The 284,603-nt window shown below is 41.7% G+C and overlaps 19 protein-coding genes across 36 annotated transcripts in view; 12 read left to right on the top strand and 7 right to left on the bottom strand.

Moving 5' to 3' along the window:
• The window catches only part of macrod2 (mono-ADP ribosylhydrolase 2), a 426,376-nt gene extending 425,081 nt beyond the window's left edge, over positions 1 to 1,295 (top strand). For all 4 annotated transcript variants that reach the window (XM_080482410.1, XM_080482408.1, XM_080482411.1 and 1 more), the window contains one exon: positions 1 to 1,295. This exon is cut by the window's left edge and continues 58 nt beyond it. The gene's annotated coding sequence lies outside the window, so the exon portion shown is untranslated.
• Positions 1,296 to 53,164: 51,869 nt separating this feature from the next.
• mad2l1bp (MAD2L1 binding protein) lies at positions 53,165 to 56,172 on the top strand (the record flags this gene model as incomplete). Its single annotated transcript, XM_080481104.1, has 3 exons — positions 53,165 to 53,507; positions 54,999 to 55,282; positions 55,378 to 56,172. 3 exons carry the CDS (start codon positions 53,165 to 53,167, stop codon positions 55,903 to 55,905), a joined length of 1,155 nt encoding a protein of 384 aa, XP_080337230.1. The 3' UTR covers positions 55,906 to 56,172.
• Positions 56,164 to 60,065, bottom strand: ephx5 (epoxide hydrolase 5). 6 transcript variants are annotated; one of them, XM_080481098.1, is made up of 11 exons: positions 59,813 to 60,065; positions 58,998 to 59,104; positions 58,835 to 58,900; positions 58,509 to 58,725; positions 58,248 to 58,428; positions 57,967 to 58,176; positions 57,766 to 57,895; positions 57,277 to 57,488; positions 57,017 to 57,125; positions 56,708 to 56,833; positions 56,164 to 56,601 (listed from the first exon to the last, which is right to left on the bottom strand). In XM_080481098.1, exons 3-11 carry the CDS (start codon positions 58,855 to 58,857, stop codon positions 56,400 to 56,402), a joined length of 1,410 nt encoding a protein of 469 aa, XP_080337224.1. In that variant the 5' UTR covers positions 58,858 to 58,900; positions 58,998 to 59,104; positions 59,813 to 60,065; the 3' UTR covers positions 56,164 to 56,399. The 6 variants fall into 6 exon arrangements, with proteins under 6 accessions (XP_080337224.1, XP_080337226.1, XP_080337225.1 ...); XM_080481100.1 differs by having other exon boundaries at positions 58,835 to 58,878; positions 59,813 to 60,058; XM_080481099.1 differs by lacking the exon at positions 58,998 to 59,104 and having other exon boundaries at positions 58,835 to 58,878.
• cst3 (cystatin C (amyloid angiopathy and cerebral hemorrhage)) lies at positions 59,186 to 60,703 on the top strand. The gene is made up of 3 exons (XM_080481106.1): positions 59,186 to 59,490; positions 59,850 to 59,960; positions 60,381 to 60,703. Exons 1-3 carry the CDS (start codon positions 59,290 to 59,292, stop codon positions 60,456 to 60,458), a joined length of 390 nt encoding a protein of 129 aa, XP_080337232.1. The 5' UTR covers positions 59,186 to 59,289; the 3' UTR covers positions 60,459 to 60,703.
• A 1,403-nt stretch (positions 60,704 to 62,106) lies between these two features.
• LOC308120657 (glycine N-acyltransferase-like protein 3) lies at positions 62,107 to 65,230 on the top strand. The gene is made up of 5 exons (XM_080481405.1): positions 62,107 to 62,265; positions 62,356 to 62,463; positions 63,532 to 63,652; positions 64,261 to 64,393; positions 64,545 to 65,230. The coding sequence occupies exons 1-5, from the start codon at positions 62,191 to 62,193 to the stop codon at positions 64,942 to 64,944; spliced, it is 837 nt and encodes a 278-aa protein (XP_080337531.1). The 5' UTR covers positions 62,107 to 62,190; the 3' UTR covers positions 64,945 to 65,230.
• A 718-nt stretch (positions 65,231 to 65,948) lies between these two features.
• mgme1 (mitochondrial genome maintenance exonuclease 1) lies at positions 65,949 to 68,792 on the bottom strand. Its single transcript, XM_080481404.1, has 5 exons — positions 68,076 to 68,792; positions 67,721 to 67,958; positions 67,501 to 67,633; positions 67,224 to 67,354; positions 65,949 to 66,900 (listed from the first exon to the last, which is right to left on the bottom strand). The coding sequence occupies exons 1-5, from the start codon at positions 68,620 to 68,622 to the stop codon at positions 66,864 to 66,866; spliced, it is 1,086 nt and encodes a 361-aa protein (XP_080337530.1). The 5' UTR covers positions 68,623 to 68,792; the 3' UTR covers positions 65,949 to 66,863.
• A 407-nt stretch (positions 68,793 to 69,199) lies between these two features.
• snx5 (sorting nexin 5) lies at positions 69,200 to 76,664 on the top strand. Its single transcript, XM_080481608.1, has 13 exons — positions 69,200 to 69,352; positions 71,346 to 71,450; positions 71,570 to 71,680; positions 71,892 to 72,013; positions 72,108 to 72,231; positions 72,556 to 72,651; positions 72,756 to 72,861; positions 72,957 to 73,032; positions 73,133 to 73,172; positions 73,262 to 73,348; positions 74,306 to 74,465; positions 74,601 to 74,686; positions 75,244 to 76,664. The coding sequence occupies exons 1-13, from the start codon at positions 69,320 to 69,322 to the stop codon at positions 75,292 to 75,294; spliced, it is 1,197 nt and encodes a 398-aa protein (XP_080337734.1). The 5' UTR covers positions 69,200 to 69,319; the 3' UTR covers positions 75,295 to 76,664.
• A 5,391-nt stretch (positions 76,665 to 82,055) lies between these two features.
• Positions 82,056 to 94,165, top strand: rrbp1a (ribosome binding protein 1a). Of its 6 annotated transcripts, none has more exons than XM_080481328.1 (27): positions 82,056 to 82,246; positions 84,060 to 84,996; positions 86,022 to 86,185; positions 86,310 to 86,432; positions 87,052 to 87,204; positions 87,346 to 87,464; positions 87,668 to 87,821; positions 88,744 to 88,882; positions 89,041 to 89,222; positions 89,304 to 89,338; positions 89,418 to 89,493; positions 89,610 to 89,647; positions 89,750 to 89,831; positions 89,974 to 90,014; positions 90,130 to 90,205; positions 90,294 to 90,383; positions 90,495 to 90,581; positions 90,666 to 90,755; positions 90,853 to 90,945; positions 91,025 to 91,075; positions 91,157 to 91,237; positions 91,460 to 91,543; positions 91,768 to 91,845; positions 92,477 to 92,560; positions 92,647 to 92,745; positions 93,455 to 93,598; positions 93,685 to 94,165. In XM_080481328.1, the coding sequence occupies exons 2-27, from the start codon at positions 84,078 to 84,080 to the stop codon at positions 93,721 to 93,723; spliced, it is 3,321 nt and encodes a 1,106-aa protein (XP_080337454.1). In that variant the 5' UTR covers positions 82,056 to 82,246; positions 84,060 to 84,077; the 3' UTR covers positions 93,724 to 94,165. The 6 variants fall into 6 exon arrangements, with proteins under 6 accessions (XP_080337454.1, XP_080337457.1, XP_080337456.1 ...); XM_080481330.1 differs by having other exon boundaries at positions 82,066 to 82,246; positions 89,977 to 90,014; XM_080481329.1 differs by having other exon boundaries at positions 82,087 to 82,246; positions 86,025 to 86,185.
• A 3,521-nt stretch (positions 94,166 to 97,686) lies between these two features.
• cfl1l (cofilin 1 (non-muscle), like) lies at positions 97,687 to 100,218 on the bottom strand. The gene is made up of 4 exons (XM_080481161.1): positions 99,925 to 100,218; positions 98,575 to 98,855; positions 98,392 to 98,468; positions 97,687 to 98,203 (listed from the first exon to the last, which is right to left on the bottom strand). The coding sequence occupies exons 1-4, from the start codon at positions 100,105 to 100,107 to the stop codon at positions 98,094 to 98,096; spliced, it is 651 nt and encodes a 216-aa protein (XP_080337287.1). The 5' UTR covers positions 100,108 to 100,218; the 3' UTR covers positions 97,687 to 98,093.
• A 3,949-nt stretch (positions 100,219 to 104,167) lies between these two features.
• On the bottom strand, positions 104,168 to 111,323 carry LOC308120639 (calpain-2 catalytic subunit-like). The gene is made up of 21 exons (XM_080481366.1): positions 111,042 to 111,323; positions 110,689 to 110,758; positions 109,943 to 110,061; positions 109,691 to 109,824; positions 109,428 to 109,596; positions 109,273 to 109,356; positions 109,047 to 109,132; positions 108,262 to 108,336; positions 107,890 to 108,050; positions 107,602 to 107,771; positions 107,489 to 107,500; positions 106,436 to 106,647; positions 106,299 to 106,335; positions 106,140 to 106,205; positions 105,999 to 106,056; positions 105,852 to 105,916; positions 105,461 to 105,529; positions 105,290 to 105,368; positions 105,066 to 105,182; positions 104,523 to 104,581; positions 104,168 to 104,432 (listed from the first exon to the last, which is right to left on the bottom strand). Exons 1-21 carry the CDS (start codon positions 111,276 to 111,278, stop codon positions 104,409 to 104,411), a joined length of 2,103 nt encoding a protein of 700 aa, XP_080337492.1. The 5' UTR covers positions 111,279 to 111,323; the 3' UTR covers positions 104,168 to 104,408.
• Positions 111,324 to 111,661: 338 nt separating this feature from the next.
• LOC308120641 (calpain-2 catalytic subunit-like) lies at positions 111,662 to 118,587 on the bottom strand (the record flags this gene model as incomplete). The annotated part of the gene is made up of 21 exons (XM_080481368.1): positions 111,662 to 111,964; positions 112,042 to 112,100; positions 112,224 to 112,340; positions 113,055 to 113,133; positions 113,233 to 113,301; positions 113,407 to 113,471; positions 113,560 to 113,617; positions 113,709 to 113,774; positions 113,950 to 113,986; positions 114,103 to 114,314; positions 114,664 to 114,675; positions 114,762 to 114,931; positions 115,017 to 115,177; positions 115,380 to 115,454; positions 115,546 to 115,631; positions 115,913 to 115,996; positions 116,104 to 116,272; positions 116,356 to 116,489; positions 117,592 to 117,710; positions 118,153 to 118,222; positions 118,351 to 118,587. The coding sequence occupies 21 exons, from the start codon at positions 118,585 to 118,587 to the stop codon at positions 111,941 to 111,943; spliced, it is 2,103 nt and encodes a 700-aa protein (XP_080337494.1). The 3' UTR covers positions 111,662 to 111,940.
• A 5,206-nt stretch (positions 118,588 to 123,793) lies between these two features.
• On the top strand, positions 123,794 to 129,800 carry LOC308120769 (calpain-1 catalytic subunit-like; the record flags this gene model as incomplete). Its single annotated transcript, XM_080481576.1, has 21 exons — positions 123,794 to 124,042; positions 124,488 to 124,557; positions 124,648 to 124,766; positions 125,084 to 125,217; positions 125,328 to 125,496; positions 125,669 to 125,752; positions 125,847 to 125,932; positions 126,070 to 126,144; positions 126,294 to 126,454; positions 126,553 to 126,722; positions 126,817 to 126,828; positions 127,081 to 127,292; positions 127,421 to 127,460; positions 127,548 to 127,613; positions 127,699 to 127,756; positions 127,924 to 127,988; positions 128,106 to 128,174; positions 128,262 to 128,340; positions 128,428 to 128,541; positions 128,628 to 128,686; positions 128,768 to 129,800. The coding sequence occupies 21 exons, from the start codon at positions 123,794 to 123,796 to the stop codon at positions 128,792 to 128,794; spliced, it is 2,118 nt and encodes a 705-aa protein (XP_080337702.1). The 3' UTR covers positions 128,795 to 129,800.
• Positions 129,801 to 129,883: 83 nt separating this feature from the next.
• mrpl14 (mitochondrial ribosomal protein L14) lies at positions 129,884 to 132,204 on the bottom strand (the record flags this gene model as incomplete). The annotated part of the gene is made up of 3 exons (XM_080481575.1): positions 131,940 to 132,204; positions 131,660 to 131,744; positions 129,884 to 130,250 (listed from the first exon to the last, which is right to left on the bottom strand). The coding sequence occupies exons 2-3, from the start codon at positions 131,737 to 131,739 to the stop codon at positions 129,884 to 129,886; spliced, it is 447 nt and encodes a 148-aa protein (XP_080337701.1). The 5' UTR covers positions 131,740 to 131,744; positions 131,940 to 132,204.
• Positions 132,205 to 133,830: 1,626 nt separating this feature from the next.
• On the top strand, positions 133,831 to 153,740 carry LOC308120803 (CSC1-like protein 2). Of its 3 annotated transcripts, XM_080481638.1 has the most exons (24): positions 133,831 to 134,133; positions 139,748 to 139,974; positions 140,189 to 140,268; positions 141,871 to 141,909; positions 143,060 to 143,150; positions 143,252 to 143,289; positions 143,382 to 143,524; positions 144,574 to 144,625; positions 144,729 to 144,837; positions 144,935 to 145,005; positions 145,508 to 145,588; positions 145,713 to 145,836; positions 146,876 to 147,009; positions 147,117 to 147,254; positions 147,472 to 147,625; positions 147,777 to 147,883; positions 148,007 to 148,093; positions 148,208 to 148,273; positions 148,532 to 148,694; positions 149,882 to 149,987; positions 150,156 to 150,323; positions 150,460 to 150,575; positions 150,689 to 150,769; positions 150,865 to 153,740. In XM_080481638.1, exons 2-24 carry the CDS (start codon positions 139,771 to 139,773, stop codon positions 151,042 to 151,044), a joined length of 2,532 nt encoding a protein of 843 aa, XP_080337764.1. In that variant the 5' UTR covers positions 133,831 to 134,133; positions 139,748 to 139,770; the 3' UTR covers positions 151,045 to 153,740. The 3 variants fall into 3 exon arrangements, with proteins under 3 accessions (XP_080337764.1, XP_080337765.1, XP_080337766.1); XM_080481639.1 differs by lacking the exon at positions 141,871 to 141,909; XM_080481640.1 differs by lacking the exons at positions 133,831 to 134,133; positions 139,748 to 139,974; positions 140,189 to 140,268; positions 141,871 to 141,909 and adding an exon at positions 142,224 to 142,280.
• A 998-nt stretch (positions 153,741 to 154,738) lies between these two features.
• Positions 154,739 to 157,846, top strand: LOC308120443 (zinc transporter ZIP9). The gene is made up of 7 exons (XM_080481055.1): positions 154,739 to 155,083; positions 155,321 to 155,426; positions 155,695 to 155,862; positions 155,963 to 156,031; positions 156,356 to 156,441; positions 156,530 to 156,664; positions 156,767 to 157,846. The coding sequence occupies exons 1-7, from the start codon at positions 154,988 to 154,990 to the stop codon at positions 157,007 to 157,009; spliced, it is 903 nt and encodes a 300-aa protein (XP_080337181.1). The 5' UTR covers positions 154,739 to 154,987; the 3' UTR covers positions 157,010 to 157,846.
• On the bottom strand, positions 157,344 to 160,611 carry LOC308120442 (uncharacterized protein). The gene is made up of 2 exons (XM_080481054.1): positions 160,511 to 160,611; positions 157,344 to 160,415 (listed from the first exon to the last, which is right to left on the bottom strand). The coding sequence occupies exon 2, from the start codon at positions 160,320 to 160,322 to the stop codon at positions 158,631 to 158,633; it is 1,692 nt and encodes a 563-aa protein (XP_080337180.1). The 5' UTR covers positions 160,323 to 160,415; positions 160,511 to 160,611; the 3' UTR covers positions 157,344 to 158,630.
• A 914-nt stretch (positions 160,612 to 161,525) lies between these two features.
• nsmce4a (NSE4 homolog A, SMC5-SMC6 complex component) lies at positions 161,526 to 166,110 on the top strand. Of its 2 annotated transcripts, none has more exons than XM_080482285.1 (11): positions 161,526 to 161,815; positions 162,469 to 162,717; positions 162,847 to 162,927; positions 163,269 to 163,399; positions 163,494 to 163,645; positions 164,026 to 164,125; positions 164,236 to 164,326; positions 164,431 to 164,525; positions 164,924 to 164,972; positions 165,093 to 165,178; positions 165,286 to 166,110. In XM_080482285.1, the coding sequence occupies exons 2-11, from the start codon at positions 162,519 to 162,521 to the stop codon at positions 165,349 to 165,351; spliced, it is 1,050 nt and encodes a 349-aa protein (XP_080338411.1). In that variant the 5' UTR covers positions 161,526 to 161,815; positions 162,469 to 162,518; the 3' UTR covers positions 165,352 to 166,110. The 2 variants fall into 2 exon arrangements, with proteins under 2 accessions (XP_080338411.1, XP_080338410.1); XM_080482284.1 differs by having other exon boundaries at positions 161,571 to 161,815; positions 162,396 to 162,717.
• A 1,234-nt stretch (positions 166,111 to 167,344) lies between these two features.
• On the top strand, positions 167,345 to 215,518 carry tacc2 (transforming, acidic coiled-coil containing protein 2). Of its 2 annotated transcripts, XM_080481285.1 has the most exons (20): positions 167,398 to 167,803; positions 175,627 to 175,874; positions 185,619 to 186,206; positions 190,167 to 190,439; positions 201,818 to 201,921; positions 202,378 to 203,800; positions 204,959 to 205,016; positions 205,109 to 205,316; positions 205,715 to 205,764; positions 205,891 to 206,000; positions 206,259 to 206,412; positions 206,806 to 206,952; positions 207,294 to 207,386; positions 210,650 to 210,799; positions 210,879 to 210,955; positions 212,066 to 212,109; positions 213,764 to 213,924; positions 214,053 to 214,159; positions 214,454 to 214,574; positions 214,662 to 215,518. In XM_080481285.1, the coding sequence occupies exons 1-20, from the start codon at positions 167,693 to 167,695 to the stop codon at positions 214,725 to 214,727; spliced, it is 4,293 nt and encodes a 1,430-aa protein (XP_080337411.1). In that variant the 5' UTR covers positions 167,398 to 167,692; the 3' UTR covers positions 214,728 to 215,518. The 2 variants fall into 2 exon arrangements, with proteins under 2 accessions (XP_080337412.1, XP_080337411.1); XM_080481286.1 differs by lacking the exons at positions 190,167 to 190,439; positions 206,806 to 206,952; positions 207,294 to 207,386 and having other exon boundaries at positions 167,345 to 167,803.
• A 1,508-nt stretch (positions 215,519 to 217,026) lies between these two features.
• Positions 217,027 to 221,588, top strand: ly6pge (lymphocyte antigen 6 family member pge; the record flags this gene model as incomplete). The annotated part of the gene is made up of 3 exons (XM_080481268.1): positions 217,027 to 217,087; positions 219,476 to 219,592; positions 220,184 to 221,588. The coding sequence occupies 3 exons, from the start codon at positions 217,027 to 217,029 to the stop codon at positions 220,372 to 220,374; spliced, it is 369 nt and encodes a 122-aa protein (XP_080337394.1). The 3' UTR covers positions 220,375 to 221,588.
• Between the last annotated feature and the right edge of the window lie 63,015 nt (positions 221,589 to 284,603).

The raw sequence follows: 284,603 nt of genomic DNA, 5'->3' as shown, positions 1-284,603 counted from the left end.
GCCAGCAAACTGTGCGAAGGCCAACCACACTGGTGTCAGACTGGCCCATGTCAGTATGGGCTCTGACACTGGACCAGGACAACCAGTCACTCACATCCTGCTCACATCCCCACCTTAGTTAGCCTCCTCGCCCCTCTTTAAGAAACTATTCATCCCTGAAGTATGTATGTACTGTATGTATGTATGTATGTATATGTATGTATGTACAAAACCTTATTATAGGACTTGAACATATCAACCAGAAAAGATGAGCCATACCTCACTGTGTGTTAGTCATCCATCACTTCACCAGCTGGGTGCAATGAGATAAACCAGGTTCAAGTCTCTTTATTTGATAAACCCGCTGTGAGAACAGGGTGAAGCTGTCAGAGGACGACCGCTCCGGCGCGTTGACACTCCGGGCTGGGTGATGCTTAACATCAACCATCCTGCAGCGCTTACAACGCGCATACCGCCGCCACCGTCATAATGACATTAAACCAGACAACACCCTGCGTTCTTGAGCCTCTTCAGGGCGCGAACAACTGACACCTGCCATGTCCCCTCGCACGCCGCCGCAGCCCCAGCCTCATTGTTTAGTCAAATCAGCCGCCGCCGCCGCCGCCATTCAGACCGCGGTCTGTAAAGGCGAGGCGCCACTCCCAAGGCCTTTCATCTGTGAACATCACATTTCATCCCCGCCAGCGGCGGCGCCTCTTAGCAGGAATCTCTTCATCAGCACCCATGCACACAAACGAGGATGTGAGTGTCGTTTAACTAATCGATTGGTTGTGTTTTGGTTTGATTTTTTCTTTTCCCCCCCGAGTTTTTTGTTGGGTTTTTTCTTGGAGTTTTTTTCTTGCCACACCCAGTGCATGCCAGAAAACTGCTGTGAACGTCTCCAACATACACAGGAATTACAGCCCTCTTAGCTTTTGCTTGTCTCCTTACCAGATTGTCTATAATTGTATCAAAGGAATCTGCCTTATTTCTTATCAGACGACAAAATCACAGACCTGAGGAGGTTAGTCCAAGTATGGATTCTTGGTTGCGTACTGCTTGCAAATGATTTGTATTTTTCAGTACATCGTTTAATGGCTAATACCTGTTGTTAATCATTTTATCTTTCTTTCACTTGGTTGGTTTAAAAACTGGATTGGGTTTCTTTTACCTGTGGGTATGATTCATTGATTATTTTTCGGTGGTGCCACACTAAAGATGGAAAGAATTACAGTTCTACGAAATGATGCCTTCATACTTTGATGTTTGCTTTGCTAAACTATAAACAGAAACAACTAATAAAATTTAAGATGGAAGCCATTTGTCAGCTTTTAATGTACCTCGTTGAGTCGCGGAGTTGTTTTTCTCCCTGTCGCTCCACTGGCTAATGTTTTGTTTTATTCCAACAGCAGCCGGTACAGTCAATTTCTCCCCAGTAATGTGTGAAATTGAACAACTGTAACAGAGCAATCAGTCGTGTGTCTCTGGGTAGACAGAAACAATTAGTCAGTCCTGTGATCTCCAGCGTGCTCGCTCTCTGGCCCTCAGGCTCTCTCTTGTATCAAATGAGACAAGATATCTGGCAGACCCCTCGAACCCCACAGCCCCCCCTCCCTCCCTTTGAGGAGTCCACCAATCGCTGGAGACATCACGAGCAGTTTGTTCAGACTCAGCAGCTCTCCAAAGCAGAACCTCTCTATCGACTGAGCTCTCTGATCTGATCTGGAATCTCACCTTAACGCAATTTTCCCGTCTCATCCTAAATGTCGGCTAATGCTCTTTGAAGTCTCTCGTGAGCTGATGAGCGACGGCGCCAAACTACAGTTTAGTTCATTTTCATTTACTTCATCATCACAGACACAGCAGTTCGTCCAGGGGCCACATGCAGCCCGGTTTGATCTGAATTAATCCAGACCAGTAGAATGATAATAAAAATGAAATGAGATCACCGATAAAAGAAAAAAAAAAAAAGAAAAACTCACCTACTTCTTGAGCATAGAAGTGCCTTCTGAAAATATTATAACAAAACCTGTAATGAACAACCTGAAATCCTCTCCCACTCCTCAGCCTGCACGATTCCTACAGCCTACATGCTTTCATTTGATGTTTATATAATTTGGCATCCAAAAATATGGCTGGCATTCACTGCAGTTTAGTTTTAGGTCTCAGTGTTGTGGTTTGTCTCCTAATCTCACTAAAACAATGTGAGACACGGAACAAATGTGGTGTGGAAGTTCATTTCCATTAAGATACTGCAGTAATGACACTTGAAATACTCAATCATGTCATATGAAATGAGTTTTGGCTTAGAAAGTTAGTTCAAATGGTATTATAGACTGTTTTAATATAATGAGAGCAGCTTCCACACTATAATCCTCATTTAACAAATAAAAACAGAGTAAAGGCATCAAAATTCTGCAACACACCAGATTTCTTCAGACTTTACATCCAGAGTGAAGCAAGGTTTGGTGTAAATGTGGAGCCTGCAAGTCAGGACAATTCGAGCTTATTTCCCAGGAACTACCCCCGAGTCCCATAAGGACCCACAAATCATGCATGTTCCTCCACCAAACAGACGTCATCAAGAGTGGGCTTTGCTCATTTGCGCTGTAATCCATGTGGAAAATGGAATCAAAACGAGGCAAGACACAAAATTTGGGCGGCGACGGTGTTTGGAGAGACGAGGTCAACATGAGCTGCTGCAGCGAGCTGGAAGGTGAGGAAACTTCATCAGAGCGAGGTCGACCAACACCTGAACCGGACTTGCAAAAATAATGGCCGCTCTCGCGCTCAGAGTAACGAGCAATAGTTTGCAGCTTGGAATTTTTCCCAAATAATAAGAATGTGAAGTGTCGATATTCATCAGTTTTATTCCCGCACGGTTCTCCTTCCTCACTGTCCACAATCACAACCCAGCTCACGTCATTTAAAATTCTCTCTTGCCCTCTTCAAACTTCTTTTTAAATTGGATCTTTTGTTCTTATTTAATATCTTATTGAGTATTGTTGGGGCATTGAAACCGGAGATACTTGCAGTTAAGACCGCCACACACAGTCAGAATATCTCATGCGATGCAAAAAGATTTTGTGGTGTAACGTTTTCTCTCCATAATCTGAAGTGATCAGCCCACACTGTTCTGTGGGCACAAAAGTTTGTTAAAAGAATTAAATATAGATATTTAAAACGGTTGCCTAGTTATACTGCTTCATTTTGTGACTTTTTCGCTAAGTATTTCCTTAAATCTGAATGCTCAATTGTTGTGCAAAGACACAGAGTCTACATTTAACGCCACGGTGTCTCTCTTTTGTACCACTTCATCCAACTACTGTGTCACCGTCTCCATTTCATTACACAATACGAGCCTACATACTGTATAATAAAATACTTGTAACTTATTGTCCTCATATGGCAACCTGTTACTAGGGGATCATACTACACCGAGTTTGACCCGTCTACCTAAATAAAATATAAATCAGATAGAACACGGGACTTAATGACTAAATATTGACTCAAGATTTGACAATTTTGCAAAGTTTATTTACTATTTACGAGACTGAAAACAGCAGATAGACATGATTTACATCCTTTGTCAGATACATAAAATACAAGTGAGTCATTTCTGTGGTAGATTCAGTCAAACGCATGTTAAATATTGAACAGGAGTGGGTCATACCTAATATAACCACCATAACTGATTCACCAACATAGAATATCAATCAGCTGTGTGTCGTCTGTGTGGCTGAGCTTTTGCAACGCAATTCCATTCAAATGTTCTGTTTGACAATAAAATGGCTATTCTTTCTATTCTATTCTAATATCTGCTCATATGCCTTGTTTATATTCAGAGTTCACACATTTTGAGTTTTATTTCATATGTGAATGAATTTGACTGGAACACATTTCCAAATGTGTTTTATTTTCATGTATTATGTTGTTTTAGCAATGTTCAGTGGAAATGTTTGATTGTTTTGGAGTCACAATTACGTTGATGGATGAACTCAGTATGGTTTACATTGTGTCCCTGCTGCAGTAATAATAAAAAAATGACAAAGAAATACTTTTAGAAAAAACTGTGAACATGCAAACTCCACACGGAAGAGCCCAGCCTGGACTCAAACCCATTGCTCCTCACTGGACGGTGATAGAGCTAACCACTGCACCACTGTTCTGCCCCCAAACAAACAAACAAACAAACAAACAAAACACTTGTAAAACATGAAATAAAAGTGTAAGCATGTTGACTTCTGTTGGAAAAGTTGTTTATTTTCAGTCAATGCCACTCTTTTCTGAAGCCATAACTGTAAGAAAAAAAAAAACAGACAACAGGTTTCTCAACTGTTGAGGTGGGGGAGCCGACAAAAAAAAAAAAAAAAAAAAACAAGTTCCACATTGTTGTAGCTCACATATTTGTCTTCCATTAACTTGTCGCCCGCCAAGCAGATGTCAGTAGTGATTGTCCCTGAAACAGAGAAGGCTTAAATTTTAATGACTTCATTTAAATGTTGCATGTCAGAGCAGTGGGTTCCCTGAGCTTGAGCAGTGGGTAGTGTCAGGGGGGGAAAACGGCTTCTCTGCAGAAGACTTGCAGATATGCGCCGTCTCTTCGGCATTAAAATACACTTCAGAGCTGAAAATAACAAACTGCTTATGCCAAAACAACAACCCGCTGTCCCAGTTTATGCCTAACAATGTTGGATTTCCACTCTCATCTTTAACTACGCTGCAACAACAAACTCACGGGGTTTGTATTTATATCAAAATAAACACGTAACGGTGTATCTACATATGTAGGAGGCGTGATTGTGACATTGTCTAACAAGTCGACGTGAGCAGATGCTTGAAGGCCCAAGTAATGCAAATACCAACATGAAAGCTCAATGGGCCTCTTCCTATATAAACCCGTGTTACTATAGTTTGACTCCTCCCACTTCCTCCCGCCAAACTCCAGCAACCCGGCCGCCTCGCGAGCTGTTAACACACCACAAACAAATTGGGGGGAAATAATTCGAGCTCTAAAGCTTTTAAATCCCAGTGCCAGATAAGCTGTTTTTTATCTGAAGCGCAGTGTTTGTCCTTCATGAAAATTCATCGCCCCCACAAGAGGCAAAGGCAACACTATAGGTGAACTAAGCCGAGATAAACACTCTAATTGGGATGAAAATTGACGCCATTCATTATGGATGTCTGTCTTCAAAGGCAGCGAGAGCCACTGAAATGTTGAAAGGAAATTGACTCGCAGTGTTGCTGGTTCGCTTTGAACGAATGAGAATACGTCGATTAAACTCCAGCAGCACAAGACGGTTATGCAGATTACAACCACTGTCGGACTGGGGGAAAAAAAAAAGCATGTTTGACGCAGGATGATGGCCCCTCGTGACAAGAGAACAAAATAGAAAGAGGATTAATAATCTAATTCCTACTTTCTCGCTGTAAATATTAACTCGATAATGCTGATTCGGGTGATCTTGCTAAATCTGCGCCGTCATTGTAGTCACTTTAAAGATAATGCAAAAACCGAACCTGTTGAAGTGTAAACATGAGCGGTGAACCAAGCTTGAGCTTCACATTTCTCTGATGGTTTGAACCCCCCCCCATCGTCTTGCTCAGAATAACAACTTGGTGATAATTCACAAGAGTGGCATCCACACCTGAATTCACTTCGCCGGTGTTTTCAAAACAAAATACTGCTTGGTTCGGTGTGAAATCAAAACTAATGTGTGTGAAATAGCTGTGAGGCAGTAAAACGATTCTGCTGCTTTATGATTTGAACTGCTTACAACCAAAGACGGCCGCGGAGCAGCTGGGACCGATATTAAACTCTTGGATTTAACTGGAGACCCATCAGTGATGTCTGTTGATAAACTTCAGTAAGATTGGCGTCGTTTCGCCCTGAATTGTCCTCATTATCCAATAGGTCAAAGCTTTTATGTCAGGAAATAACCTTCCATTTGGATTACATCTGAATAAATGCATGTGATTTGTTTATGTGCGTTATGCCCTTTTTGGGAGAGATAAATTGAAACAAGCCAATAAATGATAACATTTCTGCATGGAGCACTAATAAACTGAGTGCAGCAGGGAAAGCAACCAGAAATGTTGCTCCCTTTGTTAACACATTTGCTTCACAAGTCATTAATTTCTTATTTTTTTTTTCAGGTTGTCTTTTTAACAGGACGGGGGGAGAGAAAAACACTCAGAAAGTCTAATAAAAGAAAATAAAAAGCCTCGGCTTGCAAATTGTTCTCTCATTAAATCGGACATTAATAAATGCATTAGCAGTGTTTAGCTGTAACTTTGCGAGGAGTTTGGTTATGCTGATGTTCTCTCACTCATTAGAGCAAAATGTCACCTGGATCTTCAGTTTCCAGAGATTCCAGGGGAATGAATCAGCAATCCTTTTAAAGATGGAGTGCTGGCAAGTCAAGCTGAGGGGAGAGAAGAGTTTCTCCTGCTTCTCACACCAGCCGTCTCATGCCGCCGCACTGAGCTACACTGAATAGGATGGGGGGGGGCAACTAACAGAACGGTGAGGGGAAGCTGAGGTCAAATAGAAAGAAGGCAGATGTCTAATATATGTAAATTGTTGAAAAATTACATGAATATATACAGCAACTTACCTTGACCTGTTAGTCAGACATATTGCTAAGTACTCTTAATAAGCTCTCGATTACCTACGGAGTGTGTCCACTCTCCCTGCAATGCTTCTCTCGGCCTCTCAGTCACAAAGTGATGTTATGTTCTTGGAAAAAAAAAACAAGCCTGCGGGTTAGATAAGTTACCTCTTACAAAGTCTGTTCATTATTAAAGAGACACACAGAAAAAGAAAATCCATTTACACTTCTGTGTCAAAATCCTCTGAACATCCTGACATTATGCAGAATTTCACCGGGTGAGTCGGGGTGGCTGCTAAAGTGCACTGCACTACATCATCCAGCTTCAATATCTATTTCAACCAAATCTGCTCTCAAATATCTGCTCCCTCACATTTTGATATGAGCTGCAAAGTGCAGCGGTAACACCACCACTCCTCATCTCCTCCTCATCCACTCAGCCGTCACAAACCGGTGATACAGAGGAGCTGTGAGAGAGATCAATACAAATATCTGTGTGTGTGTGTGTGTGTGTGTGTGTGTGTGTGTGTGTGTGTGTGTGTGTGTGTGTGTGTGTGTGTGTGTGTGTGTGTGTGTGTGTGTGTGTGACTCGAATCTGCGATTTACTGCGATTGTACTCTTTCACCCAAATACTTTTTTACATTTACTCGCCACATTCAGAAACGGGTATCAGCAGTTTCTGCTCCTCACATCGTCAAAACTGACTTATTTTAACTTCAACAGTAACAATTTGACATAAGAGACAGAACAACATAGAGATGGAACGTTGACGCGAATCAAAAGCCTTACGTGGCAAACTTATTATTCCACCATTATAGATGGATTTTTCTAAGTATGTATCAATTGTGTATTACAATTCTGTGTTTTGTTCTTCTGTGGTCTCATCTGTTACACCAGCAGTTTTAGAACATTCATTTTAGCAGCACACAGACATTTATGAAATGTGCTCTATTAATAAAGACTGGTTGGTTGGTTGGTTGGTTGGTTGGTTGGTTGGGCCATAGACAACACAAGATAAAAAACAAAAAGAGACACTATTAGATTGGATAAAGTAATCATCTTAACATTACCTGTGAAGTCCCACAAGGCTCAGTTTTGGGCCCCAAGTTTTGTATAAGACTATCTAAGTTGTTAAAAAAAAAAAAATTCCCAGGCAAAAATTTGAAGCAGGACCAAGAGGGAGTCCCAAGTGAATTGACTTACATTGACTAGAAATGAGGTTTGATTGAAAGAAATATGATCAGTAAATTTTAAAACAAAGTTGTATTGTTTGGATATCACAACCTTTACCACAGAAGTAAATAGAAAGATAAATAAGGATAATATGTATGAAAATAGATTTGTATTTGTGATCTTGGAGCATAAAGGCAGAGCAATAAAGCATCGGAGTGCTGGGAAGAGTCAAGCCCATTTTGACGAGCAAAACTTTGTTTACTAAATATCATGTACTGTTTTTCCTTTATCTTAATCATTGTGTTGCAGTTTGAGGCAATTTCAACCAAACCAACTTAATGAAGGACACAGTAAAAAAAAAAAAAAAACATCTTAACGATCACAAGCAACATTGGATACCAATAAACAATTGCTCCCTTCCCAAACTATTCAGTTTAAGGATCAGTTCCAATCTCAAAGCACATGCATTATTTACAAAGCAAGCATGAAACAATTTCCTCCTATTGGCTATACACAAACTATTTATAGCGAGAGGTGGTCAAAAATGGAGGCAAGGTTGTGCAATTGTACCTGACGGGGAATGTGCTATGTGGTTTTTGTATTTTTTTTTCCTTTCTACTGTTTTTTTTTTATCTTGATCCTTGGACTGAAACAGAATTTCATGTTGTCATCAATGAGCTGCAATGGTCGTACTTTAAAAAATTGTAATAGATTTTCTTTTTGCTCGTTTGACTCCAATATTGCTTCTTTTCCCGTGTCTTAAAAAAGATTATCCAAACGTAAGTAAATGCGTGCGTGCGTGCAGTTATGAGATGACTCAGTAAAACTTTAATGCAGCACAAAGCAGCCAGACGACTGCTGGCACATCCTATCAGTGGATGCACTGTCAAGTCTTTAATCTGAGGGGAAATCTTATGACGAATCTCAGAAAAAAAACAAGTTTGCGATACCTCCGGTTAGCACAGCATGCTGTTTGCTATCACATCTCAAAACCTTGAACCTGAGCATGAGTCAGGCTTCCGATCACGAGGAACAAACTGTTTCTACCCGAAGTAAGAAAAGTTGTTGGAGCTCGATAGAAATCACTGTGACAGTTCATCACTGGGCTCAACAGTGAACATTTAATCTGCGCAGGCTTTTAGGCTGCGTTCATACAGGTCAGGTTTTGTCCACTTAAACAAGACCTCGGTGTGATTTCTCTGTTAGTGGCGTCCATTTCTGAATGTGTAAATCCTGCCATTCAGGTCAGGAGCAGACCAAACAAATGGACTGAGTCTTTTTAAAAAAGCATGCCTCAACCTGCACTCAGTGGAAAAATATCTGTCGGGAGGGGGAGGGAATCCTGCCGCTGTTTTGACACCTTTAATACTTTGTTTTAGCTGCTAATGAGAGTTTTTCTAATAGTAAATACACCACATTCAAAATCCAGCAAGAATTGTCGGAAAAGTTAAATAGCAGGATAGACATGACAGCACTGTGAGCACAAAGTGAACCAAATTAATGTGAGAAGTTTTCACTTTATAAGCTGTGATCCAGACCAGGGAACAACACAACAAGTAAACTCATCAGCAAACACTCAACACCCAGATCATCAACAAGGGTCGCAGCCACAATGATCGAGCCGGTTACTGAGTTAACGCTCCATCACAACTAATCTGTATTACATAAAACAATGTGATGTGATACCAAGTGCATCTTATCCAAGAGATAACTATTCAAACCACAGTCAAATGATCTATGTACCTATTGCAATGTCACCGCATTAACAAGTTTAATTTTTTAACTTTCCGACACAAAAGCGACCAGATAAAATGCAGAAACAATGTAAACATAAGAATATAATGTAACTATAGTTTGCAAGGATGACTAATCTAATTATTTATTATTATTTATCCTACAAACAGCTTTTGTCTGTTAAAATAATCCTTCCTGAGGATGAGTATGGTGTCTAGTTTGTCTGAAAAAGTTCAATTACCCACCGCCAGTTGGACCGTTGTGTTTATATTACATGTTTTATTGCAGATTGGAAAACTAATGGCACTAATCAACAAAATGAGTCACTGTCTTAAGAGCTATTCAAATTAATTCTGGCAGTGGCCTCTTCCTGTGTGATTAACCTCAACACTCCAGGCAAATTCTGGGCCACTGCCACTAATCACTGGTGCCAAAAAACTAAAAGTTGCCACAAAGTTGGGGTGAGAAATGAGCTGAAAATAAATACAGATCCCTGCCTGTCATGTCAGAGAAGATCCACTGGTAGGTTTGCTGTTTTCTTTCCTGTTGTTGTTATGCATTGTTGATTGTTGATAATCCTGTGAAGAATTACATTAACTTAATTATTCTTTCCAGCAATTTCAAGATCACATCTCCTCCAGAAAGCAGATAAGCTTGATTGCTTTTGCATTCCAGCATCTCGCCTGTCGGCACTGACACGGTCTTTGGGGGCTCTCCAAGTGCTCGAGCACGGTTGCCGTAGCAACAGGCTGTAGTAAGTAAGGCCCTGTATGCATTCAGAATCAGGTGAATGGAGTTTATCCAGTGAGCAGAGAGCGGTGAATGGACCTCTCCAATCACTGTGTCCAATATCTCTCCGCTCCGCTCGCCGAGGCAACGCAAAAAAGTTATGACGGGCCAATGTGAGAATAAAGTCTTTTATGCAGCTTCTGATAAAAGGACAAGTACCACTGTGATGGTGCACCACAAATATTTCACATTTTACAGTGGGGTAATGACTCCCCCGACCAGCACCGATCTGCCTCTACCACGATTAGTCAAGAGGTCTACTTTCTAACTTTGAACTATGTTCTGATTTATCTGTAGTGAAAAGCAGAGCAGAGATATGAGACTATTAGGTTGTTAAGGTTACACGCTCCTTTCAGGATCCACTCTCCACAGAGGACCTTTCTCTATTACACGGCGGCTATTACACTCTCGCTGAGCAAAGCTAACAATGAGAAACAGCCGTCGAGTGTGGTAAGCATATGTACACGGTGTGACCCTCAACTGTATGCGTATTTATTAATTCACAGATAAGGATGGAGGTCGCTGTTCCTTCCCACCAGGATTCATTATTTTCTGTTCCCAACTCCTGCTGGTTATGTTAATGCCTCCCCGAATTTCCATAACAAAATAGGCATCAAGGTAGGCAGAAAAATCACTTCAGCACAGCATGCAATTCAAATGTGCCATTTTGTAACCAATCATTTAGCAAGGAAGTGTGGATGGGTGCAGATAGGGAGGCTAGTCATCTCTCCAAGCAACTGCAGAATATGTGGAAGGTAAAGGACAACAATGAAGGAGATTTGTCTTTTTTTTTTCTTTTTTTTTTAAGTAATCAGTCTACTTGTCCTTTTTATCCTGTCCATTCTCGCGCCGCCTATAAAACTCACATTGTATTGCTCACAATTCATTAAACCTACCAATTCCATTCTTTCATTCTTGTTTACTATGACAGTAATGGGGAAACAATGCAGAGTGCCTAGCATCGCCGTTGATTTATTGTGACGATGCACAGCATTATGAACTCCATTAATAAATATGATTCATTTAGCATCCCTGTCAAATTGCTGGGGCTGCTGGAGAGGTGCGAACAATTCCAAGCAAGCTGATTAAAATGGCACCGAATGGCACTTTTTGGGCTTTTCTGTCACCGAACGCCACAGTCTCGATGCAAGATGCAACTCAGGAAAACACCTCAAAACTGCAACATCGAGGGAGGTTTTCTCGTTCGCTGTTAATTGGCTCATTTACTCCTGCACGCAGAGAGAAATAAAAGAGCAGGGATTAAACAAACTTGGCTAACAAAGTTTTGGAGCGTGTCTGCACCGAGCTGTCTGGATTGGAACAGACACTGACGTTAATGGAGGGAGGCTAGGGTGTCTGCAGACAGTCCGTGCCAACCCATCTCTCTTGTCACCGGGCTAAACGCCTCTTGTCACAGCTGACAACGTTTGCAATTGATTAAGTCAGTCTTGTTGACAGAAAGACACAAAGTCACAATTATGATGCATGCTCTGTCGAGTCCTTTGATTTCAGGGAGACTGGGGAAGGACTTCATTTCGTCTTTTTTGTTGAGCTCACAACTATGAGATTGGTCAGTCAACGTGTGATAATACTGTCATTGCTCACGTTTAATGAATTAATTTCTGAGAGGCTGGCTTGAATCTTAAAGATGTCGCTACACTGGAACAACTTTTCGCTCGCGCCGTGGCAAAAGGAGTGAAACTTCAATTTCTGGGGCTGAAATCCATTTATTCATTGCACCATTCCATTGTGCATCTATCAGTTCACCGATCTATTAATGTAGCCTGTCAGATATAAGCTTGGGTCCTTCTCACCTTCAACTTCTGAGCACCTCGATATCTTCCATCTCTCCAGCTCTTCACGGCTCAATACTCTCTGCTCTAATATATATGGCCGATCCTTTCAGAAGCCAATTCAGAAGCTAACCACCACATTCCGGACTTCTATCAGCTCCTGATAACGTGAGGTTTGACCATCTGTCAGCACTGTGACTGCTGGCTATAAACTTCACGCTCTGTCTTTTTATTCATCTGTTTCTCGGTGGAGGGATGCAGCCGGCGCCCGAGAACCACAGGCAGAATCAGAGACGAGAGCGAAATCAATTACTGCCTATGCCTCTGCCTAAAACAAGCCATGTCGGAGACCATCTACAAAAGGAGGACAAAAGGGGCTGGTGGCCCCTCAAACTCCCAACTCTCAGGAGACGGGGCGGAGAGCATCCTGTCACGAGCTCTGACACGCAGCCATCACTGCCACCAGTGCAAAATAGGCCCCTGTCACACCTCAAAATGGGATCCAGCCACTTCATGTGCAATCAGGCCCACATCAGTGATTGATGACCACAAAGTGAAATATGAGGGAAGACAGCAGAGAAACAGCTAAGACAGAAAAGTGAAACCATTTTGTGAAGCAACTGTTAGAAAGTCTCTACAATTTAGGAGGCTGAGGGCCCAATGCTGAATCAAAACTTTCAGTGCACCAAATAAACTAGACGACATATGCCAGGAGGTATAGAAGTGTGTGTGTGCATGTGTTGTTAATCACTGTTATGGTGATATTAATCGCACAATAACAATTTGCTGACTGGGACTAAAATTAGGACTCCACAAGGAAAGTCACATCCACACAATCACATATTTTAAGGACAGACTAAGGTGAGGATGAGAGTAAGTATATAAGTCAATGTGATGTCCATGACTTGTACTTACCTTTTAACAGTTTTCCAACAGTGAAAGTTAGAGTACATCGTAATGAGTACCCCATTTTACCAATAGTAAGCTTTCTTCCATATAAAAAGTCAATTCACATCATTATTTTTGTTTTGAATATCGTAAATATGCAAAATATTTCATATTCAAAACAATATATTTGATGTTGCATTTTAATAAGAATCAACTGTATGAAAAGCAATGAGATTTAGCTACACAGTGATATTTCTTTGTGTCCAGCGGGTCATTTTGACCTCCCACTTAACACAATAACATGAGGGTGACAAGTAGGAGTCACAATATGAAGACCATGCAGGAAGCGATCGGTAGTTATGGGTGCTTACAGGGAAACAATCAAGTCACTGTGGGGGAGCATTAAGATAGCAATAATGTTATTGTGGGTAATGAATGTCCTGGTTATAACCAGGAAGATGAACGGGTGAATATTGGGCCGAACCAGTGAGGTCGCTATCCTAAAGTAATGCATTTTTGATGTCATCAAATAGAGGAAGAGAGTAATGAATGTGTTTTCCCTTCATGCTGTGCATAAAATTTGAGAAACATTAGTAGAAGACATCCAGGAAATAAATCTGACAAAATTGCCCAGTCATGGAAAAACATGAAATTACCTTCAGTGATTGAGAAAGCTGCATACGTTCACTAAGGAGCCTAAATAAGCTGAAACACTTCAGCCTTATGTCTCTGTGAGTCCCTGATCTGCAGGTGCGGCTACTGAAATGACCAAAAAGCTATTAGAGACAATCATCCTTTTTTTTTTTGTCTCTCAAACTACTAAATGACTTCAGGCTAGTTTCTGTTTTTAATGTCATAATTATACCAGCAATGATAAATGCTAAGCAAGTGAATAAAAAACCACAATGCAGGACTATTAAACTATTTCCACAAATGGAAGTCGAAAAACTGAAAAGTATATTTCACAGCAGCTAGTGTGCCATGATTACCCCGGACATTTGAGTGATACCTCCTCCTGCAGCCTCCCTGTCTTTAAAGCCAGAATGTGCTTTGAGGGGCTGGGAGTTATGCAGAGCTGCTTCACTATAGCCAAGCCGCTGAGATATGAACTTAACAACACACTGCTTTATTTTCTCTCACCATTTGGTCCAAACCAGCTGGTGTAGCCAGAGACAAAACACAGCATCTGGCAGGGGAGACTGTGGACCCTTCGCCACAGCGTGCACGGGCGCATCTGCCTGTCTTGGTATGCCTAGATGAAAATGGCATAAACGTGCACGCCCGGCGTCCACCAGAGAGGAGATGTGTCACAAATCGCTGCTTCCATCCACGCGCCAGAGACTGTGTGCCCATCAGCTTAGCATGATTACGGGCATGAGAGAGGCTCTGATTGTGGGATGCTGGAGCGTGAAGCCACTGGAGGGGAACAGAAAAGGACGTGGCAGGGCCAGAGAGGAGGGATGGAAGAATGGAGGGGAAGCCCAGCTGGCGGCAGCTTCTAATTGGGCTGAGCAGGTTTCCATGGCTGACCAGACCCATATGCAATGCGGATCTAAAGAGCGAGACAGAGAGGGGGAGAAGGCTACAAGCAAAGGAGCACGGCAGGCCAGGCTGCAGGGGTGGAGGAGGGGGGTGGAGGAGGGGGGTGTCAAGCGGGCGAGAGGCTGGTCACACTCCAGTCGTCACAGCCTCTTTGTGACAGGGGGCAGCAGGAGCCAGCTGTCACCCGCTGACAGGAGCGCACACACTCGTTCATGTGTACTGATAACGCAGGCTCAGTGAACACACAATAACAAAAGCACAGCAAAACCAAAAAAAAATTTAAAAACCAACCAGTTCTAAAACAACACTTTAATAAAGGCAGTTAACACTCACTGAGCAGGAGAATGAATGGGCCAAGACAAAACAAAAAAATATGAACGGCAAGAATAAAGCTGATGAGAAGAATCACGGAGAAAGGAGGTTTATTTAGGATTCATCCATCTTCTGCAATGTTTTATCTAATACAGGGTTGCAGGGGGTGGAGCTCATTCTGACCGATTATGGGCAAAAGCAGTCCATCACAGAACAAACACATACACAGCTACAAATAGTTATAATTCTGTTGAAAGTTTACACTGAAGTCACCTCTTGTCCAGGACAGTAAAGTCCAGTATAGACGTGACCCATCAGGTGTTGTAGCATCTCCTTCCTGATCAGAGTTGACCACTGATGCGGTTCTGGTTTCACAGCTGACTGACCAGACAGTCAGATCTTTCTCAGACAGGAGCCAACATTTGACTTGCAGGTGAAGGTGTGATCGTGAAAATCCCTGAACACACAGAGAGAACATGCAACCTCAACACACTGAGGCCTGTACTGGTCTTGAACCAGAGATTTGATTTGAGAAAAGAGCACTAACTGCTTCACCACCATGCAGCCCCTCAAGTCAGTATCACTGCTGCTTATTTATCGCATGCCACTGGAAACAATTATATGTGATTAAAACGGAGGTGAACTGACAAGGGGATTGTAGATTCTCCCACCACCTTGGCCACCCCCCACCATGCCTGCTAGATGGGCCTGCTAGTGCGTGTCGTGCTCAGGGGGCGAATCGATTCACTTCACACTCACAGCAGCATTAATTAATGATCTGCTCTCCGTATTGTACAGTGACTGGCTGCCACGCCACAGTTTCTTCCCCAACTTCACTTCAATCCTTACTCGTCCAACTCCCCTGAGGCCCCCCCCCCCCCCCTCCTCGTGTACATCCTCTTTTTGGTTAACACAACAACGCAGACACACTTCAACATAAACGCTGACACAAACAATAAATGTACCAATAAGGTTTAGAATATGGAAACAGGATATATGTTTGCATGGAACATAAATTCTTAGAGAGTCATTCATAGGTCTTTGTTTTTATTTATTTGTTCCCTTTACAACCAAGCAGATGTCTGGAGGGCAGACCACAATCCAGTTTATGAGGAGAGAGAGACAGGAGGAAGGTTGCAAGTAAAAGCTGAGGCACAGCATGGCTCACTGCTGCCCCCTGCTGTCTCACCAATCCTATTCAGGAAGTGATGCTGTGCATGCCCTCTGAGAAGATTTAAAGCTGTCAGGGAGACAAAAAAAAAAAAAAAAAAAAAAAAAAACCCTGCATGTTTAATATGTTCCTACAGCCTGAGATCCAAGGACTCAAGTTTGTTTTCTGTATTGAGAGTCTGAATGTTAACAGCAATCCTCAGTCTTGACTAGTGTTTGGTCCATGTCCGTCCTGCAGCCGTTCTGACATTTCAGAGGGATTTTTTAAAATGTCAATAAAACTCGGAAAAATATTCAACTATGACTCAAGACGCTTGAATCTGAAATACTCACGTGATGATATATTCATACCCGCTCCCTCTGACATGTCTGGCTAGGAGGGGTTGTTAGAGGGAAGAGGAGTGACTGCAGGAATCTCCAGGGGGCTGAAAGAGATGGTAAACTACGGCATGAGAAAAATCAGATCACCTTGAATTTGCATAAACAGCCTTCAAATGGATGCACAGAGGGTATAAGTGTTCGCCATCCAAGCCTGAATAACTCCCAGTCGTGGATTAGTATTGGGTTCACCCAGGTCATTTAACACTTAAGACGGTCTCCAGGGAGCCTATTCATGTTGGACAAATTGTTTCGCCTTTACGGGAGCGCTGCGCACTGGTGTGGTGTTCGAGGAGTTCTGAGAAGTAATTTGTCGCCTGTAGTGAGAAACACTTTGCACCCTGTTCCGTGCATTCAGAAACCCGGTGCCATATCAAAAATACTAAATGGCAACAGGAGCAACATCAGCGCCAATTACATGGAAACAGTCACAGGCTGGGTTAAGGTCCCACGGACGGTGCTTAAGACAAAGGGAGTAATGAGCGAATACTTTTCCTTTCCCTGGTGATTTAAGCCCTGCAGACACCTCAGAGCACAGATGAAATATGGAACAAAGATCTGAGCCAACCTACATGGAAATATGAAAAGTTTTCAAAGGTGGACAGGGCTTGTTAAGTTGTGAAGAGAATCAGAAGGTTATCAAGAAACTCGGGTGTGTGGGTGACCCAGAGAAAATTGCTTTTGTTGGCGAAGAGTCAGTGGAGTCTGGCTCTCTGACACTGTTGAGAGCAGGGACGCACAGTTCCTCCCTCCTGTGTCCTGCCCAGTGGGATTCACAGGGTGTAAACATCCTTCCTGTTCTTCATGGTACAGACATCTGAACACACTGAGGACCTTTGAGAGGGAAACAAAAACCTGCAGGACAGTCAGCTGTGTATCATTTCTTCAGCGTTTTGGTCCGACTCGGACCAGGTGAGGCCAGCAATACTCCACAGCAATCATCATTATCCCTTGCAAAAAACATTTTGAACAACATACATCCCCAACCGAATACAGTATGACTGTAAAATAGATTTGTTGCTCACTAATTATGCATTTTCCAAGCAATTTATAAGTCGGCAATGCCTCCAGTAACACTTAACTTCTGGGACTTGATTAATGACACCATGCTTGAAGCTGGAAGCCTGGAAATAGTAGGTGTGGAGAAGGCGCTCACATCGCCAGCATCAGCAGTCTGGACCCTCTCCTTCTGTCACCACTCTCACCCACCTCCCATAAAAGTAAAATGCAGCAGGTTTGGAAAACAGCCTTGTCCTGTTTGTCAGAGGGCTCGTCGTAAATATCGTGTTTGTCAAGCCCCAGAGGAGAAGGCTTTGGTGATGGCGCTCATCACCGTCCTGGCACTTCATCTGCTGGTGCCAGCCTCACTTACTGCGAACGATTGTTTCAGATTGTGCTAATTTGTTGCAGCGCAAGGTGATAATCATTTACTTACAGCTTCAATGAGTTTGATTGTTTATTTCTTCTTTTTTTTTTTTTCCATACAGCACAAATGACAACGCTACACCAGCAGAGCCTTGACGGGGTCTTTGATCAATAGCAATTATGAAAGATCACTTTAGCCTCTGAGACTTCAGGCAGTCATAAGTAACTCTGTAAATCTGTTTTGGAGCAAAGTTTCAAATAACTCAGTGGCTCAGTGATGGTGAACAGTGCTGCAGAACACATAAGCATCTCAAGGTCCTTTGTCGAGCAAAATTACAAGCCACTGTCTATACAGTATACTGCACTTGTGATACATTGCTCTGTTTCTTTTGAATCGCCAAAGAATGAACTTGCTCATTTCTATTCTTAATATATGGCTTTTATATTTGTTTAAATAAAAAGCCTGTATGAAGTAATGGCAGAGATTTCTCTCTGCCTGTGCAGTTTGGTATTTGATTCAACCACCAGCAGTGAGTCATGCTTCACTCCACCTTTTAATTTTTCTGGTGTTTAAAGCATTTCACATTATCATGGTATTACAGAGTCACATTATCATGGTATTACAGAGTCACATTATCATGGTATTACAGTATCAGACTAGTACACTGCTTTAGTTCCTCACGGATGTTTGTTCAATCAAATCTATAATTCTTTGAAATAAATTACGACCATGTATTTTACATTGGTACTCTGGTTTCGTACCACAGTCCAAACACACACAAGTGAAGATAATAGATGATCACAAGATAGCAGGTGGGAATGTGGGTGTGACTGCCTGCCTTTTTGTTGCAGTTTGCTGGGAGCAGCTCGAGAGCTCTGCAGTCCAGGACTGGATAAAGCAGGATAGAGTTTGAAAGATATACGGGCGGACTATCACATAATTTGATGCTTAATGATGCTCACGTTTGCCTCTCGAGTTAGAGCGTCATTAAAAAGTAAATGGTTATTTCTACACCCAAAGTACAACGTTTTAAGCTATTTTTTAATTTTGGCCTCTAGTGAAAAGGGAAACCGACTGTAGGCTATTTTTGATTGGTTGTGAAATGTATTCCAATTTATGTATAATACAGGTCAATTCAAGTTTCACTGTATCAATTGATTAAATGAGAAAAGGAACATTTCTTTCATTGGTAGTTGATTTGAAGTCATTACACATTGTGCGCCTAACATTCACCTTCTTTTACCATCAGTGTCTGAAGTAGCATACTGCAACATTGGAATCAATGACTGCTGAAAAAAGCAAGGAAAAAGAAATCATCTCCGACTATTGTTATAGAGAATTCGCAGATCTGAGTGAACAGCGCTCCACTGACTTGAGCCCGGATTGACTGAATGAGCATTAACATGGCTGTAGCACAATCATCCGCTTCATAATGAAGTGAGAAGCTGAGCGCCGGCTGCTTCTAAAATAGACGTGCGTGTGTGTGATCGTTCTCAATGAAAGATGCTGACATGATGCGAATGCACAAGTTGCAAGAGCCTATGAGTGTCAGGCATTCTTATCGTGCACTAATCCCTCAGCCTGTTTACAATGAGAAGTTTTTTTTGTTTTTTTTGTTGACGGGGGACGCATAAACATCAGTCAGGGGACCAAGTGTTACTGAAGAGCACTCAGCTACAAAATGCGAACAGATTTTGACTCCTACCAACCACGAAGAAAAAAAAAAAAAGGAAATTCCCACAAATAGAGGCCGCAGACATTATCGCTTCAGAATGCATTTCACAGTCATTGTAAACAGGTAAAAATCAATGAGGCAAAACGTATGGCATGTTTTATATTTACAGGCTGTGCCATCTTTAACAAGTCTGTTTAGCTGAATTCGTGTAAAGCTTTTTCGTTCAGCACTATTCATGAATATTTGAAGTCCCATCTCTTTCTCTAACTTTTACGAGAGTCTTAAGAAAATCATGTAAAAGTACAGCGACTTGCAGCAGCCCCTCTCCAGCGCGACCTGCTGCACAGCACCTCCATCTCCTTTTATTAGAGCATAATCAGAAATATTTCAGCAGTGCCAGCAGCAAAAATATGAACAGAGCTGCTTTTTTTTTTTTTTTTTTTTCCAAAGGTGTTAGCTTGTACACCGCACATTCAATTTATGAATAAAAGAAAGCAAGCACACAGGAAAAGTATTAAGTTGAAAGCTAATTAGCAGGGAGTGTCACTGAAACAATCTTTTCATGTGAGTTAAAACAAAAATGAGGTAGCTATAGTGCAGCTAGGCCCTCAAGCAATGTAAAATACAGCTGGAATCCTCACTGAACCAAGTCTCATCTCTCTTATAAAGAATACTTCAAATTCAAGGGAATACTGTGTTTTTAGACAAATCTAGTAGCAGATACATAGAACTCTATATGAGTATTCTCATTTATTTATTTAGTATTCTTTTTTTTTGTTTTCCACGATTCTATTCTATTCCGTGTTGCTGCTGCTGGAACTGTGAATTTCCCCACGGGGATGAAAAAAATCTATCCATCTACTCATCTATCTAAAAGGAGGCTGCTCAAAGCAAATGAATCAACTCAACTGGATGTGGTCATATGTCAATGAAGACATTTCACCCCTTATCCAAGTGGCGCCATCGGTTCATGCTGTTCCCTTGACTGGGCTTGCTCGCCTGACCAAATCGGAGGTGTAGTAAAAAACATGCCAGAAAAGTACCCACATTACTCTACCCCCAAACTGATCGACCTGTACAGGACTGGTACACCGATAAAGGCTTAGGCAATCTGCAGGGACAACAGCCATCCTCTGTTTTCAGAGGATAATCTGCTACCATCAAGTCATCGGTTCAGTCTAAAACAGATCGAACAGATGAACTCTCTTGTTTGTACTCCCATTGGTCTGCCAAGTAGTTTATATGTGTGCACATTGCATTAACATTGTTTTGGCCACAAATTGCCCCTCTGGAAGAATAAGGTTCACCACGACTTGTTTTTGTTGGTCTGCAGTCATCTTAATTCAACAAGGGTTGCGGTTTTGTTGTCTTAAAATGAACCCAAGAAGCCCATCTCTGTCGCACCCTCTCGTTTCTATGAGAGCACCATTCGCCTTTGGAGTTTTTCATCCTTTTCGCGGCCACCATAGGTTGCTACAAAACACCGACAGAGAGAATGAGGGTGGGAGTAATTAACTTGGCTGAAATCAGCCAGTTCTTCATTACTCAGATCCTACGCACTGGGCATTTCTCATTTACAATCCTTCTGAATTTTCCATCTGTTGGATTACCCCATTAGTATTCAAGAAACAAAATGAAGATCTTTATGTCGCTAAATCAAATGAATTCCAAATTCTCTTTTCTGTTAAATTCACTAGAGTGTAATCTTTTTAAAGCTACATCCACAGTCCCCATATCTTGCCAAGCTGGGCCTTTTGTTGGATCATACTGATGTTTTTCCTCTTTAAAATTCAACCATCCAGGCATTTCAGAGAAAACGGGATGAAATCATCATTGCCCACTTGCCAAGTTTCCAGATATAAACTGTTGTTCAATAATTTACTGAAACCGTGAAAAAAAAAATTATAATTTGAGGAATTTACAGACCAAAGATGCGTTCATAAACAAGGATAAAATTTAATCAACTTTGAAATGTAAAATTGTTCTGCTCTAAAACAAAACAAAAAAAACCCATCACTATTCCAATAGTGTTAATTCTTTACCTGAAGATACAAATGAATCCTTTGTGAGGTTCAGTATTTTTCCAGTTCTTGTTTATATAGGAAACTTGTCAGCGGACCGTTCTGGGAGAAAGGCAGCCTCTTATGGAAGTGATAAGTACAGTCACAATCAACAGATGGCGAGCACTGCCTCTTCCCCCCAGGGCAACAGTAAAATTGAGCTTGTGAAATCTGTCACAATCCATGGTGGTAAATGTCTCGCAGTTCCTGCAAATGCTAATGAAGCTCATGTGAGGTCCAAAGCTGAGCAGGGGTGGGCGATGGAGGAATGGAGTCCAATTTAAAAATGACACTCTGCGACAAACTCATTCTTCTAGAGGGCAGAGAGTTTTCTCTGGCCCGCGGACAGACACTCTAAAATGAGTGCCGCTGAAACATGCCAGTGACATTCAGGTCGCCATTGTGTCCGTCTCCGCTGAGACTCACCCCCAAAATGTTCCATCAGAGGCCTGGATAAAACCTGCCGCTGTTGGCAAGCGCTCGCCTTCATTAGACAAGAGGATAGTGACGAAGTTAATTACATTGTCTTGCTATTGAGTGAAATGAATTTAAACAAGTGGGGATGCACATAGTGGACATCTGAAACACTTTCACTCTGCTGGGATTGAACTTGAAAAAGTGCCCTTGACAGGCTTTTTAAAAGAGGCAGCAACTGTGATTTTTATCTACTAATGAACATCCAGAAACCCCACTGCTTCACATTACACATACTGACCTTTTTAATAATTGCCATCAATGTTTCATTCAGCAGCACAACCTTTGAGATGAGTACAGAAAGTTGATTAAGTTCCTTGAGTAATTAGAAAGTGTGCAAAACTAAAAAAGGTGCACACGGTAGCTGTTGTGAACAAGTATCAAACTAATTATTGTGCAAACAAATTCAATCGGCATTAAAAAAGTGTAGTCTGATGTTGACAAGTTGTTTAATGCGTCTTCGCTTGCTGTTTATTAGACGGTACGGTTGCTTTTTAAGACCCAATCACTCCAGACAATCTATCAGATATGCAAAGTACATTAGCAGCTGCTTACAGTGTTTAATCATACATATTAGTCACAAATTAAATGGCTTGGAACAGATAATCCCCTCTTATGAAAAGTTAGACGTGTGTTACAACCACTAATACACCAGTATATTGGCTTAAACACTTTGGCTTATTCGTGCAGCTGAGTGTTGATACGGCGTGGACCACAGGAGCAGGAGTTTAGGCAGACTCGCATGACTGCATCATGACTCCCCAACCATCTGCAGAAACCTTTCGAGGCCTTATACTGACGAGGGTAACGGCAAACTGAAGTCAGTCCAAGGTAATACAGCATGAAAAGGGTAAACAGTTTAACAGTCCATCACAGGACGCGTACAGAGCGACAGATTCTCAGCTAGAGTCACCATTCAATATACCATGCATGTCTTCATTGTTTGAGCCTTTTCCTTCCCTCGTTGCCGCACTGAGCACTGTGAGTGAGCAGCAGGCCTGCAGCCTCTCTCGTCGTATTCTCAAGGAATCCACCCGCGCTCCGTTTCCTGCATTTGAGCGGCTGCCATCTGGCAGGTTCAGTTATCCTATAAGACCCAGAGAAGGAAAGCAACCTTTTGTCCGCGATGCCATTCTCCTCCTGAACTCTAAGGGGTTACAATAGCCTTAAGCTTTGTGCATTATCATCTCGTGTGCAATTTTTACTTGGAATGCAAGTTTTGATTCAGACGCTTACTTTTACCTTTATACAGTGCAATAATACCACTTTATCCTGCTGTTTTAATTTTTGCTTTAATATACCTGCTGTTATATATATATATATATATATATATATATATACATATATAATGCTGCCTGAACTACCTCCGTCGCAACAGTTTGCATTGTTACAGCAGGCCTGCCACTGTATATAATCTGTACATGATCTGTTCATAATCTAATGTCTTTTCTATAAAAAAAAAACAAAAAAAAACAATGAAATTGTATGGGTTGCCTTTCCCTCCTGAATGGCCCTCTAGGATAAATAGTGTTTCTCAAACACTGAAAAGAAATCTTGGCCAGCATTTATGTTTTGCTGTGATATTCCTCAAACTACATAAAATCTGTAAATAAACCAATGGTATGGGAGTCCAAGAAAATCTCTTCACTGAATGTAATTCATAGGTAAGCAACAGAAGTTGTGATGACAAGCAGGGGAAAGGTAAGATTAGACCACCATAGGACTATAATTGTATTCATGCTGTCTGAATGGATTTGGATTCTTTTTGGCTGTATATTTGTGAAATGCATAATGAGGGCTTCTTGGATTTTTTTTTTCTAAAACAATTCAAACCAAGATAAATGTTAAGTGTTGTGTTTTTGATGGTACCGAGACGCTCATGTTACAAATGTGCGATCGAATGGTGAATTGTGGTTGCAGTTGGACAAATGGGGAAGAAATCTACCTCAGGGTGGTGTGACGCTGGAGTCAGTCCAGATGGATATCCGTGAAAGCAGTATACATATATATATATATATATAATTATACACACACACACACACGTGTGTATTCTGGAGAAAACTGTTCCGAAAACTGTTCAGTTTCAAAATCACAAAAGGAAAAGTTTCACTAAAAACTTTTATCCTCACCATAAGCAAACAACTTAATTGAATTTTCTAGAAACAAAATGCTAAATCTGACGAAAAACAAACAAAAAAACCCACACACCTCATACTTGCAGATAGCAGTCACTTATAAGCACACACCCACATCCAGGAATAAACATGTTAGCACAAACCACTGATACTTGAAGGGAAGTTGTACGAATTAGCTCACACCTCACATACCCTCCAATAAAGACTAAATAAATAAAAATAAATAGTGCTACCTCAAACAGCAGGCTAGTGAAGACAAATATCGGAGCCAGCATTCCAACAATGTGCTGAATTCAATGCAGACCTCCCCAAAAACCACAGAAGTTATGACTGCAGAGACTATATATTTTTATAGACTCATAACTAAGGCACAGGCTTCACACCGACGGGAAAACTACATGAATTAACAAAAATACTTCACATAATAGATGAATATGGGCCAACAAATGTCTATCTAAAGCCTATATACTCAGGAACAACATATGACTGAACTTGAGAGGAATTTGTTCAAAAAGGAAATAAGTGGAGCTTAACAGGTAAAACACATTAAAGCTGTAAATGTAATAAAGGGAAATTACAGTTATCAGATATGCTTATTCAACCCAGCTCATAAACTTGCATGTTTTGCGTTGCTGTATTTCCCAAACTGTAGCACATATTGAATAGTTTTATTTTTTAGACATGTTAATAGTTTTTGCCATTTGGACAGTTATACTGACCACTTTATTTTTGTCATATGTCAATTTATAACAGCAAATCTTTCTTCTGGACTAATCCTTCCATTTGTCCAATGACTATCATATTTGTGTGTCAAGTATCACCTCAGGTTTCTTGATCGAGACCCTTTCAAAGACCATTTGCTGTGCAACAAAAAAATGAAGCACTATTTAGATTTACATCCAAGTTTGTAAAAGCTGCAGGATGCAACCACAATTACTTACTTTTATTTTGTTCTTCTCAGTTTGTGTTTTTCACCTTACAAGTTTCCGGCCCTTGTTCTACTGCAGTTTTTATTTTCTGTAGTAATTATCAAAAAATATATACATCAGTTTGAATTCTGCTGTGCTGCTTTTACTTTGTGACCTTTTGCTTCAGTCAAATGCAGTAGTAATGGAGGTTTTTGTGAGTACTTGAGCTGCATTCTGTTGTCATACAGTGACATCTAGTGGTCCCAGCTTCTATATTTTGATATACAAGTCTCTTCTTAATACAAGTTGGATGACCAGCCACACAAGTAAATTAGTGTGACTTGCAGTAAGTGGAACATGTGGACCAGTGTTGGTATTTTTGATACTAGTGATTGAAACTGACAGGAGAAAAAAGATGCAGCTCATCACTGACTAAGAAGTGGCAAAACTGACGAGGTCACGCGCGCTTCCAGGGGAGGTAAACAAATTATCCTGTTATGTGTTGTCAATGAGGATACGTGTTCGGGCCGGAGAGCCCAGTGAGAAATCACACAGTGAATGGCGATTCAGAGCCCGTTACTGGGGTTGTGTATTGGCTGCCAGAGAGTGCTTCACCCTTAACCAGGCTCTTGTCCAGCAAGCACTTATATCAGACACAAGTCAGTAAATGCAACAGTAGCCGATAGGCGTTTTTCATTTGAATTCCTATTTAAACTTTTGTTTTAATAAATCGTTCAGAGGTCAATAATTACATGTTAGTGATTTGCAGACCTGACATTTACTTCATAAAAACCACAGTGAAGGCAACACACAGAAGTATTAACCAGCCGGAATGATTTGGCCATTTTTCTTAATGTCAATCTCAAAAACTGAATACCGGAAATATATTTGCGATATTTTGCTTCATCTAATCGACAAATGAGTAAATACAGAAAATGAAAACCACAAACCCAAGTCCATTTCTATGTATTAAATTACAACTTGTCTGTCTTTTGTGGTTTATTTAGAGGAGGGTTTGAATGCTAATCAAACATCCAGTGCAAAAAGAGGAAAAACAACCCGATCAGATGCCCAAAGCTTCACACGGGCTTAAAGCCTATTGCTACAGAATGTGATGAGTTTCTTCATTCAAAAGGTAAATTCTTTATGCTGGAGCAGACAAGAGGGTTGATTGCATTATAGTGCTCCCATGCTTTCACAGGTTGGACAGGGTCAGCGAGTCAAGAAAATGACCCGACAGTCTGGCTTCAATTCTTGAGTTGTAAATTAAAGTGGAGTTCTTTTTCTCAGATGCGCCATAAAAAATCCTTTCCAAATTAAAAAAACGATTTATCAATGAACACATCTCTTCATGGACCACATAGCACTGACTGGCAGGAGCAAATCTGAGCATTTGTATCCTTCGTAAACACTTCAGCTCAACTGCACATGCCAAGTTTTTGATGAGTTCAATACTTGTTACAGTCTTAGGCATTTCAAAATCTATTTTTTGTCTCTTCCTGGTGTCTGCTTTCTGAAGTATCTCAAATTTTGCATGTCCTGTCAAAGAACCATGTCTGATGCGTTTCACTGCTTTCTCAACAAAATGTGAAGCGATCAGAGCTCATCTGCATCTTCAGGTAAACAAAATCATCAGGCCAGGATTTAGTTTATACATTTATTCAAACATTTCCAGCTCCATAAAGTAGATCTAAATAAAAACAAACAGAAGTAAACACAACAGTACGATTGTCACAGAATCAAATAGAAACTTTGAATAACTTGGTGAATAAAAGTTATAAAAGTTGGTGACATTAGTGCTAGACTTTCAACTTGTGATTTAAAATAGAGTAGATTAAACAGACGACAGACAACAAAAATGTGAGAACAAATAAATTAAAGTGATTTAAAGATTAAATTCTACCATGAAACATTAAAGTCATTTAAAAACCACTGAAACTTTAAAATCGGCCATATTTTCCCAGTCCTTGAATCGTGAAGTTGCTCTTTGCATTGTCTAGTTGGAATACATGTCAGCCATTGCCCCCTGGGAATGAGGGTTTTCAAGCTGGACTGTTCATTACAGGCCGATCGGTCCTCGATCAGACTTTTGAAAAGTGATTAATCAGGCAGGCGGCCTCGGTGGAGCAACTGAAAGTTAATTTCCACACTTCTGCAAGCGAAGATGGATTCGGAACCTGTGCAGACGGGTTCTCCGCTTTAGTCACACTTTCAGGGTGACCCCCGCCCCTCGCATTTGTGAGGTAAAGATCCAGTCGCACACATCCGCTCTCGTCTTCATCATGCACCAGCATGCAGCGCACAGCCGAGCACTGACGAAGAATCAAGTCGTGGAATTGAGGACGGCTGGTTCCAACGGTGGCAGACTGTTGAGTTGCATGGAAGACGGCGTCTTCTCTCACCAGACCAAAGTGAGTATCCGTGAATAAAAACTGTGCCAGATGTTCACTTTGGATGCCAGAGCTGATGCACGCTGTCACACTAGTGTATAGTAAAAGCTGCACTTCTCCCAGACAAACAGTTTTTTCATACATGTTACAGTGAAGAAGATAAATCAGATCAGCCAGACTCTTCTGAAACTGACAACAAACCCTCAAACGGGCATCCAGCAGCAGATCAGGTACACTCATCTGCCAATCTAAACACATTTCCATCAGGTTTCCAGTGAGCAGTGGGTGCTGAGAGACACTGTTCCCAGGGCAGGCGACCTCAAATATTGTCCCACACATCTTTTTGGTATGGGTCTGGCTGTACGTGTAGACAGCAAGGAAACTCTCCTCTGTAGCTCCCATCAAACAGACACTGTGGCCAGCTAAGCCGATATGGATCTCCTTCAGCTGCAGAAAAGGGAGGTGATGAAACACCACCAGGCCACCAGAGTCAGCGGTCAGAGTGTACAGTCCGGTTTCCATCAGAATCAGGAGGGCAGGCTGGGGCTCCGGTTGGCTGCATTTAGCCACATTCAACCAGTGGAGACCTACAATCTTCTGGGAGCCGAGCACTGCAGTCGAGATGACCGACGTCAAAGCGGCCATCATGTCTAGCACTGTCAGAGTTTGTAGGTTCAAAAGGAAATCGGGAAACTCAATCAATGTTTGAATGTCGATTTCAACAGTTGATGAACCTTCCGATCCCTGCTCTGTGTTTTCAGTTGCATGGGTAGACTTTGTCTCACCAATGATAGTCATATCTATTTCTTGCTGCTTTGAATGAATATCATCTGTGTCCAGTTCTCCTGGGCACTGCAGATCACTGATACTGCCATTCATTTTACAGCTATCCTTTGGGGTTGGCCGCACATCATTGGGTAATTCCTCTACACTCCTTGAGGCTCTTTTTGGTGTCACGGCTGGAAGTTGTGCTTTCTCAGAATTAATGCAGCTCTGAATCATGTGTGCTGCCTCCTCAGGCTGCAGGTGCTGAGTTATATCCATCTGTATGTGCTGTATGAGCGGTAGGTCTTTCACCATGGAAAAAATGTGATTATCTCTGAGCAAAGGAAAGACAAAGCTCCCTCTGACCACAGAGAAGACCTGACTGATGGTCACTAAAGACAGAGCATTGCTTTTCCTGACCAGAGAGACAACATGGCTGGACCAGCGGGACCCAGTATGTTGCAAACCTACTTTCGTGATTTGCTGCAATACAGTGGGTGCGCCCCAAATGAAACGTCCTGTATCCTGTACAACCAAAGAAACTCTGCTAAATAAAGAACCCAGTCTTGAGTTTTTAACTCCGGCTGGTGCGGCTTGCATCTCATTCGCTCCTGGGATCCCCAACTCTCCAGATTTATCCATCTCTGCACAGCTGAACTGGTCCTTGAAGGTGGTTTCTTTGGGTGAAGAGCATGCTGCCTGTCTGCGGAGGGGCTTTCTGTCGAGCCGAGTTCGCGGGAGGACCGACGTGGATCCAGTTCCTCCACCACTCTGCAGGTGGGACATGCTGCCTAATGAGCTCCCACTAGAGCCAGGTCTCCCCTTGTAGCAGTCAGTCACGATACCTTGGATCTCATTAGCATTCCCCCCTGGCTTCATGCCACATCCATCACCCGGGCCCAGGACACTTGTCTGCTGGAGGCTGGCATCCCCTGACCAAAACTCCTCTCCCTTATAACTTGCAAAACCGCCCTCTCGCTGAGCTTTTGTCTGCAGCCCCGGCCCTGATTTATGACACAAGTCTCTCTTCTGCTTCTGGCCATCCCTGGCGTTTACTCCACCCCGTAGACCGTCTCCATCCGACTTAACGCCAGTGTGAGGGACAGGATGTCTTCCGGGTATGGCCTAGTTTACAGTGTGTGGGTGGAAGTAAGGAGAAACGAGTAGAAATACAACTTAGAAAAATATTTTTATGCAAGATGTAATACTTTCATTGCCCCATATCAAACTATACACATGCATAGATACTAATTTGGACACAAAATGACCTGCATAAGCTAGTAAATATTATGACTTATAAACAGAAAGAAATATTTTGCAGGCTTCTAAAAACTGTCATAATATTTCTAACTGGTATACTAAAGTGTAACAGTTTAAAAACACACATAAGCAAATGAATAAAGTATTTCATAGCTCGTGACTAAGACGTTATAGTCCTGGCTGGCGATGTTTTTCCAAAGAGAAAACCTATCAATTGGAAGTTGCAAAAAAAAAAAAAAAAAAAAAAAAAAAAAAAGTGAACTATTAACATTGATCATTGATTTTGATGAAGGATAAAGCTAAAAGGAGTTGTGCATTTGTCCAGCTGAAATTCAACCGACTCCCAGAACCTTCATTTACTAATTCTCCATCAAGGCTGTGATTTGTTAGGACTTCAGAAAAATATGAATACATACTGTGGTCATGAACTCCTGTGTTGTGGCAGAGGTGAAACCGATGCGTGGGTCTCTGGACTCAGCTGTGTCTGCAGCAAACACATTCATCTGAGAGGAAAGGCTGCTGTGAAGAGACAAATAAAATAAGTTTTTGCATTCCATCAGAAAACCCAAATTGCATTTTGATAAGGAGCAGTGAGCTCAATATAGTGGTTGTTATATGCTTATACATGTGGCCAGGCTTTTCTGTTTTTCCACAGCAGATTTAATTATTTGCTGTGATGTGACACTGGAGACGTCAAACAGTCTGCAGGCAAAAGACGAGACTGCTGTAACCCCCAACCCGCCTCCTCACAAAAACCATCCATTAGATTTGAAAAGCAAACAGCCCAAATGGCTGGATGAGATTAGAGCCACTCTACTAGCTGTGAAATTAAATAGAATCTGTGCATGTTGATTTGAGGATTTACATACAATACTGAACACTCGAGAGGGGGGAGCAGAAATCAAATATACAGCTCAGGATGATTTCTGACAGTTAAATCTGTTGTTTACTGAGCTTTCTGTGTAAAGCCAGGTTGACAACAGGGGGAAGTGAGTACTATAGCACTGACAACAACAAGAGATGCACAGGGCAGGCCATGAGGACAATGGGGGGGGGGGGGGGGGGGGTGCAGATCCTGAGGATCAATGCTAAGGATGCCATGTACTCCATGATGGCTGTTCACATGTAAAAAAAATAAAAAAAATCGAGGATCACTGATCAGAGACATTTTCCTGGTATCTTTTCCACAGTTGCACAGAAGTTCACAATGGTCTAGTTGTAGAGCAATGGCATAAAACTGGTACAAAACAAGCGATTCATTACCACCAGAGAACATAGTTCACCTCCTACTAGTTTACCTTTCTGCCCTTGTGATCTTCTCTGTCGGTTGATGTGAAACCCCACTGATTTCCTTTGGAGGGCTTTTGATGTCTTCGTTGCATCTGTTCAAGCTTTCCGGAGTCTGCTTCCATCCCACCTCCCGCTGGCTGAGCTCCTCTTCCAACCTCCTAGTCATTACGTTACACAGACCAAACCACACACAAATCCAAGAAATATGTCATAAACATCAAATGAAAAGTGCCACATCCTTTCATAAGAAGCTCTTTGAACTGAAAATATAGGATGGGAATGTGTTTAATCTTTGGTTCTGAATTTCATAAAATAGCCAGATACTGAAAAAGACGCCCCTGTAAGGTTGAAAGAAAAGTGCACCTGAAAGTGACAAAAAGTGTTCAGAGTTGCATTAGGTGTGTGGGCAAGCACCTTCTAGTTGCACTAAAGTGGGTGGCAAAAGGCATTAAGTGGCCCAGTTGCTCCTAATAGCAGCTTGTCAGTGACCAAAGGGGGCAAAGAGTAAAGTTACCACTTGGCCTTTTAGCCAGAGCTGGAAGATGTACAGAGGGATGTCAAACAAAGGGCTTTCAGAGCATGGGTGACCATTAAAAGTTGTGGCGGTCAAACGGCAGTTGGCCTGCTCCATCACTGCTCTCAGAGTGTCTACTCTCTGGCTACGTTTCAAACCGGCTTCAGTGGCGTCTCACTTATTTTCCTTTAATAAATGGACCGTCACGAAGGAACCAGGTCACCTTTGACAAAAACCTAAAAGCGTGTTTCTTGAACAATTGTGAACAGAGATGGAATATAAAAGTACAAGACCAAATGTGATGGATAAGCAAAGCCTTGCCTTATCCCTCCAAATGTTGACCCTAAGCTTTTAGGAAAAACAAACAAAAGAAAAAGCATAAGACTGTTTTGTGTTAATTGATTTTTGGCACGAGGTAACAGAGGAAGAGACCACTAATTAGTTAAGTGATGAGCAAGTTGCAAAACCATTCTAGTCTTTGAGACGGCTGTTTGACTGCTGAGAGAGACAGTTTGCAGTCCAGAAACATCTTTGACGGCTTTAAAACGGTCTCGTTTTCAAGGCTCCCTCAAAAAAAAGTGTGAAAAATGCAGGAGGAGCCAACCGGGAAATGACACGAATAAATGCTTCGCTCACAGGACCGTTTGAATTCGTAATGCAATGTTAATATTAGATTATGGCGACGTGCTGCATCTCTTACCTGACCTTGCCTCTTACAAAGACGTGTAAAATATCAGATTAATCGGCAAGTGTGAGGAAGCCTGTATTCAGACCATATAGCTGTATTTGAATACCACATTCAAGCCGAATCATAAAGAAATGTTAGTGTTTTTATAACCTGAGAACAGGTCAGATATTTCTTAAAGCAGTTACCCTCTTCCTTCCCTGCTTGTTAACTTTCAGGAAAGTCACTGATCTAACTCTTATTGCCAATAATGGGCTGCGTGATTTTGTAGTGATGGAGCACTTCCTCGAGCTGCTGCAGGTCAGTTCATTGATATTTTGTGTCACTCCCAGAGCTGAACAGATATTCACTGCCAGCTTTTGAATTCAAATTATTTGCTATTATTTACTGCTGAGGGTTATTTCCAAGATAATTAGAAAAGTAAGATCGATTCTGCCCTTGCTGTGAGGGAGTTAATGCAATACAAGCAACAAGAACAGAATACCTCCTCGGAAAATGAGTAAGTGATGGAAAAAGATCTTTTCTCGTTGAATATCTTCAGTGCTCAAAGAGACAAGGCTTCAGTGTACCAGGTGAGGCAAATCAAATCAATGACTACATTGTGATGTATCTTGATTAAAACTGACAGAAGCAGAGGAATTTAAATGTTTTTCACAATGTGATATACTGACAGATTTGTCCCCCGTGTGTCGTTTGCAGTTTGTTCTGTTTTCTGGTCAATCACCATTAACCCTAAACTACTGCTGTCCTGCAGTCAGACGATCACAATTTTCAAAGCAAATTCAAATCAAAACTAAATTATAAATTGCATCACTGATGTGACAAGAAAAACGAATTACCAAAAATAATTGTCAACAACTTTGTTAAACATTTAAAAAAAAAAACAAAAAAAAAAAACAGATCTTGAAATAATTGCCTCCGTCACATGACAAACCAAATGTTTCTGTTGAAGACAAATTTTAACAACGCATATAAAAGTTGTTAATTGTCTTCAATCTCCAGTCATATAATCCATCTTCTGAATCCCTTTATCAAACTTTGTGTTGTGGGGCTCTGGAGCCAATCTGAGATTATTGGTAATGGCACAGGTACACCCTGGAAAGATCAGTCTAACACGGGGCAAACGGAGCCCAATAGCCACACTCCAGTTTTCTCCAGGTACTCCAGTGTGTTCATAATGGGGGAAAAAAAAAAATTGCTTGTTTGTCTAACACACTCCGGGAAAACAGAAAACTCCACATGCTTTAATGAGAGAGCACTAAACACAACAGTAGCGTGCGGCCCGTTTCAGTTATTTATGTTGCACTGAAAAGAGGAACTACAAAATATGAAATTCATGAGTCATCACATGTCCCAACAATTTCCGTGATGGCGTCTTACATTTCCACATATATAGACACTCTCTCATGACTAAATCAAAGTTTGTAATACCAGTGTATCGAGGAAAAGGTTTCAGGCATCAGAGTGAAAGCAACATTAATCACCTCAGCAGAAGTGCAGCTTTTTGGGGATGCTGCAGAGTGAGGGAAATTACATGTCAGGCAGTTCAACATCCTGTAAAACATCAGGGCTGGTAAATCACGAGAGACCAGGAGGTGTGTCTCAAATTGCTCACTACTTCAGTAGGCAGTGAATCACCAGAGTGAATTGGATTTTGGACACTAATTCAGTGAACACTGAGACACTGACAGATCAATGAACTGTCACACCATTCCAAAGCAGTGGTAGGTCATAAAGATGTCACATTACCATAACGTCTCTCCAGGTTTAGTATGGTATAAAGTAGAGAGAAGACTTGTGCTCTTGATAAAAAGTGAATTTGTGTGGACTACAAAGCTGCGCTGGAAATGTTTTACTGTCGATGTTGGTTAAAGTCCTTGTGGTTATGCAATTTAAAGACCTTGTCAGTGAGAGAAGGATTTCCCACTCAGGATGCAGTCAACTGGGAATATAATTTTGCACATAATCATTTTAAAAAAAGCTTAATCAAATCAAATCAGAGTTTCAAGCCATTCTATCAAGGAACACGTCACAGAAGTAGAAAAAGTTTTGAAAATTATATTTTGGGATGAGATTACAACACTTGTCAAACCAAACAGCACAGTTATCAAGTATCTACATGCCTTTTACAGCCGTCTTGTCCCTTAATATTGTTTATGCATTTGTATAATTTGACTCTTTGAATTAAACGAGGTGTTGTATTTTGTACAGGATTAGTGCAATATTGCACTGCCTCTGCTTCTCAAGCATTTCTTGCTTTCAAAGTCAGTTTATTTGTAAATACGACAACTTTATGAACAAAAAGAGTGACACACCTCACTATTGACATCTATTCTGTTTATCATTTTAGGTGCAATGAAATCATTTCAAAATCATTTGGTGAAGCATATTTTTGATATCAAGTTTAAACATGTCATTGATATTTACAATTTCTTGCATGGAAATGCTCCAACAGTTCATTTAGTCTTAAAATAAGAATTACAATCAGGTTTGACACCATCCAGCATCTCGACTGCTTAGAGCAGAATACACTCTGGGCAACAAGTTCACACAAATCAGCTGCCAAAAAAATCCTCAATAAAATGAGGGGAGAAAGAGGCCCTGCAGGCATTTGGACTGATGTTGGCTAAAAACGGACTTCAAATTAGGAAAGCACTTGGGCCATGACTGATGACATTTCACAAATACAGACTAGAATGCAAAATGAGGATTTGAAAAGAATCTGCTGCAATTCTACTAAAACAAAGTATTATGAGATACGCGTCATTCATTTCTCTTAATTGTTTAAATTTACTGAGAACCTGAATTTGAAGTGCACTGTAATGATTTGGTAAATGGGCTACAGGGTGTTTTACTACCTCCTGAACTAGGTACCGTTTTGGGACGTGCCCTTGTTTGGAAAAGACTTTCCTACTGTGATTTCCACTGACTTGGCATATACAGCGCCGCTTGATGGCTTTTTGCATGTTCCCACATCTCCAGTATGCAGCCGTGATTTATAGCTTTGATTTGGTGTTCCTGCCTGATGAATGCTGCTCAATAAGCAGGCACATTGTGGAGATTGAACTCCGTGACCCTGCATTACTGTGCCCACACTGCCCCGGAGAGCTATTACACACGTCCGCATTAAGTCTTACCGTGCATTCTGCAGCTTCACCTTGGACCGATTCTCAGTAGGTGTGGATGAGTCGGTCCAAGACGGAGTGGAGGCAGAGAGCAAGCCACTCTGCAGACGACAGAAGGAGACAGCACTGTCAGATGGAAATGCGTCAGTGTGAGGAATGAGTGACAGCTGCTTATGACAAATTTCTGCCTATGGATTTGTTCAATTACAGTATTTCTGTATGTCCTGATTATTATTGACAGTTCACAACACACGGAACATCTTTGACAAAGGCCGGGGAAAAAGAAAAAAAACGAATCAAATCATCAGCTCGTAGGAGCAGCCATGACACAGCATGTCCAATTTCCACAGGTGCATTTAGATTTTAATGTTTATTTTCACTTCCATCACCACCTGTAGTCAAAATGTAGGAGAAGATGATGCATAATTTGTCAATATTCTGAGAGAGCACTTTGAAAATCACTTTCACTCAGCAGATACTTATTCTGGGTGCGCTTGCACATATTCACACTATTCCAACGTGACTCCCCCTGAGATCATCCCATTTAGAATTGATGTTAAAAATGAATAGCAGACACTCTCCTTGGAACCACAGTGGGACTGAGAAGCCCGAGTCTCACTTGGCTGTAATAGCATGCCAGTGTGCACTTTTCAATAATGCAAAGGCAGAAAGATGTCAAAACCAGAAGTACAGTTGTGTCCATAAAAACTGAAATTACAACATAAAATCTTTTAAATGTTAAAGGGTGCTTTAAGATGCAAGTGTTGCCACTTATTAACCATCTCTGTAAGATGAAATTCATCCGAGGAAAAATGCCAGACTTTTTCCCAAAAGGTATTCTCATTTCCTGAAGCTCGTTATCTAAGGGGATTCTGTTACCATTCTTCTTCAACAAACCTCAAAATGTTGTGAACATTCAGACTGTCAAGAATTGTTTATTCATCTTCACAGCTTCAGAAACCCCCTCCTACACATTTCCCGCAGATGAAAATCAGAGGACACTAGCATCTGACCATTTCTGCTGCTCGATCTCGCAGTCACACCAAGAGTGAGACGATCGGAAAACACTGGGTGTTTGAAGCCTTCTCTGAAACTATAGTGACAATTTACAGGTATTTGTGTGCAATTCACTTTTTCACACCACTTTCAAGTGAGGCCATTTGGATCGTTCATGGTGCTACAAAGCTGTTGGCAGTAAAACAGAACGAGTATCATGCAGGTGGAATGTCTTAGCAGCACCAGTGATGGGATCATTTTGATTCCTGTCTCGCATCGATAAGTGAAGCTCTCTTAATGCATATTTAAAGCCATGCCACTTTTAGTTTTACACATGATCTCATGGTCTTTACCATTCTTGGTTTATGTTGTAAATGTTAAATACGCTTCATCTACAAGTGTGATTAACAGTTTTTGAATCATTATTAATGGACTATTGGTGGTTACAATAGTGACTATGCAAAGTCATCAACAATGGAATAATTTTGGCCTTTTTCAATGTAATAACTTGCCAATACTGTATTAACATTCAGTCCAATGTGGTTCTGTGATTGAAATTGCATTGAATTATTACTTTCAAATAGTGTCCTCTGCAGCCAATAATGAAATACATTAACAGGGCTGCATTTTTGGATAAAAGCTTTGCAGTTTTGTGTTTTCTTAGAATGAATATGACAACTATCAACTGCAACTATTTCTATGACAATACAGACTCTACAACACTCAATATAGTTGTAACCACCAATACATTTTTTTACAATCATGACTAAGACTCAACAAGTTTGAAGCAATGTCAGTAAAATATATTGAACAAAGCTGCATGCAAACATCTGCTGATCTTTGTCAAAACTAATAAGTAAACCTACCATTACCATGATTTCTTCAATTTGCCAACTATCATATGCAGTCATTATTATGCCGTTGCACCATTTGGAGGAAAGAGGGTGCAATCACACAAGGTTTCTTTAAAGGCGCCGCTGCGTGATTGACAAAACAGTTTACAGACCCTGTCCCTGCTCCTGGCCCCTTTTCAGAAACAGCACTGATCTTTTGGAATGTGGTGAATCCACATTTGTTCACGACTATTGTATTCAGGTCTGCAGTTTTTTGTGGTGCATGTGTGGTAATTAATCAGAGCAAGGAAACAAAATCGTAGCACAAAAAAGCTGTAAAAAAGTAAGTCCTGCAGTAATTTTTATTCTGATAAGTAAACCTTTATGGATCACAGTGGCATTGCTGTGAAGCTTTTTATGGAACGTTCGAACAAGATTTTGAGATGAGCAATATTTACTAGAGGTAGCAAGGCATGGCAGTCGGTAGTTATGGCAACAAAGTGCATGATGCCGACTTGCTTTCATAAAATTACCAACAGAAAATGCAGCTGGGCCAGCGGCTTTCCAGAGAGATCCCTTCAGCTTTACAAATTTGTAAATAGGAGAGGAACACAAGGATTTGTGTGTTATTTGTGCTTCGTCTGTACCTGATTTTTCTCTCTCAGCTGGGAAGCTTCAGACGGCTGGTTAAACCGGAGTCTGGTTCTCCGTCCCAGCTGTATGATTGCACCTGGGGGCACCCAAAAAAGGTGAAGCATGAAAAATGTGGAAAATTACAAACTCTATTGCCATTTTGAACTTTACCATTTGGTGTAAATGCTAGACTAACCACTGAATTATGCATCGCTCTGTGATAAAGACTGGCACAGTTAAAATATGACATATTTCAACACAAATGCAGTAATGGTGCCGTCTGCCAGGAAACCTTTGGAGTTGTGGAACAGCATCTATAATACATTAAAGAAAAGGTGAGTAGACTTTGGCCACAGGAACCTCTGTCGTTGGGGGGATTGCAGTGACCCGTCTGTGCACTGAAGTCGGGTGAAACTTGACAAATGGAACAAAAGTTCTCATGGTGATTCATTCACTTTACTTCAGCTGAGAAAATCATCTGAGGTACACAATCCTTTAGAGGGTGGCCAACACCAGAGAGATGATTTCCCATAGTTCTGTAGCCTAACAGGACTTCTCAAGTTTCCTTGAAACCACTCTCCATGGTGGGATTGCAGTTATATATATATATATATATATATAGGACTTTCAGTCATATCTACAGATTTCCTTGCGATCTCTCCTCCATTCGCCTTCTCCACATTCAGTACAGCAAATACTAATCTTGCTACCGCTAATGACTTCTGACGAGTGACAAAGCACCTGAGACAGCAGCCCGGGATGGATTCCTGCAGCTTGTTGGTCTGAAAATTACTATCATTTGTTCAAGAAAATAGCTTCAGATGCAGTAGTTTCTGAGGGGGATATTGAATAAATTGAAAAGGTTATAAAGGACACTAGCAAAGCCAGGCCCTGGATTGCCTGGGTATGTGTGAGAGTTTTCTCTCTCTAAAGCAAAGCAATGTGGATCAGGCCCGAGTAAGCTACGTCTGCTCCCACTCTGGGAAACAGCCCCTGCTCAAGGGGGCCGGAGTTTCAGTTCGCTTTGCCTCTGTCCTTTGAAAGGTTAATGCCCCGGCCCACTTCAAACCTGTCGGCCCTATCAACTCCATCTGCCAATTAAATAGAGGGCCTGGGGCTTTGTCTGGAGCTTTGTCCAGGGCCTCTCGCCCTTCAAAATGTTTAGTAAGAGAAATGGCATCTGCCCTGTGGAGAGCTGTGTTCACAATCCACTCATGCCCCCAGTGTGTTGCCTTCGGGGAGCCAGGGACATAAAGTGAATTTCATTTGCAGATGTGATGTAGTGATCTCATATAACTGCATTCAAAATGAATGAAAATGTTATACGCTCCCACTAGCCCAATAATTGAAAATCTCGGAGAGAAATCTTCATTACTGCAGACATGCTTTGCTTTTTTTTTTTTTTCCTTCTCTCCCTTCCTTCAGGAATATCAGAATCAAATGTGAATTTGCAGAAATGCTTACCCCGAGTCAGCTGGCAAGAATTTGTGACCACGAAGCCGTTGACTAAACACAGTGCATCACCCTGAGGGAGCAAAGTCACGGTTCCAGCACGGCTCTCGAGCACACAATGTTCACCAAGGAGACCGGGTCCACGAACCACTACAACACAATTAAGAAAGTGTATATACCTCTGCAGCGGGTGAGACTGTCGAGATCGTTCTGTAATAAACTTGACTTACAGATATCTTGACCACATGATGCCTCATCACCACCTAGTAAGGTTCTGCCCTCCTACAGCAAGATTAAAAAGGTTACATTATAAAACCGCGCAAATAAAAATGGTACCTTTCTCATTTTTAAATGGTATTTAAATGATCTATTCACTCTTAAATAGAGGATTATCCCAGTGCTGAGCAAGTCTTCATTAAGGCTTATCAGATGAGGTAACTGGCAGTCGATGACCAATCCACTCCCCTCCTTCCTCAGAGCCACAGCATCCTCCTGTGGGGCGCAAGAGAGCATATCGCAAGAAAAAGAAACTCATTCAATTGCCTGTAGCTGCAATGGCACACAATATAAAATAAAAATGCTGACAGACATTTAATGGCAACCAGCAGAAAACTGAATTCTTTATGACTGCTCTTCCTTGCCCGAAGGCCAGGCAGAATAGCAGCGCTCCAACCATGTGTCGCCATGAAGCAGGAGAGTGGCTAACGGCAAAAGAGACACTATAAATCATTCAGATTATTGTGGTGAGAGTCTAACTGTACATTGTGTTCAGCTAGCGAAACAGACGCAATACCACTGTCCACACAGTCTCGTATACACAGGTGGGTTGTGGGCTACGCACGATTGCCTTTATCGGTACATAGTTACTGCCACTGCATGTTGCCATTAAAGTCACTGCCCAGATTGTAAAGTATGTCAACTTCACATAAGTGTAGCAAACATCAGTGGCTTCGTGTCATTTACAATGTGTCTGAAAGCAGCATGGCACAGGAGGTCAAGCTGCAGAGAAGTCCTGTATTTACAGGCGAGACCGGCAGACAGAAACATCTCAGGAATCTTTAATGCGTCGGCGTTAAAACCTGGCACATGTCTGCATAAATGTTCAATCTCATCGCATTCTCGTAATAAAGCAAAACGTATAAAATGATTTTCTGTAATAGTTATGAAATCTCTTGTTTGATGGGTGAGAGATGAGGAATAAGCTGGATCAGACCGAGTTAGTTCTGTGTTTTATTCTGTGCAGAAGGGTGGTCAAGTCTGAATGGGTTCCCCCGAACAACAGGGGCACAGTTCTCTTTCACAGAAACCTGTGAGTCGGGAGAGGGAGGTGTATCTGCTGATTAGAGCATGTGAGGTAAAGACTTTAACAATAGACTAGCCCTGTCCTTGATCTTGTGTGAGACCTGTAGGCCGGGGAGGGGGTAATATTTGCTTATAGGGGCACCCCCACTGTCACATTTTGTGAGCAGTGTCATTTCCAACCTCAGCGGGGCAGCAGAATACAGGCACCATTAATTTCCATTACATATGCACCTTTTACTGAAAAGTGATAAGTATAAAAATAGATTTAGTCTTTTGAAAGACATTTCTGAAGCCCAGGAAAGCTTGACTTCATACACCGCTTCGCTGGCTCTGACAATTGTTGCTGAAGAAATGCAACAGCATGAGTCACACAGCATGTGTGTCAGGGGACAACATTTATTTTACTTTGAATGAAATGTCATTTTGATATTTACTAGGTACTAGTTGAGCTTGGGAAAAAAATAAAAGATAAAAAATAGATGTGCATGTGTTCAAGGCTGAAAACCTTATTCCTCCCGGGGCAAGAGATGTTGCTGTTCAATAACCCAAAGTCTAAACCTGTATGGACGACCCTGCCCGTATTCTTCTGTGAAGCCGTTAGCCTAATGCCTCACATTGGAATGGATGATCAAACGTATGCGTGAGGCAGAGCAGAAAATCTCCCACGTGGAGGATTCAGTGGAAACACTCTGCATAAACCAGTTCCCCCATCTTTCAACCTCCCCCTGCGCCACCGACTAGACCAGCGCAAGGAAGTGAAGGACGTGTCCACCACCAGCGTCCGCTCATTCATTGGCAGCTGAGAAGGGAGAAATCCTTTTTTTTTCCCCCCTAATGAAGGAGAGGCATCGACCACAGCCCCTGTACTTAATTAAAAGGGATTTTTCACAGACTTCATTAGAGGTGAGGAGCAGCCTGGCAGATTAATGCACCATGTCACTTTCCTCAGACACCAGGAACAGATGAGATCCTCTTATTTTCTCCCCACAATCACGCACAGAACAGAAAAATTTGCTGGTCCCCCCCCACACCTACTCGCTCAGTACTCTGCATGTGCAGTGGAAAAAAAAAAAAAACGAATAAAAATTGCTTTCAGATTGACTCAGTTTCTGAAAACACTGCAATAACATCGGCCTACACCAGCAGCCAGGTTTGGGCCAAAAGTAGGCTTCCATTAAAAGCCATAATCCGTATTAAAGATTTCTATGATTTTCTTTCCAGCACTTTGACAGTTCAGGTTCACAATATACATTTCAAAACACCGATCACATGGTGCACAACAAATTGTCTTTTCGCCTCGTACACAGACGAGGTTTTGAACTGTGAAGAAGGGAAAACCTTTGCATCGACATTTCAGTGCTACATTAAAAAGTAAATTTTCTTCAGAGAGCCGTAGTTAAGTTTCCTAGATTTATTAAGAGTAAGATAGCCTACAGATCAAAAGCAAATGCTTGTCCCATTTTCCAATTGGCATGAAGCCTCTTGTGATCATGTTTCACCATTAACTCACAACAGAGATTTGGCACAGCGTTAGTTTTTTTTTAAATTTATTTCATACTTCCCTTTATGTTATTTGTGAGCATATGCAACATGAACTGTCGCGTAATTAGTTTGATGTGTATTCAAGCCAGCAGCATGTTAACATGTGTGGCACTTGTTTAAAACGGGAAAGGGTTCAACCTGAAAGAAGGACTTCCGGGAACCTAAATCAAAAATGTTTTTCTACATTGAAGCTTATGGAGAATTACGACTCGTATTTTAGCATGTAGCACAAGAATATGAGAATTGGGAAAAAAAAAAAGTGTGGTTTCATGTCAAGAATATGGTTTAAAAGAAAAGTGCAGGCCAACATACTGAAAGCAACATGTGTTGCCAGGCAAGTCGCAAATATCACCAAAATTCAAGTGATAAAAACAAAGTTCATTTTTGAACTATAGAGTATTTGCATGCAAAAAAAAAAAAAAAAAAAAAAAAAGCCTGCTGCTGATAATATAGTAAAGGTCATAAAATGCTACAATGACTGATCTATAACTGCTGACACTATGAGTTAAACTGAGATTAAACAGAGCAAGGCTTGGAGCATTTAGAGTTTAAACTGTGCTGATGGTAGCATGTTTGAGAAATACAAAAAATAAAGAAGCCGCAGTTAATTTTATCCTGCTGAAATCACTTCATACCATTTTAAAGAAACCTGAAAGGGACGTTTGAGAGAATAGAAATGCAGCTCCACTCTCCTGACCTACTCGCAGAAGTGTGCACGTACAGATATACACGGGATATGCTCTGCAGTAGCTTGTCATTTTATTTCACCCCCTTTTTTTTGTTCTCTCAATCTGTTGTCACCTCTGTCTGGTAGAAGGCTGCTCTGGAATCCATCTCATATTAATTACTTTCTCTTTCCCACATGCCCTGTAACCAATCTGGGAAGCTGACGCTGAATAACTTTGCATTCTAAATCTGCTTTGAATACAGAATTCGAAATTCTGTTTACACCGCTCTTGGTCAACTTGTCTCCTTAAGGCCAAAGCAGAAATCTTTCATCCAGCTTTCAGCAACAACATCGGCTGAATTGAACACTAAATTATTTGAGACAGAGTTGGCGGAGACACTTCCTAATTTAAGAGCCATGTGCTGGTTAGAGCAAACGCACAGTGTATGATGCCATACAGTTGAACACAGAGGTTAGATCAGAGTCACTCATATCAAATGGCGCATGTTAAAAAGTAGAACACCTAAATTCTACCGCGATTATGCTTTTGTTCATCAAGTGCATGTTCCGAATTTCAAAATGGCCAACTTCAAAGCGAGTCCAGATGTTGATCTTTCTACTGAACTTAGGAATCCCTCCCATAATTCCACACCCAAAGACTCCACCTTAATGTCTGTTAGCGATGCAACACAAGCAGACAGAACACAAACGCAAATAAAGACGAGCGTCAAATCCATGAAGTCATTCGTCAATCACGTCGAGGTTCAGCAACGCCTGTGGGCTAACCAGTAACTCGTACAGCGGCCTTTTCACCAGGTGTCATCATGCATAATAACGGAGGCAACTACACGGTTGGCCACAGCTCTGAAAATAAGTCATATTTCAGCTCTTTCAGTAGAGATGGACAATGATGTAATTGAGCAAAAAGTAATCACCACTTCAACATGTAAATAGATTTACAACACAAATGTTAATTTACAAGCTGGACAGTCCAAAAACAAAAGTACCAGATGTCAATAATCAAGACCTCTCAATTAGGAGCAGTTGACAGCAGCTAATGAGTTCCAATACATGCTCACAAATAAAAGACTGTCAGGCCAGTAAATGTCACCTGCTAACCACCGCGCAGAAGAGAATATTAATTATCCTGCACATATATGGCTGTCCATCATTGATACGGTATTTAAAATCCTTACCAAGCATTTTTTTAAATATGGCTTTAGAAACAAATTTATGCAGAAATCTTTAGCCTATATATGATAATAGTTTAACCCTGTGCACAGGCTCTTATTAGGAATTAACTTAAATGTGTAATGAGGGAGAAAAGAAGTGTGGCTGCACTTCTCATGACTGGAAAGCTTAACTGATCAATACAATGAGTCCCGAACAAATGTAATCTGTGTCATTTTAAAGATTTTGCCTGGATCCATAAAGGAAAAGTTGTTCAAGGCCAATTGTGGGTTAGCGTCACTGTAATATTTGTTGCACTTTGGAAGCATTCAAAGAAGCTGTCATCCTGCCTGCACCTCAGAGAAGCTGGAGATATATTTGGGGAGAAAAAAAAGGGGGGTGGGGGGGGGGGGTTGCTCGTTCTCTTGTCAGGCCTCTAAACCACCACAATATACTACCCTTACCATCATAAGAGTGCCATTTAAAAACAATTAAAAGAAAAAGAAAAATATGCCAGGTTCATTCTACTTCCATTTTCACTCCCTAAATTCTCTGTTCACAAGACTTGCAGTGACACCAGGTGGCAAGAAGTGATTACTGCAAGCAACTGACATCCACCAAAAGTGCTTCTAGGAGCAACAGCATGTGTTGATGGATAGTGGTAAAATCAATTAAGGCAACCTCCACAATCTGTCTGCTCAGTGCCCTTCTGTTTAACTTTCACCAAGTGCCAGGATTGAAATGCTACAATTTTAAACATCATTTCTCAGTTGGTTTGCCAAAGCTTCTCATAATTTAACTGAACATGAATGTCTCATATTTTATGTTAAACTGCATTCAAGATATATGGATACCGACTTACAATACAGGTAATCAAGCACTTATGTGTAGACACTGATCCATCATAGTATCATTGAGTTCATGTACAGAATCAAAAACTATTGACCGTTTCCCACTTGAACAATTAAAAAAAAATCCTCAGCGTAATTAGGCAAAGGATCTTAAAGCTTAAATGCATAAAGTTGAACACCATACCTGCAGAATGCTCTGTGTTTCTCCCCATTTGCTGGTCCGCTCTTTGGTCAGTGCAACAACCTTGGAATAATAGCAGAAATAAACATTTACACAGATAATCAACGAAACATTTTCTCCTGTTGGCAGACGGTGACTCGCCTTTGCCTCATTTTGATGCAACTCCTTCACTTTCACAGGGGAGGACTTTTCCTGGACTACCTGAAATAATATTGAATGCAATGCACCACTGAATAAATGGTTGTTAACGCACATACTGTGGTAACCTTGGTGGACTTTGATTAGAATTCTTAACACTTGCAGGACCTGCGGTCTTTCTTCTAGCAGTTGTTGGAGTCTCTTGACTTCGGCCTGCAAGTCTCTGATCACCTTGGCGCTGCCACCTTCATTCACCGTGAGAGAGTTGACGATGTTCTTCGCTTGGTTTGCATAGCGCAAAGTGCTCAGGGTCTCCATGTAGTTCACAGCAGCAGGAGAAATGGCTGGTGGGTCAATTCAGCATGAAGGCACGGTTGTAAGAGCACAAGAGGAAACAAACTTCAATGAATGTGGTTAACCTGCATTAGAGGCAATAACAAGCTTGAGTAAGCAGCTTGAAATACGTTTGCATTGTAGTACGCACTCGCTATCATGGTGGTCAGAGCGTTCCCACCGAGGCTGTCTCTTAACAGCCACGTCAGCACAGAGTTTCTGTAGGGAATGAAAGGCTGCTGCTTCTTTGTCGACTGGTCTCCCACACCAAGGTCAGCTAAAAGGGCACATGGAAGGAAAATAGTAAGTCCAGGAAACGATGGAAAAAAAAAAAAAAAAAAAGTCAGAGTTTTAATTGTGACGGAGGTATACGCCATGTTTCTTTGCAATGACCGTGGTTAAATCAAAATTACAATCTTTCCATAGAAAGCAGTCATTTACCATTATTGATTTTATAAGCTCAATAGCAGATAGACGTTTTGTCAGAGTGCGTCAGTTGAAATGTTTACCCAGAGCCGAGATCACACTACCCAAGGTGGCCAGGGATTTGTTAATATTGGCTCCTTCCTTCAGTCTGACGCCTGTAGTGCGCGTGGCATCAGCTTTCTCACTGCCTGCCAGGTCTACCAGGTGGATCTTACTGAGCGTCTCCCGAGGCAGATCTGCATCAAACCATGCCTTTGGCACGGAGTTCAAACAAGGTAAGATAGAAAAACAGAGGGACACTTGGGCATAAGAGGTTTTAATACAAAAATACTTTAAAACATAAACAAATGTTATGACAAATTATCAGTACAAAAAAGGGGATACATTGACCCAATTATAATACAAACTTTTGTCTTTTTTTTTTTTTTTTTTTAATTCCAGGCAGCAGGATTGTTTGAGGACTGCAATTTACCTGAGTGAACCTGATGGTGAAGATGGCGTGGGAGCGGCTGCTCGAGGCATTCATACCCGTGGAGGCTGTGGTGCGGTGAGCATTACCAAGAACGATGAGGTCCTCTATGTCACTGTAGTCGTGAACCAAATGCTTGGATAGATCTACAAATGAGTCATGGATTAACATTGGACCATTTCGACAAGCTTAAGTGATCGGAGAAAAAAATACATCAGAACATTGTCTTACTCTCTACATACGGTCCCTCCTTTGGGTGCTCCCTGACTCTCAACACTGCACCCTCCGCCAGTGTTTTCTTCTTCAGGAGGTCCTGCACACGTTCGTTGTAGATCTCAAGATAACTGGTTTCAAGAAGGAAAACACTTGAGGCCAGAGAGAAACTGATGAAGGTTTCAGCATGGAACAAATTATGGACAAAACAACTAACTATGAGAAGAACAGCACAGTGGGTTCAAAGCCCAAATTATTGTTCTGATCATATTGGTAATGAATAAACAAACGTATGCAAAGTAGTTTTTGGCAGAGCACTTCAAATCAAAACTAGGTGTGCGCAAGACGCAGAAGAACTGAGTGGATGATTCAAAACAATGTCAGGCATGATGCAATTAGGCTTTAAGAGAGCGTGACAGTACTAAAGTGGACGGGAGCACATCCTGTGGATGTTTCCTGGCATGTGTTGAGTGCAGGCTGCAATATTCAGTGTGGGGTTTTCCAAATGACGAGAGGTTGTGCTGCTTACACGACTAAAACAAGGGTTATTGCATGAATGGCCTCAGGACACAGCAGAAAAACTGACTATATAAAAGACCAATACTGTTGGCTTTTTCCAGAGTCCCTCCTCGCTGATAAACCTGAAACGTAACATTTACGGCTTGAACATAACTAGAATTAATAGACAGTGACTATGTACTTTGAAACATAACTTTGTTTATCTCAGTGATTAAATGTGAGGAAAAAAAAACACAACTCCTTATATCTTGCAAAACACATATTTGTCAAGTCATTTTTAAGTTTTATCGTTTGTCAAATACAATCCATTTCTACAGTTGAATTAAACTCAAATAATGTGCCTGCAGCACACATGAAGCCAGATGGTAAATTAATGGGTTCAGAGGCACAATAGGCTTGAAAGCCTCAATTTTATCTCCCAACATCATCATTTAGAAGACAAGCTGGGACATGGAACAGTTATGACAAGACTACGTATCATTTGGGATTCTGAATATTATTCAAGTACAGCAATGAAATCATAGTCTTCATTCCCTTGACCAAGATATCTAAATCAATACTAGACTCATTACTGGCCACTACATGAGGTATTTGAGAGACCAACAAAGCATCAATAAGGGTTTTAGGCGCTGCCTTTATTGAGATCGTAAGTTTTTAATGTTCATTGGCTCTGAAAATTACAATGGCACAAGTGTGAAAAAAAAAACAACACACATTTAGAAGCAAATGAGGAATCAACCACTAATTAACAAAAAAGCAATGTCTTTTTTTTTTTTTCAAAAAAAAGGAGCTTCACTTTTAATTTGAATTGGGAAGTTACAAACAAAAAAAATTACAGAAACCAGGACAAGACACTTGTGTGCCACTTTGGGATCATCACAGCACCTTTAGTTCCCTTTATCTAATACAAATTTCCTGTTAGTTTCACTATAAAAGGGCAAATAATTCTATGCCATATCAACTTGAAATTGCTGAAGCTGTAAAGATGTTAGGTTAAGTGCTGACCAAAGCTTGCTTCGATTCTTCCTTATTTCCAACATCAAGAGTTGTGTCTTGCCAGTAGAAGAATGGTTTAGTGTGCCTTCATTGACTGGGTCAATACTGCTGGTATGTTTTGATAATTTAAGGGACGTCAAACCAACACCTGGGCTTTAGAGACAGTCATATATTTTACAGTCATTAAGAAATACCTTTGCAGTTTGCATGACATCCTAGAGGATCTAAAAGGCTCTACCATTTCACCTCTCTCATATATATATATATATATATATATATATAAAAATGTAATCCAGACTGTGCTGCCACCTCCTTGCAGTTTTGCTGGAACAGGGCAAACATCGACTGGTAATCTCGTGGAGCACAATTTTCAGGGATGCTTTCTGTGAATATCAGCTGAGAAAATTGTCCTTAAGATACTGCTGAGACAACCTGCAGACTGGTCTTTGTGCGTTTTCAGTCCAAACAAAGCTTTATGCACAGCCGCCAGCCTTTGGAGAATGAGAATTTTGTGAACTTCAAAAATATCAGGAGTTTTAACAACTGGTTTATTATTCAGCAGAGACTTTATGTCTGCATATTTGATAGTTAATTTATCTGGAGTGTGGGCTGGCATGCAGGTTTCCCCAAGAGGGCGAAATTAGAAACTAGGGCTCCTGTCGAGAGCTGAGCTGTAACAACCAACCATTCTTTCCTGCTCAATAGGAATACATCTCATTAAAAATGAAGTTTGCTATTGATAAGATACTGTTCATGCTTTGTTTTAAGTCAAGTTTGTATTTGTGTGCATTGTGCTACAACAGGGACGCAAACTAATTTTTTGGTTGTAAAGAAACCGACTTTCCAAAAACGTGAAGCAATAGGATTGTATGCTTCATATACACTAACCTTCATCCAATTTCCCTCTGGAATTAAAGTATTTCTATTTGAAATTTTCTTATTGACCCCTCACAGGCCAGTCAAGGAGAGTCACAGGGCTACCTGTAGCTAAATTGCCCAGGTTTGATTTAGTGAACAGTTTTTTTTCCCCTTTATGAAAAACTCAAATATTTTTCTAAATTGATTAATTCACTTCAGTGTGAAAAATAAAAAATATTACTCCATGACATGACTTAAAATTGGTGCGCCAACCCTTTTTGGCTTGAAATCAATGTTCGCTGAAAGCCGATGTGTTGGAAAAAAAGGGGGAATAACCTCTGCAAATGGAGTTTCCCTTTGACTTGGATCAAATAAAAGCCTGCCCGATGTTGTTGTAAGCTCTGTGAAGATGTGCTATATCAAACAAATGCAATATTATTATTAAAATACTACCAATATGGAGCGCGAGACCTTGAGCACATACAAGCACAAAACAGTTTTAATGTCTAGTATGACCTTACCTGACCTCCGTATGGAACGTCACAGCAGCGGTCTTGCTACTTTGAGCCATTTCCTTGTACAAGCCCTCACAGATCCTGGGGATCAAACCTTTGTCTTCCTGATACATGGAAAAAAACAAAGATTTGCATTTACAACACACTGTAGTTATCAATAACTTTTTTTTTTGCAATGTTGGCGTCCATGCTACGCTATAACTACAACTCAGCACATGCAAAGACTGCTGAACACCACAAACAGCAGCTCATCTGATACAGAGTTACTGAGGCATAGAAGCAATTCCAGTCTGAGCTGCATGCCCTCTTGTTTTAATTACAAAGTAACAGATAGTAAGCATTAAGAGCCATATATAATTATCTGGGATGTTGACAGCAGCTCTGCTGATGACCTTGCACAAGTCTCCTGGTAGACGGGCAGAAACCTCACCGGTAATGTGAAATTTCCATTGCTGTGCAAGGTGAGGAGAGAGAGAGAGAGAGACGCTGTAGGAGGCTGCACTCATCAAATTTTCTGATTAGTGGAGGGAAACAAACACTTCTGATGAGGCTGCTATCAGTCAGTGTCTAATGTGGTGAGAAGTCTGCACTGTGCTCGCGCTCCCGTTAGCACCAAGCAGGTATTCTGCATTGTAAGCTGGGTAGAATTTGTGAATTTTCGCGACACCCAGTGTGCCCCTGCCAATTGTGGGACTAATATGCGAGGCACATTTGGCATGCACATTGGAAATGACCTATGAATGTTTTGAGGACAGCTGCTTCTCAAATTCTCCCCTCGGCTCAGAGACGCGTTTCGCTCATTGTTAAGCCTTGTGGATGTTTGACCTTCACAACACGGAATGACATATGCTCCGAGTTCAATGGAAAAAGACCGCTCTGAAATTCTTCTGCTGAGAGAAATAGCTCGATGGACGGCATGTACCTGTCAAAATGACTTATTCCACGGAAAATGAGAATAATCTCTGTGGTGTGTTCAGGAGTGGAAAAATAACTGGTAAATGACCACTGTACTTCAAAGAAGCTTGTGAATTTACCAGTTTTTACCAATGCAAATCACATAATGTACTGAATCATGTATTCATGGGAGAGAAATGTTCCCAAATTACAAGAGTAGGTTAGGTCGTTTATCAATAGCTTCTGCTGTTTTTATAACTTGGGGGGGGGGGGGGGGGGCACTTACATCTATAAAAGGTGTATTGTTAGAAGTCTTGCTTCACAGTCAAATTATCCATCATTCTGTGGATGGGGTTTACGTGTTCTCCCTTGCTGCATAAATGTTTTCTACTAATTGCAGGTGTGAACATGTGTGATTTTGTGTCCATTTGACCGGTGAAGGACTTTGAACCTGTCCAATGGCGTAAACTGGGATTGGCTTGATCACTCTGCACCCCCCAAGCTCGATAAGATATTATAGAAGATGGGTGGCTGTTGTATGCAAGACACAAATTGAAGCAGATTCTTTTTGTTATATGAGAGGAATACTTGGAATAAAGTAAATTTACACCAAATAAAAACTTAAAGAGTAGGTTTTACCTCATGACCCATCATGGTGTGGGTTTTTCCTGAGCCCGTTTGCCCATATGCAAACACACAGGCATTAAAACCTTTAAATGCAGCTTTAAGGACATCAGACCCCAACTCTTGAAAAACCTATAGCAAAAGGGAAACAAAATTAGATAAATGTGTTCCATTGAATTTACAAGAATTCAAATATATAGTTAAAAGTGAAAAAAGAGGACAGATACCTCCTCCTGGGACGCAAAAGTTGGGCTTTCATTGTCAGAGGAGTCGTACGAGAAGTCATATGTGAAGGATTTTCCTTTGTCCTTCAGCTCGCCCCCTCGCACAGATGAAGGCTACAATTTCAAAACACACAGCCGTCTCTAATAAGTCTCCTTACTGCAGTGTGGCACGTTATACTGTGATATAAGCCTGTACCTTGTGAATGGACGTCGTGTTCCCGTTCACATGAATTATCCTTTCAGATGAGAGCCTCTTTTCTCTGTGGAAGTGGGATGTCAGTGGCGTCTCACAGTTTGGAAGCTGGCAGGAATAAAAAGCTTTAATTTTACAGACCTTTTGTTCAGGGGACGGACTCGGACCGCGACTCGCACTGAAGACATTATTACTCCAAAGGACAGGGAACAATGAAGCAGCCTGTCTTGTGTCAGCCTATTTCACAGGCGATCATCACACCTGAGGCCTGTCCTCCCTTTTTCACTGCTGCACACTGCAGCGGACCAATACCTCATCAGCACGTTAGATTCTCTTAATTTAAAAAGAAAAAACACATTGGGATGATAAAACACATATTTAAATGAAAAAATGTTTGGTATTTTTCCACTTTGTGATTAATTTGAACAGGTAGCTGTGTCAGAATGTTGCAGATGAGACTAATTGGTAATCCAACTTCCATTTAATTGAAAGAAAGTGGTGAAACATCAGTTTCTTCCAGTGAAACTAACATAATCACACCCTGAAACAATGAAAGGCTTCATAATAGGCAGTGTCAAAACATTTATATTGAGTCATAATATGAATGTGTCACAGATTGTTCCACTGTGCTCTCAAGTAACTGAAAAGTGGAAAAAGTATAATTCCCAGTGGGGAAAAAAACTGACATCTTAACACAGTCTGAGAAAGCGGGAACTTTCTTTGAGCTCCAAGATGCTAATGAGATGTCATTTAATACAGCAGCATTTCTGCATTCCCACGAGGTACAGAATTTGTTAACGATATGCTCTGTAACAAGAACAATTTATAATATTCCAAGAGAAAACACAGACAGCGTCCTCTAGTGGTATATAGAGGAAAGTTTTTTTTTCTAAAGAAATCCATCTGCAAATGTTATCAAATAGCACAAAGTGAAGACCTAAAATAGATACAACATGACATTTGTATTAAAAATAATTTGTTATCTTTAATTTATTTGTTAAAGATTTGCACTTGCTGTGTTTGCATGCCTCCCACTGTTAAGATGACTTCAGACACACACAATATATTTTAAGAGATACTCACCATGCTAACATTTTACAAATATTTAGGTGCATGCATTTGTATCAGTACAGCTGCAGAGAAATATAAAATGATAAATATGAAATAATAGACTCCACTTCACCATCATTGACCCTATTTGCTAACTTCAACATTTCTTCCATACCTGAGGATATTGCTTTATAAAATGTAGTCAAGATAATGGTCCAATTTAGAGAATTCTGTCTCTGGAGATTATGAAGTATGGGTGATTTTAGTCAGTTTCATAATTTAACAGATTTTTATATATTAAATATAAATGGCACATGAGGGACTTTACTTACTGACTAAATGAAATCACGCCACAGTCTGTGACTGGCATTCTCAGTTTCCAGTGTTCTGGAAATTTCCTCTATAAAGTGTTCATGTCATTGCAGACCCTATGATGATGGCTACAAAATTATTTTGGATGTAAAAATGCTATTCTTTGAACTGAGACTTAATAGAATGAAGTTCTATAACTGCTTTTGGTTCATTTGTTCATTAAAATGTACATTTCATTCATTTTAAAACAGGTATCCTCAGCCAATGTCAATAAACGTGCATCCTCTGGCCTAAATACATCTCAGGTTTACTTGTAGAATAGGAATTATTTTACTACCTTAATATTATTTTTTTAACTGGATTTATTCTTAATTGTATGCCTTTCTTATCAACTTTTTAAAATATTCTTCATAATCTAAAGTTTAAGGTTCTTAATTGTCTCGTTGGAATTTCCTTGTCAAGCACTGTGAATTGCCTTGTGTCTGAATGGTGCTCTATAAATCAATTTTATTATGTGGAATTATAGTTAACAAGTCCTTCTAAGATTCCATTTTAGGTAAGAGTAGACAAAAACACAGCGTGCACCCTACTTGTTATTTGACATGAAAATGATTAAAACAAAATAAACATGGAATTAATTTTTGTGTCAACAATGGTCACAAAATTACAAAAAGGAACACAAAGGCATGAAATAATAATTCCAGGAAATGTTATATTTTCCGACACTTTTCATGTATCGTGAAGGGAGCATTTTCCCATGATGCAGTGCGACAAAGACGTCGCGCGGACATTCAAAACGATGGCGGAGGACTCCGTAGCGTCCGAGGCGATAACGAGCTTAAAAACACACCTATCGTCTTCGTCCGGAAAGCAAATCATCACTGCGGAGGGGCCGAATATAACCTGTGAACTCCTGGAAGTGCAAAGTGTTCCAGAGCTTTGTGAGGAAGCCGCCGAGGAGCTTCTTGTTCAATCCTTGAAAACTCGTCCAGAACCGAAAAATGGCCCCAGATTAGGAGACACATCCTCCAAACACCTCGATGTTAACGGCACCCAGGACAAGGAGAACGCTGCGACCCCCTCCACAACCATCGCTGGAGGTGAGTAAGATGCCGGGAGACCTGCTGGCTGTCTGGGACTTTCTAGTAACGGATTACTTCTTTTACTTATTTCATAAATAAAAGTGTCAGGATTTTCAGGAGATTACTCCTATGGCATAGCAAAAGCTTTGAGACAAACATGATGAAGCAGGTAAATCCTATTAAAGTTAATCCCAGGGGGAATAATGGAAAGCCTGAGTAAATAAGAGTTTTATTGCCTGATTTAAAAGAAGTGTGTGTCAGCAGTCCTCGGGTGTTCAGGACTTTAATAAACCTCTTCCTGAGTACCACAGGAGTCTGGATGTTTCATATTCTACAAGTAGATGTATTTAGGTCCAAGACCATTCAAAGCTGTATAGATAAGACTGAGGTCATTTCATGCAGAAAAACAGGATGGCACAGAAGAATACTTCGTCTTCAAGATGAAACCACCCTGCAGTGCATAAGATACTTACAGATGCACAAACTTAGATCATGCGTCACTACGCTAATGTACCGATTATAACCTGATTAAACTCCATATGTGATTTCAGAAAAGCTTCTTCCTTTTAATTTCTTTTCTGACTCAGAACAAATGTTTTGATTATCAGAGGTGAACAAATATACAACAAAGACTATGATAATTGTAGAAAGGTTGGGATGATGGAAACAAAAGCAGGATTCAATGATTTTGTCATTCTCATGAACTTGTACTTCATTCCCAAAAATGCGAAGTCAAATATCTTATATTGAAAGTATGTGTCCCAGAATGTCTTATTTTGGATTTAAAAGGAAGAACGCATTTCAGATGAACCTATGTTCACCATGGTTGAACATCATCTGAATGTGTTTGGACTTGGGTTTGTATGTACATACTTCCCTTGAATAAAAGCAGATAAAAGGGTGAACCGGTGTTAAATGTTGGACATAGTAATGCAGATAAGAATAAAAAGAACTCCTGGATGGTCTCAAAAGATGAAAGTAGAATTTTTACGAGCGTTACTCTCATTTGTTTTTGTTCTTTAAGCTCATAACTTTAAATTTCTCCGTGACGTGGCATTTAATTGTCTCCATGGCCTGTTCTGTATCTCTCGTCCATCGTGTCATTGATGGCGCCGGCTTCCTTTTTATTATTACTTTTTTACATTCGCATTTGTCCTTTAATATATTGCACAGGATGAAAAACAATTCCTCTTAAAATCAAAACGTCAGTAACAAACCTGTTTTGAACAAGTAAGAAGTAAAAATAACATTTTGCATCAAAAAATATAGAGTACTTCTTTAAGTTATGTGCAAGCACTTCAAGTATCTATGTGTCATATTTGGATCTTATAAGGATCCAAGTCACTTTCCAACACATCAAGACATTATCTATTTTAAATTGTTGAGCTCTGGGAACAATAGCAATGTTTAAATAGTGGCCATGTTATGTTTATTTACAATTTACCTGGCTAAAGATGAGCACATCTGGTTCATTTCTCACTCTAAGGACATTTTTCCTCCTCTGTACAGATTGCACGCAAGTGGACGACACTTCCAGTCAAAAGAGTAGTCGAGATTCCAGTGCGACTGTCAGTAAACAAGATACCGTCGCTGAGGACCGAGACGCTGAGGTTTTGAGGCGAGCTCGGGAAGAAGGCTGCGTGAATGTGGTCTTCTCTGGCTCTGTGACCCAGGACGGTTGCTGCCGTTTCGTCAGTGAAATCCTAAAGTGCATCCTCTATCAGAGGCAGCAGCTTCCGATGACGTATGACCAGCTTGTTTACTCTCAGAAGAAACGGCAAGCCTCAGTGCAGGTGAATGGGAAAAGTAATGTTTGAGCGCTCGAGAAATTGTGCTCGAAGAAACATTCGGAACTTACGATTAAGTTAATTACTGTTGTGCTTTTCAGGATAAAGACACAGTGAGCCGGAGGCCTGTACAGTACGCAGGCATGGACTCGCACAAGTGCCAACAGACGCTACAGGAGCTGGAGGAGGTGCTGCAGCAGTTAGAAGTGCTATTTGCCCTGAGCAGGGTGCCCCGTGTGCTCCTGTTGATGGGTGGCTCCCTCATCCTCCCTAAAGAGCTCTATGAGATCAACATGGAGGGTCTGGTATTGGCTGGCGGAGATCAATGTCTGCGGGTGTCTTCATGCTTAAGACAAATCTTCCGCACCCTCTTCGTGGCTGACCTTTTATCCGACTCCAAACCCGTCCGTTTAATGCCCACCACTGTTTTAGTGCTCGCTCACAGGGACTGCGGTGTCGGTTGGTTCCGACCCAAGCTACAATTTAAAGTACCGACTCGTGTGAAGAACCAAACGATTGCTCTGTCGACTGATCCCGGCACATGCAACAGACCGAGGGTGGAGGGGTCAGACGGGGAGGATTATGTGTGGTTTCAGGCACCCATGACTATCAAAGGCTTCAGCAGCTAACCTAAGACATTGGGGACATTTTGTCCATTTTATTTTATTGTATTTAACATACTAAAAGCAAAAGCTGAAAAAGTTTTAATGGTCAAAGCAAATGTAAAGCTTAAATTGAGATTAATCTATTTTATGAATTGTGGGTAAAACATTTTTTGTACTAATTTTTAGAATGGTTTCAAGTGGCTTGGTGAGCTTGTCGATTTGCTGTATATAACAATGTATATTGCATCGATGGTGTGTGAGAAGATTAAACAGAACAATACATCCAGTGTGAAAATAAGTTTATTGAGCACAACTTTTGAACGATTTGAATAATTTCCCTTCTGTTATCTATTGAGTGGATACAGCCGTGTGTCGGCATCATCGCTATACATACTTGCAGTGGCAAATCAAAAACAAAGGCAATTCAAGCAAAGATTGGTGGGGCAGACACTGAAATGATAGGAATGTATTTGTGAGTGTACAGTTGTGTTTTTTCCAGGTCTAAGAACAGCAAAGGATCAGACCGTCTCTACTTTTTTAACAAATTTCACAACGTCATCAGCCAGCAGCTGGGGCTCTTCAAAGGCAGCGAAGTGGCCACCTCTTGGCATGTAAGTGTAGGAGTAGATGTTGCGATACCGAGTTTTTGCCCATGATTTAGGGCTGTGCATCAGCTCCGCTGGGAAGGCGGCCAGTCCAGTAGGCACAAAAACCCCTATCCTAAAACCAAAAAAAAAAGACTGATTTAGTCATGATGAAATAAAGTTAATCAAATGGTTTTGGTGAGAGCCACAAGTATTATCAGGATGAACACTTGGTCACGTACAGTGAATCCTCTCTTTTGTCGGGGTCACCCTTTAGGTTCTCTTTGTAGAAGCGCATGGAGGAAGTTATGGAGCCTGTGGTCCAGTAGATCATGACATTTGTCAAGAGGTCATCCAGGCTGAACTTTCTGTAAAAATAATGACAATGTATTCAACTGTAACAAGCACACACTTTAAGATATCTCCATATTATTCACCCATCTGTTTTCTATGCCATTGTAACATCTGTAAATTTGGGGGGGGGGGGGGCAGATACAAAGAGACTGTACAGGGAGCTCTTTGTATTCACGAGGATGAAAATAATTTGATACCTGTCGAGCCCCCCGTCTGCCAAATCTCTGTTCTTCAGATCAGTCCAGGTGGAGAACTTCTCCAGAATGTAGGCAGCCAAGCCTACTGGTGAGTCATTCACTGCACAACCTGCACAACACCATTTAAATTGGGAGGAGCAATAACAAAATATATAGCAAGTGATGCACAGGTTTACTTCATCTGCTTTTAGTTTAAAATAACACTGATATCGCTTTGATGGGTGAACATGTTCTGTTAAACTCGTCTTGCATGTTCTCACCTGCGGTGTCTGGCTTAGTGGCCTGGATATGCATGTAGCCAGTTTCCTTCAGGATTTCCACCACGTTTTTCTGAAAGAACGGAAACAACCGGCGAACGTCCTCCCGCGTTAAGCCCACCAGAAAGGGCAGATAAGGACCAATCATGATGGACAACAACATTTTGAATCCCCTTTTTGCCATAATCATGTTTACGTGGAGGCCTTTCACACATCTGGAAAAATAAAATACAGTAATCCATATTAAAATATAGATTTAAAGCTCGACATGCATCTTCACATAGTGATTTGTTCCCCCCCCCCCCCCCCCCCATCTATAAGAACCTGGTTTGTCACAGGATTTTGGTAATCTGTGCTAAGACTGGAATCACTGACTCAGGATGATGGGAACAATACCGCAGTGTTCATTTTAACAAACAAGCAGTTGGTGGAAATTCCACAGCAATGGTAACATGTTGCATATTTTCTACACAGTGCTTGTGTTGCGCTTACTCGGGCTTCATTTGTGCCATGTTGGTGGTGATGAGCGAGCCCCAGTCTCCTCCCTGCAGGTAGAACTTATCGAACCCGAGTCGCTCCATGAGCGTGAGGAAAACCCGGGCTGCAGCGAGACTGTCAAATCCTAGTACAGGAAACACATTTGTAAGACATCTGCTGCTCAAGTCTGTAGCGTCTCCTGGAAAGACGACATACCTTTTTTGTGGGGGGCCTCTGAGTAACCATAACCAGGAATGGATGGGCATATGACCTCAAACGCAATACCATTGTGGTTCTGAGTGAGAAGTGGCAAAATCTTGTAGAACTCATAGAAGGAGCCAGGCCAGCCATGAACAAGCATGAGAGGGATGACCTTCTGATTATTGGCGGGTGGTGGACGCACATGGATGAAGTGTATGTCCAAGCCTGCAGTACAACAAATGTGTTGGTGTGAGTAGAAAACACTAAATCTTCAAGGAACCCAGAGATGTGTGTACCTTCTATTTTGGTTTTGAAGTGTGGATATTTGTTCAGCACATCCACCTGCTTTGTCCAGTCAAACTCATTTCTCCAATAGGAAACCACTCTCTTGAGATAAGTAGAGTTGAAACCATACTGGAAGTCGCCGTCTTCCAAGGGGTCTGCATAGCGGGTTCTGTCAATGCGTGCATGGAGGTCCTGTTGAATAAATGGAACTGATTGTTCAGTCTTACTGTCTTAAAGCTTTAACAAGTTTGAGAAAATGGCCCCCAAACCACCTCGATCTCCTTATCAGATGTTTGCACTTTGAAGGGATAGATTGCACCATCCTCTGATAATGGTTTCTTTCCTTCTCCCCACCATCCTTGACCCAACGGGACAACTTTGGCTTTCCTCGGTTGGAGCAGCATGTATGCCAACACACCACCTACTGCCACCGCAGAGCCGATGAGGAGCTTCTGCTGCTGGGAGACATCCAAGCTGGAGAAAGTTTCCCTGCAAAGAAAATACTTTAAGACTTGAATATTCAACATGGATGGTTTCAAAAAAATGGGGTTCATTGTTATTTAAAAAAAACAAAAAACAATAATAAATAAATCCTTACTTTAACACCAGAAGTCTTTGCATTGTGATCTAAAAGGTGGACGCCTACAGGTGGAATGAATCAGGTCTGAGAAACAGGGCAGGGGTCCAGACATTGATTTTCCTCTCAGTATTCCCATCAAACTTTAAACACAAAACTCGACACTCAATATGTCTCCACATACCTCGATTGCTTCGCTTTAACTCCTGTCTTGAGTTGTTTTTACTTCCCACGGACAACGTGGGTGGAAAAGTGACACGAATTGACCACAAATTAACTGGAGAACGATTCCTGTCCGGAAGTAACGATCTTGATCAGTGCAGCGTTTAAGGAGCGCAGCTACTACCTGATTGGCCGCAGGCCGTGTCAATCACACGACCGGCGACGTCATCGTTTATATAAACCCACCGAGCCGCGCCGGGGCGGGGTGTTGTCCGTTGTTTTGATTCACTCGCAGTCAGACGCTACTCCTAACAATGATGTGGAAGGTTGTTTTTACCGTCCTGGCGGCCGTCCTGGCCGTTGGGCTCGGTACCATGGTGGGAGGGTTGAGGGACATGGACGCCAACAATGCCGGAGCCATGAACGCTTTGAACTTTGCTGTTCTAAAGCACAACAGAGCCTCCAACGACGTGTACCGCAACGAGGTGGCACAGGTGGTCAGGGTTCAGTCCCAGGTTTGTATAACGACATTAAACATTAACTAATGAAAGGTCAAAGCGAAATTTCCCAACATGCGTTGGCATGAACAAGTAGGCCGTCAGTCGATGTGATGTAACCGTGTTATGGAGGAATTAATGCTGAACGGCACTGCGTATTCCCATCGAGGCCTACGCAGTACCTTCAAACTTTGATTCTTGTATAGACTTAAAGAGCATGTCACTAAATATCTTCCTGTATTTAAAGTTGGAACTGTATTGACCTGAGTTAGGATTAGGACATAAGAGAAACTGGGCTTGTGGGTACAACAATGTAGTGATTTTATTGTAAATCTTTTACCTCGTATGCAACTTGATGTCTCCCCTGCTTCCCACAGATTGTTTCAGGCGTCAAGTATGTCATCACTGTGAAAATGGCTAAGACCAACTGCAGGAAGGAAAGCTCAAATGAACACTGCCCCATCCACACGGATCCCATTCTGGCTAAGGTGATTATTGTTTATCACAAGAACACAACTGGAGAAAACAAAACGACAAATGTTCTCAGCTGGAAGGTGTTGGACTCGCCTGTTGGCTTGCATACAACAGGCAACACACAAACAGGATGTGACTAAGATTATGTACTTCCTCCCAGCCAAAACACTGAGCTGTATTGTTGTTTCCAATGAGAATTGGCATTCCGACAGAAGGAGTGGAGAGGAACTGTTGATGACTAAATATGCTAGTTTGGTCATTGTATTAATAAAAACCCACCTTATTTTTGAATAACAATTGATTTTAAACTATTTTCCACCTCCTTGTGATCATAAGGATAGATGAATAATTTGATCAGTAAAGTAGGGGCATGCAATAGCAAAATACGTTGTCGTGCAACGATCCAAACTCTTTTTTTAACTTTTGTTTTGCAGCCTTACACCTGCGTATTCACAGTGTGGAGCCAGCCGTGGTTGAACTCTCTCCAGGTGACGAAAGAGGAGTGCAACTAAGAACTACGCAAGGAATCGGCGGGACTTTGAATGTTTATAGAATAAGCCTCCCTCTGAGTGAAATTTATTTTCTCCTACATAAACTGTTCCAGTATTAACCTCTTTGTTCAATGCCCGTGTGACGTGGTATGGACATGTTTCAAACTTTGCTGTATGCCATTTTTAGTAATACAATGTAGAGAACTACTTTTAGAGGAAAACCTTTGTAATGATTTAGTCATTAAATGACACATTTCTGCAGCCCATACCAGTGTTCTTTTGTATGATTTCTACTGTAATCAATTAACAATCAGTGATAATTTGACTGCTGTAAAGCATGGATATTGATTTATGATAAAAATGGCCACAGCATTTGGTAAAAACTATTAATTATTAGAGGTTTCCCTTTTGGTCTTTTTGTATATTTCTCAACCCGGTTACTTTTCATAGGTCTTTTTCAGTCACTTTAAGTTCTATGTCAAGCACTATCAAATGGACCGATCCTAAAGTGACCCACTGGTTACAAACTGAAAAATTCAAGTAGTTGGCTGGTTTCTGCTCTTATTACAAAAAAGGCTAGTCATATTTTCCAAAAGGAAAGTCAAATCTTCCAGAATAGGATGGAATGAATGCAAAGTGAGATTTGTATACTCTTCCATGTGTGACAAATCAAAATCAGAAAGCAGCAACAATGGGATGTAGAATCACCATACAGAAGAACTGGATAGAAATGTTTTTTTTAAACCGAGGTGTCAGGGGACAAGACAGTAAAGTATGACAAATTAATTTCTATACGATGCAAGGGATCAGCAAACGTTTTTTTTTAAATATTTGTACTTTGTCACTGTCCTGAAACAAGTATCTCTATTTTTTAGATAAAGTTCACATTGCTTGTCAACATTTAAATGGGTAACGTGATTTATATGTATTACATTCTTAATGGCTCTTTACGTTTCTCTTGATTTAGTGTTGCATTTAAAGGACACTGAAGCTGCAGAAGTTGTCAAAGTGATCAGGTTACATGAATATGGTTGAATGCCAAGACTTAGTGGGGTTGTTGTTTTGTTTTTTTGTATTTTCAAAGAAAAACGTTTGACTGGAATTCATATAGATGTATAACAAAATCTGCCTGGCAATTTCCTTTTACAATAAATAAAGTTTGATTTGAATACTAAGCTGTATCAATAACAAATGGCTGATGAGGTGAATTCATTCTGACTAGCGCAGTAATAGAATAACAAGATGAGCCTTACTATGTGGAGTTTGCATGTTCTGCCCCAGTCCTAAAGCATGCATGAGAGGTGAGTTGGTGACCCTAGATTGTGAATGAGTGTGGGTGTTTGCCCTGTGATGGACTGGTGACCTGTCCAGGTGTATCCTGAAATCACTCTCATAGTATCTGCTCCAGCGCCACAACCCTGCACAGGACAAAGCTTTATTGAAGATGGTAGTTACAATCCACACCCAGGTAAGCAGTTTTTCCTGTTAGTGAAAGCCTCCCTAGTTTGAGGCTGGGTTTTGAGGGAATATGCATAATGATTATATTTCATTATTCGAAGATTTATTCCCACTTTCAAGTCAATTCACAACAAAGGTAGACGTAGGTTAACCAAAAGCTTTTATTCTATAAAAAAAAAATGCAGACAGGAAGTTAGATGTGTTGACTTTATCCATCAATGATTTATAAAGGCTGTCCTCCGTTTCGTGACCACTGGAAATTAAAATCTTTGAGCAAAGGAGAAGTCCTTCAGACATGAAGGTCCTGAACAGAGAGGATTTGCGGGTGGCTGAAGGAGTCCTGCTCCAACATTTACCAAAGAGTTACAAGGTAAAAAAAAACACACACACACACACACAAAACACTGGCAACTGCAGGATAGTAGTTTACTTTGCATTTCTTCACGTCTCCTGCTTTTAGGTGTACGGCTTTCTGTATGGTATGAACAGGAACAAACCCACCACACTGGAGGTGGTGGTCGACACTTGGCCTGATTTCAAAGTGATCATATGTCGACCAGATCCCAAAGTGAGTCATCAGAACATTTATTTTTCTTCTGTACAGTGGTGCATACGGGAAAGTTTTAGGGCCACTGAAAAACAACCTTCATGCACTTCAGAAAAAGTCGAAAATCAAAGTCGAGATTTTTTTTTTCACGATGGAAAAAAAAAAAAAAGTCCGTCCATCCACATGCCAGCGCGTGTGACTTGCTTCCTCAAAATGCATAACAGGCGGTTTTTATTTAGCTCATAAACACGGTGCAGTTATCATCAGTATCAGGACGATAAGAGACAGTTGCAGCCTGCTGCGTTGTTGTTCTGTCGTGGAAGTTCGTCGAGTACGAAGGACAAAGGCACGGATCCCGGGCTGCTTATTTAAATGTCTTGTCATTAATCAAGGAAAATCCTGTGTAAAATCACATGTCCACAAGCAGTAAGCAACCCGATATAGTCACAATTAAGTGATTTAATGTGATTTCACATCTACGGGCAAATGATGAGGGATGGATAGACGTCCCTCGACTTTTTCTGAAGCATATGAAGGTTTTTTTTGTTTGTTTTTTAGCTTCCGAATTTTTATTTTTTTTTCTTCCGTGGCCTTAAAACTTTTCCGTTGGTACATCTGTTGTTTGTCAGACAACCGGATTACACTTGAAACCAAGAGACCATATTTGGTTCTTCCACATTCCTTCTTGTCTCCTTCATTTTTGTATTCTTTCGTATGTCAGGTGCATTCATAAGGTCCTGTTTAAGTATGTGGTTTCAAATATTGTTGGACATCAGAGTCTAAAATTAGGACACCCCCCCCCCCCACCCCTATATTCCATTCTTACAAATAAAGGAATTAAATGCATTTAAAAAGCCAATAGAGTAAGTCAAATCTCAAAACATTTAACAATACCGAGATTAAATGGCCCACCACCAAAAAGACCATCTTCTCCAGCTCCAGTTTTGTCTCATGTTGCACTGTAATGTCCTGTTTTACTAAGTTTAAGTCAGCAAAGATACACTTTGAAATTATCCTTGCACTTTCCCAGAGGTATTATATATAAGATGATGAAAATAAACAATGAAAGCGTTGTGTTTTCCTTTCTAGAACAAGCTTGCTCTGGAGTTCATGAACAAGGTGACGTTCTTCAGCACAGATGAAAAGGTTTTAAGGAAAGTGCTGACTGAAGAAAATGTAATTGACTGGAGCACTTACTTTATAATTGGAGGTGAGTTTAGCCCACGGCTCAAGGCAGGTACTGTCCCTGCACTTTGGTTCAGAGACAGAAATTGTGTATATTACTTATTGCTTGACTACATTTTCTCAACAGCTTTTAGATTTCCAGAAAAAAAAAAGATTGTATGTAAAGATAATGTAGCATCATTTTTGAACTCCTTTGTCACATACTTCAACATAGGTGATAATGGCTGATATATATTGAATTACAATAGTAATACATTATCTAAAACAAACCACCGATACAAAAGCATACACTCATACTGATACAAAAGCAGCTCGACTGATGACAATTTTTTCAACAGGCTCCTGAATAAGACACTGAACCCGCCCACATGCACAAAGAAACTACAATGTGCAATAACACCCAAATGTACATCATGTGTTTACAATACTTTATTACTATTTCCACCTCTATGTGCATTATTATTGCGTTAAGAGTTTTGCTGCATGCTGTAAACTGCTGTGCCTGCCTTCTTTGCACAACAAACACTTTGAATCTATTGCTTTTAACTGTTGTTTTTATGAAATAAAAGAGAGAAGAAAGCAAATCTAACAGAAAACTTTTGTGTTTGTGAATTATTTCTTTTTTTTTTACAGGACTTGACATTTCCCACACATCTTTGGTCAAAGAGATCTCATGTGACCAGGAAATCAACAACAGAGATTTTACCTTGGTGCGTCTCTTATATTTACCTGAAGCCAGCTTTCTGCAGATGCCAACCACAGACAGGTAAAGGCAAATGACTCGTGTGTGTGTGTGTGTGTGTGTGTGTGTGTGTGTGTGTGTGTGTGTGTGTGTGTGTGTGTGTGTGTGTGTGTGTGTGTCATATTGCAGTGCAGACAACTATAATCACATTGCTTCTCCTCTTTTGTTCAACCAGTGAGCTTGAATTGAAGATTTCCCCACTCAGCCTTTCCCATGTAGAATTGGTGAACCAAACCTGGAAATTTGGAGGGAACCAGCAAGGTTATAACACCGTTAAAAATCTAATCAGCAACTTCCCCTCGTGCTGCATCATGGACGAACAGGGTCAGCCGGTGTCCTGGATCCTGATGTATGATTACTGTGCGCTGGGGTTGTTGTACACGCTGCCAGAGCACAGAGGAAAAGGTTATGCTAAAGTGCTGATCAGCGCCATGGCCAAGAAACTCTTTGCTGAGAACCACCCAGTGTACTGCTTCGTCGAGGAGGACAACACATTGTCCTACAAGCTCTTTAATGGCATGGGTTTCATTGAGAATCCCACCTACAGGGCAGTGTGGCTTGAATTCAACTTTTGAACATCTTTTAAATGAACAGCAGAGATATTATCAGTTGAATGGACCCTGAACCGATCTTTACATCATGCAAAGATTCCACAAAATTTTATTTTAAGGTATTAAATTTCTTAAGATTAATATCCTTAATTGCCTTGCTTTAATTGAATTCTTGTAAAGCACTGTGATTTGACTTGTGTCTGAATGGTGCTATATCGATACATTTGCTTTGCTTGAAATATGCTATCAATTTAAAAAAAAAAAAAAAAGACATCGATAACATGGATGTCACTGTGCATCCGAATGATTTGACTATGGTTTATTATATGAATTTTAAAACAGCCTGAAAAAATATTCAATTGTTGAAATAAGTCTGGAAAACACTGCACAATACTGCAATTTAAGAATAGTGTTTTTCAGGAAAACATTAGAAACACTTGTCAGCTTAAATACATCTCATTAAAACTTAATAGGGTTATATTATGCAAAATTCAGTTTCTAATGATTTTCCAACTTTAATATGCCCCCCCCCCCCCCCCCCCCCTTATGCGGTCAGTCCTCCCTCGCACGTCTCCAGTTGGTTCAGAACGCTGCAGCGCAATTTACTGGAACATGGAAGAAGGAACACATAAATCCAAAACTGGCTTCCTGTGCATTTTAGAATTAATCTTAAGATTCTTTTTGTTTTTAAATCCCTGAATTGTCTTGCCCTGCCTTACCTCTCTGAGCTGCTTCATCCCAACACTCCTGCTCGGTGCCTCAGGTCGGCTGATCAGCTGCTCCTGGAGGTACCGAGGTCCAAACCGAAGCTCAGAGGGGATGTAGGTGTTTCTGTTGCTGGCCCTAAGCTATGGAATAAGCTACCACTGCACACCAGACAACCCCTTTTACGATCCATTTTCAAAACTAATCTTCAGCTTGAGACTGGATTCATGCACAGCACTTTGGTTCAGCTGTAGTTGCTTTTAAAAGTGTCATAAAAATTTATTTGAATTGAACCTCCAAGCTTGTTTTTTTTTTTTTTATTTGACAAAAATAAATATTTACACAAGTATTATTTCACATGTCAGACCTCTTTATTGCTTGTGTTCGAGGGTCCAGTCTTACTCATATGGAGACAATCAAATCTGTTGCATCAAAAAAAAAAAAACGTGCCCCACCGCAGCCTGTCATTGTGTCACAAGATGAGCCTGGAAGATGCAGCAAAGCTCCCCCACATAGACCGGTAATGCATGCACATAGTCGCACCATGAACCGAACAATTCTGTCAGGTTTCATCCGTCATTATCAAAACAAGCACGTATTCTCACAATGATCTACTCTGCTCATAGCAGCACAGGGCTCTCCGTTAGCTCTCTGGATGAATCACATATTAACTTGGTGTGTCAGACGTGGAAGTTCGGAAGAAACGAGGGGGCCCGTCGAATGATCCATTACATGATCGCCAACTTCCCCTCCTGCTGGGTACTGATGGGAAGCCTGTGACCTGGATCCTGACCTACACATTGTGTGCCATTGGAATGTTGTACACTCTGCCAGAGCACCGGGGCAAAGGCTACGCCAAAGTTGTGGTGAATATCATAGCCAAGAGAAACCGTGCCCTGGGCATCCCAGTGTTTGGTTTCATAGAGCAGGAGAATGTGGTGTCCTATAGGCTCTTTAAAAACATGGGTTTCACTGAGGATTCCTCATACTGGTCAGCCTGGTTTGGATTCAATATTCTTTAAATATTTCAATGGGTATCTTGACTTAACTGTGGAGGTTTTTCAAACAGTAGTTTGCAACTAAAAAGCTAATAAATTCACCTTGCCTTTGCCACGCACAAAATTAAAGGCATTTTGGAATTGTTTCCCCCTCCTACTACTCAGAAATAGGTCAAATCTGCATTTCAAATGCAGTGAGTAACGTAACTCTCCTTTCAGCACAACCTTTCTAGAGTCTCTTTAGTTTTCTAAAGAAGCACCTGATGCTTGTGTAGATCTGGAAAAGAAGAAAAAAAAAGTTGTTGTACATGATGTCCATTTAAATTACATCCTGCAAAACAGTCTCTTTCCAAGCGGTCCTGATTACAAATCAAATAAACATTTGGTTAGCATGTAAAATTGTGAAGCTCACATCTGAATGTAGTTTTTTTTTTACTGTTTAGTAATCCAACCCGTGTGTAACATATAAGAAGAAACTACCACCGCGTACACTTTACATAAAGTTCTATCAAAAAGTGGACGTGTGGATCGATCAAAGGTGAACTTACACTCAATTGACTTTGTAGAAAATATTTGAAATAAAAGGTTGGACCACGTTACCTTTGCTTTGTGAATTCTTCAAGACGCAGTAACCAGGTTTTCCAGAAGTTCAACATCAGCTCTGAGCTGAGTTGGTGAGCGTGTGCTGGTGAGCCGTCCTTGTAGGCCACAACAATCAGTCCACTGTCGACCTGCAACGAAGAGAAATGGGTGAGGAAAAGCGATGGCACCTCACCACGAGATACAACATAATCTCAAAGATGTATTATATTTAAGGAGGCAACCTGACTTTGAGCTGAGAGACGGTTAACACAACACCTTAATCTCAATAGATCACCTGGTATTTGTAGTTTCCATCGTCGTTCAAAGCACCGGCGTAGGCTGCCACTTGAATTGGGTTGTCATATGTGTTGCTTAAAAAGGGTTTGGCTCTTTCTGAAGTCTTCCAGTCAATGACACACAGTACACCCCTGTCAACAAAACGTAGAGTGGTAAAAGTCCACAAACAGCATGGATAAAGTACAGTGGATAATATTCCTCAAAGGTTTAATTTTTACCTGTAGCGAGCAACACAATCCACAACTCCGAGGTAGTTCAGTGTTTCATGTTGTACAGTACTTTCAATAGCTCTCACAGCACTGACATCCTTCAGTATGTGAGAGACGCTCTCCATGTATCCCTGTATGTCAGGTGGAAACTCTGCTGTCTCTGAAACGGTCTTTTCCTTCTCTGATGAATCGAATGTCAGGATCTCCTCCAGCGCTGAGTGGAAACGCTTCCCCTGTCTGAATAAATCTAAGTACAACAACTTTTGCGTCATTCATTTGCTCTAACATGACCAGAAAAACTAAATATATTGGATTGTGTAAAACCACAGAGAAGCATAAACATCAAGAGCATGACTGGACTTACTCTGACTATACTGTTTGAAGCCTTCCTCTCCGAGCTCCAGGATCATCCTCCTCTTCCACCTCTCCAGGTAGAAGATCTGCTCCTGGGAAAGAGTCTGCTGGAGGATGCGGGTCACGCTGGGGACCGAAGACCTGCCTTGTCCTCTGTTTAACCCGATCTGGACCAGAGGTCCTGACTCTGCATCATCTGCTCCTCCAGCATCCTCGCAGTTTAAGAAAGGATGGAAGGTCTTGGGTGTCCTCGGCTCGGTTCTAGCGGGGGTCTGAGCCTTGATAACGGGTCCATAAATGTGTTCGTCCTCCACCTGGAGCGTGTCCGGGGTTTGGGAACTGACTCTGGTGGACATGACGGACTTAACCAGAGAGGAGTAGCGCTCACTGTCGACTGAGCTGTACGGGCTCTTTCTTTTGGGAGATCTCAGGCAGGAGGGAGCAGAAAAGTATCGAAGTGGGAGGGAGGTGCTTTCAAGCAAGAGGATGCCTCTGACAACGAAAACACGCTTAACGATAAACATTGTGATAAATTTAACTAGAGACTTACAAACCATAACCGTTCGAGTTATCTACCTAACTTCACTGTGGCAGTAGACACGAGCAGGGTCGTGGTTTCGACATTTTCAAAGTTTCTAAGCTGTCATGTAAGTGCTGGTACTTGCCCTAACATATTCCAAAACCACGAAAACACGACTGTTTCTAAGCGGCGCGCCTTTTCGGTTGCACAATCGTCCTTAGCTGGGAATTGTAGTTCTATGGTTAAGAGTCACGCCTACTTCTCTAACAGTAGAAACTACATTTCCCGTGAAGGGCGGTGCACCCTTCAAACACGTCCGTGCTTCAATAAACTCAGTCGTGTTGTTGAGTGTGAGCTTTACTCACTCTAGTTACTTCATTCACTGTTTCTGCTCATTATGCCTCATTCCCACTCAATTTAACTACAACGCAGTAAAACCTTGGCGTTTAAAGTGTGGCTCGTATAACGCGCACACTGTGAAACCACCGGTTCGGAAACATGATTGATTCCATGACAAACCAATGGCAGGTTTTGTGAGGAGACAGGGTCCAGTCACGCTGACAGAAGGCGGGATTTAATCTTTCATCAGCGGGATGGGAGTAAAAAAAAAAAAAAAAACCAAACAAAAAAAAAAGAAAAACGGTTTGACAGCTCGTCAGGCTGCTAACAGCCACCAGGCAGAGACAGCTTCCTGCTCACAGTTTTATATCTGCTCCGTCGACTGCAGCGCAACTATGACATCCCTAGACGAAAGCAGTAAAGAAAAGGTCAGTTCGATGGCTCTCGGCTTGTGAAGTTGCTCCCAGAGCATTAAAATCGCCAACATCGACGGCTACCAGAGCTTCTGTGTTGTTTTCGCTCCGAGGTTAGCATGTGGCTAAAGCTAGCAGGAGTTTTGTCGATCAAGCTGCCTACAAGTGGTCAGAAAGATGTTGAGGGTTTTTCTTTTTTTTTTTTTTTCTATATCTCACAGCCAGTTAATACAATAACTGTAAGATGATATCATTAGTAATGTAACGATGAAAGACAGGAAAAGTCATGGTAGCTGGTTATGCAGGGTTTGTGCAACACGCTTCTTTGTGTTAAAGTGGTAGTTTTAAATAAAACACAATCCTGCAGTTCTTCATTGATCTTCACACGTTTACTAATTGCATTTTATGCCGCTGCTTAATTTTGTATTATGTCCATTATATGTTTAACCAATGACATCAGGCTGTAAAATTCCATTTACGTTTAATAAGTGAGCACTGAAGTGAAAGCAACTGTATCAGCTGCAACCTGCATTCTTATTTACCTTTAGCTAATATTCTCACTATGGCCCAGAAAACAAGCAGCTTGTGTTCAGTAGATCAATAAGGATGCGCCTATAATCCCCAGCAGGATGAGACCTGGTTTACAGCACCTATTCATTCAGCTCTACTCCCTGGGGACAGGCTTGCAGCACCACAGCTGTCTGTCCTTGTAAATACTTGGGATCACTTTACATGCTGGATCTAAAGTGCTTTAGTTGTCAATTCCTTGGCCTCAGCTCTATGAAATAGGACTGTTTTCTCTTTAATAGCTCGAGCTGAATAGTATGGCTTTGGGCTATCAACCGAGCAGCTGCTAATAGAAGAATCATATGATTTGTTTATCAGTGCAGTCTGATATCTATTCAGTTCTGCCTTTAAGAAGAGTTTTGCTTGAGAACATCTGAGAGATTTTAATTCAGTACTTTGCTGTGGCATTGAGCTAAACTGCATTATTTTGAAAGGTGTTTGTGAAGTGATAATCTTGCCCATCCACTTATATAAGATAGGCAGAACATTAGAAACACATTTTGATATAAAGAAGTCCAGGGCAACATCACTGCAAAGAGAAATCTCCAAAAGGAACAGATAGTTTGGTTAGCATCTCAAGAAAAATGTAATCTATATCTTTATGTTCAGAGAAACTCTGGAGGTTGAGGTTTTATCCCAATATTACAGCTTTTTTGTTGATCTTGTGACCTGGTATCTGTCTTCTGTGAAATATGGATACTGATGACAAGAGACTCTGTGCACACACCCCACGCTATATGTAGGTCAGCTACAAACAAGAGAGTCAATGAGTGGGTAAAAAAAATCAAGTGTGCGCTCACGTAAATCCACTTCCCCAATCTCTATTGATTTGCTTATTAACTGAAGCCCCAGTAGAATCTAAATATTGACTTGTTTCAGTCTGACACACTTATCACTGAGAGTTGGAGTTTATTAATCCAGTGTATGGCAGTTCATGGTCTGAGCCTGCTCCTCCTATTTATCGGGAGTGATGGTGGAGTTTTCCTTTCCACCATTACTATGCTTACCCGTGGGATTGTTGGGTTTTCTCGGTAAAAGCATCTTGAAATTACTGTGATGTTTTTGGTGATTTAGAAATTAAATTAAATTGAATATGAATTCTAAACTATAATTCTAATCATTAGTTTAATTGAACCAATATTCACATGCCTGCATCAAAACTTCTCATGCACAGCAGCTCCCACTCTTCGAAGTTTTATTTCACAGTACTCTAAAGAAACAACAGACTGGCAACAACACAGATGAATGTAGCCAAAATAAAACAAACCTAGTCGCTTTTCAATTATGGGTATGAGTATGAATCGAACCAGATTCTATAGAAAATCTTTGGAGAAATCATAAACACAAACTGCTTGTATATGTGACTTTTGATTTTTTGTTTTAGCTCTGGCATTTCATGTTGTTATTTATTTTATGTTTCTGGTGTATTCTTTGCCCGTAGTTGCGTTCTGTGTCTGTGGACTTAAACAACGATGCCTCTCTTGTCATTGACATTCCTGACGCACTGTGTGAAAGAGACAAAGTCAAGTTCACGGTCCACACAAAGGTAAATCTTTTTCTTTTTTCTTTTTTTTTTAAACCCCCCCCCATGTTTGACAGATTCCAACAGATTCACAGAGCCAAAACTTTTTAAATGGTATTTTCCAATTTACTTTTTTTTTACAGACGACACTGAGCTCCTTCCAGAAGCCAGACTTTTCTGTTCCCAGGCAGCATGAAGACTTTATCTGGTTACACGACACTCTGGTGGAGACGGAGGAGTACGCCGGCCTGATAGTGAGTGATACTACCAGCAGTTCTGACTGGCATGTACAAACAGAGATTAGAATATCAAAGTCTTTCTTACTCAGTTATGTGAAGGCAAAGCACAGGCTTTTTCTTGTTTCATAACTTCAACAGCAAAGAAGCAATTAAAAAAATAAAATAAATATGAGCGCATATCACATATTACTGATGATGAATCCTAATCTTGCTCACTCCTTCATAGATTCCTCCTGCACCTCCGAAGCCCGACTTTGAGAGTCCGAGAGAGAAGATGCACAAACTGGGAGAAGGTGAAGCCACTATGACCAAGGAGGAGTACGCTAAAATGAAGCAGGAGCTGGAGGCGTGAGTGCAGCGGTCAAGCAAAATGCAGCACATTGGATTTCCTCTCAAAAAGTTAATATGTGCCATGTGTGTTGTTTTTTTTTTTACTTTGCAGTGAGTACCTGGCCGTGTTCAAGAAAACTGTGCAAGTGCACGAAGTGTTCCTGCAGCGACTGTCTTCCCACCCAATTTTAAACAAAGACAGAAACTTCCAGATTTTCTTAGAGTATGACCAGGATGTAAGTTTCTCATAATGCTGACTTCCTTTCCCGGGTTGTCCGTTGGAGAGAGAGGAAGTAGAGTTTACTGGAGACTTGTGACACATGGCTTACATCCTGCTGTGATCAGCAGTTATGCTTATCTATGTGGTGTTTGTCAGTCAGTGGCAGTGCTGTTTGCCGACACAACTTAAATATTAGGTTTACATTACCCAGATAATGGCTTAACAGAGGATTGTGTCATGACATGAGTCCAAACGTATGTCTTGTTGTTTTGTGTTGTTGCAGTTTGTAGTTTTAATTGTTAATTCCATTTTTTTCTCTCTCTAAACTTCATAATTTTAGCTCAGCGTGAGAAGAAAGAATGTCAAGGAGATGTTTGGAGGGTTCTTTAAAAACATGGCAAAATCCGCTGACGAGGTCCTTATCTCAGGAACAAAGGTGAGGTTTTTCTGAATGGTAATGCCAACTGCAGGTGTAAAACGGTACTGCACTTTCATGCCGGAGCTTGTACTAAAGTTACCTTTCCCCCCTCCCTGCAACAGGAAGTCGATGAGTTCTTCGAGCAGGAGAAGACGTTCCTCCTCGACTACTTCAGCAAGATAAAAGATTCCACTGCCAAAGCGGAGAAAATGACCCGTGCACACAAAAGTATTCCAGGGCTTCTTACCTAAAACTATTCACAGCTGGAATAAATATATTTCCGTTTTGTGGCTCAGTCTTGATTCCTGCTTTTCCCGTTTCAGATATCGCAGATGATTACATTCACATTTCTGCTACTCTAAACAGTCTCTCTGCTGATGACAGCACAGCGAATAAGAAGTGAGTGTGACGCATAAAGTCTTATTTATTTAATTCTTCAATCAAAAATCAAAGAGTTTTCATGATTCAGCAATGATTTATTTTATTTTGTGCCCCCCAGGAACCTGGACAAGTTGTCGGACTTGTTTGAGAAGCTTAGAGTAAGTAAAACATCAGTTACCTTCAGATATTTGTTTTTGTTATTCAAAAGCGTGGAGGCCGATAATTATAGGTGTTTACGTTTGTGCAGAAAGTGGAAGGAAGGGTGGCTTCTGACCAGGAGCTGAAACTGACTGAGCTCCTCCGATACTACATGCGAGACATCCAGGCTGCCAAGGTGAGACTCGTTTATCCTCCGCTTCGATCCAAGAAGCGCAGACTTCTGGGAATATGTTGTCATTTTGAACAGTTGGCACTTTTTTTGACTAATTCAGTCTTCTAAATGGCAGATATTCATGAGGCCTAATGTTTTATGTACTCCTGCTTAGAAGGGACTTCAAAAAAAAAAGTGTCTGAAGGTAGACCACAGTCCTCATTATAACCTTTCGTTTCTCAGAGGCGCAGCAGATGTCTTGGCAGGGCTTCAAGCTACCAGAATACATTTATAACCACTTCAAGTACACATAGATCTACACCCTGTGACTCAGAGAGGGGGTCAGTGACTTCTACATACTCGCACTCAACAGTGAGGTTTATCCACAGGAAATCAGGAAATTAGGCATTTTCTGAAAGGATTGCATGTGATATTAAGTGACAGCTTTTCTTCATTTACATTCACTCAAGAGTAATTGTATGGGATTCACAGCTCTCTGGTTAGAAAACTGCAGTTCTTTAGCCAAAGACAATAGTTTTAACCAATGAATATGATAGCATTTGAAGCTTCAGAGAGCACTCTGAGACACACTGTGACACTACAGTCTTCCAGCACCTCACAGGGCTTTCATTGGCTCTCGAGGGGTAACAATGTTTGGCAGCTCTATAACCCAGGAATGCCTCTGGCCGTGGTCAGTGCTGTCGACTCTTTTGTTTCCCCCCTGATACGTTCCTCATCTAAGGAAAACCAGAATGAATTTGCAAGAAGCTAAATGTGATTTGCACTGAAGATATGAAGATATGAAGATTACCCTTTAGCGTGAATTAGATGTAAATGAACATGCCAAGTCTCTTATTGTAGCAATTTGACAATCAGTCATGACGCGGTCTGCTCTTCAAACAAACCCCGGTTCTTAAAGCGTTGGTGTTCAACCGTCCTTTTAGGCTGCTTACTCGTTCTTTTGTCTACCCTGTGCGTTAGGACCTTTTGTACAGGCGAGCCCGAGCGTTAGCCGACTATGAGAACTCCAACAAGGCCTTGGATAAGGCTCGACTGAAGAGCAAGGACATTCCTCAGGCGGAGGAGCACCAGCAGCAGTGTCTGCACAAGTTTGACAAGCTCTCGGAGTCTGGGAAGAGAGGTCCGTTTCATTCCTGTGTTCTGCATGCAGTCATTCTGCAATCGCATGAAAAAGTGGTATCATTTGAACAAGTAGCCCTTCTGGGTTTTTTTTTTCTTTTGTTGTTTTTTTTTACTTTTTCTGTTATTCTTTCAGAGCTCACCAGTTTCAAGGGTAGACGAGTCGTGGCCTTCAGGAAGAACCTCATAGAGATGGCTGAGCTTGAGATAAAACATGCCAAGGTAAGAAGCAGAAGGAGAGGCCAAGAAGGTTTCATATTCTATAAGTGAATCTGAGACGTATTTAGGCCCGAGACCAATAAATGTTTTATAGACAGGAAGTCAGATTATGAAGTGGGTCCTTTGACACACCAGCAGCCGGTGCAGAGATTGAAGCTCAGCTGTAATGTGCTCCACCCTCTTTGTGTTAGTGAGGACTCGGGATGAGCTCCAGCTGTCTGACAGATTTTTTTTTCACTGAGACCTGAACACAAAGAAATGTGGAACGAAGCTTCTGTGAATCTTGTTTATTCGATAAGAAATCCTTTAATTCTTGGAATATCGATCCATAATCCATAATTACATCCAGATTTCTGGCTTGATTAACTTTACTGTTGATCATCAATTATCTCCCAAGTTTCAATCACTTCATAGTTTCATGTTATTATCTTGTTTGTGCACAAAACTGAATTTAAATCAGATTCAGAAATGACATGAACACAATATTCTTTACGATATAGTGTGATAACACTCTTTTTTTTGGGGGTGATTAATCATTCAGCTTCCGTCCGTCTCCACAGAACAATGCAACTCTATTGCAGGGATGCATTGAGCTGCTCAAGAGCAACTGACGTGATTCCCAGTATTCCTGTCCTGCCATCACAAAGTGACCAGTCACAGCAAATGGAAGCATTGTGTCCCTGGGGCTTTTGCAAGGACTCGAATCCAAGCCCTCTCTCCAATCCCTCCTGGGTCTGATGCCACTTTAAACACCCTGTGCAAGACTAACCGTCTTGTAAGCACAATGTCTCCATGTTTACAGAGTCCCTGTCCTCTGGTCTGTGGTCCTTCCTTTTCCATTATTTATGGAGGTCTATCTCAATGTGAATGGCTCCTGAGGTTGAGGATGCTAACATTAAGGTCTTCCATTTTTTTGTTTTTGCAGCACCAATGATGTGACTTCTATTCAATTCTCATTTATACATTATTCGCTCATTATATTTCTTGCCTTTTTGATCATATTTTTGCCTCCATGTTCCCCTTAACCTCCGCCTCTCATATATACTTTTAATTAAACTTCAAAAATCTAAGAGAATGTTTATCGTACAGCAACAAACTTAAATAACCCTTTATATTCATGTGCTAATTCAGTTGGGCCTCTTTTACTGAAGCAAAATGAGTGCCTGGTTAAATATCCTTGTACTCCTGCACTTGTGGGCTTTCCGGCTGTTTTACAGTGAAACTAACCCTCGATTGAGGAAACTCATGACTGACTTAGGGGACGAGACAAATAGTCTTCAAGTGCAAAAAGAAAAAAGAAAATCGCTGCTTTTCACCTCAGGAATTGGACAGTTGGATTGGTGCCCTCATAATAGTTTGTAAGAAGTGACCTCAGACCCCACTGTTATCAAAGATGCACATTAGCTTTGTAAGTAGAAATAAATTCTAGCAGATTTGAGCAAGAGATTTTCCGGAGCGTGGTGTCAAACCATGAGCTGTTTGAGCTTCTCGTATATTGGAAAAAAAACAAAACACAGAAAACATCAGTGTTAATGACTGTCAGCCTCAATTAGGTTTTATTGGGGAGACATTCACTGCTACACATGGTTACATAGGTAGGTTGTAATCAACACCACCAGCTCTTATTGTTCCCTCTTTACTTTTCAGTTTTGTAAAACCTGTTTGTTTTTCTTCCCCATAATCTTTATTTTGTTACTCTTGTTATGGAGTCTCGTGCATTACAACTTGACATATTTTGCAGACCCTGTAAAACATTTATTTCAAACACACCATTAAAGTGATGCACTAAAAAAAGATTTTAAGAAATCATTTACAATCGTCACCAGGTTCAGTTGGAGTGTGTTTTCAAAGAAATTGAATGTATTTCTAATAAAAAAAATCCAACTGCGCAAATATCTTTACATGATGCTTTTCTTACAGAACATTACCATTTTATAAATTTGTAATGATGGCATTGAATAAATTCTACTTTCCCAACTTGTTCTTGCGCTGGCCTGTGTTTGTTTAGGAGCATGTTTTCACTTACAGACAGCATCCAGCTCATTTGTTCATCGCATGCGTTTTTTCTGGTAACATGAAGCACTAGGTGGCAGTATCCATCCCTTTTCCACTGAAGACCAAGTATCTGGGTCTTTGGATTCAAATCCAGCTGCATGCATGTTTGTGTTAAATCCATTGACCACTGTGAATCCTGGAGTGGGACAGCGTGTTGCATTAGGTAAGTGCTGAGGAAATGCCAGAGAGCTCAGGGGAGTTGCTACCACCAAAATGCACACTGCACTTTATACTTTAGAAGCAGCTCCAGGACATTTCAGTTAAATCTATATCATACAGTTCAACACGCTCACAATCAATAAAACATGTTTACCAAGTATGTACAGCATGTCAAAACAGCAATGTAACCATGGCTAATTTATAGATTTAAAAAAAAAAAAAAAATGTATGAGTCTTTTCAATTGATGGGAACCTTCCCCAACGACATCTTCACCAGCCCTTCAGACATCCCACAGAAACTGAGGTCAAAGGTCATGCGTGGAGGACACGTGGAGCATCAAAGTCGTAACGGTCATACGCAGGGACTGAATTTACCGCACCTGTCCGCCTTGGATGTGTCAATATTGACAACCCCTGTCATCTCTGTCACAGTGACCTGTTGGCTTCGTTCTCCTCAACGATTGGACGAAACTTCAGGCAGAAGGCAAAGTGAGTTTTGCAAATTACCTGTACAAACAGATGAGTTTGCCAGCTGGGCTCAGAGCAAATAGTGTTTAGGAGCACAGCACTGAAGTGCTATCAAAGAGCAAGGACCCATTTGGGAACATGTTGAATAAGTAATAAGATTTACACTCTTCAGGGTAACATCTAAGTAGAAACATATTTTCACAGATTTCGTATATGACCGGTCCAAGTATATCAGCATGAAACACGGAAGCATTGGTCCTAAATTAGCCTTATCGTGTTTCCATTGTGTCGCAGTAGTTTTTTTTTCTTCTTTCTAATCTCACAAACTAAACAACTGAGGCAGGAAAGTGACATTTGAAATTTGTTCTGCGCAAACTGATGAAGACAAGCATGCACTTCAAATACTTATTCTATTCATTCGTAGAATGTCTTTATCTTCCATGAGCACCTTTTGACCATATCAAGGCTCTTACTGAAAACCAGAGAGACTGATTCACTCAACTTCTGGACATAATTGCTGTGTCCTGCCACTGAATGTGTTCCCACTCTTGTAGGGTTCATTATTCGGGGAGCTGCAACATCATCTTGGGCTGCAGTATTGAAACCTAAATCCAAACTGTGTGCTCTGAAGAGACTCAAAGAATCAGGCACACCTGCAGGGCTTGCTGAAAAAACAGAATAATCTTTGCTTCCTTTGTGAAACAGATGCTTGTTCCTTCACAGTTTCTAAACTCCATGACTCCAAGCAGAGATTTTCAAAGTGTGGGAGGATGTGTGTTTTAACCAAATAATTATTCAACACACCTCCCACTCCTTTTTTTTTTTTTTTTCTTTCGATGAAGCTCTCTGGTACCTCCCAGGGGAGGCCCACCCCACTCTCAACTGGACCAATCTACAGTGATCGTAAAAACAGCTACCAACAATGAGGCTGTGAGTTCCCACTGTACCCACAATGACATTGCCACTCATCTTTACCACAGCACAGGAACATCATTAATGCAAGCCTGTCATTAGCACAAAGTTGCACGCTGTGACCAAACCTTTACTGGGCGAGTGTGCCCCAACCTGATCGGTCAGTCATTACAGCAACTTTAAGACAAAGCTTTCCCAAAGTTCCAATTGGTCCATATAACTTTTGTTCAAAACACATATTTTTTAATTACAAAAAAAAAAAAAAAAAGTCTTATAACATGAATAAGAAAAAGCTATCATTATAATGACCCTACTTGAGAAATAATGGAGAAATTTTGGTGGAAAGAATTTGCCTATGCAAAGCAACAGCAAAAGAGTTGACCCCACTTTATGTACATAAGCTCAAGAAGACTTGGTGTAGGTTGTTTTTTTTGTAGGGCGTCTCACTGTAAAAATTGCTAAATAGATTGTAACCAGCTTTCACTGATAAGAAATGCTTTGATTTGAAACACAAGATAAATACTGATTAATCTGAATGTGTACATTGCAGTCCACTTGAACATTGTGAGAAAACATACATTGCACACTTAAAACTGAATTAAACACTTTAAAGTGTTTTAATGTTTTAAGACGTTCATATGTAAACAGAAAACAAATCAATGTTGAAGCAGCTGGGTACTTTTTCCAAAGATACATGTGTATGTCATCGCATGCGCATGCGAGACTCCTCACCACACAGTTCACTGAAGGCCGACAAGGACAACCTGAGAGCGGACTTGAACGAGTCCCGTCACTTAAGGTTTGTGAAGAGGATTCCTGTGGACGCTAGTTTCCTCTTCCAGTGAGTAACCTGGGGTGTGGAAAGAGAAGTGTCTCGTTATTGGTGCGCCGGAGCAACACTCCGGCGAGAGCAATTCCACTGTTACTAATCTATGACGGTGCATCACGTTAATGCAGTACGTCATCTTAGACGTGAAAATGCCCGGTGTGGTTTTAAAGATTCTTGTAAAAAGGATAGCCTATATTTAAAAGTGACCTGTGATCGTTATTATACACTTCTAACTGCTTCACACGTTCAGCCTTCCAGGTGCGGCGACTGCCGATCAACTGCCGCGGTTGAAAGGTTTTCTGGGTTGTAAAACCCTGATGTTGTCTTGTGTCATGTGGAGGCCTCACAGAAGAATAGGGGTGAAAGTAAATAATTACTGTACAAACAATCACATTACTGTGACTAAGTAGAATACTTGGGTACTTTTTAATTTTGGGAACATTTAATCGAAACGGCCAGTGTGATTTTATTTATATTTGACTTGAATTCACACCATGTAAAGTACTTTTATATTCAAAAGTCACAACTTATTCCCACAGTTTGAAATAATATTAAAACATTTGAACCTGCATTTTTGTAGCCAGAATGTTTATTCGGGTTGTTGTTGCTTTATATTCATGTGTCATTGTGTGATTGTTATATACTTTATTATTTCTTGAGAATGCGATTTTAGGATAGATGTAATTTCATAACCAAATGCCTGCCATTGACAAAGCAAAAAAGCATCCAACTGGTAAAAATAACTCTTAGTTGTAGTAGCTTTTATGAAAAGTGAGTATAATTAAAGGAATTTTGCATTTTTAGTGCTAAATGCTAATGCTAAACAGTATAGTTTAATACTTTATATTACTTTATGACTTATTTCTGCAACTTATCAGAGTTCAAGTATACATTTCAAACTTACTGTTGTGCTTGTGCGTGCGAGTGAAGTTGATTGGTGACTCTTAATTGTCCATGGGTGTGAGTGTGTGCCACTCAGGCTGTACAGGTGTATCAAAGCAAACAGTCTGACTCAGAAACAGTTTCTGTGCAGTATCCTTTGTTATATTGCACTTTTTTCTGTTATATTGGACTATTTTTGTTTGTTTGTCCATTTGCACCGTGAAGAACTGCTCTCAAATATCATTTTGCATTGTACCGTGATAATAAACGCTTTCTAATTTCTTTCTCATTTCTGTTTTCCCTTGTGAAGCACTGGTGACCTGTCCAGGGTGTACCCTGTTTGATGGAGTCAGCCCCAGCACCAAAAGGCCGGACAAAGCAGTACAGAAGACAGATGGAAGGATGTTCTGCTTGTATCAACTGATCAGTGGGAGCTGGCACACTTTTGTCATGCACAATGTATAAAGACTAAAAGCGATTTGTGTTCCTATATTTCCATTTCGATCAACAAATTACCTGTGGTTAAGTGACGGTAACTTTCAGTGCTATTATGTATTTTCTATAAATGCTGTTCATTTATCTCACAAAATCTTGCTGAGCATTAGAAATTTGCAGACTTGATGTTTTGTGAAGTTGCTCACAATGTGGGTAACATGGTGGTGCAGTGGTTTACACTCTTGTTAGATGGTCACGGGTTCAAATACCAGTCAGCTTTTCTGTGTGGAGTTTGCATTTATCATTCGAGTAGGGACAAATAGGAGGCATAATAAAGCATGTAGAGTAATCCCTGAGGAACCCATCTGAATTCATACCACTGATAATAGAGAAATGTTGTTTTATTCATTCAAAGAAGCAATACTTTGAATGTATAAAAATTTGAATTTGTCTTTGGGTAAACTTCAAGTAACATTCAGGTATCCTGGAGAATGTACAAATGTCACCTATTCTGGAAATCCCAATATGATTAGAAAGTGGTTTCCCCAATGTGTTTCAGTTGTCAATAGTTGACATGCAAACTCCTTGCAGAAAGGCCCAGCTGGTTTTTGAACCCAGACCATCCTAATTATTTTCACAACTCAAAAAAAAAAAATAAAGTTCAGAGATTATCTCTATATGCAGTTTGTTGTTTGCCATTGTGAAGATCTGAAATATATAATCTACGACATGACTCATTTTAGTTTCATGGTAGTTGACTGGGTGATTTATTCGGATGGGAATTATGCAACATAATGTGGTGTTTGAGCTGTATTGAATACGTTTTAAGAGTAAGCGTATAAGTTACTTGATATATGTTTTGTTTAGCTCTGATGGTGAAACGATGCCATGCAGATATTGCTCCTAAATTTGGTCTATAAATGGCAGCGCCTGAATAATGGGCATCAGATTCTTGGTCATGGCTTTCACTTTATTCAACTGACCCTACAAACACTTTAGAGAGACAAAAAAGGGGAGATTTCTCTGCCCTGACTTACATTGTGGGTACCAAACTGTCAGACCAGAACAATTGGGTTGAGGCACATTTTCTGGGATGCAAAGGTTACTATTAAGGGGTATTAGGAAGAGTCACCGGTGAAGGTTTGTTTAATGGTGAAAATGTGTGTGTGTGTTTGCATGTGTGTGTGTGTGTGAATGTCAGGAAATAAGATTCATTTGGGTTTCAAGAGAACGTCTAAGTTACCAAATTGTACGATTATTTATTTTATTAGTATATAATAACAACCCCCCCCAAATCTCCCACCTCACCCCTTAAAAGTCTCGAGTTCAATCAAGCGACAGTACTTATTTTCTACATAACTCCATAAAGTGCTCTCTTTAAGGTAGACCATCCCAGAATAATCCCACGACCTCCTTTTTTTAGTACGTGTACAGCCCGTTTGAACAAGCGGCTTTTGTTTGGTCCTAAATGGTCTCACTGTGTGTGTGTGTGTGTGTGTGTGGAGCTTTTTTCACCCAGCCCGTGTGGGGAAAAAACTACAACTCCCAGCAGCTTCACTTCCGGTCTGGCCCGGCGCCAGCCAATCAGAAGAGCCATGGATTTATGGTCGCTATGTGGGGCACGGGGCCAGCACGGCTAGCCAGCTCGAAGTGCCACGACTTCACAGCGGACCACGGCTTCTCCAGCGGAGTGAGGGGGAGAGGAAAGAAGAAACTTCACCAGATAGCTGGACACAGAAGTCACTTCATCTGCACCTCAAAGCTCTTTTTTTTTTCTCCCACCCTCTTTTGAAGCAAGCAGACGTCGCTTTTACAGCAGCAGGGTAAGTAAAGGGATTCTTCGAAAAAAACATTTTATTCATTGAGCGACCGTTAGCTAGCTTGGAAAGCCATCTCCTGCTAACCTCTGAGGGGTCTGCTGCCACCAAAAGACAGCCGATTAAAGTTATCAACATTTATTTGAGACGGTTTTTCTCGCTGCCTGTTTGGTTTGGAGTCCAATTTAAGCCCCGGGGATCAGTTTTGTGCGCACTTTTAGTGCCGAATGTTAGCTGAGTTCATTGATTCAGCAGCTAGCAATGCTATCTGGAAAATAATGATGAGAGCACATAAAGTATGTGAAGAATGGTCTTTTATTGCGTTGGTGTAATCCTTTAAATATCGGCTGTATGGGAGATGCGCTACAATCCACAAACCTTTAGACCCTTTTCCACTTGTGCTCCAAGTCCAATTTTAGGATTCAGCTGAATGTTACACTAAGTTTTACATTTGCAAATAGTTACCTTTTAATTGGCGTTTACCGTTAAAGGACATTCTCTACAGATGTTTCGAATTCTGATATAAAAAAAAATTTAAAAAAAGAAGTCTTCGAATGAAAAAAAGTTTTTGTTTTTTTTTTCACGACAAAAGGAGTTGAGATCTTGTTTTAGGAAGTGAGTTGGACTTTTCAATTGCATCTTTTATGGTTGATCTAAAAGCTATGACCGAAGGTCTGGGGCATTGCGATGTCGTGTCGTTGCATTCTGAGAAATGTGGTCTTCCAGCTCGGAGGAGGGCCGAGATGTAAGCCTGTAACTTCTCCTCAAGTCTTCATCTCTACTTGAGTCTGAGTGCAGATGCATTCATGTGTGACTTCACAGAGCAGGAGGCTGGACAATCTCTTCCCGTGCACTGTTAGCTTTCAGACATTGCAATGAGCAGGGACTCTGGACTCTGATCGGATTGTGCTCAGCGGTTCAGTTCTACCTCTACGATTTCACACAGTCGCTCCGTTTTAAGGCCATACGTTTACACACTCTCCCCTCTCTAAGTAGTTTACAGATGTGAACGTTCCTGTCTATAATGTAAACATTGAGTGGTAGTGGTGCTAGAGGGGGAGGAAGAAAAAAAAATCTACTAAGGTATTTTAGTGTCCCAAAGCTATCACAGACTGTCAGCCAACTTTCCGGCCCTGCAGGCTAAGCGTTTCACTTTGTGGCAGGACTCTTGAGAGCAGAAAGTAAAGTTTCTACAGAGCAGAAAGGTAGCAGAAGCTCGCTTATACGAAGGCATTTACTTTGTGGATTTTATTTAACTTTGCCTGTGCCATTTATAGACTGTCACTAACTCTTATCGATTTTTATTGATTAAAAATACTTTTTCATCAAGAACTGTTGTAACTTGAGCCTCTCTTATGACATATTTTTATTGTAGTGCTATAACACGTACATGTTTGTGTGTGTGTGTGTGTGTGTTTGTGTGTATAAATTGAGAGAAAAAATAACTGCATTCAAACAAATGGTCTTTTGAGTGTGAGTACTGTATTGTACACGTATGTAGGGTTCAATGCACATGTCTGCACGCTGTAAGGAGCCTGGAGCTGCAGATATTTGCTTCAGTTTGCTGATAAGATTGGCTGGTTTGCATTATGTAGACGGCCTCGAGATGGAGGAATTGGGTACAACAGTGACACCTTGTGGCTATTTCTGGTTAAAGCATGTAATTTTTTTCTTTGCTTACAACTTTGGTCACAATAGTTTTAAGGTTTAAGATATCGAAGCAATATAAATTGCTTTAATTTATTTTCAGTTGATAGTGCACATCTTTAAAAAAAAACTTAGCTATTACGCTCCTAACAAACTCCCCCTCTTTTCTTAGGCATACCAAAACTGAACAATGGATATCTACGACCCCCAGACCCTCGGGATCATGGTGTTTGGTGGATTCATGGTGATCTCTGCTTTAGGGATTGCTCTTGTCTCCACCTTTTCCATGAAGGAGACTTCCTACGAGGAAGCCCTGGCCAAACAACGCAGGGAGTTGGGTAAGATGCAGTCTGTTCGTTCTGACAAAAAGAAAAAGGACAAAGTAGCTGAGAAGAAGAGCCGTGGAAAGAAGAAAGATGAAAAGCCCAATGGAAAGATCCCAGAGCAGGAGAAGGCTGAAGAGGCTGACGCTGAAGCTGACACGGCCATTGAGCCTTCTGCTGCCACAGATGTAGCAGCTGCTGTTACTTCGGCCCCTGAGCCTGTACCTGATTCTGAGCCAAGTGCAGCCCCGGCAGCAGTAGAGACACAGCCCAAAGCTGCTGCTGAACCGAGCCCTGCTGCTGAACCCTCTCCTGCACCCTCTCCCAAAGAGAAAAAGAAGAAGAAGGTGGCAAAAGTTGAGCCAGCATCAACCCAGTCTGCTCCAGCCACGTCTGCTCCCGCACCAGTCAAGTCCTCTGCAGCCCCCGTGGTGACCCAGGCTGCTGTGTCGGCCCCAACTAAAGCCCCTGCTTCAACTTCTGCACCCAACCAAGGAAAGGCAACTCCGCCATCAACCAAATCTGCTCCCGCTGTAGCCAAATCTGCCCCTGCATCAGCTAAAGCGGCCCCTGCCACATCCAAATCTGCCCCTGCACCAGCAAAGTCAGCTGCAGCTCCAGCTAAATCCGCAGCGACTTCATCCAAGGCTGCTCCGGTGCTAGAGGCTGTGACCAAAGAAGTCCCAGTGATGGCTGTGCCCCCAGTGGGCTCTCAGCAGGCCCCCGCTTTTACGACCAAAGCACAGGAGCCCAAGAAGAAGGCTTCCAAGAAAAAATCGGAGCCTGGTGAGCAGAAGTATTTTACATCTACTTGCTATGTTGTGGTGTTCACTGTATACTTTTTATTTTAGAAATGTGGTCAGTATTTTGAAATGTACAGTTTATTGCAGCATGGCAACACCATATTAATGCTTCTCGTAGAGCTGTACTTCACACCTTAATGATACTATAGCTGATGGTTACAAATATGACCACACTGTGTGATTACACCACACTTTACACGTCTGTAGTTATTTAGTAACTTTTGATTTGTATTTATGTGAATATTCAACATGTTGAGTAATGTGAGCCTTTTTTTATTCTGATTTAAACAACAGACAACTGAATTATAAGAAAGGCCATTTAAGTAGTTTGGACTTTGTGGTGTTCTCTTTATGAAGGGCATTCATCCAGTTTGCAATGACCTTTCTCTTCATGCGCTGATCTCATTCATGTTAATTGTTGATAACACCACCATTGTTAACACTATCATCCTCTCTTGATCTCATGGAAACTGTTGTCTGGACAGGAACCAAATTAGCCAAAACACTGGTGATTGTCCCCCGGGTTTCAATGTGTTGTGCGCGCACGCACTTGCATTAATAATCCAAGGCAGGAATAACCTGTCAGAAATGATGAATTTCTGCCTGTGTACTTGTGGGATATAGTGGCAGCGGTGGGCAATGTCTGGCACTCTGCTCTGGAGGGCATAGAGCACGCCAGCTTGTCCAAACACCATTGCCCTGCTTTGTTAGCTGACAAAGCCTCTCAGTGCCTCTGACAATGAGCAGGGAGAGGAGGGGATCTTGGCTTTCTATCTTGCCCGAGGCTTGTCTCCGCCTGGTGCCACAATGCCCCATAATTTTGCCATCTGAAACTGCCCGGGGACCCAGACCCAAAGGACATGTCACAACCTTGTCCTTTTTGTAAGGCAGCGTGAGAATTTAGTCATCTCTTTGTCATCTTAAAAACTGCCCGACAGTCATGTTTTGTCCTTAACGTCAATTAGAATGTGAAATATTTGTCTGACTCTGCTCTGTTTTGTGCCTCAGCAGCAGCAGCAGCGGTGGTGGACTCTCCTGATGCGCCGCTGTACTTGCCCTATAAGGCCCTCGTGTCCACCATCAGCAGCATGGTGTTCAGTGAGAGAGAAGCTCACAGGATCATTGAAATTCTCTCCGAGAAAGTGGGGATCATCCAGGACACCTGGCACACGGTACAGGACACTGAAGTCTGCAGTGAAGAGATAGACATGTCCCAGCATCTATAATTCACTCAAGGTACTCGTGACTTGGAAGAAAGATTAATTCGTCTTTCATTGTCTTTGTTTATGTGTTCAGGCCACTCAGAAAGGAGACCCCGTGGCCATGTTGAAGAAGCAGTTGGAGGAGAGAGAGAAACAGCTGGCAGCAGAACAAGAAGATGCTTCTGCAGTGAAGAACCGCCTGAGAGAACTCACCAAGGTTGGCCACACAAGCAGGAGTTTGCATGATTAACAGACATGTTGGCAACACTTATGATCCAGTACTCATTGCAGGGATCAGAATAGTTTCTAGTCTGACATCTTTTGTTTAGTAGTCAGTCAGAATATTTAATTTGGCCTTGAAAATAGCTATTTTGTTATGTAAATTAAATTAAATAAATCTCCACTGATTATGGATTTATGCTGACTTTGAAGTGCAGTGTCCCTAACTTGTCCTGAAGGTGGCACTAGTGTTAAGCCAACAAGGTGATCAGGCTTTAGGCTTCATGGAATCACTAGTTTCAGGAAGATTTTTATTTTTTTTTTTTTTTGAGGCAGTAGCAGCCTGTAGGTGGCAGCACATAGATGTCAAGAGCCATCTTGAGTGCAGAATCATTCTGTTGAGCAGATGTCTTTGTATTATACTATTTGTGATGTCCCTTTAAATAAGATGTGACGCTCATAACCACCATTCATGACATGCTACAATTTCTTTACATGAAAGTCTTTATCCAGCTTCATGACGTTGCTGTGAAAGTATTTCACCCTGAAGTCCCTCCTGGCTAAGAGAAAGATTGTAATGATTTTGAACCTTCTCTCATGTGTTGTGTGCTTCTCAGGAGCTGTCTGCTGAAAAGTCCAAGGTGGCCAGTGTGGAGACGAGACTGAGCTCCCAGCTCAGTAAGCGGGAACAAGAGATGATCGCTCTGCAAGCTCGCATGCAGGCCAGCTACCAGGACCATGTCGCCCAAACCCAGAGGCTCAATGCAAAGGTGAGTTTCACAAATACTATAGATTTGTTATCATTTTTGTTTCTCATTACTTTCTGATTAAGTGGCAGTGCTTCATCTTTAAAAAATTGTGCATTAACTTAAGACGAGGTCATTAATAACGATACGTTAAAATCAAACCAGATCCTGAGCCTGCAGGATCAGCTGGACAAGGGTCCCAATGCCCAACTGGCTCGCCTGCAGCAGGAGAACTCCATCCTCCGAGACGCCCTCAACCAAGCTACGAGTCAAGCTGAGAGCAAGTGAGTGTTTCCCAGGCTCTATCTGAGCCACATTGTCGCTTGAAGGAATGTTTTTCACTTTCATGCATTGATGATCATTTAAGTGTACAAATTCAAAGATACGAGTCACCTTTTAGGTGTGGTGCTACATACGTTTGAGAAGCATGTATCTTTAATTTTGTTCTCGCCTTTCTTTGCCCCTCCCTCTTCTCGACTCCTCTCAGACAAAATGCAGAGTTGGCCAAGCTGCGACAGGAATGTACAAAGTTAACCAAGGAACTTGGAGAGAAGACAGACAGTCTCGTTGCTGATGAGCACATCAGAAAAGGATTGGAGGCCAAGGTCTCCGCCACCGAGAAGCAGCTCTCGATGCTACAGGTTTGTGTGGCCTTTGTAAGGACTGCATCACCTTTCTTCAAAACTGCAACAGATGGAACCAAGTTTCTTCTCATATACTCTATTTTTTTTAACAAGGGGACAAAAAGGCCTGCTCCTAGCTGAAGAGACTTGAAAATGCTAGCTTGGGCCTTTCCCACTCAACCCCAAACCCTCTACCCAACCCAACTTTGCATGTGATGCAAAGTTTTATTGCCTGTAATCACAGGTCCCAAGGCTCGACAGGAATGCAGTCGTACAATAATGGGGCTGCAGGGAAAAGCAGCAGCTCCTCAGCACCAGCTGGAATGTTTGCATGTTCAAACATCTTTCCTCCCCAGCCAGCTGTATTTAGCTGTAAACAGCACAGGAGCAGTCTGACTTGTGAAGAGGAAGTCCATTACCCTAAAACAGTCATTCTATCAACCCACACAGTGTCACACAGAAGGAATGCTGCTTAACTGAACTATAATGGGTGACATGGTGCAAGTGAGTCAGCCTCTGACTGTAAAATGTTCCTCTTTGTTTAATCATTTATTTACATCCCTTCCAGCAATCGAAGAGCACTAACTTGATATGGAGTATACATGCTCAAATTCCAGTGATCAAAATAGGTTCATCATTCAGTTTTCTTCCATTTCTGAAAGATGTGTATCATTAATCTTTCGCAGGACAGATAGGAGTATCATTTCAGTGTTCAGTTTCAGAAACACTTCAAAGACTTGCTGGACATGCTGATAATGTGTCCATCTTATTTGCTTATTATTCTCGCGCGAGCGATTGTTTGCTTTTTGGGGGAAATGATTTAAAATTAGAAGTGGGAAAGTTCGCTGGACAAATCAAGGTCTACAAGAAGTAGTGTCGTGAGTAGTTTCTGCCCCCTGCTGGTTATCATATTTATTAGTTCTGGTCATTCCTTTGCCAGGCCAGCCATGCAGAGAGTGAACAGGCGCTGCAGAAGAGACTGGAGGAGGTGTGTGAAGAGCTCAGAACGTCACAAAGTAAAAACGGCACTCTGCAGGCCACTTTGGACAAGTCTCAACAGGACAGCAGCACCATCTCAGGTCAGAGGATGGAGCCACCAGTATGGAACTGTTGTCAGATGATAAAATGTTTCTCTCCATGATGTTAGAAAACAATAAATGATAGGTGAAGTAAATCTATTTTCCCATTGCCAGCCGTTTAGGTACAAAGTTTTGAATGGCTTGTTTTGTGTGTGCAGATTTCCAAGTACACATTGGAAAACTGGAGGCTGACGTTGGGGAGCACTCCGCTAAAGTGGAGACCCTCACTGCCCAACTGGAGGAGACGCAGGCGGAGAAAAGCCAGCTCGTGCAGCAGGTGGCCACCATCAATGCACTGTTGGAGGCCAGTCAGGACAAAAAAGAAGAGGTCAACAATGAGGTAAGTTTTGTTATTCTTTTCCGAGACTGAAAGATGACCGTTTATAGTCTCATCTAATGATTGTCATCCCTGATTTGCCAGGAAAATGCTGCTGAAACAGAACAACTAAAGCTCAGGTAAGTGGTGATTGTTCTTATCGCCTGCTTCAACATCCGATAAAGAATCCTTTCAGTTACTGATTGATGTGCTGTGCAGCCTTCAGGAGAGAGAAAGCCAGCTGAACTCGCTTCAGGAGGAACTGAGGGAACTCCAGACAAAGAAGGAAGAGGCTGTAAGTATTGGATGCATTTGTTGTTCTACCAAATATTAACAGGATAAAGTTGTGTGTTTTCATATTTTAAAGATGCGCAACTGCCAATAACAAAAAAAACTGTGCCGTTCTGACAGGAGAACACTATTGCTGAGCTCAAGCAAAGAAGTGAGAGGTGAGATGCTTTTTACTATCATGTTACACTTAGAAACGTGCTGCAGCTTTTGTTGTCTTACAGATCATTTAAAATATTGATGACATTGCTCTTCTTCTTAAGTGAGGATGCCGGCCTCGTCTCGTCACTTCAGGATGAACTTAAAAACCTCAAAGAAGAGATGGTGCAACTTAAAAGCACACCAGTAAGTTTCTTTGTTTGATTGATATGATTATATTTTGAGTTTCCCTGCCGAACAAACACTTATTATTTTTTTTGCAAATTTCTCCACATGCGAGATAAATAAAGGGATATCTTATCTTATTTGATTGTCGTTTCTGTTTCAGCAGCCTGATAGTTCTGCAGAGCTCGAATTGCTACAAAGCAGGTAACAAACTACTTGCCTCCATAATGTACAAATTCTTGTTTGCTCACAAACAAACTTGCAGATCTCTGATATCCGTCATTAAATATCTTTTTTGTCCATTGTTGTTGTTTCTCAGTCTGGCTGAGAAGGATACACTGGTTGCTTCACTGCAAGAGGAACTGAAGGAAGCAAAAGAAAAGACAGCCAGTGATGTAAGCATTTGTGTACATGCGTTCAGTTTTTAGATTAAAAACCTTGCTGTAATCACCTTCCTGATGGTTTCATTCGCCTCTTCATCAGAATTCCACGGCAGAGTTGGCAGCTTTTACAACTGAAACCAAAGAAACTCTACAGAAACTCTTCCCACAGATCCCTGTCGAGGAAGAGCAGGTAGGACAGGGCAGGATGTCACAGTCACAGAATGATCCGCAGTTGTTTTTGTGTTTTTCTTTTCTTTAAAATAACATGGACCATCTCTCTGTGCTTTTCCTCCTCGCTCAGTCTAACTGGTTACCAGTATTTACACAGAGAGCTCAAGAGGCTCTCAGCCAATTGAGCCAAGCATCTCAGTCAAGCACAGCAATGCCAGTAAGCCCCAAATGTCCTACTATGATCGCAAACTGGGTCGAATGAGCTCCGGAGGAGACACTGAATGTGTTCGGTCTGTTTCAGGAACTGCTTGAGAAACTGAAGGAGGCAGAGGAGAGTCACGGTTCTCTGCAGGCTGAATGTGAACAGTACAGGACAGTCCTGGCGGAAACTGTGAGTGACCCAAATCCTAAGTTTTAAAAATGGGTCAGAGATGGACTTGAGCCAATTTTACCCAGTACTCACTCCTATATGTCTGCGTCCTCTTCAGGAAGGAATGCTGAAACATCTACAGAAGAGTGTGGAGGAGGAAGAACTGGTGTGGAAGTCTAAGATGGCAAGCACAGAGGAACACCTGAAGGAGGTGTGCTGCAATATACTATAGAAAGTTTTAACTTGGCAGGTTCAAAGTCTTAACGACATTGTCTTTGTCACATTTTCAGGCTTTAGAAAAAGTCAGCACACTCGAGGCCGAAAACCAAAGCGTAGGCCAGGTGGGCGTTTTGGGTCTTTCTCTGTAAAGTTGCTGTCTCATTTCGGTCTGTGGGCTCATTTGAATCTGGGTTTCTCTGCAGCTGAAGGAGCAGATGATGCTTTTGGAAGCTCAGCTTGAGAAGCAGACAGACAACCAGGTGACCTCGGAGGAGCAGGAGCAGGTATGCAAGTCGCCTCCTTGTTTAACTAATTACATTTTGAAATATAAAAATTATATTGGGGGTGTACAGACATAAAAGACTTTCTGTATTGGATCAATGGCCCCATGTGTTTTCTGTTAAAACTCGAAAGGCATTTCTAATATGTATAGACATATATGTCTTATGATGCACTGAAACCAGCAGCTTCTCCAACATCTGTTTCTTTTCATGCTCTGTGTTCAGCTGAAGCAGCAGCTGTCGGAGCGTCAGAGCCAGCTGGAGTTGGCCCAGAAGGAGGCCCAGGCACACAAGGAGGAGCTTGAGCAGGTGACTTGTCTGGCATAACCAGGCTTTTCCATATATACAGCAATGCGTAGCGATACACTGAATCACTGAAGTGAGCGATAACAATATTAGTAATGTCGCATGTCAAGAATCTGCGAAGGCCCTCCCTCACAACTGGTTAGGCAAGGTGCGACCGATCCTTTGACGAGGGGCTTTGCGGATGGCTGTTGCACCATCAATGCTTAGCAACGACTTCCTGTTTTCAGGTCAGAGAGCAGCTGGGCGAGATCACGGTGCGGGCCCAGCAAGAGCAGAATGGCCCAGCTGAGGCTCATCCCTGTCAGGTCAGGGTGCAGAAGTCACAGGGCACCCTTCACTTTACCTGTTGGGAGAGTACTGGACAGTTTGCGTCAATCTTTCACTCACTTTCCAATTGAGCTTGTTATTAAATGGAAAATGTATTCTTAAGGAGTCTGGCTTTATCTACGTATGTAGCATTTCCAGCTGCATGCAGCTCATAAATTACCGACGTAGCCAGAAAACACAAGCACCCCTATGAAGTAGTGCAGTAATCGCAGTTTGTCCAGCACTCCTCCAAACAGCGTGATTGTGTACGCTAACCACTGATTTTCACTGACCAAGTCGCCCTAACGCTTAACCACTGCTGTTTCTCACTTTTGTCAGCATACCCGCCTCCCTTTTTTTTTTTCTCTTCTTTTTTTTTTTTTTTTACCCCCACCAGATGTTTGTCCTATTAACAACTTAAAAATGTTCTTTTTGACTTGAGAATTCCACCTGAAAGTGTGTGAGGAATCTAACCTGTTGCACAGGTGGAGCAGTTTTTTTGTGTTTGTGTGTATATGTAGTATGTGTGTCGTTGAATGTGCTGCTTAAATACTTAACTGTTTGCACACCCGCCTCACATGCAGGTTGTTGGGCTTTGTGTATTTATAGTGTGTATTTGTCCTGTGTCAGGCCCAGAACGACTTGAGTCAGACGACGGAGAAGCTGCAGGAGGAGGCGGCTTCGAGACAACAGCTCTCAGAAGAGTTTGAGCAGGTAGCAGCCTTTTCGTTTGTGTTCCTGTCACAACATGTGGTGACTGACCACGTCTTGGTTGGTAACGTTGTCCCCTCAATGTCCAGGCCCAGAAGACCGTCGCAGAACTTCAGGCTCAGCTGGATCTTTTAAAAGTTTCTGCGGAGTCGGCACAATCTGAAACTGAAGATGTAGCTCAGCTCAAGGTGTGCACACAGTATTTATTTATTAATTTCTATTGATGTCATGACAGAGAATCCAAAGTAAGGTTTCCCCTTGGGTTGCAGGATATGAATTTATCCCTATGAACTTCCCCAATATTCAATTAGGTTTCCAGTCACTCTGCATTCATGCTCTGTGTGTCAACATCACGCAGATGAAATGGGAACTGCAGCAGTTGCATCTGGATAAATTTGACATCCAGTCAGAGTGAAAAGTGTGCTTCAAAGTGCAAACCACAAATGTATCACTGTGGCAATATTATCGCATGTTTAACTACTGTCTGCAGCCTTCATTTCCTCAGTCGACTGAACTTTAATAATTGGATCATTTACTTTTTATTTAATAGCTCCTTTGACAGAGAAAAAGTAAATGTTTCACGGGATTAAATCGAAATATAAAATTCAAACATGGCAGCATGAAATTGTCAGTTGAACTGGATCCCAACATTAATACAAAGCTCGTCTCAGGAGGCCAGGGCAGGAGAAACGTGACCGTATTTATTAAATGTTTTAACAGCCTGGCAGCAGTATTTCACGACATAGATCGACCGATTTCAATTTGGAGGCGTCAACGCCTGAGAATGAAATACCTTTTGATCATAATTACAAGTGATTGAAATAAGACCCGAGTCTCGAACGGCATGCTTAACGAAAAGTTGGTTTTCTCTAAGCTGTGCTCTTCCTGGTCGAACAGGAGCGCCTGGAGAAGGAGAAGAAGCTCTCCAAAGACCTGGGCCAGGCCGCCACCAAGCTCCAGCAGCTCCTCAAGGCCACTCAGGAGCAGCTGACTAAAGAGCGAGACACCGTGAGAACACTACAGGAGCACCTGGAGGGAAAGGTGAGGCTGCAGAATGTAAGCGCGGCTCAGCGCAGACGGACTCGGAGTGATCGCACAATTTGACAAGTCCCGTTTCTCTCTTCAAGGGCGAATACGTGGAGCTGAAGGAGGGAACGTCCGTCTGAGAGGAGGCTCGCTGCGGACACTACAAAACAAAAACAACTGCCAAATATGCCTTATGATAGTTGTGCATTCCAAATCATTATTTTTCTTTTCTTGTACTGTAGTTGATTGCATTTGTCACAACGGTAGGAATCAAGTATTTCACGGTCAGATTAGAGGAGACGATCTTGCTGCAATCTTTATTGAAACCCACATTCCATCTACAATTCTGGCTGTGTCAGAAGTTATTTATCCCCTGCCTTATATTCCAAACATTTCCCCCATAGTTCAGTGTTAAAAGGGAAACCGAATGTGCGTCAAACGTACATCAACCTGTGCAATTACTTTGTATGTCTTTTCTATGTGGTTGAATGATGAAAGCATTTTATGATTCATCGATGTCCGCCTTTGGCTGGCTGCCAATTACACACTTTGTATGGATGAATAAACTACAGTGTAGCACTACGTAACCATGTCCTTTGTGCTTACATTCCTGTGAGACCCGTGTGACGGTGGACTGGCAGCCGAGTGATGGCGTCATCCTGGATATACCCGGAACAGATTGATCACCGTCAGATTGAACAGACCGGGGATGAATATTGCAGCACGACTCACTTTCAATCTCAGTATTTAAATCACTTGTCCAGGCAAAGCTAATTTAATTAATGGCACCATTCAGACACGAGGCAATTCAGTGCTTCACAAAGGAAAAACTATGTGATTTAGAGGCAAAAAAAAAGTAAAGGCCTCATTAAGACAATTGTAAAATCTGTTTCAGAATGGAACTAAATAGCATTATAGTTGAAATGCAGAGAAATATCTGGGAATCAGGGAAAGCCTTTTTCCCAGTGTTGTTTTTTTCTGTAATTGAAAATAAAACTGAACTGAATTCTCCAGTAACCGTGACACACGAGTTGACATTAAGCTGTACTGCAAAAACAAATATAACTATAAAGTCTCACCATAATTTCTACTTATTGCCCGTGGATCCCGACCATAGGGCTGCACAATATAATGCAAATTTTGGCATAAAGACATTGTGTTTATTGCATCTCATGATCACAAGATCCTCATTTAATATTTTATGTGAAAAACATCACTAAGTTTGGCCTTCAACCAAATTATTGCTGTGTCAAAGAATACGCAGTCCGACTTGCTCACCTCCGATGTAAAAGGCAGCCTGGTTTTGTGTTGCACATTATTTGCACATACAGGGAGTCGAGCTTGCCTTCGTGTGGCCGTGAGCCCCAAGAAATGTGAAACCACAACAATAAAAAGCTTTAGATGCATTAGATGTTAGTCAAGCAGCAGAAAAACCAGAAGGAATATCAAGTCTTGAAAATGGCTCAATATGAAAGATTGACAACTGCTCACAATGTCTTTAATCTCATTTCACCAAACCTTTTGAGACGCTGAGAGCAGGAACATTAACCCAATAGAGCAGGTCTGGGTAGGCAAGGTAGGCAATTGCCTCTGGAAGTGGGGAGCAGACAGTTTGACACCACTGACTTAAGCTGTTCCATTGAGTGCCATGCCTTTGTTTAAACGTAGCCTCACCTGTCATACCTCGCTTCACGCTGGGTGAATAGGTGGAGGTAAACGTGCCTCTTCCCTGGGGCAATAGTGTTTTGTCACTTTCCACCAAAAGAAAATTCTTCTGGAGCCTCAAAACATGTTTAATCATAAAACTCGGCTTAAACTGTTTTATGTAGTTTTCATAAATGCACATTCATGACATGAGCCATCGGGACTTCATGCCATTTCTTTTCTGAACGCTTGCCAGTTTGACCCGTATTTGCTCCCAACCAGAAGTCTTTCTGAAAATGAGCTAGGTATGTAAATTCTCTTTTTGAAATAACATAATAGGATGAAAATTGTTCCACATAGAATTTTGAGAAAGCTTCAGAGAGCCAAGACAGAGAAACTAAAGCCTGCAGCTTGCAGACTCCTGGTCCTGGATCTATTCAGAGGAGTCAGGTGAACAGAGCCTGGTTAAAAACACTAAGGAAATACATTTTCAATTCGGTTGTGTTTATTGTATGCGACTGTTTTCTCTGGTCAAACAAGCTAAACTCTTTAATTGCCTAATTAAATGCAATTCAACATAATTCTGCTAAGAATAACTAATTACACCTTGTGCAAAATTAGTTTATATGTATTGTAACTAGGAATTAATTCAAACACTTCTGTTATCTAAACAGAATCAAATAAAAATCATTTTGAACAACCACAACCTGAAGCGCTTACCGACACTTTACAGCGACGAGGGCGTCAGACTCGTTTTATTTCAGACTAGTTTGATCTTGAGTGGGCCGGACTGCTAAAATTACAGCAAAATAACTCATGTCAGCTGCAAGTCAGTGCAAGAGCATCTAGTTGAATGTCTTTGTGAAGCTGAAAGCGTCGAGCGAACGCAATTTTAAAATCACACCTTATTGCAAAGTCGAAATGCTTACTGCCATAAAATAGATTAACACATTAACACAAGATATCTAATTTTGCACCATTAACAGGAACACGTTCGGTATTCAACTGAAGGTTTTCTAAACATGCCTTTTGGTAGTTTCCAGTGCAGACCTTTCTCGTATTTGCAGAACAAGTTCGATCTACTAGCTCTTCGAGGGAGGCACTTTAGTTTTCCGCAAGAGCCTGAGGGGAAATGGCTAGGGAAAGCTTTCCAGAGAGCTGCTATGAGAACTACTGCAAAACCATTCTGCACTCAGAATGTTGTTCTCTTAATGCCATGGGCAAATACTTGATTTCAACACACAGTGAAGTCAAAGTGTCGCAAAATGTCCCGATTTCATCTGTGTCACAATTTACTCAATTTCATGACTCCAGAATGCCAATAACTGTCTTACAAAACCTTGACCCAAAGAAAAATTAAAAAATAAAAATTGGAATTGTGGTTCGTTATTGCAAATGATAATGGGCCGAGTGATAGACATGTTTTGATGTCTAACTTGCTGAATCATGTGATGTCAATAGAACAAATGTAACAATGCTCCAAATTGTCAGAGAGAGATTTTCTACTGAAAATAGCAGGACTGGTACAAACAGGCTCACATAATGCACACAGTGGAACAGGTTTTTGAAAGAGGATCCACTTCTCATACTTGTCTGAACACATTCACGTGTCAGTTAACGCAACACAGCTGTACCTGGCCTTACAGGAAGTGTTGAACGCCGCGTTCCAAAGACAAGTACATGCGTTAGTCTCAGCAGGTAAGGTGCAAACATTGTGACCAAGGCAAAAATCTGATCACAGGCAACATGAACAACCCAGAGCCAACTACAGTATAAAACCCCATTTCTCATCCTTTTACAAGCAGCTGTCGGAGCCGTAACTACTCACTAGACTGAACTTCAAGCTGTCCTACTGAAAAGATTGGCGTTAAGACATACTTGTATTTTCTTTAACCCAGTGTGTGTATACCAAGTATTTTTTCAGTCCATTTCTACGAGCCATCTTTCCCCATCATCAGTAGTGTTAACCGCAGCCTAACTTGTGTGCAGAACTTTCACAGTGTTTATGTTGCGACGACAATCACTCGTTTTGTGATAGAATACAGAACTAAAGTTCCAACCACATTTATCTAAAATGAGGCTGTATGTGGCATCAGAAATCAGTTTTACAACCTCGCTCTCCTAATTCATTTAGAAACTTCACGAAAACCCTTGAAACTGGCGTCTATTCATTGCCTCCCACAAAACATTTTTTTTCCCCCCAGTTGAATTCCAGAGTGCACATTGTGGGCTGCGTGGTGCTCACAGCAAAAAAAAAAAAAAATACCTGGTGCAAGTTTTGGATTACGTCTGCTCTGTGGCGAGTATGCATGGGATTACTCCAGTATCCTCCCATTATACAACATGTTTGATTCCAATTGGCAACTTTCCTGTAGGTGTGTGTGTGTGAGTTTGACCCCGTGGCACTTGATCCAGGGTTTGCCACACATCATCCATCCAGAGGAAAAAACAAATGGCACTTAAAGAGTGGCACTGACTTTATTGAATACTCAAAAGTACAATAAGCATAACACCGAGTGTCATGGGGGGGGGGGGGGGGGACGTGGCAGATATAAAAGCCTGTCATTTTGACCCAGTAAATTGAAGCAGCACAATGAATTGGTGTTTAAGGCTACTGCATATTGCACATCAAGCCATTTGTCCACAAGAAGAAAAAACAAACTACTGACTATCAAACAGACCACCAGTCAAGTGACAAATGATACTAAATGACTGTCAAGAATCTGCAAAATTTACATCCAAGCTACAGCAAAAATTAAATGCGTGAGCAGATTTAGAAGGGAAAGTATAGTCCACCTTCTGAAGCCAATCCGTTTATTTAAATTTTGTTGCGCAAAACAAACCCACAACGACACCAAAGACTGGATCACAGAGGCACGCCCTCAAGTGAGGTCACACCTTCGCCCAGCTTTTCTGCAAAGTCTTTTCTGCAGCTGATGTCTCCTAAGCAATTGACCTGGAAGTCGTGTTTGACACCTGCACCAAAAAACAAACAAAGCAAACGTTAAGCACAAACAGAAGCGGCAAAGACAAACATTAAATTATAGCAGTTTGAAATGTATCTAGCAACATTCAAAACAATTCAGATACTTTATCAAGAATCATTTAGTTATGACAAAAGGTTGACATCATGACTGACTATTGTAAAAATAACCAATACATACCGATCACTATCTTCTTCAGATTACTACTTGAGGCCGCATAATGCATTTTGGGTTTCATTTTAGCGTCCTCGTCACACCTGAAAAACAACAAAGGACATTTACAATTAAACCGAACATAAGACATTGGTCATTTCTCTCCAGTGGAATTCACTGGACTTGTCGAGAGTACTCAAAAACACCCACCACAAAATGTACACCAGTTCTTCCTTAGAGGAGTTTGATTTCATGAAGTGGCAGTCGTATAGAAGGTAGCAGCAATCCAGGGGCTCCAGGCATGCCTTCATACTCTCAAAAGGATCCTTACCCTCAAGGTCAGGCTCTCTATAAACTTTGTTCAGAACAATTTCACCCTTGTCTTCGTCGATTTTTAATACCACCAGTCTTATGCGTGGCGCTGATGCGCTTGGAATTTTCATTTGTTTGAAGAGATTTGTGACCTCGTCGTTGACCTTTATCCCGGATGCCTGGCGAGAGAACGAACAGAGCCGCAATTAGTACAAACGGCACAAATGAATTTCTGCATTACTATTTTGACGTCATGATCAAGTTCATCAGCAAATTCTCATGTGGACAAGTTCATTCAAGAAGTGCCACTGCAGTTTTGGTAACCAAATGTGTAAGTATTCTACCAGCACCATGATGATGTGGGGATTGCACATGGGGAGGAGATGACTAATCCTACAAAAGGCAGAGCCAGCTGGCTTATCAGGCAAAAATCTAAGGGCATTGTGGCCTCCAAGGGGAGCCACAAAATACTGAAACAAAAATTCACCTTCAATAGATATTACTATGAACTCTTGAAAAGGGAAAAGCTCAGGGAGTCAAATGCAACACAATACTACTACAGTGATAAGTGGAAGGATCTTTAAGGTCATCAGACATTTGTACAGATTAAACCTACACAATAAAGTGTCTACATTGGTCTAATCTGCACTTTTATTCACATTACATATTGCTAGATCTCATTCCCTGCCTTTAAGTCACAACGCTGTTCCCTTTTCACCCGTTTGTATGTTACAGTTCATATCCTTTAATCATGTTAACATTGCAGTGTTAAAGTACTAATCATTAATACTCTAACTCAACGTTTCAGTATGACAAGGTGCATGTAATATTTATCTCATAAGAAAGACATCGTACGTGCATAGTAGACAAAATTAGGTTTCTTTTATGTTTGAGCTACTTAAAGAACGTAAATTGGGAGACACGTTATCTTCTAAATCAAAAAGAAATCATGCTACTTGAATTCTTTTGAGCCTATATAGGGGCTAAATCCCGCCTCGGGCGCCACTTGGCGTGGAGCCTGCCGCTCAGTCAAAACGCTTTGCACCAACAAAACCATCGTTCTACTCCGCGAACAGATTTCACAGAGAATCAGCGAGGAGCATCTGAAACCTCCTGCTCGTGGCCACAAAGGTTCTCCTCCATGTGGCGCGCGTGTCACGCCACGCGCACAGTTCCTACAAACAAACAACTCCCCTCCGCCGCGCGCGCAGGGAATCACGGAGCAGGAGTCTGTGCGAGAAGACTCACCATTTTGAGATGTGGAGGAGGGTGAAGCAGCGCAGAGAGCAGTCGACGGAGTGAGGGACTTCCCAGAAGACGAGCAGGTGGGTTCTGCGAGGCGGAGCCGGTAGTTAATGAACTCTTTCCCACAGGAAGACCCGCCCCCTCCTCACCTCTGGCTCGGCTGAGCTCAGGTACAAGTGTTTGCATTTAGTCACTTCACGTCGGAAAAATACATATTGAATTAAACGCATGTGCATGCTTTATTGCTGTGTTGTGTTTTTTTTCTACGTTTAACCTGCGTTATTTATTTGCGTGGACAAATATTTCCTTTATGAAGAAAGTAGCGGGGTTGGTGACGTAAGCAGCACGACCTTATATGGAGAGAAAACGTGTCGACGCCTCGCGTGTTGAGGTCTCCTTAGGTGGCCTTATAAGGTAAAACGCTTTGCACAATGCAGAGTAAAAGGGAGATGTGTCGAAAATGAGACCCTGTGTCAAAGGGTGGAACTAGACAATCCTGTGCACAACCTGTGTCAGTGAAGTGTTTTTTTTTTTATTATTAATATTCAAACTTTCCAAAGTGTTCAGGTGCGAATTAATTCATCTGGACTCTTTTCCTTTGTGAAGAGGCTGCATTTTGCATTTGTCAGTGTGTTATGAATATGAGGTTGGACATGTCCCCATGGTTACATTGTTCTCTTCAACACATGTGCTTCTTCAGTACAATCAGTGAGATATTCAGCAGCAGCTTCAACGGGGGTGGCGCGGCGGCAAACAACAACAACAACAACAACAAAAAAGGAAAACGTATTTTTGCATGATTGACTTTCATCACAAAAAATCCCCAAAGTGGGGACTCACACCCACACTCACTATTCAATTACCTTGGTGCTTGCTTTATCCAATCAGAATGATGGGGCACACATGGTGGCCAATCAGATTCCTGAGGTGGGCGCACCCACTTGCACAGTGTAGACCTGCTGTCAGCGTGCAAAGGTGTCCAAACTTAAAACTGATTTCAGTCCCATCTCTACTTAAAGCTCTCACACAACCGCTATTGTTGGAGTTATATTGCAGCTGTACAAAACAGCAAGAAAACAGTTTCAGTTGTTCACTCTGATTTTCTACAAAACCAATAAGCCATGGTGCTCTTTAAATTGTCCACAAGAAGAAGAGTTATGTTCATGAAGTGCAGCTTCTTGGTTTTGATCATTTGCTGTGTCAGCCTCTTTGAATCACTTGAAACTCATAATTTGAAACCTGATCAGTGAGTGAGTCACAACTGGATCATCAGCTTTGTGTGTGTCATCTGGACACTGCAGTACTGTGCGTCGCTCATGTGCAAAATCTGGTTGCAAAGTTTTATGCAATTGGAGGATGCCCAAAGCGCTTGTTTGTCATTAAATACAGAGACGGGTGATGTGTTGATTAACACTCCAGCCTCATTGCATGAAAGTCGTGGGTTTCTAAGCTGGGCTTGTGTGGAGTTTGGATGTTCTTGACATTGATCCATAGGCTTTCTCCCTTCATCCAAAATACATGTGTTTGACGCTAATTGGTCATTTTAAAGTTCCCACAGGTGTGAGTGTATGTGATCGTCCCTCGGTGTTTCCTGCGATGGACTCTGGGTTCATCCATTTCTAGCTGAGATATATGATCACAAGTGTGGCTTTACAATAATTTTTGAAATTTTGTTTAGATAACTGACGCAAGTACTTTTTAATAAAGATTGCGTTGATCGGCCACTTCCTGCCTGGATTTTTATTTGGTGATCTTGATTGCGTGGCTTTCAGACACAGTCAAATAGAGAAGTTACTGATAGCAATCATTCAAAGAAGATGAAAGCTCCTCTGATGCTTCATCCCTCCCAGTCTGAACTGTTCTCGTAGTTTTATTGGTTTCAGCTGATTATTCCTCTGAACTAATACATTTGAGTGGTAACCCTAATTGTGTTGTTAATTTTGTCATGCTCTATTCTTTCTTGTAGGACTGTGATGGACCAGTGACCTGTGCCGGGTGTACTTTGCCTCACGCCTTGTGTTGCCTCCATGTTCCAGCTCAAGGGCGGGACTGGTGTGCAAAGAATTATTTCAGAAGATGGTTGGTTGGGTAATTGTACCTTGGAGTGTTGTTGGAGCTTGTACAAGCCAGACATGTTTCCAAGGTGATAAAAGTCGAGGGTCTCTTTAAGCTGTATTTCTCTACAGCAAATCAAAGCTTTTCATTTCAATCGCTGTTTTTAATTTATAGTTCCTCTTGTTCATCAGAGCAGGTTTGCTTTGTCTGTGTTGTACTTGCAGGTTAAAAAGCCAGAGTTTGCCTGCACGGCTGGGCAAACATTTTGCTGCCCTAAGGCATGGACATTCATGTTAGGACAAGTGATGGAATGTGAGGCATGTAATCCACCCTTCTTCTACACCAGTGGTTCCCAACCTTTTTCTCGACGGACTCAAAGGTTTATCATTGTAAACCCAGGCAGCCCCCCCCCACCCTTTCTTTATATTTTGTTTAAACACTGTCTTCAGCTTACACCATTTCAAACTTTCATTCGCCAATTTTTATATGCAAAAGATGCATTCAGTTCGGACTTTGTCCATCACCTCAATGAAGCCATAATTCTATGCAACGCTCTTGGTATATTTTCTTTTTTCCCTGTTTTATAGATTATTATTTCTCGTTAGTCTAACGCACCAGCATTTCTTCTCCTGCTGCTGTCCCTTTTGTTTTAAAATATACATATTTTAGAATAAATTATACACTTTTAATGTAAATGTCTAAAATGGGTAGTTTTGTGACATAAATGAATTAAATGCCGACTCGCCTATTTTTAAACATAAAAATAATTTGTGACCTCCCCCATGAATCTCAGAAAGCGTGGCTAAATCGAGCAGGGGTAGCTCTTGCTTCCAGCAGATGATATTTTAGACGTGTCAGGATAAGTGCGGGAGCTCGCCTACTTGAGAAAATGGCAGCCTGCAGTTACTTTTAAAGCTGTAAAAAGGGGAACAGAACCCTGAACCACAGGGCAGGAAATGGCTGCTGCATAACTCTCTCTGTGGGTTGAAAACTTCATGCTGCTACCAGCTACTGAGAGCTTGGCCTCAACCCAGGTGGTGATGTAAGATCAGCTCTGACAAAACACTGTGCAAACCGTGACATCTGTTGGTGACTGGCATGTACTGCTTTGGTGGTGTCTGTGCGACTGCGGTGAAGGCTGCAGTGGGAATAACCTTGTTCAAAGTTAATACATAGGCTCACTGTTAACAAAGTTAGATTGACCTTTCCAGTAGGAGGATGGGGAATCTTTTACATTCAGAAAATCCTTTTTTTCTTTAAAACCATTGACTCAAGATACTGGAAATCATTCTCTAAAACATGGCAGATATGTCAGCTGCACATCCCTCATGTAAATCCCTCATTTCACTACTTTATAAAGACGGCCTATGAGAGTGACATCTAGTGGCTGTGAAAGTCATTTTAATCCAGTGAAATTCATGTTCAGGAAAGCAGTTTGGCACGACATTTACATTTTCTATGCTCCTCAGTGATTTCTAGCCTGAATTTGATTAAACATTCAGATGGGCCCATCTGGCATCATCATCCATATTATGTCGCTTTCTATGTCTTCCGAATCACCCGACGTTCTCATTCTGAGGCTCAGTTTGAAATTCAGCAGGTCATCTGTTCGCAGCCGTCTATCGGCAAATTCAGGTCACCAGTCCATCACTGGACAAACACCGAGAGTGAGACGGAAAGAGACGGCAACACATACTGGCATTTACTCCAACAGGCAAATTAGAGTCACCAACTGACCTCAAACAAACCAGAACGCTTTAGCGTTAAGGAGCACCGAAAAAAGGTGTATCCAGAGTACCATGAACATGGATTGCTCCAACATTGAAACGGATGATATAGTTCTTATTAATCCATCCTTACATGTAAAGTCGGCAGAAGAAAAAAGTAGCGTCTTGATATCTGGAATGCACAGAAGGAATGCACTTGCACACTCAGGCCATTTAGAACTTGTTAGAAGAAGCCAGAGTAGCGAAGCCACGCAGAGAACATGCAAACTTCAACCAGAAAGACTCCAACCTGGAAATATTTACAGTGTATTTTGAGAGTCTTGACCAAATTAAACTGTGGTATTCATCATTTTGTTTCATTTAATGTTGATATTAAATTAAACTTTGAATATTACAGGTATTTCTGTGGTGTTTTTTTAACCGCCATAGTCTCTCCTAGACTTAAAAAAACAGATATCACACACTTCACTTTCATCTCTGACGGCTCAGAGAATTTATTTATACCGGTAACAACAAAAAGTATTTTTTTTTTCTCCCAGTTTTAATTAAATTTGCAGATATTTCAAATCATCAGTAACAGTTCTCCCTCAAATCTCCAAATACATTGATTAAGCTGCACACACTCCAACATGTACAAATGATGAAAACAGCCAAATGTGATGATTCCCCAGCAGACCCCTTGTTAAGCCAGCAGTGCGAGCTCCTCTACAACATGACCAGATCCAGCCACTGAGGACAAAATCACAAGCACATTTCACTCTGTTGTCAATAATTCATTCATCAATGTATTTGTTTCTCCATTATAAAAAGAGCTCATACCTCTGTGAATCCCAGTTTTATTTTACCAGAGTCAGCCTTGTCCAGAGTCTTGAAGGTGTCTGTTGTAAATGACAATTATACTGTAAGATCTCTGCATCAAGTCTGCATGACAGTAGATTTATTACATACGTACACATGAGGATCAAAAAGCATGGCGGTGAGCTCGAAAAACAAACAACTGTAGGTAATCTACTGAAATTGTGTTTTTTTTATTGCTTATCTTACTTGTTTTGAAAATACTTTAAATATATGAATAATATTCAAAATAATACAAATGACATTATAGGAAAGTGATCATAGCTACATTTTTCTCATGTTAATGTTTTTAATTGAGTGATTTCGCCCCACACTGTGCACATTTCAATCAAGTGAAAGAATACATTTGATCTGAGTGTAGAAGACAAGCAGTGCAGTCAGAAAGCGGTTTGCTCAGCTGTGCCCCCTTCCGGGAGACAGAGGTATTGACTACTTCACTTCTTGACTGAAATTAAATAAAGTGAGTCCCGAAGATGTATGGACGGAAGGCCAAAAAAAAAAACTCACCAAAAAGCAACTCCAGACGAATCAGGCAGCACACAAAGTTGTCAAAGTCGATAGAAAGGCTCGGTTCACAGTAGCGGGCCACGATTATCTGATGCAGAGGGTTGTTTAGTGAGAATCCTGCAACAACAGAAACAGATGCACTGAATGAAAAAATATACTAAGATATACACATTAAAAAAAAGTTCCCAAAATATTATTAAAATGGACTAAAATACATTATTTACCAGCAGCCTCGACAGCCACCCTCATCTCAGAGGAGCTCATACAGCCACTTCTATCTGCGTCTCTCTCTTTGTACAGTTCCTAATAGAGAGTAAAACAAGTTAGAATGCACCGTTTACTACCTTACAGCCTACACACCATATTACACACTAATGTTAGTGCACCAAACGCACCAAAAACCTTTCAATCTTCGTCCACAGGATCTTAAACTCCACCACTCCCAGCTTGCCGCTTCCATCTTTCTTTGAAAAATTGTCAAAGAAAATTTGCGGCCTGCAGAACACAGGTTAATGTGTACCATCAAAACAATCTCAAGCATGCCAGAAATGTGGATGAATGTCTGCTTGTTTTGCAGGTAGTGATTGAACAAGGTGCATCGAGTACCCAAAGACACTCGGTCGGTATGTCAGTCCATTTGTGTAAAGTTGCAGAACTGAGAATAAACAAGTTGGAAGACATTTGTTGGCTAGTATACTTAAAGTACTTTACCCTCCCTCCAAAAAACACAAACAACTATTCAAGTTTCGAAAAGAAATTTTGAAAACGTTTGACTAAAAAGGATACATCCAGCAGACTTATCATGTTGCGGCAGGTTGACAAACTAAAGCCAGTGGTTTTGATGTCATCACCTTCAGAAGGAGTAAAACATGGGGGATTGGCAGTTTGAAATGTCACATTAATGCCTACAAGTGAGTAAATCACTTCTCTTACGTTTCACCACCACTCTGTTGAGGATTTTCTTCAGCTCGAATGCAGAAATTTCCACATCCTGACAAGTACATCACGCCGACACTGTCAGTTTCAACCACAATGTTTGGAGAACACAAGTTATCACATTGTGAGCCTACTCACATGTCCAGCGAGCTGTCCAAAGAGTCTCTTGAATCTGTCAGTGATGTCATCTACATCGACGTTGATCTGGCCGTGGCAACAAAAACCAACACATTTTTTTTGTTATTTGTTAAAATGTTAATATCAGCATTTAACCACAGATGGAATGGTAGGATTTACCTCCTCAACATGGCAGTCAACGGGGTCGTCGATCTCCCTGAAGGCAGCAAAAGATCACGGTCACCCATCATTTGTCACGCAATCACACACGCGGGAATTCATTTTGAAACTGCACATGTCGGTGCCGGGGAACGTACTGGAAATCAGCCTGTTTCTCAGTGAACACCCTCACATAGAAGTCCCCGGTTTTGTTGGGCTCAAAGGTGGAGGGGATAATCAGATATTCTCCAGGGGGAAGAGAGAAGTGGTTGCTCACTTCTCGCAGGTTGATGAAGGTCTCGGAGCGTGCCGCTGAACTGTTGCGCAGAAAGAAGTTTTGCTTCAGGTGCACCTGTTGTCTGCCTGAGAACTGCAGGGAGAATGAACACGCAGCAGCGTCACATAAAAACACCCCGTGCTTTCCCCCTTCAGCGACGTTTCATCATGTCATTTGAATATAACAAAAGTAGGAAAAATAAGCTCAAATTCTAAGAAGATGTCTGCAAAATATGGTGAACTGTGCAAAAACCTGTACTCTATTTGTGGTTTGTCCCCCCCCACCCCTACTTTGACTTAAACAGTTCAATCCCGAATGCATCAAATATAAGGTTACTGTAATTATAATTAATATTTTCATTGTAATTTTTACATTTTGCAAGTGTGCTGGATTGAAACCTCTGTTTGTCGTCCCTGACAAGAATCAAGTCATTCCCAATCCTAAAAATCATCAATGAACTTTTATCTGCGTGGTACAGACTGGTGCTTTTGTAAATTTGAAATATGTAACAGTGAGAAATTCAATATGAAAGACAGTAATGAAAACCAAAATAGTTTTTTTTGGTTTCAGTTACAGTATTGTTGTATTTTTTTTAATTCTCTCTCTTGCACGATGTTAGGGATTTGTGGCTTCAGTCAAAAAAGTGGAGTTCAAATGTGTAAAGTATCTACACACTCTTTGTCTATCAGATCTGCAGGTGATATTCCCATCATTGGGTGAATAACCAAAAGTATTCTTATTTCCTTTTGCACACATTAATAAATATCACGGTCCTTAGGCCATACCACAATTTCTGACTGGAGTCACTCGTTCATTAGTTTGAATATATTTACAAGTGATAACCCCGACATAGAAATAGTGCATTTTAAAGGTACTTTTGGAACATTTCTTGAACTCATTCCTCTGATGTCTCCAGCAAGCGTCTCTGTCTTACCTCCTTGGGCAACTAAAAAGGACAAGAACAAATGAAATGTAAGAACGGGGTGATAAACATACATTTTGTTTGACGGTTCCTTCACATTTGCCAGCATGAGGTCGACTCCTCACCTCATAGATGGCAAAGCCAATAGTGTCCATGTCCTCCCCCATTTTTCTCCTGCGGCGCTTGTTTTTTTGCATCACGCCCACAATGAAGGTGCAGCCGTCTTCGCCCTCATCTGGCTCGTCGTCCAGGTCAGACAGCTTCACAACGAACTGAGGATTCATCCAGAAGGTCCCTGGGAGGGAGAGCGAGGATCGGCATTGAAGCGCATGAGCCTTTCTACAGCAGGCAAACACGTGTGCTTGCTTACAAAAGTTGTTGCATTCAAGCCTGTTAAGTGACCGTGTTCATACTTGGGTAGTTTCTGCAGCCTCCGGCAGACACCCCCTTTCTCCAGGTGTCCTCAAACTCCGACTCTGCCCACTTCTTAATGTCAACTCCAGTGAGAGCGTCTGGAGTGAGATGGCAGATCTCAAGGCGGGAGTACTGTCGCAGGAAGTCAGAAAAAGACATCCTGCGGGAAGTGAAATGGGAAACCAAACTATAACTTCAAATTATTTGCACATTTTATTCTTCTGTTTTGCATATATAGATATTTCTTCTCAGTATTACTACACCGGTGGCATTTGTTTGGTGTAATTTATATGCCTCCTGGATGTATTAATACAATGTTCTATTAAGATAAAGACAAACAATGGAAAAGAATCGTTTCAATAGTAGTTTACCAGAATTCCCCATCCTCACAACGGCTAAGTAACCTTGATCGGTCATCATCACTCACATATCTCCATTCACTGGACCTTAACGAAAGAAAGAGAGAAAGAATAACTTGCAGGAATGCACTTACAGTTTCAATTTTTTTTCCTGTATTGATTTGCACACATTAGAACTACAGCAGCTGTCATACATCTCCGAACACACTAGACAAATTTAGTAAGTGTGTTTTAACACCATTTTCCCAACAGGAATTACCAGCCTTTCCACCGGGGTGTGAGTGTGACTCATTGTTACACCCATGACAGAAACAAAAACATCTAATAATCTTGTCAAGCCAGAAACAAACTGGGTAGGTCTTTAGATTAGGTTGAATCTTTTAATGATCACCAGAAGAGTACAATGATGAATAAATAGGAAAACACTATAAGAGGCTTCATTTGGTGACCATGAATCAAACTTGATGGACCACCCAACGGAAACCTGGAGGCAAATATATAGCTCACTGCAATTCTACTTGTTAGTGGAGTGTATTATACCAGGTATAACAACTTATGTTAAATGGAGGGAGGGTGTGTTTTGGCCACTCCCCTCACAGGGTTCTCACAGCAGAGTATGTGCTTGTACGATCAGGCAAAAGTTTTCTGCCCGATACCATCCCTGACCCAACTTGACCGGTAGGGGGTCCACAGGCATTACCCGTTGGAAGTGGTATACCTGGACAACACTGTGATTTTTGCCATGTTGAGTTGATGCTATAAACATTGTTTTTTCCTGTCCTGTCTTTACAACTTACTTGTCACTCCAGCCTCCATTCCACTCCACTTGACCCCACGGGTTTCTAATCCTGATCAACTTCTCCATTCCTCCCCTGAACGACACCTGACACAGAAGTATATATGTATCAGTTGCTTCTGATATTTGCCATCTATCACAACATGTCATTTTACTAGAGTAACTCCAAAAGCTGTCAATGGTATGTTTGTGTGCATACATGCAGTCAAAAGGTACATCATCTTTACCTGCTCTGCTCCCGTCACAGAATAGGCATGGCCCTTAACCAGCTTGCGATATGTGACCGCTTCTGAGTCGGCCGAATTCGTGATCTTGAAAGGGGAACACAAATTTAGCAAAGACCAACACACACAGATGACTGAAATGGGACGCAAAAACCTACGTCGATGGAGCATCCCAGGAGGGAGCCTCTTTCCAAGGCCTTCTGGATGATTCTGAAGAGATGGGGATTGGGTTTGCTCAATTCATGTCTTTCAGCAATGCCTCCAGTAAAGTCCTCAAAACCCTCAATAGTGCTCCCACCGGAAAGAGCCTCATAGCATCCATTTATCCTGGAAGAAAAAAAAAAAAATCAAAGAAGGACCAGATGAAAAACAGATACCAAACGCATCACAAAAGGTATCCAGATGTTTCGGTCTTACATACTTGGCGTAGGCTTTCTCCAGCAAGGCACTCCAAAACTCCGAGCCTTCCTCCGAGTGAACAAATAGCAGCTTTCCATCTTTTGTGGGCAATCGATCATCTACCACCACATCCACCCACTCTCCAAACTGCCAGAACTGAGAACCACAGAGGGAGACACCAGATGAAAACACAATCTTGTTTGCGCTGCAGCTCTGAATGAGCTAAATAGAAACAAACAGGCTTGTAATGAAGACGCATAGCAGCTTGCTGTACCTCAAAGTGAAAGATGCCGGCATAGTTCTCCTCAAAGCTTTGGTCTTGGGGCACAACGCGATACAAAACCTGTTTGTTCAGAGTCAGAGAGGCAATAGCTGCCAGGAGCCAGCAGTCGCCTGCGCACAAGTGTAAGGACATATTTGTGTAAAAACCTCAAGTAACACCCAGAAAATGTCAGGTTTTGTCAATGTGACACGTGCATAAACACAGTTGAAATCTAGTTTGCACGAAAACGGTTGGATTTGTGCGCTGCTGCAAAACCAGTACAGTCTCACCCACACGTGTGAAGAGTATGCTAGACAGGGCGTAGACAGAGAGGACTAAAGCAGTTATGAGATGTTTTGTGCAGAGTGGCAGCTGACATCACAACAGAGGTATTTGTGAGGAGAGGTTGTTCTCAGGCATTATTTCAATCGAGTAAAATACAAAAATACAATTTTGAGAAATGTAACTTTAGCAAGATGTTGCTGAAACACGAGGCAGAGAGCTTTGCAAGCATGCATTCATTTCAGTGTTACTTTAATTGTGTTATAATTACAGTGACAGTCCAAGAAAATATCATCAATACCTGCAGTTCAGGCTTGAATCATATGTTTTGTTAAATTCTATGAATGTTTTATTGTATGAGCAAAAGGATTTCTTCAAATTTTCCTCAATGTGGACACATTATGTATGTGTGTTTGTGTGTTTGTTTGTTTGTTTGTTTGTTTGTGTGTGTGCGTGCGTGTTTGTGCTTGTCTCACCAAGTGCTCCCTGGCAAATATCAGTCCTGGAAGCATTTTTTATTATGAATTGTGGATTACGGCATATTTCCTACAAAAGAAAAGAAGAACAAGATAAAGTTAAATATGGACGTCAGGTTACATTGTCTTCTTGCGTGCAGACGGTCACTCAAAGTCTCATATATGTTATTAAGAGTCAGCAGGAATTATCTTGTTTCTTAAGCATGAGTTGTTTGTTTCTATGCCTATATTATGTCCACACACATTTACAAAAACATGGCCAGCAGTAATGCCTGTGAGCCCTAACTCAATATATACCTTTTGCAAGTAACACCATACAAGCTTTTACTTTCAGCTGATGGCTCTGTACCCACCTTGGGTCTTTTCCAGGTAATGCCCCGAACCTTGCCGGAGTTTGGTCCCAGTTCGTTGAAGCCCAGGGATGACGGCAGAGGCTCAAAGCACTCATCTTCATAGAGTCTTCCTCTGTCAAGACAGTTGCTCCTCAGTGCCTCAAAGTCCTGGTTCAGGTAGTTTATCGCATGCGAGTTGGTTCCAATCCCGCTTGCTTTGTTTCGATAGTGCTGAATCTTATCGACTATCCCCGGCATTTTTAGAGGACTGAATACGTTCTCTCTGTGGTCTTCTGAAAGCGTGTGTTTGCAATTCGAGAGGCTCTTTGTCATATAAGGAGAGCAACTGCTTCCACGCCCCTTTTTGTTCACACAGCTGTTTGTGTTTCACCTGTTTGATCCAACTGAGAACTACTGTCACTCCAGTTTTCTCACCCGCAGCTCACTAACAACTAAATTATCTTGCTGATATGTCTGACTCACTATTTCTCTGTATCACAGTCTGACTGTAAAAGCCTGATAATGACCTTCAACCAGGTGACCTGGGAAACTAATTGGAGCGACGGTTGCTCAAGATCACAGCCGAGAAACTTTGATTTGTGAGTTCAATGTCAGTGCTTACAAAAACTAGAGACCAGATTGAGAGTTTTTCTGTTCCTTTATTGTTTTTTCCAATCATGATCATCTCATTTAAACAAAAGCTGCCACGAGCAAAGATAGTTGAAATTGAACTAATGATACAAATAAAACATTGGAAAACATATTATTCTTATGTGTCTACCAAGGCATTTGAAGCATTTGAAGTGAGAGTGCATTGCATTTGTTGGTTGGATGAAGTTTTTTATTGAATCATTTTGTTATTTGAACTTCCTCTTCCTGATGAAATCAGAAAACTTTCTTTGCAGGCGTCTTCTTCAGATCTAGTTGATCGCCAGGCACAGCCACTGTAAAAAGAAACTGAATTATAGTCTACAACTGAGAATCCTAATCTGGATAGCAAGCAAATCTGTTTCCTACACACCTGTTGCAAATCCAGCTCAATCTTCCCTGAGTCACCTGTGTCCAGGACCTTAAACATCCCTGATGAGAGTGAAACAGAGAGACAAAGACAAAATGAGAAGTGCAAGCTTCCCCTTATTGATCTCCGATGAAAACTACACTGAAACATGATGAAGAGATATTTTGAAGTTTGCTGGAACTTACTGAAGAGCATTTCCAGTTTGATGAGACAGGCTACAAAGCTGTCAAAGTCAATGGCATACCGAGCATCGGCATAACGACTGATGATGGCCTGCAACACGGTGGTGTTGACCTGGAAACCTGTTAGAGGAAAACAATTGCTCTTATCAGCCTCTTTTTTTTTTTTTTTTAAAGCACTTGTTGGGTGCTTTCTTAGATGTGGGATTGTTATGACCATCCATCCACTCGTTTTCTACGTCACTTTATCCAAATAAATGTCATGGGGAAAAATTGTTTTTAAAAAAGCGTCTGGCAGCAGGGAGGTACCAGAAGGGTTATGTTACACTCCCTCGCCCATCCTTGTTTTGCTTTGTTTTTGTGGTGAAGAATCTCTGAATGCATTGTGTGCAGGATGGGAGTCATGGAACTGGCTTATCTAGTCTGCTAGTAACTGCCTTACACATCAGGCACATGAACAACAAAGAAACGCAACACACACGCCTAGAAACACATGTGCAAACATACATGTATGGGGCAGGTGCGCACACGCACACACACACACACACACACACACACACACACACACACACACACACACACACACACACACACACACACACACACACACACACACACACACACACACACACACACACACACACACGATGTCATGAGCAAAGTCTGTGATGTTCTTCCTTTGCATATCTGATAATGTGAGGTTATGATGAACACAAACGTATTTAAAAAAAAAAAAAAAAAAGTTTAACTGCGTGTCTGACACCATTTTCAGCCACTTCATTATTAATGTTTCATTAATAAATAAAGACATTTCCAGGATTTCTGTTTCTTGGTTACCTGCTTCACTGGCAGCTCCTCTCATCTCATGGGTGCTCATCGTGCCGGAGTTGTCAGAATCATGGCGCTTGAAGATTTTCTGTCGAACCATCACACACATGCGTGTTGCGTTAACAGAGAGACTCATGTATCAATGTGAGACTGGCATCGATTCAACACCGCATGAATCTCTTCTTACCAGGTACTTCTGAATCTTGTTCCACAGCAAATGAAATTCCATCAGTCCCAACTTGGCACTGTCATCTTTCTGAAGATTGCTAAGGTTTGTAACACAAAAGCTACCCACAGGAATTGTTACTACAGGGAACTATCAAAAACAAAAGACCGTTTGGTTCTATTTGAAACAGGATACATCCAGTAGGCTGACAATAAGACGACCTGTTTCGAGGCTGAATCCATCCGTCTTCAGGTCAGCACCTATAAGAAAATGATACCACAGCAACCCAAACTCTTATGTCAATGTATCAGTTAATGTGTAAATATGTTGAGCTTCTGGTGAACTTACGGTGAGAGACGATGTTGTTCAAAATTTTAACCAGTTCAAAGACGGATACCTCCATATCCTGTGTGGGATGTGGTTAATATTACCCAAATTGTGATTGTTAATCTTGTTTTTCGTCAATATTCTAAGAGATGCCATGTTTCTCAACATACATCACCAGCAATCTGCTTGAAGATTTCCTTGAAATAAGCATCCACATCACTCTCAGACACCTCCGGCTGTGAGAAAAGGAGAGACACTAGGTAATGGTCAAGCTGAAAAAAAGCTTTTGTTGAAATTAACATTGGAAGTGTCACTTTCGTTTAAACTCAGTCCCTAGGTAGAAATTATTTATTACTTATTTTAAGAAGGGTCAAATTAATTTACAATCAATATTTTACTGGAAGTTCTTACCTCCTCTATGTTAGCATCAATGTCCTCTTCCAAAGGACTAAAAAAAAATAAAAAAGAACAGAGACAATTTGAAAGTGTCTTTGAACTGTACCCACTAGATGGCTCTAAAACCTCTGCTGCAAAAAGCTGAAACTGCATGTTTACTGAAATGACCTGGTTGCAGCCTTTTTCTCTGAGAACACCCTGAGGATGAAAGAGGCGTTCTTGTGAGGGTGGAAGGTGGAGGGCACGATGACATATTCTCCCGGGGGAAGCTTGAAGCGGTCGCACACTTCACGGGTGTCGATGAAAGTGTGGCTCATGGCCACACTTTTCTGCCTCAGCAGGACATCTGGACCCAGGTGAACATTGCTGCGGCCTTTGTACTGAAGTTTAGCAACAGGACAGTCTGTGTTTAAAGCACAGTCCTCAGACACACAATGACATCTTTGAATATTACACCGTGATCATTTGTTTTGCAAAACAAATGTAGATATAAATCGGGATCGTCTGGTGTTGAGAACTAACTCATTGTGGGCATAGCTACTTGTGATTTCGAAAGTAGCAGATTACGTTATATAAATAGTACTTAAGAATGAGTAAAATAACATACTTAAAACATGATGTCATAAAACTAAGATACTACTCGGTTACAGTGAAGTAAGGATTTGTAATTCATCACGTCATCAACCAGATTTTAATTTCAAAGACGGATTGAAAAATGTAAACACAAACCTCATCTGGGACCTGTTAAACAAAAAAATTTGGGGGAATTAGAAATCAATCTTTTTTTCAGTCAATAATATATGACAAGTCATACAAATCTAAAACACCTCATAAATGGCAAAGCCGATGGCCTCAAGGTTTCGGGACAGTCTTTTCTGCTGTCGTGCCCCCTTCTGCATCAGCCCCACCAGGAAGGTGCATCCATCCTCTCCGTCCACAGGATCATCGTCCACAACTTCCAGACGCACCACAAACTGAGGGTTTGATGAGAATGTGGCTGAAATACACAAGAGAACATTTTATCGAGAGGAAGGCAGCCGGATTCTTGCTGAGACTTGAAGGGCCGGAGGTCTCTTCCTGACCTGGGTTATTGCGGCAGCCGCCTGCAGTGGAGCCGACCCTCCACATCCCCTCAAACTGATAGTGGTTCCAGTGATGCACATCGTCACTCGTCAACACGTCCGGGGTCAAGTTACAGATCTCCAGCGTGGAGAAGTGTCTGATGAAGTCCGAATATGACATCCTGTGGAGAAGAACACATTTTTTTTTCATTCTTCACACCTCCAACAACTTAGAATCTCCAGTTTGCCTTAAAACAATGTTTGTGGACAAACAACTGCAATTGTGACTATGCAGCATCCACACACAGCATCTATAATAAATAACCACTTTTCCATGAAAATTAAATTGTGTTTTTTCAAAAAGACAAACGAATGTAGGTTTACCAGAACTCTCCGTCATCAGCAACATGATTCAACTTTAGTGTGTCTTCTTCGCTGATGCATTTCCATTCGATGGATCTAGATGTGAAAAGCAGTGAGGTAAAGTTGGAAATACCGGCAATACATCTTCAAAAATAATTCTTTATGGATGCAAAACATTTTTATTTACCCATCACTCCACTGTCCAGTCCATTCCACCTGACCCCATGGGTTCCTGATGCGGACCAACTGAACCTGCTGGCCTTGAAAATCAACCTGAAAGGGAAAGATATAGCTTGTGATCAAATCTGCATACAGTATGGTTGAGTTTCATCTGCTTCCTTCAGACTGACACAGTAGATTACGTGATCTGCATGTTTGATTTTGAATGCGTTTTTACACTGGATGTCTTTCTTCAGCATTAAGAGGTAAAGGACCTTACTCAGGGACACAGTGTTGATCCATCAAAAGTTGTATTCGAACCAGCCAACTTCCGATGACATCCAATATGAAGAAAAACATGAATATCTTGTTGACCGCTCAGATGAATGATTTACCTCTTGTGCGCCAGTCACTGAATATGCATGTCCTTTTACAAGCTTTTGGGCTGTAACTGCTTCCCTCTCATAGGCACTGGTGATCTGAAAGCACCAAGACTAACATTTAAGCCAGATGCATTGCTTCAGGGTCATTATCGGTGGGTGTGTTTGCAAATTTTCTTGCAAATCAGTATGAAAATAAGACTTACATCAATAGAGCAACCAAGCAGTGAACCCAGGCTCAGGGCCCTCCGGATGAGTTGAAAGAGGTTTGAAGGTGCCTTTTGTAAAGTGTATATCTCTGCGATGCCGCCTGTGAAATCCTCAAAACCCTCAATGGTGTTCCCTCCAGAAAGAGCCTCATAGGATCCGTGCAACCTGTTACACGTGGAGGGATGTGAAAGGATTAATTGGCTGTTTTCCACATCTATCCTAGATAGATTTGAGTCTCTCCACATTACTTGGCATAGGCCTTCTCCAGCAGTGCGCTCCAGAACTCTGAGCCTTCCTCTGAGTGAACAAACAGCAGCTTTCCATCTCTGGTGGGTAAACGGTCATCAATCACCACATCCACCCACTCACCAAACTGCCAGAACTGAAAAGAAAATCAATAAGCTCAGTTTCTAATGCTGTCCTGCTCAGACACGATATGCAGAGCTTTGGTAATAATAAACTTGTAACTAGCTGCTCTTACGAAGTCTGAGTGGATTTATTCCCGTACAGTTGGAAAGCTGCCAAGCTGCCAAGCTGCTGTCCTCCTGGTTGGCATATCTCTTTCCTCATCCATGTGTATTTAGTGTTGCTAATTCTGTATAAATGCGCCACACATGCTGGAGCTCAAGGAGATCATATCAGAAGCTGAGATGTGATCAGATGAAGTTTAACACACTCATGTATGGAGTTGATATAAAGAATAAGACAGATTTTTTAATTTTTTTTTGCCTTGGTGTGTTTTTAATAGCTATGATACGAAAGAATTGACCTTAGACTCATTTCTCCTACTATATAATATTATGTTAGGATTATTCTCACACAATATGCGTTTGAGTATCACTACGAGCTATATATATCACCTTACAACTGTGTGAGCAGCCCCAAAGCACTTTACAACGTTCATCACATTCATCCATTCACACACCAATGGAGGCTGCGGCCATGCAAGGCACTGTCACTCCAATGGGAGCTGTTTGGAATTCAGTATCTTGCCAAAGGACACTTCAGCAAGTGGACAGGTGGAGATGGGAACCTGCAACCTTCTGATTGGGAGACGACTGCTTTACCAATCGAGCCATGCTGCCCAACAATGTGGGAGGAACTCCTTAATAATCCTGAATAAACAAATTTCTGACAGCATCATGAGAGATGACTGACTGTGAGTAAAGTTTTCATTAACATGTATTCACAATACCAGAGCTTCCTGCTCTGTGAAGGAGTTAATCAGTCACCCGACGGGCCCACACTGTTCAAACAGCTCATCTGTTGTCTCACGGCCGGAGACAACTAAAAGTAACCTAAGAGTTACAGTCTCAAGTTACTTTTGCAGTAACTTGATATAGCTTGTCATCTTCACACTAACTTTAATCAATCACATGTTGCTGGCAATACCCAACTACAAAGAGTCAAAATAAAGGTATCCAACTTTTTGTGTCATCGACTGCACAACATCAAATGCTTCTGAAAAAGTCCCTTGACCTGACCTGAAAGTGAAATATTCCAGCGTAGCTTGTCGTGAAACTCTGGTCAGGGGGCACCACACGGGCCAGGATCCGTTGATCTAGAGTCAGAGAGGCTATGGCAGCCAGAAGCCAGCAGTCACCTGTACAAAAAATGTCACTCGATGAGGTACATTGACATATGTACACACATTTCAATGAAAGTAAGTAGTTTCTACTTATGTGTCGAAACAGAAACGGTGAAACTAAAATGGACTCCTGCAGTTTAAGAAAAGGAAACACGGAGTGTGAAATGTATTCAAAGTATAAAGGCAAACATGGACAAACAAGCAAAGCGTAAAGAACAAATGTATTTAAATGTGGGGAGTAAATATCAAAACTCAAAAAATTTGCAGTAAAGTACTTTGGAGAATGTAATGAAGTATTCTGCTGCTTCCCACCATAAATGCACAGTGATTGGGAAACATGTGACATACACCACAGTGCAGCAGGATGTGCCAACAAACCTAATCTTTGATGTTTATCATATCTTTTAAATGGAAATCCCTCTATTATCTTGCACCCACCCTCTTTCCCAACACTTACCAAGAGCTCCTTGACATATGTCCGTCCTCGTCGCTCCATCATCGATGAACTTTGGGTTGGAACACAGCTCCTGTACCAAATTCAACATGTTGAAGACTTTGAGATCATTTGTTATCTGTAATCCACATGCTTGGACTAAAATACAGTGTGTTGAATGAAATGAATCAGATTTGCTTTAATTTTTCCGTGAATTCTCACTGTTGGCCTTTTCCAAATGATCCCCCTGGTGTTTGATGAGTACGGTCCCAGCTCGTTGAAGCCCAGGGACTTGCACTCTGCTGGAAAGTGACGGTCCTCAAACAGGCGTTCGCTCTGCAGACACTGCTGCCTCAGAGTCTCGTAGTCCTGAGTGGAGAACTTCACTGCATGCTGTTTGGTCCCGATGCCTTGTTCCTTCTCCTTCTGGTGGGCCAGTCGACCTGCTGTGGATGTCATCCTCACCTGTCAGTGGAGCAGAAGTTATTAGACTTGGCGACTGGACTGGATTTCCCTCCGTGTGAGCAGTGTGTGAACCGATCTCCCACCAGGTGAGCACAATCCAGGCTTATCTTTGTCTCAGTGCTCTTTATAGCTGCTCTCAGTGGTGGGACAGGAAGATGGGATCGGATAGCCGAAGGGGAGGATCCTTCACTGGACAGGTGAGACAAACAGAGCAGACGGACGCAAACCCATAAGCAAATCTACGGTACACTGACAGGCCTGTGACCACAACTGGAAAACAAACAGTGGCACACCTAAATCCAACGGGAACCACCACTCGAATTGCAAAACTTTTAATGTATGTGTTGTTGAAGTGAACAAAGTTTTGAGTTTGTCTCTCCTCCTTTTAAATATATTTTTTTGATATTTATTTGTAACATTTATCCAACAACAAAAAAAAACGCTTACAAGTACCACAAAGTAAATTAGCTGTAAATAGATTGATAAACTTCAATAAATTTAAAATATGTTTTTAAATTCCACAGTTACAAAGAAGGATTACATGAAGTAATTTATGCTGCATATTGAGAAAAGAAGGCTTCGCCATATGTAATGACGCAATCCTTAAATTGAGTGTGACACTGCAATGCTATGGCAGGATACGTTCACCCAGCCAGTGTGTGTTTGTGTGATCGTATATTTCTATATTTTACATATTTGATTAAGAAAACACCTTGAGAATTGCACTGAATAGATTCCACAGTTGTGAAAATTTATGTTACAGGAACTTGTATGAAGATCTCTTCGTAAATGAAGATTTGTTGACCATTTGGTTACCTCGTCGTCATTTATTCCTTTTTCTTTGAGATAATATGATGATCATCACATAACGCATTCAAAGTTTATGCTTTAAATTTCATGTATTTATGTCATTTCATTCAATTCACCAAATATTTTGAGCTATAAAGGTTCAAATATGTGGGGTTGTTTTGGCAGTTGTATTATTTTTAAATGACATGTTATTTTTATTGTTAGAACTGACTTAATAACAAAATTTGAAATAAAAAGTGACATAGTCAGTCTATTATCTCATAACACAGCCATTAAGTTAAAATTCTACTATCTCCAGAGTTTAGTGAGTGTCCTTCAAAGGGTTAACTTACATCTAAAAGACATTGGGCACCTAAACCAAACCACCAAGCACAGTTTTTTCCAACAATAACCCAAAGAGGACTTGCTTATCTTCACATTCAGCGACAAGAGCTGGAAGTTTCTACGGAAGTTGAAAAAAGGACACGCCACAAACCAAAAGCAATCTGCAGAGAAATAATTTGGTTTAAAGATAGAGTATCCCAACTGCCATTGATTTTAAGAATTGCCTTCCGTCTGAGACATGTTATCAAGTATTTTCCACACTCAACACTTCTGCTATCCAGGCTGCTGCAAAACATGCTCATCCAAAAAAATCTTTTTTTCTGATGTTTTCCAAAAACATAATAACCAGTCAGTACAAGATAGAATTATAAGTAACTTTTGAATTCAATCATATAGTCGAAGAGTACTATCTGCCTGTATTAGTTACTTCTTTATGAAAGGTTATAAAGTGATGTCAGTATTGAAAGAATCAATTATGGAGTTACATTACAAGTGATCAATAATAAATGCTCCATTCTCTTTACCAAACAAGTTAAAACATCAGTGCTGCATTGTCCAGATAAACTCTTTTTTAATCAGAACAAAGACAACTTTCTCAAAGTGCTTACTTTTAGCTTTAGTTTGAGGAAATTAAGCCATGTAAAAAATATAAAAAATTCTCAAAACTTTAATTCAAGTTTTTGACCACTTGGGGGCAGTAACACAATCGAGCACTGTTTTATTGCACCCATCAGGGATAGGTTAACCGCATCAGACTGACTTTCTGTGTCACTGTGTTCACCAGGTAGTTTCTACTCTACCTCTGTCTGATCTGCTTTTGAGTTATTCCTTTTTGCCTTGGTTGATGTGCTTTTGTACGCCTGACTTCTGGCCTGTTGTAAACAGGCATGGTGTAATGTTGACATAATAAATACATTGTCAATACAATCCATTGCGGCGGGGCTCCAGCAGACTGAATAAAAATGTTTGGCATGTAGAGCATGAATACACAGTATTTAGAGACATAATCTATTGCAGTTTAAGCTGTTTTTATGTGTAGAACAGATTTTTAGATGCATTTTATAAATGGATAGTTGGGGCGGAGAGTCACTCGGAGAGGAGGATCCGGTCCAAACGGAAGTCCATTCTGAGCAATGATTCTCACCCCCTGCATGATGTCCTGGTCAGCAGCAGGAGATCCTTCAGCAACAGACTAATACCACCAAAGTGCGCAACAAAGCGTCACAGGAGATTCTTCATTTATGTGGCATTAAGACTCCTTGTAAATAGTGTTTTCTGTGTTCTCCTGTTAATCTCACTCTGCTTACACCAGTCACCACTGATTAATTATGCTGGCATTCCCTCTTAACACAGGTTAAGTCAAATCTTATTAACTGTATATGTAGTACAGGTGTCCTTCTCTAAGCACAATATATGGGTATAGTCCAGTAGTGAGTGCTATAGTTCCAGCAGGTCGATGAAAATGGCCTTGTTTTATTCTTTCAAAAGAGAGGAAAACTCCATTTTCAGGGTAAAAAAATATTATATCCTGATATAAAGTAACCAATGTCTGGAAAGCACAAGGGTTGTACATTCCAATTATGTGTTTGGTTTGTTGTTACTTTGAAAACCCTTTCTTTATATGAGAAGACAGGTCAAAATTCAGACTGCACCCAGTTGCATGAGAGCCATAATATGGCATAAATCATGGTAGCTTGTTTCCATGGCGCCCAAAATATATTTTCACATAAAAGTACTTATTTTTATTTTAATTCATCAAAAGGAACATATCCGCAAAGTTTCTTTGAAATCTGAGAGATGTCACTTTCCATGGTTTTTAGGCCCTTATGGCTTGACCTTTTGTTCCCCTTCGCTGTTGTCTTTAGCGCCTCCAGCGGCGGCGCGTAGCACTGCAGGCGCACAATGGCCCCTCCTCTCGAGGGGCTGGTCCTTCCTGCGGTGTGTATGTGTGTGTGTGTGTGTGCGCGCGTGTGTGTGTGTGTGTGTGCACGCCGTGAAAGAGGGCTGGACTTGGCTCTGCACCCCTACTAAAACCTCTCCAGACCCCCGTTACAGACTCAACACAATCAGACGATTCTCACCGAAGAAGCTGCGAGTTTCCCTCAGAGCGCCGGTGAGTAGCCGCAGCCGCTCGCTTCACTTTGATTCCCACAGATTAACGGGACCTGACCGGCTTCTTTTTTTTTTTTTTTTTAAATTGTGGTGCAGGCCACAGAGTGCGGCTCTTTGATTTAATACACTTACTGTAGATGTAATAACACACACATGATCGTGTGGCGTGTCCCAGGAGAAATGAGTCGGTGCGCTCAGACAGCCTGGGACTGATTGGACAGTATTGTTGTCCAACACTGAGCGCGCAGGCCGGTGCGCTCAAACACAGGCCTACTTGTACTTTTGAACAGGTGCAGTAAACTGTGAGCCGCGACACCCTTCCTGCTACTTTTGAGAGTAACAGGAGTAACAGGCCTGTGAATTCACAAAGCGGTCCATAGGGTGTGTGTGTGTGTGTGTCTTTAGGTGCTGACCCCTGTGCAGTACTTAAAACAAGAGGGGATGTTGGGGCTTTTTAGGGGCATTATCAAGGTGGAGGACTTCACCATCACAGTACTGCACAGATCAGCTTTTCTCTGTGGGTGCAAAATAGATCCATCCTTTTTGGTGAGTAGCCAGCAGTGTGTGTGTGTGTGTGTGTGTGTGTGTGTGTGTGTGTGTGTGTGTGTGTGTGTGTGTGTGTGTGTGTGTGTGTGTGTGTGTGTGTGTGTGTGTGTGTGTGTGTGTGTGCAGAGGGACATTCCTGCAGACATTACTGGCATGTGGGGCCTCATGGTGAAGGGGGGTACTGTCACTGTAAACAATGCCTGGAGAGGTGTTTCAATCAAAAGCATAGCCTGTTTTGCACACCAACACTCACACGCAGCAAAATCTCCCTCACGGACCTCACGACTGCAGCTTCACCCGTCCTCGCTCCGTCTCGCTTGGAGCTCCTGCCCATGTTCACTGAGTTCATCTCATTAGTATTCATTTTGAGTGGATCAGAGTAGAAAAGATCAGCTTTGTCCTGTTTTTCCGGCACATAATTGGTTTTATTGTTGTGAACCTTTATGTGAGGAGAAGGAAAGATTCATGTGGAGACATAAACATCAATCAGAGACTCCATTAGTTTCCACAGCTGAGAAGTCCGATTACACACAATCACTCTTTTCACCAAACAAACCGCCGAATGACTTTTCTCTCTCTCTCTTTTTTTTGTCTCACTCTCTCCCAGCCTTCCCATACACACAAGGTATCATGTTTCTAACCTCTTGTGTTTTCCCCTCTTTTGTTGTATATTAGGGTGGCTGTCCTCACGTTTCTCCATAATCCATTTTTTGGTTTGTTTTCCATGCTTTTCATATGACATTATTCTGTCGTAACGTTTCAGTTCACGTCACTTTTTCATAGTGGTGAATTTACGTTTACATCTAAGCCACAACTCACTCTGCCTTGAGTAAAAAAACAAAAAAAACAAAGTGTATTATCACTTTGTTCAGGGTCTATGTAAGTGTCCAGCAGTATGTTGGACTAAAGTTATACTGATGCCAGTCTGATCACTGTGGCCCACACTGTTTCCCCACCAAAAAATGAAAAAGTAGTTTTTTTTTAATCACTGTTAATTACCCAGTAATTATAGTTTATTCCCAACTTTAAATTTCTGAAAGCTATACCCTCATGCACAACAATAAAAGTTTACAGTAGAACTATCTGTTTATTTATTGCTCATTTAGCCTTATTTGGGCCAAAAAGTAATTAAATTCACACACAACTAAAACTAGGAATTCTTGAATCAAACATTTTCAATACATTGATTTGAGTTGCTGATCAGACGGCTTCGGCTTTGAGCTCCTTGCTGCCTAACGCCACACAGTGCTGAATTGCATTTGATTTTTTTTTTGCTAAACAAACTGTGACTACTGATTTCCATGCTGTGACTGTTAGACTTGGGTGTGCTGCTGATTAGTTTGCTGCTATTTATAGATGGCCCTGTGCACACCCACGCACCGACTCCATATTTTTATCTCACGCCAGTATGTATCCAGTTGGTGGCGGGATCTCTGCGAGCATATATGCCAACAGGCTCCGGTCAGAAGGGATGGGCTCCAAGGACCACGCTGTGCTCTTCGCCAACCAGGACTACGAGGCCCTGAAGCAGGAATGTCTGGAGTCAGGCGCCCTGTTTGAAGACCCCTGCTTCCCCGCTGAGCCTCCATCCCTCGGCTTCAAGGAGCTCGCCCCATATTCCTCTAAAACTAGAGACGTGGAGTGGACGAGGCCCACGGTGAGAGTCGCATAAGTAGAACATCCAGGGTGTGCATTTACAACGACACGATTTGTTCACGGATCACACAGGCAGATTTAAAATAGAATCAAACTGATTATTTATTTATTTCAATGCTTCTCTCGTGCTGTTGCCTCACTTGGCATGTGGGGCCGTTGCCGGTGATGACTGGAGCTCCCATAAACAAACATATCAGTGACACCGTGTCATTTCACGTCTGCAAAACCCAGACAGAATAGGACAAGTAGCGACAGGACCCTGCCCGACCACCGCAGCTGTCAGGCGCACGCTGCATTCTCTGACCGCTCCCACGCTGTGACATTTGTTTACCGTGCCCCAATAAAGAAAAAACACACACACACACACACACACACACACATAACAGTAAGCAGGAGATTGTTCGATGCCCTGATTAGTTTGGGGGATAATTGAAATTTCTCCGTAGGAACTGACAGAAGACCCTCAGTTCATCGTGGGTGGTGCGACACGGACGGACATCTGTCAGGGAGCACTGGGTGAGTCGTCTGTATCCCATCAGCTCGGGGAACGCGGCAGGGAGATGATCGGTACGGGGATTCCTGACGACTGCTTCTCCTCTCTTGCAGGCGACTGCTGGCTCCTCGCTGCCATCGCCTCCCTCACCCTGAATGAGAGGCTTCTCCATCGGGTCGTTCCCCACGGCCAGTCCTTCCAAGACGACTACGCTGGAATATTCCACTTTCAGGTTTTTTACAATCAGCTTCCGCTTTATTCCCCCCCCCCCGCATCCATCTTCTGTACCACGTAATCTAATCCAAGATGAGCCATCGCAGGGCAAGCAGACAACCCGGCCACATACACTCATTTATACCTATGAGCAATTCTGACAGTCACCAGTGACCCATCAAAGACATGCACACATGAAGAAAAACAGAATATGCACAGGTAGAGCATACAGACTCCACGTGCCCCGTCGCCCTTTGACCTCTGTGCTGTGTGACCCTTTTTCTCCTACAAGCAGTCCGTGTGTATGAAGTGCTTAATGATTGCTTTGTGTTGCAGTTCTGGCAATTTGGCGAATGGGTAGATATCGTGATTGATGACAGGCTGCCTGTCAAAGATGGTGAGCTGATGTTTGTCCATTCAGCCGAGGGCAATGAATTCTGGAGTGCGCTCTTGGAAAAAGCTTACGCCAAGTGGGTATTGAGAGTGCTCGCATGCCTGTTACATTATTGAACATTTAGTGCGGCGTCGTACTCTCACGGACTCCGGTCGGATCTAAAGTGTGCTCTTCATGTGCCGTCAGGCTGAATGGCTCCTACGAGGCTTTGTCCGGGGGGAGCACCACTGAGGGCTTTGAGGACTTTACGGGGGGTGTGTCTGAGATGTACGAGCTGCGCAAAGCTCCTCGAGACCTTTACAAGATCATCGGGAAAGCTCTGGATAGAGGCTCCCTGCTGGGCTGCTCCATCGATGTAAGTGCCGGCCGCACTGGCCCACAGCCGAGACAGACGGATCGATGTTGCGCAACCGTCAGACTGGCAGTTGTATTTAAAGCGCCTCTCTTTATTTCTGTGCTATTGAGTTCCCACTTATATCCAATCCAATTTTTAATTGATTGATTTTTTTTTTCAAACAATAATGCAGATCACCAGCGCCTTCGATATGGAGGCTGTTACATTCAAGAAGCTTGTGAAAGGCCACGCCTACTCTTTGACTGGACTGAAGGAGGTGTGTGTATGTGTGTCTGTGTGTGTGTGTGTGTCTTGATTGTCTTCAGCCGTCATTATAGTTTTAATTTCATCATCACTGCGGTGTTCTGCAGGTTGATTTCCAAGGCGGCATGGAGCGTCTGATCCGGATACGAAACCCTTGGGGCCAGGTGGAGTGGACAGGAGCTTGGAGTGATAAGTAAGTATTTGTAAAGGTAAACTTAGCTGTTTACGTCTGTTGTTTTTTGTTTTTTTTATTTGCTCAAACTTTTTCTTCTTAGTATTTCTCATTTTCAGGGTTTACTTCTGTTGTTTTGTTTTTTCTGTCTTGCCTAGTTCCCCAGAATGGGATGAGATTGACCCTTCTCAACGAGAGGATTTGCATCTTACCATGGAAGACGGGGAGTTTTGGTACGTTTTCCTAAGCAGCCAAAAGTTTCTGGGCACAAACTTCAAACTTCCTTATAGCAGGAAGATGATATTTTAACAACAGCATCATATCTGACTTGGCGGAAAGAAATATAATTCGAAATTACAAAAGTTTCATTCTCGCCGGACAGGATGTCCTTCAGTGATTTCACGAGGCAGTTTTCTCGACTGGAGATCTGTAACCTGACTCCGGATGTTCTGAGCGAGGACAGCCTCAGCCACTGGAACACCACGAAGTTCTACGGGACCTGGAGGAGAGGCAGCACGGCCGGAGGCTGCAGGAATCACCCCAGTGAGTCTCGGCGAACGCACACTCCTGATATCGCGGCGCCATGCACCGCTGCTGTGTCGTGAGGCTGTGAAACAAACTAAACGTGTCGCCTCGTCTAGACACGTTCTGGATCAATCCTCAGTACAAGATCACTCTGCTGGAGGAGGACGACGACCCTGAGGACGACGAGGTGGCGTGCAGTTTTCTGGTGGCTCTCATGCAGAAGGATCGGCGCCGATATCGCCGCCAGGGTCAGGACATGCACACCATCGGCTTTGCTCTGTACGAGGTGGGAACACGGGATTTTGCAGGATGTGAGTTTTGAAACTCTACCTAAGCTCATGTATAAACTTTAGCTCCCTCTTTTTTTTTTTTTTTTGCAGATTCCAGATGAGGTAAGATATATTATCCACGTCACTATACTGTAGACTTGTCTTCTTCAGCAGATTTACTATGAGTTATGTGCATTTTAAAATATCTTTTTTTTTCAACAGATGCTTCATTTTGAATTGAGTCACTTCTTTAAACAAAAACAATTGATCAGAAAGTTTGTTTTCCCATAATATATATATGTGTAATATCTGTGTAAACACAAATGATTTCAGCCGAGGACGTAACATTTCCTTGTTTCCTGCTGCTGCATTCAGTTCAGAGGCTGCCAGAATGTCCATTTGAAGAAAAATTTCTTTTTGAGCCACTCGTCGTGCGCCCGATCGGAGACCTTCATCAACCTGCGGGAGGTGAGCACGCGGCTGCGTCTGCCCCCCGGGGAGTACCTCATCGTCCCCTCCACCTTTGAGCCAGGGCAAGACGCCGACTTTGTCCTGAGAGTCTTCACTGAGAAGCGGTCTGAGACCGAGTATGTGTCTTTGGCACATGGTTTCATGTGTTCTTGGCTGCAATAATTACTTTTATATTCAAACTGTATATGTGTATACATTGTATGTGGGAAAAGAAATCTAATAATATACCTTTGCTGTCCTGTAGAGAACTGGATGACGAGATCTCTGCTGATTTTGAAGATGAGGTACGGATGAGTAACAGCTGACCAACCTTCTAAATGTTTCATAAAATATCAGATTTCTGATTTTCATTCATTTCTGCTTTACTACAGGATGAGATAACTGAAGATGCCATTGATGACTCCTTTAAGTCAATGTTTGCCCAGCTTGCCGGAGAGGTAGGTTTCTTCTTGAAAATTGTCAATGCCGTTGCTCTTATTTGACCTAATAAGATGTCTCTTCTTCTCCTCTTTGTTTTTCCAGGACATGGAGATCTCTATTCATGAGCTCAGGACCATTTTAAACAGAGTTGTTGCTCGGCGTGAGTTTTGTTTATTTAAATTGTCTTCCATGGATCTCTCATTACAGTATTATATCCCACTGGGGAGTGTAATCTGTCCATTTCCCAGCCTGCGGCCTCACAGGCCTGTGTGTCGCTGGGTGTTTAGTCAGCCGGATGCTCTCAGACCAGTGTCTTTTGGGTTTCAGACAAAGATCTGAAGACTGACGGCTTCAGTGTGGAATCATGCAGGACCATGGTCAACTTGATGGATGTATCCTCATCAGTTATCAGACATGATTGAATCCAAACCCTTTGTGCACTCATTGTTCACTGGATGATAATGATTGCTTGAGAGTTTGGTTTCACGCCTTAATGCAGTATCTAACAGAAGGACGGCAGCGCCCGTTTAGGGCTGGTGGAGTTTCAGCTCCTCTGGAACAGAATCCGGAAGTGGCTGGTAGGAAACCACAACCCCATGCAGGGAATATTACACATGCAGGACCTCTTTCTACTTGTGTTCACATTTCTGTTTCCAACGTCTCAGGTCATTTTCAGACAGTTCGACCTCGACAAATCGGGTGCCATGAGCTCGTACGAGATGCGACTTGCTGTGGAAGCAGCAGGTAATGAATGTCTGACGTTTTGCCTTTAGTTCTTCCACTTGCAATGAGACTTTTTTTTTTGCCTGACTTCCTCACGTCACTGTGCAGGCTTTAAACTGAACAACAGACTGAACCAGATTCTGGTGGCTCGCTATTCTGATAATGAGATGATCGACTTTGACAACTTCATCTGCTGCCTGGTCAAGCTCGAGGCCATGTTTAGTGAGTGACACTGTGACCCACACCTTTGGGATTACACACCTCCTCATTACATGTCGTTACTGATAGTGGATACCTTGTTTTAACAGGATCCTTCAAGCAAATCGACCAAGAGGCTTCAGGCACAGCCGAGATGAATCTCACCGAGGTGAGTCCCGCTGTAAGACAATCTGATTGGTTTTGCGTCGTCTCTTTTCTGCTTGTCTCACTTCGTTTATCTCCCCGTTAGTGGCTTTACTTGACAATGTGTGGTTGAAGAGGAGCCGTGTTGCATCGGACGTCATCAAACCTGGAGCTGCGAAGACCCCTCAGCCTGAGGAACCCGTTGATCCTCCAATACAATCCCACCTCGGACTACAATGAAAGTAGCAACACAGCTGTAGTAACAGATTACCAAAGTCCAGCCATATTTCACAAACTATGCAAACGTTCAGTATAAATCTGCCATTGTGCCACATTAGTCTGTCGTCTCTGTAGAAAGCATGGGCCTATGCATGACAAAAAAATGGTTTGCTGGAATGCGCATAACAAGCTGGTTTTGAATATATCCTGTAGGTTTCAGTCACTTTGAGGAGTCCGTGTGACAACTGATTCATTTACTGTAATTTCACTTTTTTTTTTTAATCCTCACTTAAAGCAAGATTCAGTAACTTCAGTACTTTAAAAGTGAAGTCTTATTTTATTCTTAACTCACTCATGTTTTCTTCATTATCAATGATTTTTGCTTTTAGTACTGAAAACAGCGTTATACGTCTGTGGACTTGTAGTTTCAATTGTGCACCTGAAGGTGGCAGTAAACACTTTTTTTTTTTTTTTTTAATACAAACTGAAGTTTAACTTGTAGATTATTTTATTGATGTTCTTCAGTAGTTGAAGTGACACAGCTGACTTGTTTGATATATTTTGCACTTGGACTTTAGGTTGAAGCTGCTCGTGAAGTTGCCTCACAATAATAAACAGTTCACTAAAGTGACAATTGATCCTGAATGCCTTATACATGAAACCATAATGAGCTGTAAAAAAAAAAAAAGTGCCAGTCATGTGTTTTGCGTCGTGAATGTATATCGTGCCTTCAATAAATGTTCGACCCAAGCCTAATGCTCGCTGTTTCCCCCCCCCCATTTTGTCTGGAACATAAACTTGACCCACATTGGGTTGCTCCTGCAAACCTCTGTTGAAGGTTATATTTATTGTAAGCATCAAGAGGCCTCGGCAAAATGCCACAGATATTGACACTTAAAGAACACAGGAATTAGATCTTTTCAACTTTATTGAAGACTACGTTGTCAAGCTTGTGTTTTTACTTCCCAGCACAATAGAAAGAACAGTCGGGAGCAGGAACCAATTAAACGAATGTATTTGCAATTGCCAGGAGTTTGGAATAATCTCCATCCATTTTCCGTAGATGTGTTGGTATGGGGACCTTAATCCTCGTTCCTGTAGGGTTACCATTGTCCTCGATCAGAATGACATTGTTCGAGTCAAACCGTGCCGTCATTCGTTCTCCGGGCATTTTGTGTCCCACGATGAGCGCTTTCTTCTTCTGTCCTTTGATGGCGAGCAACACTTTGTCACCGACTTTGCCCACGCCGTTCTTGGTGTAGACATGGATCACTCTTGGGGGACGGTGATGGGGCGTATTTCCAAGTGCACTGTTGTCCACTACACGCACTCTTGTCATTTTTTGGATGGCTGCTGCAACAGCAGACACGCTGACAAGACAAAAATAAATGACGAGACATCTGAGACTTGTTTGTAGTGATTATTTAGCCGCTGTTACTCTGGACTGACGACCTTCAAACACAAAGTACTCCATGTCATGATGGTGTCACAAAAGTAGTTTTTATATATTCATTCACAATGATGAGACTTGAAAACAAAACCCTCTTTTGTAACTTCAATTTCTGGAAGTCAATGTTTTTTTCCAGGGTACACAATGGACAGGTGACCAGTCAACCACATCACACATACTTAATGTTTCTGTAAGCAAGTACTACTTTTGGGGCGTTTCACCTTCACGAGTATCCAGGAAATACAATCTAATTTACTACTTGTAAAAGCAGAGGTCACAACTGAGTGTGACCACAATTTGAATATCCAAACACTTTGATTGTTTGTTTCAAGAACTTCTTTAACAGAGAAAAATAAAAAAAACCCTATTTCTTATCTACTCGTAAATATTTAATTGAAGTAAATGGCTACTACTGATAACGCAAAACATTAGTTAGACATCTATCCATCTTCTCTCTCTCTCTCCATACAATTCAGTGTCGTGAGATGCTGAAGCTGATCCAGCAACAATAGATGAAGGCAGTGTAGCTACAGCCTGGACACGGCTGTCAGTCAGTCACAGGACGAACAGAGTGAGTGACAACCACACACAAGACACATTCACAACAAGAGACAGAAATTAACATTTTAATAGTAAAATTCACTTCAAGGTCTGTTTGTGTAACAACCCCGTGAGTTTTTCCACATCACAGAAGGTCGATTCAGTTTTGGTCTGCAGAAATGTACATCTATAGGTCACAGAGAGCTCCAAGTTCCCTCTAGGTGTGAATGTGAGTGGTTATCCGTCTCTATGCGTTTGTGATGGACTGGCGACTTGTCCAGGGTGTATCCTGGCCTCGCCCATAGTGAGCTGGGGCCGGCTCCAGTGCCTGAAAGGCTGACCAGGATAAAAGAGGACTGTTTACAGTTGGCATGTTCTCCCAATGTGCGCTTGTGTGGGATTTTTCGAGTAATGCAGTTTCTCCCCACACCTAAATAAAACAACAACATGCATTTGGGGGGAATCAGTGATTGTATGCGTGAATGCGAGTAACATGTCTGTGTTTGCACTGTGATGGACATGGAACTTGTCCAGGGTGTACCCGACCTTCACCCAAAATCAACTGGAATCAGGTGGACACATTAAGCTTCAGCACCATCTGAACACGGACACTTTTCTGAGTTGGAATGAGACTATAAAAAGTGCCAGTTACACTCAAACTACGCACATCAGTACTGACATACTGTGAAGGAGGCATCTGAAGCCGAAGCAAAACCCAGGTACACGTTTATATAACTGCATAAAACAGATTTACATTATTTGAAATCAAGTCTGCAAAACCTGTCTCACCTGAAAGTCCTGTGATGAAGTGTGGACGGTGTCTGAAGGAGCACGCCAGTGAGGGTTGTTGAAAGCCGGTGAAAAGCCATGATCACTGTGAAAGAAACACATGATTAAGCGCTGTTAGCAGCTCGGAGGCTAAAGGCGTCGCTTTACTTCATAAATAAACATTCAATGAACAAATGACCGCCAACTATGGAGTGAAACACACAATATCTTCATATTATGACAAAATGCATAACCGGGTATGTTAAAAATACGTCAAAGTATAAAGTAGCTAAAATGTTACCCTTCTCCCGTGTCCCATGCCAATGTCACGTGCTTCGTCATCAGCGCGCGACGACTAGCTCCCTTTCGAAACGTGCTGAACACTTGACGTTTTATAACACATCGTTTTGTTATCTTAATGACTGAGAATTAGAGCTTGTGGTTTGGTCTGATTTTAACTGTGGAATTGTCCTCGTATGAACTGATATACACAAAGAATCGACAAAGCAATGAAGCAGCCCCAGTTAGCTTGTTTGTTACTTTGTTTTGCGTCATCGAAATGCGCCGTGTCAAACATAGAAATACAAACATAGAATTTTAGATTTCTCTCGTTGTGTCGGTCTCTCTCTCTTGTTGTGTTGTATATACCAACAAAATTCCTTTCGGTATTTGCTATTGTATATTATAGTTTTAAATTATATAATTCTTTCAAAGGTTATATTGAGTACAAGGACGAATCCCATCAATAAACATTAAGTTCACAAGAATCCATCCCAGACTTTCTTCCACTGGAGCACATCTGATTCTCCTGACACACTAGTCTTGTGTTATCACATGAGAAAAGGCCTGCTAATGATTGTAGGTGATTGTAGGGAGGTCAGGGAGTATCTGTCTCTTTGCGTTTGAACTGCAATGAACTGGAGACCTGTCCTGGATGTGCGATGACTTTTGCCTAATGTCATCCAGGATTAACTTTGCCTCTCTGTTAAATAAAGTGTTGTAAAGAAGTTGGTGTATTTATGGATATCTGTTAACATTTCCCACTATTCATCTATAGTTGCAGATAAACTGACAAACTTATTTGCTGTTAATAAAACATTATAAATTGTTTCTGAAATATATAAAATGTGTAACAAGTGCTGATGGTTGAAATAAACCTGGACGTATACATGTCTTTCTAAAGTTTAATAATACAAAATCAAACTGGATTTTAAAATAATAGCATCTGCTTGCAAAATATGAGCTCATTGTCAACACTTTAGTCATGATATACATCAACTTGAAGGAGGTTAATAATTGGTGCATATTATTCATGTTTGAGTTAAGTGAAATTCTTCAAACGGGTCGTAGAATTGAAGCATGAAGTTACAGTACGTCAACATGATTCAGACCTTAAAACATTTTTATTTGCTCAGGCCCTCCATTAAACAGTAGATTTTCCTTGTTGTATTACCTTTGGATTAATAAAGATTTTATTTTTATTTTATTTATTTATTTACATTCGTATACTTCTTAATTACCTTGTTTTAATATATTTCATTTAGTAAAGCATTGCAGATGATCTCTCTCTCAGTGTCTCATAGATGCTATATAATTCCCTTGCCATAAAGTTAAGTTTTTTTTTTCATTGATGTCTTTATGTCAAACAAGTAAAAAGAAAATAGAAAACATTTAAATATATAAGACAAATGTGGAAGAGACCACAGAATATTTTAGTAAGTGCAAGTCTGAGTTTACATGATTGAAAAGAAACAGGAAAAAGTATAAACTTTATTTATTCCTACCCCTCAAGTTTTTGCATCGTTTTCAATAACTGAATTGATGAATGAAACAAAACATTTTTCTTTAGCAATGCAGTAAATGAATTATGCACAGCAGTCAGTACATTCCTACAAAGAGACACCAATAGTTCTACGATCTTTCTACAATAGTTACAGTATGTTTATCAAATCAACATTATCCATAAAAGAACAAACCAAAAAATTGTCATTATAAAAATACTGTATACCACAAAAATGAATTCTATATATTTCTTTTTAAACTGAATTATGTTTGATATTTGTTTTGTCTCAACACATTTTGTTCTATGTGATCTACCTCTCATTGTGTAAGAATACGGCGAATGGATCTATGTGACGTACGTCTGCCTGGCCGATGCTCTGTGTGATCTAGGTCTGCCTGCGTGACGCGGAGAGCCGGGCTGCCTCCTGTTGGACTAGTTCGGTTAGCGAGAGTTGTTCAACCGGCTGACAGTGACGACGAGAAGCGGCTCTCACCAGTCCACAACACCGACAGCTAGCGAGACAGTCCGGCCTCCCAGCTACGCGCGGACAGCTACGGGGTTGTTGGCCGACAGCCGCTTGGTGAAACGTACCGGCAGACATCCGGGGGGGCTACCTCCACCTGACGGGCTAACCGAGCTAACGTCACCGTCACAGTCCGCTGCTAGCTCTCGTTAGCAGATTGTGACAGTTTCTGCTGCGTCTCATATCAAGGCAAGTTACTCCTAAAGCAGCCATGAATCAGTATTTGTCACTACCGTGTTTGTTCGCGACTCTTGGCAGTTCGCTGCCTCGCCGGTGAACTTAGGAGATGCTGTCAGGACAATAATGGAGTTGAGGAGACGTCCCGTTACCACGAGCTAACTAAGTAACACTGTAATGTGATCCAGTCGTTTTCATAATTGATGGCGGTTTGTGGTCCTTGAGGGAGCTGTGCTATCTGATAATAGCTTATTTATCTGAGGTACAAATAAGTCTGTATCAACCCCGACTAATTGGTTGTTACTCACAGACTTTTGATTAGGTCCACATGATGCTGGGGTATTTGGTTCAGCTGGCACTGGACATACTCTCCTTGGTTTTAATGTCAGAGACGAAAACCAAGAAATCTGACTATTTTGGGGGGAAATCACTTAAACATGTTTACTAGTCAGCTGCTAAGTTTCAGACAGAGATCAGCAACGATCATACGATAATAGTATCAAGGCTATCTTTTAAAAAATATAGGTTTGAGAAAGATCAACAATTCCTGGCATTCCCCAGATATCTAGCGAGCTGAACATGGTTGTCTCTTTTTCTGAGTAACTGGCTGAACACGATGTTGGATTTACTGTCATGGGCTATCTTGAACCGGTGACGAGAGCAGATTAGCTGTGATGGTTAATGCTCCGAGTGTTACCCTGTCTGTAGTCCACACAGGGATAAACATAAGTTGGCCTCTCAGTACTCGCGGTATGTTGTTGTTGAGTATTGATGGAAAACCTTTTAAGAGTGTGCTGCGCTCCCACCCATATGGATTTCGCACAAGCTGTAAGTCTGCTGGCTTGATTCCTTGCTTACATGATTTTGCTGTTTTCCATGCTGGATGTCTGCTTTGGTATTTTGATTTATTCTATTCATCTGTCTCTCAGTCATTGCATCTTTAAGCTCAATATCAAAGGCATGCCGTTTGCCAAATGCAGAGACTATTTAAAGTGGCAACCAGCTGCCAACTCTTAACTTAACAGCAAAACAACTTTCACATGTATTACACTTTGACTCAAGAGACCACCACCACATGTAGTTTGAATCGGTGAAAGTATTTATCAGTTACAACTGTTTGTGGTGCCATGAATTGAAGTCAGTTTGGTTTTCCTTTTGTACTCTAAACATAAGCTTTTAAACTACAGTCCAGTTGCTGGTTATCCGTTCACCGATAGTCATCTAAGAAAGTAAAGTATGACCAAATATTGCTTTCTGACACGATCAGACGTTATCAGACGGAAGTTATCAGTGTTGAACATTTATCATGACATCTTCCCCTTTGTGGGATCTCTTATATTTTAGCGGCATTGTGTTTTTGAGATGTGATGATTACCTGTGTGTGAACATTTTGACTCCGTTTTTTCCTACATATGCTTCAATTTTACATAATGTTTCGACGTGATTACGAAACCAAATTCTGACACAATCACAATCTGTGATAGCATGGCTTCAGCACTGACCAGTTGTCAATGATTTACTGGCTAATATTAACAAACACTATTTGATCCATTATCAGCTTTGTCTGGAACCTTTGTCCCAGATATGAAGTTGTTTTGAAGCACAACACATATGGACTACACCATAAAACAGGTTTTTTTTTTTAATCCCACAAGAAAACATTGGGCTTTGATGGATTCCAAATCATATTCATACACAGCGTTGCTGCCTTGACATGCAAGTGGAGTTTCAGTACGCTGTAGAAATGTGTTTGGGATTGAGCTGTCTCCACTGGCCGGGTTTCTTTGGCAGCTTCTTTAAAGGGTGTGCACTCATTCTCTTTGTTTCCTTTTTTCACATTGCTGAAAAGTTTATCGGCAAGAATTTACAGAGTGATGATGAAACCGATGACAGTCTGTTTTACACGTGATGTTTTCTTCCTGTATACACTAGATATGCTCGGTATGTCATGTGATGTGAAATAAACCTATAATTAAGGGGTGACTTTAATTAGTCAAGGTTGATGAATAGCTGTTGTAGGTTTCTGTGGATAATTTCCATCGTAGGCAAGCTGTTTTCTGAATGACTTTATTGCTGCGTGATCATAATGACTATTAAGATGAAATTAGTATCAACTGTTCCGATCACTGCAGCCACTGGAATTTTGTGTTTTATTTGCTTAAGTTTAAGTTGACAGCTGCTATACATTGGACTTGTCATGTTCCTGTTATCATTCATTGGATTATAACCTATTAGTGTACCCAGAAAACAATGTAGACTTGACGGCACATGATCAGAAATGATTGTGCTGTTTGTCATTGTGGTTGAAAAGCACTAGAGTTGTGTGTTGTTAGTCCATGTAACTCTTTATTAGTTACACTCATTAATAGCCAGCTTAACATCACATCTATTGAACACACACAGTTGTCTCCAGGGAACTGAGCGAGGTATTGTCTGACTTTTTCCTATTAGATTTGTTCTGTTGCTTGGATATTGTTTGTATAACTATATTATCTTAAACAATTAGACCAACCACATTGTTTTGCTTGAAGCAAACAGGCATCTCCCTTCAGATGTAGTGTTGGATTTTTTTTATCTGCTTTCAGCCGCGTCCTGTTTATCTGTATTTTGAGAACGTGTGCCGGCTCGATGGTACCATAGCAACTAGCATCAGGTGGAACGGTGGGACAGTGTTTAGCTCAGTATTTATGTGCTGAGTCACACTGTGAGCAAATGATGACCGTGCTGTAAAAATGTTAAAAGGATTTTAGATAATAGATGAAGTCAACATTTGTTTGCTGATCAGCTAAAGTAATGATAATCCAATTTTCAGGGAAACACACAGCACACATCCTTGTGTATTTAGGCAGTCTATTGCAATCATACGTGTGTTTTTTTGTCCCCCAGGTTATTTTCATCAGTCGTAAACTCAAAGGAATGTATTGACCACTCTGAGTGCCTGATCCATTATGATCTGATAAGCAAGTGATTGAGGATCAGCTAAGTGATTCCTACAAAGCTGCGGAACAATCTCAAAGCCTTTCCAACTTACCACCACCTCTGTTCGAAATGTCAATAAGAAAAAGCACACATTCATTGAAGTGAAAAATAAAACAAAAAGAATTACTGAGTATTTCTCAATCTTGGAGAAGAAAATTAATTATTATATTAAAAGATACTCTGTTGGCTCTTTTGCACAATCAGACACAAACTTGGTCTGATTGTCACTCAGTTCGGTCTTGCCTATTTCTTTGAGATATTAAGCCATTTGTCAATAACAAATGACAAGTGATGTTTTTCTTAACATCTGTCTCAACTCTCAGCAAAAAAGTATCGTGCTGACTCAGATGTTTTCATTGTTGTGCAAAAGTTGTGTGAATCTTTGTGACTTGCCCTGTGACATCATATTTCCTACAAATATTACAGTCTTGACATTTGACAAGAGATGCAGCATGCATTTTAAAGGTTAAACTGATCACTCAATAAGATGCACAGTACGTGTGTGGTACTGAAATAGCCCTCGACATGGCGGGTTAAAGCGCTACAAATAATACCTGCTTCCTGCAAATTGCGGCGAGTTGTTTTTGAGGTGCTTTTTCAAGTGGCTGATGTTGAATACTAAACAGTCTCAATTGGTTTAACTTGTTCACTACGTGCTGCAGTGTGGCTGAAGGCACAGGGGGGTATGTTGTGTTCTCTTTGGGTTGAGACCGGTCCATTTGAACCCTGTGGTCTCTATCGGCTTATTGTTCGGCTCCGGCTGCGTCCCTCTCCAGTGATGTCACAGCATACCAGGGAGCGGATAAATGAGTTAGTGTTAGGGCAGATGAGCAGCATTGTGGATGCTGCTGATAATAGTGGGTAGAAGGGCACAAGTTTAGCCATGCAACTGCAAGACCTACTCACCAGCTCTCCTACATGCTGTTTCCAAGGGCTTTGATTGTGATTGGTCCGTGGGAAGTGACTGAATGAACCAAGATCCGGAACTAACGTTATTTCAAAAACCAGTCGTTGTAGGATTAAGTTTTTCAACTACAGAGCTGCTGTATATTTCAAACTCATGCTGATGTGCCATCACATGACATACAGGAATTGACTGAATGGGCAGTGCTTATCTGAGCACACATTTTCCCAGCAGCAAAGCTGAAATTATAATTTGCTTTACTCCCTGACCAAGAGTATCCATTCTCGGAAAACGGTTGTTGTGTAACAGTGCTAAGAAGTCTGAAATGAGATTAAAGATGTACTGTGCTATAGAAGAGAGTGTGTTTTTTACTTTACAACCAGTGGAAGTCACAAGGTTTGGAAAAAAGCCACAATTATTTTGGCCCCTCTTATTCTTATCGGGCCTGGGTGTTATCAGGATTTATTTTCCATATGTCTTCTTAGCCGCTTGTTTCTTTCTGAAACGTGTCAAAGCCTGATTTAAAAAACAAAATTACAGAATATAAAGTTCAGCCTGTGTGACTGGTCACAGCTGAGTTGAGATTTTTCACCACACTGAATTTGCATTAGGAAATATTGAGAACTCTCTTTGAATAAAGCACACAGTAATTGAAAGTCATTGACACACACACGGTGGATCCTCAATCCCATAGGTGATGTTATATTTCCCCAGCCACAGGTGCACACCTGAAGTGAGTGTCTTGCTGCTGCTCTGGTTGTCTCGTGTTCCGTGTTCTCTCTCATAGTCGTATCTGTTCCTGTGTCTGTAGCCGTGTTGTCAATCGTTGAGCCACGTTGCGCCTCCGCTCTTGCCGGCTCTAGGGATATTTTCCTTTATTTACTTTCTGTAGCATTTGGCGAGCGTCTCCAACAACTGAGGCAGCGTCAGAGACTGTCACCATAGTGAGATATCCCATGGCAGCCCTGTTGGGGTCTATTCCCTCCAGTCAGCTGTCTCTCCAAGCCGTCACACAGACTTTCCCATGTTGTCAGCTGTCCTTTCCCAGTGGTGACGAGACGAGTCCAGATACTCAGAATCATTAAACACAGGACGTGACGTTAAACTGTCCTTGGTACCAAAAAATGGTAGTCACATGAGGTTTACCGTTGAGAGTAACATAGGAGCTGTGTGCCAGGTATGGGAAGGATGTACATTTTGGGACACATCATCAGTACTGTGCTTTTAAATCAGGGGGTGTTTCAACCTTTTAAAGACGAGACACCATCATCAAGGGTGGCCAGCTACAGGGTGATCAAGCGTGAACTTGCGTCCCATACCCAATCATGAGAGAGACTATACAAAATATTGAGAATGTTCTTTGAATAAAGCACAAAGGTAATTAAAAGTCATTGACACACACACATCGTGGACATAAATACGGAACAGAATGTGGATAGCAGCTTCAACAAATGTGACTCTGTCGTCATGCATTCGGTCAAAAGCAACAGCAAAGCATGTGAAACAGCAAAGCAAGCAAGTAAAGAAACCCATATAGCAGCGTCAGTGGAAAAGAAGAGAAAAGCTACATTGCTTTGTCATGTATGATGCAACTTTTCTAGTTACCGTGTCTCCATTTCCCCTCTTCTACTGGAGACCCAGACACTGTTGTACTCTGCAGAAGTTGCTTGCTGTGGATACACAGTGTGACTTGAAGCTATTTTGTGTACCTGGTGATGTAAAGATTTCTCTCTCATTTCGCAGGTAACAACATGCTGCAGTGAGTGATGCACCGAGTGTTGTTATTAGTAATGGCGATCTGGGGGGCTCAAGGATGCTCCGATTCAGAGAGCTGCTCGACGCCGTCTCCCAATTCAAGCTCCGGCGACTTTTATTACTGTTACTCAGCTCGGATACGCAGCACAGTACTCCAGGGCCTGCCTTTCGGCGGGGTACCTACAGTCCTTGCCCTGGACTTTATGTGCTTTCTGGTGAGTATTTCTGTCTGTCAAATAAGACACCACATGTCAAATAGTACACACAATGTCCTAACAACTTTCTGAACGAAGATGGGATGCTGCCACTGAAGCATTTTAAAATAATAAACACCATGATCCACTTATGTAACTTTGGCACAGTTCGTCTCTGTAATGTCAATAAAGTGAATACAGGTATTGACAGCCTCTGTTTATTTTGTACTTGCAGGGGCTGCTGGTTGCGTTCTCCTTCTTGAGGAAAGTAGCTTGGGACTACGGGCGACTCGCCCTGGTGACCGATGCAGACAGGTAATCGCAACGTGCTGCTCCTCCCGTCTGAACCGGTCCATGCCCCGACCTTTTCTTAATAACTTGTTAGGAGTCAAATGAAGTAAAACGAGTATGCTCAACATGCTGTCGTATGTTCACTGTGGTTACATTTTATTTTGCTGTTGCTAAGTTAGCTAAGGTTATTATTTGGGTATCAGGTATCTGTTGACTACTTAACCTGAAATACATAGTAATGAAAGCTGGAGGATTCGATGTGCTCTGTAATTATCATTATTATATTATATTATATCAGATTATATTATTATCACGACACCAAATATTGTTAAATGTCTAAAGGCTACTTTTAAGTTTGAAGTATAATGAGTTTCTTCAGGTTTGGAGTGAATACCAAAGAAATGCACATTGTTACGCATCATATTAATTCACCACTTTGAATAAGTCTCAATTATTATATTTTTATTTGTTTTTAGAAAAGGTGTTTTACCGTGGACACAGGTTGCCTGGATTTCGAGACACCAGTCCATTGTTTTTGCATTTAATGAAATGGCACGTATTCTTATTTGCTGGGACTTTTTGATCATTGGTATAAATATCTTATATCTGCTGGATTTGTCTTCCTGATGTTGGTTGACTCAGTCATACAGTCGTGGTTCCTGTCATGACAACAGCAGACATGACAAGGAAAGCACTCCAGACAGGAAGTCAGGAGTTCTTTCAACGTCAATAGTGAACTCTTGCACCGTTGTGCACATAATACAAAAGTGTGTTCGATTTGACATAACGAGGCAATATTGATTACAGAATAAGCCTTAAACAACACAAAAAAGAAAAACACTCTCTGCAGTTAAGCCCCATACACAGCTTCCACACTTGTATATGATCTGGTGCTGTGAGATGTACTGGGATGAATGGAAACTTCTGTCAACATGTTGATAAAACATAATGATGACATTTTTGGAGACACCTGTCAACACGTACTGATCTCATTGTTTTTTTTTTTTGTTTTTTTTTGTAAACTGCTACGTGGTGAGGTGAACTGAAAGGGCTGATCACGTTAGCAAGAGAGTGAGAAGAGACATAGCCACAGCCCTGTTTGGCTGTGAGCCCTGAAAACTCCATAACACAGTGCTCCATTACCTACATCCTCCTGCTGTGTTTGTGCGACACTATTTTTGCAGCTGCCTGTGAGCAGAGAATTGGGTTGCAGCACGGTGGGAGGATGGGGGTGGGAGTGGGGGGCAAGGGGCGGGGGGGAGCATGGGACACTTTTGTAACTGACAGGAAATTTAGTTTGTTTTCCATCTTGACACTGTGCTGACTTGTGATCCTTGTCATCTAAATTCCATAAGTGTCTAATATATGCATGTTCCCCTACCGGGCAAACTGGACAATCAAAACATGGTGTGTGTTTGTTTTTCATGTTGTTTGAGCCACTTAAGTCACGATATTCAGCTAAAACAAACAAGTTGGTTACAATATGACTGAGTAATATATGCCAGAAGGAAGAGAAGCCTTCATCAGTATGCTTCTCCAGATTTTCTCTGAACCAGCACCCGTATTGGCCAACTGCTCTTCACCGAACTGAACGCCTTTGTTTTGTTTTTCTTTTTTCCCCATCAGAAGAATGGAACGATACAGTCGCCTGGATGATCGGGGATAGTATGTTTTCTTTACGTATCATAAACTCGCTGCCTTTTTCTTGTCTCCTTTCCTCCAAATTTGTACTTATCCTAACTCATAACTCTTGTCCACTCTGCCCAGGCCGCTGTGGGTTTCAACTTGTTTTCCACTCTTGATGGTCTTGTTTTTTCCCCCCCTTCTCCAGGCATTTCCCAGAGTCGGGCTCTTAATTCTTCTTCTTCTTCTCCTTGTCTCTCTCCTACTCCTGCCATTGGGTGTCCCTGTCCTCTTTCACTGTCCTAATCAGATTTGTATGTTCTAATCTATGTCTTGACCTCTTTATGAAGCTTGGATTTCTTCTGTGTGAGTGCACTGCATGAGCCACACAGACAGGATGCTTACAGGGAGAGGTAATGCTTCCCTGATCTGTGGTTGTTCATAGACAGGCCCTAACTTGGTGCACTTACAGTACATCTTGTCTTCTAGAGCTGAGATGAGCCATTCCTACTTCTGGCAGGAATGTGGGAGAGGAGGACTGATGATTATAGCCTCGGGCTCTCCCCTCATTCCATTAGCGATCTCCCAGAGCCCTCAGTGACGTGATCATCTCATGTAGTATTAAAGATTCCAGCAGAGCACAGGTCCTCATTTTTTTTCGAGTTACACATGATTTGACCTCAAAAAGAAGCTCCCTTCAAATTTGAAAATGGTGATTAAAAAGGCCTTGATGCTCAGCGGACCTGTAGCTCTGCTGGATGAACTCCATTACTCTTCCTCTGGATAATTGCTGGGTTTCTGTGGTTTGTGAAAAGCTCTTACCAGGAGAGCTTTGCCTTCTAACTTGGACAATGATGACGAATTCACCCTGCTTCTAGTAGTTTAGCTCTTAACCCCAACCACCACTTGAAATGAAGCTGCAGAGATTTCTCCTGTGGTGGACTGGTGGTTTACCAACCTAAATCCTGTGTGAGGCCTCGTATTATAAACACAGGTGAATCTCTTCAGCTTCTTTCAGGGCGTGTGACTGTATGTGTGTGCGTTGTGTTGTTACCTCTCTCCTTTTCACATACTGAAGGTGAGATTACCATCCTGTGACAGGTAGAACTAACACCCCCTCCTGCTGTGTTCAGATGATGGTTGTGGAGCATCATATAAATGCAATGTGTTTTTCTGTTTTTTCTGCACACAGCGTGGCCTCTGCCATGACAACAGAAACATCTGAGCGCTATGAGCGCCTCACATCAGTATCAAGCTCTGTGGACTTTGAACAGAGAGACACGGTACGCTTTCTGTTGCTATCTGAGAAAGTTACTACTGCATGAAAAACCAATGCAACACGTTCACTACTATACCTTTTCTTTTCTTTTTTTTTTTCTTTTAGGGCTTCTGCTCCTGGCTAACTGCCATATTCCGCATCAAGTGAGTGACAGCCTTTACAGCACTTGGCATATGGATGTATTGTCTGTTTTGAATTGTTCTTAAGTTGTGGTTTCTGTTGTTTCTTTGTGAAGGGATGAGGAGATCAGGGATAAGTGTGGCGAGGACGCCGTTTACTACTTGTCCTTTCAGCGACACATCATTGGTCTGCTGGTAGTGGTGGGTGTGCTCTCTGTGGGAATCATCTTGCCTGTTAACTTCTCGGGAAACCTACTAGGTAAGCTTAATGTGTTTACGCTTAGAGTATATTTGAAGGGTTTCTTTACTTATAAATGTTTATGATTTACTTTTATTTGTGATTGTAGGCTACTGTCATTTCTGTTTTTGCGGTATTGTTTGCAATTTCAGCTCTTTAGTTTTCTTGTATTGTACCCTGATTATAGAATCTACTTAGCCAGCCATACCTCCCCTATAATAGAAAAAAAAACCAAGACATTTATCTTATTCTGTCAGAAAATATAGTCTCCAACTATTCCCCAAGTCATTCGAAACATTTGTAGAGAATAAGCTCTTAATGCTATCCAAAATGTTAAGGTTTTACTTTGCAGTGATTTGCTGCACTGTGATTTATTGAGAGGTTAGTCTAATTATTTTTCTTCTTCACGGCAACTGTGCTGGGAACCTGATTTCCTGCGTGTAACTATAAGTATGATGTAAGACTTGTACTAGAAGTCTGATGTACTTGAGGGATCAAACATTTGACATTTCCAAAGTACACCTTCAGTTTTAAAGTAGATGCCTTAATGTCAGACTTGTCAGACATCGTGGCCTTGGCTGCTTTAAAGTTGTGAAATGTAGAATTACACACATCAAAAACATCCTCATGCACTTTACACAATGTGGAGCAGACCTGGTAAAAAGCCCATTACTTTTATTATGGAGGTTTCTGTTTTCGGTGCCATTAAAAATAGTTTGGAATTTTTGGGACTTTACTATAATGTTTTGGCCAATCAGCCATCAGAGAGAGCGTCCACTGCCTTTAGTTGTCAAGCCAGTCTTAACGTGGATCCAAGGACAAGAGGTTGGGTTTCCCTGATATTGTCTCAATGACCTGCCTCGAAAATAAGCAAGGTTTTGTCTGTATTTCGGTCCCTACGTTTTGTATGCTTGTTTGCTCTATTTTATACAATAAGACACTTTATATGTTGATACTAAGAAAAGGCTGTCGTATCGTCATTTGTCATTTCCATTCTCAGGTTTATTGAATGCAGTGCAATGCAGGGATCAAACATTTGATTGTTTTATTTCTTAATTTTTTTTCCACAGAAAACAATGCTTATAGCTTTGGGCGAACCACTATAGCAAATCTTGATACAGAGTGAGTTATTTTTACGCTATACTTTCATTTATCATAAAGATTTGTAATATATCATCTTATCATAATGTTCTAACTAAACCTGTCTCACTCCTTGTTTCTCAAGTAATACACTACTGTGGCTGCACACCACCTTTGCATTCCTCTACCTGTTACTGACGGTGTACAGCATGAGGCGGCACACGTCCAAAATGCACTACAAGGAGGACGACTTGGTGCGTGGCTTTTTCTCTAATTATGTAGCAAGTGCTTGTACAATTGTACCTAGAACTGTAAGCTGATGCGCATTTTCTTCTGTTCATTTCTACGCAGGTGAAACGCACTTTATTTATTAACGGAATCTCAAAATATGCAGAAGAGAACGACATACGGCAACACTTTGAGTAAGCGGGCTTTCACTGATCTTCTGGCTCCTCAATGAATGTATAGCAGTGCTTGGACCAGTTTGCTTCTATTTTTTCCGATCTGCTCTGTTGACATGGCAGCAAGCTGTGCAGTAACTGTGTTAGTGTATATGAGAGCCATGCCTTTTCCTGTTAAACCCGCTGCCTTGTCCTGGTCCTAAACGACTGGGATCAGACAATGGCACTTCTATATGAGTAATTGTTCCTAATAGAAACCAGAAGGAGCACAGTTAAGCAGGGCGTGTGTCTGAGTGGGCTCATGCTAGAATTGGGGGCTGAACTTGTACGTGGTCACATTAGCATTAAGCCAAATTTTATATTTGCTCCTTTGCTGTAAAAATGGTCGTACATGTGGAATGTAAAACAGAAAATATTATAGCTTATGTGTGAGCTACTGCAAATATCCTCTGCTGATTATGTCAGGAATTTGTCTGGATACTATTCAACTTCCGATTTTACTTTTTCTTTTTTTTCCCCACAGACAAGCATATGACAACTGCACTGTACTGGAAGCTCGCATCTGTTACAATGTCGCCAAACTGATGTCTCTAAACTCTGAGAGGTAACAAGGGGTGAACTGTCTTTTCTGTTTGGGGTTGTAGTTAGCGAAGTCTCCCATTGGTCCGTGACCGAAATAGATAATTCTCAGACTGATGGTACCAACGCGTCTTATCTTTTCTTAACAGGAAGAAAGCAGAACGCAACAAGAGATTCTTCCTCGACCTGAAGGACAAGGAGCATGTTACCACCATGATCAACCCGAAACCCTGTGGACACCTCTGCTGTTGTATCATTAAAGGCTGTGAACATGTAAATCTAAGATCTACAAATAACATGGCCTTCTTCACAACCTTTTTGCATTCGCACTTGTGGAGACACACAGGGATGACCAGTGTCATTAGGTGTAGCAACCTACTCTTCATCCATTCAGCCATCTTCTTTCCCCGCTTATCCTGTTCAGGGTTGCTGGAGCAGATCATAGCGTACTGTCGGCGAGGACAGTCCCACCTACTCTTAGAAAAGCTGAAAAAAAAAAAAACTATAGAAAACTTCTGTAGTTTGCATCAAAGGGAAGATTTAAATTAAATATCACCTTGTAATTGAAAAGTTCACTATATTTTCAATCCTGTTAAGTATCACTGAAGGTTATTTGTAATCGGTAGTCATGCGGCATTGTAACTGGCATGCAACAAAAATTGTTAAATGAGGAAATCAAATCTGTCTTGGTATGATGAAAAATTTATATTAAGTATTTGTTTTACGTAAATTTCTAATTACATTAGTGAACAGCAGTACCATTAGATTGTGTGTTTCCTTTATGATCTAAAGTGCTACTAAGGTACTAAATGACAAGATTTAAAAAAACAAAAAACAATCCTAAACCTGCAGAAATTCTAAAACAGTGAAGTGGATGACAAAACTGGGTATTAGACTTAGACTAGAATGATCTCCAGAGTTAAATTATGTAGTTTAGCTTGTTTTTTTTTTAAAGATGATTAGCTAGCATAGCATGTCCAACTAATAAAAGATGGCGATACAATAAGGTGCAGGATACACCCTGGCAGTTCACCAATGTCACTACAGGGCTGTAGGATACTCACCACTTATACACGTTCACTTCAAATGTCTGTTCTTGGACTGTGGGAGAAAACTGGAGTACCCGGAGAAGACCTCCATACACACATCCAGAGAAAATGCAAACTACAGATAAAAAGCTCCCAAGTCTGGAATCAAACCTGTGCTCTCGTGGCTGCGAAGCCAGAGTTTACCACTACACTGCCAGCATGTCCATGAATGTGGAAAATTAAAGCGAGATGTGACAGATCTATTTTTTTTTTTCCTCTCGCAGGAGGAAGCGGTGAGCTATTACACCAAACTGGAATCCCAGTTGAAAGATGACCTCCGAAAAGAGAGGGAGAAAGTAAACAGGAAACCTTTAGGAATGGCCTTCGTCACCTTTCAAAATGAGGCTATGACTGCCATGTGAGTATCGTTTCCACACGTGAAGAAAATATTAATCTTGACTTTGAGCTGACTCGTTTGGCTGTTTACTCAGCGTAACAGCTGTTTGTTGGGATTTGTGTTTTCAGAATTCTGAAGGACTTTAATGCCTGCAAGTGTCAGGGCTGTTACTGCCGCCGTGAGCCCAAGAGCTCTCTGTTCAGCGGCAAACTGCTCATACACAACTGGACCGTCACCTACGCACCGGATCCGCAAAACGTGTACTGGTAAGAAAACCGCCATGTCGCAGCTTCACAACAATTATTTCCAAATCAAGAATACATTTTTTTTTTTGTTGATGAACTTTGTCAAACTTATTTCTTTCTTCGCTCAAATGATGTCTTGCTCTCTGAGCTGCAGCACCAGATTTCTGGGCAGCTGTGTCCATAACTGCAGGCCACTGCGCCGTGTCGATCTAACCGCTACATAACCTTTATCCCACAGGGAGCATCTGTCATTGGGAGGAGTCTCCTGGTGGGTCCGCTGCTTTATCATCAACTGTGTCCTCTTCCTTCTCCTCTTCTTCCTCACCACTCCAGCCATCATCATCTCCACTATGGACAAGTTCAATGTGACTAAACCAGTGGAGTACCTCAATGTGAGTGTCCCAAATCTTCACGCTTTAGTTAAGTCATGTGCCATTGACTGTGTTGAGAAATTCTGTTGTGTGGAAAAAAATTATCTATCCAGGATAATGATTAATTTGAAGGCCGTGACATGACTCGACGTGTTTCCGATCTGTCCTCCAGAATCCAATCATCACCCAGTTCTTCCCCACCCTCCTCCTGTGGTCTTTCTCCGCGCTGCTTCCTACTATTGTTTACTACTCGGCCTTCTTCGAAGCCCACTGGACAAGGTGGGGTTGACATTTTCTGGAGTCAATAGTTCACTTGTTTTGTCTTAAAGGTGACTTTGTGAGAGGCCTTAATGAGACCGTTTAGTTTCCTAACTCATGGCAGTGTTTGTTCTGCTTTTGCAGGTCGGGAGAAAATAGGACCACGATGCACAAGTGCTACACGTTCCTGATCTTCATGGTCCTCTTACTGCCCTCCCTAGGACTCAGCAGGTGCAGCATGATCACGTCTCTGTTAATGAACTCTAAAGCCTTGCGTATATTGATATTAAATCACGGGAATCTTTTAGCCGATCTCATGACTCTGAACTGTTGTGTTTCTTGCAGTTTGGACGTTTTCTTCCGGTGGGTTTTTGACAAAAGGTTTCTGGCTGACGCTAAAGTGAGATTTGAGTAAGTAGCGAGCATTGTGTTCAGAATCAGATAAAGGTGTTTTGGGCCGTAAATATAATGTAAACAGTTTAACAAAAGCAAACAGTGGCTGACACAATATAACAATAAATGCTATACATATATTTTTTAATAATTTGAAGACTTTTATCATTCCCTGAAAACTGCTATGTGTTCAAATTGATCTAAAAATTAACTTTGCTTCTGCAACAAGGCTTTTGAAGTTTCACAATGGAACTGATATTCTTCTTTGTTCTCTAGGTGTGTCTTCCTCCCGGACAATGGAGCCTTCTTTGTGAACTACGTCATCGCGTCTGCATTTATTGGTAACGCCATGGACCTGTTGAGGATTCCTGGCTTACTGATGTACATGATCCGCCTCTGCCTGGCTCGCTCTGCAGCCGAGCGAAGGAATGTCAAGCGGGTGAGCGTCGCCACCGCTTAAGTATCAAATGAAGACTGTCAGATTGAGACTTCACAGCTTTGTTTCCCTGAACTTTTACATCTCTGCTCCATGTTTAATATTGTGTAGATCAGAGGACGGGCCCCCCTCACCCTCGAACAAAACAGAACAATTCCCTCATACTTCATATTGTTTTTCCTGACTGAATTAACCATAAAGCCTTTGGGAGCCCGTTTTCAATAATTAACACTGAAGCTGTTTTAAAGTGGCAAAATTAAAGAATGTCCTAGTTACCTTGATAATCAGTTTGAATGCCAAGAATCCCTGCTTCTGTTTTCAAAGGTTTTTAATGGAATGCTTAATGTTTGTACAAAGGTGCTCCCAGTTTGTTTTTTTCACAAAACAATTTAGTTTCCAACTGAATAATGTGATACAAGTAGAATCAGCAGGTTTGATTTAGCGGCTGTGTCCAACACCAAAATATTCAGATTCAGATACCTTTTTTTTTTTTATCCCACAAGTGGCAATTCATGTGCAGTTTCCCCGTGTGGACATTTACATACATTCTGCATTCGTTCAGTCATCAATCAATCTGTCAGGTGACATAGGGAAATGTCAGAACAGAAGAAATCGATAAAACCAGATAAGATAAGCACCAAGCAAGACCACACAAGACGGTAAACTGGTAAGAACAGTGCTTAAGAAAAACAACCCAATAAATAAGACAAGAGTAATGCCATTCAAAGAAATTCACAGTCATTTAAACTTTAAAATGGCTGTGTTCTTTGTTTAAGAGCTTTATGGCAGAGGGAATGAAGGACTTTATTAAGGTCCTTTATCAAGGAAGTTTTGTTAATTCCTTTTAAGATATCTTAATCTTTATTTTTTTTTCTTTGTGTACTAGAATATATTTCAGAATCTTTACTTAAAAAAAAAAAAAAAATAAAGTAAATATGTTGCATCAGTATTTTGATGAAAGTCTTCATTCACTGTGGCAGCGAAGCATCAAAACCACAAAAATCGAATTGTTAATGAATGAGTTTGATACGTTGTCTGTTTTTAATGCATATTTCAACTGTCTTGCTGAGTAGTACTAAAAAGAAATGCAGTTTTATCTTACAATTATCATCATAGTGACTGCTGTCATATTTCTGATGTGATGACAAGTATCATTTAGACAGACATGTTTTTTTTATGCGTCACTACAGCATCAAGCGTACGAGTTCCAGTTCGGGGCAGCCTACGCCTGGATGATGTGTGTCTTCACAGTGGTTATGACCTACAGCATCACCTGCCCGATCATCGTCCCTTTCGGTGAGTTCTGCTGCTCGTCAGGCCCTCCGGGTTCGCCGCTGTTTCACATCGAGATAGTCTGCTGATCAAACGAGTGCAGACGGAGGTTCTGCTCTTCATCCAGACGCTTATGAACAGACGTTATTGGATTATGTTCCACTAATTGCTCCGTCTCTCCACCCTGTGCAGGGCTCATGTACATGCTGCTGAAACACCTGGCGGACAGATACAACATGTACTATGCCTACCTGCCGTCCAAACTGGACAAGAAGATCCATTCAGGAGCCGTCAACCAAGTGGTGGCTGCCCCCATCCTCTGTCTCTTTTGGCTTCTGTTTTTCTCTACTGTCCGCTCTGGTAAGAGGAGGGCGCCATCTGCAGGCCAATAATATACTTGCATTTGCCCTGATTAGGTTTAAGAAAATCTCCCAATTCCTCTTCTTTTTTTTTCTGAAGCATAATAAAGTTTTCCTCCTCTTTGTTCTTCCTTCAGGTTTTTCAGCTGCCACGTCCATGTTTACATTTGTGGTATTGATTATCACAATCATCATTTGCCTGTCTCACGTCTGCTTCGGACACTTTAAATATCTCAGTGCTCACAACTACAAGGTGACAAGACATTACTTTTTTAGGAAATATAATTAATTCTCATTCATCCCAGACCAAATTATGTTAAACTGCGGCTGTACAATGTGTGTGTGTGTGTTTTTTTTTTTTATCAGATCGACTCTCAGGAGGTGGACGGGGTGGAAAATGGCCGCCCGGTGTGCGCTACAGCTGCCAGCAAAGCAGCGGCGAGAACGGTACGTGTTAGAATCTGTAGATCTATTTAATCAGAACCTTTTCTCATAACTGCCAAAGTCTAAAGTAAAATTTCGTATCCTCTTTCCTCTTGCAGCAAATGTACATTGCTCAGGTACTTCAGGACCCAAATTCTGAGGAGGGCGGTTCTGGAAGCGGCGAGGACGATGGCCAGGGCTCCTCGCAGGACGAGGAAATAATCAATGTTGAAAACGGCCTAAACGAGGACTTCCAGTCTGGTGAAGACAGCCTAATTGATAACGAAGTGCGGCAATGATACTGCCTGGAACACAAAAACGAGTTCAACTTGTGGAGTGCACTGAAACATGTGAATTACTCGAAGAACTGGACCAGAAGTTCTCCAAAAGCATCTCAACCTCCAGCGAGGGACTTTGACACTAACCTAAGCACACCATCGACTAAGGATTAAATGGATCATTACTCAAAAGACTTGTGCTTTTTCTTCCGTCAGTTCTCACCAAACTTCTGTGCAATCGCAGAGGGAATCTACTGTGATAATGCAAGGGCACCAACGTCCCACTACATCCCCAATAAAGCCGAGGCGCCCCCAACATGGACCAATGAAAGAGAACACTAATGCACAAATGAAGATTTTTTTTTCTTTTTTTTTGCCTTGCCTTGTAAGGGGAGTGACGTCCTGTCTGTATTTTTCTTAACATGATTGCACTTGAATGAAAGGATTCTGCAAGCTTTGAGTTTCGCTGAGGTACTGCAGAACGGCCTGCGAGTTCAAAGGATGGATGGATTTCCCCCCATAATCCTTTTTCCAGTCTCACTAACAATCTGCACAAGATGCTTCCCCTGAGTGAGCAGTTCTTAGCGAGGAGAGCTACAGGACACTTTCCATGCCAGCGAATAGGTGACGCTGTGTAGATGCGACGGTCTTGAATGGTTTTTCCCAAAATCCATTGAAGCCTTTTTTTTTAAAAAAAGAAGAAGAAGAAAAAAATACTAACACTCCTGGAAGCTCTGACACTACAGCCGCAAAACTGTAAAAAATATCCTTTCCTTAATTTGGTATTTATTTTTCGACATGGATTAAACACTACCCTGTTTAAAATCCCCCAATACTGCAGAGGGAAGTTCACTCGATTCATATCTTGATACACTACATTTAAAAGTTGGCGTTCAGTCTCTGAGCCGCTGTTGGACTGCTGCTACTGATGCCCCCCGCGAAGGGCTCAAGGCTTTGCATGGACGCTGCAGGCTGAGTGGAGGCCAAGACCCTGTCTATGTTGGGTGTTCCTCTTGTATATGGAAGAGAGAGAGAGAGAGCAATACCCTTTTATGGGTCAGTTTCAGTTGACATTCATTGTAAACAGTTGTTTCATTTGTGTTGTTTTTGTTGATATGTTTACATCTTTATCTGAAGATTTTGAAATTAGCATTCAGTTTAGATGGCTACTGGTAGCTTTGAGCATCTTTCCTTTACGCCCTCTGTAAGTAGACACCTCATCATGCAGGCAGTAGTTCCGGTAGTCGTCGAGCATTGTTACAGTCACACAGTAAACTGGAACTCGGCAGGTTTTGGTGATATAATCAAACATTGACTTGGATGAGAGTCAGGTTCCACATCTGCGTAATCGGGAAGGAGGACGAGTCCGCACCGTTGCTTCTGTCGTCGACATTAAATCCTGTTTTAATTCCACAGGTGTACGTTCCTCCTCTGCCACATCAGGAAATCGTGCACTGAGTCTTCACCCCCGATTCCATGTCAGACTGCCTCCAAAAGCAGCTTCTTTTCTACTCATACGCTAAGACATGTGAAACGCTCCGCGCACACTCTTCTGACTTTACTCAGGATTTATCAAGTAATCTCGCTTCCATATTTTTTGCCTCTGTCCAGACAACACTATGACCTTTCCCCAACAAACACGTCTTTGGTTAATAAGCAAGGCAAAGTCCCAGTCTCGGGACCAACTATTCCTGTTGAAACTCTAAGAGATCCATTATGGGGCATATGCACTGGTCTTACGTTCACTTGTATGATTGACAGAGAAGAGCTGCCCCCTGGTGGACGGCATGGGCGAACCTGACCTGTTCCTACTCAGTCCATTGATGTTTCAGTCATCAGATCTGTGTATATCACTGTGGTACTAGCGAGAGATTGTGTGACACCACTGAATCTTGTGCTCTTCTAGTCATGATAAGGTGATTTATTTTTTTATATACCTCTTCATTTTTTTTATACCTCTGAGATGTTTTTAAGATCTCTGAATGTGTCATGTCCAAGTAACATGAAATGTTCGAAAATGAGGGCGATATTTTGGATCTCAGAATGTCTAATGACTCTAGTTTGTACGCGCTGAATGTAGGTTTAAACTTCTTGACTTTTGTTAAGGTACAGGTGTCCGAAGTCATAGAGCGACTACTCTAAACCGCTTCATTAAAAGACGGAATTGCTAACGAGAAACTGAACGTTTTTATACTGTAACAAAACTTACTAGCATCCAGTCCAGTGTCGTGGCATTTCATTCTAGAATAGATCTTCCTTTGTCAGTCTGACGGTTGCAATGATTTCTAGATTATTTTTTTGGGTTTTTTTTTTTTTTTACAAATTCCTAGTCTGTGTGATAATTGTTAGGTCATTATTATTATTTTTTTTTATTTGTCCTAGATCTGTACAGATGACTGGACTCACTGGAAATAAATGGATTTTTGTTTTTTTGGAGGGGCAAAAAAGTTCAAACATAGGTTTTCAGCTTGTTTATATCAATCATGCAGATAGAATAGTATAGTAAAATGTCACTCTGTCTCAAAATTGCACAATTCAGATGTGTCTGTGTGCTTTTTTTCTCTTTATGTTCAGAGTTTTCTAGATAGGAGCAGCAACAATAGCAGATCTCAGTATTTGACTGTGTCATGTCATTATTTTCAAAGGGCAGTCTGTACAACAGATATATCTGTACGTCCTCCGAGTTCTTTCATCAATAAATATGTATTTAATCCTTTTATGGACAATATTGATTATGTTACCAATAGTCCTGAAGGAGTCGACAGGCCGCGGAGGGGGTTTGAACCCACAACCCTCCAAACGCAGACTCGCCTCTCGAATGCCAAATGTGAACTTTTTATTTTTAATACTAATATAAATGTGGATTTTTGCTGGTTTTTGTACTTGATTTGAGAGGTTTCAACCTTCTTTTTCAGCATTTATAAGACAGTTTTGCTATTTTAACTATTTTAACCATTTTGGCTCTTATTTCTAATGCAGCTTATTGCAGTTTTTCCCCAGTTTCTTGTAGTTTGAACTATTTCTTCCCCAATTTAGTTGTGCCTTTTGTAAAAGACATTTTTAACCAAGAGTCAAATCTTTTGCAATAATGTGAAAACACAAAATGTTGATTTAGGTATGATTTTATGAATGAACCAGGGCACCACTACAAAAGAACCACACGTGGCTTCAGAGCTTCGGTCATCAATTAGAACAGAATAAAATAGAAGTCCTTTATTGTCACTCTCTAGCAATGTTAGATGTTAAAACAGTGTTGCAGCAGTGAACTGTCGTGACGGCAGTAAAAAACACACACAATAGTAGAAAACATTATTTTACCTCACATGCATGTTTTTGAACTGTGAGAAGAAAACCCACGAACATGCAAACCTGATTGATTCTTTCATTCATCTACCAAACTCATTATGAAAAGATAAAAGTCATACACGTTACATTCTTTATGAGATGAAATGGTACAATAAAAATCTATTTTGCATAATAGATGAATGCCTAACTTAAGAATCTTAGTACCAACCAGTTTTAAATACTACCATAGTACTATTTTTATTTTATCACGCTATGTAATTGTGATACATTATTATTGCCTGGAGGACGTTTTCCTTAAAAAAAAAAAGACATTCAGAAAAACTTGACTTGGGGTAAAGTCCCTCCCCTGCTACGGCCTTGGGTTGATGACGTAGGCGGGCTCTGGGTGCAGTTCCAGGTGTCTGACGCTAGGTGCTTCCCGGGAGTCGGTGCGGTAGGAACCTCGGAGGCTCCGCCGCGGTGTGCAGACGGCGGAGGGAGACGGGAGTGGTGCGACGTGGAAAGTCAGAGCTGATCTCCGACGCCGGAGCCGCAGTGCTTCAATGAAATGTTAGCCACATGATGAGCACAGACAGCTGCGAACATCTGTCCGGACGGCTCAGCTCTGAAATGCCGAGGATCGGTAAACCGGAGCACCTTTAACGGGAAAGTCGCCGCCATGGACGAGGGGCTGACTATCACTTTTATATCAGTTGCGATGTTTGTGGGCTCTTTTCTGCTCGGATTCATCCCACTGTTGTTCAGACTCTCTGAAGTAAGTCCTGTCTTTGTTTGGTGACCAGGAACAGATGCAATGCTAGGCTGCTCTGCAGCTTTCATAACATCACAACATCATAACATCACTCACGATGACAGACAGCATACTAGTTTGACTCAAGGTGTGTTTCTGTCCGGGTCACAATCCGTGGTGTTTAATGAGTTCTTCTGGAATGCGACACTGTTGGTCGTCTTCCAAAAGGATCTCTGGTAAAGCTCATGTGTCCATCCTCAGAAAAGCCTGCAGTTTGTCTCCATCCTGGGGGCAGGTCTGCTGTGTGGGACAGCTCTGGCCATCACCATCCCTGAGGGTGTGGGCTTATTGGAGGAGTCGTGGAGAGGTGAGAGGTGGGGGGGGGGCGCTCTCTGCAAACTCCCCATTCACACTCGACCCTTTCCCCCTCTTGGTTATCCAACACAACAACACATAATCCATGGCAGTCCCACTCAGCATGATTTGTATGTGTGTTTGATTGTAGCACCCTTCAGATGATGAAGGCGGCACACGGAGATGAAAGCGGGGCTGAACAATGAGCTGCTCAGCCTGCTTGTCTTTTTTGTGTGGATCTGATCAAAAACAGGCTCCTTTTCTTTGGCCTCCCTCTCCAGCTTCCTCCGCCTCCTCTGATGTGCCACCGGTTCTGAACGCCAGTGTCGGGCGTGGGGCTCCTGCAGAGGGGGGCCCGCCGCCTCGCTTCTTCATCGGGCTGGCGTTGACGTTCGGCTTCACCTTCATGTTTGTGGTGGATCAAGTGGGAGGTTACCTTTCCATGCGGGGCAAGTTGGCGGATCTCTCACACCAGCTTCATTGCACTCTGCCGACTCCACCCATTGTTGTTGTATTAACCGCCGTCGCATGTACGACGTTCCATTTCAGGCCAAACTCCCCGTTCGTCAAACAGCGTCCACATCACGGCCACGTTGGGGCTGGTTATTCATGCTGCAGGTACGTAAAACATTCACTCCTCCGTGGCAGCGAGCTAAAATAGTACTGCAGTTTCTCAACAAGCAGCTCATGCCTTCATCATGTGACTCAGCTTGTGATTCTTTCACTGCTCGTCTTTTATGTACCAAATAACTTTGAGGCACCGCCTGGAGGAGGGTTTAACCTTTGATTGTTTAAAGACGGACTTGGAACAAAGCTATATCGCTCATCCAACCACGAATACTCTTCAGTCTCTATGTAATGTCAATCAATAATAGCAGGAACGTTTACTTTCACGGAGGTAGCAGGATACGACCATTAATAAGGCTTCTGTTTTGGAAATAGCTGATGGATTTGCTCTTGGAGCTGCTGTGGCCACAGGTCAGGTGACGGTACAAGTCATAGTATTTTTTGCTGTGATTCTACATAAGGTGAGGAGACGCTCCCGTCAACAGAATCCACACAAACGAGGCGTAGAGTTTCAAATAATGACGCCTGCCTCTCTTTCTCGCCTCCCAGGCTCCGGCGGCTTTTGGTTTGGTCTCGTTCCTGATGCATGCCGGCCTTGAAAAGAAACACGTCCAGGGACATTTGTTGGCCTTCTCCGCCGCGGCGCCCATAGTCGCTATCACCACCTACTTCATACTACGCGCGGTAAGGAAGTACACGTTGGCCGGCCGGTGTCCGTGCATCATAGGCGCGCGAGGACGCGCTGTTCCGTGTTCCTCTAGCGCGACGTGTTTTTTGTTCCCACAGTCTGGCAGTTCGTCCCAGGACCAGCTCACTGCGACAGGCGTGGGTATGCTCTTCTCGGCGGGCACTTTCCTCTATGTGGCCACGGTGCACGTTCTCCCCGAGGTCAGCAACAACAGGACCGACCAGCTCCCCCCCGAAGGCCACACCCACAACCAGCGACATTTGGGGTTGCTGGAGAGCGTCACCCTCGTCCTCGGCGTGGGACTTCCTGTGGTGCTGGCTCTCGGGCTGCACGACGACTAGGAGAGGGCGAAGGTCAAAGTGCGTGGCGCGCCACACTTCGAAGGGAAACTGCCCGGCTGCCTGTTTAATACGACTCCGGGCCGCTTGATGTTCTCGGATTTCAGCGAAACTGGTTTTGTCGTCCAGCCAGTGTGTCGTTCATTGACGACTGTCCTTTCCAGGGAAACGGTGTTGTTTACTCTCATTGTGTTCGTGGTCAAAGCTTCTTCCAAGTGAAACTCCAAACAACCTGATAGTGTCCAGTACCAAAGCAGTGCGAGAATGAAGGTGCACACTTTCTTTTTTTTTTTTAAATCAAAGTCTTTTGTACAATTAAAAGCACCAAACCATGTTTAGATTTTCAATTTATTTATACGAGCAATAGTACAGAGGATCAAAACATTAGAGATTTATGTGCAGTTGTTTTTTTCTGTTGAGGTTTGAAATAATGGTCCCCGACTGAGGCTCTTCCAGCTCTGAGGTTCTCAAATTAGATTTGCACATATCAAAGAAAAACTAGACACTTTCTAGACCTGAGAGACTGAACAGAGCTTTGCTATGTTGGCGAGAGTGTGTGTGTGTGTGTGTGTGTTCTCTGTGAGCTTTTAGTAAATGAAAGACGGAGAAGCCACTGGTTTGGAATGTGGAAAAAAAAAAAAAAGCTGACAGACTATTTTAGATTTGCAGTCAAACGTCTGGCAGGAACAAACAACTTCTGTGTGATGTGCTAAGGTGGTACGGTACATACATGTCTGCTCATCAAGTGCTGTGGTTTTATTGTCTTTAATAATTTAATACTGCCTATTTAGAATGTGCAGGCCATGAAATAGGTGAAATAAAAATGTCTTCCTTGTGTTAAAATGGCTCGTTTTCTAAACATTGAACACAACCACTGTTTGGTTTTTACAGGCGTTTCGTAGCATTTCAAGTTCCAGGGGAAACATCGGTTTTCCGACGCATTTGACGTTATTAGGCAACTATTATTATCACCATTTCTTGGAGGAATCGTACAGGTTGCTCATTATTCTTGAGCAGTGTAAAGGTAAAACGTAGCTCATTTAAGGACTGCGCGTGTTCTCGCTGCTCTGAATCTGAACTGTTGTCAGAGTCGCCTGGTTTACAACCATTCTGAACCTGAGGATATCATGCAGTGAGGTCAAAAGGGTATTTCTTTACAAATACAATTGTTATTCCATAGAGCACAGCCGTTTATGTGAAAGACACCTGAAAGTCCATTTTCAGATGTGACATTTATTCTGTGCCACTCGTCCCTGGCAGTATTTATTATTCCGATGGGAGGTTCATTTAAAAGGTCAGACAAGGTCAAGTGGTTTAATCCTATTCCTAAAATAAATAAACAGTGCAGAATTTCATGGATTTCAACAATATTGCCTCCAATAAGATATGACTGACTGTGAGCACAGCCTCGAGCACGGTTTACATTTTGAAATATTTTCGTCTAAATAATGTTTAATAACTCAAAAGACAATGTAGCTCCTGGCAAAGAGACTGTCGTGACTACAGGCAACTCGGAGCGAACAGTACAGCTGACTTGTGGGATTGCTGTTCTACCTCAAACTGAATGAACATATAAATACAAAACGGTTATTTTCTGTGGTTAGAATTCCTTTGTTGGTTGGTTTCATAGCTTTATGTGGCTTATGGAGGCGGTCAGCTGGGCTTCCAGGGCCATCTGATCGAAGGTTCGACTGCGTGTCTGCTGCTTCACTCGCTCTCTCATGTGGAAGGAGGCTCGAGCCTGCCTGTGCGCCTCCTCCTGTATCTGCTCCCGCTGCCTTTGCAGTCTCTCCCTCTTCCAGTCTTTCACGGAGACGTAGCCCTCCCGGAGCTTGCACGTGGCCTCCTCCGCCCTCTGCAGGTTCTCCCGGAGCCTCTGGTGCAGGAGGTGCCTGCGTCGATTGTTCCTTTGCACCCGCTGAGCTCGGTCCCTCTGCTGCGCCGACGCCTGCAGCGCAGCTCTTTCCATGCGACGCTGGCTCAGGTGGGCCAGGATCTGCTTGTGAGTCAGATGCCGGATGCTTTGCAGCTCTGCCTTCAGCTGCGCTCTGTGAAGCTGCTCCTCCTCCAGAGCTGCTCGCTCCTGCTGCTCCTTCAGCCGGGCCTCCACTGCCTGGGCCTGTTTCTCACAGGAGAGTTGAAGCTTCTTCTCCAGTGTGGCCCTCATGTGCGCCTCCTCCTCCTCCGTCCTCTGTGCGACATGCTGCTTCAAGAGGATGTGTCTGAGCAGCTCTTTGCGGTTTTCTTCCTGCCGCCTCTCGCGATCCCTTTTCTCCTGCAGCAGTTTTCGTTTTTGGGCTTTTTCCTCCCTCTCCGCTGCGACCTGCCTCTCCCTCGCTCGCATCTGTTCCTCTCCCTCTTCCTTCTGCCTCAGCAGCGTCTCCTGGTAACGTTTGCGGCCCTCTGCCTCTTTCTGCGCGGCCTCCATCTTTTCTCTGCGCCGTGCATCCACATCCTCCTTCAGCCTCCTCCAGCGAGCTTCATGCAGCACCACCTGCATTTCAAGTCTTCCCGCTCTCTCTTCCTCCTGAGCCTCCCTGAGCCTCCTGCGGGCCTCCAGCTCCTTGTGCCACTGCCTGGTCCTCTGCCTCAGTTTTTTCCTTCTTGCTCTTTCAGCTTCAGCATGCTGGGCCTCCTCCCGTCTGCGCACATCCTGCCATTCCTGTTCTTCCCGCTGACAGAGCTTCTGCTGAGCCTGCTCCTCCTCATGCCTGGCCAACATGAGAGCTGCTATCTTGCGGTCTCTCTCTGACACCGTGACACACATTTCCTTCTTGATGTTTTTAGCAATCCTCTGTAGTTTCACCTCAGTGGCTGGAGTGTGTCTGACGTCTCCCAGGTTGAAGCTGCTGCTGACTGTGCTCCTGTCTGGCTCTTTTATACCCACAACAGAGGATTTGGAGCCGCTAAAAGACTTTCCTCTCAAGCAAAGCTCTGCATAGGGCACTGGCCCATGTGCTGACTGATCAGTATTAGACAACACCTCCAGGCCTGAGGCTCGAGCACTGCCTGGCTGCCTTGCAGCTTGGATGATAATCCGCTCTCTCTCCTCGCGGCACATTTGTAAGAGCTTCATTCTCTCCTTTTCATAAGATTCGTGCATGACTCCCATCACCCCGAGGGGCACCACACGTCGCTCTGCAATGAGCCCGTTCAGAGACTTAATGAGGAGCTGGACAGGTTTAATACCGAGCCGAGCACAAGACTCCAGCGAGCGGGGGCTCGTCAACACGTAGCGACTCCTCTCTGCTGCGGCCGAGTCGAAGTTATTCAGGTCCAAACGGAGCACCCGGGAACTGGAGCTCCGCTCCTCCATGATAGAAAAAAAAAAGAAAAGAAAAAAACAAGCAGAGTCTTCACGGCTTCAGGTCAGGAGAGGATTAGCTACGTCTCGTTGTCTTCGTCTCACCTGGAACAAACAACGTCAAATGTTTGTTATTTTGCTCACACACAAACCAAACTAGCAACAACAACAATAAAAAGCAAAAAGGTGAAATCACGAACCATAACTTCGAACTTGTGGATTTAAAAAAAATAAAGGCTCGTGCGCGGTTTCTGTCAGCTGGAAGTGACGGTACGACTCTTTTGGTTACCATGGTAACAGTGGACAGGAAGTGGCCTTTCTCATTCTCAGGTAGGATAGTGTCACATTTTTATCACAGCGTCACCTACCGGTGACGGACAGTCTGCAGGCTGCTGCTCGGTTTGTCACCCCTAAAGTTTTTGAGGCTGCTTGTGGCAACAACATCTAAAACACCGATAAAAATGTTGCGCTACGTCTACTTAAAAAATAAAGCAACAGCGAGATTGTTCTCTGTTCAAACTCTTCTTTTTTATACATAGAAAAAAAATCTAAGTAAAGTGAAATTTGTGTTTTTCCTTTGTCAAGAACCTTAAGAAGGTATGTTTGATCGTCGTTATTTTTGTCTATCTTCATCTGTGGTGCTTGGAAACCCTGGTGGCTTCTGGATATTGTAGTATTTGGTGTTCTTATTTACGTATGAAACACAGTAAAGATAAAAAGATTTTGTTTTTTGTCCTGCGAATGAATTTAAAACGAATGGCTCACATTACTTAAATTATTCATGTCCTGGAAAAAAATAAATCACAGTGTCTTGTATTTTGAAAAAGTATGTTTTACTTTAATACTAGTTATATTTGTGTAAAGAAATCTTAAATTATTTTCGTTGATTTCAGAGTTTAGATTGAATTAAATTTCATTCTCCTCAGATTTATTTTTCTTTCTTCTCTCATTTTTTTCTGCAGTGCAATAGTATCATGGAATTAATTCTTGTGTCGACAATGCAAAAAGAAAGTCCTATAGTATTATATCAAATTTTAAAATACAAAAAGCAAATACTACAACTTCTTTTGTACTTTTTCCTTTTTTTATACTATGTCTATGGTTAAATATGTGTGACGATTTTCGTAGGTCTCAGCGAAACAGGATTCTGGGGCTACCTTTTTCCAATTTTGCAGGCGGTGCCGTTGAGTCATTTTGCAATTCACATGAGTAACTCCCACAAATGATCAAATATTTCACCGGACGAGTGTGCAAAGTTTCACAAAAAGTTATGTATATTATGGGTTAGGGTCCTCAAAAACGCGTTTGTTTTGGGGTAATCATAATCATAATAATAATCTTTATAATTTCAATAGGGTCCTATACACTGTCAGTGCTCGGACCCTAATAATAACTTTAATGTCGAGTTTCACTTTCTATTTTGGTTTACGACCAATACCAAACTGACTTCGTCCTCTGTTGTTTAGCAACATACTTCTGGCGGGCAGCACCGTTTTGCGGCACAGGTACGTTCAAACAACGTCAAAACAGATAGATCCCGTTTTTAAGCAGCCGGATCAAGTCGTGATATTGCCGTGAGATTGTTTCTGGTTGGAGGCGGACAGAAGGATCTCTTTACTGCTCAGAAACATTTCCAGCACTGCTACTTCCCTGTCAGCTAACAGCGGCTAACGCTAACGTAACCAAAGATGATGCAGTTGAATGGAGATGGTTCCCGTTGTAGCATGTCCGCTTTTGCCGTATCGCTACGATCTCTCGTTTCGATCCGAGATTTATTGAGTTATTTGGACACAAACATGCATGTTCATTCACCGTTTGGGTTGTTTCGGTCAGTGTGCTTGCACTAAGATCACAGTTCCATACTATAAAGGCGTTAAACGGCACATTGAAAGACGTTGCATTTTGCTGTTGCTGAGCAGTTAAACACGACGTGTTACGTTCACCACATGTTGACATTATTGTGCGATATACTGCCACGCGATTTTCCGCGTTTCCTTTGTGCTGGCGGGAGAGCGGCAGATGTTTATCTTGATGTTTCTTTTTTATCGTCTTTGACTGAAGTCCGATTGAAACCCGTTTTATCAGGTCGGCTCCTGTTATGTCGGTTTTATATCAAAACTGCCACGACGACTCCATGACGCGGCTGTAAACAACACAGGGCCGTCGGTGTTTTTTGGGGACGATTTCCGTCTCAGTTTCCGAGTAACGATGAAGAGACGCCGAGGTGGAGAGGAGTCTCCCCGGCAGAATGGCTCCGCGGGCAGAAAGAGAGCAGAGCAGCGGCACAGCGACGAGGAGGAACGCGCCTCCGACTTCGTCCCGGCGGAGCTGCAGGACGACGACAACGATCCCAGCCTCAGGAGGGAAATACGGAGCAAGTACCGGGACCTGATCAGCTCAGTGCAACGTGAGTAGTGACACACGGTGGTTCTGCTTTTTGGGGGGGGGGGGGGGGGGGGGGGGGCGTCGAGTCGAGCCGAGCAGGTGTCTGGAGGAATCACCAATGTGCTCCCCTTCTTGTGTGTCTCACCCCCAGAGAACCGGGAGGACATCCTGAGTCCCACCAACAACAAGCTGACAGAGGTTCTCGAGGAGGCAAACAAGCTTTTCAAAGATGGTATGTAAAGGAAACGCCAGTGATTGATTAATATATCATGGGTCAGATATGTGGCAGAAAAATGTACAGCTTGACTGAATTACAATGGTTATAATTTTCCCTTATAAAGGTTTGTTACAGTTTGTTACACCGGATTACCTCCTAATGTTTGTTAGCGGCTTGTGTATTTTAATTACACAGTTAAAACAATTAATGGGATTTCTTAACTTGAGTGTAGAAAAAAAAAAAACATTTATCTTTAGTCATTTTGTGTTTGCAAAATTTCCAGAGTAGCAGTACACATGGCCCGTGAGGCTGTAGGGATGGCTCCTTGTGATTTGTCTACTGTGCTCCTCTGGCAGTTCGGCAGGCGAGAGAAGCGGCGCTGGATGCTCAGCTGCTGGTGGTGGCGTCAGACCTGGGCAAGGAGAAAGCCAGCCAGCTGTTTTCTGAAGGGGCGTCTTTTGATCCCACCGCTTTTGCTGAAAACGTTGTGAGTTGAAAGACGGGAAGAAGAAGGAACACTGCGGCAGTATTACATCAGGGATTCTCCTGGTCATGTGGCGTCCTCTCTGCTCTCTGCACAGCTCTCCTTCATGGGTCTGAACCGACTGGCGAACGGGGAGGATGAGCAGCAGAACGGAGGGACCGTCGAAGGTTACCTGCCTCCGGACGCCTGGCACAGATTAGCCAGGAGAGCAGAGCGCTGTTTCAGGACGGCGCCCTCGTTCCACTACATGTAAGTATGTTTTGTAGTAGCTGCAGTGATCTGAAATTAGAGGTTTGAGGTTAGGGTCTTGCTTAGTGAATAATAAGGGCGACCTACTTTTTTTTTTTTTTTTTTTTTTTTTTTTAAATGTCAGGCACTGAGCCTGTTTGTGTCTGAAGAAGTGCTCACACACAAAAAAAAGAATCAGAAGGGGGCAGCACTAGTTTTAAGGACACGGTTGGTTTTAATTTGATTGAAATACATAGGTATTCCATGTAATCATGTTTATTTGGTTTTTTTTTAAAGATTGATTTTAAAAACAAGCCATTTGTTGTGGGTTTTCTTTGATCTCCTCAAACTGTTTGTAAGTACGTCTCTGACTTCTTCGCTTGCCGTGTCGTTGACATCAGGATGGGGTCCTTCCATGCAGAGCCGCCTCCTACCAAACAAAAGACGGAGCGCCAAAGGAAAGCCCCCACCAAGGAGGCTCAACGGATAATGCCCACTCAGGTAGCTCAACTTTTCTTGGCTTCAGAGTCCACTTCTATGAATATCGGTGTTTCCATGGGGGGCCGTCATAGCCTTCGTATTTACTGCGTCGCGTTCATGTTCGTCTTCAGCTGAAGAAAATGGGAGAGTCCCACCAGGAAGCAACAGAGAAAGAAGTGGAGAGGATCCTGGGATATTTGAAAAGTTACCACAAAGATGATCGTGAGTGTAGATCCACCCCCTCCCCCACCCCCACCCCACCCCACGGACATTTCACCCGCTTTCAAATGTGTGTCGCTGAGATGTGTTTTCTGTTCCGGTTCCAGCGATGTCAGCCATTTCGTATTACGATTTTGTCATCGACCCCAACTCTTTTTCCCGGACGGTGGAGAACATTTTCCACACTTCGTTTCTTATAAGGGTGAGATGTTCTGAAGCTTATGGTCACTCTGGGCACGTCGGCTGTATTTCTGTTATAATGAGAAAATAACCGTGTGAATGTTGATCATTGTGTGTGTGTGTGTGTGTGTGTGTGTGTGTGTGTGTGTGTGTGTGTGTGTGTGTGTGTGTGTGTGTGTGTGTGTGTGTGTGTGTGTGTGTGTGTGTGTGTGTGTGTGTGTGTGTGTGTGTGTGTGTGTGTGTGTGTGTGTGTGTGTGTGTGTGTGTGTGTGTGTGTGTGTGTGTGTGTGTGTGTGTGTGTGTGAGAGTGTGTGTGTGTGTGAGAGTGTGAGAGATGCTCTTGGTGTCCATTGAGCTCCATGAAGATTTTTCTGTGTAAAAGTGATTTGAAGTGTTGAACCGACATCGTTTGTGTTTCAGGACAGGTTGGCACGGTTGTATCTCGATGAAGATAAACTGCCCTGCATAGGTAAGACAAGTTTTACTATTTTGTTGATTCATTCTACCTGGGAGAACACACACTCACACACACACACACATTTAAAAAAAACCAATATCCCGAAGCGAATGATGTGTATTTTGATGTCAGCGCCGCTGGAGGAAGAGGAGGGGCAAGCTGAAGACTCGGTCAGTTCTAAACAGTGCATCCTGTCCATCACCCCCAAGACATGGAAGGTTCGTGAACGTTGAGCTCAGAGCTCAGAGTTTGATCTTGTATTTCCAATTTTGGGGTCGATAGCTTGTCACTTCATACCGTTTCTGTTTTTTTTTTTTTTTTCTAGGAGCTGATAGATGCCTTCGACATCCGAGAGACGATGATTCAGCCCCTGAACACGTCAAATCAGTGACGCAGCCTTGTGACTTTTCCTTGATTTTAAAATGTTCCACTGTTTGTTTGTTTGTTTGTTTTTTTTTTTTTACAAGTTTGAATATTAAAAGACAAAAAAAAAAAAAAAAAGAAGAAAAATCCTGTCTTAATTTGTTTCTTACGTATTTAAAGTAAGATGCATGTATTGAATTTATGAAAATTACATTTGGTTTCTTGGACAACAAACTAATGTAACGGCACTGTGATGAAACTGGAGACTTCATGCAACAATCCAAAGTGAGAGCTCCATTATCAATATTCTGTATCACCTTGTTTTAATTCACATGAAAGATCAGACCTTTCCGGGTATGAATGATGTCAGTTTTCATCAGATTTACATTATTCTTCTTCACAAATGATTCCTTTATGCAGGTCTCGTTTTATTGCTTTGTGCTGCATTTGAGGACTCCCTTTGTATTAGCTGGATTCAAGCTTTTAAGACTGATCACTTTTCCTTTGTGTGATGGCTCTATGTTCTTGGTCGTCCCTCTCATATCCCATCCTGATTCAGGGTGGGGTTGTGGAGGGGCGGGGCTGAGATCATCATATGGTAATAGCAGAAAAAAAAACCTTCGAAAATGTCTTTGAACCAAGGTTTCATTGATATTTTGTATTTTCACGCACAAACTTGTGTTATCAAATAAATTATTTTTTGCCATCATATAGCCACATGGAAACAAATGTGTGTGTGTTATCGGAATCTTGTTTTTGTCTCATAAAGAATGATGTGTAATTTTGCAGTCTTGTGTTTCAAGGATGACCTGTGTCAGCACTTATGGATCGTCTGTGCTACTTTTTTTTATCTTTTATTTTTTTTAACCTTCACTGTTTAGAGTGCAGGAAGCACGTGGATCGTTTTCCAAAACAATTCAGCCTTTAAGAAGACTTGACAGGAGAGAGTGAGCGAAGACTCGTAAGGCTCACACGCAGGGCACGCCCACACATACAAGCACTTCCTCATTCTGCCTCCCAAGTCGACACACGCGCTCACAAAACACACCAGTGAATAAAGAGCGTACACACAAAGAAAGTGCACACGCCAATTCACTTCCACTGCACAGACCCACACATCCACGTGAAAGAATTAGTCGCATTTTGAGTTCCGAGTTCATGAGGTTCTGCAGCACCAGACCACGAGATGGTTGGTAGAATAGTGAGGTAGTTACACATGCTTTTAATGTGGAGTGAATTGGTATTTTAATACATTAATGACACATTTAGGCGGTTATCTGGTGGTGCATTTGTTTATTTGGTTTTGGCACGTTTACTCCTCCATAAGTTCATCATTCAACCGTTGTAATTGTTTAGATTCTTGACTGTTTTGTGCGTATGAAACGTATGATTGAGTCTGTGTCCAGTTCAGTGTGGCTCCTGCTGTTGTCCAGAGTAAATTTGGATTATCTCCAGTTGGATGGTGACTGGATTAACTTTCAAATATTTCTGTTAATGTGTTGTTTCTGACTTCCTCTTTCATTTCGGAATGGCTCCAGTACGGGGCCTATTGGTGGTTAACAGGATGATGTAGTCATTTTTTTAGTTCATAACTCAGGTACCTATTAACTGTATGGGGCAAAGTAAGCTACATTTCATGAATCTGTGGCATTGACACTTAAAAATATTTGTATATTTGAACTAATCACAAAATACGTATTAATGATGAATGAAAAAATTGTGATGCAGGGTTTCTATTGGTGTACTCTTGGTGTGCATGTTTCATGAACAAAATCTATGTGGAAAACACAATAACTCATTCTGCTTTGCTGTATTTTTCTTTTCTTTTTTTTCAAGAACTGTTTATTTAGTTGACTGAACTTAATGAGATTATTCGGGCGAACACACTATCATCATCATGATGCTGCACCGCTAACAACATCATCACTGCTTCTCTGGGGTCTTTTAAAGAGACATGCACACATGAAGCAGCCTCCCATTCTGTCCTCTCACTCTCTCTCTCTCTCTCTCTCTCTCTCTCTGTGTGTGTGAACATTTTCCCACCAAAGCAGTGTTTCTCTCTGCTCTCGTGTGCAGTGACGTGAAGCTGAGCTCCATCTGAGACGGGAGAGAAACGCTCCTGTCTTTTTCTTTTTTCTTTTTTTTTTGCCTTTCATTTGATTCGGCTGCATTTCTTATGTAATGGAGATTTTTTTATATAACAATGGCCTGAAAATATATGTCACCGGAGCACCACTGGCAATGCGGTGTCGTGCAATCGTTAGTCACTGAGGCACACACTCCCAGAGACACTGAGGCGTGCACACACACACACACACACTCCTGCAGAGATCCACCTGCTCGGGCGATGCTGAGTCTGACTGGTAAGGATGCAGTTCTGCAGGAAGGTGCTTTGCCAGCCGTGTAGTGCCAGAGTCACTTCACCAGAAGAGGACATGGAATACAAGATGGGAAGCTGCATCGGAATCCCACACAGCAAGGTAAAGAGTGGCGAGCAGAGGCTGTCTGCAGTGCCGCGTCAACGTGTATTGTCAGTGAGCAGGGGGAGCACGCCATAGTGGGAAGTATAGATGGAACTGATCAGGAGCTGGAGAGAGAGAGAGAGAGGATGCATCCTTAAGTTGGAGGAGGGGCGATGTCAGCAGAGAGAAGGAGCTGGAGCCAGAAAGCAGGAACTCTGGAAGGGAGGAGCTGAGAATAAAAGTATAGAGGGAGATGGAAGGAAGATCGGCTGTGTCTTTGAATGAGATGAATTTTAGTTTAAGAGAGTAAATTATTAACACAAATCATAATTAGTCCTCACTGAGCTAGAGATGATGACAAAATCTAGAAGATAAAATCTAAATTTACCATCTCCTCTTTTGTCAGTAACTCTTATATTCTTGCCTGTTATTTGCTTTGTGTTTGTGTGTTGCTGTTGCATGTAAAGGTCCATTACTGCCCAGCCCCTGGGGGGGGGGGGGGGGGGGGGGGGGCAGCAGGTAAAGCACTGAAACAGCACCGACACAGTGTCAAAGTGACGAATGAATGTAAATGTATGGGTATTATGGTTCAGCCACAGGTGGTTTGAATACTGCCGCAGCCTCTGCTATATGATCAGTCAGCCCTCACTCCTCTGCTCACCCAACACGCTTTGTTTGTTTACAATCCCACCCTCCCATTACCTTGCCGGGCAGACATGGCATCCACAGCTCTGGTTCTGTCTCCTCCCACTCCTCCCCTCATCCTGTCCCCACTTCTGTCCCGTGTCCTGCGTCTAAAGCAAAAATAGCATCAGAGAAGCCGGGGCTCCTCAGAGGACTGGACAGAAGCATTGGCCTTGACTCTGTCAGTAAACACAGGCCGGAGGAGTGTGTCCTCGCTGTTCCTGACACTGAGTGTGGAAAAGTCTTTTATTTGCAGTGGTGAGTGATTTGGTGCTGGTGAGTAACAGCAACGGTACAGATTTGTACTTTCTGGGTTAAAATTGTGCTTTGAGAGTCGTGATAAATATATATGACAATGAATGGGCAGATTGCTAAAGAGCTGTTAATGCTTGTACTAAATTAAAGAGGCTGTTCTGTCGAAGGTGACAACTTCTATATCTTTCCCACAGTTTCATAATTGCTAAGAATTATTTGAATTTGAACTAAATCCTCTCCGCTTTCTCCGTGTATTTCTTTGATAAAAACGTCAGAATGATTATTGAAAATATTTTTTTTTTATGAATTCTCAGTGAACACAGCATTCGGTTTAGGAGCCAGGTTTGTTTACTCACTCCGTATTTGTTTTGCTTGAGGGTCAGATAGGAGGCAGGAAACCGTAACTTCATACTTTAGGTGTTAGAGCAGCGACACATGGTGCTCATCCGAACCCAGGAGCTTAAAAAGATGGCTCACGCTGAGTGACGGACAGGTCATGATGAGGTGAGAAAAGACCTGGCAACGGTCTGATCATATGATTTGCCTCAGCGGTGCCCTGGAACACTGCTGCCAGTTAAAGTGCCCACCGGTCAGTGTGACGGCTGAAATTACACCCCATTCACACAAATAGCAAGCAGGCAGACACGATAGAGTGCTACGCCGCAGGACGAGGGAGAATTAAAGCGAGAACTCAAGACGTTCATTTTCAAAGGTATAATATGAAGGATGAAAATAGTCCCTGGCCAATTTTAGACCGAATGATTCACGCACAATGACAGATGACTTCTATGTTGATTTGGAAAGGAAGTGTGCGTTTCACATTGTGCACAGGACTGGAATGAGGTCTAACAGCAGTAAACGGCTGAAACTTCTATTTATAAAATGTTGCATATTCAGGTCAGTGATTTCTGACTACACACAGTGTCTTACAACCCTGCAGCCATACACAGAACGTACAAACATCCTTGCCATGGCATGCACTCACTGCTCAGCTGTGATATGTACGACGAAAAATAATAATCAGGATTGTGAAAGTTTCCCTTTTCGGTTGTTAATCTGAATTAGGCTGTTGGAAGATAACTAAATTCTGAGCAATCTTCATGTAACCAGACTGAGCACCACAATCTGCTGTGTACCACATGAGTACGATCTTACAGGGTTGTCCAGCCTCAAAACAGTGCCAGTTTTGCTTCAGTCACTCACATGTCAAGCTTTAAAATGACACGTGACTGTGCGTGTTCCTATTTTATGAGTCACCGTCCTTTGTTTAAGGCCAAAATGATCCCCGCTCCCTCCTCCGTAAGGTGATGAGTTTCCTCCCTTCTGTGTAGTTTAGTTTCTATAATACATGATTTTCATTGTATTGTTAGAGAGGGCTGGTTTTTGTTCTCTTATGCCCACATCAGCAGATGTGGTCCTTCACTTTGGTCCCGTGGCAGGTCCTATGAGGCCCCTAATCTCTCAAACTGCATTCTCCTTCACTTCACACACGTTCACCCTCATGCCAAAGACCACTAATCCTGTGCAGCATGAGTCTGAGAGTACTGAGGGACCACAGATCCTCTGTTCACTTTATGACTCTGTTCTAGGCGCTGGGACAGCTGCAAGCTGATGGTCTTTCTGCTGCTAGTGTCTCTCTGATGTGAGAAGGCTGCTGGTGTGGGCAGTTGTGGCCCCGCATCTGGCTGAGCCATGGGGAACGAAGGCAGCACACCTGAAGTGTTGGTAAGGGGAAAGCTTGCAGACTCTAGAAAAGTAGAACCGCTACCTGCTGCCTGGATACTAAAAGTACTAACCTTTATTTGCATGGCGACAAATCTCTTTTTTTTCTTTTTTAAAAACAACACATTTGAGCTTTAACTTTTCTAATGTATCTCTAATGAGCCTTTAGAAGATGTGAAATGTGTTTAGTTTGATATTTAAGGTAGTGGTAAACAGAAATGTCAAATTACATTATGTGATGTGTCACAAAATGTAAAATGATCCAACTTATACACTTGATGTGCTGCTGATGATCAAATCCAACTCTTATTGGAAGACTTCAATTGTCCTCCAGTTTGCATGTACTGATAGATATGTCAACGTTTTGAAAATGTCTATTTTATTAATACAAAAAAGGATCTTTTACCTGTAACTGGAGTTCTTAAGCAGAGGAATTCAGGATTGTCCTAATAGGATTAAAATAAGCACTGGTCTCATGAGCTATAGGCTACTGGCTGGAATTAGCGCTCCCGTGCTATTTCTCATTAAAACCAAATCATTCCTTATTCCAGCCAGAAGAGGGCGCAGCAGAAAATGTTCTTCTGTTTCCACCCAAGGAAACTGACAATGACCCCTCACAGGTACACGAGATCTCTGCATGTGTGTGACAAAGCTTTAGATATTGTCAGCATGTGTGCTTCTGAGTGGCACACTTTATACATTCGCTTGCCAAAAAGACGGAAAAAACCCACGGACAACATTATCAAAAAAAAAAGAAAAGTTTATTTAGTTGTGCTTGAAAGTGAGTGGAGTTGATCGCTGCTGTGTGAGAAACAAGCTGGTCATCTCACACATCCACCAAGGAGCAGTGAAGAGCAGGAGGTACGGTAAATGTTTGGATATTTTGCTGGATATTTTCATCATAGTTTGTTATATGATATTCATGTGCAAGGTACAAAAAACTCATAACTATAAATTGGTAATAGTAGATGCTTCTACTTGAATTTCTACTATTTCCCTTATTTAGTTATGTTATGTTAATCTGTGCTTACTATCTACTTAGATTATTTTGTTATCATAAGTCACTTCTTAGTACTCCCACAGTTTGAACCATTATTTATAAACCCGTTGCTCTAAATTTGTGGAGCATATATATTTATTCTTTGAAGCAGATCATCCTGCATATAATCTACATATTTTTCCCCACAAAACGTATCGCTTATTTAAACATTGTTGAATTACTCGACATATGTGGTTTGATCATAGACATTCTATACAAGTAATATAAGTGAAATGCCTGAAATATTGCAGCTCGATAATAATACTTTGAGTATTGTTAAGTGGTGTCATTTTAGAGGACATGTACAGACATTCTAAGAGCTTATATTTCTTACTTGAATATAATATTTATCAGAGCAGAACAGTGTCAATTGCAAGCTGGTTGGCTTGTTTTTACAGTTTTTACTAATTTTTCTTTTTTATCTTTTGCTTGGTAAAATACAAAAAATAGAAACAAAACAATTGTGACATTTTCTAAGTTTTGATATTAATCAAAGTATAATTTTGTCAATTAAAAAAATACCAAACGTGGCTATTTCTAGTTGGTTTGGGTTAATAAATGATTGAAGATGATGACTGTATTCATGAGTGGGATCGGGGTGTTTTTGGTGATGCTCAGTATTTTTGTGGTGATTTTAGTGACAGCACGATATCTTCGCATCAAGGTCGAAGAGCAAGCAGCTCTTATCATGAAGACGGATCTTGCGGGACTCTTTGTGTGTGTGTGCATGTGTTTATATGTAACCAAAGCTCCTCAGAGCGAAACCTGATCCCCTCTCAGGGGGGCCACTGCAGGCCCAACCCTTGGCCTAATTCCCAACATTCACCTGCAGAGGCACTGCCAGCCAGTGCAAGCAGCCAAGAGGCACAACAGCAAAAGGCAAGGGGAGGGAGGAGGAGACAGGAGCAGAGGTGGATAGGGAAGGACGGAAGAAAAAAAAGAAGAGGGAATGGCGATAAAGGAGGAGGGGATTGAGAGGGAGCTGAGTGGAAAGAGTTTGCAGTAGATGGGGGTGGAGGAGAGTGCTCAGCACTTCCCTGTGGGCAGCCCAGTCAAGCCAGTCAGCCTCAGCTGCAAGCAGCCCTGTGTTTGTCAGTGCATGGTAGTGTAGTGTTTCTACACACACGCGCACATCGCAAGAAATAGAGGAGGCTCATGGAAATTTAACAGGGGAGTGGCTGCAACTCAGGAGAGGACTGTGCACAGGATAGGAGGAGGAAGTTGGCTGAGTCAGTACAGGAGAGGAGAGGGGACGTCAGCAGCATGTGTTGCAGCATGTTTGAGTCGTCGTCTGCCCCCTTCAAAACACTGATCCCTGCAGAGGCTGCCTGTACAGTGAGCTCGGTGCCGGGCTGTCAGAGGAGCTGCACTGCACTGTAGAGTCACCTTTAGCACAGTGGAGCACACCGCTGGGTAAGTGCAACACAGAGGCAGGATGAGAGGAAACTCGTCCGGTGTGTAGTCGAATATGACGTGAGTGTTTTACGCAGGACGATGTGTGTCATAATCTGGTTCTTGTTTATTTGCGTGATTAAGACGGCGCCTGTTTCAGAGCAGTTTACAACAGGCATGTGTAATGGATTGAAGTTTTGTTAACGCATGGGCACTGACCCACTGACTTAACTGTAAGTATCACTATTGGACAAGCAGCTGTTACCAAGCAACCGTGGCTTGCGTTCTGTTTTGCTCCTGTGGATTAATTAATAACAGACAGTGCTTTCTGGGTGGGGGTCACACCAGCAGAAACAGGGGCTGTGATTTTCCACCCCACTGAGCCTTCAGTCAGCCACCTAACCACCTCACTGATGACCTTTTAAAGAGCCAATGAAATGGTGAATGCGTGTTTGCTATAAACAAATCATGCTTTGGTAACTGGTACTATCTGTATGTGTGTTGTCTGCTGCATTCATCATATGTATAAAACATGAACTGGGTCTGTCGACAAGGTGACAGTTCAGGCAGGAAACAGGAAACCAACAACACGTCAACATACACCCATCTCACGACTGAACTGTGCATCTCTGCGTGTGTGACTGTTAAGGCTTTTGAGGAAAAACAAGATATGGTTATGTAACGACAACGCTTGAAAGGAGAAAATTAGGAAGATCGAAGGCATCCAGAGTGACACTCACACCTGCAGTGTTGCTTTGATGGAGTCAGTTTGTTTCGCTCCAGGGATCCGGGATGTTTCTGTCTGTAACCAAGTGTGCAACTGGGCTGGGATTCTTTCAAACAAAAAACTGAGCATATGAGAACCAGATAATTTAAAGATAAACTAACCTGGCACAACAATGGTCTTGTAAAACACATTATCGGTCGCTATCAGTCTGAAGATTTTTTATTTTTTTTCTTTGTTTTGTTTTTAATTTCTGCCTTAATGTGAGCAAACATACGCTTTTCTGAGTTGTACTGAAACCAGGGAGGTCAGTTTCTTAGAGCCGCTTCTCAACTCCTACAACTTGATTAAACCTGTCTCCACAATACCCACATATAACACATAAACTACTGGGCTGAAACTTGACCTAAGAAGCAAGTTGAAAAAGGAGTGTTTTATTGTTAAATTTTTTTTTGTTTTGTTTAGTGTAGATTATGGAAGCTTACTTGTTTTAAAGTTCAAACCCCCAACTGTGTCAGAAATGGTTTTAGATGTCAAAACCATCTGCAGAAAACCTTACTTATGCGTGCGGCTCGTCCTTCTGAGTTTTGGGCTCCGGGGTCTCTCTGTGTGGAGTTTGCATGTACTCTCTCTGTGTGTGGATTTTCCTCGGCTACTCCAGTTTCCTTCCACAAACCATGAATTGAGGTCTCCTGAAATTTGGTACGATTAATGTGTCTGTATGTTTATCTCTTGTGATACCTGTATGCTGGGATCAGCTCCAGCACCCCTGCTCCATCGCTAAGGTGGATTAAAGTGTTAAAAAGATGGACAGATGAGAATCCTTGCACGTTTTAGTCACATTGTGTAGATACTTAAACGTGTGCAGACATGATGTCCACAACCGGCTCATTCATTATGAATGAAGAGCTTTAATTCTCAATCTCAGCAGCTGCTTAAAGGAAACCACTCACTCCATCGTCATGTCGAACTCATTCTCGTATTGGACTTAAAGTATCTCAGGAGAAATCCTATTGTGCACCTCAATTCTTGATCATATGACCCTTGGTGGGCGTTGGCCTGTTTGCCTTTCTTTTACATCCTAAGGGATAACTAAAGGGGAAACTTCCCATCTCCTTCAACTGAGCCGCACATGTGGGAGCTCAGAACACAGCGGCCATCACAAAGCCGCTCGACAGCTGAGGGCTGTGAGGGCGAGCAGCTCCGCGGACTCGCCAAGAGCCACTGTTTGAGGCTGTGGTTGGCCCCTGTCAGTCCATTTGAACATCACAACAAACAGAAGGAGAGAAACAGATGAGATTGAAGACAAAACAAGTACTTTATGAATTCATACTCTTCATGCCGTCGAGGAAAGTTAGGAGTTCTCAATGATCTACTTACTACAAAGCACAGGTTCATGGTTGGATGAGTAATCCGAACTATTTTCTTTAAACAATACTGTACCACATGCCTGATGATGCTTGTCATCGCCAGCAGGACTGGTTTGTCTCTAATGATTATTCTTGTCTCACTTGAGGTTTTTTTTTTTTTTTTTTTGACATGCTGGGAAAAAAATACAATTCACTTCCTCCTGAGGTGTGTCTAAGGTAGAATACTCAAGAATATAAAGATGACACGATTTGGTTAGTTGGTTTCTTTCGTAGTATCAAAACTGTGAAACATGGTGAACATAGCTGCAGAGATTACCCCCGAGCAGAGAGCCTGCCAACATCCAGAAATAATCTTTTAATACTCTGTAATAGTGGCGGAAAAACAAATTGAGAGGTGACAATGAGACGTCTGACTGGAAGAATGCACCCCAGCCAGTCTGATAGATTGATTGTGCATTACCTCACAAACAATAGTTTACTTAATAGTTTTAATCGTGGGCGGAGTTATTTGTTCATGTGATGTTTGACCTTTGGGCATAATCTTTGGGTGTTTCTGTGTTCTCCTTCAGCATGTTCACACTTGTTTAGGTACACACTGTAGGATAGTAGCGTCTCCAGCATGCAGTGTAATTCACAAAATCTCACCGTCCCACAGGCCGAAGGTCACACGGGAAGTCTGACCCAGAGGGACGACACAACACTACTGACTGACGCCTCCGCCAGCCAGCACAGTCTGACGTCTCAGCCTCTGGTCCCAGACGTCCCGGTCATCACTGGAGTGGAGGAGAGCCGAGGTGCAGCCGCAGACCAGGAGGAGGACAAGGAGGAGCTCGAGTTTCCACACGACTTGCTGCCCAGCCTCGACTTCAGCAGCGAGCTCAACATCTGGGAGTCCTCACTTGGGTAAGTGGAGGGGTTATATACATAAACACATAGAAATGTGGTTACATCTCAACTTCCCAGTCGACTGACTTCCATGAGTTTCCTGGAGAATCAATACTATCGCTCCCCCATTACCTTTTACCCACACCCTGGTATGATTTAAATGTCTAGGATTTGCTTTCTGCACATTGTGACATTGTGTAGCAGATTTTTGTCCCATCATGCTTCCATTTGTGTGTTGGGTCAATTATATTAGTGTGACTACCATCTTTTCCTGATTTATGCCAATTATTAAGAGAAGTGCTACTAAGTCTAGCATAGTTTTTACTCATCGAACATTAAAAAAATAACTTGTATGGAAACAAATTTGTACAGTCTTTGAACTCTTGTTTCACTCAGAAATGTATTTGTACTTTTGTTTATTAGCAGTTGCAAAGAAACAGCCACACAGAGGCAGCAAAGTGACCAGCTGCAGTTTGGATTTCTTCATATGTGACTGAAGAAAATGAGCCTCATTATGGAGCTAAAGATTTAAAAGGTTTAACAGAAAAGGCTCCCACGTACAGTGAAACCAGTTCAATCTCGGGTTTTCTCATTATGTGAAGCTAAAATGTGACTTGATATAGCCGAGGAAAGAATGAAGGAATAAACCAGGCAAGGTCTTAGGTGACTGTTATTTAGATGACGAAGCAAACGTGTCTCATGTAAATAAATGAAGTCTGTCTTGTCAGTCCTCTCATCTGCGGCAACATACACTGATTAATGATTTAATGTTAGATTGTTGAGTAAAGATTGCATCTTAGAGACGGGTATATCAAGAACCTTCCTAAACAGGGCTATTTACTGACACGCCGTCAATCATTTAATCTACCCAGACAAGTTTGACCTCTCTGTATTCTTTATGCAAAATATGGTGAGACTGGAGGGTATCCCAGCATGCACTGGAATTTAATTAAAAGTGAGATCCTGATTGCTAATTGAAAGCTCCAGGCCTGGCTGATGTATTCAATGACAACAATAAGATAAGGTTTAGTTTATGGATGCATCAAAATTATGAGATGTGTCCACATAATTGCATGCACTGCAATGATTTGCCTTCTGATTCTTTGTAAATGATTATTAATTAATAACAATGTCATATTATAATTGTATCTTATGTATTACAGTATATTGATGTCCTCTCTATTGATTTGCCTTCATTCATGTCAATAATGGGAGACATTTCTAGTCATTATTCAGTCAAGGTGAGGGTTAATCTGATATTGATTTGCTGTGTGTGAAAATGTGTGTGTGCTTGTCTGCTCGTGTGTGTGGGTCTGTGTCAGCAGTCCTCAGAGTAGGTCAGGTGAAACTAAATGTGAGCAGGTGAACCCTCTGCTGGTGGGCCTGCAGCATCACATGGAAGTCAGTCAACAACCATCTGCCCTCAATACAAGGTACCGTCGAAGCTCAGAGTGATGAGGGGCAGCAGGCAGTGTGTGTGTGTGAGTGTGGTCGCCTGTAGATGGCATGATATAGAGTGGAGTCAAGAATCATGAAAGACGATAACTGGATGATCTAATATGTCGTACTGATCCTGGAGTGGGAGGAATTTTTCTGCTGTGGTGTTCCGGTTTAAATATACTTGCTTTGGCTTGTTGTAATTAGATTTGTCATGTGTTGGGAAAGTCATTTGTTTGTGTTCCTTTTAAATTGTGCTTGGTGTTCTGCGTTTGCCTGAGCTTGCGGTTTATTGCACTAATTTATCAGAGTGTTTAATGAGTTTTGACAGCGTTGACACATTGCAGCTATTTAATAATATTCACTGCTTGGTGTGAAAGTGTGAAATTATAAACTTTTATAAATACTGAACAAACATTTACTGGATATCATTTCATTACATAAGGTCATAATGCAATTGCAAAGAAGTTGCACTACAAAGTACTGTAAATACTTGTCTGCTGGAAACACCTGCTTTTTTCCACATGAGGTCAAGGCAGGCAACAGCTTGTTAGGTAGCAAAACCTGCTGTCTGCAGATAGTTACGTTTGTCGTGCCGCTCCTCTTTAGTTAAAGGGAGTGCCAAGCGAGGTGAGGAACACATTGTGAGGGGAGAGGTTGTGTTTGTGAAGTGGCAGAGCATTTAGGGAGCAGCCATGTGGGCCGGCATTAACCAATCAGTTGTTGTGAGGTGACTTCTGACTTCTATATACGTGGACAGAAATCATTATGTCAGAGTGGTTATTGAAAGAAAGATGTATAGATCAGGACATGCACAAAAAATGTCTATACCAGTTGATGCCAACGCAACTTCAAATAATGTTCTGTGATGCCTGCTAATGGCTTGGCAGTGACTCAGCAATTATATTTAAATGGCACTGTGCTTATCACACTGCTGAGTGATGTTAGCAGTTTGTTAGCGGTGTACTTTAGGAGTCGCTTGTCTGATTTTGAGTATTTTTCGGAAGTAGTATTCTTTTAAACACATGAGCGTATTTCCACCGAACATGATGAAAAGGCTGTAATTACTATATAATGTATTCTGTGGAGCTTTTAAATTTGTCTTTAACCATTATAATTGTTGACATAAAAATGAATTCCTGAAATGAATAACCAAAAATGTAATTACATTTCTCATGGCGGTGGAATAATTAGGATATTTTAGTAAACTTAAGTACTGTCCAGCAGTCAGTGATCCAAGATGTCTTTGGAAATCATCTATTTATTTCTAAGCTTTTATCACATTTCAAAAATCAAGGATTATAAAAGTGAATTTATACTATGTCTAACTATTTAAAAATTCATTACACTTGTTATAATTGTGGATCACTGCTTGGATACTAATGGCTGAATAAGCAGTTTGATGTGGATAAAGAAATCTGCATGTTCATGGGTTCTGATATGCAGACAGCTAAAGGTGTTTCTTATAAAAGAAAACGCAGCTGAGAACATTCCTCCTGTGTGGACTCGTGTGCTGTGTATATATAATATAGTGCTTGAGCATGGGCTTCCCCTTTGTCTGTCGGCGTGCCTGAAGGCATCGTGGAATGAGCAGCTGCCCGTCTGCCTCTTCCTAACGCTGTCGTCCTACCCTCGCCTCAGGCCCCAAGGCGGTGACCCACTTCTCACAGATGTCCAGTCTTCACCTCAACCTGCTGCCACATCGACCCTGGGCAGCCGACCCCTAACCCCTTCAAAATCTGTGTCCTTAGACCGGGAACTCCAGGAGGCCTTCCAGGAATGCGAAGAACAAATGGCGTCACTTGGCATATTCACTCCCAAGGAGTCCTACAGCAACATTAATGAGACTGTTAAAGATGTAGGGATAAGAACCAGGGAGGTGATGGTTAACAAGTCCTATGAGTCATCGTCATTGCCTCCAATCCTCATCCAGCCAGGACATAGCAACGAGGGCCATAGCAACAAGAGTACACATGGAAACAGTGAGGCAGCAAACAGTCAGAAGGAAACCGTTGTGTTTAGTTTCAGGAATTACATACTGGGCACTGAGAATCATGTCGGGACAGAAGAGACGGAGAGTGACATGAGAGCAAGTCAGTGTCTGGATCAATGTGGAAAGAGTGAGGCAGAAAAAGAAATAGAAACAGAGCAAAAGAACACAACACCCATGGATATGCAAATAGAAAAAGCATCAGATTCATTGAAAGAGCCCTTAAAACATGCTGTGCTCAGCGAGCAGGGAAACAATCCAAGAGAGGAACTTGTTGATGCTAATGTGGCGACTGAAGAAAGTGCCACTTTAGATTGCAATGCAGTTGTTAAGGTGAAAAGCAAAGCGGCAGTAATGGAGACGACAGACAGTAAAAAAGGAAATCAAAGCAATGAGTTCAGTATTAATAGGTGTAGTGTTGAAACCCAGGCAGATAATTCAGGTGAAGGAACATCCACGTGTAGCTCTCATTTAAAGAATAAAGATACATCTTTAGAGCTGCAGTTAGATGCACAGAGGGAAACCAACATGCACACAGAGGAAGGTCCAGCAGAATCGAAAATGGAGAAACAGATGGGTCCTGAAAGTGAGAAAAAGGCTGGGCAGAACAAAGAGGCAAAGAAAAAGAAACACAGAAAGAAAAAGAAGATGGAGAAGAGCACTGAACAGAAAGGAAAAGCTGTGGAACGGTTGAACAATGATGAGCAGGCCACGCCGTTCATAAATACAGGACATCACACTGATTCACCAACAACTGAATCAATGTCAGAAGTGATGTCGAGCTCCCTTCTATCATCCTGTTACAATGAGGAGAGTCATCTTACTGCCTTCCCCTGTTTGTCAAAATCATGCCAGGCTCTTTTACTGACATCTCATCAGGCAGATAACCACAACCCTCTGCAGGCCCCGAGTGGCTTAAATCATAGTTCCGGTGAAAGACTGCCGCCGGAGCAGCATGTAACCAAGGGTGAAACCACCAATCAAATTACACCCATGCCATGTGTACAAACTACAGCTTTTAGCCGGATTGGTACCAGTGATAAGAGATCAGATCCACAAACAGAAGAGGCTACAGTTACAGAAACAGAAATACTCACACAGAGCCCACTCTCAAACAGCCAAACTTGTGTGGGAGAGAGTTGCGTAGAAAGTGCCCTTGAACAGGCTTTAGTGCTGGGTACGGCGTTGCCACTGACAACACCCACGTTGCCAGAAGTGATAGAAAGCAGGGGAGAGGGAGAAAGCGTGAGGCATGATTCACTCGAGCGAGTAGCTACTGTAACGGTTGGAGATCGTGAGAAAGGAGGAGGGAATATATTGAAAGAAAGAGAAAAGTGCCTCAGCTCTGCAGATAGAGAGAAAGGCAAACTCCGGGACGGTCATCCTCCGCTCCCATTAATCTGTTCTCAAGGAAAATACTCACAGGCTTTCTCAGCCAAAGAGGGACAGGGTGCATTTGAGAAAAGCTGCAGCGGCGAAATGCCACACAACTCGGCAGAGACAGAAAGTAAAGGACGGAAAGAGACAACCATTCGCACTTCAGACGGAGAGATCTCGCCCACTGAAGAAGGAGACGCAGAAAAGGAGCCTATCAGGGCAGAAGTTGATATTGATACTTCCCCCCAGAGGCTGCTTGCTGGCCCTGATCGTCCAGATTACAGCGCTGCAGGAGTGGAGCGATCAGGAGAGAGAGGAGGAGCAGGAGAGGAGGTGGGAGAGAGAGAAGGGCTGTCGAGAGAGCACAGTTCCTTCAGCCAGACGGAAGGCTCTGCTGGTGGGGTGTCATCAGTCGCCACTGTTACGTGTCCGCCCATCGATGTTGCCGAGTCACAGCTGAGGAAACAGAGCTGGAGTGAGCAGATTGCCACCATCACAGAGAGCATCCGTACTGAGCAGGACTGTCTCTCTTATCCTGGTCAGGGACAGTGGAGTGCAGCAGTTTCGCCTCTCCCCACGGTCACTGCACAGAGCTCCCCCGATGAAGATGGAGGAATAACGGCTGATCTCAAACAGAATTTGGATGCGTTGTCTCTGGGACGTATTTGTGAAGAATCGCTGATCACAGAAGCAAACAACAGCCAAGTCCTCCCGTCATCGATCTTAATTAAGCCTTCGACTGCCTCGCAAGTCCCAGTCGAGAGACAAACAAGCAACAATCAACAGATTAGTTGCACTACTGAAGCAAGGACACCAGAAACAGAGTTCCACGTGGAAGCAACCATCCAGAGCAGCAGCGGTGACAATGTTATGTCCGGAGTGGGAGCCCATGTAAGTGAAAGAAGTAAAGTTATCCACAGAGTTCACTTTGCGGACAGTGTGAAGGAGGAGGACGGTTCCTCTGTAAATTTCAGAAACATGTCAGTGCCGGCCCTGGACTGTGCCTCTTTACCTCCTCTGACTGTTCATGAGAGTTTGCACTATCCTGTTGTTGAGGCAAGCTTCATTTTCCCTGAATTTCTAAGTTTGAAGAAGCATGAACTCTTCACAAATGCAGCTCCTGCAAATTATGAATCAGCAATACAGCCACCAGCTGACTTGCTAAAGCAAGAGAAATTTGCCAAGTTGGATGAAGGGGACGTGGGGACCGAGGACAAGGAGGAGAACATCATATTAAATCAGTCAGAAAATGATGCTTTGGAGATAAAAACTGCGAACAACCAGTTGGGAGCAAAGGCGTGCTCTGAACGGGCATCACATCTGACTGAGATGAATCAGACTGGTAATGATTTTTTACAAACAGCAGGAAGTGATACCTCGAAGGCTAATCGTCCGACAGTTGAACAGCAAACACAACAAGCAGAGATTGAAACCAGCAAGGAAACTCCATGTCTGCCTTTGTCAAATGTGAGGGAGATCAATGAGTTGCACTTTGAGTCTAAAGCCTCAGTTAAGACTGACCAGCCTCAGGAGTCATCGCTAATGAGTGACAAAAAAGAAGAGAATCAACTGGATCACTCCTCAAGTTTTGCGCTTCCAGCTGTTCCCTATAGTGATGCCTCCACTGAGCCACCTTTAGGACAGCTTTGTGTAGGTCCTGACCTTAAACTGAACCCTGAAGCTGTGAGCGTGAACTCCACATCCTCTCTGCAGACAAAGCCAAGTGATCTGTCTTCCTCCCAGTTTGTTGAAACTCATTCCAGTGGAGTAAATACTTCTAATGATGATACGGCAAGTGAACAAACAACTGACTCTGGTGTCACAATTGATAAAGTAGTGACCTCAGAAATGACAGCCACTGACCAGTCAATTCCTGTTATCGGGCAGCGTGTCAGTGATCCTGCTTTTCATCAGCACTCTCCTGACCCGATGCTGAGTCACTTGGAGTTCATTACTGACTGTCCTATCTCTCTTCCTGAACAGACTGGCAATGGTGGTGACATCACTAATATCTCTGGAGAAGTGGATAGAATTAAAAGCCAGAAAATTACAGAAATGTGTTTTGCCCACGAGCATGAGCCCAGTGTTGTCTGTAGTGAAGCAGTTAAGATTAGTCTGAAACTGGACGGTAGAAGTAATGTTTCGGAGGCTGTTCTTGGACTTCAGAATTCTCGTACTGAGAACTTAAATACTGCATTTTCACAATTTCACCCTCCTGGGGCGGTGGGTGGACCGGCAATGGATGAATCTGACAACGTCATGCCTCAAGCTCACACTGAGCTTGACCCCACTGGCAAAGAATCTGCTATTTGTAAGGAATCCATTAAGTCTGACACCATAAATGTCAGCGGCCCACTCAGCTCTGACATGAATACCAATGAGTTGTATGATAAAATTAAACAAGACAATCTGGAAGAAAAACAAATCACTGAAGATCAGACCTTTGTGCTGTTTGAAGATAAAGTGGAACAAGTTGAAGAGGCAACAATGACCGGAGCAGCAGAGAGCAGCACGTTGAAGACAGGAAAGATGGGTGCAGCATCACTACAGAGTAATGGACCAGATAAAGAAACTGTAGAGGAAATTGGAGCCCGGCAGCCGCCACATAAACATGAAGTACAAAACACTGAATTGCAATTAAGGGATTTAAAGAGGGAAGAGGAAAGGAACTGGGGTGTTGCAATTAAAAGTGAGACAGAAACTTCTTTGTCTCCAAGTCGACCTTCTGGCTCACGTGAGGCCATGCAAGCTGCTGAAGTAGTTTCTATTGGCGAACCTCAAACTGTCTGTGACCAGAGTTTGAACCAAACTCAGAAGGCAACACCAGATATGATTGTAGTTCTTGACCAATCCCAGTCTGTACCAGATTCAATCGTTGTTTTTCAGCAACAGGAGCCACAGCAGCAGCTGAAATCCAAACATTTCACAGAGGAATCATCAGGCGTCTGTTTGGAGGGGCGAGAAAAGACTGACAGTAAAAGTAGTGGAAGCGGCAGTGGCAATGAAGGAGTGGCAAGTTCAGAGAAAAGTGAGGGAGCAGAGGGATTTCCAGGGGTTGATAGAGTGTGTGTACCATCAGAGCTTGCAAGGGATTTTAAGGAGAATGAGAGGAATGCCTCAATTGTCAGTGAAATAGTTTTCTCTCAGGTAAGTGAGAAAAGACAAGAGATAGATGAGAATGCAGGCCTTGAGTTATGGGTTGCTAGGCCGGATACGGCTCTGATGCTAAACTCTTCGTTTGTGAGTGATCTGGGTGGTCGGGATCAGCAGGAAAGCAATTTGTCGGCTGCTTGTCAGGAGCCTGAGAAGTCGACAAACACTGTCATAACTGTTGGGTCTGCTTCACAAAATTGCAGTCCGCCAAAGACCAGCACAGATAGCCCTAAAATGTATACAAACGTCAGTCCGAGTGCAAACCAGGGTGTAAACATTAATCTGCTTGAACCTGCCGGGCAACCGGAGATTGATTTTAGTGCTGCCGTGACTGCGAAAAACTGCAGGCAAAGTGAGGAATGTGAAATTCACGATAGTGTACACAAACCTAATGAGCTACTGAGCTCCAATAAATTGTTAGTCACACAAGACAAAACACAGCTTCAAACACCCACAGCAGGCCCTGATGTTGAGGACGATAGAGGAGCATCAGACAAAGGGGAAGTGAGCAGGAAGGGGGATGAACAAAGAGAAATAAGGGAGATGGACCATGAAGCAGCAGAAAAGCAGGGGCTTGTAAATTTAACTGGGAGAGCTAAAGACAATGAGTCTGGATCAGTCAAAGTGTCAGACCACTTTCAAAGTGCTGTGTCACACAGCGGCACAGAGGCTCCTGCTTGTGACTCTGAAGGGAGTGCTACGCTTTGTAAGGTAGCGGGAAATGAAGGTGATGTAACTGATATAATGACTGCTGGTAATGTCGCAGTCCCTTCTGCCGTCTCGTCAAAGTGCCCCGAAGATTTCACATCGACTCCTCTTGCCACCACTTCTCAGTCAGAGGCCCCGTCAGTTGATGTTGTGGTAAACTCCATTGAAGAAACGTTACTTGGAAAAGTTCCTTCCTGCAGCCCTGTCAATACAGAAGAAACTGGTGTGTCAGAGAGTCCTGCTCCAGGAGCAGCTGACCAGGGACCAGATCCAAACTGGATAAAAGCTCTGAAAGAAGCTGCATCACATTCACAGAGTGAACAATTTCACGAAGCTGGTGATTCAAGGTAAACACAACTGCATGTGTGTGTTTGAAATTAGAAAGTGTTTTAAGAGCTGTACACAAGAGTTTATAGTATTAGAGGTATTTTAAATCTTAGTTGTCACAGGTCATGATGGATATCTTTAAATGAGTGAGACAAAGTATATATTGGCTTGATGTCACATATTGTAGCTGCTTAATTAGGTTCCAATTAGAAAGCACTGAAATATTGAGGGAATACAAAAAATAATAACAAATTGGGCAGATGGGTAATTATTTTATTCTTATTTCCTAGAGGTGTAAATCTTTGATTCTCAGCCTGTTAGAGTAGACTCCTGCAATTGTCAGTTAACAAAGTATTCGAGTAACGCAGTTGTCAGCTTGTTTGGAGACGCAATGTGGAGAGCAGTTTGATTATGAATATGAATAAGGAGGTAAACACAGAGCTCATTTGTATTGACCAGTTCGGATCAGATGACTGCCTGTGGAAATCTAATGGAAGTAATGTAGCTCTTTATATTCAAAGGGTGACCTCAGCTGTGACATCGTCTCTGGTCCCCAGGGCAAGAATGAACCCTTTCTTACAAAGAAAACCCGCCACACTGTCCAACACAATACATCAACACACATTTAGCTATAGTACTTATACGCGTGCGCGCACACACACACACAACATGAATGTGCACAGTTGCTATTTGTCAGTCATTCCTTGAACATGTGCTGTAAACAAAACAACAAGTCCTCCAACCCCCTCTTTTCATATTGTGTTTTTCAGACCCCTCCCATCCCTGGACTCTCCACAACAAGAGTTTCTTACTCCGACTGAGGAGATAGCTGCTCCTCAGAGACCAGAGGAGATCCCACCGTCACCCCCGGAGCCGGTAGTAAATATCCCAGCACTAAATATTGTGACCAAGCCGGTGGACTTTCCTGAACCTCTGAAGAAGTCAGCAGATCTACTAACGGAACTTCACAAACCGGCGCAAGACATAAAAGAAGAGTCTCCAGAACAAACAAAACAAGACAAGCTACCAGAACCCGTCAAGAAAGAAGAAGAACCAGAAGACATTCCTGAAGTATTGATAAATCGAGCAGCTTCTACAGAAGAAGAAGCCCAGTTCGAAGTGTTAGAACCTGCAAGCAGTGCAGAGAAGATCCCAACAAAGAATGAAGTAGAGCCAACAAAGGATGAGGAACCACAACCGGAACCTGAAAACACGACAACAGAGACCTTACAGCCAGATGAGAAGCTGGTGATAAAAACCAGAGAGATCCCTTCTGTGGAGCATTTTACAGCCGCAGCTGAGCAAACTACTGTGACCAACACAGTCCAGGGTCCTGCTGCAGAGCTACAGGACAGTGGGTGAGTGCCTTTGTAAAAACACAGAACTAACATCAATTACACAGTGTTTCTTTTCAAAATGTTGTGGCAGGTCACTTCTCGCTGCTTGTTATAAGACTTTGGTTAAGAAGTGATGACTCGACTTTTCAGTGAAAGCCTGTTTTAACAGTTGGCTCAAGTCATGTAGCCCTGGAAAGCTGGTCTCACCAAATGTTAAAGTTCATTCAACAAAACTTTGTTCTATTAAATCAAGAGGAATCTCCACCAGAAAACGACTGAATAGAAAGATCTCTTTGCGGCTTTGAAAACCTAATAATATTTGGTAAATGCCATTGCTTTTTCTTCACTTTGATGTACCAAAGACATGACATTGGATAGGATTTATTTGTAAGACAGATGATTTCAAGGGAACATGTCCTTGACAGCTCAGAAGCTCACTCCCTCTGCCTTTCACACCTTTGAAATGGATTTCCATGTGCTCTGAAAGTCCCTTTGGTGGCTTTTATTTAAGCTTTCAGACCCTTGGAGAACATTTGGTAGGTTGTTCCTGTCAAGTGGGTTCACAGTGTCTGATTTGATGAATGAGTCTCGCAGAATTTTGGACGAGCTGCAGAAACGGTTAATGTTTTTAAAACTTTTGACTCAAGTTAAATACACAGTATAAATCAGTGGATGGTTCAGCTTAACACTGACACAGACATTCTGTATTCATTTCAAGCCTTTTAAAAGCTCCAGCTTGATTAACTTCCTGCATTTTTGTGTTGTGTCATTGGAAAGTTGCAGTCACAACTCCATTTCGTTGTGTAACTGATTAACTGTGGTTTAAAGATTTACTGTGCATTGGTTTTAGTCAAATAACTTACTTAAATCACAGCAGATGGTTCCTATTCCCTGTTGTCCCAGGGATCTCTCTTATTTGTCACTCTCTCCTGCACATGCCGGGTAACCATCCCACATGCCAGAGTAACACTTGCTGCCTGTCAGTCTCAACACTTGTCCCGTCACTGCTGTTGGAGACGCGAAGCTTTGTCCAGAGCAGGAGCGAGGAAGAATGACGGCACTCGGTTTCATCGGTGGATAAATTTACACATGCCTACATGTGGCACAGACAGAAATGTAGCTGTACGGTCTGTGATATGTGTGCAAACATGCGGGTCTTTTTTTTCCCCCCGCCCCCAGAGGCTGTCCTAGCTGTCAGTCCCACTCAGTCTGTACGGCTTTGTGAACCGAAGCCTGTAGTGGGAGGAATTCTAGGCAGACACTCAGCCCCACTGAAGTCATTTGGGCAGACCAGACAGGGAGGAACAAAAGCCAGGGTTCAGGAAAACACTTGAGCATGTGCCGCAGTGCGAGCGTGTATGACAGAGCCAATCAGACTCACGGCCGGAGAAGAAGCGGACTGGGACATTAAGTCATCAACTAAGCGGTTGTGGAGTAGGGCAGCGTCTCAGCAGAAGTCATTTCCATCGCTGAGAGTAGTTACCCCTGAAGTTGTGTGATGGATTTATCTGCGTCTGAAATCTGGGTGAGTTGACAGAAAGGAGCTGCCCTCTTTTCTTTTATTTCCCCCCTCTCTGTCACGTCCACAGTGTTTGTGTTTAAGTCCTTCCAGGTGGATGGAGCAGATGGTCTGTAGGTAACCAGCGCTAATTACGCTCTGCCACTGCTGACCTCACCAGATGGGTGGAGGGGAGGGACGAATAGAGAGACGAAAACACAGGAGGCTTTTCCAGAACAAAGTTGCAAAATGTACCTCCTTCAATTTAAAAAAAAAATGTCGCAAGTTTGAGCATGTTTAGTTTCCTCCTGCTTCAGCCTGTTAGAAATCTAGGAGCGCTAATGATTGACTATAGTCTGGGAGTTTTCCAAAAATCCAGTACAAATAATATACTTTGAAAGTTGATATCTTAATTTGAGAACATTGTTAAGAAACATAAACGCGACCTGGCTATTTTGCTTGGTAACATATGACATCAAATATAGAAACAACAACAAAAAAAAAATCAAACAACAGTACTGTTAGTTTGGAATCTCTAAAGCTGTTTCACTCATGAACCACTTCTTAAAAACGCTGTGAATCTTTCTGCCCTTTTGTATATTTACCCTCCATATTTTTGGAGCTAAAAGGAAGTGTGATGCATGGAAGCACATATTGTACTGTAAATAGACCCGTTGCCATGGTGACTGCAGGTTGCCTTTGCCGGCTGATGTCTGCCAATTCAACCACACTGAACTGCTTCTAAATAATGATTATGAATACTAACTAACTAACTAACTAACTAACTAACTAACTAACTAACTAACTAACTAACTAACTAACTAACTATTCTTGAATATCAGGCTTGTTCCTGCATAAAAGAAACGATCCTTCTGTCATTGCAGCATGTTTTGTTTTTCCGTTTAACTTTAAACACGCTGCTTGGACTTGGTGTCTATCAAGTCCAGCTGTTTCCTGGACATGACATTTATTGTGTTTTGAGGCCTAAATGCAGTAGAAGCAAAACCACTTGTGGTTTTTTAATCTCATTTGTAAAAAGTATAGGTTAGAGAACAGTTTATTATCCATGTAAGAAAAGTACTTTCAAGTACAGGGGTTCATTTCAGGCAGCCTATGAGGTGTAGCTGAGTAAAGCCTTGTACACTGGAGAATTACTAACAATAAAAACCGGTTTGGAACAACCTCCAGGTGTTAATGTTAAGAGTGAAACAAAGCTGATGTGAAGCAAGGTGATGTGTCGGTGAAAAAGAACACATGTGCTGTGTCATCAAGTCTTTGCACTCATTCTGTTATGGTGAGAAAATAACCTGCGACTTCGTGCACATCACATACTGCACAGTAACTCCTGTTAACTTGAACTGGTCAGCTGACATTGTGTTCTCTTAACATCACCAAAACTGTTAATACGAAACCAGACCAGTGCTTGTACTTCTTTACTTTTCGTCTTCTTCAGAACAGTTTTTGTCCATCTTTGGAGGCAGCAGTCAGTCTCATGACAGTTTGCTCAAACTGGGTTGTGACTCGGTTATTTCTATTTCCAGGCTGCATGTGCCAAGTTGGCCACAGACGCTAACACATGTATAGCTTTGGCCTCCGGGTGTAAATTTCTTACTATGAGTTTGTCCAGACGAGAAAGAAAATACGTTTGAAAGATGTGCGTCGTATGAAGCCAATTTGCTTTGGGTTATAAAAGTCATTTTTTTCACATAATAGAATGACATTAACCACACCGGTGTAATGCTGAAGTGTAAACTATAGGTTCGCTACGCCCATAAGAAAAGCACACACGCCTATTAAATGCTATTAAGTTCTGACTTTACTGGAGAGAGGTGTGGAATAACAGAGCTCTGTCTCTCAGGGTGGAAGGAGCTGGAAGAGAACTTTGAAACGTGCAGCTGAGCAGATGGTCGTCTTGATGCGTGAGGGGTGTAATTGGGCTTTAGTTGATGGAAGTATTGTGAAGCTCTGTTTGTGAGGCTACCGGGATATTTTTAGAGCTAAACGGTAGGCATGCCCCAAGTGGGGAACAGCTGCATGGGCGTCCGTCGCAATGCCTGTCAGATTAGAGAGCCTACCACTCCTGATAAGAAGGCCTGGATCAGGTCCAAATCCACTCCACCAGGTGGTTCGTGATGACAGAGCCAGACTCCCTCTTACACGCTTCTTCCCAACAGAGGACGAGACGAGCAAGCATGAACCGTCAATTCCAGGGGCTGATGAGAGGAGTTATAGTTTCAAGTTTCAGTAAAAAAGGGTTCTTAGGATGGTTGGAGTGAGCCTTTTATTTTTCAGGTCACTACTAGGTTTAGGTGTCAGCACAGAGCAGGGTGATCCTTCTTTGTCTGCTTTGAGGTAGGTTTACTGAATGGACCATTTCCTTCAGCAGGAATAGAGAGAAAAGTGGAGTGTGTGCTTTAAAAGGGCCAAACTTGGCCTTATTGTCGTGGCCCTTCTGTTGATGTTTTGTGTTCCTTTCCTTGTAGGCCGTCTCTCTCTGAACGGGCAGAAAGCAGTCACCCCGATCCCACTTCTCCCCCACATCCTACATCTGTACACCCTCCCCTGCCTGACCTCCCGCCTCACCTCCAAGACACCTTAGATGCCCGTAGTCTTTCTTCAGAACCACAGGAGAGTTACACACTTGAAGCTCTACCAACCCCACCAGCATCACCCTGCCCTCCTCCTCCTCCACCTCCTCATTCTCCAGGCCGCACATCCCCTTCTGCACCTCCTGAACCCTGCCGCGCCCCAGCAAGGTATGAACATGAACTTTGTGTCATTGTCCAGATGTAGTTTGTTTACCATTAACATTCCCCAATTTTGTCAGATCTCAAAATCTAACGTGAATGTGTGTCTTTGTGTCGTTTACTGCATATTTATTCAGTGCCAGGACCAGTTTCGTTTGCCTGCTTCATGAAAAGTAGCTGCTGCTTCAGCCTCTGAGCCTGGCAGTTGAGGTCAATTTACGGCATTAATTAGACAACTGGCAGACTGACTTACCTTGTGTATCTTGATTCTTGAAGCTCGCAAACAAATGTACACACACACACACACACACACACACACACACACACACACACACACACACACACACACACACACACACACACACACACACACACACACACACACACACACACACACACACACACATACACACACACACACACACACACACACACACACACACACACACACACACACACACACACAAACACACGGTATAGGATCAACAGAGAAGAAAACACTTGTTTAAGGTATGTGCAAGTCAGGGAGAGAGATGGTTGTACGTACAAAGAAAGAAGAAATTGATTAGAGATACAGCACTATATATATCCCAGCGTCAGATAGAGACATATATTTCTCATAGTGTTTTGAGTGTTTTAATAAGACCAATATAATAGCTATAACTAAGACCAATTGAAAGCTATTAAAGTAGGATGTAATGTAAAATCACGAATGTGATGGGATGTAATTTGTGGGACTTCTATCTTTATGACTGTTATCAACAGTATATATGGACAGCATCAATAAGACACAAAAACGTACATCGTATAATGATATTTTGTCCTTTTTAAAATGTTTTCTTTCATGATCAAGAAGAAATACAGTACAGTGGATTTCTTTAGTGGGTTTTGGCGATCCTCACTTAATTTGTCAACTGTTTATGTTGAGTCACTGCAAGTTAAGCCTGCAAGATTTGATCTAATCTGCAACACTCACCAATGTGGCATCATTTTTTGCATATACTTCTCAGTAGGAAAGTGAATAATTGTATATCTTCAAATCCTTTAAAATGAAACTGTGTATAAGTATTTTTTTTAAACATTTCCTTCACAGTGCTGATGATAAATTATATGTCACACTGTTTATAACTTTAGAATTCACATTCTGTGTACATTTTGTCTGTTATGTCAACGATCCATCCTATTATCCCTTCATAAAATGACACTATGACATTGCTATGCACACCCACCACATGAACCGAGAGGAAACTGGATTTGCTAATGTGAACTTAGTGGTTATGGAAACTCAACTGTATCCTATGTAATTGTGGCTTGTAAATGGTGAGTATAGCAAAAGGACAGGGGCCAAATGTAAACAAGCTTATTATGAACACTACATTTTTTGACTTAGCACAAGCAACCCCAGTATAAAGGCTTTCCTGTGTTATGGCTGTTTTTTTTTAACTACTTCAGTGCTGTAGTTTTAATCCACACAACACTCATTTCTATTTCAACAGCCTTTCCGATTGCATTCAAACAAGGACGATGATTATTCCACAAACTTTTCCTCGTGTGATGACACTGAGCATTCTTCTGCAGTCCCTCTCATCTTTGGTGATTTGTTATCAGAGAGAATGACTCAGCCCCTTTGATAGTGCAGCAGTATTTACAACCAGCAGAGGGTGTTTTCTCTTCGCAGAGTCCAGTCATAATGTTTCTCTGCCAGACTGTGGCTGCACTCTGCTGTCTGACTGCAGCAGTCACCTGATGTGCACATGAATGAACACAATCTTTCCAGCACCTCGCTATCACTCTCCATCTGCAACAAACTGCATTATATTTATGCATGGTCCTTCATGTTTGTGAAATATCGTTAACTGTGCTCTATTGGAGCTTAATATTCATGAACGTTTTTCAGAAAGTCCCAGAATTTTGGAATATCAGACATACATTTTGTTGTTTTATTATTTATGATGGCTGAGTGGTTTGCCGTGTATCTGTAGAGAGGAGTGGCATACAGAGTGAAATATGGACTGAAAATTCCTATTGGATCTTAAGAAATGTTCCTGTTTGGATGTTCTGATTATAAGAACTACTTCCTACATCTCAAACAATAAATCATATTTCATGTCAGGTTTGAGTAAATGTTTTATGCAGTTTAAATACCACAATTCAATAATTCTGGATCAGTTATATATTCCCACAATCACACAGACACCCACTAATGCGCCTCACAAAAAGTGTAAACCACAGATTTTGGTTGTCGAGAAGGCTTCTGTTCACTGATGGGTGGATCAAATGAAAACTATTGGAAGGATGACTTGAAGAACAAAATGTGGCAGAAAAAGGTAAACAAGAGGCAAAGATGCAATTATCCAATAAAAATAATTGCTCTTCCTAGTTGGTCCACTGGGGGCTGCACTTGTTTTTAGTAGATATAAAACTGAGACTGCCAAATTCAGCGTGATGCAGCAGTCATACATGGCCACTATTTACAATAGCATCAATCTTGTGAGGGTGTGTTTGTGAAAACATACCAAAAGCTATAAAAGTGTTATAGCCTCAGAAGCAACAGGCTTATGTCAACATGAGTCTTAAAATAATCACTGGGGAGAAGTATTGAAGAATGTTTTCGGTTTTGTAAAATAGTGGCTGAATTAAACTTAACTTTTTCAGAATGTACTTCGAGTTCTTTGCACTAAACAAAGGAAACATTTAGAAGTTGTCACTCAAATGCTATCATGTTATAGGTACTTTCAGATTGTATATTGGCCCCTGTACTAAAATGATTTTGTCCTCCTCATCCGAGACATTAATTATTTTGCTTTCAGTCACATCCGCTTGCCACAAAAATGTGAAATTTTAGTCATCCCCAGAAAATTATGATTTCTTTTTATTCCCCTCTGTTTACTGGCAATAAAATAGATCCCATCATTATAAAAGCAAAACTCCATTGGACCCAGTAAATATATAAAGTAGTGACACTTTGTGATCGCTGACAAAGCCCTCAAAACCACGAAAGTAATTTGTAATCATTTCTTCACTTTCATACCCGCGAGCAATTCAGTTGTTAAAAATTGAAAAATTCTTCTCGCCTATGTTGTGGATCTCAGCATCTCCTTCAGAGTGACCGTGGCTTTGCTTTTTCTCTCAGTAGTTAAACTTCTACACAGCGTGATCTCTGACCTGCCTTATGTGTTCCTTCACAGAGCGGCTGCACAGGTGGACTCTGTTTACTGGTTTGGTGATTTATGAAGGCAGTTGGTTGCACTGGATGTTAGATTATGGGGCGTTGACTACACGTACACTGTTATATTTGAAAACACAATATTCTTTTCACTTCTTAATCAAGTGCTACTTTTTGTTGTCCTGGCACATAAATTCTCATTGAAATATGTTGTAAGTTTGTGGGTGTGGTCTAAAAAATATGTAAAGTGAATGATATGAAAGCTTTTCCATTGTACTTGCAATGAGGACTTCACTATATGTCAAAGACCTTTAAAGATGTAATTATGTATCCATACACCACTCCTGATGCAATATTTAAAAAAAAAAGCCTTATGGCACAGAATCAAAAACACAATTAGGTTTGCTTCACAGCAGCCTGCTGAGCACATTGATGTCGTATGATAATATGCTCAGCCTTCGAGCAGGTTTTACGTGTGTGCAGTGTAATGACCTGAATTTTTCTTGAGTGCCATTATAAATCTTTTAAAAAAAAAGCCGACCCCAGCCATATCTTCCAGTGCCCAAGTTTGTTAAATTTTTTATTTCTTCATTTCCTGCAGTTGAAGCTGAAGTGCAAGGGCTTTAAAAGTGGCCATTCAAAGGAAAGGCAGCTGCTGCAGCCTTTGCTGCCCTACATACATGTATGGAATTTGAGGGGGGGAGTATAGATGGCAATAGCAGTCAATATTTTTTCTTGAACAGGGGTCTGTGGTGGCAAAGGGAGTGGGCAGTGATTTTGCTTGTCCCCCGGGGACACAAAACATCGACCACCAAGCCCATCCGAGACCTGGATCGCGTCAATACTCTTTGTGAGCATCAGTTAATGGATTTCATGTTTACATGCAAACGCTCCTCTTTTCAGCAGTGGTGTTGAATGTGCTGAACCTGTTTTTTTTGTGTGTGTGTAGAAACTGGAAATGTCATCTGGTGCTTTTTGTCCTCATTGATAGACATTTGACACCTGACACCTCGATACACCAACTTTGTAGGATGTTCCATCCTGGAGGCTGAAGTTATTATACAGAGCCTTCGACCGCTCTCTTTCCCAGGAGGAGATAATAGATTTATACCTCTCAAATTTCATTCATGAGTGGGAGATTTGTCAAACGAGTTCTTGCTCTCATTTCCATCCCGCAGGGCAACTTCCCAACAAAGACATACAGTCTTTTGCAAACCGATAAATACAAAATAAGGTAGAGAACAAAACTGGACTCCTCCTGTCTTCAGTGCTGCTCAAAGCTTGATGAGAGAGTCAGTGAATTTGTTTAGCTTCAGCCTGCTGGCCAGCATTGTTAACTGTCCGCCAAGAAAGGCAGTTGTCGATAAGTGAGGTAAGAAAAATGTAGGCAACCTAATTTTATTTATTTATTTTTGCATTTTTATTAATAGAAAATATATTTTTTTAGGGAAATATATATTTCTGTTCTTTTCTGACTTGTGTTGTTCTTGGTGGACCGCCTTTAAGGAAATAACACATTGTCGTTTGGCAGAGTCTATTGTTTACATCAGGCTTCCCTCTGGTTGGCTAAGCTGAGTGCTGGAAGCTTCCATTGTGTGAAAAAGGAGGCACAAAAATGACATTTTCACTATGTGGGGGGGGGGGGGGGGGGGGGGGCTCCTGGCATTCACAAGGTACTCTTATGGTGGGAGGGAGGAAGAGGAGGGACTGACAGAGTGACGGATAAAGCGCCCCTAATTCACAGTGGTTTGGAGGTCTGCTATTGTCTGGCTCTTCTGCATAGTCGCAGTAGCAGACCATAGAAAAGCTGCTCCTCTGTTTAAAGGCACAGGAGCCCAGTGACAGGGGAGAGAGTGGAGGGAAGAAGGGGGAGGAGGCAGCAAGAGCAGCAGTACAGCACAGCGATATCAACAACCAAACAGAGAAGAGGCTGCTCTGACACGCATGGACGAAAGCAAATAAGCAAGATTTGGATTCTTTTTTTTTTCCACACACCAATTTTCTTGGATTCTTGGATTATTCTCTCATTTACATAATTTTTTAAGGGAAGTTTTCTTCAACCTGGCGGTGCATTGTTTTACCATCATATGAGTAGCAAAAAAATGTCCAGCCTGTAGAGAAGCAGAGGAATTAATGTGGAGTGTGGACCCCTGAATCAGCCGATGCTTTGCTCCTGATGCGAGAAGACCTCGCTCATCCTCTGCACTGCAGCACAAGCAAAGCTCAGCCGCCGCTCAGCCCCGGTACAGGCTGTCTGCGTTCACTTCGAGGACCACCGCCGCGCAGGAGAAGGAGCTGTGGGGTTAGCAGGTGGATGTGGAGGGCGGCTGGAGAGGAGGAGCAGGCAGGGGGGGCAGGGGTGGCAGAGCTAGCTGAGGATGGGAGCCAACGAGTCCATGGAGCAAGGAGAGACCCCCTGTCCCTCTCAGGAACACATGTGAGTCTGACTGAACCCGCACGCCCGCTCAGTGGCAGGGCTCGATGGTCTCATACTGTTCAGAGGTTTGAGTGGAGGAGAACAAAAACAACACGGTCGTAATTTATTCAGAGGCTGGAAGGCGGTTTTACTGATTTATTAATGGCTTTTGGATTTTATGATGCAGATTACAGTTACCTGTGATATCCATGATGTTACAATCATTCAAGCTTTGAATCTTTTTTTTTGAGACATTTTTAGCCTTTGCTTGTTTTCGCTATCCAGTACACCTGAGTGTGAACACTTCAGCATTGTTTGCCTTTGTGACGTAAATAGAGATGAGAAAATCTGAGCACGTGCAAATGTGCACCAATGTCCTTTGACTTCCAGTGCAGTGTGAAGCATGAAACATAATACTGCTTCAGGGAATCCTGTGGGAACCCAGAACATAGTACAGAAAGTGACGTTTGGAGGTTGGTGGGGAGATGTTTTGTTCGGTGGAAAGGATGGTGTGTCTGCTGGGATCAGAAGCTGGTGACCGTGTTGAAATAGAACACGCTGTGTGGGGGCGGAGGATAACCCAGGAATTCTGCTTGAGAGAGTTAGAGATTGAGAGAGAGAGAGAGAGAGAGAGAGAGAGAGAGAGAGAGAGAGAGACGGAGCAAGACCGCTCCACTTTTTTGTTTTATTTATATCTCAGACACACGACTACACGAGGGACGAAGAGCCAGGGGAGAAACAATAGAGAGAGTAGAGGAAATGGACTGCATGTTGATGTTGAAATGAATGATTAATAGTAGGATGAATTCAGCTTTTTAACTTAAAGCTCAAAAAAGTGCAGACCTCTGGAGGTTAAAACATTTCAAAAAATATCTGCAGCAAAGAAAAAACACTTTAATACAACGTGTGTTTGTAGTATTGAGGCATAAACTGAGGGTAAAAACAGCATTCCTCCATCTTTTCTCAAAATGTTTACATGAAGCGCCTGTCCATCCATCTATCTCTGAGGTGCTGAAGCTCTGAAGACACTCTGGACAAGTCACCAGTCCATTCCATAGTTAACACAGACCTAATGAATGGCCCATTCGAAGTCAACAGTTATCAACACAAGACATGGATGCATTTGTATTGTGGGACAGCTCGAGAGACTCAGTGGAACAAAACTCACTTGGGCTCAAGAAGAACATGCAAACTCCACCGAGAGGCTCTGCTGGCCGAGAGATTCAAACCAGGAACATTGTTACTATGGACCAGCATTGCGAACCGCAACACTCACATAATGGTCCACTGGGATTTGAATCATTTTCAAATGGCATGATTGTCTATGCTTATTCTCATTTATCCAGGTAGATATGTCAAAGTGTCTCAGACTGTTTTGCCCCTCGTCTAAGTGACTTCATCGATTCTTGTTGCTCCTCTGATTAGGCTGGCAGACATGAACTGATGAAGCCACTCTTATAAGGGCCAGAAGCTCATATAAGAGGCATGATCAAATCCAGTCTACCTGAGTCAACATGTGCTTGGTCTTTTGAGGGGTCAGTTTATGGCTTCTGCATTCCAATAGGTTTTCATCAGTAATCTGAATAAACCTTGAATCTTATTTTATTATCCAAATTTTGAGATTTATTTACCCCAAAACTCAAATCCACCCCCATCCCCCTTATTGACGATCTGTCTTCTTTGCTTCACCCTGATTTGTTCTATTTTAATGTGCCATCTGCTGGCGTCGTCTCAGATTAGGCTACGTGAGGTATTACTCTTTGAGATTATCTCTGTTTGACACCCTTTTGTCTTAATGGTTTTTGTTGTTTTGAGACTGAGTTGTTTCCTTGGACTGAAGAACACTAGAGACTTGTGTTAGAGACCAGCCGAGATAGCAAAGAAAGACAGGTACTGTGTGGCACACGGTGAGCTTCTTTAACATTTCATTTCCTGTAAGAGAAATTATTTGTCGAAAATAAATCTACTGTGAGCGTTTGTCCTGTTTTTAAACATCTACAATCTGCTCACTTGTGACTACATAACATTTTTATTGTTATTACGGAGAAGCTGTTGTATATTGAAAGGGGGATGATCTTGTTTGGTGGGAATGATGTAATACCGCTTCTCTAGACAGTCATTCGCCATGTGTATGAAAGCTCAGGAGCTCCCTCTGTTGGACTCATAATCCCTATTGTTTAGTAGGGAACACACATTTTCCATCAATTCTGAAAAAAAAAGTTGTTTTCACAGACCATGGGAAGATAATGGTCATTTTAAACACATTTCACCCAGGTATCTATTGAATTTACCCCAATTTACTGTACTACTGGGTTTAGTTTGAGGTAAGGGATATCAACAGCATGCATGTTGATTAAAATTAAAGTCATACAAGCAGTCTTTTGCATTGATTTAGTTGCCATAAATACCATGTTTTATCAATGAATTACTGAATCATTGCACCACTTTTCCACCCATTTAAAATCTCCAAATTTCATCGTTATTTTTCTATATTTTCTCTTATGGCCCCTCATATCATACAGTCAAAATACAACCCCAATTCCAATAAGCTTGCCGGGACATGCATGTTGTTAATTACACATAGAAACATGTCATATGTTGACATTGTTATAACAATAGCGACACGTATTAAAAAAATGAATCCACTGCTCTGTTCATGCTTTTCGCTTTTCATTTTTAATTGACTTTTATGTAATATATTGGCATCAATATCTATTGATGCGGTGAGCAGGTAGAAGTTTTTCAAATGCACCAAATAATAACAACAGATCACAAATAAGTCAAAAGTAAGGCACCAATGACTGGTTGAGAGAACTTAACAAAGGGAAGATAGATTTTTGAGAAAATGGGGAATACGCTTGAAACTAATGGTCAAGGATGAGCCTGGTGGAAAGATATTGGTGGCAGTCGGTGCCCAGATGGAGAGGGTTTAAGGACTGTGGCAAGCGAGAGATGATGGAGCGAGTGTGCTGCAGTTAATCCAATCAGGCTAATCACGCAGCTGTTTTGTAGACCAGCAGCTTGCGTCCATTCATGCTTGGCTTTTTCTTCACTTGATCACTTTTCATTCGGTCACATTTTCCTGCTTTCCTCGCTGTAATATCAATGGGTTACCTATCTGGATTTGCAGGTTGCAGCATGTTGATCGTGACGCGGTTTTTGGTTTGTGTGTCAGTGACCATACTTCTTCCTGTCCCCAGTGGCTGGTTAGAGTACGCCCTCCAGCTCTATCAAAGCTGTTTAGACTCTTGGATTTGGCTGGAAGCAGAGACTTGTCTGGCTGTCTGAAAAGCAGCGTCTCCTTGCCTCGTGCTGCATCGTCTCTGTCTCCAGGCAATCTTCTCAGCCTGTGAGTGGCTCCCACTCTCTTTGTCTCTGTTCGCCCTCATGCCATGACTGTTCATCCTATTTGATATTTTTTTGGGGGCTACAAGGTAACACCAGATGCAAACGGTGTGATTGCATTATTGCACGTTTATTGGGTGACAATACAAGGAGAAAATCATTGTGTGTGTGTGTGTGTGTGTGTGTGTGTGTGTGTGTGTGTGTGTGTGTGTGTGTGTGTGTGTGTGTGTGTGTGTGTGTGTGTGTGTGTGTGTGTGTGTGTGTGTGTGTTAGTTGGACTGTGCACCTCGCCACCGTAGTAGAGCATATGGTGGGAAATAACCTCCAGTTGCCATAGAAACACAATACTTGCAGTTGCATGACAAATGTACTCTGCAAGGACATAAACTGAACAATGAAGGGAGTCTTAATTGCTTTGTAGGCTTTTATTTTTATTCATTCTCAAACAGGTGGCATTGGAATGCTGTTTCTATAATTATAACAATTTACAAATAGCTGAATGGTATATAAAAGATTGCTTATTTGGTTTCTTGCATGTACTCTATGTAAATGGCTTCTGTCCTTGGCTCTTAATGTGTCACTTGCAATTTGATTGTGGTTAACACGGATTGATCCAGATGGATTACTAGGCAGACCAGCTTGATCCTGCTGGGATGCACCGGTCTCCAGCTCTCTTATTGGCCATGTGCTGTCTCATACATGGTGTCACTGCACCTTCACAGGATTAATGCAGAGATAGTAAGTGATAAACAGCATATAAAGAGCAAAACCCTTAAAATGTTATGTTTTATTTGAAATCCAATGTGTTTTTTAGTGTAGTCATTACACATTTCACATTACAATGCCAGTGAAAATATATTGTCACTTGTATGTTATTGCCTCGATGTGACCCAGGGGATAGTGAAGAAACTGACCATGACAGCAAAAGTGTTTCACTCTTCATTTGGATCTAGTTTCTAATCCAAGCCACTCTCTGACAAAGGACCCCCACAGGATGCAAAGTACAGCTTCGTGATGATGGATGTCTAACATTTTATATATTTTTATTCTCGAGAGATGGATTCACTGAATAGGAAAACACTAGCTTGATATAGTATACATAAAATATGTTGAAGTGTAGTAAATGATGAGGATGGGCTTCATCAGGTGTGGCTCGGCTGGTGGGTAGCAACCTTGCTTTTGTGTGGAAACAGCAAAGAATCTAATGAGGGAGAGAAAAGAAGGGGGGGGGGGGTGTTGAGCAAACGACTGCGAGAGAGGGAGAGAGGGAGAGAGGGAGCGAGACGGACCACTGTACTGCAGGAGGTGGGCTTCTGCAGGCAGTCTCAGTTAGATTGGGAGACATTATTTGCTACTGGGGAGGAGTGGCGACGGGCTGATGTGGCTACACATGACAAAGAGGTGCAACGTTTAACGCCTGTAGATGGGAAACAAAGACATTTGGATATTGGACTGTAGAAAATAAAGAGGCGAGATAGAGGAACGATTAGATCCGACAGTCTTTGTCAGATAATTCCGAGGACGCCTACCTGTGTGCGTGGCAGTATCATCGTGGTGCGGAGAGGTGCAGCCCACCGGCAGCCATGGCAGTGAGTGCGTGGCAGGCTCTGTCTCCGTTGCAGTGGGCTCGCTGGGGCTGGGACTCACTACTGGGAGGGGCAGGAGATGGAAACAGCCCAGACTCGGATCCAGCTCTTGGGCTCCTCCGGCATCTGTCCTCGGGCTCACGTCATGAAAGCATGATCAGAGCTTCTGGGGGACCGGTCAGACAGAGGTGAGACAGGGTGGGAGGCTGGGCCCACGGTCATGCATTGATCCAAGCTTTGTGCTTGGCAGCCTGGGTGTGTTACTGGCTTTGCTTGCAGATGTATTTGTGTATTGAATATAGGGAAGGAGGAAGAATCAATATTGCTTTTGCTTAGACCGGCAAGACATTTTATTGGTTGTCATTGTCTTGCAGAAATCAGTCAATTCTCACTATTTGGCTCAATGATTTCCTCAGGCAGTGCTGTCTGATTTATTGCACTAATATCTTTAGATGTTGAGGTGTTATGAAGTGCATGAGTGTTTTCTTGGGTGTTTTGATGGGGGCAGTGCTGTGTCTCAGGTGGATCTTTATTTACTATATGTATCACCTCAGTGGATTCAGCATTTTCTGTAGTCATCAAAGTCTACAAGCAATGAAACAAAACCCTTTTTTTTTTCTTTTTTTTTTTTTTCAAACAACCCTGGCAAAGATGTTTTGTATTTACATAGCATATTACTGTTATGGATCACTTCTATGAACACCTCCTTGAAAACTAATCATGTCTTTGTATCTGATGGCGCTCGTCTCACTCGATATTAGTGAATATTAATGCCGACAATCCTGATGCAGTCAGTAAAATCCTTCCAGTTTGAGGGATATTGGAGTGATTCACAGTAGCCCCTCGGTGTGTATGTCCTTATCTTTTGTTATAGGAGCTCAGATTCAGATGGAGCCTTTGAGACCCCTGAATCCACAACCCCTGTGAAAGCTGTTTCCCCCATTGAGCCCCAGAAAGAACTACTATCTGATATCAAAGGTATAGTACAAGAATTATTCCAGGATCTTTGCCAAGTTCTTATTCACATCCATAGTTTGTGACACTATTGCTAGAAAGTAGATTTAACAATCAGTATTGCTGCACCACCTAGTGGAGGAGGTAGCACTTCACATCAGCACATTTTTTCAAAGTGATAATGTTCAGTGAATAGAACAGAGACTTTTGGGATGTTTAATTGACAGGACCTCAAGCTTTCTCTTTCATCTGGGTCTTTTTTCACATTTGTCTCACCTACTCTCAACTACCTTAAGGGATTATTTATATCACACTCATCATTGAATGTGTATATATCTCCATTTTTAACTGCTGCCCCTGATCACAGACAGAGCAGTTAAAAATGCAATGATCCATTTTGACTTATTTGTGAGTTTATTTACCTTTGTACAAGCAGAAATCTTGATGCAACATTTTGTCTCTCTCGCTCCATTTCTACAGTTGCAGAAGCCTTGGTTAGTGATCCTTCCTCTGATTTAACCCCAGCTCGTCCAACTTGTCGTTCTCCATCCATTGCTTTTGATGAGGACAAGCCCATTGCTGCCAGTGGCACATATAACATTGAATATGTCAGTCCAGATTCAGCAAATCACACGCTCACTCGTTCTCTCAGCCTCCAGGGCGGAGAATTAGATAGTTCTGTCTTGTTGGACGGATCAGCATCCGGAGGTTTCCGTCCACATTCTGAGTCCTTTAGTGTCGGCACTGAAAGTGCCCCTGGGACACTTCGCAGACCCAAAAAAGTTCGTCCTGGGTCTGTGAAGAAAAAGCCCCTCCTTAGACAGAACTCTAACCCAGAGAGTCCGAGGCCAGCTTCATCGAGCAGTACCCCAGAAATCAATAAGCGGGCCAAGCCCCAAACTGCCAGCCCTCTTCAGGCTCCCGAGGAACCAGAAGTAGGCTCTGCAACACCGAGCCCAGGAGGAACCCTTCGAAAAACCAGGAAGAGCCGTGTTGAAACTCCTCCTCCTCTGCCAGAGGAGACCATCCCTACCAGCCAAGAGGAGAAGCCTGTAGTACCTGCCTTACCCTTGTGTCATGAGGAGACCCCTCTCCCTGGCACGCTAACTGGCACTGACGAATCCCCCATCCCTCCTAACGCCTCCTACAAATGGGATCCAGACAATTTTGAGAACATTGACCCTTTTAACACTGGAGGAAGTAAGATTGCTAACTCTCCTGTCCTAGGCCGTAAAGGTCCTGTATGTGCCCCGATCTCCGCCCGTCCAGAGAGCCCTCCAGTCCCTGCTGTTGAACTGCAACAGCCGAGTCTCCCAGCTCTTCCTAAAGAGCCGATAACTAACCCTGAAGAGCAACCTATACTACCCAAGCGTCAACCCGTAAGACTGGAGTTTGACTACTCAGAGGAGAGCTGTGAGGCATCTCAGCAGGCCTCTCCTCCAGTCAAGAAAGTGGGCAAGAAGCCTAGTGCCAAGATGCCTCTGAGAAAACCAAAACTGGGACTGAAAAAGGTGCCTCCAGCACAGACGGAGCGGCTGGACAACAACACTCCTGTAACCCAAAATGGCAATGAAGATGAAATCCCAGTCTCTAAAGCAAATTATAACTTTGAGTCTGACAAATGGGAAGATCCAAACTTCAACCCATTCTCATCAAAGAAAGGGATCTCCAATTCCCCCAAACTGTCCAGGCCATCCTACAGCTTTGACCCCAATAACTTTGATGACTCAATAGACCCTTTCAAATCCTCCAACACCATGACCAATTCCCCTCCTAAGACCTCTGCCTCATTTGAACTGACATCCAATGACTTTGAGAATGAAAACGATAATGACAACATTGGGGAGCTGGAGGATCAAAACCAGAACAAACCTGCCAAAAAGAAGAAAACTCCTATCAAATCGTAAGTTTACATGTTATTTCAAGAAACATACATGTACAGACACACTCCTTTTCGGAACCTATGTGGGAATGTCTGTTAGGATTTTGTGTCTGTCTGTGTTTGTTCCTGTTTCTATCGTCTGGTCTGCCAGTGTCCTCTGTCTGTCTCTCTGTCACCCGTTTCTGTGTATTCTCATATGTCACAGGAAGTCCAGGGGTGTGTCCTCTCTATGTTGTTTGTTGTAAGTACAGGGACAACACAGCCATCAATCCTATTTCATTCCATTAAATCCACACGGCTACCGTCAAAGCAGCATGTTGTCCCTCCTCCTATTAACACAAACATCACACTGGTTTTAAACAAACAAATCCATTTAAGTGTTGAATCCTCTCAATTCTAACTGTTTGCAGTTCTCTGTCATATACGGTGTAATCTGAGCTGTCTTTCTGCTGCAATGCATACTTGGGTAGCTGATATTTAGGTGAGAGATGTAAACATAATTGTGAAAAGAATCGACAAGCAGGATGGACATTGTGCAATATTACGTCTTGTTTTGGTGTGACCAGCTTTCTAAAAGGTTTTAACTTGAGCAACTGAAGTCAGTGTAACAGTGCTCAGATTGCTTGGACTATGGATGAGTCACGGGAAACAACACTTTGAAATGTATTACTGTGTTTCTACTTTGGGCAGTCTCACTCCAGTGCTGTTATTTATTTCTAATTCTATACATGAACATTGAAAAACTGTGAAGTAACAATTAATCTGCAATAATACGTCATTTTTACATTATAACGTTGAACCCTTCATCAGCATTTTCAACAACACTTGTACTCAGAATCTATAACATTTGTCTCAATAAAAAGTCAGAGCATCATAACAAATCAATCATTAACCTTCACTATTCAGTAATAACTAAACATCCAGCACTCATCACAGACATTTTACATTATTTTTTTTATCAGAGCCATGCACATTAAGTAGTATGATACACATATGATACACATATGGCGAAGTTGCCAGTATTCTACAAAACTAGATGTCCTTGGATTCTTCATTTTGCACAATAAATTCCTATCAATATGTAGTTCAGGATACCCAGGATCCGCATTAAATCTCACATAGAGTTCTGTGTTGAAGGACTCCAAAACTTGATGACTGATTTTTTTTCCCCCCAATCAGTAATACTTTCAGAGTGAAGCGATCACCAAAGAAATCACCATCATCCGATCCATCGCAGGTATGCGATTCTTTTTATTACTGTTTTCCCTCTTTGCTATATCGATTTTGTTTCACTGTATTTCAAAGTCTCCCACCTGCCGTGTGTTCCAGGATGCGCCTGCTGCAGACGAGCCAAACTCCCTCCACTCACAGGATGACCACGCCACAGACGAGGAGAAGCTGGCCTCCTCCACCGGTCAGAAGTGGGCAGCCCTTCACAATGTGGATACAGAGTTGAATTCGGACCAACAAGACTTCCCTCAGCCATGCGATCTAACGTCCTTCGTCAATGAGAACAGTCTTCCTCAGGAAACTCCAGGTGAGTCATAAACTCTCCGAATCTTTGTCCAAATAACAGCGAGTAGACATCAAATCATACCACGGACGAGTGAGGCTCAGGAGAAATTTAAAGATCGAATCCTAATTTACACCAGTCGGCCAGGCTGCTTTTTCTTCATAAGGCAACATTATTGATTTTTTTCTTTTTATAGTGGCATAAGCCCACTGGCCCAGTTCTCTGTTGATCTCTGACCTCCAGAAGAGCCACCTCTACCCAGAGGCTGTATGGCTCAACCCATCTGGGTCAGATATGAATCGAAAGACAGGCAGCTCTGGCCCAGCCGCTGAGCCCATCAGAACTCAACTAAACACTGGATAAATGTCTCTCCTGAATTTTTCTTGTACATAATACCTTATTTTTTTTCCATTTTACTTTAGAGCAAGACTATGAAATCGAGTACATGGAGAAGATAGGATCTGCTTCCCCAGTAAGTATTTGAACTGAGAGTTCGATTTACTATTTGTTAAATGTGGTATTTATTATTTTATTTCATACCTCTAATAAGTTTGTGATCAACAAAAACATGGAAACATTTATTTTGTTTGTCTCATAGCCCCTGTCTGTGAAGAAGCCGTCTTTGTACTTGAATTTGGACTCAGTGTCTGACAACTTAACCAAAACTACATGTGCCCATGGATCTGAGCCGAGCTCTCCCTGCACAGGGTAAAACATACATCTCTGCTTCTTATTTTCAGCATTTTTCAGAAGATGTGTAGCTTTTGTTCAGTATTACATGTGTATACGAACGTGCTGGTCTCTATCTTATTCTCTGACAGTTTAAAACTACAGTGACTCTGATAGGACAATACATAATACATTCTGCCATGTGTTCTTTAACACTCTCATTCATCGTGTGCAGTATATAACATGTCACACCCTGTTCTCTTCTCCCTCGATGGCTGGTTTTCTCAATCCATGCAGGAGTTTTGAGGAGATGGAGGCCCAGATCACAGCAAGTATGAAGACACCGGTGCTGAGCTCCCGGCCTGGTCCTGAGGGCTCGACGGGGGAAAAGAGCCGGAAGAGGGAAAGCGAGGCGCTCAGTCGAACACAGAGCACAGAGAGAGACGAGCAGGTGAGATGAGACTGTTTTTAAAAAAAAGATGAAAACAGTGAGTAGCTTTCAAATCTGTGTACAGTAACTATCATTTCTGGGGATTTTTTTTTTCAATTTTTATTTTGTTACATTCACGTCATAATGTTGTTTTGCCACACGAGGGTGACAGAGAGCCACACATGCTTTATCTGAGGCAATGACTCAGCTTTCCAGCATGAACACCATCGGTTAGGGTGATTTTCATTAAAGCCACGTCCCAGACAACAAATAGGGAGTTCTCCCCATTAGTACCCAGCTTTAAATCAGTCAATCTGCTCCCAATGCTGCCACTCAAAACACTCAGCGCTTTGCCATGCTGTCCCCTGCCCTCCTCCCCGTCCTCCACCTGTACTCCCCCTGGTGCCCTTGTAGCCCTCTAGCCAGATCCACACAGAGGCCCCTGCTCCAGCCCCAGCCATGCCCCTGTTAGACAGGCTGTCTGAAAGCGATGACCCCCTGCAGTACCTGGAGCCTGACCTGGCCGAGACCAACCCCTCAGCATTCGCCCAAAAGCTACAGGTGTGTTCACAGACCACACGTGACTGCTCTTGGTTATGGTAGTCTTTTTGTGGCTTTGATATGTGACTATGTGCGTGTGTGTTGTCGTACAAACTTAATTTCCATGTGTTAACGTTATCACATCCTGCCTTTTCATTTGACATTTTTTCCCTGCTCCTCCTTCGGTTGCAGTTTTTTAGCTTGCTTACTAGAAAAAGATTAATGAGTCAGACAAATGTAAACAGGGTCAAGTGTGCGTGCTCAACTCAAGTTTTTATGTTTCCCTTTGCTCTTTCATCCTTGGGCCGCATCCCTCCTCTCCCTTCCCCTGAAAAATTCTGGCCCAAATGTGTGTGGCCAAGGAGGAGCTGGTGCTTGCTGCCTTGAGGATAGAGGCTCTGCAGGTAGCCAAAAGCATCTCTCAGTGCCCTTCCCTCTCCACTGTAACCCCCAAGGTACTGCGCTGAGTTAGCCTGCACCTGCTGTGTATGAGGGTATGTCTGTATGAGAAAAGACGCAACTTGAATGAATGATCATGGAAATGCAGGTGTGTGTGTGTGTGTGTGTGTGTGTGTGTGTGTGTGTGTGTGTGTGTGTGTGTGTGTGTGTGTGTGTGTGTGTGTGTGTGTGTGTGTGTGTGTGTGCGTGCATGAGTGTGTCTCAGCCTGCTTACTCTTCCCCTTAATCACACTATTTTGAGTGTGACTCTGAAACCCATGGCCTTATCAACCAGGTGGCTGTACCGCTTACACCCACAGACAGTCACTCTTGCTTCCCCACATATCAAATCTCTAACATGGCTTTATTCCTTCCAGCTGCCACTCCGACTAGCAGCAAGTCCCTAGAGAGGGTGACTCCCTGGGGACACAGTGGTGTGGCTTCTTATAGTCCCTTGCCTTTTTTATGCATGTTGAGAAACATGCATGTTTTTTCTGTTCATGACAGGCTTACATCAGCATGAATGTGACTGGGAATATCTCGTACAAGATGGAGTATTAGCCGCTGAGAAGACACACCTAAGTTACTCCTCCATATGCACCGATGTTGTGCCTCCAAGTGTTTTGAATACCCAGTCACATTCTTGTTTTGTGATTTGGTCCTTTTTTGCCGACTAACAGCACTAACAAACAGCTACAGGTGGTCCAGGATTCGGTTTGAGTAAAATCGGGGAATTTGCTGGATGAAAGAAGAGGAGGTGAAATGTCAAGTCGATGGGGATTTTTAGAACTTAGGGCAGCGCAGGGCAGGTACATTCCAACCCTGTTCCCTTTCATGTCTTATACTCTCCTACACATTTCACAGTCTCGACTCAAGAAACCCAGCACCCGGCGGTGGAATATCAACGGTTCCCCCTTATTAAAAGTAAGAGTGACAGTTCGAGTGAAACCCCCGTGGTCCGATCCTGTCCTAATTCACCTACCGCCCAGTCCAAGTATTTGGTCATTAACACTTGTCATTGTGTCCAACACTCTGCAGCAAATCTTTCTATGAGAAAAAGAGTCAAACCAATGACCTAAAACACTACCAGTTTTTGTACAGTGAAATAAATAAAATTACTTTATTTTTCTATACTTTTTGCCCAGTTTGGATGGAGATGCCTTGTTTATACAGCTGATATTTACCTTTTACCCAGTTGGACTGCCGAGGCAGAAGCATTGTCCAAATACTAAGAGGCTGCGCTGTATACTTTACCTCCAGTAGATCCAAGAAACCCAAGATTCATTTGTGTCTAGTAAAGCAGTACTTAGTACCCTGTGAGCGCGTTATGTTCTCGGTAGTTAAATCTAGTTTCCCTTTTGTCATCTCCCAATCACTTGTTTCTTTGTTTTAAAGTCTTTGTATGCAAAATTTGGGTTTGTTTCGTTTTTTTACTTTAAGCCTGCCTAATCCGATGTGCCCTTTTCAGTTTTTCTTATGAATATACAAGAAACCTATTTACATGTCGGAAATACATTATGACTTACTCATCTGAGTGGGTGGGTGTTGATCAGGTTTAACAGTTTTTATTAATACACTTCCCACCTCGTGAAACACCTTCAAGCGTTTTTTTTTTCTTTTTTTGAGAGTTTGAATCGTGCATTGTGTATCTGGCTCGACTTTTGTAAGACAAACATAAAGGAGAAGAACAAAACACTCAATTCCAGGCTCGTTTTAAAAGTAGATTTTCTACAAATCTATATTTTGTTATGCCAACAATTCCCCTACAAGTGGAATTAAGATGCTTTTTATTTGACATGTCCAGAGGGAGTCACTGTTATCGCCCCAGGTCCAGAGCTCTGTATTTATCCATTTAATGTTTCTGTTTGTGTCAGACTAAATATGAAAGGCATTCATGGCTACCTGAATGCGACTAGTCCTCACATTCAGCAGAATAAGCGATTTATTGCTGGAGCCAAACCAAACACTTAACTCTCTTTTCCACGTATTAGTAGATCTCCTTCTTCTTGTCCACTGTGAGCCTCCAGCGTTTCCCCAAATCCTCCTGTAATCCAGCTCTACCAAGGATGACTAAATCCCTTTCAGAGCAGACATTCAGGGGACCAAAAGTGGTACCAGAACAAGGATTGGTTTTGCATTTTGGAAAGATGTTTTATGCAAGGATTAACAATTTTTTTTTGTATAGTTTGGGGTCTAAACAGCCAGGAGGACACAGTAATGTATTTGTCAGTGTAGTGGGATACACAAAGTAGTATGAGTTAATGTTTTAAGGTGCATTTGAATGTTCCATGTAGTATGAATCCCCAAGTTTAATCTAAAAAGTCACATCAGATCAAATGTATTGGTAAAATATAGATATTTTTTTAAATTAAGGCAAATTTTAACATAAACTTTGTTTTATTTTTTTGCATTTAACATACATAAACTTTATGTATTTATTTATGATGCATCCGAAATTGAACACATCTGATAAACTGTATTATGAACCCTAGATTCTGAAGCCTAAAGACGCCAACTGCATTTTGGGATATTTGAAATTGCTCTATGGTACGTTGATCATATTTCAGTGCACCATGTGAGAATATCAAACTCGGTTTCACTATGATGAGCACCCAAAAGATTATTTTAATACAACAGAAGCTGGGGTCAACCATATAAGTGTATTCATTCATTCATTCATTCATTCATTTATTCATTCTAGAATAAAACAAATGTCTGCTTGTGAATATTAACAGAAAACATCTTTACTGGTTTTGTATAAAATGAAAATGTTGGGAAACATAGACATAGGTCCCAGTTTATTGAAAGATACTAATCACAACAGGTAAGACCAGTTTTGTGACATGCTCTGACATTGCTGCCCCCCACCCCCCACCCCGATCTTCCCTCTAATGTGTACTATCAGCTGCTCCTCTCTGCATTGCCTGGCCCCGACTTCATTACAGCTACTGCAATGAGCAGGTGATCATGACCGCTCAGCTGGGGGCAGCATCAGCCAGTCACATGGCTAATACTGTGGCAATGAAGACTGTTTCATCCAATCATGTGGCGGCTGACCAAGTCTTCAGGAACATCACTGGCTTGCCTCATTTACATATTGATTTTGCTGTGTGGTACATTTCGATACACTTCAATGCTGCCTTGTGGTTTGGTTCAGGATTCCTGTTGACAATGCACGTGTGAGCCCGAGGGTGAGGGTCTCCCATGAGCAGCTTTATCTGGTTTGTGACGGGCTATGTTTCCATTCCTGTCCCTCTTGTTCCTTGGTTCCTGGAAGCAGCACAGAGACGTGTCATCTTCTGTAGAGAATGCCGTATCCAAGAACTCCCTGTATGCCAGGACCGCCACCACCACCACCAACTACATAGAGGCGGAGAGCCCTCATCTACCCAGAGAGCTGGACCATTCGTTGGGCATCGCGCGAGAAGAGGTGCCTCTAAAATGTTTCTTTACATTCAGATACGAAGTTAAGTTCAGCAACTTATGCTTAATTTTCTCACTATTCTCAGATTGTCTCAAAGGAGAAAGAAGTGTTGGAGTGGCAGAGGAAGTATGAAAGCAGCCGTCAGGAGGTGGTAGAGATGAGGTAAGAAAACACACCGTTTGTGCTTCTCATTCTCATCCCTCCGGTGTCACTTCCACACACTCTGCCGCTGAGGCGTGAGATCTTCTGGTGTTTTGGGGAAATAATAAGAGTGTTTGTGACACCATGTGCCACCCGTTATCAGTATTTAACCCGCTGATCAGTTTAACGTGCTTAAACTGCCACTCAAAGCCATGGTTGGGAGCCGGTTAAGGAGCTCCATCTAAGTCTTACTATCGCCACACCTTGGTGGTGCAGGAGAGAAGAATATAATTGGTTGAAATTGTATACGTCAATTTTACAGCGGAAACATTATTAACGAAATGAGGGAACATAAGAAAATGTCTCAAGCTTAGAGTTGCTGTCATTTGGATTAGACAGTCTCACGGCTCACAACAGGCTTTAACTCCAATTGTTCTCAGATGATCAATTCAGGTTCGACCAAAAGCTCCTAATTGGAGTCCAGGGAAATAGAGAGAGATGCAGCCTTACTCTCTGTCAGCAGGTGGTGGGTGTGAGTCCAGCTGGCCCCCTCTCAGTATGGATAAGACAGAGCTTACTTCATTTGACTGATTGGACTGTGGATAAGGAGGGGCTAAGAGGCTAAGTGGGAGGCATGGCTAATCAATCCTCTTACATTTAGCAACCTGATTTTACTAAAACAAAGCCTTCTGTTTGGTCCCGTTGGCCTTTTGATTGGAGTCTGGGGAAACTTCTGAAGACAAGACTTGAATGAAGAGAGGAAATACAAAGCTAAACACTGTTTAGAGTATCTATCCTCCACAAGAAGTCTTGACAAATAGTTTTTTTTTTATTAGAAGTTTGAGCCCCATTTAAAGAGTGTATGTATTTGAATACAATGTCAATACACTGGTTGGTGTAAGGATCACATGTCAGGTTACCTCCATGTAGTTCACTTATATGGATGGGCACGCACACACACACACACACACACACACACACACACACACACACACACACACACACACACACACACACACACACACACACACACACACACACACACACACACACACACACACAAACACACACACACCATGCTGATGTAACCCCAGAACCACATATTGAACATTCACTGTTTGTCCTCCATAGGAGAATTGTTTCAGAGTACGAGAAGACCATTTCCCAGATGATTGGTGAGTTCGTCTTTAAATTCTTCTCCTGTGAAGTGTTGATTTTAGCACATAGTAATTTAATTTACCAGTCGTCTCGACCCCATCTCTGCCACTATTTTTTGCACTTGCCTATTAGCAGTCTGAGTGACAGGACTTACTATTTTGTGAGTCCTTTTCCCCTGCCACTGACTTCAGACAAGTCAATATTTTCAACCCTTTCAACAAGGTAGCTTTGCTCCATGTTTGCTTTCACATTTAATTGTCACAAAGTAAATTCTGGTGTCAGTGGAAAGGGAAGTACTCACTGTACAGCTTCACTGGTCTCATCGACTTTCACTGCAAGCTCACGGCTCAGAATCACTATTTGCTGCTCTGACCTACATCATCTTTGGCACTTCTGGACCTTCCTGAAGATTTGATTTCTACCAGGCCTTTAATTTCAGTTTGTACTCTTGCACCGTCACAAAAAGGAACAATTTGTCTCCAACACTCGGCTCTCTCACGTGCCTTGCCCTCCCAGCTTGACTTAACACAGTCCCTTCTTTTCTGTTCTGCTCCCATCTTTGCCCCCTTACTATTTGAAAACCCTGACAGGCATGCCAGGTGAGTAAAGCAGAAATGCCCTTCATTGCGTCTGTCAGCTCGCATCGCTCCATCCATCCATCAGAGAGTGGAGCAGATGTGCTCACTTTCTTTATCTCATCCAGTGACGTATATGTTTGTCCATTTTGTTCCGCTTCGTCCTGTAAATTTGAGACATTTGCTGTTTGGTTTTTGGTCAAATAAAGAAAGAATCCTCTGGTGTTTCTTCACTTTCAGTTTTTATTATCCTCCAGTTGCTCATGTTTGGTAAACAATCATGCAAATTTGATCAGGTGCACATTTAAAGTTGTGCATGAGCATCTTCAGTTTGCTTATGATTGAAGAGGCTTGCATTCATGCAGCTTTAATAAGTTATTCATGTTGCTTGCCCCGGCTGGTGGGAAAGAAAAGGCATATTAGAACTACTGTTGAGGGTCTAGAACAGGGATGAGCAATATTACATTTCTGAGGGGTCACACAAAAAGCAAGGATTACATTTCAGTGTTGAGGTTAATGCATTTCAAAACAGTATATTCAGTATCTGAACCTCAAATGTCCAGTTTGTCCAGTATGTTTCATATTTTTAGGTAATATTTCTTAACTTAACCAGTTAAAATTGGTAAAGATACTCCCTCAACAACCAACTATGTACATAACAAAAAAGATCCCACCTTAAATACATGAGTAATGAGGTTTCATTGCATGCATCAGGCATCTGAATCTTCATTGTGATTCTCAATTTTGGATTGACGTCGTTTGAGTCGGTCATGGTCAACCAAAGGGCCCCACGTGCCCGTAAAATGCCAAAGTTTGGTCCAGAAGTCACTCGCAGCGAACCGACGAGCAGTTCTGTCTCCCTGGTGTACGAGTGTCTTTGGTGTCTCCATTGGTCGGTGTTTTTGTTTGCATGCTATGTGGGTATAACAAAATGTTTTATAAGTCATTCTACTCCACAAATCCATTGTGACATGGAGCCAAAAAGTTTGTATTTGTTTGTGTTTGGATGTGTTTGAATAATACATACGCTCCCGCTACGTCCGTCTTCATGGTCAATATAGATGACTAATGTGATGTTTGTTTCTGTCCTCCCCAGAGGATGACCAGAAAGAGAAGTCTCTCTCCCACCATACCATCCAGCAGCTGATCATGGAGAAAGACCAGGCTTTAGCTGACCTCAACTCTGTGGAAAAGTCTCTGGCCGACCTCTTCCGGCGTTATGAGAAGATGAAAGATGTGCTCGAAGGCTTCCGCAAGGTATCGCACAAATTATGCACAACTAATTACTTTTTTTTTTTTTGTCTGCATGACCGGTCTTGTAAGTCATCTCAGATTTAGATTTGACCTCCACATGGCAGGTAATTAAGATATTTCACTCTCCTCAGAACGAAGAGGTCTTAAAGAAATGTGCACAGGAGTATCTGTCCAGGGTTCGCAAGGAGGAGCAGAGATATCAGGCTCTGAAGATTCATGCGGAGGAGAAACTAGACAAGTAAGTCTATATACATACCCTTATTATTATGCAGGGATTGTTATTTCCCTCAAAGGGAAGGAATTGCAGTAACTGCATAATAGCTCATTGCTCGACGGAAATATGTTTGGCTAAAAGCCAATGTAATTAGCTGTTTCTATAGATTAGCTATATTCCGCATATTTGAAATTTCTGAAGATTAATTCTGTATTTGTATTGGTCAAATTGAGGTTTTGCTTTCATTGGACTTTCCAAGCTTTTGAAAATTTATGCAGAGGTAACAGGATTCTCACTCGATGTCTTTTGTGTTTCCAGGGCCAATGCGGAGATAGCTCAGGTGCGAGTCAAGGCCAAGCAGGAACAGACGGCCTATCAGGCCAGTCTGAGGAAAGAGCAGATGAAGGTGGACTCTCTGGAGCGCACTCTGGAGCAAAAGGTCTGCTGCAACATTGCATGACAAAAAATATTTCTTTTTGAAAATATCTACACAGTATCAGGCATATGTGAAACTATTGTTTTTCAGAACAAGGAGATCGAAGAGTTAACAAAGATCTGCGACGAGCTCATTGCCAAGATGGGGAAGAGTTAGCAGCCGCAACGCAACAAAAGTGCAGAGGAAGAGAGAGGATCACTGTTCAGACAACCGAGGAACATCGGCAGCTGAAGTGATCGCGGGGTTTACTTTTCCTCTGATGTTGAGAAAACAGGATCCACAGGAATGGCTTCCTTTGAATTACTGTGTACATTTTTGATGTGTCAATTTATCGTGCTGTATCAGGGGTCTGCTTTAAAGGTTTTCCCATATCACTAGTGTGTGTGTGTGTGTGTGTGTGAGTTGTGTGTGTGTGTGTGTGTGTGTGTGTGTGTGTGTGTGTGTGTGTGTGTGTGTGTGTGTGTGTGTGTGTGTGTGTGTGTGTGTGTGTGTGAGTGAGTTGTGATATGTTTGTGAAATGTTCATCCACCACTAAAAGAACTCAAACAGTCATAATAGCTTCTTGCATGAGAGAGAAAGAAAATAATTGTTAATGTTTTGTACATACTGTAGGACAGACTCATCTGCATTTTTGATAGTTATTTTGTCATCCGCCGCTCTCCTCATGTATCCTTGTAGATATTTGTCATAGCTTTTTTTTTTCTTCTTTTTTTTGATGGAACTTTATTTTGAGGATTTATTTTGATATAAAGCAAACTAATTGTGACTGTATTCAGTTGTGACCAGAAGTAATTTAATTTCGAATGGAAATGTTCTATAGTTCTGCGATGGCCGTTTGTCACACTGAGGAATAACTTGTCTGCACAGCTACTGTACAGCATCTGCTTACTAAGTGCAATAAAAGATGGCAATACAGCCCTGCTGTGTTCACTCTTCTTCTTCCTCTTTGTAACGTGTTTTTGCTCTCGATATTGGATGGTACTCCGTGGGAGGTACTGCACACCACAGTGGAAATGGTTAGGCCTAAGCAGTTCTTAGAATGATGCAGATTAATAGAAGAAGGAGATGAAATAGAAGGCACAATGATAAATGAAGCTCCAAAGTTTTGAAACCTTAAAAGAACGATCAAGGAATAGAAAGAGGATTTTTTTTTATAGGTACATGCAAGTGAGAGACTATTTCAACACAAATCTGAAAGAGGTGACACCACTGACAGCCAGTTAGAAGTTCAAGGTCAAAAATTGAACCAATGACAATTGATGAGTAGATTGACATTGTGAATGAGATTTATGTTATGGAAGAAAATATCCTTTTAAGCAAGTACTTTCTCACTATGATTAAGCAAATGAGTCAAATGAGCACTTTAACACAAGTATTCCTTAAGTACTTCTGCTGGTTATATGTATAAAGCATTCAATGTTTAATCAGCATGTCTTCTTTGTTTTACCAACGCCTGCACTGCCATCTGAGCCGCATTTATTTATTTTGAAAGAGGCGAAGAAGAAAGCAAAAATTAGAAAGAGCAATCACAGATGATACCATCGATTGAGTAATAAATTAATGTATGTATGAAAAACTTCTGTCCTTGTGGTTAAAATCTATCCTAGTCTGACGTCTATTTATTAATTAATCCAAGTTGACTAATATTCTATTATTGATTTGATTTGATTTGAAAAGTTTGTTTGGACTAGTTGGAACAGAAGACAAGAAAAGAAAAACAAACAAGCAAACAAAGCAACACAACAAAAAATAAATAATGTCCCAACATATCAAAAAATATAACATTTAATTATTGTTACTAATAAATCTAATATAAATAAAATAGTAATTAATTAGCCACATCGGCCAAACAGAAGTTTGTGATCGAAGAATACCTCAGTCTTAATGTTTGTAACACGTGTAGCAATGTTGTTTCATGAGAAGCAACAAGCCCGAGGTGTCATTAATACAAATAACAATCTACTTCACATTATTAGAAGCATTTGTATTCATGCACAACTGTAGTTGTGTCTCTTGTGCCACGTTTTAACCACGTTAAAGAAACAATACGTCCCTGCTAAATGTGAACTGATCCAGTAAATATATGTGTTATGTTGTTGTTACAAATGACTGTATAAAGCCCGTAGCAGCAGGGTGACATAAGGACGGGATCAGATTGGGACAGGGCCACTGCAGAGAAGAGCCTGACGCAGGGTGGGTGTGGCCTCGGCAAAGTGGTGAGGTGAAAGGTTCACCAAGAATCCTGGTTTTGTCACTTCTGCCCATCCGGGGAAGCACCCATTGGCAGTCAGCGCTGAGCCCTGGGCCCCAGTGGAGGGGCTGGCAATCTCCTGGTCAGAGCAAGACTGGAAATTAGCTCATCTGATAGCTCAGATTAGGCTCAGTGGGCTTTAGGAGCAAACAACCTGCTTTTTTCATTGTGTGATCAGGACGAAGGAGGAGGACCACCACCGCCATGGAAGCTCCCCAGTATTGCTTGCTGCTTCTGCTTTCTGTGCTCCTGCTGTCGACCAATAGTAAGAACTTCACTTTTCTTTCTCTCCATCTCTGTCTTTGACTCCTCTTTATTTCATCTTCTTCTATGAGATCACCGTGGCAGACACTTGAACTCTACTTGGGCCTCCTTTAGGGCACGTCTCTTCCCTCGCCTGTCTTGAATTTCTAAGAATAGTTTACACTTATTACTTTTTGTGTTTGTGTCTCTTCCAGAGAGGAAAGCATCCTGTACCCCTTGACACTAGCAGAGAGTTATCTCCACTTTTCTGAAAATACGGCCCGCCTTTCCAACTCTTTACGAACATTGTTTTCACTGCGAAACGTTCTCAACTTTGCCAATTATTGTTCTATTTGTCCTGGTGATTCTAATGAGTTTTGCTTCCCTTCAGACTGTCATCCTCCGCTGTGACTAGCATGCAATCCCAGCAGATAATCTCTTAATAGGCCTGAAGGCTAATACTTATTCCATGAGTGTAGAGCTGCTGTGCTGTGGGATAGATTGGGGTCAACTACGAACAGCAGGGTTTTTTTTTTATAATTCATATAAACACACACAAGCACTCCTAAGCAGAAGATAATGGGCCAGTCACACAATTTGAATGCACAAACTTTGAGATTTTTTGTGGGGTGTTTTGTTTTTATTTTTTTATATATATATATCTTATCTATATATATAGAGAGAGTACTATTATCATCAAAAACAAAGATTTAAAGAAGAAGCTGTTGGTTTAGTCCTCTGTCTTAGTGTTCTTTTGCTGTCCCTCTTTTAGAAATACACCCTTTCCAATCAATACTTGATAACATTTATTGCATCAAAGCGTCTTCATGCATATATACTGAACGTACGCTGACACATCTGTGCGACTTTATCTGTATCTGGGTTTCAAAAGCAGCCATTTAAATACTATTTCAAATGTCAGTTGGCTCTCAAATAACTGGCCCTTCATCGGGGGAGTTTCCGACAGTGTTTTATGTGCTAAAGTGGACTCCTGAGGTATCAGCTTAAGTTTATAAAGATGTCCTTTTTAAATATGAGGGCACTAGTGCAACTCTGGGGTCGATTTGGGAACATTTGTGTGAAGGAAGTGATTAATTAGCGGCCTCTCCACACTTTAGGCTTGAAGAGCTTGAGATATAAGGTCACATATGGAAATTTCCAAGGCCTGCATGTGCGTGTTCTTCCTCAGATCCATCCTGTGCCCTTGAAGCGAGGGCTTGTTGTCTCCAGGGGGGGTTCGGGTCAGGCGTGATCTTAACTAACATTGGCTCTGAATGCATGATGAAAGGGTCTGAATTACATTGAGTATCTCGCAATGCAGGTCTCACCATGGAAGAACAGCTAACTTTCTCAGCAGTCACTTGTAGAAATGTCTAAGTATGGTGTTTTAAAGGACAAGCAACAGCAGGACCATTAGCAGCGTTAGAATACATCAGAACTTCTGCCGTTGGAATAAAAAATAAACTTGAAATATATATTACATTGCTGCAGAAGACCTTATAGGGGGTCAATGTTCACTCTAGATGTGTCAGAGTTACAAAAGTGTGTGTGTGTGTGCCATTTATTTACAGTACATTGGGAAAGTATTCAGAGCACTTAACTCCACATAATTGATCATTTATATCTTAAAACTACGTCTGAGCAGGATTACTATTGCAATAACATCCGTAGGGTAAAAATAACCTGTCTCACAATATTTTTCTCACAGGTTTTATGTAAGAGGGTTATGAAATTTGCATCTTCTATTCAGTACTATTGTATTACAATAAAATGTGTTATATCAGCAAAGGTTGCTGTATAGTATCACTTGTTTTATAGGCACTCTAATTAAATTTGGTGTCAAATCTGTTGTGTTTATAAATATGTATGTCCTCTTTGTGTAACATTTTTATATTTCATTCAGAATGAATCAAATAACATATAAATCATGCTTTTTTTTTCAAATAATTTTATATTTGAGCTGCTTCAACTCTGTTTTCAGTTTTGACCCCAAGTTCACATCATGAATTCAAATACAAAACCCTTTCTGTTCTTTGTAATACACCATATCCATAAATCTCATTAATTTGACTTCAAAAAGAATGTGTTAGTGTGGTTCAGACATGGAATCTATGATTCTTATTGCTCCTTCCTGTTGAATGATCTGTTACCCCTGACCTCGACACTGTATGTTTTGCTTTGTGCACTAACTGGGAATTAGAATCGTTTTTCCAATACTTATTTTCTCAATACAGTACTCTCGTCTTTTACTCATCTTTGATGTTTCATATTTCTAAACTACATATGGTCAATATTCAACTGTGTCAAAGCTCACTAAATCCATTAAATTAAACATGTTATGATTGGACTTTGTTGTATTGTAACTTTATGCGTGTGCCATAATCAGGTTTTCTCTCTCGCAATTATTCAGGTGAGGCGTTGCAGTGTTACACTTGCATGGGCTCTAATAATGAAGACTGCAACCGGCAAGGTTCCAAATCCTGCCCCAGCTACTCTGATGCCTGTGCTGCAGTGGTTGGCCATGACAGTGAGTCCAACCGTGACAGTGCGGCAACCTTTTCTTTTTACTCGTTTACCTGATTTTTCAGCAACAACTTAGAAAACTCTGTTGGTGTATGCGTGTGTGTTTACTAGACGGCAGGATGCTTTCTGGAGATCCATCTTAGTCAGCGCGCGGGGGGGGGGGGGGGGTCTCAGGCTTTTAGGGGGAATGAAGAGCTTTGCTGCACCCACTCAAGAAATACCCTTAATTAGGAGACCATGTGTTCGTAGCTCCAAGACAGATTTAGCAATCCATTGCCAATGGTTCGTTTTGTTTTTTGACTGGAGCTGGGATGTTTTTTGTTTTTTTTTCTTTCCTGTATAATTTGGGCCTCATTTAAAAAAAAAAAACAACAAAAAAAAAAACCTTGTAAGATGTCTTGAGGTTGATTAAGTCAAGAAAATCTGTTCGTTAGGCAGTTGTGTTTCACTTGCAACAAGCTGTGCCAGCAACAAGAATTAAATTGAAAAACAAGGCCGAGTTGACCTACGGCAAGGCAAGAGCGTCACCTTGTATTGATTGGACTGTGTAAACTTAAATCAATGTGACTCTCTTCCATCTGTGTGTGTTTGTTAGGTGGTGTGATGAAGTCCTGCTCCTACAAGTCTTTCTGCAGTCAGGCCAACAGCCAGGGCTACAGAGCACCCGGTGTGCGAGTGCACTGCTGTTACAGTGACGACTGCAACGTCACAAGCTTTGCCTGTCGAGTGCCTGGACTCAACGATTTGCTGCTGCTTCTTCCGTTGTTGTTCCACAGGTTCCTTTAAGCGGACACATGGTTCAGTTCAGTGCACCTCCAACGGAAATGCCAACTAACTTGCCAAATAGAACAAAAACAACAAAAAAAAAGCACATTGCCTGATTCACACTCCATGCCATCCTACTTACCGTCGTTCTGCTTCTCTTTGATTTACCGTGTTTATCCGCACACAAACCTTGACACCAGGGAGATACTGTACGCGGAAGAGTTTGAGACTGTTGGTGTGACTGTGTGGATTTTGTTGGGCTGAATCCATTAAGAAGTACTCAAGTAGATGCATCTTTCAATGGATTTCACTAAGCCAATAAGTAGAGCATCCTGAGGGAAGCGCTGAAATAACAGGTGGAGATAAGACATTATTTTCTTCCTGTGCTGAAGGGGTGACTGTGCACTTTGAGTTTATTGCCATCCCAGTTTGACGCAAACCTCTCACATCTCCAGACGTTTCAATGCGTCTCTGTTCTTCATATGCAAACATCCAAGTATTTCCTCACAGGTTGTGTTGCCACAGATGGTAGTGTGGCTAAATTTGGGTCTCAGCTGGTGGGATGTTGCATCATTTGCCTTCTCCCCGTCTGTCACTTCGCTAAGTTGTGTGAGATTAATTGGAAGGCAGAGAGAAATCTCTTCTCATGCACTGTAAATCTAAATAATCCTTTTACATGGCTGTGGCCAGGTGTGTTACTCTGATGAGGTTAATCTGCTGCGTTTGAAGTTACTTAAAGAGTTACTGAGTTCATAGACTGCGGCTGAGCACACAACAGTGGTGGATGCTGCTGTGCAGAGGTTACTGTATAAACACAAACCAGCAGCAGCAGACCACAAGGGGTGTCCACTGGAGGCCTGTACACTTTTATTGTATATTATTTACCTGTAATTTCTCCGGACTTCCCACTGTGATGTACATTAAGTCCATAACTTGAAGCTGTTAGTGTGTGTTCATGCATTTTTTGTTCTAAAAAATGTTTATATGGCTATAACATACTATGTTCTGGCATGTATTTTCCTAATCCAAAATGCACCCTGAAACCTTACCATGTTTGCTTTCACTTGATTTATGTGCATCTTTTATGTTGATATCTATTTTTGATGTAAGTCTACATGAATCCTAAAAAATGAGGATGTACTGTAAGGTACTAGGGCACTATATTTAATGGCACAGAGGAAAAACAGCTGGATTCATTTATGAGGGTCACACATTAATACATATAATAAAAGTGTTATCACAATGCCTGGTTGTGATTGTTTTGTTTGGGGGTGGGGTTGTGTATATATATATATATTTAAATAAATAAAAATTAAAAAATTCTTCTGATAACACAAATATAACATGGCTGCTCTCAGGCTATTGACATGGTCATAGTCGGGGAAACACCAGACCAACAATGGTGACCTGTCCAACCTGTCTGTTTCAACATTACCCTTGATAAACAGGTAAGGAGAGGACACTGAACATCCATCCGTCTTCCATGCTTACTTCATCCATGGGAGGCTGGAGCCAATCCCATCAAATACCATTTAAAGACAGGGTACACGTTGAACAAGTGGCCAGTCCAGAGGGCTCACGCCAGGAAGCAGACATGCATTCACACTTACAGTTTAGAGGAGGGGTGGGCAACCTCAGTGTCAGAGTTGGCACACCACAGAATAATTGGCACACTGGCAAAAGGTTTAGCATTTGAAAATCCACTCCTCCCTTCATCCATATTCTATACTTCTTTATGATATTCAGGGTCAATGGTCAATTTGAGTGAACTATTGGTGGCGGCAGGGTACCCCCTGGACACCTTTCACATGATATGCATATTTTTGAACTGTGGGAGAAAATGAGAGTGAATCTGCAGAAAACCCACCCACACTCTGGGAACCTGCAAACTCTCTGCAGAAAGGCTAGGCATTTCATTAAAACACACACAAACACAAGCATGCACGCACGCACGCACACACACACGCACACACGCACGCACGCACGCACACACACACACACACACGCACACAGAACTGTACTGACTTCACATGAAACCTTCACTGTGAATGGCAGTGAATTATCTTCTTCCCTCAGCATACATTTGGTAGAATTCCTTTTTGATATTTCATGGCAGTTCTTTATGTTTTAGGAAAATGACCGAAGGCTGTGTCCTATAATGAAATTCATGCACCTTTGGTCCCCTGAAATGTCTACCAATTTTAAAATTATGCTGTGAATGATAGGAAAATATCTACTGTAGCCTAAGCCTATACACAGTTGTATTTTAAACATGTGGTTGGTATGATGTTTGAACTGTAATTTCAGTTTTTCTCTGTTTCATTACAATAGTTTTTAAACAATTTTATAATTGTGAAAAACAGTTCACAATTAGAGAGTTGTGAAGAGAGTTTTAATCTCGTGATTATGTTTGCTGAATGTGAACTCCATGTCTGAACGTGTTCACGGTCCTTTGTGTTTGCTGTTGTGCTTCTCAAAGCCGCCACTACGAGGCAGTCTAGTTACACTTGTGACTTCACCACGTCCCATCTAATTCAGGCTCATGCGATTCATATTGACCAACCACACCTCACAGGCACCTCTGAGATTGGCTTGAGTCAATAGTGATAATCCGCGTGCTGGTTTATTGGTGCCTGTGGGGGTTTGTGCTTTATCTAAAAATATGGAAACATTTCAGAACTTCTTACTTTGAAAAGCCACCTTTTCCATTCTGTTCCCTCTCCTGTGACGTCCTGCTGCTCTCTCCTTTGACAGGCAGGTGTGAGAGTGTGAACAGATTGCCCTGGATGGGGATAGACACTGACCCTAAACCGTGAGTCTCCAGGCCCGTTCAGCCAGAGCATGTTCTGGGTGCTCACGTCTGCAGACAGCCAAAGGAGCGGCCCCACGTCAGACCTCATCAGCTTTATTTGAAATCCCTCTTTCCCTTTCACTTTAATTATGATAGGAGGTGAAGGTTTGCCATGGCTGATAGAGAGTCGACGGATCAAAGTGTAGGCGGGGGTGTCTAAAGTTTGTCTTTTAGGACTCATGGTTCAGTTCTTAGTGTTCAACAGTGTTACAGTCATCAGTCCATCTCAACTGGGACTGCTTGTGTAAACTGTTGACTACTACATGGCTGTCACTGAAATGTCACCTGCACTTTCCACCAGCAGGCAGATATATTGTGGAGCATAATTCTTAATTTGACGGAGGATTTGAAGGTGCAATCATCATGGCTCAAGCCCAAGCTGAAAGGGAGCGTCTCTGGACAATTGTACCAGTCACCATTTCCCCACATCTACACCACCTGAGCTAAAACTGAAGGTCATTGCTATGGCAACTTTGCAGTTTAAATTGGAGTATGTTTAATCCCAATCCTCTGGCACCTGAAGACATTATCACTGCAAATCCGACCGTCAGTCATCAAAAGGATGAGCTGGCTGCCCTTTAAAGGAGGCTGTGCAAAAGTAACAAGACTGTGAAAAAATGTCGTGTCGACTGCTGTGTCTAAAATAAACCAGACAGGTTTCACTTCTTGAGAATGCCACTGACTGTCCCTCACACTGACATATTCCTGGATATGTTTTGTGCAGGTTTATGTGAGTTTAGCAGTTATCTCAGAGGATTTATCAATTCCATTTTTGATTTGAAAAGATTGATGGGTTTCTAGAAAACTCATCTATTGACAAAACAGCCACCCCTCTAAGTTTTTGTTGTGAGACTGTCTGCCTTCATTGCGTTTCTCCTCTGATATTTATTTGCTTGCTGTATTGATTGTCTGACCTGTTTATAATGTCAGCAGACTGCACCAAAACTGATTAGATCAGTCAATACAAATAATAATAATAATAATAATAATAATAATAATAATAATAAAAAGTACCTTAGTATTTATTTGTCTTGACCATTTTTTATCTCTACTGGAATTGCTCTTGCATAAATTGGGTTGATGACATCCAACAGATGGCTTGTGGCTCCTCCCAAACAATGACATGAACTTGTGAACCTTTGGTGGAATCCAGATCTGGCCACAGGCGAACCTGTTCAACTAGGACACCATGGCTTACAGTCGTCAGACCATCTTGGCAACAATGAGTTTTGCGTGCAAGCGCTCAAAGCGACCAAAGAAGCCGTCTTCATTCGAGTCATTGATTAGCTGCTGTCAGTCAAGTGACAGGAAATATAAGTTGGAAGAGACGATAACCAGTGGTTTGCAAAAACAAACACACACGTCTGCGCTGAAAGAATGCACAATGCTCAACATCAAATGCTTCTGCTATTGTGGGGAGGGAACAAAAGCACTCGGGGGGGAATGAGAGCGTGTGAGATGATGGCTGTGTTTACAAGTGCCCGGGTCCTGGCTGGTCGGCCCGGGTTCACCCAACGGTCACCGGTTCTGAGGTCTCCGGGTCTCGGGTCTTTTTGAAAAAGATCTGTGAAGCAGAATTAAAATGATCTACCTCCGGACTCCGGACAGAGGACCATAAGAGCTTTTGGTCTTTGAAACAAGGGAGAGGAAAGATTCAGAGAGCGTGTGTAAGGGGAAGTGGTGGTGGGGGCAAGTAAAGAGGGTGCCTGTTGAAAGAGGAGAAGAAGAATTATGTGTAATGAGTGTGTTCCCCCGCCTCAGCTACTTTGAAATGTGACTAAATAGCCCACCTTCTGTGAGGCTGGTCCCTGGCTCGAGAGCAACTCAGAGCCCACAGAGAGAACCTAAGCTGATGGAAAACAAAGACTCCAAAAATTACACAGCATGTGTACACATTTGGATAGTGTTTTGTCTAATGCAGCTTTTCAAGAAAGGTAAAACAATGCGATTAGCTCAGAGGTAATGTGCTTGAGATGAAAGAAAAGTAAGCCTTTTCTATTAAAGTTAATCCCTGCACCGTACATTTATTCCAGGGAAACAGTTCCTTCTTTCACTTTTGCATTTCTGCAGCAATTAACCCAGTTAATACTGTGTACCACAAACGTATATTTTATCTGGCCAAGAGGCAAGACGCATACGATAATTGTTTGAATTTTAAAAGAGAATTTCCAACGAAAGAAAATCTGTGACATAAAAGAGGGCTGTTCTGGAAACAGATTTTATCGTAAAGAAGCCAGCAATTTTTCACATAAACAACATATTTCTAGATGTCATCGCCATTCATAAGTGGATAAATTCCAAGTAAACACACTTGGAGCCAACATACAGGATCTAGCATCTCTGCCATATGTTCTCGGCAGTTTTCACCTCCTTCCGCGTTTCCTCTCATGAGAAGACGGTGTTTGCACCGTTCCTGTTTCAGCTATAGCTGTGCTACTGGCTTTCTATTTTTGTTATCCCCACAGGACGAACAAAGGAGCAGGTTCATATGGAACGAGGTATCCTCCAGTGAGCTTTTTGTAGAATTAACACAGTTCTGCTCATTCTTTGTTTTTAACATGGAGGAAAAAGCCACCGCTGCACAATACACACAGGGAACTGGATAGTATGGAAAGTAGTATGGAAGTATGACAAGTCATCATGAACAATTTAAAAAACACAAAGAGGGTCAATCATATTATGGAGAACTGTGGAGAGGGATTGCAGCTGAGTTGAATGAGTGTAGAGGGAAAGGGTAACAAAAGAGAAGAGAGGAGAACAGACTTTGGAGCCAAAACCAAATCACATCAGTAACCACAGCGCCCCGGGGTGAGGGCAGGCTCAGTCAGCCGTACTATGCAACTGGGATAATTAGTTTTGGAAAGGAATATCAACTGATATAATTGAGCATTCTCCACTAATGAAGATCCTCGGTGTTGTCACTATTGAGGCGCTAATTGACGGTAGAAGGATGGGTGGGAGCGTGGAGGGGGTGAGAGGCTGTGCAGGATATGATGGTCGAAGTGCTGCTCATGCTGGCAAACTAAACTTTTTCACGTTGGCTGATCTCGATTAGACAGGTTTTTATTTAGTAGTCTCTGACTCACGGCTTTCATTTGCACAAAGGATTGTGTGTATGATGAGCTAATTCACCACTGTTTGCTGTGTTTCCTCTAAAGGCTCACCAGGAGATGAAAGAAAACTTGCCGCTCTGTTTGGACAGATAAGAGTGGTGGTTTCAGGAAGAAAAAAAAAAAAGGAAGAGAAAAAGAAATCACAGGAGCTCACAGGATGGGGGAGGTGGGAGTTCTGGGGTTGCACAGGTCGTGTTGGGAGTTTCGATCGTGGAAAGCAGAGGGTCGAGGATTTGCAGAGGGAGGGCTGTGAGGAGGGGTCATGGTGAAATCTGTTGAGGGAATAATAGGAAAGCAAATTGGTTTTGACAAGTTTAGGGAGCTGGAAGTAATGAAGTCCTTTTAAAGGGGAGATGAGGGAATATCCAGCAAAACTATGAGATAATCAGGGGTACCATTCAGGAGCGAGGGAAAAGGCTCGAGCCAGAACACAGGGCCGGATGATGAGCCTGCAGGGCTGGCACGCATGTACCACCTATAGGGGGCGATAGGTTAAAAGCGGAGAGGAGAAGGGAAACCTCTGCCCTTTCTCGCTTGGAAACTTTTCCTCTTGTTTCCCATAAGCATCAGTGAAGCCATCTTCTTTCATATGAGAGTCTTTGAAGACACAGGTTCTGTATTGATTAAAGATGTAATCGAATGAATTTTATATGCGCTGAATGAAACATCTTTATGTCTATAAAGACGTTCAAGACAGCTTTGATGTGAGACGAGCAGGTGAGCATACAGAATCAGACACAAAGAGGAAGCTGTGCACAGTAACAAACAGATTTCCAGCAAGACAGACAGCAGGGTAGACAGACAATACCAATCCACTATCCGCTGTCACACATCTCTGAAATCAGGCATCGTCCCCAACAGCAGGCTGGCTGCCAGATCAGCTCCACTGGCAGCCAACTAGACAGACTGCTCACAGCAGCCAGCATGGAGACGGACTGACGCAGAGCAACTAGCTAAGGTGTTTGAACACAAACATAGGATTAAAAGAGTTCTGGGCATTGAGGTGACAGTAAATAAAACACCAAACAGGCCCACGCCACAGGACAGCAGGTCCAAACAGACAAATGATTTCACACTCATTTCAAATTAATGTTAGAGGGTAATGGAGTCGTGGTTTGGCTATGTGCTGTCTAATTTGCAGGAGCTGGTTTAAAATGGAAAGCAGGACAGAATGCATTCAGACACATATTGTGCTTCTCACAGCTGGACAGGGAGGGAGACAGAGGATGATCTTTTGTTGGGCTTAAATTGAATTCCTGATGGTGTCAACGCTGAAGTAAACAGCTGAGATAAAGTCAAACATCCTCCGTGCACATGCTGACACCTGCGTGGCTTGATCTGTCTCCTATGGTATCATCACATCATCACACATATAGTGGAGTTAAAAAAAAAAGAAAAAAAAAAGACACAAAGATCTGATGCAAGAATCCCGGCTCAACCCTTAAACCTCTAAGAGTTTGACTCAGAATGCAATTTTCTTTCATTGTCAACTCTGACAATTTTTGAATGTGTGAAAGACACACGCACATGGTACATTTGTGTGCATGCACACACACACACACACCTCAGATACCACCCCATTCTTATTAAGCTGAATATTTTCACCACAAGAGTCTCAACCTGGAAGACACATCAGATCTGTGAAGCGTACATGGACATGAACGGTCACAATGGAGCACATATCTATAATATGGCTTTATTTTTCCTCCTAATACAGGAAAAAAAAAGTTCAGAATAACAAATGTTAATAAGAGTGAGGTGTTACTTGAGTATATTTGAGTCAGCTCACCATCTCAGCTAATTAGTTTTCATTCAAACAGTCACAACATTTATGTTTGTTTGACAGAAAAACATCAGACCATGTCTGGGTTGGGAACTTAAAAGACTAGACTGTTATTAAGGGGCATTTACACGGTTTCATAATAAATATAGGATGGACTCTGTCGCTTTGATACAGTTGTCAGGAAGCATGCATTCCTTAAAGCGATGGCCTCTTTCTCCATGTTTTCCATGTGACTCCATATCGCTTCACATTAGTGCCACAAAGTAGCTGCAAGAACCAGCACGTGGTCAGGGAAAATATTTAAGGCCTTGCTCCTTCTGTCAGCTTTCACCTCCTTTCCCTCCTTGTTCTTGTTTTCACAGCCCTTAATCCTGGCGGCTCCAACGCGAAGCGGTCACAGGTTTTGACAGCAGACTGTAATGACCTAAGCTGTTCTCTGCAGGGGTTGAGGAGGGTAGCAGGGGTAAGTAGTTGGGCGGGGTGTGGCAGGATGGTGGAATGTCGAAGAGGAGGTTACTTGAGCATTTATTTTTTGAGGTGTAATGCTAATTCACATTTTGCCCACCAGGGGTTGAGCAGATACAAAGTTTGTGCAGGGCTGGGCTAGTCAACATTACCAGGAGCACTAATTCAGAGGGATTTCATGATGATCCGAGAACCAAGTTTAAGGTGCGAAAACCCCCAATAATGAAACGGACAATCAGCTTTCTTCATGTTCTAAAAGAAGGCTGTTAAATTGGAGTAAGTTCTGTGCTCACTCAACACTGAACCACTACAAAGCACAGCTGGCAACACGACAGAGGTACCACACGGTAGATAGAAGATTGATTGGCAAGTTGGCATCATAGAACTCCACCTCTGTTTACCTCTACCGATTGTACCTTCTCGGATCTCTATGCCAATGCCAGACTTTTGTTTTGTTACACAAACTAGTAATCCTTTTTTGTGTGCTGGACCTCCAGATGTTATCATTAAATATAGATGTAAATGACATTATTGGTAACATCACCTTTACTCGCTAAGATTTATTTTTTACGTTTGAATCACAATATGTTCTAGAAACTAGATGCTTTAAGAAGTAAATATTATTATTACTTCATACATAAGAAATTAGAATGTGGGCATGATGAAACGTGTTGTTGTGTTGAATCACTGAAGCTCAGTAGGACAACAGCTGACATGCCCAAACTGATATTCTTGAGATGAAGAGATTCATAAGTAGATATGGTTTATTTATTTATTTTTATGTGTTAATTGTTCATTTGTTATTTTTTTCAAAATTAAACATTTGGAATGAAGAAAAATATAATGCACCCACTTCAAAAAGAGAATGGACCCAACCAACAAAGCAATATGAAGAATTGACTTTCCTCACTGAAATATTAAAAGGTTTTCTCTAGATATTAATGATGATCTTGCTGTTCTGTGTTGTAGTTTGTGTTGTTTTCCGGTGTGTGTGGTTCCCTCATGATTCTACACGCTATCCTATAGATTCACGTCTTTAATGGTTCCAGACTGATCATTTCAGTTTAGTTTACGCTTTTCTTTTGTCTGATCTGTTTGCCTTTCATGTCTTGGCCGAGTATATCATGGCATTTTATTCTCTAGGTCTCGTCTACTCATATCATATTTGAATCTTTTCTGTCTGAGTCCATGTTTCATGTTTTGGCAGATGTCGACGTTCCAAGTTTATTTCTGGTTTCATGATCCATGTCTGCGGTGTGTTTTCATGTGAACTATCACCTGAGTGTTCACCTTGATTGTTTCCACCTGCTTCTCATCAAGCTCTGTCTCCAGGAGTGTATATGAAGATCCAGTCTGTCCATGCATCTTCGTTTGGACTTCTTTTGATCTTCCAGTTCTTGGTGGTATAACTTGTTACCCTTGTACCAGTGCGTACCTCTCAGCGGATTTCCTGATAACACCTTGTGTTGGACCCCATAGTTCCACTCCACCTCTAAAGATGACAATAATTCCCTTAAAAAACATACATTGAATGAGTTTTGTGACACAAGCTGGTATGCTCGAGTGTAAGGCTGCTGCATGATTTGTCCATCTGCCATGATACAGTTTTAGTCCGACCCTCTGCTGTGGTACAAAAAGTGTTTTTGCACTTACAGCTGATAAGTTTTTAGATTTTTAATCCTCCATCAGCTGTAACCGTGACTGATAAAAACCTGCTGCATGTATGGCCTTAAGGGCTCCACTTTTAAATGTGTAAACCCAGAGAGACCAGGGTGGTGGCAGTTTCACACGTACAAAAGTAAATTTTTTGTTTAACCTTTAAAGCTTAACCTTTAAAGTACTCACTGGGAAAATTAGTCTTTTTCTCTGCATGTGACACTGGTGAAGTACTTTGTGCTCAAAGACATTAAAAACCCCAAGGAAAGCAGAACATGCTGTATTTCCCCAGCTTTTTAAACAGATCAAAAAATAAATTAAACTGATATAAAAAAAAGATTTTTTTTTCACTTGTTTTGTGTCCCTGAAATATTATGTCATCAATCAAACTTTAATAATATCACCACTTTCATTCTAGTGAATACAATCCACAGTGCTTCAAGGAAACAACCAATAGAAGTGAAACATGAGGAAGATGCAATAAAAGACAGAAAATGAAAATCAGGTGAAATAAAACAAAATTGTAAAGCTAAAATGGCTAAGGTATAGAGGTAAATTTATATTTTATCATGTGAAAACGCAAAGCACTTTAGACCGTGCTATCCTTTAACTTTTGCAAAATGCATACACAAATCAAAATCATTGTTGTATGTATGAAAATGTGAAAAATAAATGAAATCAAATGAAATCCTCAGGCAGACTGTTTAAGCATTTTGCAGCATAAAGGATGAAAGATACATCTCAAAAGGTGTTAAAGAACCCTACATCCGGCATCACCTCATACAGCATGTGGGTCACATAATTTGGTGAAATAACAAGAATAATAAAAAACAACACAAAACAAGAAATGGAACATCTGATGACTCATCCTGCACACGATCACCATTTCAAAATCCTGCGATCATTAGAAATGCATATGCTGCTTTGCCATATGTTTCCTCTGCACCGAAGAGCTTCTGATATGACGAGAAGTGGTGAAGGAGAGTTAAGCAGTGTTTTCTGTTGAAAATGTCAATTAAATCTGTGACATGTTCCTCGACTTGGAAATGTTTTCACCAGAAATTTGTACATACAGTATATGAACATCAGTCATAGTATGGATTGTGTAAGATCTGACCTGATCAGCCTCTTTCACTATGAAAACATTCAATCTTAGCTAAAGAGATAATAGTTATTACTTAGATAATGGGCTTTATGAATATCGAGTGTAATGAGTGAATGGCCTCTGCAGTACTACTCAGGGGCGTCTAATGTTTTAGCCCACCATCTTTACTTACACAGTCACATGTTATGTTGGAGTAGGGGGTCTATTTAAAGTTATTGTGCAGCACAAACCAGTGAAAACCAGAAGCGAGGTGTTGACTAGCCGTTGTGCTTCCCGGAAGAAGTAAAAACAGTTGGGTTGGAACTTATTGTTTTTGGTCTGACCCAGTTGAGTTTTGGAAACAAGTAAGGTGCAGAAAGATAAACATGACCCTCAGACTCTGGTTCAGACCATTCAAGCCGGACTGACTGATTCCAGTCTACACTTCACAGCTGAACTGGGCAGAGCCAAGCTTCGCAAAGCAATCATTTAAAATAATCAATATGGTCTATTAACTTCAAGTTATAGTTTTCTTTTTGATTCTCCAACGGAATGGAGATGTGGGTGTTTTGGTTTTCTAAAAAAAGTAGCCCGTTCTTTCAGAAGCATTGAGTGTTGGTTGGAAGCAAGGGGAGATATGAAACATCTGTTTGATTAAGTGGTGGGAATGGATAGTGAGAAAGTAGTTTTGTTATTCAGCCATAGAACATTTTTGTTCCTGAAAGCCAGCCGGAGGCAAAGATTTGGCTCCTGAAAGGCTTCATGTCTGGATACCAGTGACTGTAGCCTCTTTTCTTTGGAGCTTCTGGATGGAAAATAATGGATGATACTTCACTGGGTTATGCAAATTACAGAGCAGAAAAGGACTGCCTCAGAGGCTGGCTGTGGATGTTGAGAATCACATATGGACAGAAGAGACTGTGAAACCGCAGATAGGTGGTCAAATAGCAAAACAGGTCACTTTCAAAGTGTTGGAAAAGCAGCATGTAGTTCATGGTGAGATTTTACATTTTCCCTCTGAGCACAAATGAACAAACAAGAGAACTGCGACACAAAGAATACCCCAAAAATTAATGAAAAAAATAACGTGTACACTGCCAGAGGCATTCCGTCCTCTATAATTTTGCAAGTTGTACCACTCAGTTTTTATTTGAAATGAATACATGGCAAATTTTCCATGTCTGTATTTGAGCCTGTGGCATTAAAAAAATGGAATTCCGAGATTGAAAATAAATCCAATGTTCATATAGTTGCAAATATATGTGATACATTTTGAGTTCACTTTTTTTTTTCTGTGTTAAAAAGCAAGACCTTCAAGAAGTGTCTAGTGCAATCTTGGGTTTCAATCTTTCTTTCTGAGTTTGCAAATCATTTTTGTGAAAATGGGAGTTTTATCCGATGGACAAAAGCCACGTATGTTAGAGAAAGTACTGAGCCCAAATAGCCCAGAGATGAGTATGTGTTCCCTTTAATGAATCCCTGCAGCGCTAATTTGCATAAAGATGTACATAAAACAGATAAAAGTTCATTACTGGGTGACACTGGGTGACTGGATTACTTGGGCCCTGTTTACACGACAACGTTTCACGTGACAACACCTAATCAGCTAAAAAAAAAAGGAGTGCATTTCCACTGCAGCAGCGGACACAGAGACAACGATGTAGTTAGTATGCCGGGCCACTGGAGGGCGCTATTGCTTGAGTTTGTAATGAAACTACACAGACTTGTGCAGAGAACAAGACGCTATAAACGTGAAGAAAATGGAGAGCACCCGACATCCGCATGGACTGATGACACATCGGATGCTATCAGGGGTGAGTCTCAACTATTAAAGTACTGATATGGACGATAAAACTAGAATATGGACCGCGGGTCGTACCACTACGCGGCCGCCATGTTTGTTTACAACTGAATCAGCAGGAGGGCGAGGGAGAGATGTGCATGCGCAGTAACAGGCTCTGTAGCCGCCCGGCAGTCTCTGCAGCAGGGATTTGTGCCGTGAAAGAATCTTTCCACCTTGGGAGCCGGATTAAAAACTTTGTAGATACAGTGCATCCGCAAACTAGTGCCGTGTAAACGGGGCCATAGTGTACCGTAAGGGATGGAGTCAGAGTGAGCACTGAACAACAAACAGTGTTTCTAAATTCTGTCATCAAAGAATTAAACCCTCATAAAAAGTGTTTGTATTGACTTTAATATCAGTGTGTGTGTGATGGTCCAGTTTTGGCTGATAGACACTGGCCAGTGGATAATTCTATTGTTTTCTAATAGTGGTACACACAGGACTCAAAAAGACAAGCACGACCCATAAATCGATAGTCTGTAGAAATCACTCTTTCAGCAATTTTCTGAAGCATTGTAGTTACGTGTGGGCCATTGAGTTGGTAAGAGACAACCGGGTTATGATAACTCAATTGGGCCTTTTCTACAATATTTTAACGGGACTATTGCTTCCACTTCCACTACGTAAAAACCCTCCCAAAAATGTTTTTCTCTTCAGAGATTCTTTAAAGAATTTCCAGATTTATCTGCAGAACTTGACTGAAACTCTGGTCACGGAAAAATATATTATGGTCAAATCTGGTAGTGCATATGCTCTAATACCAGTAACATTGCGAAGAAAGCAAGACAGCGCCTCTTCTTTTTACACAAGCTACGTTTACTATTGCGTAATCGAGAGTGTCTTAACCAATTGTACAACTGCGTGGTTTGAAAGAAAAAAATTCTTTGAAGAAAGTGGTTGGCTCAGCCAGCAGGACCATTGGCTGTACTTTGCCGCTCCTGGAGGCCACACATAAAGCTAGACTCTTGAATCGAGCTTTACAAATTGTGAACGACACCTCAGGCCACCCAGCCGGGGGCCATTTTTGAAATGCTTCATTCAGGGAAAAGATATCGCTCCATCAAATGTTCCACTGCTCACCATTCGAATAGTTTCTTTCCACAAGCTGTGATGACTTTAAACAAGGCACTTTAATTTTGTATAGCCTTTTTATTGTACAGTATTTTACCCTCACGAATTTTATGTGGCATTGATTGTTTTTTATTGTGACACGTCTATTTAAATGTTGACTGCGCACTCTGAACTCTGAACTCTGTGCTCCTTGCACATTTCCAATGTGGTTTTCATACTACAAATGGCTAATAAACCGAAACTGAAACAGTTTGCAGTCGAGTGACTTTTTGCATAATCCCATGAACCAATCCGAACCATTGATTGCTGACGTTTGATGCATATTTTATAGCGGTGTTAAAAGTTCTAAAGGACAAAAACGCCCCGTATACCAGCTCCCAAGTAATGAACATGAATTTCAATATTAAAATTCAGTGTTGTTCACCTTCAAAAGATTTGCTCTTCAGTGCTGTTAGTGTAATTGCTTTCTGCTCCCAGCCACCGAAATAAAATGTCCAAAGTAATGGGACTTGCTTTTCTTCCCTATAGTGTCTGATACATGTGATTGAGCCCCAAGCAGATGCATTTTGGCATTAATTCATCCAAAAGGTGCAAATATGAAACTCTTTATCAGGTGTGAATTGCTCCTTTTTTTTTTTTTGTTTATTATTCTTATTCCGCCTTCTTTTCCTCCGAGCACTCTTCATTTCCTCCTCTGTTTTACAAAGCTCATTTCAGTTCTCATCCCACCACAGGACAACTCGCAGTCTCACCTCTTTATTATTAAGACTCTAGCGTTCACACCTATGCAAACCGTAGTTCTCAGGAAGCCCGATGTTCAGATTATGAGGAGCTGGTCCCTCGGCTGAGGCCACTCAAGTCCCCAATATGAGATAGAGACTTAACCCCATCCTTTCCTATATATCAATCAAGTAGATAAATAAAGGTTTAATTAAGAAATGCTCCTCGTGGGGTTAAAGGGCTTGGGGACTGGTGGCAGAATGGAGGAGGGGGGTATAAAAGGCACTTTGGACATGAGAGGCAATACTTGAGTTTCACCTATGGAATAAAGCACAATAAGGGTATATTTATTAAACATCTGAGAGATCACAGGCTTCTGAGCACCACAGACGACATGCCCCGCTCATAATGGGAAAAACTCCATTAAAAAGAGAACGCGATTGGAGCTTGGTCATTAGAAAAATATAAATGAATCAATTCAATTATTTTCCATTTTATCACTTCTTCCAAAGAACAGAATGCATCTTATAGGTGAGGCATCAAGATTAATTGCTGTGGAAATTAATTTGCAGAGCAATTCTCATCAGAAACAAAATTACATATTTCTTTATCAGTGTGAGTCAGAGCAGCAATGTTTGTTGTTCACCTGTCCTCTTCCCGTGACTACTACCCTGTGCAGACGGAATCCAATCTGTTATAAGCAAACCATTAATTTTAACATTTTGGAACGCTTTGGATGGAAATTTCACTTCAGCCACTCAATTGTTTGTCTAATAAAAACTCCAGAAAAGCAAACAAACTTGGGTGAAGTTGAATCACATTCAGATCAGGTTTTTTTCCAATTCTGATTCTGAAGGTGACTAAACTACAAAGCAACAACGAAGGAAACCTGCTGAACCTTCCAACATGTTAGAAATGCTTCACATCCAGCAGAAGGTACACACTATTATAGAGCAGCACAGTGTTTTAAAGGAAACTTCACACAAAGAAAGCAGTTTTATACCAGAATCTTTATTGATTTACAGACAGATGTATTCAAACTGAAAAGTGACTTGGATTATTGTTTTTAAATTATATAAAAATAATCAATTAACAAGAAGCAATCATTATTTTTGCAAGCAATCCAAACTTTTATAGCTTGATAAAGAAAATCACTATTTAATCGTACACAGTCATTGTTGGTAAAGTGACTGGAAAATAGCACTGACAATATTTTCAAAATATAGGACAACGAGTTACTTGGAAAACTAACCTGTATTTGCCTCTTTTGATAAGGAGTAAATATGTGACCAAAGCTGTATTGCTATAATAATATAAGTTTCAGCCTCCTGTTTTATATGTACATTAACGTCTCTTAACATAACAAAAAAACAAAGTTGTCAGAGCTTCAAGCTCGCTCATATGTTCTTTGTTTGTGCTGCCACTTTTATTTGTGTTTAACTTTCTATCTAATTCTGCACAGGAGAAGTTGTACTCTTCCTTTCATGCCTAAAACGGTTTGCCGCAGTACCATGAATTTCACACTTGCAGCCATATAATAAAGCTTAAAGTCCTTTGAAAATGCTCTTTTAACAGCAGAATTTCGATTAAAGACTACAAATTTAAGAGCAAATAATTTCTTGTCACAGTTGTTGATGTGTTTGTGGCTCTAATAAATACAGTGAATTCGTAGTGATGATAGAGGCTGCAAAAACTTAATTTCCTTTGAAAAACATGTTCTTTTTGCGAAAGTAAGTGAACTGTACAGTTCAAGAAGCCATGGGTTCAAAGCTGCAGAGGAAAGGAAAAAAGAAAGAAAAAAAGAAAAACACGAGAAATAGTATATGTCACATTTTTATGATCTGTATGTCACTCATCTCAAGCAAATCAAAAATTAAACAATGTGGATCAAGAGGGAAAGAAGAGTGCCCTCCATGTTGTTTTTCTGGAAAGGATTCTGTAAAAACATCACAAGAAAAAGAAAAGATTTTATCCATAAAACTATATGAGTTTTATTTATGTATTTTAAAAATCTCCACTCCTCAAGGGTTAACATGGCAACCATCTTATCACAACTAAATGGTAGACTTCACCAACCTCTCTGCCATTATAGAGTACTTTCCATAAGTGGAGGCTTTCTACTCCATTGTGCTCAGTGATTACGGTGCCTGTGAAGTGATGAGCAATTGGACAGATGTAGTTCTTTTCTCCTGATTTAACTATTGACTACAGCTCAAAATTGCAACAGAAAAAATGTTTTGTAAGTGCTGTGGTTTTTCTTTCCCTTTCCCTTTTTATTCACTGTGAATACAGTCCTTTAGCCTTAGACAAAGACTTCAGAAGTCAGAATATGCCATGAGCTCCTGTATCCAAGGTGAGAATTAATTTCTCTGGCAGCTATTGCAAATAATGCACTGCCGGTGTGACCGCGCATGCACGCCACTCGTCTGGGAAGACTGGATTAATTTTTTCATATTTTTTGGATGGTTCTGAAAGAAAACTGCTATGGTCGACATATTGTCAACAGAAGTGTCTACTAGTTACTCTATAAGTTACCGTTGCACATTAAAGTTATAGTAGCAAACTGGTTTCGATGGTTTTCTAGGGTTTCAAGAGTGGTGGGACACTGGAAATCATGAGATCGGCTGCTGCTTGAGATAGGCCACTGCAGTAATGTAGTCACTGTATCAGACTGCTGTGGTGAAGAAAGAAGCTGAGCTGCAAAGCAAAGCTCTCTGTTTACCGGTCGGTCTGCATCCCCGCCCTCACCTATGGTCATGAACTTTGGGTCATGACTGAAAGAACCGCAAATACAAGCTGCTGAAATGAGTTTTCTCTGCAGGACGCAGGGCCCGACTCTTCATGAAGGAGTGAGGAGTTCAGCCTCATCCTGAGAGAATCGAAGTCGAGCAGCTACTCCTCCACATTGACAGGAGCCAGTTGAGATGGTTCAGACATCTGATGAAAGCCCCCTGGTCGCCTCTGTTTACAGGTTTACCAGGCACGCCCAACTGCGAGGAGACCCTGAGGTTGGTCCAGACCTGCTTGAGAGATTTTACTTTTCATTTGGAGCAGAAATTGTTTCGGGTCCCCCGAGAAGAGGTCTAGGAAGTTGCAGGAGGAGCAGGAGGGAACTGCGACTCCATGTGGCCTGAGCAGGAAAGAAGATCATAGATGGAACTCAGGTTGCCAATTAATTTTTTTAGCTGGTGGTTTTTACCATGGTTGACAATTCACTTCACTTATGATTTATGCATCCAATAATGTGTACCTGTGAATTTTTCTTTATGGATTAAAATAGGCTGGATGGTAATGACACAGTTATTGTCGTGTAACAAACTTCAAACATATTTATTGGTGCTTTACACAGATTCGAACCTTTAAATTTAATGACCTACATTGTTGTGACCTGATTCTGCAGCCACAAGGAAGACAAGTCCTCTCAATGAAACTGTATACAGATTTAGGTCCTCTCATCACTAGCAATACCTCGACGCTGCCGCATGCACGCTTGTACGCACACAGAGCTCTACTGAGCTTTGTGTGGTCAGATCCCACTGCTGTGTGTCGTGCAGTTTATGGGCCTGCTAGCTTTTAAGTGGCCTTTCAAGATGTTCTGCTGAGCCATTAGTAGCACTTCATCATAAAACTGCATCATTTAGGGAGCTGACTCGCTGAGTTGTGCATGTGTCCTTAAAGACTGAGCTGCCCAGTCAGACTAAAAAAGTAAGTCTGTCCTTTGTGAAGGAAGGCTGTGCCCATGCATTCTGCATTTATGCATGTCAACTATGTCTGTTTGTGAGTGAGCAGGTGTGTAACAGAAACAGTTATAGATAGGAGTTTATATTTATAGATTTAAAAACTGAGGAAATGGACAAATGGCCCGGCTGCCCTTTGCCTCAGGTAACTATGGACCTCCATATGGAGCCCATCTCCTGGCCTCGCGTCATCTCCATCAGGGTACCCTGGGGTCCAGCTGACCCACCTCCATCCTCCGTCCCTCCGTCTCTGTCCACAGCCACGCTACACAGCACAGTCCCGCCCGGGGCCACGGCTGACTTTCTTTGCAGTTTGCCATGATGTAGCACACTGTGTAGACAAGCCCTCTCCTCCGTCCCCACCGAGAGGGGAGTTTGTTAAGGTTGACTGATTTAACAGCTGCTGGGTAATATAAAGAAAGTCATTTGTTAAAAACTAATTGATCGCTCCATTTCCACCTCCACACTTTGTGGCTGCGCTATCTGCTGTGTGAATGCGAGTGAACAACAGATGCTTTCTGTCCCGTGAAGGCGGGCTGAGGCACAGAGGTGTGAAAAGAGCAGAATGAGTTGAGACACTACATTATCATCCTATGGATCTTCATTACATTTATGAACATGTTTTTATGAAAACAATGGAAACTGGTGTAACAGAGGAAACTCTACTCCGTGTTAACAAGAAAAACACCTCACCCTCTGAAGCCTACGGAGTGATTCATTTCTAGCACAATTGAATTTTACCGGTAACCTCAAAGATTTATTTTTCTCTATTTATTGAAAGGGTATTTCTCTCTGGGATCATGCAAGTGCCCTTGCAAACCCACATCAAAGAGACCTTTTTCTCCCAGTTTCATTTTCACCTGCTTGCCACGACCAGGTCGTTTTATCAGGAGACATTACCTTGACTTGCAGCCAGCATCTGGGTTCTCACTCCTCATAACACATATGTACCAACAGCCACATCTGCCCGCAGCCCTTTAGACTTCTAGGGAGCCGGTGGGACACAACGTGTGCAAACCCAAGCCTGACTGACCATGTGTCAATGAGACTGGGGCCATGCCTGTGGTCCATGCACCTCAGAGCCACTTAAAACGCAATCATTTCACATCAAAGCAATCAGTCGCCACCCTCAGGCACAAATCTTACCCGCTGAGCAATGAGATGGCGAGCGCCATCAACACAGGTTTCCAACTCTGGCTGCCTTTCTTTCTCACCTCCTCGCAGCATGATACGGCGACCTCAGTCAACATATACCACCATACACCTATATCGTCAGTGGTAGCTTGCACATGTTGAGTACCTGACAACCGTATACACTCAGAGGGGAGGCTCCTGCTTCCCATGTATTAGTGGCAGAGAGCAAGCAGCTAATTATAAAACCACTCTGGGTGTCTGGTTATTCCTGGGCATCACTGCTGTGCTGCTTCATGCAGAGTGGGGAAAATGAGCCTGTCAGCCCAGTCCCAAGTTACTGTGACGAGTGCAAATGAGGTGAGGCCCTGGAATCCTCTTGGGGAGCTCCATAAGGTAAGGTGGCGCTGCAGGGTGTGTAAGTACACATAGACACATGCTTGCACACACACAGAGCACAGCGACTGATGGCTCTGATTTGTGAGCTGTCAGGCAAAGTGGGTCAATATATGACAAACAATAGGGACTTTGACATCCTCATGCCAGAACAAAACAGTGTGATCGACCAGCAGGTCTCAAGCACACTGAGTTCAGATTCCCAAATAGTTGCTAATTTGAGGCAATGTTCTTAGAAAGAGTCTAGGAGGCCTGATTAAAACAAAATACAGCACTTTGTCAGAGCACTTGTGTGAACAGTTGGTGTAATGATGGTCAGGTGCAGCTCGTCTTTATGGAAGAACACAGGAGGGCACAACATTGTCCCGAGGAGGTAGACGGGTGTCAGGAGACAGCGACGTGCCACAGAGGACAAGGAGCGTCCTGGCACCTTCCTGTCATTAGCTCCCATCAGTGTCTGAGTTAATTTCATACCGACTGTGTGAACGCCTGCCATGATCACAGCCTCAAATGTAACGCAGTCCAGCCGGCTTTGATTTCCCCCTGCTTTCATTTATCCTCTCTGTACTTCCCTTGTCCGTGTCTCTCTTCTTCATCCCTCCACTTCCTCCCTCCAGCGAGGTATTATTAGCAGCTGTACAGAATTTTTTTTTTATTTAATTTTGGTGAGTGACAGCCAAGGTTATACCATCCCTTCATTTGCATAGCTTGCCGTTTACTCTCTATACCTGCCACTAATGGTGGTGATTCCCAGAATGCTCATCCTGAATTAGTATGCTCCTGCTTGGGAGTCAGGGCTGCTAATCAGAAGCTGTGGTGAGAAGAGAAGGATGGCTTCAAATTACATCCTTCATAGTCAACAGGAGGTGCACATGAAAGTGCGACATCCCGCCGTTTTCCTCCGAGCTGAGGAAGTTTGCAGATCGACAGTGACAGCACCCCGCTTACCTCTGAGACACCCACAAGAGCATCTCCAATTAAAAGCCTCCTATGATTTCCTCTATTAATAATAAATGCTTTTGAGCTTGGTGGAGCTGTGATTGGTACGTGTATGCAAGACTTTTCAGTGCATGTACACGTGTGTGAGCAGCATATTTGTTTGCTGCTGTGGTTTCAAAAGTGTACGGTTTTTATTTATTTATTTTTTTTGGTTTCCACGCGGGCATCCATGCGCTGTCTTTTCATGTACATTCACAGCTTGTGGTGTTTTGTTTCATGTGGTCTCTACCTCCTGTCTGTGGCGGTGGTTACCTCATAATTGCAAACTGAAATGCCACAACTTGGCTCTCTGGAAACTGAAGCTGCCACATTGAATTTCAGCAGGAAATCCGAAGAGGTGCGTCTCTCTTCACTGCTGCAGCAGATGCCGGGAAGCCAGAGACAGTTTTCCAGGAAAAATGTGTTGCGGCAAAGACCGTCTGTTGCCGTGACTTCTGCACAAACACCATTCGAGCTCCAGAACACCTGAAGTCCCGCAGCTCTTTACAAAAGGACACGGCTACAGATCGTGATTACAGATTACAGGCTTTAGACCTACATAAGACTGAAATTGAAAGTTCATTGTACTGTATGGTGAAGTGTGCCGATAGCTGCAGCGCACCACTGTTCATCATTATAAGATTAATCAAAGAGACATCAAAGAGGGCAAGGCCTTTTTTTCTAGACTAATCTGCAAAAATGAAAGAAGTCAATGTTGTGGAGGAAAACATCCTGATAAATAAATCTGGAAAATGTTTTCATGAAGGACAATGAAGCTGTCTGGTGAGGGCATGACTTCAAAATGACACATGCAGCTGGTTTCCCATTTACCAGACACAATCCATCACACGCATGTATCATAGCCACTCAGGCTGAAGGTAATGCATCCTGATTGCTGGTTTATTTACATCTCCTATCACTACAGCGCAGCTCTTTGTATTAAAATGTCTTTAATGCCTTTCAGTCACCGTGGCAGCAGTGTTTATTTCACCTCCCAGTTCTGCAGATTCAACTGATTTTGCTAATGCCTCCAGGACCTAATCAATATGCGTGACTCAAGGTGTCAGTTATCAACACACGAGTGGTTTTTCAGGAAACATTATCCTTCTACGGTTCCTGATTTGTTCTTTAATAGTGTCGTCCTGTGGATCGACGTGAGTGCATGTGGCGGGTAATCAACAGACATTCACTCTGTCTGTCATACTAACGATGAAATCTCTCTCAGGGTATAAGGGAAGAATGCACTTTCATGACCATGAGATGCTCCATCATTGGGTGTGAGAAGAAGTGTGGCAAACACATGATAAATGTAGAGCACATGACCTTGGAGGACACATTTTTCACTTTACCCTTCGCATCTCCTTTTGACAACCCTCACTTTTTCTGTCTCTCGAACATGTCACTTTTAACTGTGATGGTTTGTGGAAAAATGTCCTTTGTGTTGCTTCCATTATGCAGCTTTTTCAAACACTGGATGATGCATTCTGCCTTTAAATTAAATGTGCACTAATCACAAACTGAATTTGTGATGGAATTCTCGCAGCAATGCTTTAAAAACATAGAAAGACTTCAAAAGCCTTGATTACGTGCAGATGTTGGTAGAGGGAATGGACGTCAGCAGAGAAGTGAATGAATTGCACATCGGACTATAGTTACTTGTGTTTATTATCATACCATGCACATATAGATGGACAGATTTAATCTTAAGTGTCACTCTTGATCTGCTTTCACAGGAGAGCACTCTCAACTGTGTGATGCCACAATCCACTGGGAGTGTGGCTGTGGTGGATCAGACTAGGCTTGTCAAGCTGCCATATGTGGACATTAGTCTGAATGTGCAACGAGAAAACGCAAGCGACTGGGCAGAAGCCACAAGGGGAATGCATTTTATACTTGATTAAAATTCTCTGAAGACAATTTTATGATTATGCATAAGGGAAAATGACATTCATTTCTGAATAAGGCAGTATTATTCATTAATACCACTCCTCAACTTCCTTTATTCACTGATGACAATCATCAAGCCACATCTGTCAGCGACTTAATAGTCACATCCTGCTCACAACATCAGCTGGACAGGTGAGATTGATGATTCTGTGCTTCTGCAATTGCAGGTATGGCGATGTCAGTATGTTCACACATTACACTTTGTTACAGCAAAGGTCAAGTGTCCTTGTTTAGGTACTTGTCTATTTACGTTCCTGCCTTGAGTTGCCTTGAGCAAGGATTCTCTCATCTCTTGAAGAGTTTCATTGGAAGTTCCCCTCATTTGCTTTTAACAGCCAAAGACCGTCAGAATGCAACCATTCATACAGGATATGACTTGCAAATATATCGGGTCCCTCAGGGAATAGAGTGAATTTTTCCCCAGCATGTCTATTTTCTTGTTTTTATTAGAAAATCATCGAGAGGACATAATTATAAAACCTCACTGATAATTATTTTACGAAACACTTTTAAAAGTGAAAGTAATGCAAATTCAAAGAACAAATAAATCAAATAAAATAAGTTACAATGCTAAATGGATTACACTCTTGCTTTCTAATAAGAAGGTCATAGGTTTAAACCCGAGCTCTCTCTGCAGAATTTGCATGTTCTGTTTGCGCTTGCATGGGTTTCTCTCGATTAAATTGTGCGCGCGTGCGTGTGTCTGTGCCGTTATGGACTGGTGATCTGTCCAGGGTCTACTTTGCCTTTGCCCATTGGCTCCAGCATCCCTGAGCTGGATGAAGTGATATATATATATATATATTATAGATCTATATTACAGAAGGTAGATGGAAACTATAATGAACAGCCATCAGTGCAAGCGTTATGTTAATTGACTTCCACTGACATGCCTCCAATTATCCATTTTATTGCCAATGGATTCCAACAGCCTGTAATAACAAATCTTCAATTGTGAACATTTCTCAAGAAATACAACTTTAGAGGACAACTTCGTAGAGTTTGACCTTCAATCAAGTTGATTTTGAAAAACAGTCATTTGATGTGTTTTGCCCAGTCTGTCGGTGAAGTAGCATTAATCAATGTGAGAAGGAGATTGATTTTATCCACTTTGTGAAAAAATAATCGAGTGGAAGAGGTGATGCTGTAACCAGAAGCCAATTTCACATTGGCAAACCAAACCGAGGTTGTACCTATGTAGATATAAATATGTCGAATCTCTTCATAAAACTGACATTGAACTGTGCTCTACAATAAAATCTTGGATGGGAAAATCTACAGCTATTTAGCAATAATTAGACAATGGAAGAGGAAGCAAATTCTTTTTTTTAATTTTGATGATTGCACAAAAGAGTTCTAGCAATTTTTCACAAATGCAGTTATACCTTTTCTTAGCTGACAGAGTCTGAATATACCGAACACAATACAGCCACAGGGCATGGTCAGGCCACGGCTTTCACACCAGCTTTTATAATACATTTTCATTTTTTTCTCACCTACTGCAGTGCACTCGATAGAGATGGTTATTGTTTGCATCATATTTGGGATACAGTGTTCACAAGAGACCAGACAAAGCCTTGTAACTGCTGTCATAATGATGCTCAGGTGTCTTATCCAGGTGTTCATAGCTGTGTGTAGATTGTTATTGACGCGATCACCTCAATTTTTGTACCATTTATGCTCAGAAACCCAGATCACAGTGTTTACATCCCGTCATATCCAAGTTTCTTTTGGACTGTTCCATGTGTTTGCTAGTGTCTCAACATGACACTAAGAATTGTTTCTGTTGTCAGAAATGAGAATATGAACATGTGCAACAAACAACCAGGGATGTCTAAAAAATTATTCCTATCTGAGATATTTGTAGAAATGCACTTAATATATAATATGACTGAGTGCAGCGAACTTAAGTAAGAAGAATGATTTTATTATTTCGCTGTTTGTGGTACTAAAAGAGCAATTTTAATGACAGATCTTCATACTTTTTTTTTCCCAGTGCAGCACAAGAAAAGGAAGAAAATCGCTGCATATATATAATAGTTACTGGGAGGGTCAGTTGCCTGAATTTGCAGAGCCGGACAAACACAAATACAGTACATCACCCCATACCTAAGCTGTATTTAGTTGACTGAACCTTCACAATGCTTTGCCACAAGCCACAACAGATTAATTAAATCCATTTTATGTCTTAATTAGCATCATTTTTCTCTCCGGCCTGATCAGTAGAATGAAAATGTCAAAACATGATGCATTCAGAAAAATCGGATGCTGTTCTGCACCATGCACTCAAATGTTTTGACAAAATATTTTCTCATTAACTTCATTTCAATTTGTCACGTTAACATACATAAACTCATTACTGACAGTGCGCCCACTTATAATAGAGAGCGTGACATAAAACTGCTTTATAAATCTTTTAATCGTTCACAAATACAAAGTCGTTATTGCCTGGTGGTCTGTTGTGGGGTTGTGGGATTCTGGATAATAGGGAATGCACGCACGCACGTTTCACAATATATGTACATACTACCAATTTCACAGTACTTTATCAACTATTTATCAAAACATGTGTAGCGAAGCACATTTGCACACACCCTCAATTCAGTTACTCCCAAAACATGATCAAAGGAAGTCAGCCTCCTTTTTTGAGTTAAAAATTGTATTCAAGTCTTCCATTTTTAAGTGTTTCTACAAAGCAGAGAAAGTAGGGGGAGGTTGAAACGAGGCATTTTGGTTTGGATTTGACAATATTTGGGAAAATTGTGACAAAAACATAACTTGTTTCTCAAGAGATTTGTTGTCAGTCACAGATGATCTTGAGAACTAAAATGAAGCAACACTCAGATAATTGGCATAGAACCTGATATGCATGAAGTACTAATTAATTTCTATTTGGCAGGTATGCAAAACTGAAAACCGCTTCACTTATTTTCATTATTGCAATGACATTTACTTTAGACTACAAAAAGAAAAAGAAAAAACAAAAAAACCTGAACTCAAAGATTATAAGGCATTTCTGCAGCTTTCTATCTTTTAGTGCAACTACAAAAGGAATACCGCAGAGGAACTGAAGAGACTTTAATCATCTCAGTGGCTGTAGGACAAACCTTTATATCTGCAGAACTCGGTGCGTTGGAAGAGCTCACTGTGAATTTGGTATGACAGCATGTAGTGTAATAGAAGTGTCTTCTCCTGTGACTCTTGTTAGATGAGGAATGGTCCCATCCACACCAAGCCCCTTTTGCCATCTTTTTGTCTGCAGGAGAGTAGTATGATGTGACCTTTAATGGCTGGCAGGCCAGAGGAGAGCACAGGACTTATAAGAAATGGCAGATCTGCAGCTGACCTTTATAAAACTCTCATATGGCATTAAGACCCTTTGATCACTTGGATTATCCACTGCTGTCTGGAACCTCACTGGATCAGTTTGACCAGGCGACCTGCTTTAAGGCATGACAAAAAAGTACATTACAAACATCATAAATAAAACAAGGGCTTGTGGCCGATAGCATAATGTAGTATTTGTACTTGGAGCACATGCTTCTGAGACTGGGAGCTTTTAAATTGAACCATACATAATTATTAAGACTATGTCAGCCCCGTCACCAGTATATGCATCATGGCCATTATTTGGCTTTCACTATTTCTGGATAAAATGGCAATTACTGGGATTTTAAGATTATTTTTCTGTGCGTGTGCCTTTGTTCACATAGGCTAGTTTGTGACAGCTGGTTGTGGCAGTCAAAGGATGATCTGGTCTGAACACACTATGGAAATAAAAACCTGCTGTCTGGGCCTTGTCAGAGTGTCTTAGAAGATAACAGACTATTATGTAAAAACAAAGTTAAAGGTCATGCTAAATGAGGTTTATGTCAACCACTTTGCTTTCATATAAGTGAATCAATTATTTTTAAATCTATTAGGCCTGCTTTCATTAGACGAAAAGATGTCAACTGTGTCACTTGACTCCATTTGGCATAAATTTGTTCTGCATGTATTCAATTTAAAAAAACCTACGTCATTTGTTTCGGATGCACAGAAAAACAAACAAAAAACAAACATGACTACCATGTAGGAGAAAACCCTTATATCCATGCTACAATTACTATAATGCATATCTGTATTGGAACATATGTAACAAAATCCCTGCTGCACTTTAGAATTGTCTATTATGTTTCTATCTTGAGAAGGAATAATCCTTTGTAGCATATTGAACTTTTGGCAGGAAATATTTGTTTTAATGTTTGTTTTTGAAATGACATTCTCACACAGCTGCTGGAAAGTTGTTGCCGGTACATTGTGTGAATGAACCATTTCACCACTTCCTGAAGGTGCTCCTGCAGAGTGAGATCTCATCCTCGTCCTTGTCATGGTCAAGAAACCCGAAGAAGTTGATCTGAAGTGCAATGAACTGTTGCAAGTATCCATCAGAAGAAGGTACACTGTGGTGAAGACCATTGTGAGGAACAACACTCAGGCAGACTGTACATTTAGAAAGTACTCAAGGTCCCAAAGTGTGCAAAGTCAATGTCATAATATAAACAGACATCATCAGCTGCCACCTTTGTGGACATGAGAGCGTATGAATGTTTTCATTCATGTTGTTTATGCCAAATTCTGATTCTACCCTCAGTTTCTTGTTCTTGGCTGACCAGAGCGGATCTATTTGAAGGTTTTTGGATCTACTTCCAGGCCCAACATGTTGTGTTTTCCGATATGTTCTTCTCAAGACCTGGATTATTGAGCCAGTTTTGCCTTATTCTCGTTTCCAAACAATCTGGCCATTCTCCTTTGACCTCATAAATCAATGAGACATCTTTCCCCAGAGAAAAAGCTGCTCGCTGTTAATTTCCTCTTTTTTTTTTTTTGAATGAATGATTCTCTTTCAAACATTGAGATGGCTGTGCGTGGAAGTACCAGTAAGTTAAACCATTTCTGAACTCTTCAGACCAGTCCATATGGCGACCAACACACTCATTCAAAACCTAAAAGCAATATCTAAAACACTTTCTTCTTCTTCATTTAACTTCTGTGGGACCTATTATATAAAGATTTTGCAACACATTCTCACCTATTAATCTAATGTTATTTTTAGTCTGACTCTTGTCTAGGTGTTTTCCATTACTAATCAGGACTGTGCAAGTTGACTGTAGCACTGTTTATTGTGAAAAAGCACATTGACTGTATCAGCATGTAAAGTCCACAGGCAGTCTGGGCTGCCGAGGCGCCTGTACTGGATTTTTGGGGTTCTAGCTACATATATTAATCCCTGGACTGAATTTTCATGCAGATGTTAGGAAGGTGTGCATTTTAATGAGAGTATATGAGGATGATGTTGTGTGTGCATGTGAGAGATTGCATAGCGTATTTGTAGAAGTTCATTAGAAAGTGCCACTGCAATACTCCTGTATTGAATGGTTCTTTTGGATGGACAGATAGATCTATCTACACAATAAATGACTGCAGAACAACTTTGGAACTGACCACAAGATGGATTGAAAACAAAATTAATTATTGTTTCGGCTTTTTACACTCAATTCCTGTGAGATATCCGGCCCTTTAGATCATCCACTATGTTCATCAGTGTGACTGCAGTCTCTAACTGTGCCTCGTGCTCAGTGTGGTATACAGTGAGGCTTTTAAAATGATTTTTGCTTGAAATTGATGCTTACTATAGCTACACTGACAGCTGTGAGAGTTCACCACAACACTGCAGTTTACAACTTTCAAAACCACAACAGTGAGCCAAGAGAAACCACAGTGCTGCACAATGAAGAACAAGAACAGTTTCCGTGCTTAGTAGTAGTAGTAGTAATAATAATAATAATAACAGTATCAATAATAATAATATAATAATTTTCTATCACTTTCTTGTGTCATAATGTTGTTGTCTTTCCCACAATGCACAGCTCAGTCAATGTTTCATCCATCTTCTATACTACTTTATCTAACTCTACCTATACACCTCTATGGACAAAGGCAGGGTACACCATTTCTGTCAATCACAGGGCAAACACAGAGTAAAACAGTCATATTCAAACCTACAGGCAATTTTAGAGTTAACAATGAACCTAAATTACATGTTATTTTGAATGTGAAAAGAAGTTTGGTTACCTGTAGAAAACCCATGCATGATTATATATAAGTATAGGCCCCCACTGGAGTCAAACTGTAAGAATTCTTGCTGTAAGGCGATGATAAAGATAATGGCATCATTCTGCTCACTCAATGTATAAGTGTTGAAATGAATTGTATACATGCTGATTGTGATTACTAGTGGTCCTAGGTAAAGTGGTAGGAGGAAGTCTATGACAAAGATATGTCCTCATGGTCCACTGGATCAATAAAAACACCTTCACTTTGGACTTAAGTGTTGTAGTTATTTAAACTGTTTTTTTCCCCCATTTAAATCCAATCTAGAAATAAAATAGTTAAAATAGTTTGTAGTTTCTGAACCTTAACTCAGATGTCAGGGTATGATAAATGAATATCAACCTCAGGATATAACAGTTCAGTTATATTTTCATATTTAATTGTGAAGATGTGTCCCAAAAGCAGTTATAGTGATCACGTTATTCTAAAAAAAAATTGACTCTGTTTTCCTTATTATATCTTCACATTCTGCTGTGTCAAAGCAATAAACACAGGTGTTATCAAGCTGCCAGACACCACTGTGACTTCAGATCGGAATCTGACACTAATTATGTAAATCCCCGGAGATGTCAGCAGTTGTTCTTGGACCAGGTGCTCCATCTTCCATCTCATCTGAACCTGCTTTAGCTGCCAGAGCTATCATAGCGAGCATAGCCCCGAATCAGAGTCAGTCAGGTGTTTATAAGTATAGCCTTTAGGGACGCCGGATAGCTGGGGAAACCCCTTTGATACAGCCCCTGTCCTCTCAACTCCACCCATCTTTAATATCCAAATCACTGCTGTCCCATATGGACGAAGTAATTGACTTGGTGATTCAAAGGCAACCTGACCACCGCCGTTCTCTGTGTGGCTCTGGAAGATAAAATGTGAAAGATTGCTTTGTTAATCTGCTCACAGACCTCTCCTCCTTCACTGTAGAAATCCGGCGACCCGTCGGAAATTCTTGATTACCAGAATGTGAAAATCTTTCTATTTCCCATAATTGGCTTGTTACAAAAGGTTGTCTTGAATTGCACCTGGAGTAATGGCTTTGTGTGAAAAGAATTAGCACTTTCTACTTCTTCATCTGTGTGTGTGCATGCGTGCGTGCGTGCGTGCGCATTGACTTGAAGCGTGTTTCCGTGTGTGGAAAAATCATTTTTGAAAGGATATGGTCATGATTAGTTGTGGTTATTGAAATTATCCATGACAGTATTGAACAAAATAAATAAAAAATAAATCATTTGTGGAAACAATGAACTACATCATTATTTTAATGTTTAACTCTTGGCGGGGGGGAAAAGTAATGATGAAAATATGGAAATATAACGTTCTATATCTTAGGAGTACTATGGGCAATTTTTGAATTTTTGTTTTTAAATACTACCTCCTGAAGACTTGTCAAAGTGCAGTTGATGGCCTTTAGTCAGGTCATTGTTTGTGATGGACAGATAATGAGCTGGTCTCCCATGTTTCCATGTCATTATGAGGGTACAAAAAGCCTGTCCATCCATTTTTAAAAGCTCATAAAATGTAGAAATCCCCATGTCTCATCAATAAATATGACTTCCAACAGCAAAAGATGTGATCTGCCACTCATGCATGTACCATATTAATAAAAATTGATTTCTGCCTGCGATTAGAAGGTCCCTGTCCGTCGTCCATGCTCCTCTAATGATTTATGTGCTCTCGGTTTAATTGCAGGTTTAGGAAATGCCCAGTGCTTGTGGTAACTGGCATATTCTGACCAGCTCCGAAATTACAGCCATTCAGAAGCAATGAATTTCAAACACACTGATGTGAAGCCAATCTCAAGAATGGACAAAGTGTCATTAGCCTCACCTAAGCATTTCACAAAATGTGTGTGGAGACATGATTGACATTACTCACATGAACTCAATTAATCAATAGAAGTTTTAACAGGCCAGGATGTGAAGGAGAAAAAGAAAGAAGCAGAGACTGATATATAAAACTATGTGTGGGAGGACACTGTATACTTGTGTTTGTTTGTGTGGTAACTAAGAAGTAATTAAAACACAACTCCTGCATATATTGGTTTTACACAAGCAAATGTTGACTCTGTTTCCTTCTCAATTCAAGATGAGGCATAGTGCTATGATTTGGAAAGCAGCCTTAGCTATTGAAATTCATGAACTTCATGAGATTTATATCTTCGCCAAACGTACATTGATATGAATAAATTATAATAGGATCATTTATATTCCTATTCTTGATTGACTCAGAAACGGCAGTTACTTATTGCAATACAACTGCAGCATATTAGAATAAACACATCCTGTTGTCTCAAACAATAAACACAAGCTTTTTATAGACACAAAGTTATGAAACGACAATTATAAAAGGGGAGTCTGCTATGAAAATCCACTGTGCTGATTGAATATAGCACCATGCAGCCAACAACCACGCGGGGTTTTGATGGCTATAAATATATGCTTTCCCTTGACTCATTGCTCTTTCTGGTTTATCACTCAGGTCATTATAAACATGCTGTTAAAGTAAAACCCATTAGAAAAGTCAAAGGGAAGAAAGGTAGTTGCTCACTGAGAAACTCCTGCTTACAAATCTATTTTGGATTGTCTGAGGTAAAAAAAAAAAAAAAAAAGGCAGCTTTGAGTTTCCAAAGCAAGGTCCTCTAATAATGAAAGGATGCTGCTATGTCTTCGTGTCTATATAAACATCACAGAATGTTTATCATCTTTGGAGAACATACGCTGCATATATTAGTTTCCCCCACAGTTTCTCATTCATTTTTCTTATTGTTACTAACTTAAATAAAACACCAAATTGACTCAAATACATCTGATTCACTCATATGTTTTAAAGCACTCAGACTTCTGGGATCATCTGGTCCAGGTTTCCGCAAAGTCCCTAGAACTAAACAAGCAGCTTTTAGTTTATCTGCCCTCCACCTGTGTAACAAATTTACAGAATATCTGACATAGACTAAAACTTTTAGCTCATTTAAGCCAGGATTGAAATACTGTAAAATATGTAACCGACTGTTTTGCTCATTTGCATCTGCTTAGACTTTACATGTGATGCTTTAAATATTCATTTTCTGTCATTTACCATTTGTTGAAATTTTCCTCTAAAGTTTGGTACTTTGTCTCCAAGTTCTTGTAAGGCACCTTCAATGGTGCTATATACTATCCATAAACTGACTCTTGCTTTGAGTCGTCTTTTTCTGTACTTTACTACTGCTTTTTTGCAGAAAACAAGAAGAAATAAATATCACTCACAGCTTTAAATCTGTCCACTGTGCATCCAGCCAGCGGGGTGTTGAGCCTCGCAAAGTAGTTCAGCCTAGCGGCAGACTTGTTTCTGTGTTGTTTAAGCTGACCCCCTACCTGTGAGATTCTCCCAGACATGACTGAAAAAAGCTGCCTGTAAGCTCTTGATATACCCCCCCACCCCCCCCGTCTGGAAAGAATGAACCCTGGTGCACAGTGGGGAGTAAAGCCAGAAGCAAACCTGTACCGCACATGTTAATGACAACGCTTGGATCGAACCCTGATTCCTACACACACACACACACACACACACACACACACACACACACACACACACACACACACACACACACACACACACACACACACACACACACACCAATCTTTGTTTGTGACACACATTCTAATTATGTGCTCTAACTGAAAATGCCCTGTTGACCCGCCCTGTCCTTTTCGTTCACAGTTCCCTACGATTGCTCTGGGTCTGTCTGGAGACAAATCGAATGGGCCAACTTGTCTCTTTGACTGTGTGCCGATCGATGGGCATCACAGTTAATACCCTCTCTTGTTTTTGTTGAGTTGTGGAATGTTTGTTGCGGACGGACACGCCCATCGGCTGATTTCCTCTCCTTCGGATCAAGGCTTTGCTCTGCCTGGGGATCGGTTTGTCGATCCCAAGCTGTTCAAAGTGATCAGAGTCACTGTCCACAAAATCAATAGCCTTCTCCCACTCCAGCCTCCGTTCTTGTTTAATACCTCCTTACGAGACTTGGCAAAGTTTTCCTGTATATCTTAGTAGAAAAGGACACTGGTTAGATCAATACATCGAATTATCAGTTGGCTCGGAGAGAGCAGTAAGTCACAGCCCAGTGGCGCTCAAGGGTCAGTTTCAGGGTCTTGTAAAGCCTCATGAAGTCGGGTCATCAGAGAAAGTACATTTTTGCTCGGGGTGCTTTTAATAAGCTAAGCAATTTGACTTGGAAAAATGTTTTGTTGTCAGTTACATTATCATATTGAAAAAAGAGAGAAAATAAAACTAACTTGTAAACAAATAAAAACAAATAGGGACTAATAAATGCAGCAGGTTGAAGGCATATATTATCTGGTAGTGGTGCAATCTTGATTCCAAAAAGCTTCGGACGATGTGTAAAATAAATAAAATGACTTGCCGAACTTTTAAACCAATATTTAATTCAAAATGGAACATTAAACCTGCATAAACCATCCAAGACGTCAACATATTTTAAATGCAAGACATTTGCAACTTTTGAATGTCGCAGGTGTGACACATGTCAAAATTAGTGGGGCAGAATTTACTTTGCTGGTAACAAAGGAGGATTTAGATGATACAACTGGATAAAATACAGAGCACTGCATGTTTATTTATTTTTTTACATGTACATTGTAGGCACACCTGTAGCAGAGCTTTGTGAATGTAACACCAAGAATAACTAGGGGAGCTTTCCAGTGTAAGTACCGTTAATATGGCACTAATAAAGAGTCCCATTAGGAACTGAAAGCTTCCCAATCAATAGGTCCACACATTTGGGTATTTAGTGAAGCACTCAGTAGTCATCACGGGGGGCCAGCGACAGCTCGACAGGAAACCTATTTTTACTCAAAGGATAGAATGCAATACGCATACAGCTACTTTGACCATCAGAAGAGATTTTTGGCAACGGCGATGAACTCAGATCAAAGCAGGTCTTACAGACGTAATATATTCTAATGATTTTGTTTTCACTTGGAAACGTTGGACTGATGGGAGACGTCACAAAATGGCACAGAAATGAAAAAAGTTCAGTCTTGGTGTGCGAATAATCCTAATAAATTCTAGTCAAGTGAATATATGCAGCTAATTCTAGGAACAAGTGTAAAGTGAATCCACAGGATATTGCCTGCTGAATGGACCTCATTAAGGTGATCAATATCGAAGCCATTTCCATATGCTATAAAACAGACCGTCCTTAAGACTTCTCAGTTCACTTATTGTGACGGCCCTCTGTCTCCAGGCTGCCCCGCTCTCTGTCTCTGGCTGCACTCCATCTGGCTGTGCTGCGCCGCTTGCTATATGTCGCCGCGCGGGCGATGAATTCTGTTATACGACGCGCATGTGGCAGCTGATGATCAAACAGTAGCAGGTGGTACAAATGCTGTAAACTTTGATTTAATCTTTCACAGCTTTTAAGTGTTGCGGGCCGTCTGTGACAGCCACACATGTGCAGGAGTTTTTTTTTTTGTTTTGTTTTGTTTTGTTTTTTTCCAAAGAAAAAAAAAAAGAATGCTGTGTTAATATTGACTTGTTTCAAAAATAACAATGAAGAATCAGGGAACAAGGCAAGCACACACACTGAGGCAAACATCCCTGAATCCAAACAGAAAAAGAAGTTCTGTGTGCTCTTCTCAGTCTTTGTGTTAAAATGCCAAAAATGAGAAGGAGAAGTTCCACTGCCTGAGATTTATTTAATACGTTTCTTTTTTTCTTGGTTTCTATTTACAGAGTGGATTACGTTTTATCCAAATGCCTTGAAAAACTCTGAGGAGGCTGAAAACACCTTGGGAATGGGGATCAAATGACCGTCAGGGTTTTTAAAAGCCAACAGATTAAAGATGATTGGACTCTGTGAATCAGACCTCAGATAATAGACCACAGACAATGCATAGTGCATCGTTTGTAATACGTGTTTATTCTGATTTGTTTACAGTGGCACTCTATGGATGCTTTGAATGATATATTTATGCTGTCACCTTGGACATTAAAGTTGTTGCGCTAATGGCCTTGTCAGAGACACAATTACATCTCCAGATGTAAGTGTTAATTATTCATCAGTATGCAGGAAGCTTAGTGTCACAGCCCCTGGAGCTGCATGTGTAGCATGTGCTTCTCTTGTCTGCATCCTTGTTTTGCATTGAGTATTACATACTACATTAAGACAATTGAACTGCTCTGGATTTTGAGGACTTTTAAATCTGAGACAACAACAAGAAACCTCCTTTTGCTCATTAGAATGGAGTAAGGATCAGTAATGCATCAGATTAGAAAAGCCAGTGAAGCCTGAAAATGTTCAGGGATTGAGGGCACGCGGTGAACTATACGCTGAGAAAGAGAAACACTGCAGCCCAGTAAACAAACAGTGAAGACACATCATCAGCATTAGTCTTTGTATAGCAAGATTTGCTCTCGTAAGTCTCTCATCTCTGGATTGGACTTTCAAATCCACACAGCTTCGTCTGTAGCGTACACACAGCACACCAATATGGCTCATGCTCATACAGCTTACCTTGACGCTACCTTTTCCATAATAGAACATTACTCACACTAAAAGCAGCTTAGAGAAATTAAATCACCATGTGTCCTGACAGCTCAATAGACTTGCTTCTCCACTTGGATACACAAGAAGACACAATTAATCCTCTGGTGTTTAGGCACAACGCAAAACTCTAAATCACAGTAATTACTATCATCCATGCCAATTTACACCACACGATAATAGAAATCTCCACCCAATTCTAGTCAAGTAATTGCACAACATTCTCATCATGCATGCTTTTCCCTGTTGTGTTATTCTTCATAAGTGCACTTGTTTGTGTTTTGAGTCTGTCTGCAGGTCCGGCCGTCGTCTGTGATGCGCTCCGGTCCCCGTGTTTGTGTGCGTGAGCTTGTTTCCTTTGTGTGTGGTCAGTCACGCTCCCTTGGTGACATTCTCAGTGTCAGTGCTGTAGTCATTCTGGCTACAGGCATCGTGTCGCTGCGGTGGATTTACTGGCAACACGCCCCCCCCCCCCCCCACCCCCCCACCCCCGGCCAGCTCTTTAATTACCCTGGCCTATTGATCCTCCCAGGGACACAGCACTCGGGAGTTGAAGCTAGGTCTGCACCAGTTAATGACTGATTATTCTTCCATGGGCCCTTGGGAGCCGGCAGGCGTCTTGGGGACAGGAGGAGCCTGAGACTCACTGGGCCTCTGTTCTGCTGTGCATGCTTACATTTTATTTTGTTTTATTTTATTTTACTTTCATTTTTCCCCAAATAAAAAAAAGTAACAAAACATTCCCCTACAAATCATTATTATCCATATTTGAAGACATATTCCCTTCTTTTGCAACAAGCCATTTCAATTAACGTCCAAATATGACTCAACATCTTTCCATCTTTGTGCAAAAAAATCTCTGTTTTCAGTTGTAGCCTCAGTCATTTGTTCCATGATGTAGCCCTGCTTCAGTCTCTGTCTCCACTGTATTATTGTTGGTGATTTAGTGCCCTTCGAGTTCAGTTAGCATTTTCTTGGCAATTAATAATAGAATCTGCACTACGTATCTCTGTTCTGTGTTACATGTATCCTTTGCTATGACTCCCAGCAAAGTACAGCACAGGTTCCAGAGGAATATTTACTTTCAGAATATTTTCCAATTCTACTTTTAACGTTTTTCCAAAACCTTTGACTTATTGGACAGTCCCAAAAGATATATGCACAGTCACCAATTTCTCCACAATTCCTCCAGCACATGTCACTTGAAGGTGTCTTGACAAAGAAATATTGAAAGGACTACTGAAATATTGAATGTAAATTAATAATGAGATATTTCAATCCTCGCATTTACACATTTTACTGGCACCATATATGTATGATTACTATAGCAACAACACATCATCAGTAGGGTTAAACTAACCTGTCTCACGGCAGTCCTTATATACAGTATATAGCTGCTTTATCCTTACCTTTGGTACACTATAGCACAGAGCTAAAACACAAGGCCTAACAATCCCACATCAACATATGGGTAATTTAGAGTCACCAAGTACCTCAACTCATGTTTTTTTGATCAATAAATAAATTAGAGGAGGTCTGCAAACTCCACACAGAGAGGCGCAGCGCATGGGAACAAGTGTTAAACACTTTGCACCCTTCATTAGAATATCATAGTTGATATGTTACTAAAAGAATAGACAATATATATATATATATATACTAAAAAAAAATATAGATTTATGACAAACTAATGATTGATACTGAAAGTGTTGTGGCACACTGCACAGTTGTCATTGGTATTTCAGTATCTGCAGTCCGACATGGAATCAAGTGAGAAGTGAAAACATGGAAGCAAATGATGTCAGAAAAGTACATGTGAGGAAGGAGACGAGGCCATGAGACGGCAAGGTGTGGATATACATCTAAAAGTTTCTTTGAGGCAGTAGTGTTAATTTATCTTTTCCAAATAATTTCATACTGCGCTCGCACGGTGACACCTTGATCACACGCGTCTCCCTCCTCGACTTACAGACGACATCTCAAATCCCAACCAGGTACCAACCACTGCCACTTACTTTATCGCTCGGCGCTATCAGAGCCCTTCACTTTAAGTGGCTTTTGTTGCCCATTTTCTGCGCCCTCGATGAAATGTATTATCTTAATGTCCCCAGAAATGTGAATAGTTGGCGTGTTAAAATGAAAGTATAGGAGAATTTCTGGTTAAATGACAGCTGATGGGGAGAAGTCGATGGGGCTCCATGTCACTTTGAAACAAGTTTTTACAGGAGTTATTGAATAAAGTTCACCCTTTGCACACAGAATAAAAATGTGATAGATGTCTGACTGACAAATGCTTTTCTGCTTACCACCACTCTCCCTCGGTTGTTACAACTAAGATGGACCACCTTAGGGAAATAACAGAGAGATCTTTACCCATTACTGAAGCATGAACCAGAAGGGTGAAGGGATGAGTGCAGAATATTTTAGTGAAGTAAACACATAAAGCAACATAAAAAGGCTATACATTGTGGCGGGTGGGATAATCCTTTGACCTGACCTGAACCTATTTCCTGTGACCCCATGCAAGTAGCGGGGAAAACCCAGGCACTTGTTTCACAGTCTGCATTGTGTTCTTTTTTTGTTATAGCCTGAAATATTACTGTCAGATTTGACTCAAAGTAAGTTTTACCTCAATACTATCAGGCTTAAATTATATAAATTTTCACTCAGACAAATTTCTTGTTGCTGAGTTGTGAATTCAATTGGGTAAAATAGTCATTTCCAACATTGATTTTTATCAAAATTTTTTTCATTTTGAAGTGATACTACACTTTGCATCAATGCTCTCCAGAGGCTGAGGATATCTGGTAGTTGGACATTTTTAATACTGGCAGTCTGACTGCCTCAGTATTGAGTACTTCGTATAGTGCTGCCAGTGCTGGCAACACAACGTTTGTTGAGGTTTCAACAAATCTACGGCATAAAACTTTCAAAGAGCGAGAGTGAGAGTGATGAGAGTTCAACTGAGCTAAGACTAAGAATGATTCTATTTTTGCAAACCTCAGGAATCCACGGCTTTAATATCTGGTAATTTAGCATTTGTTTACTGTGACGTGAAAAGGTTCGATTAAAGTGAATCTGTTGAACAATCATCATCTGTGTCTTCATTTATTTATTTTGGTTACTGAAGAACAGTGGTTTTTGTTAAGTTTGTGATACGCTGCGACACTGCTTCACACAAGAAGACTCTCTAGAAAAAGTTTAACTTCATCCATCAATGACTTTGATATTCGTACTACGGCTGCATGATATTATAGTTGAGCATGTGATATTCTGCCAAATATTATAATAATTACATACCCAATACAAGAACTTAAGCAGCTGGAGTGGATGTCTTTCAGCTTTGTTTTTCCAGATAACAGTGCCCTTTCGCTCACCCCTTATTTACACCAGCTGTGACTAGATCCTGTTTTTTTTTTTTAAACAATTATTTCTTACTAATGTTGTTTATTTAACAGACAAATTATATGAGATAACACAACAAGGTACATGCTATAACAAAACAGGGACTTTAAAAAAAAGTTGTAAGTGTAGTATCCACTTTTGAATGGGAAAATCCGTGGAGTTTCACTCACACATAGCTTACATACTAGATGGTCATGTCATAGTAGAAAGCACGTTTACACGTACCCAGGTTATTACAAAAACGGTTAGTTCCCCCTCTGCCTTTAAAAATAAAATCATCAACACATACACCTGGTTCAGAGCTACTATGAGCATGCCAAACCTGTAGGGGGCAGTGTAACAAGAAGCATAAAGCCTTGATAGCCAATTAGATTCTGGAAAAAAAACACAACGTCACGAATTGTGACATAAATATCTGCCTACCTCTCTTTCGATGCAACCGGAGACACAGAGTTTATCCAGATCTCCACTGTAGCTGGAGTTTTCAGGAATCATCATTTGTGGTGAGTTGTAGCCGAGTTTATGTGTAAATGCAAGGCCCAAACACAGGGAAATATTAGGGTTTTTTTCCGAATGTAAACGTGGCCACAGTCCTTCTGGTCACATTAGCTGATTACATTGTTTAAAAGGAAAAAACACGAAAGAGAGAAAGAGAAACCCTCAATCCATGTTAACATCCCTTTAACCTTCAACTTCTATACTGTTATTCTCAAGGAAGTTATGAAACATTTTCCACATTTTCTAGAACTTGTCAAGTCTGTTCTTTGTTGTGCAGCTTATCTTTTCCAAAGCTCAGTAAAATGTCATTCCCTCAACCACTGTGATACAGAGTGTATTTGATTTCCATGAGCCCGCTATACGCATTATGGCTTCTAAGAAGTAAATATTCAGTTGAGATCTAACTTTGTTGGAGGTGGTGAAGTTCTCTGCATAAAGGTTCAATTGGGCCAGTTTAGGACTAACAGGCATTTCCTTTCCAGTGATTTGGCCAGCAAGGTGTAATACTTTCCTCCAAAAAGAAATTATCATTGGACATTCCCGCATAGAATGGAATAACGTACCTTTTTGGTCTTTGTGCAGTTGAAGCACGTGTCAGGTATACTAGGGTTAAAGTGGTGAAGATTAGCTGGTGCGATGTAAAATCTACTAAGGCATTTATATTGCAGCAGCTTGGAGTTTGTGTTTATGGATTGAGTCTGAGCTAGGGAACATGCTTTCGACCATCCCTCCTCTATTAAATTTTCCTGCAAGTATATTCTCTATGCTTGAAGTGAGTGTTGCCATGACTCTTTTGATTTGCTTACAAAAGGCTTATATAATAATGAAATCTGCCCCCTAGAGTGTAAATACTTCAAAGTGTAGTCCTCAAGAGTAGAACGGGGAGGAAGCTTGAAACTATTGTTCTGTCTGGAGAACATGAAGCTTCTGAGTTGTAGGTTTAAAGCCCAGATCTGCTCTAGCAGATTGGAAGTCATCATTACCAAAAATTGGAGATAACTGAGATAACTTGTTTCTTTTAGATATGTGAGGGTGTTGCACCAGACCATTAATGTATGATTTTTTTAAAAGGACTTTTAGTATGCTTGAATAGTCTGTTTTTGTTGGCAGAGTATATACTCAGGTTTAAAGGAAAATAACAAAATGTGCTTCTGTTGAGACCCAAGCTGGAGGATGCTTTCTCTCCAAATAAAACATTCCTGCTTCCAAGTGATAGCACTTAAGATTTGGTAATTGTTAGCCACCTCTCTCATATGGCAGATACAACATTGAAAGCCTAAGTCTGGGACGCTTGTCGTGCCATACAAAGTTAGAAAAAGTTTTTTTTAAGTAAATTGAACATTGAGGGTGGGGGAGCAAGTGGGTTAGTTTGAAAGAAATACGTAAATTTTGGTAAAAATAACATTCTCAAAATGTTTATATGCCCGATCATAGAAATTGGTAAATTATTCCGTCTCTTTATGCGGAGGGTGACCATATCTATTAAAGTATTGTAGTTAATGGAAATAATTGTGTCTATGTCAGGGGCAGTATTAACACCCACGTAGGTGAAACCATTAAATGAAACCGCAACAGGAGTATGAATTTGAGGGTTTAACCATTGCTTTTCAACCATGAATAATATTACAGATTTGGAATATTTCCTTTCCTACAAAGGTACCAAAATAGTTAGTGGGGTCAAATAGATCTGGTAGAATCTGTTTCAAGTTGCAGCAAAACAAAATTACATCATCAGCATATAACGCTATACGATGTTTCATATCTCTGATCCGTATGCCTTTTACGTTAACATGGTTACGAATCACAGTGGCAACTGTCTCTTTGGTCAGGGCAAATAATAGTGGCGGCAGAGGGCAGCCTTGTCTTGGGCCCCTGTTTAAAGGGTGCTAATGACAGTCTGTTCTTTAAAACTTGTTTGTTTTTACTATCAAATATCCATGTGCAGTTCTCACAAGCAGTGCTGTTGACTTCTCCCCTGTGGCAACCAGGTATGAAATAATTAGAGCTGACAATCCATTCTTATAATTTCACATGTTCTAATTATTCATGATTAATCACACTTTTCTTTCTACTGAAAGCTGTCATTTCTAATTTGCAGAGTGTGAATGTAAAGGGGATATGAACATAATTTTAGTGTTTTGTGATATACATAGTGTGCATATTGCTATTACAATAATGATACCTTTGCACTATTTTATATTATATTATATTATTTTATTTATCAATAACATGTGTTTTACTTTACTTGTGTTTTCATCCTTCTACTCAAGTATTTTCTGTAATTGTATTGTATATGTTATCTAACTTGATGGTAGTACTAGTACTAATAATGGTAATAAGCATTTTAAAAGCCACTGAATTGAGTCGTTGATGAATAAAACAATGAAGCGAAGGAAAGTGTCATCTGGCACAAGTAAGTTGTTTATTACATTTTGAGATGTTTTTAAAATTGATTTATTGTGATTAATTAACAAGCCATTTATTAATTTGATTATTTGTTCAATCATGTCTAACCACTGTTTAAAACAAGTCTCATTTTATATGTATCCCCCTTATGCAAAATATTTTTGATTCTAGGTGGTGTGTATCTTTGCTGCAAAGTGATTGAAGTTTCTTTTACAGCAAACCAGACAAAACATATCACAAATGTATTCTAAATAAAGAAGCCGTCATCTCTGGTGGATAGCAGGAACTGCAAACAATTAACTCTAAACTCACTCTTACATCACTGTTTATCTCACCCTAAGAAGTACATTTTAATTGAAGCATGTGACACCGCAAGGCTCATGAGACATTCAATATGATCTTACATTTTATTTTGCCTGCATTTACTGGATTCATTTTCTTTTTGAAAGATGAAGCTGGATTGACGTCGTAAAGCTGTTTTAATATTGCTCTTTTATGTCCTTGCCTCCCCTCAACGGTTGTTGCGAACATCCCCCCTTTCTGCTTTTATCAGAAACCGCACCCCGCTGGTGGGTAACACGGCTGATATCAGCAGTTAACTCGCTCCTCAGTGATGCGTAAAACCCAAACGTTACAGCACAGCTGCTCTTTTAAGACACCATGTTCATGAAACAGTAATATGAACCACTCACAGGATTATATTGCTCATTGGTAAATAAATTGTATTTCCTAACATGTTATGCAAAAGGGTTAAATGGCTCTTGTTGTTCTTATTACTTACGTTTAAGGAATCTGGTCTTTATTCCACCTGTCTCACACTGTGAAATCTGAGAGGTAACTGGAGCAGCGAAACCAGCAAGATATCATCAGTGTATTGATCATGGGTCCGTCTTGCTGAGAGGCAGCGGCACTGTCATATGTAAGACACATCAGTTAGAAGCCATAAATATGGTCTCCAGGGGTTTGGATTCTCTAAGGATGTCAAAGTTAACCCAGGTTAACTGCTGCAAGGTGACAGAGAGCCGAATCACTGAGACTCACCCCAGCGTGGTGTCGCCATGAAAAACACAATTTAATTTTTACTGAAAATCTTATTCAAGTCTCAGCAAAAGTGTGAAACATTGTGCTTTATTTAACGTACCTCTCCAAACTCGCATGTTGCTCCTGCTGCAGTTTTATCTATCAACAACCCAATTCCGTTTGACATTGTGTAAAATAAAATAATTCCAAAAGAAAAGTGTGTAAGGTATGAGATGTATGTCTTTGTCAGTCTTTCTAATGTGGAAACATTTGTCTTGATGCCGCATAAAAGAAAAAGGCAGGAGCTTGTATACAAATCCAAACCCACAAACATGCACACACACACCAACCCAACATGTATTTATGTATCTGTGAACGTTTGAATATACATTTGGCGAGCCGGTTGCTGACTTTGTACGACGCTGTCCTTGCTTTGTTGCAGCATTGCTCGTCTGTGACTAAAGAAGCCGAAACAAAGTAGGCACTGCAGCCTGCAGGACAAGAACATTTTGCAAACACATGCGTATGATTAATGTCTCTGCACATAACATCCATCCCTGCCTTCTTGTATACTATACCCCCCCCCCCCCCTCCAAAAAAAAAACAAAAAAAAAGAAGAAGAAGCCAAGGCCTCACAAGATGGAGCTTTCTATAGCAGAAATACATCTTTGGGACAAAGGCTGGAGGCAATATTATTAAAGTAAAGAATTAGCCAGCTTTAATAATTACTCAAAGATTTACTGCTTTTTTCATTTAGTTATATTGCATAAGGCTATGAAGTGCATGTTCTTTTCATCAGCCAGCACAGTTTGTTACTGGTACATTGTGTAGCAATATGAATTATGTGATAAGCAAACAGTGGTTTGCAGTGCTGTTAATTGTTGATTAGAAGATATACACTGCTGTGTTAATACGGTTTGTTTGTACCCGTGTCTATGAATTTGTAAATATTATGTGCTATACCTAATTATCATTAGTCACAAGCAACAATAGAGATTAAATAATTGGCTGTCTAATCTTGCTTTTCTTCTGTGTCACCCGTTTTTAACGCATCTCTTTTTATACCCACCCACTCTCTTCGGTTTGCCTCCATATTGTATAAAATATTCATCAAAACAATGTACTGGCCAACTAATTTAGATGTTTAGTCTTACAACTCCCTCAATACAGTAACTGCTTCAGTCAGGGGTGATGGGGAAGGGAGTGGATGAAGTTGATCCATTAAAAGGCTGCAGAGCAACTCGTCATGACATATTTGGGATAAATGAATTACAAAATCTAATTGCAAGCCCTGAAAAGAATGTTACATGCTGCATGGTTTTGACGCCAAGATCCATTTTCACACATACATCGTTAAAAAAAAAGAAAATCTTCTATTTATATGTGTGCAGAGATGCCGTATACAGTATAAATTAGGAACATTTACCACATTCACACTGAAAAAGCAGATGTAATCGCTAATTACCAAATGACCAATTAAAGCTTGAATTTAACAGTTGAAAAACCTATAGAAGCTTGCAGGAATTACTTGGGATCACAGGGTGATATTCCCACTGTCCTATGCCTCTCAGGCGATGCAAAAGCTACACTAATGAGGGGAGCATGTGGGGTCTTTTTTATTTTTATTTTTAATAAATTTAACTTTGTTTAAGAAATCTGTGTGAATCCGACCGGGATGGGGGTCTAAAAAATACTTAACTACTATTGTAATCCTCATAAATAAAATTGTCCCCATCAACTTATAAGCATTAAATTCATCAACATTTTATGATGGATTTTGAATATAATTTGAAATCATACTTAAGAAAAATTATGGAATCACATGCAATTTTTTATTTTTTTATTTAAGCTAGATGCAACTGTATTCTAAAATTCTAGAATAGAGTCTATTTAAGAATTTGCAGTAGGATGTTGATTTTTTTCTTCTTTTTTTCCCCCCAGTTTACACGTCTGAGACAATTTTCTTCCTGTCCTCACTGATTCTGAATGACCTGTGGGGAGAAGCTGTAATCAGTACAGATGGATGGGTTTCTAACGGTGCAGGGCGTCTGCAGTCTGGGACTTGATGTACAGCCTGAGACTCTGCAGACGACCTTACCGGGGCTAACTGGACTGTCGTGGAGCACAATGCATGTCAGTGGTCAGAGACAGCTGTCAGCCTCTTGCAGTGTGACCGCGGGGCTCCAGACTGAAGTCGAACTGTGACATCACTCACACTTACGTAGGTTGCTGGAGTTGATGTTTTCCTCAAAATGGGTGTTTCTGTCAACTTGTCACATTACTTCAACACTTCTTTTAGTGGCACTTCTCTAATTAAAGAAACTTTCTTCACCTAAACAAGGAAACAGGGCCATGCATTGCTGCACACACTGCTGCATGTGCATATTTAGTCCCTGGATGGTATGCACCTGTGCTGCTCCCAACAAAGTGGCGACTGAAGCTGGAGTCACACTTTGCACTGACCCCGACAAAGCCTCTACGCAGTATTGAGAACTACATTTATGTAACACACCCATTTAGCCTGTTAAAATCCCAGTTAGATATGCGCTATTAATGTTCTGTATTGCATTACGTACTGCACCTTTAATGACCTTTAGTATCAATTACCTTGAGAAGATGAAATTAGCAGAAGTCCCAGTAGAATATATTTAGAGACTATGAATGTCTCTTTGTTGGAAGCATTTAGTGTAAATGAACATGAAATGAAATTCACTCCAACGTAAACGTCCCCCTTTGAAAATATATTGTAAAATTAGATCAGATGTCGCTTTGAATAACCTACAAACAAATTTTATTTGAGCCACTCACAAAAAATACACTCAAATGAAATGACTTATGTGCACCTTCAGGGTTGAGCCATATTTCTGGCCTGGTGTGATTACAGATGTTGGTGTGTCTGAAAACTAAAAAGCAGTTTTACTCCAGTACCAAATAGAAAAGTGGTACCTTATTGAGACAGTCTTTGTCTAAACAGTCATTGGTCTGTTGATAAAGGGAAGTCTCAGACATCAACACATTAAAACATTAAAAGTGTAGAAAAAATGTTTTTAATTCCCCATGGAACTTTTTTCAAGGTTACCTGAGAAAGTTCCTTTTAAGTCCTACTATATTGATCATCACTGATGAGCAGTAACGCGATACAGTGAGTAACAAGTATTGTTACAGTGTAAACAGCAGGAGACAACATGGAAAGCAGGAGAGGGGAGGATGCTCAAAAATACCGACATTACTTTGAGTTCGACTCAGTAAAAAGTGACATAAACCTTAGCATCCGCTGTGCGCTCTGCGTGGGAAGAAAACTTTTATCTCTGGTGAAAAATTCCACCTCAAATCCAAGCAAGCAGCAGAGGAAAGTGGAAGTCAGGTAGAAAACCCCAAAACTCTCGGTTTGGTTTGTGGCAAACTGTGGAAGCCAAAATCCATAAGCCCAGTATAGATGCATGTGATTGCCTCGTGGTTGCATCAACGATGACTGATTTTAAACAAACACGCGGAGAACTTCTGCCATCATTAAACTGGTGTGCGCCAACTTTAGGGTGAGCTGATGTTAGCCTGCCCCAACGGTGACTGAGATTATTTGCAGCCTCCAAAGAACATGTTGGTAGTTGAACTCAACAGTTTTGTTGCTGCTCCTTCTTCGTTTTGTTCAAGAACAGATGTTATGTCACATTCTGCGTCAATACCTTGAGACTCCTCGTCTTCCTCTCGCAGGAAAGTGCGCTGGAGCACTTAACAGTCGACAATACCACTTTATTAATGACTGACTCAAGCAGACCAAAATCACTTGGATGTGCGCTGCCATGTAACTTCTTGATGTAACTGGATGATGCAACTTCCGCCTGACTTGAACTAAATTTCAGACGGCTGACAGCTCAGCTATTGTGTCACTGTAACACAACAACAATACAATCTGTGCTTTATTGAGACATCCGGAATGTTTGTTTGGCTGTTGTTGTTGTTTTTGCTCAAATTATTTTTTTAACAGGCTATGTTATGGTGATGTTGGTTGTTACCGCCTCTGGGAAAATACCTAATAATAAACACGAACAGAAGGTGCTGTTTTATCCTCATTGTATAATAGCGTATGTCAGAACTTTGACTAAGTCAGTTATATTTTGTGTGAACAATAATAATAATATAATATTATTTTGAAATGTCAAATATTTATTTTCTTCTGTTAATTACATTTTTGTTAAAAACAAAACAAAACCCTTGGGAAATTACTATGGAAATTAATGCTTAGTAGACTCTGTTAAGAGGGTGACTATATAGCTTTTTATATAGCTTTTAACATGTTAATGAACTATTAAAGTTGTTTTATATCTCAAATAGGCTATATGACAAAACAAATACTTAACACTACATTAAAAATAACTGTTTTTGTGACTTGGTGAAATATACACTACTAACATGAAGGCATGAAACAAGGTCTTATATACATTTACTACAGTTTAAGTGTAGTTTAATGATATTTCTTGCAGCAAATATTTATAACTAATAAAAAGGAGTGTTATGAAGTGGATCAACAACGTGTCCTCTCCAACCAAGTGGCCTGACTTGAACTCAATAAAGAGCCTGTGAGTCACAAGTAAGATGTCATGTGGGGGCAGCTTGCTTAGGTAGACGGAACAGTACTGTGAAAGTACTGCGAAATATACCTTTGCCAGCCTATTTTCTCACACGTCACAGTTGGTGTCTTGTCTGTGCCACTTTGTGTACATGAGTGGTTGTGATACATAAAAGGTTTCAGACCATTCATCGAATCACTCTCAACCGCTATCCCAGAGCAGCCTATACGAATATTTGGCATAAGTTCAACAAAATGTTTATTAAGGTTCTGTTTTCCTTTCACCTCCACTTTCCCAGGCTGTCAAAATAAATTGAACCAGTTTTGATGTGACGACTTTTATCCAATTATCTTCTTGTTCCTTTTTTTCCCCCACAGTCAATCATTTTATTCTTTCACTCTTTCAATTTCATTATAAAACAGTAATTTTGCCTTTCAGAACATTTGACGTACAACCACTCACCTTCCCATCAGCACACTAACCTTCATTTTGCGCATTCAATTCACGCCACCAGACGCTGCAACCGACGGTCTTATTTAACTCCCAACTTCACCTGGGTCAATGCTCCAAGAAGTTACCTCGTCGCTGGGCTGTAAAAGACCAAATTTATCAGGAATTTTGTATCACTTGAAGGAAAAACTGTCATTCTTTTATTTCAACTCAGCTTGTTTTTGAAACAAACTCGTTCCAATAGCTGGAAACAATCTGACTATCCATTCATATGCTGCTTGATCTATATTTGCTACACTACTTAACCTAAGGTCATTTGACACCCTGGTTAGGTTGCCTGTCCACAGGGCAATCACAGAGAATAAGACACCCATGGACATTCACATGTACGGATGACCAAATCTCCTGAAACGCATGCGTCTGGAATTTGGGAGTATTAAGAGAAAACCTGTAAATTGACACTGCACAAAGAGGTGAGAGAGGATTCATTGTCCATCCTCTAGATTTAATGACTTAATTGAGAAAACATTAAGGAGAAGTAAGCTAAAATTTAAATGATATATATGTGAGTTTCCTGAACAGAACACACTAAATAGCGTGCCACAGTGCAAATGTTGCAGGTATGAAGAAAATCACATTGTTTGGACATAATAATAGATATCCTACTTGTACATGATTTATTGAGTGATCATTTCAAACATGATGGTGAGTCAAATTACAGTCCATTTAATACAACTTTAAGACACGAAGAATGCTACATCAGAAATATGAGCGACCTACTAATGTGTAGAATAATCTAATTCAGTGAAACACGCTTTAGAAAAGCACTCTAGTGTCACATAAAATATGGTCAAACTGTGTCAGCACAGAGAAAACCCAGCTTGAAACTAACTAACAAAAGTAAGCAACCATTAAGCAGGATAGTTTGTGAAACAGTCCTGCAGCTTCAAGTTTTGTCGTGGTATGAAGTCAACACTGCTGTGACACAGTCGACTCTGAAGAGGCTGAGATCCATGACAAGGTTGCCCTTTAAGCACACTGTATCCAAGACCTGCAAACAAATGTATATAAGACCTGCTTTAAACCTCGACCTGCCGCAGCAGCTTAAAGGCAATATCATCTAATGAGTCATCTTTCACCCTCTTTAGATTCTGAAGAAAGCTAAACGATGCTTTCAACCCACAGCGTCTGTTGCCGACTGTTAAACATGGCAGCTGTAATAATAGGGGTAGCCATCTACAGGGGATCATTAGGTCTGATGATTGCTCTGCATGATTGCATAACAGCCAAGGAATATGAAGCTATTTTACACAACCAAGTACCCCCTGTGGTGTAAATGCATTTTGCTTATGATGGCGCTATATAGCGAGATGATAACATCATGCTGCATGCTGCTAAATAAATTAAAAAGTGGTTCCATGAACACCGGGAAGAAATCTCGTATCTTTTAATTTAGAAGATCATGGTACCTTTGGGAATATTAAAGAGGGGTGTGTGAAGATCCTGACCTCTTTCATCCTTCCAATACTGGATCCTTTCATTCTTGAAGAATGGTTAACGTTACAGGATACAGTGTGTGACACAGCATGACAGAATTTAAAATAGTCTATATTTTCAAGCAGCTCCAAGAGCTTGCTTCCTTCCAGCTTGTACATTCATATCATTTGTGATTTATTTCTCTTTCTCCCAATGTCAGAAACATGTATGTTTTGGTCTGTTTTTGAGTGATTGTAGCATCTTCCAAAGACAATAGTCCTTCTATGTTCCCACCGTCTGTGTGTCTGGCTCGGAGTCTCAATATGAGGAGGAACCTGTCTGCTATGGTTGCATGATTTATGATAGTAAGGTTTCATTTGTGCTCTCTATGCAGAACAGGTGAATTTCGTTTTGAGCTCTATACTTCCATAGACTTGTATTTTGGCAGTTCTATTTTTTCCCTAACATTTTCCATTAAGCTGCCACTTTGCCTATAGAAAGCTGTGAGTCACCAGGGCAACTCGTACCTCTCTGGTCGATTTATTTAGCGGCGAGTGTGGCTTTCAAAGCCCAGCTTTTACCTTTAACCTGTGAGTAATTGCACTAATTCAAACGACTATTTTATTTTAACTGACTTTACACAGTCAACGTGAAAGTGCGTACTTCTTGTAAAGTGGGTTCACTGTAAAAATCCCTGAAGACGTGAAGAACGATAAAACACTGCTCACAGATGTTAATAAGGAACAATATCTGCATTGTTAGTTGTCTTTGAAGAAATGCAGACTTCATATTCATTTTCTTTTGAATAGCACTACTACTATTATTATATTCTATCATCATAGCAAGTACTATTCGGCATGTTTAGGGACTATCAACCCAGCAGGGGGGCTCTGTGCTTTTTCTAATGTGTTACTCTCAGACATGGGTATTTACAGCCAAACCTGTGTGTGTGTGTGTGTGTGTGTGTGTGTGTGTGTGTGTGTGTGTGTGTGTGTGTGTGTGTGTGTGTAGATTTCTTTTCTGTTTTATGATAGTTCTGATAACAATGACATCATCACTGACAAAACGATCCACGGTGACCCCAAAAATGTTTTTTTCACAACAGATATAATGTTTGTATAATAATGTGCATGAATGAGTGTCACGATTATGTATAGTAAATGTACCCATGTATGATTGTCCTTAAACTCAGCAACTGACCACAACAGATTCTGCTAATCCCTCCTGGCTGTGCCTTGTGTTGAGTCTCACCCTTGAGTGTTGAGGGATGCTGGTTCAAATCCTTGTTGAAGCTTAAAAGGCATCCAGTGTAACAACTAGTCAAGTGTTGCAAAGTTACAGTGACTCATTGTGACAAATAGACACATATCATAATCCAAACACATGTGTAAATTACGAATATTCCTTTTTAGAGGTTTACAATCAGAAAACTAACATGGACCTTTCAATATTCAAACAAACTATCCAGACAGTTGATATTTGTCTCAAAGATTCACTGCGTGACAGTGTCTGGGGACTGAACCAAGTCATTTCTGCACCACCTGTGATGAAGGTTTTCTCCATGTGTCATACGACAAAGTGTTGAGTTTGTCTCTAAACTTCCTTTGTTTCCAAAGGAGATAAAAATTTTATCAAAACAATACAGGTTCGCCAAGGCTATTGTGAGAAATCAGCTCCAAATGTTGATTTTTTTTTTACCCTCTAGTCCATTTTGAATTGTTTACTTGAACTTTGCCGTAGAGAGCAGATTTGTCTGGGAAATAACATTTTCATAAGCTACCATTTTTCTGTTTGTATTTTCAATGGTTTAACGCTAGCTGTTATTGGTTTTTACCACCATGCATGAAATGATCTATAAATTGAGCACAATGGTTTCCATTTATCCCAAACAGGAACTCTAGTCCAGGGGTCTCCAAACCTGGTCCTCGAGGACACCTGTCCTTTATGTTTTAGTTCTCTCCCTGCTTCAGCACACCTGAATCTAATGATGATGTCATCACCAAGGTTGTGAAAAAGCCCAATAACGAGCCCCTCATTGCATTCAGGTGTGTTGCAACTGGGACTCGAGGACCAGGATTGGAGACCCCTGCTCTTGTCTCTTTTTATTGTGTTTGTCTTGAATATCTGAGTATGTTGTCACTAAATGTTTCTCTGAGCCCGCCCATGTTGCTTGTATTTTCCAAAATGCTTGATGTGGTTATGAGATATCAGTTTCACTGGAGCTGGGCTAAAGTTTGTGTACAACTGATAGTTTTTTGCTGTGTCATCTGGCTTGCGTCTGTTAGTGAAGTGCAATGATGTTGCATTTTATGGCATTAAACACTATACCAAACTTTAAACTTTGAATAGTTAGTTTTATGTTTCAGTTAGGTTTTTGGTCAGTCTGCATTATAATAACAGTTATTAAACTGTGATTGACATCACCTGCTCACACCTGAAGCTGTTCTGAAAAATGGGGCTGTATTTTTTTGGAGGCCTTTGCTGCTGCACGTTGCAGGGGGTGTGGGTTCCATCGTGGCATTGCTGCCTCTTAACAGGAACATATCACGTTCAGACAAAGTGCTGCTGACAGGCAGTTCAGGGTTTAGCAGCAGCCTTGCTGTGCCAGGTCCCCCCTGGAGTATTTCATCAATGCCTCCCATAGAGACACACAGCGCCATGTAGCCGATCCCACCCTCCAATGATTCCAAATACTTCTCTCTGATTGGCTACTTGCAGGCTGAGGTGAGCTTGCCAAGGTTCAAGATAGAGCAGCGTGGGCGCGGTATGTGGTTTGGATTTGCAGGGGGGGGTTATGTTGGGAGTGGGCATAATTAGACTGTTGGGAGCCATGGTGATAATGGCCATGCTCAGAGCAAGGGAGCTTAGGGAAAGCACTTTAATTGAGATATAAAAGACTTGGTTCCAAGGGTACTTCACAGGAAAAGAGATGCCAGCTACAAATGCTTGCTCAGTGTAAACACTAAACAATGACGCACGACCCTCTTGTCAGTAAGGAGCACTGTTAATAAGGCCCCGTGTAATTATTCCTAATTGACGTTTGCAGCATATACAAACTTTCTTAAAGGAAACACACAAAAACATGCACGACCCTCTTTGACTTTTTTCTTAAACAAAAAAGCAGGTGTCATTTGAGCGAGGACACATTAAAAAAACTTGCACTGGAGTGGATTAAGGAAGTCTGAAGTGGCTTTGAGGTTTGAGAAGTGGGCTTGGGGTTGGCAGTTCAATTCCCAATGCAGATTGGTTACCGCTGTACGTCCCTGAGCAGGACCCTGGAAGTGCTGGCTCCACATCTGCAGTGCCCAGCGACATGTCTAGTTAAGGTTACCTATGAATATGATGAGGTCTATTCAGAAGACAATTAGATCAATAAAGTTTGCTTACTGTCTTCTTTGAAGTATTGAAATGAGGAGGGGCGATAAACCAATCATGGAAAAAATCACAGTGTTTTCTCCTGAAGGTGTGGAAGTGGCAGATGGACTGTGCCTGGGACAGCAGGACGGCAGGCGGGGAGTGGCACAGAGAATGATGCCTGCACCTCTCTGTTTTGTTTACACAAACATGGGGCTGCAGTCCATGACCAGGACCAATGACAAGTGGAAGGAATTTAAGCAACCTTAGGCAGGTGCATTCGCAAGTTCACCTAAAGAGTGATTCAAATCAAGTGATTAGGTAAATTCTTATAGCAAATATTTGCTTGTTTAGCAGGAGATTCTTTGCATCTGTCTTCGTGGCTGAGTGAGAAGAATCATTATGTCCCTCTTTAGCATTTTCAGCTTGCGTGTTATTGTTTTTCTTCATTTGCATACTAATATTGTCTTGTCCTGCCTGGGCACAAGTTTTGGTAATCAGAGCCTAATATTACTTAATTCGTGAAATAAATGTGAGTAGGCTAATGTATTCCAGTGGACTTCATTTGAATATCAAAAAAAACCAAACAACAGACAAATACAGCTGAATATAGTGTTGGCACACAAAAAATTTACATAGAGAGCACATGTTGCTTGGTTACAAACACCGAGGTTTGGGACGTTTCCAAGTTAATAATACGAGATCAAATCTCAAAGGCATTCTCTGCTTCTTTCTGCTCATGTATTGCCTTCTGCACACGCTCGGAACACGGCTAATACACTGGTCTTTTTACACATTCAAACACACATACAATCACAAACTCTCTTCCTCTCCATCCGTCTTTCTCTTGTTGCACACATGTAGACACGTTTACCCTCACTTTTCACAGAGTCACTTTGGTTCAGGACTTTTCTATTCCATTGATTGAACAAGCCCATCAATACCTTTCAAATACACCTACCTGTCTGAAGGGGAGCTCTGGAGCATGAACAGCGGCACCTCAAAGATTTCCTGCTAATGCTCTGCCTCCCTAGGTGCTGAAGACGCTCTGCTATTATTTCCAGCCCTTTGCCTCGGGCGATTTCTCTCTGTTCTGAAGTGAGAGGGCTTTGTCGCCACGTGAACACGGAGTCACCAAGACACCTTGCAAAAGTCAAGGTAGAAATGTTTCAATGGTACCGGGCTCAAGGTCATGTGGACAACATTATAAAATTAGTCCCCCTGGGGCTGAAGCTCCTCTGACACCTTCGCTTTTGAACCCCATTTCGCCACCACTTCCCTGTCACATTTTTGTACCTTTCTTTCTACACACTCACCAATACACACACACACACACACACACACACACACACACACACACACACACACATGCACACACACAATCTGGACTTGACTGGATGGATTATTTTTCAGTGTTCTCCGGTGGGATCTGGCTGAGCAGAAGAGCTGGCACCTGCGGGGGTAAGTGAGGAAGGGTTGGTGGTAGCTGAGGTGAGGAGGTTAGTCTGAAGCTTGAAGGAGAATGGAGCAACTTGGCAATGGTGGCTGCATGGGTCTCCCTGGTTTGGTCCAATGGCCCCACATGGCCTAACCTACTGCTGGTTGTCAGATGGCTCGCTCCACTACTGGGCGACAAGGCCTTGGGCACGTTTTCGTGCTCACTTCAGCCTGTCTTTGTCAAAGACTCAATGACTTTCCAAAGCTAGGCAAGTGGGAATTCGGTGGGGTGGAGGCGTAAAGTGTAGAATGGAGAGAGAAAGGGTGAAATAATAGCCATAGGTGTTTTTACAGTTCTCATTGCACAATCTTTTTGTTTCTCCCCAAAGTCGTCAGAAGGGTCCTCCAACATATGACAGCTTCCAGTATGACAGAGGGCTGTTTGTGTGGGTAAAAAGGGGACACTCAACCTACACTCTCACCATGGCGAAGGATGCAGAATGAAACAAAAGGAGATAAGCAGCCGGATATTCTTAAGCCAGTGACATGAAAAAAAAAAAAATCAGTGCCATTTCTCAAACTGTGCTTTTCAACAGTGCATTCAAGACATCTGATGTTTTATAATACATTTGCCTGGCAGGCACTGTTTATCTCAATGTGGCAGGCCAGTGTTCAAGATGGAGACATTATCCGTGCAAGAGCCAATGCCCAGCTGCCCCCACCTCTACCTCAGACCTCCTGTCCCACATCAGTCCCACATCCCCGGAGTACAAGTCTGATAATTGTTAAAATTCCCAGCAGGCAATGGAGGTGGTTTAATCTAGTGTGGGTGTAATCCTTGTGCCCTATCTGGTACCAAAATGCCCTTTCGTGATGTGTGCAGCACCTCCAAACAGCAGGAGTGAAACGCTTTCAACCAAGACCAGAGTGTGAATCCTGTGTGTAGCACATGGGTCACAGCAAGCAAAAAAAGTTAGAGAAAGAGTCAAATATGATGGCAAATAAGAGAAAACAGGAACCATGGTGCTGGGAATGTGTTGGATTAAAAAAAAGAGAAAATATGTTTTTGCCTGAAGACACCTGAGATGGGATAAGACCTGTGTTAACTCTTTATTCCAGTGGGCTTAGAGCCAGGACTCCCCAGGCTCTGCCCTGAGGGCTGGATAAATGTTGGCTTTTTTGTGGGCTCACAGGATAGAAATATCTTGGGATCAGCACACAATGAACGACTTGTTAAAATACTGTAGCTGAACATTTCCAAATCTATCCCAAATATTCAGCACTTATGCCACTTTTGCGTGTGTGTGTGTGTGTGTGTGTGTGTGTGTGTGTGTGTGTGTGTGTGTGTGTGTTAATAAACTGACTGCAGGTTCAGAAATCACACACACTTCAGTTGGATCCACACGCATGCCCAATCACCTCAATCTGCATGTCTGTTTCCTCCTCCAGTCGACTTCACTTAGCATTAACAAGCATAAGGGAGCACACCCGCACGCCCCTTAATCTCCTTCCACAGCAGCGCTACTCCATTTAAACGGTCAGGTTTTCACTGGCCCTCAATTTTCTGTCTGTTACAACCTGTTTTTCTTGTTGACCTTCAAATCTCCCGTGGAGACCCTGCACCATCATTGTGACAGTGTGGGCAGGCATTAGTTGGACTCTTTCCTGGATCCTGCTTTTCTAATGAGGGATATCAGCACTTTGGCACAGCTTACTGGCAGCATGCATAAAAATGGATGGGGATAGGGTGCAGCTTGTCAGAACTGTTCCACGGTCTAGGTCCAAGAAAATGGTGCCCAGAAGGATTCGGTTACATTATCAAATTTTAAAATATGCCCATTATTTTTGCAGTTATATTTAATCCAAAAGCACCTTTGGGGTGCTGGTTATTTGTAGATAATAGGGGACACATTGTTTGCAGAACGGTATTTTTCCAGTGTCACGGTATGCTGGAGGATTCATTTTCTCTCCTTTTTTTTCCCTCCTCCTCTCTATGTTAGACACAGCATATCCACAAATAGCCTCTCCTGGTTTTGGACATCATCACATCGAAAATAGCGGTGCCTTTGAATGGACTTCTGGTGTCACCGTTCGCGGTGAATCTTAAGAAGGAATGCAGCAATACCCTTTCACAGAAAAGCTACACAAGGATAATACACCCAAGGGGAATATTTTCAGGGGTGCTATAGACTCATTATCTTGTCACGTATCATAAAAAAAGACAGCAAAGGCCGACTTCAGGGGGCTTCTGGGAATGTGTGTCCGTGCTCCCCTGACTCTTCCTCAGCCAGACTCAGCAGCTGCCTCCCATGTGGTGAATAACGAGAGAGGGCTGGAGCAGCACACCTTGGCGGGCAGTATTGATTGTCTCCTCAACATCTTCTGCTGAGAGGTCTCATTCTGTCTGTCATACTCCCACACACACACGCACACACACACAACCACACGCACCCACACACACACACAGAGCTGTATATACATATGAACACAGTCAAAACCACAAAAATGTATCCGCACTGATAACATAGACAAATGCAAAAGTGTGCCATGAATGCCTCAAAACATTATTAACAGAAGATTCTGTCAGTTGTGCACCTTTCTCCTCACCCCTCACCGTCCTCTTTGACTTTGTGACTTTTAAGCAAGACTCCCGGGTGTCTCATCTTTGTCAAGACAGAGAGAGGAGGCCATTAAACACTGTGGATTTACTGGTTTCTGCCATTCAAAGCCAGAGCAAAATAACCCCCTGTTAAATTACAAAGAATGGAGATGATGTAAAGTTTACCATCCATTTTCTCTCGCCGTCTTTTCATTGGTCACGGCCTGTGCATATGTGTAGGGGGGCTCTCAACTGATGACAACTGAATCACTGGAAATATTTTCTTTTTTTTCTTTTTTTTATTAAATCCTCATTTCACCACTGAGCTTTCATATTGTGTTCAGTCAGCAACAGTGTAACCTCTCAAATTAAGCTTTTACTGCCTTTGTGGCCATATAATTCCACAGAGTGTCATGCTGAATAAGTATGAAACACACACACACACACACACACACACACACACACACACACACACACACACACACACACACTCCTCCCTTTGTCTGATATACTGATTATGGCCGTGATTTTCATTTTTGTGATATACACCGGCTAAAATTAAACACCCTTCTGAACCTCCATCTAAAGGTAATACAAACATGTGCATGCAGATCCAAACGTGTGTATGTGTGTGTATGGAGGAGGGGTGTTAATTGACCAACCTGCCAGGCAATTATTGTCGGTTGACCTCATAACCAAAATGTGTTTCTGATTATCATGCTTCGCAGGATCTGTTGTCAAGAAAGCCATGTTTTAAACTGTTTAGACAGCACCTTCCACTGTCCACAGGGGACCGTTCTCAATCAGGCGAAAATGTAATCTAAGCTCTAAACTAATGAAAACTGAAAATTAATATTTTTATGCCTTTTTTGATATTTAAATTTGATCTCCGGTTTAATTATGTAAAGCTTGAGGAATGAAGAGACAATTTGCATGCAACCAGCTCATCTCCATTGTGTATTGCAGAAGTCTTCAGGATGCAGAGATTTCATGTTCAGATTCTTATGCAGAACATTTCTCCAACTGTGATGTGATTATTGAATTTTTCACAACCCTGTGTAAATGTCTAAACAACGCTGTTATAAAAGTGAAAGAGCTACGACTCAATCAAGCAATAAAAGTTGTTAATCTTTTTATTTTCTTTGGTAATTTATTTCCTGTGTAAAGGGGCTTTTGGGCGGTGGCTCCACAGCATGAGCAGAAATGTCAGCGGCCAGAGAAGCAGGGGCTGAGCTTTGTGAGATGAAGATAGCTCGGGCCGAGTGGAGGGGGTGAGGTTACACTGTGTTTGTCCAGAAGATTATTATCCACACACACACTCCCCAGGGATAAACACAGCGGTGACAGCGTTCTAATAATGTTTCACTTTTATCAGGAAGCACAAATGTGCACTTTGTGCCCATTTGGTTTCCTAAGCATCGAGTCATACCGCAGACGAAGACAAACATCAAGTGGTGCAGTAAATTAGAAATTCTTTTTTCCCGTATCTAAATCCTTTGAATTCTCCAGGTCCCCAAAGTAATTAGAGTCTCAGGCGAGTGGGGCTCACAGGGGCGCCCACAGTCCCTCTACTCAAATAGAGGGAATGCCCTATGCCTGGTCATAAGAAAATGATGTCCCAGCCTTTCCCCATCAATTACCCCCTCACAACTTAAATTTACATTATTTGCTGCTGCAAAAAATGTGCAGTCCTGCATTTGCCTTCAGGCATTCGACCAAGCCAACAAAACTCATGATTGTGTACTTTAAGATCAACCTCCGCTTGCAGAAAGGTTATGTTTCCTATCGTGTGTGTGTGTGTGTGCGCGCACCATGCCAATAAGCCTGGCCCAGCTGTGAGCTCGACGTGGGCGATCTGTACAAGACTTGGAGGACAGAACCCAAAACCAGGATTCCCGTAGGGTGAGTGTTATCAGCTTGGCTTTCTGTGGATGTTTAACAGGACCCCCGATAGCCTGTCCTCACCTGGCCTCAGGCAGCGCATCAAACACCTTGTCAAAAAAAAGATGAAGTCAACACAGCCATCCTGCTTTGGGTTAATAGCAATGAAAGTGAGGGTCAGGACTTCTATTATAGACCAGTGCCTTATCTAACTCAAACTGGTCACCTGTCAGTTACCAGACCCATGTTATGTCCATCTGATCAAGTGTTCAATTAAACATGACATGACTATATATTCAAAAAAACAGGATATCAGTAAATTACGGCTGTCAAGTGATTTTTTTTAAATTTTAAAATAATAATTTTTTTTTTGATTTTCCTCCTGAAAATTTTGCAGATGTTCCAGTGGGAGGATGTTTGATCAGATTTGTCGAGGAAACAAATACAAACCATATCAAATGTGATTGAAGTAACGTTTCTTTTTTTCAATGTAGAGGATGATCTGGCTGTTTTAAAGCTATATGTTGTCATTGAAACTTTAGTTCTCCTTTCAGACCTCAGCCACTTCACCTCTCTCTTGAGCCCCTCATTTCTCTATAGATTATCCTGTTATTAACCCATTGTACATTCCTTTTGGTCTCTTACACCCTCATGCGTCTCATTATCCCCCAGCTGCTTTTCTTTCCATAAAAAGAAGCTCAACGTACACTCAAGTGGACCATGAGCATATTTGCCTTTTCCATCCTTTTCATTCATTCTCCAATTTCTACACCCTCCCCTCATTTCTTTTGCCTCTTTGTTCTTGTTTTCAATTCTTTCCTGGCCTCATCCCTCTTTTCCTATTTTTTTCTGCCAATGGACTGATTTCTTTTTATCCAGGAGCGCAGCAGATTAACAGATATTGTATCATGGCCAAGACAGGCAAAGCCCCTCTCTGTCCCTGACATCTAATTAATGGTAATCCTTTAATCTGCTGCTTGTAGTGCAGACCCCTCAGTCGCTGTCCCATTTGCAGCAACACAAGCGAGGCTGAAGACGGAAAAGAGATAGGGTAGGGAAAGGGCAGGTCTGCTCACTCAGCAGGTCGAACCAGGCTGCCGTGGACAAAGACACGAGGCACAATGAGAGATAATGTCTTTTTCATTTCCAGGGATTACACATATTCCATTTGTACTGTAATAACTCAGTGTGTTTGTGCCAGCTGTTTCGTTGTCAAGTCACAAGTGTGACCGAAAAATCTAGCGGCAAACGAAAATTCTGGTGACAAATATATTTTAGCCTCTGCTTGATCGCACGTCTTCAAACAAGCATGCACATGCAAACCCACACTGAGCCTAATCTCTAAAATTGGGTTGTGCGGAGATGACATCTGTATTTATGGCATCAGTCCTGCATTATAGACACAGATGTAATTAACAACAGGGGAAAGGCGAGCAGCTCCGGTTATCTTAATTAAGTTAATTAATAGATATAAATAATCACCTTCAGACGGTCTTCTTTTGTTAGGCAATAAAACCGGGTATTAAAACCTCATCTTGGTTCTGTCATAAACAATATGCAGCCTTCCTCTCTCTCTCTGACAGTGACACCACAGATGGTGTTTGGATGTCATCTAACAATTTGTAGCATAGCTTTAATGTGACAGCATTGTCTTGGACTTCCCCACAAAAATGTGAAGTTCCCATCAGCCAAGTTCCTGTGACAAACATACATGTGATCACAGTGTATTGAGTAATCAGCTTTGGAAATGTCTCTCACCAAAACAAATCTGTGATGCATGCTCCACGTGCATTGTATCATTCATTTGCTGAACAGATGGAGTAAGCCCTTCCAGATCTCAGTTTATGGGATTATCCTACTATCAGCCAGGTCTGATTAATCATTAAACAATAAAATGTAGTGTAGGTGAGCAGGTTCTCGTGTTTCTGCCAAGTTTTTACACTGTTTTCTATTGGCAGAGCTGCAAAGGTCATCTGGCATATCAAGGGCAGGCAGACATCCTTATTATCTCCAAAGCGACTTCACTAACAAATACACTCGTATCAAGACATGAAGCGCAGTGCCGAGATGTGTCACAGTGCACAAGCACACACATCCTACAACAGACATGTTTGCACACACATGCACACACAGTAGCAGGGAGGGGGCCTTTACCAGCACACAGAGGCTGTGATTAATGCATCAGGCGCGGGGCCCCGCTGTAGTACGTGTCTGTGTCTTAATCACTCTCTCAGCGTGTTTTATTAGCTCCTGATGGTCTCTGATGAATGAACTGGCCCTGAATTTCCCAGCATCTCTGGTGGTGCTGTCACCCGACAGGCTCTGCTTCTGAGGTGCAAATCGATCCCCCCCCCACCCCCAATTTCTGTAATTCTCCCCCGCAGAGGCGCGTGCCGCAGACTGGCAGGTGCGTCTGTCAGGCTGTTAAAGATATGAAGCTCATGAGCGTGGTCTGCTCCTGATTTCATTAACCTACATTTGAAGGATAATTCAGACACCGGTCGGTTGCCATATGTGCTTTGATTGCTGGATGCATTCCCACTGTTGGGATTTAGTGTGAGACGATGGGGAGTTTAATAACACATGCAGATGGCCTCTGGAGTTCCTTCATTCTTTCTACTCGTTTCTTATCCTCATCTCTTTTGGGAATGCTGAACTCATGTTGCACTCTTAAGATGCCCCACTTCACTTGTAATATACTGTAAATCCCTACAAATATGGCACCAGTTATTTTAATGAAGCGGCACTTCCAATTACACAACATGACTTAAGCTCTCCCACAATTAAGTTATGTAACAGGAGTAAAACCCAATTGCTAATCTGCTTGCTGTGCATGACGTGTAAAGATAATTGTTCTGGGGGGGGTGAAACACATATTTTATCACACCTCATTCCACCTGAGATGGGTTGTACTATATCTCCTTCTCTCTGCTTGACTGTAAACATGACACCTGAGGATATTTGAAGTTAGAGCACATCTGACCCTCAGGGCGATATTTACCAGCAGAGATGTGTTGTAACTTTAGTGGTAGTTTAGAATCTGGAAAAATGAATGCAAAGTTGATCTCATGCATTCAAATGTGGCTATATTATCAGAATAAATGCAGTGTCAGGGCATGTTGTGGGCTATTACCTCCTGTTCTAAATGATGTTGCAGAGATTGTTGCTGAGACAGGCATTGCAGTGCTGGACCTTGGTGTTGGCACGCGGGCCACTGGGTTTGCCAACTCTTTCTCTCTTACTAGTCTCTGGGTGCTTTGTTGAGATGGAAGCAGCCAGAGCTGGGAGGGAAGGATGAGAGGGGAAGCCGCCAGCTGGGGCAACAGGAGGCTGCTTGGACTCTGATGCTTGACTCAGATGCTTCCAACATGTACCAAATTAACCCCACGCCGCACCCAGCTATGCCTTCATCCGGTCAGGCCAGAACAGAGTACCGCTAGGCATGCCACCATCATTCATCAGGAAGCAGAAAACAAAATTCGGACTGATCGGGGAAAAAAAAAAAAATGCAAGTACATAATTGTAGGTATTTCCAATTCATTTTCTCAGAAAAATTCAGTTTTTCTCTGATGTTGGAATGAGAGACAGCTAATCTGATGATTCCCTTGAGCACAGATGGGGAGCTAGTGAGCACTAAGGACATGTTCAAAGAATAACGCAAGCCACTACCCAGATTGAAATTGTATTTAATTATGTTGTTGTTCTCTTTGAATATACAACATTTACATTTTGGTACAGAAATTATAAAAAGGAAATGTTGAAGTGAAGTCCCAATTATCTGTGATTGATTGGTGACCTATCCAGGAAGAACCTTGCCTGCACCCAGAGTCTGCTAGGTATGGCTCCAGTGCCGCATGACCTTGGATTGGATGAAGTGGCTGAGAAGATTGAGTCTTAATTATTCAGTAAGTTTTTAACAAGTAGCCTTTTATATCACTTGGTATCCTCTCAGTCTAAAAAGAGGTTGATGACCCCTGCACCAGACTATAATTATCAATGTCGAGATGAGTAAGAAGAATGTTGGACCTCAAAAATCTGACCTGTCAAGGACTCCCAATTCCTAGTAATTTTCAGCTCATATGGAGGAATCCAAACTCCCAAAATGATGCAGGTGAGGTTGATTGGTGAGCCTTGTTTGGGTGTAGGTTGGAATATGAGTGTGTGTAGTTTTCTCTCTGTGTTTTCACTGTGATGGACTGGTGAACTGTCCAGGGTGTATCTGTAGATATGGATGGATGGATGGATGGATGGATGGATGGATGGATGGATGGATGGATGGATGGAGCAGACTCTTATAAAAAACTTTTGAACATACAATAACAGGCACAAATCTGTTATTGTGAACACATAAGTGAAAGCCGATCTCCAAACCAAACACATTGATGATTGCATCTGACAGACATGCAGACACGCCGTCACAAATATGGATTATCGGGCATGTTTACCTGACCGTGCCAATTTCTGGGAGGAGTTGTTGCTAATGGGTTAATGTAAAATGTGCGATGGGATTTTCAACGTCTGTGCATCATCTCATTCATCCAGATAGGAGGTTTCTCTGAAAATTGTCAGGTCCACTGGACATGGTCATACATGTTGGAAGATGTTTGCTTACTGAAGTGGCTTCATCAGTTCATGCTGCTTCCTTGAGTAAGCTGGCGAACATGTGCATGCTTGTGATTGCATCTATATGTGTTTAAAGAGAAGGTGCAACTCTTTTGGGCCTTCAGCAGGAATGTTGCTGTGGTGAGCAGCAGGCTATGACTTTTGGAATTTCCATTCTGGCAATTTCTGTATTATACCCCTTCTTAAGTCTTACAATCTTTTCTGAATTTCTTCTGTTGCTGTCCTTTTTATCCCAGAGATTTGACTTCAATTATCTACCCGATTTACTTGCTGTAATGCTCTATTGTGTTATATTAGATGTCTTTCTCCGCCACCACATGTTACTTTATGGTGTCAGTGTCATTTTGAGCTGATGGGGTCCCAATACTAGATTTAATCACTTGATGATATAATGTTTATGCATTCAAAATCCTCCTCATGTTTGCGTGTGATGTCGCTCATTGTATTATTGTTCCATGATCAATACACAAACACACGCAAACCAAACATGCAATCTATTTTCATGAGCATGCAATTTAGCGTGCTTCATACGGGATTGTAAGGAATCAGGTCCATTGTCTTTGGCTACTGGGGCATATATGTTAGAGATCTGGTTTAATTTTTTTTAGAAGCAAAATAAACTGTAGAAAGACAAAATTACCAACTATCTGGTTGTCATCGTGAAACATTTTGTACCTGAGTGCCTCATGGTGAAAATGTTTGTGTGGCTTGGTATCTGTTGGAAGAGCATGAATGACTGGATTTGGTGTCACCACTCAGACCTGCTGCATAGTTACCGAGCACACTTGCAATGTTCCAGAGAGAGAGAGAGAGAGAGAGAGAGAGAGAGAGAGAGAGAGAGAGAGAGAAACTATGAAAAATAAGTATTTGTATAACTGTTGTCAGGAAATGTGAAAACACCAAAAAGTTTAGGTAGTTACTCTTTTTTGTTTCGAAAAAAAAAACTTTTAAGAAAGTTTTACTTTTACAAGACCTTCTGTAAAGAAAATTCATTTTCTTATGACATCATCACAATGTGAGTATGGACCGGTGGCATGGGCTGGAAACAGTGATAAAGTGAACAC

The sequence above is a fragment of the Lipophrys pholis genome, assembly GCF_963383615.2.
Source record: "Lipophrys pholis genome assembly, chromosome: 15".
Taxonomy (NCBI): Eukaryota; Metazoa; Chordata; class Actinopteri; order Blenniiformes; family Blenniidae; genus Lipophrys; species Lipophrys pholis.
Note: the sequence above shows the minus strand (reverse complement) of the source record. Positions and strands in the feature narration are given on the sequence as shown.

Excerpts from the sequence above, each read along its gene's own strand:
- LOC308120657 (XM_080481405.1), top strand. The coding sequence starts at position 62,191 with ATGAAGGTCCTGAACAGAGAGGATTTGCGGGTGGCTGAAGGAGTCCTG. Across the intron at positions 62,266-62,355 it reads ATTTACCAAAGAGTTACAAG|GTGTACGGCTTTCTGTATGG; the intron begins GTAAAAAAAAAC and ends TCCTGCTTTTAG. Across the intron at positions 64,394-64,544 it reads CAGATGCCAACCACAGACAG|TGAGCTTGAATTGAAGATTT; the intron begins GTAAAGGCAAAT and ends TTGTTCAACCAG.
- LOC308120442 (XM_080481054.1), bottom strand. The coding sequence starts at position 160,322 with ATGGAGGAGCGGAGCTCCAGTTCCCGGGTGCTCCGTTTGGACCTGAAT.
- mgme1 (XM_080481404.1), bottom strand. The coding sequence starts at position 68,622 with ATGGTTTGTAAGTCTCTAGTTAAATTTATCACAATGTTTATCGTTAAG. Across the intron at positions 67,959-68,075 it reads CTTCAAACAGTATAGTCAGA|ATTTATTCAGACAGGGGAAG; the intron begins GTAAGTCCAGTC and ends TGTTGTACTTAG. Across the intron at positions 67,634-67,720 it reads GATTGTGTTGCTCGCTACAG|GGGTGTACTGTGTGTCATTG; the intron begins GTAAAAATTAAA and ends TTTTGTTGACAG.
- LOC308120639 (XM_080481366.1), bottom strand. The coding sequence starts at position 111,278 with ATGCCGGGGATAGTCGATAAGATTCAGCACTATCGAAACAAAGCAAGC. Across the intron at positions 106,206-106,298 it reads TTGACTGCCATGTTGAGGAG|ATCAACGTCGATGTAGATGA; the intron begins GTAAATCCTACC and ends TGCCACGGCCAG. Across the intron at positions 105,917-105,998 it reads CAACAGAGTGGTGGTGAAAC|GTGATGACATCAAAACCACT; the intron begins GTAAGAGAAGTG and ends CTCCTTCTGAAG.
- rrbp1a (XM_080481328.1), top strand. The coding sequence starts at position 84,078 with ATGGATATCTACGACCCCCAGACCCTCGGGATCATGGTGTTTGGTGGA. Across the intron at positions 91,846-92,476 it reads CTGAGGCTCATCCCTGTCAG|GCCCAGAACGACTTGAGTCA; the intron begins GTCAGGGTGCAG and ends GTCCTGTGTCAG. Across the intron at positions 93,599-93,684 it reads AGGAGCACCTGGAGGGAAAG|GGCGAATACGTGGAGCTGAA; the intron begins GTGAGGCTGCAG and ends TCTCTCTTCAAG.
- nsmce4a (XM_080482285.1), top strand. The coding sequence starts at position 162,519 with ATGAAGAGACGCCGAGGTGGAGAGGAGTCTCCCCGGCAGAATGGCTCC. Across the intron at positions 162,718-162,846 it reads CCTGATCAGCTCAGTGCAAC|AGAACCGGGAGGACATCCTG; the intron begins GTGAGTAGTGAC and ends TCTCACCCCCAG. Across the intron at positions 164,327-164,430 it reads AAGTTACCACAAAGATGATC|CGATGTCAGCCATTTCGTAT; the intron begins GTGAGTGTAGAT and ends TTCCGGTTCCAG.
- cst3 (XM_080481106.1), top strand. The coding sequence starts at position 59,290 with ATGATGTGGAAGGTTGTTTTTACCGTCCTGGCGGCCGTCCTGGCCGTT. Across the intron at positions 59,491-59,849 it reads TGGTCAGGGTTCAGTCCCAG|ATTGTTTCAGGCGTCAAGTA; the intron begins GTTTGTATAACG and ends TGCTTCCCACAG. Across the intron at positions 59,961-60,380 it reads CGGATCCCATTCTGGCTAAG|CCTTACACCTGCGTATTCAC; the intron begins GTGATTATTGTT and ends TTTGTTTTGCAG.
- LOC308120803 (XM_080481638.1), top strand. The coding sequence starts at position 139,771 with ATGCACCGAGTGTTGTTATTAGTAATGGCGATCTGGGGGGCTCAAGGA. Across the intron at positions 145,837-146,875 it reads TCATTAAAGGCTGTGAACAT|GAGGAAGCGGTGAGCTATTA; the intron begins GTAAATCTAAGA and ends TTCCTCTCGCAG. Across the intron at positions 150,324-150,459 it reads TTTCTCTACTGTCCGCTCTG|GTTTTTCAGCTGCCACGTCC; the intron begins GTAAGAGGAGGG and ends TTCTTCCTTCAG.
- tacc2 (XM_080481285.1), top strand. The coding sequence starts at position 167,693 with ATGCAGTTCTGCAGGAAGGTGCTTTGCCAGCCGTGTAGTGCCAGAGTC. Across the intron at positions 167,804-175,626 it reads TCGGAATCCCACACAGCAAG|GCCGAAGGTCACACGGGAAG; the intron begins GTAAAGAGTGGC and ends ACCGTCCCACAG. Across the intron at positions 175,875-185,618 it reads ATCTGGGAGTCCTCACTTGG|ACCCCTCCCATCCCTGGACT; the intron begins GTAAGTGGAGGG and ends TGTGTTTTTCAG.
- ephx5 (XM_080481098.1), bottom strand. The coding sequence starts at position 58,857 with ATGCAAAGACTTCTGGTGTTAAA. Across the intron at positions 58,429-58,508 it reads CATCTGATAAGGAGATCGAG|GACCTCCATGCACGCATTGA; the intron begins GTGGTTTGGGGG and ends TTTATTCAACAG. Across the intron at positions 58,177-58,247 it reads CTTCAAAACCAAAATAGAAG|GCTTGGACATACACTTCATC; the intron begins GTACACACATCT and ends GTTGTACTGCAG.
- snx5 (XM_080481608.1), top strand. The coding sequence starts at position 69,320 with ATGACATCCCTAGACGAAAGCAGTAAAGAAAAG. Across the intron at positions 69,353-71,345 it reads ACGAAAGCAGTAAAGAAAAG|TTGCGTTCTGTGTCTGTGGA; the intron begins GTCAGTTCGATG and ends CTTTGCCCGTAG. Across the intron at positions 71,681-71,891 it reads AGGAGTACGCCGGCCTGATA|ATTCCTCCTGCACCTCCGAA; the intron begins GTGAGTGATACT and ends ACTCCTTCATAG.
- cfl1l (XM_080481161.1), bottom strand. The coding sequence starts at position 100,107 with ATGCAAACACTTGTACCTGAGCTCAGCCGAGCCAGAGGTGAGGAGGGG. Across the intron at positions 98,469-98,574 it reads GAACTGGTGTACATTTTGTG|GTGTGACGAGGACGCTAAAA; the intron begins GTGGGTGTTTTT and ends GTTGTTTTTCAG. Across the intron at positions 98,204-98,391 it reads TCTGAAGAAGATAGTGATCG|GTGTCAAACACGACTTCCAG; the intron begins GTATGTATTGGT and ends TTTTTGGTGCAG.
- LOC308120443 (XM_080481055.1), top strand. The coding sequence starts at position 154,988 with ATGGACGAGGGGCTGACTATCACTTTTATATCAGTTGCGATGTTTGTG. Across the intron at positions 156,442-156,529 it reads TTGCTGTGATTCTACATAAG|GCTCCGGCGGCTTTTGGTTT; the intron begins GTGAGGAGACGC and ends CTCGCCTCCCAG. Across the intron at positions 156,665-156,766 it reads CCTACTTCATACTACGCGCG|TCTGGCAGTTCGTCCCAGGA; the intron begins GTAAGGAAGTAC and ends TTGTTCCCACAG.